This window comes from Nomascus leucogenys, chromosome 13 (assembly GCF_006542625.1).
Source record: "Nomascus leucogenys isolate Asia chromosome 13, Asia_NLE_v1, whole genome shotgun sequence".
Lineage (NCBI taxonomy): Eukaryota > Metazoa > Chordata > Mammalia > Primates > Hylobatidae > Nomascus > Nomascus leucogenys.
The window spans coordinates 9,979,757-10,268,114 of NC_044393.1; the positions used below are offsets into that span (position 1 = coordinate 9,979,757).

Sequence of the window (288,358 nt, forward strand, 5' to 3'; positions counted from 1 at the left end):
ACATCTGTAGACATTTGATTTTGCAAACAAGGCTTAATCAAGCATCATTAAGAAGTAAGTTTGTTGAACAAATCCCAAAATATTAACCAAAGAAAAACATTAAAGAGGAAGGGAATTAAAAAAAAAGAAGAAGAAGAAGAAGAAGTCAAAAGTGTAGAGGAAAAATGAGATATTTTCTTTCTTTACTTAGAAGTTTATTACAAAATTTTTAATCCATGTAGCATAAATAACACACAGAAAGGCAAGCTACTTTCTGTCATAGGTATGGGTAAATTTTTGGAGCCCCTCTTTTACATTAGCTTATTTGAAAAGTCACAGTGTCTTAGAAACTCAGGTTAAAACAATACAGGGATGGATTAATCTAGTTATTCATTTTTGCAATTAGCCCTAAAATTTCAGCTGCTTTTTATTTTGAAAATTAACCACCAAATTATGGGTGGTTCTGCTTTGATTTTTATAACAATATTCATAACAATTTAAGGATTACATTGAATCTTCTGCTTTTGAAAGTCTTTGAATCAATCTGTTTTTCTGATATTAATCTGAAAATGAAGCAAAAATGAAGATGAAAGTGGAATGCGAAGAAAAAGGAAGAGAAAAAGTAAAAATGGATAGGAAGGAAGAGAATGAAAATGGAAGGGAAAGAAGGAGAGAGAAACAGGGAGTTAACACATTAACTGACAAAGAAATATTTGCTTAACACTTACTATGTGCTGTATACTATGCTAGGAGCTAAGGAAGTGTTCATCAGTAAACAAAGTCGTGGTCTCGTGAAGTTTATACTTTAAAGAGGTAAGGGAAAAAAACAAATAAATATAAAATGTTCCTAGCAATGATAAGCATTATGAAGAATAGAAACTGGGTAAGGAAATGGAGAATATTGGTGGACGGGGATTGCTATTTTAGCTAGAGTGGGCAGGAAAGTCCTCTCTGACAAGGAGACATTTGGATGTCTCCTTGGATGAAATGAGGGAGCAAACCATGTGAATACCTAAAAGAAGGGCATTCCTGATTAAAGGAACAGTGAATGCAAAGGCCATGAGGCAGAAAGCACAGTTGGCAGGATAAAAAAGGAACCAGGGTGCTCGGGTGACTGGAGTGGAGGGAATACAGGAATAAGTGGTAGAGGATTCTGTCAGAGGTGGCCAAGAATGCACTCATGGGGAGCTTTGAAGGCCAACGAAATGAGCTGGCATTTTATGCTTATCAAGAAGGGAAGCTATTGGTGGATTTTGAGTTACATGTTCTGGTTGCTGGGTCCAGAATGGACTAGAGCTGGGCAAGAATAGAGATAGGGAAACTAACTGGGGGATTATTGTAATAGTCCAGGCAAAGGTGAATCAAGGCTTGTTCCAGATTGACAATGATGAAGATGGTGATAGATGCTTGAATTTGGGAGGTACTGGGGAAGTAGAGCAAAGAGGATTCATTGATACTTGTATGTGAGACATGAGAAAAAGAGACAGATAATCAAGGATGATGCCAAGGGTTTAGCTTAAGCAACTGGGATCATGAATTTGCCATTTTTTGAGATGGGGAAGACAAGAAAAGAACTAGAATGTGCACGAAGGATCATCACAAGGTCAGTTTAGGGCATAAAATATTGAGAAGTCTATCAGGCATTTGAGTAGAGAGGAAGAATTAACATAATATACAAGCCTGGCATTAAACAAAGAGGTCAGGAATTGTTAGTGTATGTAGATACGGATAGTATACAGCCACAAGGCTGGGTGACATCACTCAGGGCATGCAGCATCTAGAGACGAGTTTCAAAGACTAAACCCTGAGAAGCAATGGCCAGTGAGATGGGAGATGAAGCAAAAGAGAGTGCTGTCCTCAAATTAAGTGAAGAAAAGGGTTCAAAAAGGAAGGTGTGACCTACTGTGTCAAATGACACAGTTGACAGGTCAAGTAAGACAAGACTTGGGAGCTGCCCATTGAATTTGGTAATATATAGAGTGCTTCTGGCCACAACCAAAGAGATGTTGATGGCGTGGTAGGTTAAAGCCTTATTGAAGTGAGCTTCAGAGAAAGCAAAGGGGAAGGAGTAGAGCCATAGAGTAAAGACAATTCTTTTGAGTTCTGTAAATAAGATAAGTGGGATCAGCAAGTTTTTTGTTTGTTTGATTGGTTGGTTAGCTTTTATGATGGAGGTTATTAGAGTCTGCTTCTATATGATGGGAATGATCAATAGAAAGGGCAAAATAGATAATTCAGGGGGAAACAGGTACAATTGCTGAAAGATCCATTTGGCTGGTGGAAGGGAATGGAATTCAGCATACAAATGGAGAAATTAGCGTAAGATTTTAGGTTAAATTGTGTCCCCTATCTACCCTCCCCCTTACAAAAAATGTTGAGGTCTTAACCTCCATTCCCACCGAATGCGACCTTATCTGGAAATAGAGTCTTTACATATGTAATCAAGTTAAAAGGAGGTCACTGGGGTAAGTCCTAATCCAATATAATCAGTGTCCTTATAAAAGGAGAAATCTGGATACCAGGACAGACACACATACAGGGAAGACTATGGGATGAGCACAGGGAGAAGATGGCCATTTGCAAAACAGTTAATGCCCTAAGCCACCAAAAACCAGAAAAAAGACCTGACCTAGCGTGTTTAGAGGGAGTATAGCTCTGCTGACACCTTGATTTTAGACTTGTACCCTCCTGAACTGGGAAACAGTACATTTATGTTGATCTAAGCCATCCAGTTTGTGGTATTTAGTTATGGCAGCCCCATGAAAGTAATTGATATGATTTGGCTGTGTCCCCACCCAAATCTCATCTTGAATTTTAACTCCCACAATTCCTCCATGTTCTGGGAGGAAACCAGTGGGAAGTAATTGAATTATGGGGGCAGGTTTTTCTCATTCTATTCTTGCAATAGTGAATAAGTCTCATGAGATCTGATGGTTTTAAAAACGGGATTTTCCCTGCACAAGCTCTCTCTCTTTGCCTGCTGCCATCCATGTAAGATGTGACTTGCTCCTCATTGCCTTCCGCCATGATTGTGAGGCCTCCCCAACCATGTGGAACTGTAAGTCCATTAAACCTCTTTTTCTTCCCAGTCTCAGGTTTGTCTTTATCAGCAGTGTGAAAATGGACTAATACATTAAAACACATATATAGAAGCAAAAGCTGACCATCTGTAGTGACAGGTGAGAAGGTAGAGTATATAGGTATAGCTGGGTTGGTAATTTGTTGGTGGAAGTATGTAGAATTGTTCTTTTGATAGCTTCTATTTTACTTTGGCCAAGAATGAGACCAGGTATAAAAGAGATGAAGATATGGAAAAGTCACCCTAGGAAAAGAATAAATTGCCTAGAGGCATGTAGAAGGATAGTCAGACAGCACTAAGGTTTCATTTGATGTCTGTGATCATGAACTTAAAATGAGTTCACTCAGCATGTTGGTATGCTTTTCAATGGGTTAGATGTTAGTGCCATGCTTTAGATTTCTCAGGGCTGAGGTTTTACAAGATTTGAACAAAGGAGGGTGATAGGGTGTGTTAGCAAGCCTCCGAGATGACCTGCCATGGTCCCTGTCTTCTGGTATTCATGCCCTTGTGTGATCTTCTCCTCTCCTACACTGAGTATGGATAGCTTTAAGACTACTTAGATATTATGAAGACAATGATATATGACTTCCAAAACTAGATCCTAAAAGACATAGTGACTTTCACCTTCCCTTTTCTTGGCTCACTGTCTCTGGGCAAAGTCAGCCACCATACCATGAGGACGCTCAACAAGTCCTATGGAAAGACCCACATGACAAGGAACTAAGGCCCTCTGCCCACAACCAGGGCTAACTCTCCAGGCATGTGAGTGAATCAACCTGGAAGTGAACCCTCCAGCCCCAGTATGATCTTTAGATAACTATACTCATGAGATACCTATAGGCAGAATCACCCAACTAAGCCAGCCTGGTTTCTTGATCTACAAATGCTGTGTGAGATAACAAATTCTTCTTATTTTAAACTGCTAAATTTTTTGTTTAATTTGTTACACAGCAATAGATAACTCATACCAAAGGACAGGATATTTTCAAGGGAATGATTTTAATGATAAACCATGGATAAGGAGATGGATAAGGAGGGAAGAGAGGAAGTATAGGGCATGAAAAAACAGTTGGGTGGATTATGATTGAACAAGATCCCAACTTCTCACCATGGCCCACATAACCAGCTCCCATTGCTTTCTGACATAGTTCCCTACCCCCCACCCTCTTTCTCATGGAGGAGAGCCACACAGATTCTGTTGATGTTATTGTTGTTTCTTTAATAAACCAAGCTCTTCCCTGCCTGAGGACTTCTTCCAATTGTGAGTCTACCCAGAACACTCTTCCTCTAGATCATTCCATTGCTGACTCTTTCTTATTCTTTAGATCTCAGGATAAAATTCACATATTCAGAGAGAACCACCTCATCTAATGTGGCCATCACTCAACTCTCCCAAATTATGTTACACCATCACCCTTTTTTAGCCCCTTCATAGCCCATAGCACTGTCTAAAATTATTTTATTAGTTTGTTCATTTGTCTGCTTATCTAGCTGCTCAACAAGAATAGAATAGAAAATGGACCTCCTTTATCTTGCTCACTTTTGTGTTTTCAGGCATCTCAAATAGTGCCTTCATCATAGAAGGATCATCATAAATAGTGATAGTGTGAGTGGACAAACAAGAAGAAGCAAATAGAATAGCTTGAATCTGCTTTACACAACAGCACAGAGTACTGACAAGGAAGTGCCAGTTAGACTGTAACTGAGCACAGTGAGAGAGCAGCTTCGAGTGGCTGAACAAAAGACACCTTTAACCTTGGAGGGTTCCAAACTGCCATTCATGACTCAGCTCCGAGAAGGAAGACAAGCACAGCTAAACCAGATCCTGGCTTCTGGATGGAAATGTCACTCCAGCCACAGTAACAAGTATTCCGATATGACAGGAAGGAGGTGGGAAGGAATCCTGGATGTGACCAACTCTCTATCCCTACACTTTATCCAATCCTATTTAGGGAGCTTCAGAAGCACCCCACACTTTAGTTTGTCAGGACTTCTTCAGCCCTCTGAATATGGCCACATGGTGAAGTCAGTGTTATCTGGGCAGCCATTCCTCCAGTTCTGCGGATCTTCAAATAAAATTCCACTGAAACATGAGTGATCTCGTATTCATTCGCTGCCATGCATTGCTTTATGTTCCATCCTAATTGGGCACTCTGAACCCAACATTAACACATTATTGGCAACTAAACCCACAGCAGCCTTGCCCCAATTATGAATTTATAAGCTTTTGCCACACCACATGAGGCATGTTTAACCATTAAAGACAAACCCAGGAACAGGTGGCTATTATTCTCAGCTGCATGTTGCTCCATGACTGCAATTGGGCAACTCTAGACTTCAAAGGATGTGAAACCCAACTCCATCTCTTCGTGAATCACTACTCTTCCAGAGTAAATCCCAGCACACTGCAGAACCATTAAGACACATGGTTTATGTCTCAACCAGGGAAACAAATTCCTGTGTTGAAAATGAAACCATTTTCCCTCTTCCTGATGAAAGGTATGGGATCTTGTTTTGAAAACTGTTGCAGAGTAATCACAAATTCATCATCATATTTGGGAACTGGAATGATTCATAACCAGTAATTCTTAATAAGTGTCAGATTTAAGTAGCTCACAGTCCATTGTATAACAATTGGAAAGACTTCACTGCATCCAGCCTGAAACACAGCTCTCAGGATGGGTCCCAAGAGTCACTTGAGTGGTGAAAGCAACACTTAGTATTGGACACTGGAAGTGAAGAAATACACTATTTATAATGTTTATCTTTTTTTGTTTTTTTTCCTCTTACTATATGTTGTAAGTAGTAAGCATTTATCTAAAAGAACCCTACCAAAAATCTTGTTTTCTTTTGATATTTAAGACCAATGCTCATATCCTGAAGAGGAAGTCCTGAGCAATTTTTCAAGTTTCAAAATTAAATGTGTCTTACCTGAATCTGACTATTATTCACTGAAAAATAAAAAAGGACAGAAAAGAGCTCTCATGATTCCAGTGGAAGTTTAGGGCCCTTATTAGGCTGAGAAAGGCTTCAAGAATCAGAGAGATACTGAGCAGAAGGAAAAGAAGAAGAGAGAAGACAAAGAAGAGAAAAGCAGGAGAGAGGAAAATGAGGAGAAGGAGAAGTGCTGAGCAGGAGAATAAAAGACAAGCCAAGCAGAAGCAAAACAAAGCCAAAGGCGTTCCTTTGCTGACTGTGGGTGGATTCACTGACTCTGAGAAGCCATGTGGCTCTGCCTGGGATCGAGGCCCTTGAGAAAGAATGCCCTAGGTGGAGGAGCCTGTCTGGGGTCACATCAGCCCATCCATCTGTTTGTCCTCCCAACTAGATCTGTCTCTGCCCTCCTCTAGCCCTGAGAGGCTGCCTTCCACATGGGCATCACTGGGCTCCAGCTCCTTTGCCAGTGCCTACATTCGGGCTCAGCCAATGGAAGCAGGCACCAGCTGGATATCAGAGGCTGGGAAGTGAGAGAGATCAGAGCCCTGCCTCTCTTGCCTCTCTGGCCACGCGTCTGGCACTGGCTTCCTTCCTCTAGGCTACAGCTTCTCCCAAAGGCCCCTCCTTCACTGCCTCAGTTTCACTTAGCATCTGCAAAAATTATTTCATCTTCTTGGCCCTTCAGGCTAAGCTTTCCTTATGACTTCCCACGGTGGTTAGTCTTGGGTGTCTCATCCTCCCTTGCTAGTTTTCTTAACCTACCCATGCCTTTAGAAATAGTAACTAAAAAAATCTCTGGTTATCCTCAATTATCTAGAACCAGAAATACCATTTGACCCAGCAATCCCATTACTGGGTATATACCCAAAGGATTATAAATCATTCTAGTATAAAGACACATGCACACGTATGTTCATTGCAGCACTATTCACAATAGGAAAGACTTGGAAACAACCCAAATGCCCATCAATGATAGACTGGATAAAGGAAATGTGTCACATATACTTCATGGAATACTATGCAGCCATAAAAAAGGATGAGTTCATGTCCTTTGCAGGGACATGGATGAAACTAGAAACCATCATTCTCAGCAAATGAAAACAGGAACAAAAAACCAAACACCTCATGTTCTCACTCATAAGTGAGGGTTGAACAATGAGAACACATGGACACAGGGAGGGGAACATCACACACCGGGGCCTCTTGGGGGTTGGGGGGTTAGGGGAGGGATAGCATTAGGAGAAATACCTAATGTAGATGACGAGTTGATGAGTGCAGCAAACCACCATGGCACATGTATAACTATGTAACAAACCTGCATGTTCTGCACATGTATCCCAGAACTTAAAGTATAATTTAAAAAAGAAAGAAAAAAATCTCTGGTCAAACATCTGAATGGAATTCTGTTTTCTGCTGGGACTCTGAGCAGTACAGGAAGCAAGGACCTACCATTTGGTTAGCCCTCCTAGTAGCAGCTGCTCCAACTTTGGCAGATGTGGGGAACTTGAGATTTCCCACTCACCATCACCATCATCAGCAGCACCCTGATCCAGATGTGGAAGGTATGTGTGTGTCTCCTAGGGATGTCTGTGGGCTTGTGTGTTTTTACCTGGCATAGCCTCTCCTCTTTCCAAATACCTTGGACCTCCCTGGTCTAAGCAGAAAGGGGAGAGAATTTGTTTTTCTTTTTGCACAAATAAATATACAAGAAAATGTGTATCAGGTAGATATGATAAGTGTATCCCACTAGCCATTGCCCACTCCCATTTTTCTTCTTACCAGTGGAATCCTAACTTCAGGTATCAGGTTCTCATAGTAAGTACAGACCATCTGCATCCTTAGAGTTCGTGTCTTGCTTAATGCCTTGGCCATCCCTGATAATTTTATTCCTCTTCATTCAGTAGGAGGCATATGATTTGAGTCTGGCCAGTGAATTGTGAGGGAAGGTGTTCTTAGGGCTCTGGGGTTCTCCTGGTTTTTAAAACGAAGACACAAAGTGAACTTCTGGCTTCAATGATATCAAAATGGAAAAAGAGGACGGAACTTTCCTGAATCTTTAGTGATGTTGTTTTGCTGCTAAATTAACCATTCTCAGGGCCATCCTTCCTCTGCATTTCTAATTCTATGGGATGATAAATCTCCTTTTGGTGTAAGTCATTATGAGTCAATTTAGTAGTTATTATAGCTCAATTCATTCTGACACAGAGGCTCTCATTAGATGGTGCACTGAAGTCAGGTGTTACTAGTCACATCACAGTTTTCAATTTAAAATAAAGACATAAGCTGTGCATAATGCTGCATTTGGGTTACAAAAGATCATAGCGGACACTGTTCTATGCTGGCAGACACCCTGTGTTACTGAATTCTTTCAATCTCCCCGCCTTCTGCTGGCACAATGTGTACAGGGCATATACTGCTTACTGTTAATCTGTCATGTAAGTGACAGTGCTCTTGCCTGTGATTGTCTTAGGAAGGGGTAGGAAACTGTATCCTGCCCCAATACGATGTGTGAGGAGGACTTCTAAGGATCAGAGAGTAAAAGGGGGGTTGCCAGGTACTACAGGGAGAGGAAAACAGGGAGCTACTAGTAAGTAGGAATAAAGTTTCCGTTATGCAAGATGAGTTCCAGAGAGCTGCCACTGTTCAACATAGTATCCATAGAGAATAATGTATTGTACACTTAAAAATCTGTTAAAATCTAGACTGGGTAAAGAAAATGTGGTACGTATACACCATGGAATACTATGCAGCCATGAAAAAGAGCAAGATCATGTCTTTTGCAGGAACATGGGTGGAGCTGGAGGCTATTATCCTTGGCAAACTAACACAGGAACAGAATACCAAATACTGCGTGTTTTCACTTATAAGTGGGAGCTAAATGATGAGAGCTCATGGATACAAAGAGGGGAACAACAGACACTGGGGCCTACCTGAGGGTGGAGAGCGGGAGGAGAGAGAGGATCAGGAAAAATAACTAATGGGTACTAAGCTTAATACCTGAGTGACTAAATAATCTGTGAAATTAACCCCCCATAAGGTGAATTTACCTATATAGCAAACCTGCATATGTACCCCTGAACCTAAGATAAAAGTTTTAAAAAAAGTTAAAATAATAGATCTGATGTTAAATGTTCTTACTACAATAAAAAAGGATAAATTAGAGAAATACCTCAGGCAAAATTAAATAATTTAAAAATAGGTAGGACAAATTAGGCAAAGGGAAACATTCAGATAGAGAAGAAGAACGGTAAGAACAACAGGAAAGGCAGTTTCCTTAATGAAGCATAGACTATGCGCCAGATACCCTTAAACAGCTGTGTGCCAACAAGGAACGCTCCATCAGTCATCTCGGATTTTCCCGACGGTCTGCCCTGGAGGTGGGGATTGTTATCCCATCTTTCAGATAAGAAAACTGAGACCTGAGTTGTATTAACTCAAGGTTACAAAATAAATAAACATAACATATGTATAAGTACTTTGAAAAATGTAATTAAAGTTCTCTTTCCTGGACTTTGAACTTGCAATTCCTTCTCTCTGGGGTGTTCTGTCCTATCAGAAATCCCTATCTCTGCCACCCCCTCTTTACCTGTCCCACTCCTACTCGCCCCTCCGATCACCCCTTAGCTGTCACTCCCTCCCTGAGGCCTCCCTGAGGCCCAAGGCTGGGCCTCCTTCTTTGGCATTTATCTTTCTGAATTTTCCTGCGTGCTCATCTGTGCCCCCACCACCACTAGACGAAGGGCTTCTGTAGAACAGCAGCCTTGTCTGTTATAATTTCTCCCATAACCCCCTAGTCCTTTGCACAGGTCATGTTTCAGAAAGATCTTCCAAGTAAATGAAAAAATGCATCTGCTTATGATAACCAGGGGGAATACACCCTATCATATACTCTCAACATGAACTCATTCACCTCTGGGGAAAAAAAAAAAAAAGGAATGAATGCCTATTTCCTATAGAGACAAATAAATGATGTCATCATTACACCCTAATACCGAGCTAGCAAGCTAGTTCCTTTTTTAAAACAAAGACAAAGCATTCTACCAGACAACAGAAGTGTAAGCCTTAATGCAATCTCTACAAATGACCTCTAAGAAGAAAGAAATAAGTTTTATGAAACAAAAAACACTTTAAAATAGAGCAAAGCAATCAAATAGGCCCCAAACCTAAAGGTGTGAACCCCACGAAACCTAAGCGGAATCTTAGGCCCTTTCTCTGAATCTCCTGCACAAACCCACATACTAACCCATTCCTCAAGCAAGAAAGAAGAAACCTAGAAACAGAAACCAAAACATGGTGTTGAACTGCCCTGCTGAGGATTTTATTACCAAAGCACATAAACCAAAGGGCTTCAACAATACTGGTGAGATATTTTCTCCCACAAGTTTGATTTGTAGCCCAGTTAACAAACTCCTGAATTCAATTATGGCCCAGGAATCACCATTCCCAAAAAGGGTTGTGATAAAATTACTAGAGACTTTGTGTCCAGGCAGGAAAAAAAAAAAAAAAAAAAAAAAAAAAGTCAAAATGAGGAAAAGAATGTCCTCCTGTGAATGGGGCCAAAGTTCCTTCTTAGGAGCATTTTATCACAAGACATATTACCTACTTGCCCATCAACCACACCCTCCACTGACACTACATTTGAACTCTCGGATTCACAGCATCACGCATTTGGGAATAGTTTATTTTTCCGTGCTGGTAATTTTAAGGAAGACAATTTGAAAAAAAAAAAAAAAAATCCAATTGGCCGACAGTAAGTGGTGGAGAAAATAGAGGAGAAATTTGAAGGGAAATAAAGTAACTACTTTGAGAAACAATTTGGTACAAACCAAATACTATGCCTCCCTGGGTAGAAGACTTTTATGTGTTAGACAGAATAGCACCAAAAGGCTTCAAAAGCTTCTGATTTCACAGTAATAATATTTCTCTTGAAAAGGGCTAATGAGCTACTGCTACACACAGGAACCTTTGAGGCCTGTGTCCCAAAGCTAGTATCACCTGCAGTGACCTGAGAGATTGTTAGATAATGTCAGAATGTCTTGTGCTATTTCTTAAATGTGGATTGGGATAATTAATCACTGAATATTGTGGTGAATGTCTTGATATACCTCAAGTAAGGAACAAGCTGCACACACAGCCAACTCCTCCAAGGAAGCCCATATAAGGGCAACATTCTTGGCCTCGAGAACATCAAAATTTCTTTGCTGTCTCCTCTCTGCCCACCTGGGCCAACTCTGTAATATTCTGTATGGGGTGAGGAATTCATTCCTGACCTAAAGATGATCAGCTCTTGAGATGAAATGCGCCAGATGAACATCCCTGCGTTACCTCATCCTCCTTAGCTACCAGCTTTGCAAAGCCCAAGGGATGATGTAGCCCTTAGTGAAATGCACCCCAGAGCACTACCTCCATGACCTCCATGACCTTTTCCAGGCTGCTTTCAGTTATGGACCACTTTAAACACATGTGTTTCTTTAATTTTTTTCTCTGAGTGTTCTTCGACTTTCAGATACATATTGGCAACAATTAAAACACATACATCAATACTTTTTGGGGGCAGAGAAATTAGAAGGTGCCAGTTTAAACTCAAGTCTCTTCCTTCACCTCCTTTCCTCAAATGTCATCATCTTTCTAAAATTCCATGCTGCTAAAGACATGACCAAGATACGGTTTCACATTTAAAAAAATGAAATGTGGGCCAGGCGCGGTGGCTTACGTCTGTAATCCCAACACTTTGGGAGGCCAACGTGGGTGAATCACCTGAGGTCAGGAGTTCGAGACCAGCCTGACCAACATGGAGAAACCCCGTCTCTACTAAAAATACAAAATCAGCCAGGCATGGTGGTGCGTGCCTGTAATCCCAGCTACTTGGACATAGCTGAGGCAGGAGAATTGCTTGAACCTGGGAGGCGGAGGTTGTGGTGAGCCAAGGTTGGGCCATTGCACTCCAGCCTGGGTAACAAGAGAAAACTCTGTCTCAAAAAATTAATAATAATAAAATAAAAATAAAATGTGACTTGTTTCCTCAAACTAAAGATGTGCAGGTCACAGATGGTTAAATCTTAGCTTGACACATCTTACCAGCAATTTTAAAAAATTATACACACACACACACACACACACACACACATTCCTTTTCCTTGATCCAAATGTCTGCACTATTTATTAAGAAGAATATAATCAAAATTATCATAAATACATATATACATTCTAACTCCAAAAGTATGAAGAGTGTAATGCATTACAAATAATTAGAATCATCAAGTCCACCTGGATCTAAACAGGATTATATGTTCAGAAAACTGGTAAATGCATGTAAAGGAAGTATAACCATCCACTGAAGTAGGTACTTTCATTATCCCCCTTTTACAGATGAAGAAACCAAGACAGAGGCAGAAGTAACCTACCCAAAGATACACAGTGGGTAAGTGGCAGAGCTGGGGCTCAGACCCCAGCAGTCGGGCTCCAAAGCCACACGTGTAATGACTACATTATAATGCTTTACTTCAGACAAGTGGTAAATAAAAGGATTTATTGTGCACCTACTATGTGCCGTGCACTGTGCTTATTATGGGGAGTGTAATATGGGACAGAAAAGCAGACACAGTTCCTGCCCCAGGAGAATGCTAGTCTTCCAACATTACCCAACCAGGCATCCCACAAGGAGCTGTCAGCGCCTTTAGTGGGGCTTTTGTTCCAATTAGGAATGAAAGTCTGCTCTTTTTCTTTGAGACAAGGTCTTGCTGTGTTGCCCAGGCTGGAGTGCAGCAGCACAATCACAGCTCACTGCAGCCTCGACCTCCTGGGCTCAAGGGATCCTCCTGCCTCAGCCTCCTAAGGTAGCTGGGACTACAGGTGCGCTCTGCCATGCCCTGCTAATTTTTAAATTTTGTGTAGAGATGGGGCCTCACTATGTTGCCCATGCTGGCCTTGAACTCCTGGGCTCAAGCGATCCTCCCACCTCAGCCTCCTCAAGTGCTGGGATTACAGGCAGGAGCTACCACGCTGGCTCTTTGCTTTTTAGGGCTGCTCATACAGAGACCCATGAATGGGAGGCCCTCCTTTGAGGATGACATTTTAAAGAGCATCTCATTGGCCCAAATTTGCACACTATTTGAAGCACATGCTCCTCTCAGTTCAAAATTCCCCTTTCGGGATCTCAGTGCACACATAGGACCTCCTCTCCATTTCTCCTGAGGTGCTTAGAAAATGAAAGCTACATTCCTCCCTTCAACAGCCCAAAACAGTACACTATCCACTTAACCAGTCACAGGATGGAACCACCTCAGTGTATCAAGTAAATAACCTCAAGTAGATAAACTCTGAAATCCTTTGGAGTGATTAGCCTTAGAAGAACATCAGGAATAAATTCATTTATTGATGAGGCCATAAAAAGCATATACTCCATTAAAGGTTATTCATTTCTACAGTGTTAGGACTATTTAATTCAGGATCAGAATTTCACAAGGCCTACAAAAATGGTTAAGACCTGGCCTGGCAGGGTGGCTCACGCCTGTAATCCTAGCACTTTGGGAGGCCGAGGTGGGCGGATCACTTGAGGTCAAGAGTTCGAAACCAGCCTGGCCAACACGGTGAAACCCCATCTCTAATAAAACTACAAAAAAGATTAGCCGAGCAGGCACCTGTAATACTATCTACTTGGGGGACTGAGGCAGGAGAATCGCTTCAACCCGGGAGACAGAGGTTGCAGTGAGCTGAGATCGTGCCACTGCACTCCAGCCTGGGCGATAGAGCAAGACTCCATTTCAAAAAAAAAAAAAATGGTTGAGACCTGAAAACAAAATATTTCTAATGTGTGAAAAGGAAATATCAATATCACATATAATAGATGTTTAATAAAGTATCTGCAAAGCAGAAAACTATGATCCATAATCAACTGCATACATATACATATGTGTATATGTATGTGTGTGTGTGTGTGTGTGTGTGTAAATTGATTTTGTGTGGGATGTGGTTGAAATCAAATCTATTAGAGTATGTAGTAGAACATTCAGATATAAGAACAACATGAGTTTGAAGAAAAGAAATTTGTTAAGAATAGTGAGGAAGTCTAAAATTTCACTGTATGTTGGATTAGGCTTCCGAAGAGCAACCCAAAGCAATTATTTTATCTTTCCTGCTCTTGGAATTTTTAAATGTTTCTTTTAATTAATTGTCTGAAGTGAGTGGCCCATTTTGCAAGGTAGCGTTCCCTTGAATTCATGCCCCAGGTATTTACTGAGTGGCCTACACTGTTGAATGACGGTCACATTCCTCGTCAAGGCTTACGCCTAATCAACATCTTCAAAGCCCTGCTGGGTCTGCTCTGGCACCAGGAGGCAGAGACAAAATCAACAGTGTCTCCTTACCTGACTGTCTTTGGCAAGAGGCAACATGACTTTGCGTTCCCCAGGGAGGAATGTTGCCTGCGCCCAAGAGCGAATACAGGCGGGTGAACCTGCTCACCTCTCAGCGCCCTCCCTCTGGTCTGAGTGATTCAGAGGGAGACCTGCCACGTTAGTGCTCCTGACTGGGTTTGGTGAGCCTGAGAAACAGGCAGCTTGCCCTTTGATGTGTCTAGACACAGCGATGATTCAGAGATCCCTCTCCCGAGTGCCCATGAGGAGTGCTGGAAATGTCAGGAGGAAGAAGCCTGCCTTCACGAGGTCGCTGCTGAGCAAAGCAGGCCCCAGGCTGGACATCAGTTCTCTCTAGTTACTCCCTCTCTTCCCCTGAAGGAACCAGATGATGACTCACCCACTGGAAAGATCCAGTTCTTTCCTTCCTAATAAACCAAATACAACTTTCAAGCCCCATTGAAAAAGGAACCAGGCCTAGTTCCCTCTAACAATACCCGTTTACCTATTTATTTTGCCATGGCTCAGAAGATATGTCTGGTGTCCTGAGGAGGACTAAAGTGGTTTTCATATGTAACTCACCTCCCCAGGTCCTTTAGGTGTTTTCTAGAGTAGAGGACCTTAGCCTGGGGAGTAAGGGAGGCAGAGAAGTTCTGAGCATCCCTGAAAGGCCGTCAAAATGTGCATGAACGTTCATCAGGGCAGGATTTTTAGCTGGGGATTCAAAGGTTAAGAATCTGCTAGCTCTCCAGACTAACTGAGCTCAAAGTCTTGAATTTGTACGCAGGGCCAGGCAATGTTCTATACATTCATTTAATCCTCCTAACCAAGTTACGAATTGACACTGCTATTTCCACATCCCCGTCTTACCATCTCCACGTTAAGCTACCAGTAACAGTGGCATAACCAGGAATCCGACCCAGGCATGCTGGCTCTAGCATTCATGCACCTAACCACTGTACTGCTTAAATAAAACACAGATAAAGTGACTTACTTATCTACATTTTAGTTGTACCTAGTCTGAGTGAAAAGTTAGGAAGAAAAAGTGGCTTCGACCAAGAAGAACTGCAGAATTACCTGGGCTGTTTGTTGATCAATCCACTAGGACATTCGGCAAATTTTCCCGTGCTTACTATCTTGTGTCTTGGAGATGTGTATGTATGTGTGTGTAGATGTGTGTGTGTGTGTGTATGTGTGTGTATAATTTGTGACCCAAATTTTAATAGGTGAAAAATCAGTTAGACTTCTATCCTCGATTATTTTATTATAATTTAGTTTCCTATTCTAAATAATTTGAAACATGGTAACTATTTTGGTAATTTGGGGGAAGACAATGTCTGTTCAAGGACGTTTTTGATTCGCATTTTAAAGTAAACATGTTTGTTCACTAAATAGGGAAACCCACAGTCTGGGGAACTGACTTTGTCTTAAATAATGGTCTTCACCAGAAACTGAAGTTAATGGGTTTACGAGTCATCTCTGACTCATTCTTCGGGTTTGCCTTAGAAGTCGGGAGAAAAGGCTTATAATCAAGCTGCGTGTTTTGCTGCTGTTTTTCTTGTTGTTTTGCATGAAACATGCTCAAAATGAATTGAGAAATAAAATCAGCCGTGCATAAATAATGGGCTTAGCCTCCTGGTCAGTGTCATGTGCAGAGGCAGAAATGGTTCCAGTGGCTGACTTAGTTAGGGGAAGGAGTAGTATTTGGGCATTAAAGATTTACCAAATTGTATTTTTGCAATTCTATTTTGGGGGCTCTGCTGAGGAAAAAAAAAAAAAAAAAAGCCCTGCAGCTCATGAATCTGGACTCTGAACATCCTCTCTTTAGTTTACTATAAAAAGAAAATTCTTTAATAAAAAACAGTGAACAGTGCTCGGATGAAAGCTTAAGGTCTTCTTTAGTCAACAGCTTTCCTCTGGTTCCTGAATTTCTGGCTGAACAAGCACAAACTGGTGACTAATGGAGGCAACCAAAGTAAAATACAGGAAACCGAAGTAAAACATTAAAATATTGTCTTTACTGAAGGTCCTTCTTCAGGATGAAGAGTTAAGAAAATGATCACACTAAGGGTTCCTTACTTAAGTAGACACTTGATAGGAAGTGAGGTGAGAACTACCTTGTCAGAAAATGTGCGGGATGCTGGAAGATTCTTTAATGCAAGTCACAGACTGGCAGGTTCCCAGCCAAATGTGGACCTCACGTGGGCTTTTTTGGCTTGCATGATGTGTTTTAAACTTTTGAATTTGTTGACAACTTTTAAAAATTGAGGGATTGCATTCTCAAAGTTGATATTTTTCTCTTGCTTTGAAAAGTTAGATCTGTTGCCAGTCGGGCGCAGTGGCTCACGCCTGTAATCCCAGCACTTAGGGTGGCCGAGGTGGGTGGATCACCTAAGGTCCGGAGTTTGAGACCAGCCTGGCCAACATGGTGAAACCCCGTCTCTACTAAAAATACAAAAATTAGCTGGGCGTGGTGGTGCGCACCCGTATTCTCAGCTAATCGGAGGCTGAGGCAGGAGAATCGTTTGAACCTGGTAGATGGAGAGGGCAGTGAGCCAAGATCACACCAGTGTACTCCAGCGTGGGTGTCAGAGTGAGACTCCATCTCAAAAAAAAAAAAAAAAAGTTATGTCTATGGTGGGTCCACTTTCTGCTTAGCACAGCTGGCTACAGCTGAGTAACAAAGCCCCCTTGGAGCAGGCCAGACCCTTGGCTTGTTTGCCTGTTTCCACCATTCCGTAGAACCTTCCACCTGGTCTGTCTCACTCATGCAAAGCCCTAGCTTTACCTCATACACATTTGGAATTTTCACATGTGCCATGGCTATGGACCAGTCATTTCTTCACTGCAGTCCTTATTTCATTTACTTAAAAAAAAATTTTTCTAAGTTGAAAACTAAAGATCTCTTTATTTCTATTCAGCTGTAAAATTCTATAAGAGAAGTACTTTCCTATCCTCACGAAAAATCTCATTGGAAAGGGTGGAAAAAGAAGCTAACATTATTTTCCTCATGACTTCTGGGCCTAGAAATTTCTCTAGAGTACTATGATTTGCATGTCTGAATCTTTTGTTCTTTTATTTCATCCTCTTTTATTCTTTTCCATAAAAAAAAAAAAAATCAGTCTGTTCCCTGCTCCATCCCTCACACATCTTTGTCCTTTTTTCCTGGTGACATCTTCAGTTTCCAGACTGACATTGCCAGTCACGATGTCCAGGACCCAACTGATTAAAAAAGTCTTATTTTCTTATATGAGCTATATCACTAAATTAATATTCTAACCTGATGTGTAAGAACTTAGCCCTGTTGGACTGCAGATATGTCTACAGATGCCACCAGGGCACCTACAAGACAGGAAGACACTGTCTAGACACTTGCCTTCTGTTCAGAGCAGGCCATGAACTGGTGAACCACCTGGGCCTTGTCCAGTTTACAGGCATGTTTCATTCGGCCCATTTTGTATTTTCAAAAATGGGAATCTATTACTAAGATTAGAAACATAAACGAGACATTTCACAAACAATCCAGATTCCTATCTACTATTTAAAATGGGAGATGTGCCTGACATGGACCACACCCCCAGATGGCAAGAATTGGCCAAGCAGCTTCCCCTTGAGATGGGTCTGAGCTCTCCAGTCTGCCACAGGCCTCACCTGGCTCGTTTGCCCATATATGCCATTTTTTCTGGCTCCAGAAAGCACTGGAATCTGATCTGCAAGTTCCTGTTTGGGTCTGAAATGCCACTGTACTTTAACAATGAGATGCAAATCTAATTTGCATTCAATACCCACATCCTGGTGGTAAAAGTGCATTCTAGTATTACTCCCATTTTACAGATGATAAAATGAGATTTAGAGAAATGAAGTCTGTTGCCCAAGGTACATGCCTAGCAAGTAGACAGACCAGCCAAGGCATATCTGACCCCAAAGCTCATTTCCTTCACCAAATGTGATGCTTTGTCCTTCTCCCTCTCTTCCTCCCTTTTTTGTTACTTTTTTCCTTCCTTCCTTCTTTCCTTCCTTCCTTCCCTCTCTCTCTACTCTCCTCTTCTTTCTTTCCTTCCTTCTTTCCTTCCTTCTTTCTTTCTTTCTTCTTCCTTTCTTTTATAATAGTGCTTGTAGAAACTGAATTGACTCAAAAGAACATTTGGATTTGGATTCTTGGCTTCTTCTCTAAAATTGGAACTCAAAATTTGCCAGTTTGTCAATACTAAGCTCTCATTCTCTGATCTCCCTCCACTTCTTAGCAGTGGGCCGGAGCTGAACAACTGCTGTCCCCAGAGCAGGGGCACAGCTTCCCAGGCTGCTGAAACTCCCATCATTTTCACACCTGACTTTCTTCAATCCATCATGTTCCTGACAGCACCCACTGCCACCAAGGCTGACTTCTTCATTAGGAATAGTGTTGGGATCCAGGACCACAAAAATGTTTTTATTTCAATTTATTTTAAAATCAGAAGGAAAAAGAAATATAATAATGATAATGAATGTCATAATGAATCCAATCTGTATTTTTCTTTATGCCAATGCAGTCATTACATATAATTTCTTATTTGTTTTAATTGGAGGAAGTTTCAACTGATGGAGTATGTCAATTACTTTTCACATCGAGGTTAAGAACACAGACCCTACAGCCAGACTGCCTGGGTTGGAAACCAGGCTCTGCATCCCCAACCGATGTGACCTTGGACAAGTTACTTAATCTCCTCATCTGTAAAATGAGGATAAAGGCATTGTCTCCTTTTAGACTTGTTCAAGGATTAGATGAGTTCATATACATGTAAAGCACTTAGAAGAGTAAATGCTACATACGTGTTTAATCTTATTAGTTACATTTTTATGGAATGAATGATGGTGTTACCACCTCCCCCACAATTTATATGTTGAAGCCCCAACCCTCAATATGGTGGTATTTAAAGAGGTGGCCGTTAGGAGGTAATTAGGGTTAGATGAAATTGTTAGGGTGAGGCCCTCATGATGACATTAGTGCCCTGGTAAGAAAAGACCTCATGTCCCCTTTTGCTCGCTTGCTCTCTCTCTCCCTGCCACATAGCAAGAAGACAGTCATCTGCCAGCCAGGAAGTCATCCCTCACCAGAACCCAACCATGCTGGTACCTTGGTCTCACATTTCCAGTTTCCAGAGCGATGATAAAAATAAATACCTATTGTTTAAGCCGCCCAGTGGGCAGTGTCTTGTTATGGCAACCCTAGCTGAGGCACGCGTCCAAACACAAAAAGTTTCCTTTAGCTATTAACATTTGATGACAACTGCCTAACACCTTTCTAACTCAGGGATTTCAACCTTGGCACTATAATATTATGGGTCAGATTTTTGCTGTTGTTGTGGGAGGCTGTCCTATGCATTGCAGAATGTTTATCAGCCTCCCTGACCCCTATCTACTAGAAGACAGTAGCATTTCTCAGTATAGCACCAAAAATGTCTCCAAACATTGACACACATCTTTTGCTGGGGTTGGGGGTAGAATTGTCCTTGTGGAGAAGCACTGAGCTAATCCATGTCAGTCCTGAAATACGCAGCCTCAGCAATCAACAGAGCTCAGTGCCTCTAGCATCTACTTACCTTTCACTCGCCAGGAGTCCAAAGAGGAAATTCCTTCTGTACATTAGATTTTGTTTCGTGTTCCCACCTATTAGCAACAAGCATCTTCACTGACATATATTTTAGTTGCAACATCTATGGAGAAGCTTCCTGACTTTTTATACTGTCATTCTTCATTATTAATAGCAAGTTTCCATTAAGGTCTTGCTTTAGAATTACACAAGGGTCAGGTTTTATGTTTTCCCCTTGAGAAGCCCCTCAGAATTCCCACTGTCAACAGAGTAACGGAACTGAGGGGATCGGGAAGATCAGTCAGAGTCCCCCCCCACAACCCACCCACCATTCCCCCTACATCGCTCGCAACACAAAGAGATCACCCTAGTCCTTCTTTCCTTTCTTTTCCAGCTATATTGTGGTGTGATTGACAAATAGGAATATTGAAGGTGTGCTGTTTTCACATATGTATATGTTGAGAATGATTACCACAATCAACCTAATTCACACACTCATCACCTCACATAGTTACCCATGTGTCAGGGGGTGACTTTCAAATGTGTCCTAAAAGATGACACCCAATAGCAATGCAGGCACTCAAACCCCAGGCTGCCCTGCGTGTATCAAACCCTTGAGTGAGAGAAACAGTGGTCCCAGAGGAAGTGGGCTGCTCCATTCATTCAATCCTCAGGAGGTACTCTTAGAAAAAATAACCTATATAAAAATTAGCCTGGCGTGGTGGTGCACACCTGTAATCCCAGCTCCTCAGGAGGCTGAGGCAGGAGAATGGCTTGAACCCAGGAGACAGAGGTTGCAGTGAGCCGAGATCACACTACGGCACTCCAGCCCGGGCAACAGAGCAAGACTCTTTCAAAAAAAAAAAAAAAGAAAGAAAGAAAGAAAAGGAAAGAAAAAAATAACCTAGAGGCAGCAGGGTAGAGTATTTAGGAGCTCAGCTCCCCAGTCAGAGAGATGAACACGACACCTACTATCAACCTTCCAGTGGCTTCTCCATAAAATGGGAATGGTGTCATCCTTACCCAGAAGAATGTTTGTATGAGTTAAAGACAATTAGGCATGCAATGCCCTTCGCTCAGATCTTTGAATTTGGTTAATTACTGTGATAAGGACAGCAATATTAATAAACAATATTTACTGAGCACTTTCTTTTTTTATTATCTTTTAAGTTCTAGGGTACATGTGCACAACGTGCACTTTCTATGCACTAGGGTCTGCTAACTGCTTTGCATACACGCTGGCATTTAATCCTTACAACAGCCCTATGGTAACTGTTATTACCAGACTCATTTTATGTGGGTCAGAAACTGAGATTCAGAAATGTTAACTAATTTTCTCCAGGTCACACAGCAATTAAGTGTTGGAGCCAGGATTTGAATCTAGAGTTTGCCATCCTAACCACACTATTTATTCATTTAATGTTCATGAAAACTTTATCAAGTGGATACTATTAGTAGGCCCCATTTTACAGATGAGGAAACTGAGGCACAGAAAAGTTATTTAACAGGTCACCTACCAAGGTCAAAGTCAGGCATCCCTTGTCTGCTGTGCTGGGCACCAGATGCTGTGCCGAGTCCTTGGTATACAGTCCTATTTGACCTTTGCAAACATGGAGAAATGATTATCACCCACATTCTAAATCAGGACGTCAAGACTTGAAGATGCACCGTCAATTTGCTTCTGGTTACACAGCATGATTGAGATTCAAATCCAGCTTTGGATGGTCACAGAGCTTGTGCCTTAGCTGTTACAAAACCCAGGAGCCTCCCTGCCGTGTTCCAATGGTCAGGATCTCAAGCAGCCACTTCTCTCCTTTATGTTATTTTATATTTTATTTTATTTTAGAGACAGAGTCTTGCTCTGTCACCCAGGCTGAGTGTAATGGTGTCATCTTGGCTCCCTGCAACCTCTCCCTCCCCAGTTCAAGTGATTCTCCTGCCTCAGCCTCCCGAGTAGCTGGGATTACAGGCATGTGCCACCACACATGGCTAATTTTTATATTTTTAGTGGAGACAGGGTTTCACCATGTTGGCCAGGCTGGTCTCGAACCTCTGGGCTCAAGCAATCCTTCCACCTTGGCCTCCCAAAGTGCTGGGATTACAGGCATGAGCCACTGAGCCCAGCCTCTCCTTCTTTCATGCCTCTTTCCCCCATATATCCGAAAAATTAAGATCTTAATTAGGTCTAGCCTCAAACTAGGACTAAACTTTAATCTCAGGAACTCAGTTAAAGGTCACAGCTCCCAAGCAGGGGAACTGTGTGTGTGTGTGTGTGTGGTGGGGGGGTGCAGGGGGGGGCGGCGGGGTCTGCTAATGATTGCCAGCTGAACTTCATCACCTCCACGACTCACTGCAAAGTCATTTCGTACACATATTGCAAAATCGAACACAGATATTTTCTTATATCCCTCTTAGGCAAACAATTTAAAAAAAAAAAAAAAGAAAAACTTGCTTTCTTACCAAACATCTATAAAACTTGAAGAGAAACATACTCACCCATTTGAAAACAATTCCGTATGTTTAGGTGAGAATCGCTGGTATTAAAATAGCTGAGTTGATCAGTTATTTTGATAAACATGCCTTTAAAATTAATATTCTTACTTAACATTTGCAATAGCAAAGCCCAAGAAGCTCCAAGGTTGAGAAATACTTAAAGCCAGTCTCATCCTCAGGATTTGTTCAGGGAAGGAGAACCAGGATGAGTGAGTTTGAAGGGGATTTTTATGAGATTAGGTTGTATATGACTGTGGGAGCTGCTCTTGAAGTCAGCAGAACCGGCTGTCGAGAAGATGGGCATGAAGTAGGAAGGCTAAAGAACAGCATGAAACCTCCGTGATACACTGCAGCTGTGGCTTTTCTCGTGATCTCTGATCTCAACCATGCATGTGACCTGCATGAGCAGTGGAGCCTCCTCACCACACAGTTACACATCTGCCTGGACCAGGATTTGAAGACCAGAAAGAGTTGATCAACAGGGGCTTCAGGAGCCAGGAAGGGAGCCACTGCCCAGCGCCAAGGAGATGAGCCTGCTGACCTGCCACAGCTTGCGGCAGCTGCAAACGTGTTGGTTCCGTGCTGACCCCCAGATGCTTCAAACTGCCAGCTCCTCACTTCCCTCTTCTTAAGTCACATGCACATTTCTCTTGCAGGCAACTCCCAGCAGGGGATATAGAAGAAAGCAAATTCCGGGAAATGTAGTCTCACTTTAGCTAAATCGACATGGTGCAAATTCACCCTCAGGAGATGGGTTTCCGTACTTGAACATTAGTAATAATAGAAGCTAATGTATTGCATCATTCATTCAGCCATCCATCCATCTATTTATTTGTTGAGCATCCCTTCGTGGGCATTGGGGAGGCACAGGTGAACAGCACAGGGTCACAGTTCCCATGGAGCCCCCTTCATTTTTCTTCCAGATACTGGGTTTTCTGCTTTGAGATTCAAATGAGGCTTTGGCTGACCACAGAAACTGCGCCCTTATCAGAGACAGAGCCTACTGGCCTCTCCCTGGTCTGGTGTTCTGGATCTCAAGAGGCCACTTCTTTCCCTCTCCTGTGTCTCTTTTTCCCACACATCCTGAAACTTAGGATTTGAAATGGAATTAGATGCCTGACTTTGACCTTGGACCCAATCCTTCCCACCTCATCAATTTCTCTACAAGTTGGTCAAGCTGATACTGTTAAAACATGGATGATGTCTCTCCCTGCTCTCAACACCCCAACGGTTTCCCAAACTCTATATAAATAAAAAAGCCAATGTCATTATCATTGAAAAAGTTCTGAAAAGCCTCCAGGGTCTGGCCCTGGCCCCACCTTGGTTCCCCACTCCAACTCACTCTCCACCCCCCACTCCAGCCCACTCCCTACTCCCCACTCCAGCCCACTCCTCACACTAGCCCACTCCCCACGCTAGCCCACTCCCCAAACCAGCCCAGCCTCTTGCTTTTCCTTCACTGCACTAAGAGCTGCTGCCTCCAACTCTGTGCCCACCAAGGGCCTCTGCCTGCACCACTCCCCGCCAAGAGTCTCACAGGGCTTGTCCTTGCTTTCTTTCTTTCTCCACTCAACTGTCACTTCCTGAAAGAGGTTTTCTCTGCTCCCTCTGTAGAATCCTTCAGGACATTCCTCTCTCCTTACAGACTTCATTCCTCCTCAAGGCACTCAGCACTACTTGACTTGCTATATATATGTTTGTTATCCTTGGTGTCCCCCACTGCAATGCGTACCCCAGGAGGGCAGGAACTTGGTTTCATGGATGGCAACTTTCCCCCTCCTAACCCTGTCCCATTCCTTCGTTTTATTTCCTTCACAGCACTTATCATAATCCGGAATTGACTCATTTATTCTGATCATTTACATTTATATGTTTACCGCCTGTCTCTCCTCACTAGAACACAGGCTCTTGGAGATGGGAGAAGTCACCTGACCGATTGATCATGTGTCCTAAGGCAGAGCTGGCAGAGACCCGCCCTCTTAGAAAGGAGTAAAGAAGGGCCTTCCCAGAGAAAGACATACTCTAAGGCAACCCTTGTACCCAAGGAAACAATCGTGGCAATAAACTTACTCCAGGGAATTGCATCTTGAAGTTGCAAAGCCCCACCTAACCAAGCAGCCAAAATGCGTATTGCCAATAAAGGGACAAACTGGCACTGTGCACCCCGGAATATGATGCACCAAGAACACAACACTATTCCTATAGTTTTTCTGTCAAACTACTTAACCTGAATCTAATCAGGAGGAAAGAACCAGAAAACAAACGCAAACTGGGGGTCATCCTACAGAATGACTAGCCTGCACTGTTCAAAATTGTCAGTATCAGAAAAAACAAAGGAGGGCTAAGACACTATTCTGGAATAAAGAAGACTGAAGAGAACTAATACCATATGTGACCCTGGATCCTACGTCAGGTAATTAACTGCTTAAGATAGCATTTTGGGAGCAATTGAACAAAATTGGAATATGGACTCTACTGATGATAGCATTGTAGCAATGTTAAATGTTTTTAACGTGATCAGTGCATGTGCTTATATAAGAGAATACCCTTGCCCTTAGAAGATACGTGCTGAACTTTTTAGGAGTAAATGGGCATAATATCTGCCATTTATTCTCAAATGATTTAGCAGAAAAAAAGTGTGTACATATTATATCATCATATATTACATATATTACATAATATACGGTATCTGTTACAGAGAACGTCAATGTGACAAATGATAACAATTTGAAGGATCTAGGTGAAAAGTAAAAAGGTATTTATATTGTTATTCTACTAACTTTTCTATAGTTTGAAATTTTTTAAATAAAATATTGAATTTTTTTTTTCAAAGCATCATGGTATGTGGAAAACACTAACAGCATTTGTTTTAAAAGGAGATGCATGAAGCCTGAGTCCCAAGCTAGAGCCAGGGCTCACCTACCAACAGGAATAGACGGGTGGGTGTGAATGAGTCTGGGGGCCAGAGGAGGTACAAACCCTCACAAGCACCGCCTCAGAGAGGAGGGGCCGTCATGGGAGAAGCCAGTGGAGGAGTAAAGCAAACCACTGGATAAACAGTAAATCCTTCAGGCGAATTCATAATCTTGCTACTTCCCCAACTCTTATCTGGCTTTGAAAATAGACTGCAGGTAACAGGGAAACCCAACTACACAGGAGGGTTATAATGAATTTCTAAACACAAGGGCCTGGTGCCTAAAAACATCAATTAAGTTCCCTCAATGGATTTCCAGAGCCACTTGCACAAGGTCTAAATTTCTCAATCAGGTGGCAACCTACCCCCCTTACTTTCTGTTCCAGGTTACAGCCTACTACTTGCATTCTCATACCCTAGGCCCCCATATCACACTAAACCTCTTCCAGTTCCTCCAAAGCAGCTGTCCTCTTGTACCTCTGTCTAGAACAATATTCCCCAAACCCATCTTTGGGGAAGAACCAGCACTGAGACTTTTTGCTGGACTTAACTTCCAATCCATCCTGTACATACATGTGATCTCGATACAGGACAAGGGTGCAGTTTGTGTCACATGTGATGCCTTCATGAATTTAACATCACCCAAGCAGGTTGACACCAAGCTCAGACAGTATAGATGAGTCCACTGATGAATCCACTAACCACGTGCTGGGGTGTCATTACAATGTCAAATTGCCACATAAAGTTTAAACACTGAATTTCTGTGCTTATGTTGATGGGGACTGATGATAAACAGTTTGCAGACAGACACCAGTCTGTGGGCCACACTTTGAGAAGTAATGGACTAGAAGATCTTTTGCTACCTTCCTTACATGGCAAATTCATGTTCATTTCTTAGATCTCAGCTTAGCCCTCACCTTCTCCAGGAAGCCTTCTGATATGCTTTGGCTCTGGGTCCCCACTCAAATCTCATCTCAAATTGTAATCCCTGTAATCCCCATGTGCTGATGGAGAGACCTTGTGGGAGGAGATTTGATCATGGGGGTTGTTTCCCCCATGCTTTTCTCATAATAGTGAGTGAGTTCTCATGAATCTGATGGTTTTATGTGTTGGACAGCTCCTCCTTCACATTCTCTCTCTTGCCTGCCACCATGTAAAATGTGCCTGCTTCCCCTTACACCACAGCTGTAAGTTTCCTGAGGCCTCCCCGGCCAAGCAGAACTGTGAGTCAGTTAACCCTCTTTCCTTTACAAATTATCCAGTCTCAGGTAGTATCTTTACAGCAGTGTGAAAACTGACTAATACGCCTTTATTCTATTTTATTTTATTTGAGACGGAGTCTCACTCTGTTGCCTAGGCTGGAGTACAATGGCGCAATCTCAGCTCACTGCAACCTCTGCCTCCTGGGTTCAAGACATTCTCCTGCCTCAGCCTCCTGAGTAGCTGGGATTACAGGCACCCGCCACCACATTGAGCTAATTTTTGTATTTTTACAAAATACAAAGAGCATTTGTTTTAAAATGAGATTCATGGGGCCTGAGTCCCATGCTAGAGCCAGGGCTCACCTACCAACAGGAATAGACGGGTGGGTGTGAATGAGACTCGGGGCCAGAGGAGGCACAAACCCTCACAAGCACAGCAAAGCACAGCCTCAGAGAGGAGGGGCTGTCCTCTGTAGACCCTGTAGAGACAGGATTTGACCATGTTGGCCAGGCTGGTCTTGAACTCCTGACCTCAGGTGATCTGCCCACCTCAGCATCCCAAGGTGCTGGGATTACAGGTGTGAGCCACCACACCCGGCCCACATTTCTTTACTAACCTTTAGTCCAGTACTTCTCAGAATGAGGTCTACAGAACAGCCTGCACCAGAATCCCTTGTGGTGCTTAGTAAAAATGTAGCTTCTGGGCCCCAGCATAAACACACTTTATCTAAATCTCTGGGGAGTACAGCCCAGTCATCTGAATTTTAACAAGCTTTCCAAGGAATACTAAGACACACTGAGGTTTGATAACCACTGCCCTGTATGCTTAAGGCCTCCTCTATTTACCCACCACGACATCTGCCGGGCTTTTTTTGTAGTTACTGCATGACTTTATAGCTCCCCTGCTGCACCATAAACTCCACGGGGTCGGGGCCATATCATCTTTTCTTCTGTGTCCCTGGAGCCTAGAGAACATGTTTGGCATATAATAGATGCTCAGAAATTATTTCCTGAGTAGATTAATTATGAAACATTGATTATAATCAGCAATGTTGATTGTGAAACTCACCTTCCTGGGGCATATACTCTGATGTGCATCATACCACAGGGCTTCTCAAATAGTGAATTTGGTGGAATCCCTCTATCATGATGGAATCAAGGCTCAGCTAGTGCAAGAGGCACAGACAAGAAAAATAAATGAGTAAAATTAAGAAATACAACTCCTAGATATTCCACTGCAAAAGAAGACTGAAAGAAAAGTCAAAAAATCAAAAGAATCCATTTGTCAAACAACACAGCCATACAAAAGAATGACTTAACCTCTTATGCAACAAAAAGGAAATATCTCCCAGATACATTAAGTGACCAAAAAAAAGCAAAGTGCTCACTTAGTAAGTAACTACCTGGTACATGTATGTGCTTGTTTGTTTGCATATTCCTAATCTACATACTTTAAAAAGGCATAACACAGTGAAGGCCTCCATGGAAGGCACTGGGGAAGATAGCCTTAGTAACTTTTGAACCATGTGAATGTTACCAATGATAAAGGAATGAAAGTTAAGTTTTACAAAACTTGTTTTAAATTATGACAGTAGGGTCTTTCCTGATTTCACTGGAAGGTTACATAGAAGACTTGCTTTACAAATGAAATTAATAAAATAATAACAGTAATAAGATAATTTTTATTGGGCATTTATTAATTAATTTATTAATTAAGCTGGGAATATTATTGCTCAGAGGAGTAACTTGTATCAAGCTGTAGAACTGGAAAGAACCCAAATTGAACTCACATCTCTCAGACACCAAAGCCCATGGGCTGATGACTACGGTTCACTCCTGAAGTGGGAAATGGAATTCCCGGAAGAGGGGACTCCCCATCCAGCTTCTCACACCTCGTCAGACCACCTGGCCCAAGAACAAGGATGAGAAATGCCTCTGACCACACACTTAGTCTCAGATAATTCCAGAAAGCTATCACCACCATGGCTCCAGTAACCCATGGTGCCTTCTCAATTCCTCATTTGAAACAAAATAAATAGGCTAAAAAGGAAAAAGGCTGTGTGTGTGTGTGTGTGTGTGTGTGAACACATGCATGTGTTTAAAACAAATAAACCCAGAAGTGGATTACTAGACCATATGGTAATTCTATTTTTACTTTTTCCAGAAACTTCCATACTTTTTTTCATAGACGCTGCACCATTTTGCATTCCTACCAACAGCATACAAGTGGGTTTTTTTTGATAATTGCTATCCTAACAGGTGTGAGGTGGATAACTCATGGCTTTTATTTGAATTTCCCTGATGATTAGTGATGAATATCTTTCCACATACCTGTTGGCTATTTGTATGTCTTCCTTGGAGAAATATTTATTAAACTATTAGCTCGTCTTTTAATCAGGTAATTCTTTTTTAGTATTAAGTTGTAGAAGTTATATATTTGGAAATTAACTCTTACTGGATATGTAATTTGAAAATATTTTCTCCCATTCTGTAGGTTGCCTTTCACTCTATTATTGTTTCCTTTGCTGTGCAGAAGATTTTTAGTTTGATGTAGTCCCACTTGTCTAATTTTGCTTCATAATAAGATCCAGCAATCCCATTTATGAGTATTTATCCAAAAGAATTAAATTCAGGATCTTGCAGAGGTGTGTGCACTACTGTATTCATAGCAACGTTATTCACAATTGCCAAGATGTGGAAACAACCTAAATATCCATCAAAGGATAAATGGATAAAGTAAATGTGATATATCTATATATAATATATATTCCATTGTATGTGTGTACATGTATAATTATATTCCATAGACATACACACATATACAATGGAATATAATTCAGCCTTTAAAAAGAAGGAAATCCTGAAACATGTGATAACAAGAATAAACCTTGAAAACATTACATCAAGTGAAACAAGCCAGTCACAGAAGGACAAACACTGCATGTTTCCACTTATATGAGGTAGCTAAACAGTCAAACTTATAGAAATGAAGAATAAAATGTAGGTTAACAGGGTTTGGAAGGAGGAGGAAATGGGAGTTGTTAATCAACAAATATAAAATTTCAGTTATGCAAGATAGGTAAGTCCTAGAGACCCATGTACAACCTTGTGCCATAGATAACAACACTCTACTGTACACTTACAAGTCTGTTAAGAGCGTAGATCTCATATTACATGTTCCTATCAAAATAAAATAGAATAAAATAAAATAAACCAACCCAACACAAACCCATCTATGAGGAAGGATTGTTTTATGTCTCCACCTGGCTTTTTTGGAATGTAAGTTCTTTAAGGAATGCAAAAGCCCTTCCTGTCGAGCCATTTCATTGTTTAATTGTCATGGTTAGACATTTCATGGTGTGCCGAGTTGGGAACTTTTAAGACATTCTATACAACGTTACATACTTCAGATTTAATGCATCTATTTCATGACATGCTTTGTGTTATTCACCTATACACGCACATGCACCGAGTCACCCTGCTAGATTTGCACCCGTTGACATTGATCTCATCTATAAACCGGATGCCTCACCCGCCCTCCTGCTCTGCCTTGGTTGAAGTCACACTTTAACCAAAAGGTCATAAACTCCCCGGCCTCTCTGAACCTTTCCTCAATAGGTCAGTCATAATTCTGCAGGCACCGGATTTCCTCTTTAAGCCTTACCAATGCTGTTGATTACTTGAGCAAGCAGCGGAAACACTGATAAACAGCAGGGAAGGATGCTGTTTTGTTCTCGCCAACCATCTCACCTCCTGGCCCTTCTGAACCCTCTGTGGGCCAAAGAGTGTGAATGACTTGGCCGTCAGGAGAACTCGTGGAGTTTACACAGACCAAGTGGAAGCCTTATTAAATAATTAACTCAACTTGAGCCCCAGCTTGCACTGTATGACCTCTCATCTGAACCCAGCAGAAAACAAGGTCTAACCCTGGGAAGTGGAATCCCTAAGTCCAAAACCTCTTACAGAAAGTTTGTAGCACAAAAAATTGCTGTTCCCTCAAAATGTACACCTGGACATAAGCTTCTAAGTGTGTCGAAACTATGAAACAGACGAAGACAAAAAGAGGAGAGAAGCCAAAACAAGTAATAAAATGGGATTTTTTTTACAATTATGAAACATTTCAGCATACAAAAAAGCAGCCACCATCCAGCTTTGTCAAATCTTGACATTGGTCATTCATGCCCCAACACGTTCATAAAAATCACATCGCAGATGCAGTTGAATTGCGCTGCCTTCTTTTCAGCAAACCCATCTTTGTTCCTCCTTATCCAGAAACAACAGCCATCCTGAATTCAAGAATTTAGTGTTCATTATTTCAAGCTCGTATGATATTTTTGCAATATATGAATATGTTCATGATCAGCTTGTGATATTGTTTGCAGATTTTATTCTGCATATATTTTCCTGTAATTTCCTTTTAATTCAATATTTTACTTTTATGATATTACTTTGCCAATACTTAGAGCTCTAATTCATTTCTTTTATCTAGTTGCTGAGCCTTCGGTTTGTTTCCATTTTTTACTATCTCAAATCCTTCTGCCACCAACATTCTTGCCCAAGTCTCCTTGTATACATGTGTGAGTTCCTCCAGGATATTAATTACTGGGTCACAGGTATGCACAGCGTCCTCATTACTAGATCTTGCCAAATTATTCTCTCTCCATGGTTTTTGCAACTTCAAATGCCCACCAGTACTCTATGAGAGTTCCTACTCTGGTACAATTCAATATGATTTTATTCCAAATTTTTGGTTCACATGAAGCTCTTAATGAACAGCTTTATTTCATTGGAAAAAGAATGAAAGCTATAGGTATTAACTTATGACTACATAATCTACATACTTTAAAAAGGCATAACACAGTGAATTAATAGCTTAACATTTATACCTATCCCATATACACACAATTATATTTATATTTTATATTAAAAGCATTACCTCTGAGATCGAATAACAGCTTCCTAACACACATGTCAATATAGTAATAATAACAATAATTTTAAAATAATATCTAGCAGATTTTGAGTATTGACTCTGTACAGGCAACACTCTGCATCCCATAAATATAATAGCTTGTTTAATCCTCACAACAACCTCGTTATTTAGGAACTATTATTATTATTATTATTCCAATTTTGTAGAAGAGCTAATAAAGCTTAAAGCAAATAAGCCAGTTGGCCAGAGCCACATGGCCAGGAATTGATGAAGGCGGGATTTGGACCATTCTCCTCTAAGCTGTGTAACTTCAGAAAATCTGCTTTGTCTGCCCGTCTCCTTGCCTGGCTAATGGAGGAGATAGGACCTGTCTCATAGGGATGAAATGGAGGGATGCAGGAAGAGCAGTCAGAACAGCAAAAGCACATGGTAAGCACTTTAATAATTAGTAGCTTTCACTATTTTTCAGTTTAGTAGTTCCATCATTTAAAAATATTATAAAGAAAGATAATATTAAGATGAAAAGCAAAAATTAGAGACCTTTGCTGTCACAACTGTTTGGTGCTAAAGGCTTCAAATATTTCTGGCTGCCATCTTGTCTCAACGTTTCCTAATCAGTGCAAGACTGTGCTTGCTTTGAGGCTGGCTTGTAACTGGCTTCACTAGTGACTCAGAACACCACGATCACTTTCCCCTTGATTCAAAATTAAATGCAATCCTTTCAAATCCAGAGACAAATAATCCAACTGAATATGTATACGCAGTTCAAAGGCAAGAGAGATAACTGAATGACTGCGTATGTCTCCAGAGGTAACAGGTAAGTCGAATTTGCCTTATCCAAAATCCTAAGTCAAAACTAGAAAAATGTTGTTACTGTCCTCTAAAGAACCAGCCATTCTACATTACCTAGATATTAGAATCATAGAATTTCAGGTCAAGAGGAACTCTGGGGATGATGGAAATAAAATGTTTCTAATGCATCTTTCAAATTAGTTTGGGAAACTCTCTACCACGCCGCTTCTAAGAGAGCTAGCACATGCATTAGCACATTAAAGGTTCTGAGAAGTCTAAGGATAATAACAGTAATCTGTTTAATTTGCTTTGCAATTGTTTCCCTAATTGGATCACAGCATTTTTAATTATTAACCCCCTACACCCATCCTTTGGAACCAATACCCTGCAGACCTCACCTTATCTAAAAAAGCCTCATTTTAACACATTAGAAGACTGAGGCCCAGAGGCCAGTGGGAAGATGGTGAACAGAGTTCTTGTTCATCATCCCACACATTTCCCTTTCTGGAAGATAGCAGCTACCCACCCCCACTGCTCCACTGCCCAAAAAAATCAAGTCACATTTCATACACGGCTCAGCATCCATGGTTAGAATAAATTGCTTTTTCCTCTTCTCTGCTACACCAGTGAGGATATTATAGCCATGAATACCTGCTAAGCACTGAACTTAAATCATTCGTTTGAGTCTTACAATCTGGCAGATATTATCCACATTTTATAGGTGAGCTAACTGAACACTAACATAAAAACCGGCAGAGCTGGCAACTGTCTCTTCCAAAGCCTGCTCCTTCTATGTATGGCAGCAAACGGACTTAGCCTGCTTATTAGGGAGGATCAGGAAGGCTTATGATAGTTTCCTACAAAAATCAAAGGACTTTACAATTGCTTATTAGTTATTTTGCCAAGCAAAGAGAGTATCATCTCAATGTATAGGTGTGACACATGTCCAGTAACTCAATTCCAAAGCTTGACAAATTTAAAGGCAAGCTTAGCTCTTGCTTAGAAATACCACTTTTCCAGCACAACAGGGACTATGTAAGCCATTTTATTACCATCTTCTAGGCCAGTTCTTAGCATTACATAATGATTTAATGTGCAACCATTATGTTCCAACTTGAGTTTCGTGTTAGTCTATATTCGTACCCTGGTACCACCATGTCCTAGCTGTGTGACGTTGGATGAGCTATAAAACCTCCAAGACTCAGTTTTCTCATCTGCAAAAAGAGCACTTGGCACATTGTTGGCACATTACTGGCCTTTGATAAATGGTAGTTGTTTCTCCTTTTATGCACCTGGTGATCCTTGCTTCATCGTACTATCCATTTGGTTTTGTTCTCAGTGCCCCTGCCAGCTGGCATTCCCCCCCCCAGCAGCTGGGCACTGACAATGAGAATGCTTTTCCATCACTACCAATCGAGACCAGTTACAGGCTGGAGCATTTCACCTTCTATGCCCCGGTGACCACAGTGACCTGGAGAAAATGATTGCTCAAAAATCCTCAGTGACCTTGCCTGGGGATGCGCCACATTCCCCACTAGAACACATGCATTATGGGGAAATCCTAGCAATGAGCCTGCAGAAAGAAAACAGACTGTCAACTACTATCCAAAGGTCAAAAGAAAGCTCAGCGGTTGTCAAGTGCTGATCCTGTTTCTTTGGGAGTCTAGCACAGAAAGACAAATTCTCATTTTTCATGAGCATTGAGTGCTCCATGCTCTCATTCATATGTGGAAGCTAAAAAAAAAATGACCTCGTAAAAGCAGAGGACAGTAATGGTTACCAGAGGCAGGGAACAGTGGGTAGAGTAGGGGCAGGAGGGAAAACCAAGGTGGGTAAACAGCTAGATAGGAGGAACAAGGTCTAGTGTTCTGCAACACTATAGGGTGACTATCATTAACAATTTACTATATATTTTCAAATCACTAGAAGAGTGGACTCTGAATGTTCCCAGCACAGAGAAATGATAACTATTTTAGATGATGGATATGCTAATTATCCTGATTTGATCATTATATATTGTATACATTCATCAAAATATCAAACTCTAGCCTATAAATATGTACGATTATTGCGTCAATTAAAAATAATAATAAAAAAGATTTTAAAAAGAGAAAGTAAACGTCACATTGTGAATGGTCTATGAAAGCTACATGGCAAGGAACTGTGGGCGCCCCCTAGCGGTGGAAAGCGGTCCCTGGAGCACAGTGAGCAGAAAAGGGATTCTCAGTTCTGCTGCTGCAAGGAAATGAATTGCGCCAACCAGTGGACTGGAAGGGACACTGAAACTCGGATCAGAGTGCAGTCCTGCCCACACCTGGATTTCAGCCTGGAGACCTTGAGCAGAAAACCCAGTTAACCCATACCCAGAGTCCTGACCCACAAAAACTGGGGGATTGTAAATGCGTATTAAGGCCGCCATGTTTGTTGTAATTTGTTACACAGCAATTTACATCTAATGCAAGAGCTGCGGTTCCCTAACCAAATTCCCCTGGTTTTAAGAATACGCATTTAATCAATTCATTCTGAAAAAGTTCATCCATTCCTACCCTTCACTGGCAATATTAAAAGGCCTAGGCCTTGTAAAGAACGAACACCTCTCAAGAAATCTGTTTCTTGATTCTCACTGCTGCTGCTCCTCTCAACCAAGTGGTTTCCAAATTGCTTTCCCTGGAAACCTAGTTCTGCTAGAAAGCCATATGTCTTTTGAAAATTCTAATGCTCAACAAACTTTTTTTTAAAATCAAAGGTAGGTTCAACAAAATAAAGTCTGTTGATTCCAGAATTCCCAGGGCCTTTTATGTGCTGGTATGTTCCATGTGAATTTCAAAGAGGAATAGAAAATACACAGTTTTTCACAAGCAGAGAGCAGCCAGGAAGGTACTGATCATTCTTGAAAAAGATGATGCAGTTTTACGAAGCACAGTTTTGCAGATGTGTCTGCATTCCAGCACAATCTGATTTTGTGCAAGAAACTTGATTTGCCCCCCTGGCTCAAGTAAAGGAAACTGCCTGTAGGTAAGACTCCATTAGGAGCCGGAATACAAAGCTGGATGCAGGGAATTCAGTCAAGGGGGAAAGACAGATGTGAAGAGGCCACTTTGACTCAGCATGGGAAATGCTACCATGTGGGGTGGACAGGGACCAGCAAGCAGAGGGAATGGGGTGAGTCCCATATGTGTGACTGCAGGGGACAATCGAGCAAGACCTTACCTTACCTGCCCCACCCCTTCCACCCTGCTGACCTCACCCGCTGCATTTTTTTTTTTTTTCTCTCATCCCACTCCACTAGTCATCTTGCTCTTTCTGGAACTTACCAAGCCTGCTCACTCTCAGATCTTTGCACTCTTCACTGCCTTCTCCTGGAAGATTCTTCCTCTAAATATTCATATCATTTGTTTTCTCAGTTCATCGTGACCTCCAGACAAATGTCACCTCATCAAGGTGGTCTTCCCAGACCGCCCAGTTCAGTTCCAGATCCACACCTTCTTTCTTGCAGGGGCTTAGGGTACGCCCTGTAAGCCTCAGTATTTCCCCTGTACAATGGGGTGATTGGTGTGGTTTGGGGATTAAATGATACGAGGTGTGGGAATAGGGCTTGGCATACAAAAGCCCCCTTTCCTCTACGTATGCCTTTCCCTCACTCTGTACTTTGATCATATTCGTTCTCAAGCAAAATGACTCGAGAAGCTGGGAAAGAGGAGTCCTGATTAACTGGAAACCGTCTTCCTCTCCATTTCATTCTTGGCAAGTTCAATGAAACTAACTGGTTTGAACAAGCTTTAAAAGAGGAACGAGGCCGGGTTCAGTGGCTCGTGCCTGTAATCCAAGTACTTTGGGAAAACGAGGCGAGAAGATCACTTTAGGTCAGGAGGCTCGCGACCAGCCTGGTTAACATGGTGAAACCCCATTTCTACTAAAAATATAAAAATTAGCCGGGCATGGTGATACATGCCTGTAGTCCCAGCTATTTGGGAGGCTGAGATACAAAAATCGCTTGAATCCAGGAGGCAGAGGTTGCATTGAGCTGAGATTGCACCACTGTACTCCAGCCTGGGGGACAGAGCAAGACTCCATCTCAGGAAATAAATAAACAAACAAAAGAGGAATGAGATTAGTGATGGAGGGCTGAAGCTTTTTTGACTTTCAGAGCCACTAACAGGGTCAATGCTGTGCAGCTCAGTCAGAATGCACGTGTTGACTTTCTGTCAGTGCCTCTGACTATTAGAGAAATAGGCACTTGGGATTGAGAGGACAGAGACAGATGAAGCACAGTCATGTGCCACATACCATTTCCAAGGACAGACCACATCTATGACTGCAGTCCCACAAGATGATAATGGAATCAAAATATTCTTATTGCCTTGTGTTTACCATACTATAATTTTTTATCATTATTTTAGAGTGTACTCCTTCCAGCTATAAATTTTTTTTAAAACTGGAAAACAGCCTCAGGCAGATCCTTCAGGAGGTATCCAGAGGAAGGCATTGTTATCATGCGAGATGACAGCTCCATGCATGGTATTGCCCCTGAAGACTTCCAGTGGGAGCAGATGTGAAAGGAGAAGACAGTGCGATATTGATGGTCCTGACCCTGTGTAGGCCTAGGCTAATGTGTGTGTGCCTTCATTTTTAACAAAAGTCTTAAAAAGTAAAACAACAAAAATTTAATAGAAAAAAGCTTGTAGAATAATTATGTAAAGAAAAAATATTTCTTACAGCTATACAATGTGTTTGTGTTTTAAGTGTTACCACAAAAGTCAAAAAGTTTAAAAAACTAAAAAAATTATAAAGTAAAAATGTTACAGTAAGCAGTTAATTTATTATTGAAGAAAGAAAATATGTTTTTATAAATTTAGTGTAGCGTAAGTGCACAGTGTTTGTAAATTCTACAGTCCTGTGCACAGTCCTGTCCTAGGCCTTCACATTCACTCACTCTTCATTCACTGACTCACCCAGAGCAACTTGCAGTTCTGCAGTCTCTATTTGTGATAAGTGCTTGATATGGTTTGGCCGTGTCCCCATCCAAATCTCATCGTGAATTGTAACGCCCACAATTCCCACATGTGGTGGGAAGAATCTGGTGGGAGGTAACTGCATCACGGGAGTGGGTCCTTCCCATGCTGTTCTCGTGATAGTGATAAGACCCAAGAGATCTGATGGTTTTTAAAAACAGGAGTTTCCCTGCATAACTCTCTTTGCCTGCTGCCATCCATGTAAGATGTGACTTGCTCCTCCTTGCCTTCTGCCATGATTGTGAGGCCTCCCCAGCCACGTGGAACTGTAAGTCCATTAAGCCTCTTTCTTTTGTAAATTACCCGGTCTTGGGTATGGCTTTATCAGCAGTGTGAAAACAGATTAATACAGTGCCCTACACAGGTGTATCTTTTTATTTTTTTATCTTTTACACCGTATTTGTATTGTACCTTTTCTATGTTTAGATACACAAACACTTACCGTTGTGTTACAGTTGCCTGAGGTGTTCGGTACAGTGACACGCTGTACAGGTTTTGTATCTTAGAAGCAACAGACCAAGCCATCTAGCCTAGATGTGTAGTAGGCTATGCCATGAAGGTGTGTGTGTACACTCTATGATGCTCCCACAATGATGACATCACCTAACAACACATTTCTCAGAACATACCACATTGCTAAGTGTCACAGGACTGTGGTTGGTAGAGCAAGACCTGTGGAACTTCAGCCTGGGAAGAGAGATGCTTGAGTCAGCCACCATGGCCTTACTCCTGGATGCTTGTCTGCTTGGGGAGGGGAGAGGCTGATACAGGGCAGGGGTTGAGAGGATTGCAGTGCTGGGGTGAGGGCGGCTGTGAAGTGCTGTTCATTGGGCGAGTGCAGAGAACTTTCCTTCAGACACACAGAAATCTTCCCCTCACAGGAGACAGGCTGAGCTGTCTCCTCTCTATCGCAGATGAAGCTGAGCTAAAGTACTCAATGCTCTGAGGTCATGGGTTACGAGGACCCTGCCTGGGGAGGTACAAGGTGTTTTGAGCAGCACCCTCCGCCTGGGCCAGGGGTATGACCCTGACTCTCCAGGCATCACTGCCAGGCTCTTCCCCCAGAAGCCCCCTCCTCAGGCACTCAGGGATGCCTTTCCATGTCCATATTCTATTGTCTTCCAGAATCCACTTCCCCTACTCAAAGAAATAGGAAGGAAGCTCTTTTAATCAGATCCAAGGGCATCAACACAGCTGAATTTGACTCTGAATTGGGGTCCGTGTTTTAATGATTTCACCATTACCATTCCTAGCAATAACTCCACAGATTTTCCCATTACAGAACACACAACCTTCAGAAGCTTAAACTATAGAGACATCCATTGTTTACTTAACAAGAGGGCTGGAGCTGGGGGTTCCAAGGCCTTTTAGTAGCTCTGTGGGTATCCAGGTTCTTGACAGTAGTTCTCTTTGCATTCCCCTTGTGGCCAAAGGTGGCTTCAAAGTCCAAGAAGTGCATCCTCTCAAAAGCATCCCAAGCAGGTAGGAAGGAAAAGACCCTTCTTCCTATGACAGTCAGGGAAGAAGATGTTTCCAGAAGCATCCAGCAGACGTTCCCATATGTCTCATTGGCCAGATTTGGCCACCTGCTCAACCCTAGACCAGAACAGGACATCTTCCTTTTGCCCCCCAAATTCATATTCGACTCTTTAGTACCCTATGTAGACTGGCAAAGCCTACCTGTAAAGACTTTAGGATTCCTGTATACCCAGATGGTCTCAGCCAACGGGGGTTGCCAGCTCAAGGTCTCAGGGAGAGAAGACAGATGGGGAGAGGGGAAGGAGTCCCCTGACGTCCCCCCTGGCTTGACCTCAGGCTGGCTGAGGACTTTGACGTAAGGTCATTGCTCCTGTCAAGGACTCCCCCGACTTGACTCTCTCCTAAATTCTCCTCTCTTGCTCCCTTAGGTCCAGAGTTGAAGGGATCCTTCTCACAGGGAAGGCGACTGCTCAGCTGTTGTCTGTGATTACTTCTCTCTTCCTTGCATTACCACACATTCACATCCCTATAAATAGCCTATTTTCAGGAAATGCCCATTACATTACCTTATTTTGACTGTGCCATCAGTTGCTTCTTTGGGTCCCTGATTTGCCACTACCTATCATTGCGAAGTAGAATTGCAGTGTAGACGAATCATATTTCATTCCCCTGGGGCAAGGGAAAGAGCCTGCTGTTCCTGAGAACAGTGCTTGCTGCTCACCTGAAACTTGGACCCTCATCTGGGTCTGTTACCAAGAAGAATTTGAACCCGTGGCTTGAGTAGGCAATGAACAATTTCTGCCACCATCTAAAGCCACAGTTCTCTAGCTGTCATGTGTGTTAGAATCTTCTGGAAGCCTTGTTAAAGTTTCTGATGCAGAAGGTCTGGAGTGAGCCTAACAATCTGTGTTTCTAACGAGTTCCAAAGTGATGATGCTGCTGGTGACGGACTGCACTTTGAGAAACACTGACATGTACTTTAGACTTTAAGTCATCCTGGTGAGACTGAGTTGTGGGAATAAATTATCCACAGGTGAAAAGAGCCAGAAGGCAGGTAAGTAGAAAAAGAACAACAGACAACAGGGGGAGAGGAGGATGTGGAGAAAGTGAGGATCTCAACTGGATTTCTAGGTGCTGCTCAAGGCCGCCCTCTGTGCGAAGCTCCCAACTCAAAGGGTCCTTCCCTGCTCGTGGTGCTCAGGTGGCAGCACAGGTGTCTCACACTGAATGTTTAGCTGTCTGTCTCCAGTAGGCTTCAAGTAAGTTTTCTTTCTTTCTTTTTTTCTTTTGAGACATGGTCTCACTCTGTCCCAGGCTGGAGTGCAGTGGCACGATCTCCGCTCACTGCAACCTCTGCCTTCCAGGCTCAAATGATCCTCCCATCTCATCCTCCTCAATAGCTGGGACTACAGGTGCACGACTCTATGCTGGGTCAATTTCTGTATTTTTTGTAAAGATGAAGTTACGCCATGTTGCCCAGCCTGATCTCGAACTCCTGGGCTCAAATGATCTGCCCCCCTCAGCCTCCCAAAGTGCTGGGATTACAGGTAAGCAAATTTTCTCAGGCTAGGAAATACAAGAGTCTTCTCCACTTTCCCACCTGAGCAGCCAGCACTGTGAGGGGTATGCCCAATTGTCACTGCGAAAGGGAGCAGTGGAGATGGCAAAGGGGAAGAGAGAGGAGAATGAGAAAGGAAGACAAGGAAAGAAAAAGAGAAATAGATCATGCAGGAGAATCTCCAGGATCTGGTGAAAATGAGAATTTCGATCTAGCCTGTTTGGGGTGTGGCCAGAGACCCTGCATTCTAACATTCTCCCACATTGATGTGGAACCCCTGGTCCCTGGCCTGCACTGAGATTACCTACTCACATTCGCAGCCAATACTAAGACCTCTAGCACAGTGGTTATCTAATGCAAGTGCACCAGAATCACTGGAGAGTTCTTGAAGACACAGATGACTGGGCTCACCCTTAGAGTTTCCAATTCCATCCTGTGGGGTGGGACCAGAGAGATTGCATTTCTGACAAGTCCCCCCAGGTGACGAAAATGATGCAGGACTTTTTTCTGGCGATTTCTATAGCATTAAGTGACAGATACAGCCTCTATTGATTCCAGATGTTAATGGTTTGGGGTGCTGATAAAAAAGAAAGTTATCTTTTTTCTCTCACAAAACCCCAGGCAGGAGGTACGCCAGGCTCTATCTAAAATATAATCCAACTTCACCACCTGCTGGTTACTTCAAGAAGTACATACAGTGGCTGAACATCCTGTTTGAAAACAGCTCATTGCAAATTAATCTTGGCAAACATAGTGCGATGCTAGACACTAACCACCACTATTTTCATCTTCATTCCTCTAGGAAATAAATATGATTTGGGTAGTTATAAAATCAGTCCCCTGAATCACAGATAACTAACATTTGGTAATATTTCCAATGTGCCAGACATCTGCCCTTCGACAATTGATGTACATGAACTCTATGGGAAACAGAAGCGCAGGGAATTTAAGTAACTTGCTTAAAGCCACACAGAAAGAAGTGCTGGTGGTGGGGCGTGGTGGCTCATGCCTGTAATCCTAGCACTTTGGGAGGACGAAGAGGGCAGATCACGAGGTCAGGAGTTCCAGGCCAGCCTGGCCAACATGGTGAAACCCCGTCTCTACTAAAAATGCAAAAAAAATTAGCTGGGCGTGGTGGCGGGCCCTGTAATCCCAGCTACTCGGGAGGCTGAGGCGAGAGAATTGCTTGAACCTGGGAATCGGAGGTTGCAGTGAGCCGAGATGGCGCCACTGCACTCCAGTCTAGGCAACAGAGTGGGACTCTATCTCCAAAAAAAAAAGAAAGAAAGAAAGAAAAAACTGGTGGAGACAAGACTCAAACCAGTTATTCTGCACCCAGAGTCCCACTCTAAATCTCCAGGCTAGGCTACTTCCCCCCAAAATAGCTAGAGGGAATATCCGCTTAATAATTTTTTAATTAAGTGGATTAATATATAATTAATAATAATACCAGAAACACAGCATTGGAATATACTTTAGATACAAACTTGTTCACACATTTATTTTATACAGAAAAAATCTAGGGTACAGAGAGGTGAAGTGACTTGCCCAAGGCCACACAGCAAGTTGGTGACAGATCAGCAAAGTCACCCAGGCTCCTTTGAGCACAGCACACTTTCAGCAAAGTTTCCTAAGGGTTTGCAAGGCTCCAGCACTGGGCTGTGCCCTGTGGCGAAAGGAGAACTGGGAATGTGCCCCTGCCCCTGGACAATTAGAGGTTCTGATAATATCTGGGGGCTATGACTCTGGAAATAATGAGTTCACTCATTGAAAAAATATAAAGCGTCCTTCACATTTTCTTTCTTTCTTTTTTTTTTTTAAGACGGGGTTTCACTCTTGTTGCCCAAGTTGGAGTGCAGTGGCACAATCTCGGCTCACTGCAACCTCCACCTCCTGGGTTCAAGCAATTCTCCTGCCTCAGCCTCCTGAATAGCTGGGATTACAGGTGCCCATCACCATGCCTGGCTAATTTTCTGTATTTTTAGTAGAGACGGGGTTTCACCATGTTGGCCAGGCTGGTCTCGAACTCCTGACCTCAGGTGATCCACCTGCCTCGGCCTCCCAAAGTGCTGGGATTACAGGGGTGAGCCACCGTGCCCGGCCTTCACATTTTCTATTCCACTATTTAAAAAATATTTTCTAGTCATTTGAATAAGCTATTAAGATTTTTGACATGTACTACCTGGATTATTATTTACTCAATATTTTTTCTGTAACCCATTCATTTTGTTTTTATTAATTCTTGCCCTAAAGCAATAATATTTGTCCAATGAAGTGTGTGACATTACTTGATACATTTGTTGCTTGATTTATTCATTTAAATACATGGAATTCATCACACACCAGGGCGTGTCGTGGGGTGGGGGGAGAGGGGCGGGAAAGCATTAGGAGATATACCTAATGTAAATGATGAGTTAATGGGTGCAGCACACCAACATGGCACGTGTATACATATGTAACAAACCTGCACATTGTGCACATGTACCCTAGAATTTAAAGTATGATTCAAAAAATTTTAAAAAAATCAAAAATAAAAATACATGAAATTCATTTGTGTAATGCCCAAAAGCATCCAGCTCTCCACAAGTGACATCCCCCCAACTTTGGGGAAAAGTGACCAGGTCTTCAGTTGCCCTGCGACCTGTCTTCCTATCCTGGCAATGATGTCTGCAGGTTATATGAAGTGAGGAAGTTATATTAACCCCACTTTTCAGATGGCACAACTGAGCTTATTAAATTTATACCTAGTGTTCCATTATTGGAACGCTAAGCATGTGGGAGTTATTTATATCCTGCTTCTCAAGGTCTGATTTTTCAAAGTTAAAAAATTGCAACCTCAGGCATAAATGGGTTAACCTCATTGAACCCCTGCTTTGCTATCTGAAAAGTGGGGTTAATATCACTTCCTATCTGATACGCTTATTATTGGGATTGAACAAAATAATCCCACGTCGATATTTGCCAAGACGCGGTACACCAGGTAAGAATCCCATCAGCACCTTCTATTACAGTGAGCTATTAGGGTAACTCCTATGAAGCATTACATTGTATCTTTTTAAAATGAAAGACCATGAATCTCAAGGCTAGTCATAAATGTGGCACTTCATGATTTTCTTTGACAATGTCAGCCTTTCCTCAGAAGATGGGACTTTGTTACCCATTTCACAGCTAGACACACTGAGGCTCATTGGAACATCATCACAGTCCATTCCCTAATGTATTTGCGTAGCTCTGCAGGAATGTGGCATTTTCGAATCTAATTATCGTAGGAGATTTTCATCCTAATTTATTACCTAAATATGTGGGTGGGTTTTATGCTGTTATGCATGTGAATTTTTTTTCCCATATCAGGAAACAAAGAAGCCATGAATTCTTAATGCTGCTTCCTAAGAAGGAACTGGACTCTACCCAATTGACGATGGCTCCTTCATCATTCATAAAGGGCAGTTCTCTTTTCCCAAGAATAGATTGTTCATGTGGAGAAAACGCTTAGAATTCATGAACTCTTCCATTTATGCAGGGGGAGGAAATTCAATTTGACTGTATTCTTTGGGCTTTCTATACCAGAGATAGGAAAATAAGGCAGCCCTCCGATTTCAGGGAGGACTTAGTGACCCAGGGAGTTGAAATAATTATACGTAAACCGAAAAACAGGAATTATTAAAGCAGATTCAGATTCAAGTTACGAAGACGACTCAATGGGAGTATTGTTCTTCTCTCCTCGAGGGAAGGTTGAGCGAAAGTGGATGGTACCAGACAAAATCAGAGAAGTGCACTTTATTTTTCCCTCCCCACAGCCGGTTCTGCAGCGGCCTTACGTACTTGGGAGCCAGCTGGGGGAAGAGGCAAACAATGCTGCAATTGAAAGGACACTGTGTTTTGCACACATGCTTGCTTTAATAATATGCCTTGTGTTTCTGCTTGTACATATTATTTAATCTTCCCTGGTTAAAAATGTCCCAGCAAATTAGCTAGTTTGCTTTGCAATCTCAGCCCCCACTAAAACAGGAAGAAGTAAGTTCCCGATTAGGCCCCTCCCTGTGGGGATTCTTAACCCCGGGTGCACACTGAAATCAGATGGGTAGACTTTAAAAAATGCAAAGTACCTACTTCTCTTTTGTAACTCCTTTTTTGTTTCTATATGATTTAAAAGTTAGGTTCATGAAACAATAATTATACATCATTGTTAACGAGCACGCGTGTACAAAGATGTAATCTGTGACAACAACCATATGGAGGGGGAGTAAATAGAGACGTCTAGGAGCAGGCTGTTTTTATACTCTTGAAACTAAGTTGGTATTATCCACTAGGGTTTGATAAGCACAAGAAGTTAATTGCAGTCCCCAAGATAACCACTAAGAAAATAACGAAACATATACCAAAAAGAAAATCAAAATGATGCACTACAAAAAAAAACAACTAAATACAAAAATGGCAATATTGTAGGAACTGAGAAACAAACAGCATACAAGATATACAGAAAACAAAGAGCTCAATGGCTGAAGTAAGTTCTTCCTTATCAGTAATTACTTTAAATGTAAATAAATTAAAGGCACAGATCGGCAGAATGGATTTTTTAGAATAGTTCAACAGGTTGAGACTCACTTTATTTTTATGTATTTATTTATTTATCGAGATGGAGTCTCGCTCTGTTGCCCAGACTGGAGTGCAATGGCGCGATCTCGGCTCACTGCATCCTCCACCTCCCGGGTTTAAGCAATTCTCCCGCCTCAGCCTCCCGAGCAGCTAGGATAACAGGTGCCTGTCACTATGCCTGGCTAACTTTTGTATTTTTTTTTTTTTTCAGTAGATACCAGGTTTCGCCATGTTGGTTAGACCGGTCTTGAACTCCTGACCTCAAGTGATTTGTCCGCCTCAGCCTCCCAAAGTGCTGGGATTACAGGCGTGAGCCACTGTGCCTGGCCAAGACTCACTTTAGATCTAAAGATAGAAATAGGTTGGAATAAAAAAATACAAAGTACCCCTGCGCAGGCCCCAGTCCAGGTCTATGCAATTTTCATCCTCAGGACCGTGGTGGCTCCAATGACTCCAACATGCAGCCAGAATTGAGAACCACTGAGCTAGAGGCAAGTGGGTGGGCTTGAATGGTCATCATAAAATAATCAGGGAACCAGCTGGGTGTGAAGCACCCATCCTCAGAGGAGCACCATGACAGGCAGCAGGACATCATGGTCAGTGCTCAGACATCAGAGAAGCCATTGGTTCAATTCCAACTCTTACTCTGATGAGCTGGGCTTCTTCCCATCTGTCTGTAACCTCCCCCAACTCTTTCTCTTCTATAAATGGAGAATAACAAGAACTCAGTTGAATAATGATTCATAAAAGCCATATTGTGACCCACAATAAATTATGTTATAAATGGACCAGAATGGAATACAGTAGCATAGAATTGAGTAGAATGTGTCACATGGAGTAAGTACAGGCAACTTCTTCAGATGTGTGTGTGTGTTTCTATAAACAGAGTTCTCAGGAAAAGTGATTGTCTTAGTTGTAACTTTTCCAAAAAGTTTGAAAGCCTCTGTTCTAGCCTGAAGAGTTGTTGTGAGGATTAAATGAGACAGTGTTATAGTGAACATCACAGATGAAGAACTAAATAGGTCAGATAGATAGACAGACAGACAGACAGACAGATAGGTAGACAGATAGACACAGATAGATAGCAATAGATAGATACATACAGACATAGATGACGGAATTAGATGGTAGACAATCTATAGCATAATATGTCTAATTCAACATACAGGTGACAGAAACATCTGGATAACAGTGTGACTGCCTCAGCTATGGTACCATTAGCAGTAGAATTAAAAAGGCTGCACTCCAAAGAGAACATGATTTTCAAAGGGACTTGGACCTTCAATTAGTTCCTTAATATAGTAGACAGGAATTTGCTCCCCAATATTGAGATTCAAATGGCGTCACATCTCTTCTTTTTTCTTTATCAAATGAATTTAGCTCCAAGACTTAACCAACTCAATTTCTGAGAATTTCTATTTTCATCTTGGTTGTGGAGTCTCTGCTTTTTCTATAATCATATAATATAAGAAATAATAATATTATAATAGCTATTATTTAGTACGTTTATTATTGCTTGGCACTGTGCTAGGCTCTTTAAACATATTATATCGTTAATCGTATCTCTGAGATAGATACAGTTTTGACCCCGATTTTTGTTGGTTTGTTTCTGTTTTTGTTTTCTTGAGACAGGGTCTCACTCTGTGCCCAGCCTGGAGTACAGCAGCTCACTGCAACCCCTGCCTCCTGGGCTCAAAGGATCCTCCCACCTCAGCCTCCCGAGTAGCTGAGACAACAGGTGCGCACCACCACGCCCAACTAATTTTTGTACTTTTTGGTAGAGAAAGAGTTTTGCCGTGTTGCCCACGTTAGTCTTGGGCTTCTGGGCTCAAGGGATCCACCCCCCTCAGCCTCCCAAAGTGCTAGGATTACAGGTGTGAGCCACCATGCCCAACCACAGTTCCTATTTTTACAAATAAGAAAACTGAGGGTTCAGAGTCCCCAGGGAGTCACTATAAGGTTACAGTGGCTGTTTCTGCCCATTATCTCTGCTCTTGACTGGCCCTTGCACCATCTGCTGAACTCTGATGCTTCAAGTCAGCTCAGAGACGCTCTTCACAGACGACCTTTCCCCTGACCGTAGGCTGAGAGTCAGAGACTCACATTGCTGCTCCCAGAACCTCTGCACTCAGAAGCCTGATGCCACCACCATCCCATAGCTGCCCCCACCAGGAAGACTGAAGGCAAAGGTGGTGCTGGTATCTGGTACCCACAGAAAACAGCAATCCCCCAAAAGAAGTGTTGTCCTTCTCTTGGTACTAGGCATTGCCATTTGCCTACCAGGTTGGAATCACTTCCCCTTTCTCAATCACCAGCCCGTTTCCCTCCCTGACACTCTGTGCACCTCTATCTCCCAAGAAAAACCTGAATGTTGTCTTTTAAAGGTTTGGAAACCTCTATCTTTGATCTTGAGACAAAAAAGCTACTCCTCAGGGAAGGACAAATGGTGAACACAGATAGCCTGATGAATTTCTTGAGGTATCTCTCATGGCTTCAAAACTCCCGTATTAAAGGCATATATCTCAATACATGTGTTTGCCATGGTAACAAATACATTGCAGCAGACACTGCTGGTTTCCCATTTCTTTGCAAATAGACCCTGTTTATTCTTCCAGACAATGATGGATCCATCCCTAAGGGGTTAAGCCACACTTGCTTCAAGCCAATTTGTAGCTTGTGGCAACAGGTTAAAATGTGCCAGCAATTTGCCTGCAGGTGGGCAATTAACCCAATTGGCTCAGGTGTGGCCAATGAGGAAAGGACAACTCTATTAGAGTTTCTTAGAAACATTTTCCTCCCTACATCAGAGAGAGCCAAACAAGGAAGAGGACCCTTCCCCTTCCTGGTCTGGATGCTGCCATGCTGGGATGTGACATTTAAATTAGTGACAACTGCGAGATTATGAGCCCAGGGACAAAAAGCCAGTGCTCTGAAGATAATTCAGTGTAAAGACAGGAAGATGTTCTTTCCTTGATGACATTATTAAGCCACTGTATCACCTTTGGGCTGCTGAGCTGTGGACTTCTTAAGAAATAAATAGGTGAACTTACAGTTTAAACCACTGTTTGTTCGGTATTCTGCTACTTTCAGCCAAAAGTATTCCCTACAGATACATAAATCTTTCAGGCAAAGAAAAGAAATAAGTCATTAGAAGAAAAAAATGGAACAAACTTATTGAGGCCATCATGAGTGACCTAGCAGTGTCCTGCTCTTTTCTGCTTTTGATTATTTGCTTTTTCAAATCTGATCTTCAACAAGCTTAGTCCTCTGTTACCCCAAACCCCTATTGACTCCAATAGGGTTGGCTCCAGGTTCAAGAGGCTGAAGAAGAGACCCAGAGCCAGCAATCGAGACATGGGGATTTACAGGGGGCTTACGTACCGGGAAGAGAGTTCAGTGGCAGCAGACTGGACATGAGAACCACGCGGCCCAGTGGCAGTGAGCTGAGCAGAAGAACTGCAGCAGCTTGCAAAAGACAAGCAGTTTATATAGCACTTTCATGTAGCACCCTCCCCCTAACAACCTCCACCTGGCAGTCATTCAACCCAACAACACTCAGGGCCTCAATCCCCTTTGTGGTCCCTGTTCCATTGGATGGCCCCGGGGCTCAGATGTTCTTCATAGACAGGGAATGAATCTCTAGGCTGGCCACTTCCATATCCCCTACCTCGGAACACACATCGAGGTTCATCTGCCATACAGGGTAAGTCTAAAAGTATGCTTAAGTTATTACTATCAGGTGTGTTCACCATAGCCCCATCCAGACATCCTTCAGGTCTAAAGAGCTTGGATAACGTGTTATTACTCATAAATGCAAAATCTTTGGGTCCTTTGGTGTCTCCAGCAATAATTTTCAAAAACTTTTCGGATGATTTTTACAAGCATTCACCGACTGCTTAGAATATTCCAGAGCAATTCCAGGACATTGAAGGGACCAAGATGCAAGAGAGATGTTCCCCATCCTCAGGGGCTTACTGTCTAGAAGACAGGCAGGCATGGAAAGAAATTGTCTCAAAGGTAACATGGCAAGTGAGAAAAATTCCACATGAGCAGAGAGGAGGGACATTCATACTCAAAGCCTTCTCAGTTGCCTCAGGGAATCTTCAGTATAGCTCCGGTATAAAGCAGAAATCATCAGATGTAAAGGGCATGTCCCATTCTTGGTAATATTAAAAGATCAATGAAGAAAGTTTCCAAGGTGTCCCTGGAGCACAAAAGAGAAAGAAGAACAAGCAAAATCTTTGGATGAAAGGAAAGAGATGTGGAAAATTCCAGAAGATGAGCAAGGCTTGGGTTCCTCTTCTCCATTTTAGCAATTGACCACAGAGCAGAAGCATCTGTCACCCTTGAAAAATCCCCCAAGGGAAGAATGTTAAAAGCCTGGCTACGGGCTTGAATTGGGAGCAAGGGAATGACATGGGACTACCGACCATAAATTATAAATAGAATCCTTCTAGATTCTTATGATTCCCCCTATCATTTAACAATTGCCTTGCTCACAAATACTTTGACTGCAATTCTTTTATAATGGTTGGCCTTTGCTGATTTTATTTCCCCACAAAATGTAACTGAATTTTCACAGAAGCAACAACTCTCTTTATTTTTATCCTTACAGTTTGCTGAATTAGGGATTACTTATTTCAGTTGCCATTAACAGGTACTACAGGCATAAGCAGACATGGGAACAAACACAATTGAGTTACTAGGCCTAAAAATCAACACGTAGACAAAAAGAGTACCCAGACCACGGAATAGCCAACTCCCATTTACTGTCAGGGCTGTGAGCATCCTCGGGATGGAGTGGAGGAAAAGTCGATCCAGTTAACCTGTAAAGTAGAGGTGAATAATATGACCTATTTTCCTTCGGCCAATCATTCTGCTATCTGGGCTTTACAATATATTTCCTCACAAAAGATACAGTGATTTTTAGATTGCAATGCAGCATGTCACGCTTGCTATTTTAGAAAATTTGCCCAACTTTAATTGGTACTTTGAATTGCTAGCTCAACAGTTGATCAGTCTGATTGATCTTAACGGGACTAGCTTCTCCAGTGCCTCTGAATCCACGCAGCTCATTGCCCTCACCTCCCCTGCCACATTGCTTCTGTGTGCCCCTCCTGGTCCACTTCCCACCCATCTCTGCTCTCTGTTTCCCAAGGCCAACATGTATGGATGATGGCAACACACAATTGATGTAGTGCTGTATCTTGGGCTTCTGGTTGGGCTTGGCTACTGGGGCTCCCAGGTAGGAAATTATAGGAAGGGAGGAGAGTGAGGTGACCTCAGATTGGCAGCATCCTTAGACAGAAAATCCCTGTTCTGTTCTTAAAGTAGATAGTGGGCCAGGAGCGATGGCTCACGCCTGTAATCCCAACACTTTGGGAGGCAGAGGAGGGTGGATCATGAGATCAAGAGATCGAGACCATCCTGGCCAACATGGTGAAACCCCATCTGTACTAAAAATACATTCGCCGGGTGTGGTGGTGCACACCTGTGTTACTCAGGAGGCTGAGGCAGGAGAATGGCTTGAACCTAGGAAGAGGTTCAGTGAGCCGAGATCGCGCCACTGCACTCCAGCCTGGCGACAGAGAGAGACTTCGTCTCAAAAAAAAAAAAAAAAGTGGATAGCTTTATCCCATGCTCTGTCTTTGGGGTCCACTGTTACTACCCCTGGGTTTCCAGTTTATCCTGTCCTCCTACGCCCCACTCGAAGCTTGGTAATTAATCTGTCAGGCAATGAATCTCCCTTGAATTATCCTCATATTCGAGTGTGTCATCTGTGTCATTTTGACCCTTGCTGATACACCACTGGATAGCTCTCACACATTTCATCTACTGACTTATAATTCCACAGTCATAGAAGTAGAAACTGGTGGGGAGGGACCCAGTGCCTGAAACACTTTCTTTTCAGTGATAGATATTGTCAAGGATCCAAAGCCACCCTTCAGAAAACAAACTTGGTGGCCAGGGTGTGGGGTTGTTTGAGAAGTTCCCTACAACACATGCTCTCCGAACAGCTGTTCTTGGCTTCCAAACAGAGCAGTGTCCTTTTATGAACGTTTACACACTGTAACTCAGACAAGAAAAAGAAATATATGATTCCCAGGAAATTGGCAGTCATAAATGTATCATCCTAGGGTGAGGAAGCTGGAGGTCCTGGCTTTCAAAAATCTCTCCTCTTTTGGAAACCTAGAGTAGCGCTGAGAATGTGCTGAGTAATAAGAGCAGTACACATTACAGTAAATTCATGTGCCAGGCATTGATGGAGCACTCGCTGTGGGCCAGGCATGACGCTGAACGCTTCTTATGTTCTGCCTTACGTGATCTTCACCAAAGCCCGGAGAGCAGCCATTGCTAGTCATCTAGACAGACGAAGAACTTGGAGCTAAAGGGAATGAAGTGACTCACTGTCAGTCTCACAGGCAGGAAGTATCAAAGCCAGGATTCAAACCCAGGTCTGTCTGATTCCAGGGCTGCCATGTGCATGCCAAGAGTGGGGCAGGGGACAGGGGCTCAGATGCTGTCTTTGTCACGTAGTGCTTGGGTCACCTTAGGCAGGTCACCAAACATTCAGGGCCCACGTTTATAAAGTAAGGCCAATAGGACCTGTGGCCCAGGACCATTGTCAGAAGTAACCGAGTCCCCTTCTCCCGCCTGCAGAGATTCCTATCCCTGAGTGGATGCTGGAGGACATGCAGGAGAAGGGCAGGCGACTGGGATTTCCGGGGGACAGGATTTCACTTTCCTCTTGCACATGTGATTTCATAATTCTTCATTCTGGCCAACTCAGATCTGAAGTTGAGTAATAATGACATAGAAGCAAACCACCGCCATGTATTTTATGACAGCACCGTGCCAAGAGCATGCTGTGCATTATCTCATTTAAACCCCACACCATCCTAAGAGGGAGGAACTATCATAGCCTCATTTTCACAGCAACCGGACTGTCAGAGAGGTTAATTAGCTTTCCCAAGGCTACACAGTGAGAAGGTGGCAGAGTTCACAACAGAACCTAAATCTACCTGGCTCCTGCACCTTTGCTCTTAACCCATTTATGCCTGAAGTTGCAATTTTTTGAATTGAAAAATCAGACCTTGGCAATGACCTTGAGCAGTAGTATATAAATAACTCCCACATGCTTAGTGTTCCAATAATGGAACACTAGGCATAAATGGATTTCACTACTCTAGACCTCTTTCCTATTTTTTAATTCTATTTAACAAACACTTCTATGCTTGCTGTATTCCAGGAACTGTTCTGAACACTTCAAATATTAACTTGTGTAAAAATTCCAGGCGGTAGGTATATTATTGTGCCTACTATTACAGGTGGAGAAAACTGAGGTCCAGAGACTCTGAGTAACTTGCCCAAAGTCACACAGCCCTTCCAATTCCAACACACTTTTTCTTAAGTTTACAAACAAATCCAATGTCAGGCACTACAACATTTTGAGAGTGACAGGTTTGAATTGCCCACTGAATTACTATTCCAAATGATGAGTGCCAACATGCTATAAAGTTGTATCCTATGTAAAAATGTGAAGGAAACAGATATTGGTTTCCAATGTTTAGCCTCACCAGAAAAAGGCTGGGGCATATGATGGCCCCATTGAGGATGCCAAGAAGATGCAAAAAGCAAACTCTGCACTGGTTTAACCTCAGACCTCCAAGAAAGCTTCCATAATATTTGCTGCAGGCAAAATAATTCTGCATTACAAGTCTGCCAGTAGGCAGCCTGGGCCAGGAGAAATGAGCTGGAGAAAAGCCCAGTCTCTTGTTCAACAGGGGTATGGTGAATATGCTGGGTTGACGACTAAAGGTTAATTGCTCTGAGTAATACTGTGGCATTTAGGCCTGGTACCAAACAATCTGAGACAATATTGACCAAGACTCAGCCAACATCTGAGTGCAAACACAAATGAAAATCCAAGTCTTTAGGTAGGGAGAGCCTAAGCAAGGATCTGAATTCAGGAAGCTCAATCAGGAATGAGACAATCCCTTCAGAACCCCAAATGTAGAGCTTATATATTCCAGCACTGTACCATTAGAAACACTATGGATGCTCGGCCTTCGCACATGTGGCTGTCTGTGTTGAAATCAACTTTCCCCTCCCTGCCAGACCTCTGGGTTTCATCTGACCAATGCCACCTTTTTATTCAACTCTCAATTTCTAAGATGCTTCTTTCAGAAAGCCTTACTCCCCACTTCAGGCTGAGATAGCACATCTCATTCTTGGCCTCATATGCCCCCTTAATTTCCTGCTATTTGCCCATTCTTTTCACTTTATACACACCTCTCTCCCTGTTAGTCTGTAGCCCAGATAGAAATTTTACTCTTTTAATCTTTGTATCCTTTTATAATCTTAGCACTTAATGCAGGGCCTGGCACGTGGTGTGTGCTTAATAAATGTTTGGAGAACAAAAAGAATGGATGGATGGATGGATGGATGGATGGATGGATGGATGGATGGATGGATAATTGGATGGATGGTAGGATAGATGGATGGATGATTGAATGGATAATTGGATGCATGAATGGATGGATGAATGGATGTAGGTGGATGGATGGATGATTGGATGAATGGATAGATGGATGAATGGATAGATGGATGCATGAATGGATAGATGGATGGGTAGATGATTGGATGGATGGATGGATGGATGGATGGATGGATGGATGATGATCGGATAGATGGAGAGAGGAATGGATACATGGAGAAAGGGATGGAAGGATGGATTAGTGAGTTGTTGGGTGAATGGTTAGTTGCATACCTGAATGGATGGGTTGGTAGGTAAGTGCATAAATGGCCGAGTAGATGGTTTAAGGGATAGATAGGTGAATGGCTGGATGCTTCTAGAAGGCAGCTGGTAAAGGAGTGACAGGACCTTTCATTTTGTGGAATTCAAAGAAACCTAATCTTCTTCAGATATAACTGGTCCATAAAATTCTGTACATCTATCACTGGAGAAGAAGGCCCACACCACGTTTTCCCTTACTCAGAATGAAAGTTGTTTTATTTCTGGACTCTTGCCCTCCTTCAAGATGGTCTTGTTACTAAGTAAATATGTTTCCTCTGGATAAAAATTCAGCTCCATGTAAATCACATTTGTGATTGATTCTAAGAGTCTGGAACCGTATCTCCCCTTGTTGCTAAGGAAAAAATAGCACTTCTCTGGAGTTTTTTATCCTTGTTCTCTGACAAAAGAATCATTTGTTTCTTAAGCTGTGGGAGCTTGGGGCTTGAGGGGTGAAATCAAATCAACTTTGGTGGTTGATCTGAAGGATAAATAACCTCAAGCTATTAGAATTAATGTCCAAACTTCATTTGAATTTCAACTCTATCATTTACTAGTTGTGAAGCTTGGCTAAGTTTCTTAACTTCACTAACTCTTATTTTCATCATCTGTAGAAGAGGAACTAGGAATTATTGAAAAATAGCATAAAAGAATGGTTCAAAAACTTGTGTCAGGGAACAAGAAAAATAGCATGGTGTGGTAATTGTTCAATCAATGAGAGGCTGGTATAGTAGCTGGTTGGTGGAGTAACACATGTAGTAATAAAAATATTTTCATTTCAATTAATAAATGAGTAACAGTACAGTCAGATAGTGTTTCACAAGTTATGAAATGCTTACCAGTGGTGATAGAAAAGTTTGCACTGGGCATAAAGTGAACTGTAAATACTATTCAGTCACCAGCTGAGAAGGTGAGGAAGTTATTCCCTTTGCCATTTTCTTTCAATTATCAACTAATGCTTCTGGCTATATCAAAGAGAAAGCCTTAGTTTGATGCTAGAATTTCTTTCTGGGTTTCTTTTTTTTTTTTTTTTTTTTTTGAGACGGAGACTTGCCCCTATCCCCCAAGCTGGAGTGCAATGGCGCGATCTCAGCTCACCGCAACTTCCACCTCCCAGATTCAAGTGATTCTCCTGCCTCAGTCTCCCAAGTAGCTGGAATTACAGGCATGTGCCACCATGCCCAGCTAAGTTTTTGTATCTTTAGTGGAGATGGGGTTTCACCATGTTGGCCAGGCTGGTCTCGAACTCTTGACTTCATGATCTGCCTGCCTCGGCCTCCCAAAGCGCTGGGATTACAGGCATGAGCCACCGCGCCTGGCCATGCTAGAATTCCTTTAACATATTTTTAACAGAGTGAGCTGGCCTTAGGTGTGCATCTTAGGCAGGCAACAGAATCTAGCTAGAATGTAAGACCTTTCTTTACATTCGTTACAGGTTTATTTTTTAATATTACATTTTATTTGGGGGACATAATACTAATTTTCCACTTACGGTAGTCATAGTCAGTCTCTATTTTAGACACTTTAAATGAAATCGTGAGTCAATTTAAAGAAAATATGTTTTCATTTATATGGCATGAGGAATGAGAAGAAAAAGCTTCAGTGTATAACTAAAGTTCGGGAAGCCCTGCAGCAGGAGAGAGAAAACACAGATATGGCAAAACTGATCATGTTTAAATCCACCTTTGAAAAACTTGGGTTTTTTTTCCTGAGTTTCTGTTTCAATCCTCAGAGCAGTGTGTGTTATTGCTCCTCAGAGATGGCTTCTCATTTTCTCAGCTATAGTTCTCTAGAGAAGCGACGATAACCCAGATGTCTAGACGCTATGTGAGGTGAGCTAGAAAATCTCCTTCTCCCAGGAGAAGGACAAACACTTGAAGCTCAGCTTCAAACTTCAACCCCGGGTGCAACAGGAAAACCAACGGACACCGCTTAGCAGCCTGGTCAGGGCTCACAAACTCAAGTGTCTGCAGGGGTCAGGAAGACTCAGGAAGTATGTTTGTTCAAAGTGGGAATTAATCATCTATATATATTTTTTAAACAGAGTCTCTCTTTGTTGCCTAGGCTGGAGTGCCTAGGTGCAATCATGGCTGCAGCCTCGAACTCCTGGGTTCATGCAAACCCCCAGCCTCAGCCTCCCGAGTAGCTGGAACCACAGGCACACAGCACCATGCCTGGCTAAATTTTTTTTCAATATTTGTAGAGATGGGGGTCTTCCTATGCTATGTGATAAATATCAGGGTATAAACTCTCCATCTAAGAGCATAGTATGTATTGGATGAAAAAATTATACTTGTTTTCAATACAGACATACTTTGTATTTTAAGCATATGCAACTATGTTTATATTAAATATTATAATTATGTTATATTAAATACATCAAACTTCTATGAAATGTATGTAACTTTTCATTTACAAGGATGCTTTTGCATTCTTATGAAGACACGGGATCCCCTATAGTGTTCTTTTTTCGTACTTTTGGTAGAAATAGTTCATGGTTCTTACAAATTTGCTCCAAGAAAAATGGCAGCACGAGGGTGAAGATAAATAGGCAATGGATGTGGGGCCAGCAGGGAGGGAGTGATGGAAACCAAGATAAACTAAGAAACGAGTGTCCCTTTGAAAAGGCTGCCAATGCCTAGACCCAGGCAATTGTGATGTGACAATATTGCCAAAACTTTTAATTGATAAGTGAGAGATTAGAACTTTAAATTTTTATATAAAGTTTCCTGATTATTAAATGTTGGCAATCGGCCAGGTATGGTGGCTCATGCCTGTAATCCCAGCACTTCGGGAGGCATAGGTGGGAGAATCACTGGAGCCCAGGAGTTTGAGAATGGCCTGGGCAACACAGGGGGATGCCATCTCTACAAAAAATGAAAAAAAAAAAAAATCCAGGTGTAGTGGCATGCACCTGCAGTCCCAGCTATCTGGAAGGCTGAAGTGGGAGAATGCCTTGAGCCCAGGAGGTCCAGACGGCAGTGAGCCATGATGGTGCCACTGCACTCCAGCCTGGGGACAGAGTGAGACCCCATCTTAAAAAAAAAAAAAAGAAAAGTTGGCAATTAATCCTCACTTGGAAAAAACACGCTTCCCTCTAGCAACATCATAGAAGACTCATCACAAAGCTCTTGCCCCCAGCCCCTTCCTTTTATCTCTGACTTGGTGGAGTGGGGAAAACTGATCCGCAAGGAGGCTGAGTGCTAGAAGATGAAAGGAACTGGGTGTCAAGAATCAATGGCTTTGGCAGTTGACAAGCGATAAAGACAAATGTTCAGTCAACATGAGACAACACTTTTAATGTCACAGTCATGAAGGAAATGAAAATTACAACAGCAATGAGACATCTTTTTAAAATTAAGCAACTACAAAATAATTTAACTGTTAACACCCAATTTTAACGTGGGTACAAAGAAACCATTCCTTTCACATGTTTGTTCATCCATTCATCCATCCATTCACCCATCCATGGAAGTGCCAAATATAATTCTGAGTTATGGAGACCCAGCCCGGCCTCACGGAAGACTATGCAGTTGAACAGGAATTTGGCGATATGTATCAAATGCCTCTAAAACATGACTACCATTTGATCCACTACTTTAACATCTGGAAAATGCTAAGGGAGAAGTCTAGAAAATCTCTCATGTTTATAATAGCAGAAGGTGTCAAACACTTAAATGCCCAATATGGCCAGGTAGTTAATTCATCTCAGGTACTTAAACCCCCCAACCCCTATTTTAAATTTATTTATGACATCTATAAGGGAAAACAAAATTCCGGCTTTCAAGACAGTATTTCAGAATGAGTAATATAGGTATGATATTGATATGGAAGGAAAGAAATACCAAAAGAGGGTATTTCTTAGTGATAGGATTATAGATTATTATTTTAAATTTTATCCTCTGTGTGTTTTATAATAAATTTGTAATGAAAAAATAAAAAGCAGTTTTCAAAGTTTGGTTCTCAGAACACTTTGCACTGTTAAAAATTATGTAAGACCTCAAAGAATTTTTATGTGGATTCAGCGATAACTATTTACCACATTAAAAATTAAAACTAAGAATTTTAAAAATTTATATAATTTCATCTCAAAGAAAGAAATCCCTTCTATTTTAACATAAATAACATTTTTATGAAAAATGATTGTCTTCTAAAAATTTTTCAACAAAACTATTTGTTTTGTTCCAAAACACAAGGCAAAAATAATGGTAGTTTTAAATTTTTGCAAGTCTTTTTACTATCCGCTTTAATAGAAAACAGCTGGATTCTGGTATCTGCTTCTGCATTCAGTCTGTTGCCATATGTTGTTTTGGTTAAAGCACACAAAGCAACTCCAGCCTCTTGCAGGTCTGTAGCTGGAAAAGGGAGAAGTATTTGAACAGCCTTTTTGGGTAATTGCAGGTAGTTTCTACACCACCACCAAAAACTTGGCAAGTGATAGTTGCTCAAAGTTGGTTGCAGTGTGGAATCTGAAACCTACCACTGAACTTCTTTTTTTCTGGTTTTTTTTTTCTTTTTTGGTTTCTTTTTAGATGGAGTCTCGCTCTGTCGCACAGGCTGGAGTGCAGTGGCGCGATCTAGGCTCACTGCAACCTCCGCCTCCTGGGTTCAAGTAATTCTCCTGCCTCAGCCTCCTGAGTAGCTGGGATTACAGGCATGCGCCAGCACACCCAGCTAGTTTTTGTATTTTTAGTAGAAACGAGGTTTCACCATGTTGGCCAGGCTGGTCTCGAACTCCTGACCTCAGGTAATCTGCCCACCTCGGCCTCCCAAAGTGCTGGCATGGCACGAGCCACTGCTCCCGGCCTGAACTTCTTATTATCTGTGACTGTGAGAGGATGAGAGTGAAAAAGCTTAGTATTATTATGAAGATGGTTTGACCTCATAAATCCCCTAAAAGGTTCAGGGACATTCAGGGATTCCTGGGCCACCTTTTGAGAATCACTGTCTTTATACACAAGAAAGTGTGTTGCTCTCAGAGGGAGCCCTAGGACAACTGGAGTGATGGCTTCACTTTGCATATGTTTGGATGACCTTTCAAATTGTTGATTTCGTTTTTCCACTATACATTTCAATTAAAACAAAATAAACTTTCCTGAGGCCATTGTCATAGATTGGTCTTGTCGGAAGCAGACTCTGCGATGGAGATTGGCCTTTGGAGTTCATATTTCCTGCCTCCTATGCTATTTACCTCAAGAAGAAAAAAACCCACGAGAAGTCATATGATACGGGAAAATTATTAGCACTTCATAATACTATATTTTCAATTCTATTTGAATAAATATTTACAGATGCTTCTGATTTAAAACAAGTTTCTGACTAAAGAGTCTCTGCCGCAGAATCCATGGACAACATTGCAATATCTATACAATTTCATTTTACCCTACATTTTTCATAATGATGTCTTGAAACAAGGCAGAAAAATGGCAGAAAATATATTGCCTTCCTCATCCCCCTCCATGAATAGAGAGTTTACCAGGGAAGCCTGTAACTCCCCCACCCCTGGCATTGGTGTTACCTCTCTGTGAATTCTGACCCAGCATGGGGTTGGGTGAACTTCACAGTGAAGCCAGCATTGGAGCCAGGTCTCACAAAATCAGATGTTAGATTAGGTGACTCTCACCCTGTCTGAGCTCTAACCATTTGGTGTGTCCCCAGATCTAGACTAGGACCCGTGAGGTCAATATCTCCTTCCTCTGTCATTTAGGAGCTCCTGGGATCCCTTTCTTTCCAAACCCAGAACCGAAAGTGACTGGGATTCTATCTTCAAAAAGTGTTAGAAACATAAAAGTGAGCCACCTCTAATAAAAAATATCTGGTAACAGCACTTTGGGAGGCCGAGGTGAGTGGATCACAAGGTCAGGAGTTCGAGACCAGCCTGGCCAAGATGATGAAACCCCGTCTCTACTAAAAGTACAAAAATTAGCCCAGGGCGGTGGCAGGCACCTGTAATCCTAGCTACTAGGGAGGCTGAGGCAGGAGAATTGCTTGAACCCGGGAGGTAGAGGTTGCGGTGAGCCGGGATCGCACCACTGCACTCTAGTCTGGACGACAGAGCAAGACTCCGTCTCAAAAAAATAAAATAAAAAAAGATCCGTTAAGACTGTTCTAAGTGTTTTGCATATATTAACTAATTTAACCATCACAACAATGACACGTGGTAGATTCTATGGTGTTCCCCATTTTACAGAAAGATGAAGTCTGGCTACATGTTTACCTGGCTGTCCATGGTAGAAATCTCATAAACTCTTCCTCTCCCCTGAGCACACCTTATCAGTTCTGCTTCCAAATTATGTCTTTATTGTTTCCTCTGTTCCCCAATTCCTTTCTCTTACTTTCTTCTCCCCTCCTATCAGGGTCACATCGCATTATAGTTGCTTGTTGACTTGACTGTATCCCTCTCTTTGAGGACATGGACTGTGCCCAGTTACCTACCGAGTCCAGCTAATAGCAGGTGCTCCAGGAACATCTATGGAATGAATTAACTGCCTCTTAACCCAGTCGCCCATGGAGTAGACACTGTCGGTGGCCATCAGCTATTTCCCATTCCCAGTTATCTGCTAAAAGATAAAAACCCTGTTTTTGCTTCTTTGGCAATATGTTCACCCTCAGAGAGAAACCATATTTGTTTAAATGAGTGACCTTTAACCCTGACTTACACTTTGGGATCACCTACATTATTAAAACTACCTATCCTCAGGCCCCACCTTCAAAGATGGGGATTTAGATGTTTTAAAGCTCCCTGATTGATATTAACATACAGCCAGTGCTGAAAACCATGAGTCTAAGCCTAAGGTAGCAAATGATGATCCATAGGCCAGATACAATTGTCACCTGTTTTTGTAAATAAAGTTTTATTGGAACATAGCTACACCCATTTGTTTATGCATGGTCTATGGATGTTATTGCTCTAAAATGGCAGTGTTAAATAGTTGAAAGGAAGATCATATGTCCCACAAAACCTAAAATATTTATTATCTATTTCTACTTAAGTTTTATATATGGTGCAAGCTAGTAGTCAAAGTTCTTTTTATTTTCTTTTTCTTTTTTACAAATGGATGACCAGCTGCTCCAGTACCTTGTGTTGAAAGACAATCGTTTTCTGCATTGGGTTACCTTTGTAATGTGGTCAAAAATAAATTGACGGTGTATGTGTAGGTCTGTTTCTCTCTATTCCAGGGATTGGCAACTATAGCTTTTAGACCAAACCTGGACCACTACCTGCTTGCTTGCTTGTTTGTGTGGGTTTTTTTTTTAATTTAACATGTTTATTTTATTTTTAAAATAATTTTTAAACTATTTTAAAGATTACTACATATTAGAAAAGATAAAAATACAAAATGTTCATGCAAAAAGTTCAAACTAGGTGAAAGAGTACACAGGAAAATTCTCCCTTCCATCCCCACCCAGTTCATCCAGTTCTCCTCCCTGTAAGCAACCAACTATTACCAGTCTCCTAGATGACCTTCTAAGTCACTACAGGAATATAAGCTTTTAAAAACTTTTTATTCAGCTATGATATCCACATAGAATTTTTTAAAACTGTGTGTGTTAAGAAACACATAACATTAAATTTACCACCTTAACCATTTAAATGTACAGTCCAGTAGTGTTAAGTACATTCACATTGTTGTGCAACCATCACCACCATCCATCTCTAGAATTAATTTTTTCCTGCAAAACTGAAGCTCTGTCCCCATTAAACAACTCCCCATTCTCCCCTCCCCCCAGCTCCTGGCAGCCACCATTCTACTTCCCGTCTCTATGAATTTGAATACTCTAGTTACCTCATAGAAGTGGAACCATACAGTACTTGTCTTTTTGTGATTGATTGGTTTATGTCACTTAGAATAATGTCCCCAAGGTTAATCCATGTTGTAGCATGTATCAGAATGGTCTTCCTTTTTAAGACTAAATAATATTCTGTTGTATGGATAAACCACATTTTGCTTATCTCTCCATCTGTGATGAGCACTTGGGTTGTTTCTACATTTAGGCTGTTGTGAATATTCCTTCTTTCAATTCTTTTGAGTGCATGCCCCGAAATGAAATTGCTAGGTCATATGGTAATTCTAGTTTTAATTTTTGGGGGGAACTTCTATACTATTTTCCATAGTGGCTGCACCATTTTATATTCGTCCCAATAGTCCACAAGTGTTCCAGTATCTCCACATCCTCACCAACACTTTTCTGGTTGTGGTTGTTTGTGTGTTTTGGTTTTTTGCTAGTAGACAACCTTAATGGGTAGGAGGTGATATATAGAATGTATTTTAATTACAAAAATTAAATCATGTTTACATATTTAAAACTTCAAACAATACCAAAGTTTATAAAATTGAAATAGAAAGTCCCCTCCTCCTCTTTTCCCCACCTGATCCACCCTCAGTCTCTCCCCAGATGTAAGCACTGTTAATAGTTAGGGATTTGGAAATTGTATTGTCACTCCTTTTTTTTTTTGAGACAGAGTCTCACTCTGTCGGCCAGGCTGGAGTGCAATGGCACAATCTCGGCTCACTGCAACCTCTGCCTCCCAGGCTCAAGCAATTTTCCTGCCTCAGCCTCCCAAGTAGCTGGGATTACAGGCGTGTGCCACCACGCCCGGCTAATTTTTGTATATTTAGTAGATACAGGGTTTCACCATGTTGACCAGGCTGGTCTCGAACTCTTGACCTCAGGTAATCTGCCCGCCTCAGCTGGGATTACAGGTGTGAGTCACTGTGCCCTGCCTGTATTGACATTCTTGAGCTCAGAAAACTCAGATTATTGTTGGACTCCTTCTACTCTTCCCTCCTTACACTCACTTCCATTGCCTACTTCCCCCGCAAGAACCTTAGTAGGTAAATATTATTATCCCCATTTTGCAGCTGAAGAATCTGAAGCTCAGAGAGAAGTAGGTTACCTAAGGACACAAGGCAAAGCCAAGAGTTCAGACCCAGGTGGGTGGGACTGACTCCAAGTTCAATGTTCTTTCCACAGCTTTCTCTGCCTGGCTTCTGTCCAGACTCTTAGAGTTTAGTTGTTATGTCACCACCTGTACTTTTTTAAATAAAGTTTTATTGAAACACAGCCACATCCATTTAAACTTTGCCTTTGACTGCTTTCACACTACAATGGCGGAATTGTAGTGTGAAACAGAGACGATGTGGCCCACAAAGCCTAAAATATTTGCTATCTGGATCTTTCCAGAAAAAGTTTGTTGACTCCTGTCCTAAGCCAATTACAGCAATCCTACTATCCTTTGCAGGGACTGGTTTATGAATGGGAGTGGTGAGATCCAGTTCTGACAGGTGAGGCATGAAGAGAAGTCAATTACTCTGTCTGAGGCCTTCTCAAAAGCTTTTTCTCCCAGAAGAAAAAAAAAAAAAGTTTCTATTTTTTCTTTTCTTTCTTTTTTTTTTTTTTTCAACAACATCTGGGAAGGAAAGGTCTTTTGTGTCTATCCCTGCTCCGTGCAGCAGAAGTTAGGGGGCGACTGTGGTGTCTAGAGCTGAGGTGGTCTTCTTGCTTTGATGAGATGAATACCTGAGTCTGGCAGAGGAGAAAATCAGAACCTGTGTTTCAAAGACACTGTTGAGCGGCTGCACCAGCCCCGGAAGCACCTTCCTGTGGATTTCCTGTTAATTAAACCAGAAATGCTCTTTTGGTCTAAGCTGCTGTCCATCACGTTTCCTGCTACTTGTGGCTAAATGCATCCTCTGTGGCTTGCCTGCCACCATTCCCTTCCCTCTAGCCCATCCTCAGCAATGTCCCCAACTTAGGGATGCCAGATTTAGCAAATACAAGTACAGCACACCCAGTTAAATTTGAATTTCAAGTATATTTGAATTTCAACAATAATGAATAATTGTTTTTGTATAAGTATGTCCAATATTGTACATGAAACATACTTATGCTATGCTTATGCAGTATTTGGGACAGACTTAGAGTAAAAAAATTATTTATTGTTGAATCTGAAATTCAAATTTAACTGGACTTCTTGTATTTTTTATTGTGATAGAATATAAGAAGCATAAAATTTATCTCTTTAATCATTTTAAATGTATGTTTTAGTGGTATTAGGCACATTCTAAATACTGTGCAACTACCACTATTATCCATTTCCAGAATCTTTTCATCTTCCCAAACTAAACTCTGTACCTGTTAAACAGTAAGTTCCCATTCCCCTTCTGTCAGCCCCTGACAACCAACATTCTATTTTCTTTCTCTATGAATTTAACTCTTCTCACATAAGTAGAATTATACAATATTTTTCTTTTTGCGTCCGATTCATTTCACTTAGCATAGTGTCTTCAGGGTTCATCCATGCTATAGCTGTGTCATAATTTCATTATTTTACCAAGCAACACTACCCCAAATTCCTCACAGTGTCAGTATATTTGATGACCCTTCAGGATAAAGCCCAGACCCCTAGCGTGATATCCAAGCTCTTTCCCTGGCCATATTCATAGCCTTATTCTCAATAAAAATAATACTAAGTATTGCAATAATATCCTATAGTCCAGCCACTGGGCACCTGCTGACCCTAGAGCTTATGATGTGTTTCCCTGCCTCTTTTCTCTCTCTGGAATTTCTGTCATCCACACTCCAAGCCTCCTATCCTTGCCAATTTTCAGCTTTCCAGAGGCAGTACACCCCCTGCAAAGTGGCTACCAAACTTTCACCCATCCTTCTACCCCAGTGGTTCTCAACAGGGGAGGTTTTGCCCCCTAGGAGTCATTTGGCGATGCCCAGAGACATCTTTTCTTATGGCAACTGGAGACATGCTCCTGGCACCTATGGGTAGAGACCAGGAATGCTCAAAACACCCTACGATGCACAGGACAGACCCTACAGCACCGAAGGATCCAGCCCCACATGGCAGTAGTGCAGAGGTGGGGAGACCTTGCTGTGCCTCAACCACCACCCTTGGCTTCTTCCTTTCTATATTACTTTTTTTATCCTTCAATAATACTAATAATGATGAAAAACCACAGCTATCTTCTGCTGCTGTACATCACAAGTTATATACCAGGCTGTGTGCTAGACATTTCCCGTACATTAAACATCCCATCCCTATTTGGCAGTGAGAAAACAGTTCCAGGGAGTTTAAGGAATTTGCCCACATTCTTATGGCATAGCTGAAGCAGAAGTGAGATCTAAACCTAAGACTGATATGGCAGGTACCATATTGTATTCAACATGCCATGAGCCATTGAGGCAACATTGACATTGGGCTGGCATTCAGGTAGGCACTTAGGTTACAAATATAAATAAGACACAATTTTTGCAATAAAAGAAGGGTGCCCCGAGGTCGAGAGATCAAGACCATCCTAGCCAACATGGTGAAACCCCATCTTTACTAAAAATACAAAAATTAGCTGAGCATGGTGGTACACACCTGTGGTCCCAGCTACTCGGGAGGCTGAGGCAGGAGAATCACTTGAACCCGGGAAGTAGAGGTTGCAGTGAGCCGAGATCGTGCCGCCGCACTCCAGTCTGGTGACAGAGCAAGACTCCATCCCAAAAAAAAGAGGGGTGCCCTATAGTGGTGACAAAAATTAATCTCTCTGAATATATGGGTTCATCATGGTCATACACATCTCTGTAGACTCAGTGATAGCCAATTACAGTAATAACAGGTATTGCTGGTTGAGCCCTTAGTGTCTGTCAGCATCTGGGCTTGGTGTTTTCATTCCTCATTCCATTTTATCTTCAAAACAATCCTCAAGAGAGACGTTCTTGTTTCTATTTTAGAGTAAGAAGATTTTGTACTACTTGATTTTGCACATGCTTGATTTTGCACAACACAGAAGTATAAGCCAGAGTTCAAACTGGGGTGTAATTCCAAGGTCTTCTCTTAACCACTGTGCTCATCATTGGCCCCCTCACAGAAGTCAGTAAACAGCATATCATGATGCAAAACATGGTTTGAATTAGGGGAAATGGCAGATGTGGTCTTTGCCGATGACAACAGTAAATCCCCATCCTATCTCCAGGGGCAGGGATAGAGGTGAATACAAAACTGTGTTCTGTTTATTGCATGATAGTCTCATACTTCAACGAGATTAGGAGGATTAAACTCTCTCCATGCACTACACTGGATGCATTCTCCATGAGAAAGCATCCAACGTCGTTCTCAAAATGTTGCATAAGTTTTAAAATATGACCTAAAGAATCAGAGATTTGAAACAGAGACACATGGTCAAGTAATCTACATTCAATGCAGTTTGCATGCGGTTTCTAGATTATTTGTGAGTTTTGTTACTATTTTTTATTTTCCGTTAATTATGTTGATATGTTCATGCATCTGTGTGCATATATATTACATATGCATGTGTAAATTTAGTTGTTAAGAGTGCAGGTCCTGAGGTCAGATGCTATGTGTTTAAATCCCAACCCTATCCTTAGTGACTGTGTCATTTTATTAAGCGTACGGTGTGCCAGGCACTGTGCTAAGCATTTTCTGTGAATTATCTCATTTAATTCCCACACCAACTCTATAACTTGGGTGCTGCCAATAGAACCATTTTTAGATCATAAAACCAAAGCACAGAAAGGGCAAGCAACCTGCCCAAGGTCACACAGCGAATCCACTGTGAAACCAAAATTCTGTCTCAGGCTGAGTGATGCCAGACCCTGGGTTCCTAACCAAGACTGACCCTGAGTTTAGCCTTGAGAGATCTGCCCCCGGTGTTAGCCCATGGCTTAATTTAGCATAAGACATCGGTCTTCATTGAACCTGTTTCCTCCTCAGGCAAATAGATACTTCTTATGTCATAGGATTATAGTAAGGAGCATATCAGATAAAGCACAAGAAAGTAATCTGAAAAATGCCAAGTGATGGGTGGCATACAAAAAGACAAAGGTGCCTGTCAGATTTCCTGTCTCAGCTGGAGCAGGGTCGGCATCCTGACTGGCAGGAGACCAGCTGTCACTGACAGGCCATGGGTGCAGGACCACACTATAATGTCTGGGTCATGCCTTCCTCTGGTTCATGATCAAAAACACAGCCAACATGGCTTAGCATGAGCGAGAAGCCTGGGTGGAGGACGGAATATATGCAGAGAGGCAGGGGCAGGTCAGAAAGAGGGTCCTGGGGAGATTTCCGATTTCAGTTTTCCAATGACTCTTTTAGATTCAACAACCAGCTCTACCCAGATTTTCAGGAAAGCAGTTTGATAACAGGAGATGACAGCCACATGTGCTTGTCAATATTTGAAGAGGGGTGGAGATGGTAAAGAGAGAAGATTAAGAGGCAAACCAAGTCGGGAGTGTGCTGGTGAGCACCACCTGAAGTCTGTGTAGCAAGGAGAAACTTTACTCTTAGTGAACTCCCTGCTTTGTCGACACCGGGAAGTAAATTTTTCCACCAAGAAGTTTGCACTTTTGAAGACCTGTTGCTACCTCCACCCAGGGCCCTGAGCTTGGTTTATTGCTCTGCGGTTGCCATATTGAAAATCTTAACACAGCTGACCCTTGAACATCACGGGGATTAGGGGTGTCAATCCTGTGCAGTTGAAAATACAAGTATACCTTTTGACTTTGCAGAAACTTAACTACTCATAGGCTACTGTTGACCAGAATCCTTACTAATAACATAAACATGTTTTCTATGTTATATGTATTACATTTGTATACTGCATTCTTACAATAAAGTAAGCTAGAGAAAAGAAAATGTTATTAAGAACATTAAAAAGACAACACATTCTAAGAAACATCATAAGGAAGAGAAAATATATTTACTATTCATTAAGTAGACGTGGATCATCATAAAGGTCTTCTTCCTTGTCATCTTCACATTGCATAGGCTGAGGAAGAGGAGGAAGAAGAGGGGTTGGTCCTGTTGTCTCTGGGGTGGCAGAAGAGGAGGAAAAAATCCATGTCTAAGTGGACTCGTGCAGTTCAAACCCTTGTGGTTCAAGGGTCAGTTGTAGTGTTATCTTTGAACTTAGGTTGAGTAAGTAAAATCTGATGAGACAATGAAGCATAGCCATGAGATACAAGCAATATGCAAATTTACTGTTCATTGCCGCCGGTTCACATATAACATCCATGATGCCCATGAGCAGAGAATGCCAGTGGGTTCATGACTGTTCAGCAAGCCTCAAAGCAAGTAAAACGCATGTGTGTTACAGCTGCAATTGAGTATGGGGGGGGCACTGACACCCCTGAGAGTCCAGGCTTTCCACGCAAATCAGAAATTATCTTCAATACAGAAAAAAAGGCAGCACATTCCAAGAAACACAAACAACAAAAGAATCCTATCCTAGCCTTTCTTACCCAGGTTACCTCCCTGTAAGGGCCAACCGCTTGTGCTGAAAATGGTAACATAGCAAGACAGAAATATAGGGCAGCTTAGAGTTTCTTTTTCTTTTGATTTTTCCTTATTCATCAATAAACTGAAGACAGAAAGCATTGGTAGAATGGGTGAGCGTCCAGAGGTGGAGTAAAAACAGTTGAATGATGACTTCTATGCAGCGTTTACACTGTTTTAGTGAGAACAGACTACATAGACCCCATAATAAACTACAAAATACAAGTCGTGTGATTTTGGTGATTCTGCCCTCGAGTTCATTGCATTTCAAACCAGCATGGCATGATCTAAAGATGGATGGAAAACTCATGCTGATCACTTACATTTTTATTTTTTCTTTCCTTAGAATGACTTCGAATAATAAGTAAAAAAATGACAAGTAGAGAAAGAGACCAGGAAGGAGAGAAAACAGCTTTATGTTTCATACCTTTAATGGTACTTTTCCCTGCTTTTAGAACAAAGGTCTCATCGTTTTTGTTTTGCACTGGGTTCAGCAAATTATATAGCTGGTCCTGCCTTCATCACCACTCCTGACTACACCAGCTGATGCTTGGTGATGGTCTACAGTTTGCCAGACACGCTGCTGAGTGCCCCACCTGAATGATTTTTCTTAATCTCCTAAATCGCTCATATCCCTAAACCTTATGTTTTTCTTCTGTAAAATGGGAGCAAAAGATCCTAATTTCACTGTGGACATAAATGAAATGGACGGATAAACACAAAAGGCTTTGCAAAGACTAACATGCCATCCAAATGGCAAGTGCTGCCATGTATAATTTAAAAGAGAGCAAGATGACGGGGAGTGTCAGCTCATGCCTATAATCCCAGCACTTTGGGAGACTGAGGCGGGTGGATCACTTGAGGTCAGGACTTCCAGACCAGCCTGGCCAACGTGGAGAAATCCCACCTCTACTAAAAATACAAAAATTAGCCAGGCATGATGGCGCACACCTGTAGTCCCAGCTACTTGGGAGGCTGAGGCAAGAAAATTGCTTGAACCTGGGAGGCAGAGGTTGCAGTGAGCCAAGATAACACCACTGTACTCCAGTCTAGGTGACAGAGCAAGACTCTGTCTCAAAAAAAAAAAAAAGACTGAACAAGTCCAATCAGCCAGGAGTTGCAGAGTACCTACTCTATCATAGAGGGATCCCCATCCTCGTTTTGCACGGTGCTAGGAGTTGGGGATACAAGAATAGATGCAAAATAAACACAAAGGAGCACACAGCCGAGGCGGCTGACAGAGACTTAGGGAAGTACAGTAGCTTGCTCATAATCCCACGGCCGATCAGTAAGAATCAAGATCCGAGCCCTTGTCTGTCTCAACCCAGGGCCAGAGCTCAAGCTCCTGAGCCTCCAGGTTTGGGTCAGCACACAGCATGTGCATGGCAGCTGCTTAATAATTGGGTTTACTACATTCCAGATTGACATGTACAGTGCTCAGCTGGAATCGACTTTACAACCCTAATTACGGTGTGCCTGGTTGTGTATTCAGCATTTATTTAAATAGTATTTTTTTTCTTAAATGTTGATTTCTGAAAGAGGCCTTCCCCAGCTCTCTCTATTTCCCTCCCTTAGCTGCCTGGGCTTTTCTTTTATAATGAGAATCACACCCTGTAATTCTATGTTTATATTTACAGGATTCTATGTCCAATGACACTGAGTGCATGAAGGGTAGAGACTCAGCATCTTTTACTCACCTCTGTAAACTCCGACTTATATATATAGCCTGGTGCTCGACAAGTATTCATGATAGGGGTTAAGGTGAGTATATTGTTGAATAAAACCACAATAATTATTGGTTACAATTCTCTTGAATGTCTTCTCCAGAGCACTAAGTAGTGTAATTTATCATGTTTCCTTTCTTGCATTGGCTGTTAGGAAGCTCAAAGCCATATCTGCAAACCCGTCATAGCAAGTCTGTAAATCAACATTTATTTTCGATCCTGTTTATTTTCGCATTTATTTTTGATCCTGTTCTCATTTGATGTTCCAGATTTTGTTCTTCAATCTTCTTTTGTTATATGTTATTTCCTGCTCTCATAATCTATTGTATATGTCCTTGTAAGACACTTTAAACAACATCCTTGCTTGAATTAAATAAATTGCACAGCCTGTCAAATTTCTGGCCTGCAAAGAAAAAGAATGCCCTTTACAACATCATGGTATGTCTCCAGAGCAATAAACCACCCTTAGGTTACCTGATTTCTGGTGTCCAAACCCCTTTGGGAATAAGGTTTACGTGACTAGGGGTAGTTGAGTGGATGAGAAGCTATTTCCTTCCAATTAGGTGGTTGGGTGGTGGTGGAGGTGGTGTTCTGAAGTAAATGAAGGTAAAAGGCAGACAGAACTGCAAAATCTCACAGAACGTGTTTTCCCTGCTCTGACCATGACCTACAGTTCCTGGGGAAGGAAACTGCCTACCCAGGTCAACCCGGCAGCCTCAGTGGGTGAGGGGCACTGGGTAGAATACTTGGGGTGCCAGGGAGGCATTAATGCGAGAGGAGTCAGGTGCTCAGTTTTTATTGGAGTTGGGAGGGCAGCCCCACATCAGGAAGAGAACCTGTTTCTGCAGGACGGTCGGGGGAGAAGGGAGGACTCCACCCAGGCTTGTGTTTGCCCTGCTCTGTGTATTCAGCCAGCAGGCTCTGCACAAGGAAGCAGAGTGTAGGGAGCAGAGCTCCACCGACAGCCAGGCACTGGGCAGCACACACTGGAGACCCAGGACCCTGTGCAGGAGCAGCTCCGGGTGACACGAGGAGACTGAAGATACTCCCACAGGGGCTCAGCAGGTAACTGCTTTCAGATCCTTTAGGCATGGCTGGAGGGTTTGCTGTTTGTGGTAGACGGTGTCATATAGAGGCCAGGGGTCAGAGAGGGTCAAGTTTGATCCCAGCTCTGCCTTCTGTTCACTGTGTGGCCTTGGATGTGTATAAGCCTCAGTTTCACTATCTGTGAAATGAACCCAAAGATAGCACTCATCTCAAAGTTTTTAGTTTTACAAGGAGCAAATGACAATGTGGTCAGTGTCAGGCGCATAGCCACATAAATAGCTCCTATTTGGTGGAACCATTGAGAGTCATTTCAAGCACAGGACTTGGGGAGAAGTCACTGGAAGGAAGGATAGGCTGTGTGATTTGGGGATCCGTCAGGGCAAGAATCCCCCATAGCCGAGTGGAATCTGAGCCTTCACCTTAGGCATTGCCTAAAGAAGTGGGGAGACAAGAAAAAGGACTTGTGAAGTGCCTTTTGTGAATCTTATTTAACGCTCAAGACCACCCTGTGAGGCAGCTGCTGATTCAAATCCCGGCTGCAGGACCCCTGCTGTTTACATCTCCCTCTGAACCAGTTCCCTGCCTGGAAGAGTCATTGCAATTAGAATGTGGGTGAGCTGGAGCCACACCGCCAGATGCCAGCCCCAGCTCCACCCTGGGCTGGCTGGGTGCCCTGGAGCAGGTTCCTTCAGCCCTCTGGGCCTCAGTTTCCTCATCCGTAAAGTGAACCTAATAACAGTACTGAGATCAAAGGGCTGAGAGGACTCTACCGCCCGTAAATACCTGTGCACTTCGTAACTCTTAGCTGTGGTTCTTGTTTTTGCTGTTACCATCATCTCCATTTTACAACTAGGAACATGAGGCTGGGTGAAGAGGGAGCTCCATCTGGTTCCAAGATCTCATGGAAAGGACGCTGTGGAACTGGAGGCCAGACCGGCCTGGGATGAGGGTGCAGCCAGTGAGACTCTCACCTTGGGCACGAAATTTAAGGGATGCCAAAAAACTCAGTCATGGAGATAAACAGTATGTTAACACAACATTTTTAAAGTCAGAATTAATGGCAAGACACCCATGATGAACAAACTATGAACATGTTAGGGAAAGATAAGATCAGGAATAGCGTTAATTTTGATTTTCATAAATTTCATGTTAAAATACTATTCATCTCCATGACTGAGCTTTTTGGTGTCCCTTACATTGTTCCCCCCAAGTCCAGGGCCTGATCCACCTCAGCCTCCTGGGGATCCTGAGCTGATCACAGCGTCTTCAGGCCCTGGGTGTATATACTCAGGGTATGTAGAGGGTGCTTCCTCCTAAATGAAGACAACAGACAGGGTGGGGCATGCTAAAGTAGCTTTTCATTTAAGCGAGGGTGGGGGAACAAACCAGTGTCCCAAATCACAGAAGATTCTTTTTTTCCAAAGAGTTCTGGAACCCAGAAGGGTTTTGTTTTTAGGAAAAAGTCATGGGCTTTGGGAAAAGCAATGGGCCCGTTAAAGCCCATGGATTCTGCCTGCTTTACTTTGATATGAGATGTGGATGGAAAGGAATTGAAAAAGGCTTTGGGTTGGGGGCGGGGGTACCTTTGCACCACGCAGGCGCATCTGTCCTGCTCAAGTATTAGATGTGAGTTGATTGTCTCTGTGTCTGCAGTTTCTCTTCAAGCCAATTGCCCTGCCATGAAGCAGTTCAGGATTTGAGTGCCTGAGTCACGTGGATCTAGGTTCAAACCCCAGGTGTGCCTCTCCGTAGCTTTCTAACTGCTACTCTTGGGCAGGTAGGACAAGCGAGGTGCCCACCCTCATGAAGGTGACATTGGTGAGATGAGGGGATGGCATTGCTCAGCCTTGGCTTCTTTATCTGTGCAATCAGGGAATAAGGGGATTCTGCAAGGGAAAAGGAGACAGTGTGTGTGAAGTGCCTGGCACCAGGGTCAGGGCAAGGGCGAAGCCAGTGAGCACCTGGGGGATAAAATGCAGGGAGGTGCACCAGAGATGGTTGCCTTCCTACATTTTGTGCCCTGCTATGCTCACCCTGGTGCTGCCTGGCACATAGTAAGCCTCCAATTAACACTACCTGCGATTATCACACACTTAAAAATGTTTGGTGCAATAATAAGACTATGAGAGCAAGCTCTAAGATTTTTAGGATTAACATCCGTTTGTGCAAACATAATTAAGTACTCCAAAAGCAAAACATCAATCACCAAGCAGCCTTAAAACACCCAAGGTGATTTCGATAAAGGCACCCCTGCCCCTGGACCCACAAAGTCCCATACCAGGAATCAAGCCTTGGGCAGTTCAGTGAGGACGGATTTCAGTTCCCTGTGTCCCCTTGTGCAGGAGGCAATCTGTAGCACTGTACATGGCACTCCTGATAATAGCTACCGTGTTCTTAGCACTGTGCAGGGACACATACGGAGGTGCAGGACTGTGGGGCAGGCAAAGCAGGTCTGTTCTTTCCTCCTGCAAGGTCTTTACTGACGCTAGGGGCAGAGGGCTGGTTCTGCTGGGTGTGCCAGCCTGGCCATGTTGGCATCACCCTCAGCTGAGTGGTGAGGAGGGCCCCTGGGTTACCTACATTCCATTGCATTGATCGAAGGTGTTGCTTGTTTACTTGGTGACTAATTCTGTCACCATTCCACCCTTCAAAACCACCCCCTTCCATTCAACAGTCATTTAGCTGCCTGCTGGTGATGAAGTTTCAGAAGTGCTTTCTCCAGGCCAGCTTGCATGGGGTTTGGCATTTGGCCTGTTTCCAGGAGGAGGGCCTATTGTTAATCTGTAACTACAAGGAGGCGACATGGACCATCAATCACTGTGTAAAAGAGGAGGGATTTGAGGGCAGCTTTCAGGAGGCCAATTCACTCATGGATCAGAACACAGAGCTAACTCAATTATAACAATAAGATAAATGAATAATATTAGCAATAACTAGCATTTACTCACCTGAGTACTGCCAAGCCCTGGTGCTAAATCCTTACAGTGATTATCAATGACCCTTCAACTGTTCAATCCTCACTTTATTTTATCTATTTATTTACTTATTGAGACAGAGTCTCGTTCTGTCGCTCAGGCTGGAGTGCAGTGGTGCGATCTCAGCTCACTGCAACCTCCGCCTCCTGGGTTCAAGCGATTGCCTGCCTCAGTCTCCCGAGTAGCTGGGATTACAGGCATTGTGTCTCCACATCTGGCTAATTTTTGTATTTTTAGTAGAGACAGGGTTGCGCCATGTTGGCCAGGATGGTCTTGAACTCCTGACCTCAAGAGATCCACCCACCTCAGCCTCCCAAAGCGCTGGGATTACAGGCATGAGACACAGCGCCCGGCCTAATCCTCACTTTAGATTGTACCATATATATTCCTTGCCTAGTTATAATTTTCTCATTGTAGGAATGAGTATGCAAGAAATATTTTCTATTCCATGTCTATTATATTACATATAAATATTTCATAAAATTATAACATCAATTATACAGCAGAAGAGACAGTAGAAAGTAAGAAAATAGAAAGTTAAGAGTCTAAACTCTGAACTTGAGTTTGTGAGAGTTAAGTCCTGATTCTCCCACTTACTAGATGATCTGTATTAGTCAGCTTGGGCTGCGGTAACCAAAATACCATAGACTAGGTGGCTTAAACAACAGTCATTTGTTTTCTCATAGTTCGGGAGGCTGGAAGTCCAAGATCAAGGTTCTGGCTGATGCATTTCTGGTGAGACCACTCTTCCTGGCTAGCCAACAGCTGCCTTCTTGCTGTGTCCTCACACAGTTGAGAGAGAGAGAGGAGAGAGCTCTTCGGTGTCTCTTTTTATAATGACACTAATTCTATCAGATCAAGGTCCACCCTTCTGATTTTATTTAGCCTTGATTCCTTAGAGGCCATATTTCCAAATGCAGTCATATTGCACGTTAGGGCTTCAACACGAATCCAATACGAATTTTGGAAGGACACATTTCAATCCATAGCATGATCTTAAGTGAGGAGCTTAAGTTCCCTGGGCTCAGGTTCTGCATCTGTAAAATGGGGACAATAAAAATACCTGCCTCGTCAGGTTCTGATAAGGAAGTGGTGAGTTAACACAGAGAAGCATTAAGAGCAATGGTTGGCATAAGGTAGGCGCTACAGAAATATTAGGTATTATTACTGCTAATGTATGGCCCATTTTATTTACTGCTTATGCTAACAGCTTAGCTTATCTCTATTCCTCAGCTGCTGTGCACCAGCCACCCAGTTATACAACGCATGGGCCACACCCTTCTAATCTTCACAGGAGCCCCATGCAAGGAGTCTATTATGGTCTTTCCCTCCACCCTCACTTCTCAGACAAGGAGCCAGGGCTTATGCCCATGGCTGGCATGAGCCAGAGGGGAGCCCAGGCAGAGGGCTTGCGCTATTTCACCACCACGGACGAATTTACTCATGTGCTTTTCAGAAATGCAGATCCCTAGGTGACACCTGGCTCAAACATGAGGAGAAAATCCCCAAGTCCAGGCGCTAGAGCAGGGCCCCTCAATATCAGCACTAGCGACCCTCAGCAAAGCAGACAATTCTTCACTGGGGGAAGGGGGCGGTCCTGGGCATTGCAGGGTATGTAGCAGCATCCCCAGCCTCTACCCACTGGATGCCCGTGCACACGCCCCAAAGCTGAACCGTGACAATCAAAACTGCATGCGGGCATTTCCAAATCACTCCTGACTCCAGAAATACTGTACTCCACTTATAGTGAGGGAGAAACAAAACACAGCATATTTCCAAGGAGAAAACGTTTCGCCAAGCAATGTAAGTCATCAAGGAATAGGACAAGATCCAAAATATGAAATATAGATATATAGTCCTGGAAAATTGGTACCAAAATAAAATACCCTAGACATTGTAAATATGTTATATATATATAGTCTGTGTATGTGAGATAAAGTAGACAGATAGATAGATAGATAGATGATAGATAGATGATAGATAGATAGATAGATAGATACTCATCATAAAGTTGAAATATCGTCAGTCGAACCATCATGAGTTGAGTTTGGGACATCTATATCGCTAACATCTCCTAGGTGCGCACCCTGCCAGGCACTTTCCCATCACATTTACCCCTCCGCACGATACCACGATGTATCAGGACATGCCTCAACCTCTCTGTGCTCCGGTTTCTCGTAAGACAACTGGGAAAATAAAAGTACCAAGAGGACCAAGAGAGGCAAATATATGCAAATCAGAACTGCTCAGCACAGAGAAAACACTCTAAATGTGTTTATTATTGTCACCATTATGAATACTGCCATTTTCCACAAGAAAGATACTTTCAGAAGGGTCAAGTGCTTTGCCCAAAGCCTCACAATCGTGGGATTTTATGCATGCCTGTCTCACTCCAGAGCTCTTGTTCTCAACAGGAGAGAGGGGAACCCCAGAGACACAGGAGAGCGAGACCCCGGAGGGCAGCCTCCACCCACCTCTGGTGGGGCATCTGGGCTTGCTTCTGAATAACCAGCTGGAAAGCCTGCCCTGCCCGCCAGTTCTGGGGGAAGGGAAGCTGGAGGCCCAGGACAGTTCTCTTGATTTGCAAGCTGACAAAACAGTGTGCCAGCAAAGCAGTGCCCCTAGAAGGGTTGTGAGTGTATTCAGGTGCCTGGGTGATGATGGTCTGTGGACTCCGAAGCCTGAGCTATTCCTCAGTCTGAGAATCCGTGGGTTTGGTTGTGTAGGTCAGGGTAGGCAGCAGCCAGGAGAGTTCTGACCCCAGGAGACACTCGCTCACTCACCCCAGAAATATCCAAAACAGGGGCTGTCAGCCTAGAGATCTTGAAAGTACCCCGATGCCCAGCCCCACCCCAGAGAATCTGCTGTCATCCATCTGGCTGGGGCCTAGGCATGGAGATCTCAGAACTCTGCGGGAGGTTCTCACGTGCGGCCCAATCTGGGGACGGGCCCCCAGGACACAGGCAGGAGGCGGGGAAGTGAAGGGGCTTTCTCATCTGAACCCCCATAATCAACCCCCAGTGGCAAGGTGCCAAACCCTCAAACACAAGTGTAATTTCAAAAACAACACCTCTCCACCCACCATAGCTTAGTATGTTTAATGTAAAATAAGGTCATAAAGACAAAACACTCATCTAATCAGTTCATGAAAGAAAGGGCATTTTAACACCCCATTCAAACTTTTTCTTTTTCAAAAATGAAAGCTAGCTCTTTCAATTGTATGTTTATCATGAAAAACTCTATCTGATTTATTTTTCTCCTTTTTGGGAAATGGGAGAAAACTATTACAGACAAGAATTTCTGTCTGAACTGCCTTGAGCCTCAGTTTTCCCATCTATTAAACGGGGATTTAAAAAAAAGTCTCTGCCCAAGTCATTCTGGTTTGCCCAGGGTTTTCCAATTTTAACGTAAGAGTCCTGTGTCCTAGAGCATCCTCCTTCCTGGAAAAGCCTTGAAGATGGTCACCATCACAGTATTTTTTATTGGTGTCTGATCATGAGAAGCACTGGGGCATTTGCTAAAAATACAAATTCTAGGGCCCCAACTTGACTTTTTGGTGAGAGGATCACGGGAATCAGAAATATTGCCAGATTGCTCAGTAGAGTCTCACTACCAGGCACCTGTGGGAGAAACTGGCTTCAAAGAGCAAAGATCATACCGGTGAGAGTCCTATTCACGCTGACACTTGTGCAGTGCTCGTTATGTGCCAGGCCCTGTTCAGGGCACTTTGCTTATATTCACTGGTTTGATTCTCATACCAGCCCCTTGAGACGGAGGCTATAATTATCCCGATTTTTACTGATAAGGAAACTGAGGCCCAGTGAGGCTCAGTGATGCTCAGGGATTCCAAACTTCAGAGCCCACATTCCTATCCTATGTGCTACACTGATGTCTACATAGAGCTTCAGCACTGGGCTGGCACACGGCAAGCTCTCCATACAAGTCATATATGGTTATCATTATTACGAGTTCCAGGACCTTTGGGGCACTGAAGGAGTTGCCATCTTGTTGCCAATTGTTAACAGAAGGCTTCATTGCAAAACATCAAAATGCTTCTTTCAGCCTTCCCAGTTGTTTGGACCTAGTCCTGTAGGCTGAATTCATTTCTGCTAATATTGACGTCAGCCAATAGATGGCAGTAACCTTTTGCTTTTGTCCCACCCAGCTAAATCCTGTTCTATAAAAGGTTGATGGACAGGCAGGAGCAATTTCACAACACATGCACTATAACTGCTGGTGGAAAGTGACAATATCTGAATCCAGGTTATCACTGAAAAAGACACGCCATTAGATTTTCCTTCTTTCAGGGCCCTTCACCTTGAAGTGGCCGAGAGGCTACTTAGGGTGTGCAATGATCAGAGTAATGGAACTCCAACTCTGTGGGAAGAAAAAGCTTCTCTCCTACTTCCATACACCACGCATCTTCCAGCTCCAAGATTTTTCATAACCTCAGGCGTTGATTCAAAGTAGCTCTGTTAGGATTGAATTTACATTAAATAGTAAGAGCTTTAAAATAAAGCTTCTAAACCTACTGTTAAAATAATTTTAAAACTTGTTAAAAGCTGAATTTAGATAGAGATACTTTGTGTATATATATTCTCGCATGTGTATATATGAACGTATGTGTTTGTGTGTATCCTTGACTAAGACATTTAACCTGCATGCCTCAGTTTCCACATCAGCAAAATTGAAATAATACTACTCTGCCTTGTTGAATTGCTGCAAAGAGCAAATTAGTTTTACTGCAAATAAAGCTCCTAGAACAGTTTCTCAACAGAGGGTAAGCACTCACCAAATGTTGTTATTGTTATTACTCTATCATTTCTATGATTTTTTAGAGTCGTTGTCATTGTTTTTATACACAGTAGGTTCAAACCCTGGTAAACTTTGTGTAAAGAGCCAGATAGTAAATATCTTAGGCTTTGCAGGCCATAGGTCTCTGTTGCAACTACTCAGCTCTGCCATTATAGCATGAAAGCCATCATAGACAATATATAAATAAAAGGGCACGGCTATCTTCCAGCAAAACTTTATTTACAGATGCCGAAATTTGACTTTCATATAATTTTCATGTGTCACATTCTATGATTCTTCTAATTTTTTTCCAACCATTTATAAATTTAAAACTCATTTTTAGCTCACTGGCCTACTAAAACAGGCAGTGAGCTGAATCCGGCCACCGCTGTTCTTTGCCAACCCTGGTCTTGAGGATTCAATATTATATTATATTCATAATGTCCCATTAACAGACAGAAGCGATGATCTGATGCAAGTGTGTGAGTCATGGATTTTATAAATAGAAAATAGCACAAAACAACAAGTGTCCTATATGTTTTAACAGTGCTCAGCTTCATTATGTGGTATGATCAGAAGACATACAAAATCCCCAGATTTGGTTATGTATTAAATTCCTGCAAGAGAACCCATGGTGAGATCCACGACCCTTTTTTTGGCCTCCTCAATATCCAATTGCTTGATGCATCTACTACCAGGGAGTAAAAACTCACACCAATGGCGAGAGATCCACAAGAATCCCTGGTGACTCGGTGGCTCCTTTCAGACAGAAATCAAAAGTCCTAATTTTTATTCCGAGAGCCACTGGAGCAGATAAGCCAGAAGCTAGGTCTTTGGAGACGGGCTACATTGGAATTACGTGTGCAAAAGAACTTTAGGTGGCAAGACAGCAGGCCTTTGGAGTGGCTGCAAGGGTCCTTGTGTAGGGATCAGATATACTAGGAGTCAATTCCTCACTGGATGTTTGCCCTTGGTGAGTCTTGGAGGCTCCATTCCTCCTTTTTAAGGGAAGCTAGTAATATGCAGAACATTCCAGTGGTTAGGAGCACAGCCAGACTGTGTTTGAATCTTGCTGATTAACTGGGTGACCTTTGGAAAATAATTTAACCCCCTTGAGTTTCGGCTACCTCATAGGAAGAATGAAATCATGATACCTCTATCTCACAGGAGTGCTATAGGACTACATAAGACAATACAGGTGAAGCACTCAGAAATTAGAGCTTGGAATTGAGAACATGCTAAGTAATGATTTACTATTATCATCATTATTATTATACATCATACATTATTATAACAAAGCTCTTCAGAGGTTTGGTGATGATGTGGTCAGGTACCTAGCTCTGTGTCTCATATGTGAGAGATGTTATCAATCCTTATTCCCTCCATTGACTAATAATAATTAAGCTCCCGATAAATGCAAACACACTGCTAAGATTGGGAGATACAAAATTGGGTGAAGATAGACACTGCCTTTGACCTCAGGGTGCCTACAATTTCTTGTGGAAGGGAGACATAAATTAAATATAAACTTTGCCCTTCACCTATGGGACAATAACCATATTAACAGTCATTTCAGAACCATCTTACCCAGCAGTGCCACAACCTGCCATCTCCCATATGATCCCATCTCACGTGATGTTATTAATTACTTTTATTCGACCAGGCACAGTGGCTCATGCCTGTAATCCCAACACTTTGGGAGGCCAAGGCGGGTAGATCACATGAGGCCAGGCATTCGAGACTAGTCTGGCCAACATGGTGAAACCCTGTCTCTACTAAAAATACAAAAAAAAAAAAAAAAAAAAAATAGCCTGGTGTTGTGCCACGCTCCTGTTATCCCAGCTACTCAGGAGACTGAGGCAGGATAATTGCTTAAACCCAGGAGGCGGAGGTAGCAGTGGGCCAAGATTGCACCACTGCACTCCAGCCTGGGCGAAAGAGAGAGACTCACTCTCAAAAAAAAAAAAATTACTTTTATTCATAACTTAGAACCCTATGCATTTTGTTTAATAAGCACATATATTTTGCTTAACATGAGCTAGACACTGTTCTAACCACGTCACAAGCATTAACTTATTGGGTCCTTATAGCAGTCTTATGAGGCACAGAGAGGCTAATTAACTCTCCCAAGGACACACAGCTACAAGGGGCAGAGAGAGGATTCATGCCCAGGCAGTCTTGCTCTAGAGTCTGTGCTCATAACCACTGTGCCATGCTGCCTTGAACTGTCAGAAATGACCTCGTTTGTGGATTTATTGTTCGTATGTTAACTCTCTCCCTGTGTACCATATTTCAGCTCCATGAAGTCAGAGGGCCTTGCCTGTTTAATTCACAGCTGTAACCCTAGTGCCCAGCCCAGCAACAGGTGCAGAGCTGTGCCCAATAGACACAGTCATACACTGCATAATGATACCTTAGTCAATGATGGACCACATATACTTAGTGGTCACATGAGATTATGATACTATGTATTTACTGGACTTTTTTGGTTTCGATATGTTTAGGTACACAAATACTTCCCAGTGTGTCACAATTTCCCAGAGTGTTTAATGTGGTCGCGTGCTGTGCAGGTTAGTGGCCTAGGAACAATGCGTTATACCATACAGCCTAGGTGTGTAGTAGGCTATACCATCTATAATGTTCACACAACCATGAAATCATCTAATGATGCATTTCTCAGAACATTTTCTCGCCCTTAAGTGACACATGACCATATGGGTTAAATCAATGAAAGCATGAATGTATACCCAAGTAAGTATATCATTACAAGCCCTGCTAAATGCTATGAAAAAAAAAAGGCAGTAGTTTAAAAGGTTTTAATAGGGGAATTAATTTAGTTCGAGAATCAGAAAAAATTACTATAATTTCAATTACCCTCATTCTAAAATCTCAATAGCTGTGACTTTAGCTAAAAGAGAAAAAAATGCTATCTACACTGAATACACTTTTCATGATGATATTTTCCCCTAGCAATGAAATGCAACTGAAAATTATGACTGCATTTAACTTTAATTCTGTTGAATACATGAGTCCAAAATCTCCTTTCTATTCCCCAAAATAAATATAAGCAATGATATAGTTTGGCTGTCTCTCTACGTAAAATCTTATCTTGAACTGTAACCCTCATAATCCCCACATCAAGGGTGGGACCAGGTGGAGGTAATTGGATCATGGGGGCAGGTTCCTCCATGCTGTTCTCGTGATACTGAGTGAGTCTCGTGAGATCTGATGGTTTTATAAGCATCTGGCGTTTCCCCAGCTCGCACTCCTTCTCCTGGCGTCCTGTGAAGAGGCGTCTTCTGCCACGATTGTAAGTTTCCTGAGGCCTCCCCAGCCATGCCGAACCATGAGTCAGTTCAACCTCTTTTCTTTATAAATTACCCAGTCTCGGGTATTTCCTCATAGCAGTGTGAGAACGGACTAATACAAGCAATTTGTTCTGATCTCAGCTGATGATAATACAGCCGTGGGCAACTTGCCAGGCCTCTGCACCTTAGTATCACATGTAGCTTCGTTTGGTTTTGATTCTCTCTTCCTCTCTTTCTCTCCGTTATAGGAGCAATGGGTAACCAAATGAGTGTTCCCCAAAGAACTGAAGACCAAGAGAACGAACCAGAAGCAGAGACTTACAAGGTAGTGTAGTAACCATTACAGGGGCATCAGCAGAAAAAAAAAAAAAAAAAGAACTTCCTGTATTTGACAAGTGTGTTGACTAAAGTCCTGGCTGCTGATTGATTGTGTCTGTGTGTGCAAGACAGTGGAGTAAGGATAACCTAAAATGTTTCAGAATCAGCATATTAAATTCGTGCTCCAGCCCTGACTTGACAAATGCTCATCTGAGCCTGGGGTCCCCTCCGTGCGACGGGTCAGAGCTTCCTGTGAGTGTGGGGTCCCCTGAGCTGAGGCACCATGGCGTGCTCTCATAGTAACTGGAGTCCACTCTTGGAGTGAGTTATTTCGGTTCTCCAAGGCAGGATAGAAAACTGGGGAGTTTCGGCCGGGCGCGGTGGCTCACGCTTGTAATCCCAGCACTTTGGGAGGCCGAGGCGGGCGGATCACGAGGTCAGGAGATCGAGACCACGGTGAAACCCCGTCTCTACTAAAAATACAAAAAAAATTAGCCGGGCGTGGTGGCGGGTGCCTGTAGTCCCAGCTACTCGGAGAGGCTGAGGCAGGAGAATGGCGTGAGCCCGGGAGGCGGAGCTTGCAGTGAGCAGAGATTGCGCCACTGCACTCCAGCCTGGGTGACAGAGCGAGACTCCGTCTCAAAAAAAAAAAAAAAAAAAAAAAAGAAAAGAAAACTGGGGAGTTTCTAGAAACACAGCCTTTAAGTTAAGTTTAATTTTGGTGAGACACCCTTGTATCTTCGAGGTTCTTCCTTGAGTTCTTCTGATTTTCCCCCGAAGATTTGTCTCACAATGCCACGTGCTCTGTTTCAGGACAACGCGTCTGCTCTGAACGGGGTTCCGGTGGTGGTGTCGACCCACACAGTTCAGCACTCAGAGGAAGGTCAGTGCCACTCTGGGAAGGGCAGCTACCCTCTCGTGGGGAAGGAGGGTCGGCAGATGCTGTTTATGGTGGAAAAAAAAAAAAAAATGAAAGGGTTGAAGCCGCGGGCTCACTTTGAAAATACTTGCGTTTGTTCCTTGGGCTACCACGCCCTGGTGGCTTAAACAACAGAAATGTATTGTCTCACAGTGCTGAAGGCCAAAAGTTCAAAATAAAGTTGTCAGCAGAATTGGTTCCTTCTGCGGGTCGTCAGGGAGAACGTGTTCCATGCCCCTCTCATTGGCTTGTAGACGGCCATCTTCTCCCTGCATCTTCATGTCATCTTCCCTCTATGCATGTCTAAATTTCCCCTTCATCATACGGAAGCAGCCATGTTGGATTAGGGCCCACCATAGTAACCTCATCTTAACTTGATCATCTGCAAAGATCCTGTTTCCAAATAAGGTCACATTCACAGGGGGTTAGGACTTCAGCATCTTTGAGGGCGATATGATTCAGCCATAACAACGGATCTCTTCTGAGTATGTGTGACAGCTGGAGGAGACTGAGGAGTTACAGCAGATAAGATAAAAGCAATAGAGTGAAAACCTGAAGCTTGGCAGACCTAGGTTGCAATCTCTGCCCTGCAGATTACTGGCTGTGTGACCTGGAACAAGGCATCTGCCTTTCTCAGCCTCAGTTTTCTCATCTGTAAAATGGGGATAAAAGTACCTACTTCACAGAATTGCTATGAGGATTAAAGGAGGTTGTTTATTAAACATTTAACATAGTCCCCAGAGATATTTCATATATTCCTTTTCCCCAAATGCGCACAGCCTCTGCCATTATCAGCACTTAGAAATTCCTCAGAAACTGGTAAATTATAAAAGACAACAGAATTGTGTCCACATGAGGGAAGGGTTAAAACTGAGACATATACTTACCTATTTGACTTTATCCTGGAGTATAAGACTATATATTCAATGCTTCCAGGGTGGTCAGGCTCTACTATGTGACAGATACATATAAATTATATAAGAAGAGGTAGTATAGTCCAGTAGTTGAGGGTAAGAATTCTGCAATCAGATTGCTGGCTTTGCCACGTACTAGCTGTGTGACCTTGAGCAAGTTACATAACCTCTCTGAACCTCTGGCTCCTCATCTGCACAGTGGGAATCAATAACAGTACTTATAGCATAAGCATCTGATATAATGAAAGCACATATTACAGTGCCTGACAGATAATAAGTGCTCCTATCATTATCATATTATGGTTATGGTTGTTTTCATTCACATGTAAGATTCTGGGCTTCAGTTTCCTTTCCTGAGTAATGAAGGAGGTATATTATAGCACTGGTTCCAAAGCTTTTAGAATTTCCTGGGGAATGTATTAAAAATTCCATGCCCTAGTCTCATCCCATAGCTGCTATTCAGAATACCCTAAGGCTGGGGACTGAGAACCTGAACTATTAGTGGCTCTGTAGAAGGTTCTTTTAAAAAAAAATTCATAGCTTTAGGGTACAAGTGGTTTTTGGTTACATGGATGTGATTATATAGTGGCAAAGTCTGGGCTTTTAATGTACCTGTCACCCGAGTAGTGTACATTGTGCCCAATAGGTAACTTTCAACCCTCATTCCACTCCCACCCTCCCTTCTTTGGAGCCTCCAATGTCCATTATGCTACCCTATGCCCCTGTATACACGTGGCTTAGCTCCCACTTTCAAGTGAGAACATGCAGTATTTGGTTTCTGTTCTTAAGTTGCTTCACTTAGGATAATGGCCTCCAGTTCCATCCAAGTTGCTGCAAAAGACATTATTTTGTTACTTTTATGGTTGAGTAGTATTCCATGGTGTGTGTGTGTGTGTATGTGTGTATATATATAAAATCAACACATCCACCACCATACGTAGCTACTTTTTTGTTTTTGTTGTAGGGTGTGGTGAGGACCCTTACAATCTACTCTTAGCAAATTTCAAGTAAGCAAAACAGTATTATTAACTTATATTTACCATTCAACTTATTCATCTTATGAGTGAAAGTATGTACCCTTTGACCAAAATTTTCCCTGGACCTTAGCCCCTGGTAATCACCATTTTACTCTCTGCTTCTATGAATTCAACTTTTATAGATTCCACATAAAAGTGAGATCATATAGGATTTGTCTTTCTGTGTCTAGCTTGTTTCACTTATCATAAAGTCCTCTAGGTTCATCATGTTGTTGCCAATGCCAATATTTCCTTCTTTTGTAGGATAGAATAACTATTCCGTTGTGTGTGTGTGTATTTACACATATGTATATGTATATGTGTGTGTCCATATATATATTTCCTTTTTCCATTCATCCACTGATGGGCACATAGGTCATTCCCGTATCTTGGCTATTGCGAATAATGCTGCAATGAACTTGGGGCTACAGCTACCATTTTGAGACCCTTCTTTCATTTTTTTAGATCTATACCTAGAAGTGGATTGCTGAATCATATGGTAGTTGATATGGTTTCACTCTGTGTCCCCACCCAAATCTCATTTTTTATTGTAATCCCATAATTCCCATGTGTTGTGGGAGGGACCCAGTGGGAGATAATTTGAATCATGGGGGCAGTTTCCCCTATACTGATTTCATGGTAGTGAATAAGTCTCATGAGATCTGATGGTTTTATCAGGGGTTTCCACTTTTGCATCTTCCTCATTTTCTCTTGCCACCGCCATATGAGAAGTGCCTTTCACCTCCCACCATGATTCTGAGGCCTCCCCAGCCATGCGGATCTGTAAGTCCAATTCAACCTCTTTTTCTTCCTAGTCTCAGATGTCTTTATCAGCAGTGTGAAAAACAGACTAACATAGTAGTTTTATTTTTTAACTTTCTTAGGAACTTCCATACTATTTCCCGTAATGACTATGCCCGTTTACATTCTCATTTTGTCCCAATTTTTAATCGGGTTGTTTGTTTTCAATTATCCTCTTATATTTAATATGGAGTGCAAGGGCAAGGAATGAATAGGGAAAAATTGTTGGGATTGAGAAAGCCTCTCTCTCTACCCTTCTCTCCATCCTCTGTCTCACTTTCTCTTTTCTTTCCTCTCTCACCTGTAATATATTTATGTTTTATATATATATATATGCATGTGTGTTAACATATATGAGATATACATACACATAGGTATATCTCATATCTCATATATGTGTATATCTCACATACATATATGCACATATTTGAGATATACATATATGTATGCATATTTCATATATATGTATGTATATCACAAAGATGTTCCCAAAAGGAGGGAAATAAGTTTCTCTTGAAACCTAGGACAACAGTCTGAGATAGCAGTTGCTGTGTGAACACCTGCACATGACGAGGGAAAAGAAACACACATTTCTGAGTCGTGGGTTATTTGTATCTCGCCCTCATACCTGGCAGTCTTGCTGTCAACATCCTCAGCTACTGCTGGAGAGTTTGTAAAGAGTCCCAGTTAATCTCAAGGTAGCAATTTTGCCTGTTATTCATTGACATCTTCAACCTGTGCAACTTGCTTTAGAGTGATTATCCCTTTTAAGCTTATTGTTGTCCTCATGCTGTTTTCCTAAGGTTATTAGCTAAGTTATAATTTTCAGTGCAGTTTTTAGGGATACAAAAGTGGAATTCTGGGTGACCTTTTTTTGTCCTTCAGAGAGAATTATCTGACCATGTCTTTTCATGCACATTTCTATTGATCTCTGTTGGTGTGTACATATATGTATAGAGGTATAGAAAAGTCATTAGAAAAATACGTAAATAGAACTCTAGGTGACTGGTTTCTTTTTATCTATACTTTTCCTATTTAAAAAAATTACAATTAAAACAATTCATTGGTGATACACTTTGGCTGTGTCCCCACCCAAATCTCATCTTGAACTGTAGCTCCCATAATCCCCACATGTCACGGGAGGGACCCAGTGGGAAGTAATTGAATCATAGGGGCATGTTTTTCCCATGCTGTTCTCATGATAGTGAATAAGTCTCACGAGATTTGATGGTTTAATAAACGGGAGTTCCTCTGCATATGCTCTCTTGCCTGCTGCCATGTAAGACATCCCTTTGCTCTTCCTTCATCATCTGCCATGATTGTGAGGTCTCCCCAGCCATGTGGAGCTGTGAGTCCGTTAAACCTCTTTCCTTTATAAATTACCCAGTCTCAGGTATGTCTTTATTAGTAGCATGAGAACAGACTAATACAATTGGCATCCAGTAATATTTCCTATGAAGGCTTATTTAGAAGCAGCAATGGTACCGTGGCTAAGCAAACAGCCAAAGAGGCTGGGGTGCCACATTTGAATCATGGCTCCAATATGTGAGCTTGGGCAGGTTTCTGAGCTTCTTTGTTCTGTCATCTGTAAAATGGGAATTGTAATAATGATAGGACCAAGCTTCTAAGTTATTGTATGGTTTAAATAAGTTGATACTCCTAAAACTCTCAGAACAGTGTCTGGCATGTGGTAAACACATAAGGAAAGTTATGCTGTCTTGGATTTAATATCAATTGACATAAAGACTGCCATTGCTGTTTGAAGTTAACTGTATTATTTCTGCCTAACATATCTTTTGGAACTTTAAAATCAAAAGTTAAAACTAGTCTTTCCTACATCCCTTATGCTTTGTAAGTCTTTTATTTGTCTTTAGATACAATGTGAGAGATATCAATCAGGGAAAATACCTCTTTTAAACGAAAACATGAAATTACATTCTGTATCCTCCTAGAAAGAAATATATCATGTAGAGTGCTTTTTCTTAGTAAGAGCAAACCACCATGGGAATTTGATATCAAACAAACATTAAGTAATACGATCCATGTGGATTAGAGATCTTTCTCAAAAGTTTGGTATTATTATTCATCTTAAGTAACAATATATTGAAAAATCAAAATGTCTCAGTTTTTGCTTATGTTATATTTCTAGCTTCACTCACCAATTTTAGAGTTATTTGAGTGTTCCGTTTTGGAGTAGGTTGCTAATGATGTTAAAGTAACATATCATGTGATTTACCTGCAATGCCACTAAGACAAACACATTTGCTTGCAAACTTTGGGTGAGAGGCTTATGTGCTTGTTCTGCCAATATACAATTGTTTGAATTAGTATCCTCAATTTGTCTCCATCCTTTTCAAATAGTTGTTTTATTTGAATCCAAAAATATCTTGAGAATTATTTCTATTACAGCAAAATATCTATCATTAGAAGAACGGTTAATCCAATTAGGGTATATCTGTACAATGGTCTCGTAATCTGTTTGTGCTGCTATAACAAAATACCACAGACTGGGTAATTTATAAAAAGTAGAAATTTATTTCTCTTAGTTCTAGAGGCTGAGAAGTCCAAGATCAAAGCACCAGCAGGTTCAGTGTCTGGTGAGGGCCCTGTTCTCTACTTCCAAGATGGTGCCTTGTTGCTGTGCCCACCAGAGGGGAGGAATGCTGTGTCCTCATATGGCAGAAGCGACAGAAGGGCATGAAAGGGACTAGCTAGTTCCCTCAAGTCCTTTTATAAAGTCTGTAATTCCATTTATGTGGTCTTTGCCCTCCAAACTCAATCACCTCCTTAAGGCCCCACCTCTTAATACGATCACATGGTAATTAAGTTTCAACATATGAATTTTGGGGGACACATTCAGGCTATAGCAGATGGTATACTCCTTAGCAATAAATAAGGAACTACTGATCAATGCAACAGCATGGATGAATCTCAAAATTATTATACTAAGAAAAAGAAGCCAGACACAAAAGGCAACATACTACATGATTCCACTTATATAAAATTCTAGAAAGGGCACAAATGTAGTGACAGAAAGTAGATCACTGGTTGCCAGGGGCTGGGGCTGGTTGAGACACTCACTGCAGAGGGGCATCAAGAAACTTTGGAATGATGGAGAAGCTTTATGTCTTCATCATGGTGGAGGCTACATGACTGCATATTTTGTCAAAATGCACTGAATTGTGCTATTAAAGTTGGTGGATTTTATTGTATGTAAATTATACTTCAATCAGATAAATCTGATTTTTGTAAATGCTGTTAAGGTACAATGAAGTTTTTTAAAAATCAGCATAGTTGGCTGGGTGCAGTGGCTCATGCCTGTAATCCCAGCAATTTCGGAGGCCGAGACAGGTGGATCACCTGAGGTTGGGAGTTTGAGACCAGCCTGGCCAACATGGTGAAACCCCGTCTCTACTAAAAATACAAAAATTAGCTGGGCGTGGTGACACCCATCTGTAATCCCAGCTACTCGGGAGGTTGAGGAAGGAGAATCTCTTGAACCCAGGGAGGCAGAGGTTGCAGTGAGCCAAGATCGTGCCATGGCACTCCAGCCTAGGAGACAGAGAGAGACCTCATCTCAACAACAACAACAACAACAAAAAAAAAAAAAAAAAACAAAAAAAAACCAGCATAGTCAAAACCAGCTCACATCAACTAAAGAAAAAAAATAAATTCAATAAAGAATGGAGGGAAAAGATAATTTGCTATGTTAGAAGGGTGTCTTCTGCTCAACCAGTTCTTTTGCTTCCTCTGAATTCATCACTGGGGGCAGGAGGAGTCTGCACGAAAGAAAGTAATGTGATGGGGAGGTGTTTTGTGAAGAGATGACATCTCTTAGCTATTTTGTCAGCCCATTCCTTCCATATACTGCCCAAGAGAGGGAGACCTTAGGAGACTGTCATCTGGTACCTCTTCACCTCCCCCCAATACATGTGGTATGTGAATTTATTGCATCTCATTGAATCAGACAACTTCGAGTAGGACCACACCCCACAATTGAGCACATCACCCTCCTGTTGCATGCAGAGTTCCCCTGTTTTGTTCACATGCAAACTTTGGTGGATTGTGAAAGAGAAACTCAATCTCCCATGGCTCAGAGATCAGGCAGTTAGAAAGGACAGAACATTTAGTTCCACACACCACTGTCAGGCCAGACAAAATTAATCATCCTAGAAAGAGAATACTCTGTTCCATTTAGTGAAACATTACCACGGAGGTGCCACAACCCCTATTAATATGCAACAATCACTTTCCCACCAATAAGAAAGGAGAATGACGGCTGCTCCTTACCTTTTTCACTCAAAAGCGAAAAACAGAAGAGAAAGCCTAAGCCTAGAGATTCTCGGAAGGAAATACCTAAAAAGGCTTTTTATCACCTTAGAATATAGTTTTCTAGTTTGTTTCTTTGCAAAAGACCCACCTAAAGAGATGGATGGCCAGTATTAGCATAAAACCAAGCTCTGTGAGAGCGCATTTAATGCTGATGTGATTTAATTAACATTTTGTTCTTCAATCACAAAAACATAGTTTTAAAAGGCACATATGTTCTCAAGGGGGACCCCAGAGTCATCATCTCACTCAAGCAGAGCTGAGGTGTTGGGGAGGGATGCAAGGGGAGGCAGAGCGTGGACAGCCAGGGCAAAGAAGGCAGGTGGGCAAGTGGGGATGACACACTGGCCTCGCAGGTGACATCCAGGACTAGACGAGGTAATGCATTAAGAGCTAAGCGCATCCCATTCATGAAATTGTAATATCACTGATGTGTATCTGTGTATGTACTGTATCTGTGCTCTATACATAAAAAGAATGAGTTTTGTTCATCCTCTCCCATAGAACCAATTTTTGCCCCCTTGGGATTAATACCATCCCCACTGAGAGTGCATACACTAGGGAGTGCAACTTACTTATGCAATTTCTTCATGTATGAGACCACAGAGTATCACAGCTAAGAGTCCAGCACACGGCACGGTGCCCTTCCTCCCATCAAATGCTCACGTCTAATCTTCAGCACCTATGAGTATGTGACCTTACATGGCAAAAGGACTTGGCAGATGTGACTAAGGAATGTGAGATGATTATATTATCCTGGATTATCCAGGTGGACCCAGTGTGATCACAAGGGTCTTCATAAGAGGGAGGGAGAAGGGTTGGAGTAGGAAAAGGTGTGATTACGGGAGCAGATGTCACAGAGAGAGAGAGACTTAAAGATGCTACACTGCTGGCCTGGAAGCTGGAGGATGGAGCCACAAGCCAAGGAATGTAGGTGACCTCTGGATACTAGAGAAGAGAAGGAAATAGATTCTCCCCTACAGCTTCTAGAAGCTGACCCGTTTTTGACCTACAGGCTTCAGAACTGTAATATATTTGTGCTGGGGCGTTTGGGGTAATTTGTTACAGCAATCGGAAATGGAACCATATCCTCTCAAGCACTGGACTCTAACAGACCCGAGCATAGGTTTTGGCTCTGTCACTCACTAGCTGTACAACCTTGGCAAGGAAGTTTATTCTGAGTCTCATCTGTAAAATTGGAATAATAGTATGAACTTTGTAGGGGAGCTCTAAAAACAGCAGCTGGCACAAGACAAAAGTGCTGAAATAAAGGAGTCTGAGCAAAACTAAAAGTAGAGGCTATTGGGATGGGTGCAGTGGCTCATGCCTAAAATCCCAGCACTTTGGGAGGCTGAGATGGGAGGATTGCTTGAGTCCAGGAGTTTGAGTTCAGCCTGGGCAACATAGAGACCCCATCTCTATTAAAAAAAAAAAAAAAAAAAAAAAAAAAAAAAAAAGTAGAGGCTATTCTCATACTTATTCTTTACCATTGGCTTTCCCTGACATATCACCTGACCAGGTTTTCCCACCTGCATATTATTTATGCCTAAAACTTCGTAGATCTTTGCAGAAATAAAAATGCCTGATTTTTGCCCTTCTTTGATTCCTTTCTAGCAAATTTATGACATTAGTTCTCAGACCTCACTGCTAATGTATGGCAGAGACCAAGACATGCCTTCTCTGCCAGGACACATTTTCCAAAAACAGAAGGAATGTTTGACCTGGATAAGAGGTTTCTAAAATTAGTATTCTCCTTTTTGCTTCTAGTCATTGTTCCTAAAAATAATGGACTAATTTTGCTTTTTTTTAAAAAAAAAAATGTAATTGGAATCATTTTATTGGATTGAAAATTTTAACTTGAGCAAAGTGCTCCTGCCAATAACATAATGAGTGAGAAAAGAAGCATTTGCCAATATCGGTGCCTAGGCAAAGTGGAATGGGAGACCCGATGCCAAAAAGCATAGCTCCTTGATGTAGTAAAAAATATAGGCAACAGCACTTGTCTGGAAGGGAGCAAATACATGTGTTCTCCCAGTGTCCACTATTTCCCTCCAATTGGTCTTATTTTTTATCTGTTTCCAAACTCAAGTAAAAGTCCCTGAGAGCAGGATGCTTGCCATCCTTTCTTGTTATGAGGGTCCCAGAGCTCAGCACAAGGCCTGAGATACACTAAAGACTTATTTCTAAGTCTTGGTTGATGAATGAACAGTGGCATATTAAGCCAGTGGTAGCAGAGGAACAAAATAGTAAGGCCGAAGGGCAAGTTCCCAGACTCTGCTGCACTCAGCTTCGAGGAATGCAAGCCTGGCTAAGTAAATAGCACTTTTAATTTGAGCAAGAAGTCTGGAGGTGGCAGTTCTAAATTTGGTATAGCAGTCTGACAGCCTCATCAAAACACCAAGTACGTGAGCCAATTGTGTCACTCCTGCTCACAAGATGGCTGTCACAGAACCCAACATCACATCTCTACATCATGGGATCCAAAAGCAGGAGGGGAAAGGCCAAACTTTGCCACCATTTTTTTTTTCTCCTTGTATTATGAGAGAAAGGAGGATCTTTCCCCAAAGCCCCTGCCCCCATGTAGGCATCCTCTTATTGGCCAGAGCTACATCACATGGCCCATACCAGTTGCATGGGATACTGGGAATCAAGCATCTCTTTGAGATGAAAGCGAGCAATAATAATACATAGTTGGGGCTGGAGACGATTGGCTATTGGGCAGGCCACAAGCAGTGTCGGTCAGAGGTGATTCCAAAGAATTATTAGAATTGAGCAAAGGAAAGTAGTTCATATCCTTACTCTGGCCTTTCAAAAGACATTAAGGAGATCTAACTCACGTCCTAAACACCAGTTTTCTCTCTCCTCGCATTGCTATATGTCTCTCCCTCAAGAGGCTCCCTATCCTCACCTCTCCACCTTGAAACTCTGGGAGACACCCCATCCTCGTAAGGTAGAGGAATGGGGTCTGGAGGCGGGGAAGCTAAGGACTTCCTAGAACTAAATCAAGCAGAAAACCCGCAACTTTCTATGCTCAACTATGGACATAACTGCACTTCAGCTATGGCAGGAAATATCCTCTTCATTTGCATAGGGTGTACACCAAGTAAATAACTTCATAACTTCACTTCATCCTCTTCATTTACATAGGGCATACACCAAGTAACCAATGGGAAACCACTAGAGGGTATTTAAACCCCAGAAAATTCTGTAACCAGCACTCTTGAGCCACTTGCTCAAACCTGCTCCCCACTCTGTGGAGTGTACTTTCATTTTTATAAATCTGTGCTTTCATTGCTTTGTTTGTGCATTTTGTCCAATTTTTTTGTTCAAAACACCAAGAACCTGGACGACTCTCCACTGATAACACTCACAGGCACTCTCCTTTCTTCTTTCCCTCCATTGCACTGTATCACCACTCAGTCTAAAGTAATAACAGAGTTCTGAACACTGGCTCTCCCAGATGGCCCAACAGCTCCTTGTGCCTCTGTCTTCTTGGGAGTGAGCAAGAGCCCTGGGGAAATCTCATCCTTCTCAAACTCAGTGCTTTTTCTCACCAAAAAGTCTAGTGGAGAATTCCTGTTAGATAAAATTATCTTCCCTATTGCATTATTGTGGTTGATAGTCTCCAAAGATGCACACACACACAACCCACCACCCAATAACCCATGCTTCCTGGTATTCACACCCCTGTGTAGTACCCTCTGGGCTGGTCCTATATAACCAACAGTATGTAGTAGAAGGGATGACACAGGACTTTCAAGAAGCCTTTAAGAAGACTTGGAGGCCAGGCGCGGTGGCTCACGCCTGTAATCCCAGCACTTTGGGAGGCCAAGGTGGGTGGATCACGAGGTCAGGAGATCGAGACCATCCTGGCTAACACGGTGAAACCCCGTCTCTACTAAAAAATACAAAAAAAAATTAGCCGGGCAAAGTGGCAGGCGCCTGTAGTCCCAGCTCCTCAGGAGGCTGAGGCAGGAGAATGGTGTGAACCTGGGAGGCGGAACTTGCAGTGAGCCGAGATCCTGCCACTGCACTCCAGCCTGGGCGAAAGAGCGAGACTCTGTCTCAAAAAAAAAAAAAAAAGAAGACTTGGAGCTTCTGCCTGTCTCTTGCAACACTAGCTCTGAGAAAGGCTAGACACAATATTAGAAGTTCTACCCTGAGATTGCCATGCTGTGAGAGAGCCCAAGCTAGCCACATGAAGAAGCCATGAGGCAAGAGAGAGGTGCCCAGCCAGTCCCCAAATATTCCAGCCATCCCAGTCCAGGAACCAGACCTGTGGGTAAAGAAAACATCATGGGCATTTCAGCTAATAGATGCCGTATGAGGAAGGACCATAGAAACCAGCCCATAGCCAGAACTAAAGCTCCAGACATATGTGCCTGTGTGAGCTGTCCCAGCCATCTTCATCCTTTCAAGGCACCCCAGCTGTGGCTTCAGACATCATAGAGCAGAAATAAGCTGATCCTATCCTCTCTGCCTGAATTCTATTTTTTTTTTTTTTTTTTTTGAGACGGAGTCTCACTTTGTCACCCAGGCTGGAGTGCAGTGGCATGATCTTGGCTTGCTGCAACCTCCACCTCCCAGGTTCAAGTGATTCTCCTGCCTCAGCCTCTTGAATAGCTGGGATTACAGGCACGTGCCACCATGCCTGGCTAATTTTTGTATTTTTAGTAGAGACAGGTTTTCAACATGTTGGCCAGGCTGGTCTGGAACTCCTTGACTTCAGGTGATCTGCCCACCTTAACCTCCCAAAGTGCTGAAATTACAGGCGTGAGCCACTGCACCTGGCATCTGCCTGAATTCTTTTTTTTTTTTTTTTTTTTTTTTTTGAGATGGAGTCTCGCACTGTCTGCCGGGCTGGAGTGCAGTGGCGTGATCTTGGCTCACTGCAACCTCCGCCTTCCAGCTTCAAGCGATTCTCCTGCCTCAGCCTCCCTAGTAGCTGAGATTACACGCACGTGCCACCACGTCTGGCCAATTTTTGTATTTTTAGTAGAGATGGGGTTGCACTATGTTGGCCAGGCTGGTCTCAAACTCCTGACCTCAGGTGATCTGCCCACCTTGGCCTCCCAAAGCACTGGGATTATAGGCATGAGCCACCGCGCCCAGCCAGAAAACTTCTTATTCACATTTTTCAAAAATAAAACATTGGCATTTCTGTTTTAAATTTTTAAGGACTTTTTTGTACTTACCATGACTGATACTCTGGACACAACTTACTGTTCCATGGCTCATACAGTCTGATTTTAATGGCCATGCAACTGCTGTTGAGTAATATGCAACTTTCTCTTTGCCTCTTCGGACTGAGAAGAAAACCAGGCAGCACAGTTGGGCTCGAAAGATAAAAACATTGGCAGGGTTTCAGGATCACTCATCTCTGTCTTGGAGGATAGACCAAGAGAGATAGGACAGACCAAGAGACAACATGAAAAAAACATGAAAAGAGAAACAGCATGGACAAATAACAGCTGCACTCAGTTCTCTTCCTCAAGGTGCATTTTAACCAGATCTTGAAATAGAATAAACACACCTACAATTCTAATCCTAGAGTGGACATTTTTTTTAAATCTGTTTTTCATATCCTTTTACCACACCAAAAAGAACTTACCAACAATTTTCATTTAACAAAAATAAAAATAATCAGCGAGACCAAAGAAATGGTAAGGTGCCCTCCAAGTTTCTGTAAGTTTATCAATAAAAGCAGCATACTGTATTAGTGGGTAGGATCCGTTATATGCAAAGCATACCTCAAAGAGCAAATGTTTCTGGGAACGAGAACTGAAAAATGTAAGCAGAGCCTGCCTCTATGTGTGGGCGCAACAGCAGTGACCAATAGCAGTGACTCTCAGAGTTGTCCCTGGGCCAGCAGCATCACATCACCTGGGTACTGGTTAGATGTGCAGTTTCTGCAGCCGGAGTCCAGACCTCCTCAGTCAGAAACACCCCCTTCCCTGGGGGTGGGGCCCAGCTATCTGTTCCCACAATGCCTCCCGGGTATTCTTGCACTGGCTCAAGTCTGAGGACCATGTTAAGAACTGGCTCAAGGCTCTGAATGAAATGGAGTTTGCAGGGAACTGGAAAGTCTCCTTGTTTATAGGGCTCCACGCAGCTTTTCAAGGATGGCTGCCCTGGGAAACCCTTAGCCAATAATAAGATATTTCAATAACAGCCTGATTTTAGGACTTTCAAATGAAATTTCCCAATTCAAAAAAATATAAACACTGTGTTGGCCAAACAATCAGCAGACCTCATGGTTGGCAACCTCCGATAGTGTGAAGTTTATTTTTTTCCCTACTTCAAATCCCTCTAAAAAGATGGCTATAAAAAAAATCATCTTCATCATCATCATCAAGTTATCATAGCTTCAAGCAATGAAACATTGAAATCCTGTAACCAATTTCAGCTGTGCCTGCAGATTTGTGGGCTCACCAGGCATCCTGCCCGTCACAATGTGCGTCCCATCTGTGTTTTCCACAGAGAGGGACAGTGGTGGGATATTGCCAGTGGCTGGCCCCCTTTGCAGCTTTCTGTCACGTAGTCTTAAGCCAGTAAGTTGGCTATGTGGTTAATTCATGGGTCCTCTTAAAAATGCCTTCTGAGAGTTACATCAACTCCAGGTGATATAAAAAGAAAAGCTGGATTTTCTGAATTTGCCAAGCACAGGCTCAGACTCTTCAACATGGAGATGTCCCTAAGGCCATGACACTCTCAGCAAGCAGGGCCCACCCGGCCTATCAGCCCCTCCATTCAAAGCTGATGCTCATTGGTTAGAACCTGCCTCGCTGCTGGGCCAGCCCCAGGCAAATTGGGAAATAGGTCAAATGTTCAGTCCACTTTGAATCCCACCTCTCGTTTCTAGTTCCCTACTTTCATTTTTTTCTTTTCATTATTTCTTCATTTCTTAATGGCATCGATGGGGTAGGTGCATATACATAGTAAACATTCTGAATGATATACATAATAAGATAAGGCAGAGAAAAAAATCCCCACCCTAACTCTGATGGCTCCCCAAACCCCATCCCAAATTTCCTTCCTTAGAGGTAAATACTCTACAGTTTCTTGTATCCAGAGGTATCCCAAGCATGTCTATTTATAAATTCTCTCCTCAACCTCCCGACACCATTTTTTAAAAACAAATGGAAACATGCTGTACATGCTGTTGGGCACAGCTTTTTTTTCCCTTACTAAAATTCCTTGGGGAATTTTAATGCCTGTGGAGTATTTCATTGTAGGGACATATGAGTATTTATTTTTTTAATTTTTATCTAGGTTCAGAGTACATGTGCAGGTTTGTTCTAAGGTAAACTCACGTCATGGGGGTTTGTTTTGTACAGATTATTATGTCACCCAGGTACTAAGCCTAGTACCCACTAGTTATTTTTTCTGATCGACTTCCTCCTCCCACCCTCAAGTAGGCTCAGTGTCTGTCATTCCCCTCTTTGTGTCCCTGTGTCCTCAAGGACATATGATAATTTATTTAACCAGGTTTCTGCTAATAAGTGTTTAGGTCATTTCCAGTTTTTTGCCACAACTACAGTAGTCCAGCAAACAGTTCCATATGTGTAAGCCTTTCTACCCCTGCGCAATTGTATTTCTAGGATAACATTTTAGAAGTGGAAGTTAGACTTACAGTGTTTGTGAAATTTTAAGTATTAATAGATATTACTGAGCTATTCTCCAAAGAGGTGGTCAAATTACACTCCCACGGACGATCTATATGGCTGTTCTGTGTGTGTGTGTGTGTGTGTGTGTGACAGAGTCTCACTCTGTTGCCCAGGTTAGAGTGCAGTGGCACAATCTCGGCTCACTGCAACCTCTGCCTCCCAGGTTCAAATGATTCTCCTGCCACCGCCTCCCAAGTAGCTGGGATTACAGGCGCCCATCACTACGCCCAGCTATTTTTTGGTGTTTTGTTTTGTTTTTTTTAGTAGAGACAGGGTTTCACCATATTGGCCAGGCTGGTCTTGAGCTCCTGACCTCATGATTTGCCCGCCTTGGCCTCCCAAAGTGCTGGGATTACAGGCGTAAGCCACTGTACCCAGCCACAGCTGCTCTTTTTTTATGCGCTTTCCATTGGGGTCATCAAATGTCTCCTTTTTAACCAATTTGGCAGGGGGAAAGCCAAGTGTCATAATTCTATTGTGCTTTTATTTTACTACTTATGAGGACAAACATCTTTTCTTCTGCTTAAAAGCTGGCTGCATGTCTTTTCCTGTGAACTCTTCACTCCTATTTGTCTATTTCCTACCCCCAGCCCTTGGTTCTGTGTTGCTGTTTATTTATCTAATTCTTCTTTTTACAAATTGAGGTACAATTCACCTACCATAAAATTCACCTTTTAGAGTGACAATTCAGTGATTTTAAGGATATTTGCACCATGTGTGCAACCGTTCCACGTCTAATTCCAGAACATCGTCATCCCTCCAAAACAAGACTCCCTACCCTTTAGCGCTTAGTTTTTTCCCTATTCCCAGCCACTGGCAACCACTAATCTGTTTTCTGCCTCTATGGATTTGCCTATTCTAGACACTATATAAGTGGAATCATACAATATTTTGCTTTTTGTGTCTGGCGTCTTTCACTTAGCATCATGCTTCCAAGTATAAAGCATGATATAACATGGATCGGTGCTTTGTTTCTTCTTACGGCTGATTAATACTCTATTGTATGCAAATGCTAGATTTCCTTTTTCCAGTTGATGGATATTTGGGTTGTTTCCACTTTTCAGCTATTATGAAAATGCTGCTATGGACATTTGTGTACAAGTTTCTGTGTGGACATATGTTTTCATTTTCTTGCTTACCTAGGAATGGAATTGCTGGGTCTTAGGGTAACTCCATGTTTAACTTTTCCAGGAACTGTTAAACAGCTTTCCAAAGCAGCTGCACCATGTCACATTCCCACCAGCAATGCATGAGCATTCCGATTTTTCTACATCTTCCCTAACACTGGTTATTGTCTCTCTGATTATGGCCATCCTCGTGGGTGTGAAGACGTATCATGCTGTGGCTTTGACTGCACTTCCCTAATGAGATGACATTAGGCATCTTTTTATGAGTTCGTTGGCCATTTGTATATCTGCTCCAAAGAAAACAATATCATCCTGATTTGGCTACTTTGCTGCACCCTGAGCCTCTTGTTTCTGTTTCCTGGCTAATTTTTCCAGAGTCTCAAAGTAATAATAGTCACTCTTTGGCAATCTTCTATGTGTCCTGAACTCAACCTGCCCCCCAACCCCATCTCCACAGCCGACCCGTGGTGTCCTAACAACTGAAGCCACTGATAGAATAATAGACCACCTCCCCTGGTAAGCTGCTTACCACTTAAAAGGTGCTTAAGACACTCTTTGCTGCTGGAAATGTGAATCTGTAGAGCCTTTTTAAGAAAATAATATGGCAGTCTCTATTTTTAAAATTTAAATGCATATTGATTTGAGGGTAACACTTCTACATCTGTGCCTCTATTCTATAGAAATATAGCACCAGTTTAGGATTTTTGAACATGAAAGTTTATTCCAGCCATGGTGGAAATGATAAAAACAATGTGGAAACTACCGGGATCGTCATTGTTGAGGCAATGGTTTAAATATCTTTTGGTATATCCATACTAAGGAATATTATGCAGCTATTTTAGAAGATAAGATAGATTTGGAGCTATTGACTGTGAAGACCAACTATAATGTACAAAAGTCATCAGAAAATATGTCTAATGTGATCCAATTTCTATAAAAACAACCAGGACAGATACAGTCCCTGTATATGTGTATCGGGGATGCTTATACGTGTTTGTGTGAGTATAAACGAAGTTCAATATGCCACATCAGGTTGCAGATGTTATTTATCTGGCAATGAGGGTGGAGGATACAGACAGGAAAAACAAAGCGTTCAGAGAGATTAATTATTTTGGTTGTAAATACAGGTTAAATGTACATTATTATCAGATTTATAAAAAAAAAAGACCAAATGAAACATCTGATGTCTCTTTAAATGAAAATATATGCTCATGTTGGAGCAAAGGCTGGTTTTGCATTTGAATGAGCTTTGCATGTTCCAGAGTTTCGTAGCACATGAATGACAGGAAATATATGATTAAAGAGAAGAGTGGAAATCGTGAGTGTCACTGTCAGTCTTGCCCCACAGTATCTGATCATCACTGCTTTTAGAGGATGCTTTCTGAAGAGCATGGGGGTGGTAGTACCTTTGCCGACATTCCTTTGGAATCCAGCATTTCCATCACTAAATGTCCAGACATGTCGTATAAAGCTGATAGTCAAGAATTCTACCATGATGTTCCAAAATCCCATCCTTTTATTTATGCTAGAATTTCTTGGCAAAGACATTCTGGCTTTTTAATGTACAGATGAAAAGCATGAAATGCGATCATTCAGTGAAAGTTTCAAATCTAACATCTTCCTCCAAGTCATAAGTATCTGCCACACGTACCCTGACTTTAGGACCTTTAAAACAACAAATGCATTTGCACAACATAGCAAGCCACAGTTGTTTGAAGTGTCATTTGACTCTTGCAGCATGACCATCGAAGGGTCATTTTTGCATAAATTTTTGAGGTCTTCCTAAAGTTTTGAGTTTTCCCAAAGGCCTAAGATAATCCTTTGATATTCTAATATAACTCTTTTGAAGAACTTACTGTGTCGTGTTGTCCACTTTTCCTTCTTCGGTGATCTGTTTTAACTTTGCCAGATCCTTGTCCAACCATGGTCGTGTGTGATCTGAGCAGCTCACCAATGTTACAAGACTCTATAAACCCCTGCATCTTTTGCAAGATTTGCAATTTCCCTTTGCAATTAGTGTGTATATGTCCACTTTATCCTGAATCCTGACAGATCAGGATATTGATGCATAGGACGGTGTCGCTTGCATAGGAAGAGATGATTGGGTGGTGAATAATGTTCATACATGGACACTTTGTAAATAAAATTATAATGACATTTTCTGCTTTCCTCTTTAAACTGAAAGCTTAGAGGATTTGGATAATGTATTGTCAGAAAAAGAAATTTCATCCAGCACATTAGTCTCTTCTCAGAGACTCAGTTTCCCAACCTGTTCATTGGCGTGCCCTACTACGGTTACAATCATGGTCCTTTGTGGAGTGTTTGCTAGGCTGCACCCCAAGCTCTGTGCTTGCTGCTTCACCCATGTTTCCTGGCTTAATCCTAGTGTCTAACACTATAGGAGGCACTGGAATGCAGCTGTAAGCAGAGCAGACCAAGTCCGGGTCCACTTGGGGCTTACAGGTCGTGGAGAGGAAACAAGTGAAGAAGAAATTAATGGGATTATTTCAGAGAGTGATGAATCCTCTGTGGAGTCTAGAGAATAAACAGGGGTGAGCAGGAGGGGTTACTTCAGATGGAGGAGTCAGGGAAGCCCTGACATGACCTACGTCTTGAATGATAAGAAGGTAACCATAGGAAGATCTTAGCGAAAATATTTCCAGATTGAAAGAATAACTAGTGGTGAGGGCTGCAGGTGGAAACATGTTGGTATGTTGAGAGGTGTGAGGAAAAACATAATATGAGCTGAAGTTCTGGAGGGTGTGGCCCATGGTAGAGAGTTTGGATTTTGTTTTAATTTTGTGAGGCCCTTCTTTGGATGGTTTTATGCAGATGAATGACATAACCTAATGTTTATTTAAAACCAAAAATATATAGATATCAATGTTTCCCAGATGTGAGAAAACAGGGTTTTTTCCCCCTCTTGTGCATAGTTTTTTCTTGGGTATCCACTAATTCTATTAACTAAACTTTGTCTACTTTGTTCATCTTCCCTCCCTTCTGTTTCTTCTTTCTCTTCTGTTCTTGCTTTGGTTACCACATGTTGTTGGGAGTTTGAACTCTGGAATCAGGCAAACGTGGGTTCAAATACTAAATCTACCAATCATTAGCTGGACAACATTAGAAAACTGACATGACTTTTCAGAGCCTCAGTTTCCTGACCTGTAAAATGGGAGCGATGATAGTACCTAACTTGTAGATTTGCTGTTATACTTATAAAATGTTTCTTGTTATAGACATTTATCCAAATAAATAAATAATAAATAAATAAAATGTTATACATAAATAAAATGCCTCGTTACACACATTTATCCTAATGCTGGGAAAGAGTCAATGAATGTCAGCTATTGTTTTTACAGCTGGATGTCGTTAGGCTTTGTGTCCCCACCCAAATCTCATCTTGAATTTAATCCCCATAATCCCCACGTGTCAAGGGAGAGACCAGGTGGAGGTGATTGGATCATGGGGACAGTTTCCTCCATGCTGTTCTCATGAAAGTAAGTGAGATCTCACAAGACCTGATGGTTTCATAAGGAGTTCTTCCCCGTTCATTTGGCACTTCTTCCTGCTGCCTTGTGAGGAAAGGTCATTGCCCGCCCCTTTGACTTCCACCATGATTGTAAGTTTCCTGAGTCCTCCCCCTGCCATGCTGAACTGTGAGTCAATTAAACCTCTTTCCTTTATAAATTACCCAGTCTTGGGCAGCTCTTTATAGCAGTATGGAAATAGACTAATACACAGAGGTAGCAAGTGAAAGTTTTAGCTTTGGCACATGAAAAAAAAAGATAATTCTTCTTCAGAAGTTTTGAATATTGTAATACAAACGTGTGTGTGTGCATGTATGTTTAAATATGTAACTAGAACTCTGATGAAGCAGCTTGTTTTGACTAGAATATTTGGTACTTTTAAAATGATAAACATTTCTGAAACTTGCCTGGCCCAGGTACTTATGTTTCTTAAGATAAATTGATTTATATCACTACTGTTTTTAAAAGTCTTTCTAGAAAACTCAAGTTTGTAAATTAAACTATTGGAATAATTCCTTTCCGTATGGCTTACATTTAAAAATACAAAGTGGTAATTATATTAATAATATATTAGTATAACAAAAGTGACTACTGTTTACCGAACACCAATCATCTACCAGCCTGCGGTAAGCACTGTATGGGCAATATTTTATTTAATCCTCAGAATTACCCTCTGAAGGAGGCACTGTTATTTTCATGCCAATTTGTAAGAAAACTGAAGCACAGAGACAGGAAATAACTTACCCAGGTTATCCATTTAAAGAGTGAGCAGTTAAGAGTCAAAGCCAGGTTCCTGTGATCCACAATCCAAGTTCTTAACAATTACACGAAGATGACACTGGAAATAAGTTTTTAATCACATATACAGATAAAATGACTTTCTTTAAAAAAAACATGCAGCACAAAATACTTTTCTGCACTAAGAAAATCAAAATTTTCAACTCTACCTTCTAAATATTTTGGAGCTGCTATTGTCATTCTTACTTGATTTCTTTTTAATTTTCCTTAAATTCTTTGACTTTTTAAAAAATGAAAAGTAACATCTCTTTGGTATGTCATCTTTTTGCATTTTTTTAACTTTTATTTTAAGTTCAGGGATACACGGGCAGATGTTATATAGGTAAATTTGTGTCATGGGGGTTTGTTGTACAGATTATTTCATCACCCAGGTATCAAGCCTGGGTGATGAAATAGGTATTATTAATACCTGGGTGATGAAATAATATCTATTAGTTATTATTCCTGATCCTCTCCCTCCTCCCACCTGCCACCCTCTGATAGGCCGCAGTGTGTGTTGTTCCCCCTGTGTGGCCATGTGTTCTCATCATTTAGCTCCCATTTATAAGTGAGAACATGTAGTATTTGATTTTCTTTTTCTGCATTACTTTGCTAAGGATGGCCTCCAGCTCCATTCATGTTCCTGCAAAGGACATGATCTCATTCGTTTTTATGGCTGCATAGTATTCCATGGTGTATATATACCACATTTTCTTTATCCAGGCTATCATTGGTGGGTATTTAGGTTGATTCCATGTCTTTGCTATTGTGAATAGTGCTGCAATGAACATATGCATGCATGTATCTTTATAAAAGAATGATTTCTATTTTTTGGGTACGTACCCAGTAATGGAATTGCTGGGTGGAATGGTATTTCTATCTTTAGGTCTTTGAGGAATTGCCACACTGTCTTTCACAGTGGTTGAACTAATTTACATTCCCACCAACAGTGTATAAGCATTCCTTTCTCTCCACTACCTCACCAGCATCTTATTTTTTAACTTTTAAATAATATCATTCTGACTGGTATTAGATGGTATTTCATTGTGGTTTTTGATTTGCATTTCTCTGATGATGTTTAGTAATATTGAGCTTTTTTTCATATGCTTGTTGACTACCTGTATGTCTTTTTTTTTTTTTTTTTTTTTTTGAGATGGAGTCTCTCTCTGTTGCCCAGGCTGGAGTGCAATGACGCGGTCTCAGCTCACTGCAAGCTCGCCTCCCGGGTTCATGCCATTCTCCTGCCTCAGCCTCCCGAGTAGCTGGGACTACAGGCGCCACCACCACACCTGGCTAGTTTTTTGTATTTATAGTAGAGACGGGGTTTCACCGTGTTCTCGATCTCCTAACCTAGTGATCCGCCTGCCTTGGCCTCCCAAAGTGCTGGGATTACAAGCGTGAGCCACCGCGCCCGGCCGATTTTTGTATATGTTGTAAGGAAGGGGTCCAGTTTTAATCTTCTGTGTATGACTAGCCAGTTATCCCAGCACTTTTTATTGAATAGGAAATCTTTTCCCCATTGCATGTTTTTGTCAGCTTTGTCAAAGATTAGATAGTTGTAGGTGTGTCGTCTTATTTCTGGGTTCTCTATTTTGTTCCATTGGTCTATGTCTGTTTTTGTACCAGTATTATGCCGTTTTGATTACTGTAGACTTGTAGTATAGTTTGAAGTCAGGTAGCATGATGCCTTCAGCTTTATCCTTTTTGCTTAGGATTGCCTTGGCAATTCAGGCTCTTTTTGGGTTCCATATGAATTTTAAAATAGTTTTCTCTGGTTCTGTAAAGAATCTCAACAGTAGTTTAATAGGGATAGCATTGAATCTATAAATTACTCTGGGCAATATGGCCATTTTAATGATATTGATTCTTCTTATCAATGAGCATGGAATGTTTTTCCATTTGTTTGTGTCATCTGTAATTTCTTTGAGCAGTGGTTCATTATTCTCCTTGTAGAGATCTTTCACCTCCCTAGGTAGCTGTATTCCCAGGTATTTTATTCTTTTTGTGGCAATTGTGAATGGGAGTTCATTCCTGATTTGGCTCCTGGCTTGACTGTTGTTGGTGCATGGGAATGCCAGTAATTTTTGCACATTGATTTTGTATACTGAGACTTTGCTAAAGTTGTTTATCAGCATTAAGAAGCTTTGGGGTTGAGACTATGGGGTTTTCTAGATATAACATCATGTAATCTACAAACAAGGATAGTTTGACTTCCTCTCTTCCTATTCAGATGCCCTTTATTTATTTCTCTTGCCTGATTGCCCTGGCCAAGACTTCCAATAGTATGTTGAATAGGGGTGGTGAGAGAGATCATCCTTGTCTTATGCCAGTCTTCAAAGAAAATGCTTCCAGCTTTTGCCCATTCAGTATGATGTTAGCTGTGGGTTTGTCATACATGGCTCTTATTATTTTGAGGTATGTTCCTTCAATACCTAGTTTATTGAGCGTTTTTAACATAAATAGATGTCTAATTTTATTGAAAGCCTTTTCTGCATCTGTTGAGATAATCATGTAGTTTTTGTCTTTAGTTCTGTTTATATGATGAATCACATTTATTGATTTGCATATGTTGAACCAACCTTGCATCCTACTTGAACATGGTAGATAAGCTTTTTGGTGTGCTGCTGGATTCAGTCTGCCAGTATTTCGTTGAGGATTTTTGCATTGAAGTTCATCAAGGATATTGGCCTGAAGCTTTTGTTGTTGTATCTCTGCCAGGTTTTGATATCAAGATGATGCTGGCCTCATCAAATGAGTTAGGAAGGACTCCCTCCTACTCAATTTTTTGGAATAATTTCAGTAGAAATTGTACCAGCTCTTCGTTGTACAACTGGTAGAATTTACCTGTGAATCCATCTGGTACTGGGTTTTTTTATGGTTGGTAGTCTATGTATTACTTCCTCAATTTTAGGACTCATTATTTGTCTGCTCAGGGATTCAATTTCTTCCTGGTACAGTCTTGGAAGGGTGTATATGTCCAGAAATTTATCCATTTCTTCTAGATTTTCTAGTTTATGTGCATAGAGATGTTCATAATATTCTCTGATGGTTGTTTGTACTTCTGTGGGGTCAGTGGTAATATCCCCCTTGTCGTTTCTGATTGTGTTTATTTGAATCTTCTCTCTTTTCTTCTTTATTACTCTAGCTAATGGTCTATTTTGTTAATTTTTTTTCAAAAAAAAACAGCTCCTGAATTCGTTGATCTTTTGAATGGTTTTTCATGTCTCAATCTCCTTCAGTTCAGCTCTAATTTTGGTTATTTCTTGTCTTCTGCTAGCTTTGGGATTTTTCCGCTCTCAGTTCTCTAGTTCCTCTAGTTGTGAGGTTAGATTGTTAACGTGAGCTCTTTCTAACTTTTTGATGTGGGCATTTAGTGCTATAAATTTCCCTCTTAACACGCCTTAGCTATGTCCCAAAGATTCTGGTATGTTGTATCTTTGTTCTCATTAGTTCAAAAAACTTCTTGATTTCTGCCTTAATTTAATTATTTACCCAAAAGTCATTCAGGAGTAGGTCATTCAATTACCATGTAATTGTATGGTTTCAAGTGGGACAGTCCTGTAGATATCTATCAGGGCCTTTTGATTTAGTGCTGAGTTAGATCTTGAATATCTTTGTTAATTCCCTGTCTCAATGATCTGTCTAATATTGTCATGGGGTATTAAAGTCTCCTGCTACTATTGTATGGGAGTCTAAGTCTGTTTGAAGGTCTCCATAAACTTGCTTTATGGATCTGGGAGTTCCTGTGTTGGGTGCACATATACTTAGGATAGTTAGATCTTCTTGTTTAATTTAACACTTTATCATTATGTAATGCCCATATTTTTCTCTTTTGACCTTTGTTGGTTTAAAGTCTGTTTTGTCGGCAACTAGGATTGCAATCCCTGTTTTATTCTGTTTTCTATTTGCTTGGTATATTTTTCCCCATCCCTTTATTTTGAACCTATATGTGTCACTGCATAAGAGATGGGTCTCTTGAAGACAGTATACCAATGGTTCTTGGTTCTTTATCCAGCCTGCCATTTTATGTCTTTTAATGGGATCATTTAGTCCATTTACATTTAAGGTTAGTGTTGATATGTGTCGATTTGATACCATCATCATGATGTTGGCTGGTTATTTTGCAGACTTGTTATGTAGTTGCTTTACAATGTCACTGGTCTGTGTACTTCAGTGTGTTTTGTAGTGTCTGGTAATGGTCTTTCCATATTTAGTGCTTCCTTTAGGAACCGTTGCAAGGCAGGTCTAATGGTCACAAATTCCTTCAGCATTTACTTGTCTGAAAAGGATCTTATTTCTCTTTTGCTTATGAAGCTTAGTTTACTCAGACATAAAATTCTGGGTTGGAATTTTTTTTGTTTAAGAATGTTGAATATTGGTCCTCAATCTCTTCTGGCTTGTAGGGTTTCCACTGAGAGGTCCACTGTAAGTCTGTGCTTCCCTTTTTAGGTGACCAGGCCTTTCTCTCTAGTTGCCTTTAGCATTTTTTCTTACATTTCAACTTGGGAGAATCTGATGATTATGTCTTGGGGAAGATCTTTTTGTGGAGTATCTTACTGGGGCTCTCTGCATTTCCTGAATTTGAACGTTGGCCCCTCTAGCTAGGTTGGGGAAGTTTTCAGGGATGAGCTCCTGAAATACATTTTTCAGGTTGGTTCCATTCCCTCCATCTCTTTCAGACACCCCAATCAATCATAGATTTGGTAGGCTTGATTGCTATGTATTTATAAGTGAAACAGGGACTGATCAATTCCCTGGAACTCTCTCAAAGTCACTGAGTATGTATTCAATTTAAACTGGCGTAAGTCGGGGAGGAGTGATTTATTGGCTTATATAATGCTAAAGTTCAGCTTCAGGCACAGCTGGATCTAGATGTTTAAATGATATGATTGGGCATCTGCTCCCTGGATTTCTAGGTTCTACTTTCATATGTGCTGATTCTCAAGTGTACCTCCTGCTGGTTTGCAACTCTTTTTTAATAGGAGTATCAAAAGTTACAGGATTTATTTTTATTAGTCTATCTTATGTCATGTGCCCACCTGGGAGGTGAGCATCTGAGCAAAGGAAATAGAAGCCCCAGGTGATGGACTTGGGTATGCACCCACCTAAATTTGGACAGCAGAGCTTCAGTTGCATGGAATGTATCACCTGAGAATTCTAAGTTCTTACAAATTGTCAAAAACACTTTACCCATTCTCTGATATCAAGAGCTACTGTTTGGATTTGCTATAATCACTAAATGCGTTGAAGTCTAGTTCAGATACCTGGATGTAAGGAATTTATTCTTTCTCAAAGCAACATATTGGCACTTTAAAATAAAAAAGGTTGTCTATGGAAAGTACTTTGTGTTTTTCAAAGACTTTTTCTCTGGCTATAACACTCTTACTTACCACTAGCTCCTTTGCTTTCCAGCCAGTGGGTAAGGAAGACAGGAATTAAACTGAAAGAAATAAGTTGGTGCTCTTGGCATTTTGAAAAGCCCTTCCCTGTTTTGAATCTTAGCATTTCCCTTTTTGTCAACCATTCCCTCTTCTCCTGGCATGGACCATTCCCACAATTCGTTTATATTCACTCTGACACTTCAACAGCCTTACTTGCTAACTTTACACCCTGATGCATCTATCTATCACTTACTTATTCTCCCTCTTTTTTTTCTTCTTTAGTATAATATTTGCCATCATTATGAATTCCTGAATCACAGAAAAAAAGGTTAAGAAGAGCTAGATCAATGTGCTGGCAGGGTGATTTCCTTCAGGTTCAGGTTTATGAGAAACCCCTAACATTCATCCCTGGGCTTGCCCCAGACCAGTTCTTCCCTGTGCCTCAATGCTTAATCCAGCTCACTGTCCCCACTTTTTTGTTGGTTCTTTAGTCTAGACACCGTGAGACACTAGAGTTGGGCAAAAACAATTGCTGATGGATGCATGTGTGTATGTGTGTGTGTATGTATTTCTCACTACATATTAATGAGCAATATGAATAGATCAAAGAAATCTCAATTCTTCCCTTTCTTTTTCTGTCTTCCTGCAAACAGATATTAAGAAGTGTCTGACTACAGATATATCAAGCAAAATGCAATGTTGTCAAAGGCATGGGAGAAACCTGAAAAGTTATCACAGTATCTGTCAATTACTAAGCACCTATTATGGAAAAGGCATTGTGCCAGATCCTTTGCATGACTTTTCTTCTTTAAGCATTACAACAACCCTGCAGGAGGACTACCAATATTCCCATTTTACAAATGAAGAGATTCAAAGATTTTTAGTGATTTACTCAATATCGCACAGCTTATCAGTAGAGAATCTTGATCTTTAACTGGAATCCCAACATTCTTGGTGTTCTTTTTTTCCTGACTATTACACTGATTTATAATAGGGTCCTAGAAAAGAAGGACCTTTTATAGTTAATTTAGGTCAAGGTAGAGGTCAAAGGAGAAAGGGTGGATGTTGGAAACAGTGCCCTTCCCTGGAGGGGTTGGAGCCTGTATCCACACACACAGTGTTGACCAGATAACCCTACACCTTTAATTCCACATTGGGCTGAGGTCTAATTTGCCTTCTTGTGTGGATATCTGCTCTTCCAGCCTTTCAAAGAGAAACTTTCTGAGCACTGAATTTTAAAAATCTTCCCATATTCTTTACAGACTATGCTAATACAAGTCCTTGGTAAGACAGAGAGAGCATGAACTTAGAAGTCAGATTTCTGCCTGAAGCCAGACTCTGCTGCTTACTAGCTTACTGGGCAGCGAGGGGAGGGTGTACTGACCTCTCTGACTGTCAGTTTTCTCACTCATGAATAATGATAATAACTAATGTTTGTGATATTTATAAAGCACTTGATATATTCCGGGCACTGTTGTACTTGCTTTAAAACTATTAACTCATGTAATCTTCCTAACAAAATTACAAGGTAGGTTTATTATCTGTCTCCTTTTACCAGAAAGTTGAGGCACGGAAAGTTAGATAATCTGGATTCAAAAAGACATTTCAGCTCAGTGCCTCTCAAACGTGAGAGATTTTGTCCTCCAGGGGACATTTAGCAATGCGTAGAGATATTTTTGGTTGTCATGACTGGGAAATGTGACTGGCCTCTAGTGGGCAGAGGCCAGGGATGCTGCTAATCAGCCTATGATGCACAGGACGAGCCTCCCTAACAAAGAATAATCTGGCTTCAAATGTGAGCAGTGCTGAGGTTGAGAAACCTTGTTCTAGCTCCAGAACCCAAGCTCCTAACTGCTGTACTGCCTCCCGGTTGACATCATCACAATATGCTGCTCACAGAGTTCTTACGCAGATAAAAGATTAATTAACATTGAATATCGCTCATTCCGCACCTGGCAGCTAGTGACTTTCCATTCAGTAGCTTTCCCTCCTCACCAACCTTGCCTTCTCCTCTCCCAAGAAAAGCAGGGTCCAAGGAGATCTGGAGAGCTAACTTCTGCCTTTCAGAATGACCAGAGAACAACACAGTTCCAGTATGCAGTATGGCTTTTGTATAAAAAATGTCTGGAGTCCATTATTAGTGCCTGAATTTCCCGGCTTGGCTGAATAACTGCTGTTTATATTTGTGTTTACAGTCGACTTGGGAATAAGTGTCAAGACGGATAATGTGGCCACTTCTTCCCCCGAGACAATGGAGATAAGTGCTGTCGCGGATGCCAACGGAAAGAATCTTGGGAAAGAGGCCAAACCCGAGGCACCAGCTGCTAAATCTCGTTTTTTCTTGATGCTCTCTCGGCCCGTACCAGGACGTACCGGAGACCAAGCCACAGATTCATCCCTTGGATCAGTGAAGCTTGATGTCAGCTCCAATAAAGCTCCAGCGAACAAAGACCCAAGTGAGAGCTGGACACTTCCGGTGGCAGCTGGACCGGGGCAGGACACAGATAAAACCCCAGGGCACGCCCCGGCCCAAGACAAGGTCCTCTCTGCCGCCGGGGATCCCACGCTTCTCCCACCTGAGACAGGGGGAGCAGGAGGAGAAGCTCCCTCCAAGCCCAAGGACTCCAGCTTTTTTGACAAATTCTTCAAGCTGGACAAGGGACAGGAAAAGGTGCCAGGTGACAGCCAACAGGAAGCCAAGAGGGCAGAGCATCAAGACAAGGTGGATGAGGTTCCTGGATTATCAGGGCAGTCCGATGATGTCCCTGCAGGGAAGGTAAGTGTGCCAAGGTGTATCCACTTGGTTCTGAATGCATGCTCGGGGGCACTAATGGGATAAGACCACTGCACATATGCAGTCACCCTGGGCCTAGGCAAGATGGCAAGCTGTTGAGCCCTCTAGAACAAATAGCACATTGTAGCAGAGTATCATCCTGATGTTTCTCTGGGTAGAAACATCTGTGTGAAGAACAATAACAGCTGTGGCATCTGTTTTATGTAAAAGAAAAGACAAGGTGAGTTACATGCAGATGAATTTGTCCATCCATTTTTCAAAGGCGGAAGTAGACAGGTTGCATTTACGATCAGTGGATTCTGGAGGAAAAGGCATTAGTGGAATAAAAATGATTCCTAAAAGATGTTACCTAGTCTCTGTAGTTTGTTGACATGCAGAGTTTTGTTGGAACACATTTCATTCCTTACTCTTAATAGCCTGAATTGATATTTAACTATCTTTTGCTCTAAGGTGTGTGTTTGAATGAAGAGATTTTACAGCTCTGGGCAGACTCTTTTATGTACTAATTCTTTTCCAACAAGTAGGAGTAATACCTTTGTAAAAACTAGGGGTTTTGTTTTTGTTTTTTTGTTTTTTGGGGGTTTTTTTGTGTTGGTTTTCAAAGAAGGTATACTGGAATCAGTTGCTTTTTTTCCTGAGCAAAGAAAGGCAAGCTCTTTTTGACACTAAAAAGAGCATTTGCTTTTAACCTTGAGAGAGCTTGTTTGTATTCAAGGCAGGAAAAGAACTCCTTAAAAGAAGAAGGAAGTAAAACTTGATACATTATAGGTTTAGGGCATGCATTTCCTTGGTTAACAGACTTTTTAAATAACAATATTTTTCAAAACTTGGGAATAAAGTTAAGTGCCACTAGCAGACTTTAGAGCCAGGAAAAAATTGGATGAGCTCCAAATATATTTGTCTTAATAACAATGAAACTTTTCACTTCCGAAGTGCTAATAATTACACTTGCTGTCATTTATTGAAAATGTTCAATGTGCCAGGCTCTACTCTGAGCACTGTACGTAAATTATTTTCCTTAATGAAAATGAGTATCCCATTAATCTATGGTTTTAATGCATCCAGGGTGCTATGAAGAATTACATTCTGAAGATTGGGCACCGCTGAACGCTCTGGAGAGCTAAAATTGAGAAAAGATAATAGGCATCATGTGTTTTAGGCTCTTACTGTCAGCATTCTTGTGTTTTCTAAACATTTTGACTCAAAGAGCTTATTTCCAACATTTCTTTCAGAGTTTAAAAATTTTCCCTTCAAACACCCACTTTCCAAAATGCACCAGTTCAAGAAGCCAGTTGAATAACTTTCCGTATAATTTAAAGTAAGTCTCCAAATGCATCCAGGCATCTGCTCTTTACTGAGTGTGACACTGTACCAGGAACAGGTGAGGCACAGGGACCACAGTGGAGGGCGAGACACAGTCTCGGCCCTGGTGGAGTTTGCTGTCCAGTGAGAGAAGTGAATAAATAAACCTACAATTGCAATGCAAGATGCCAAGTGCTGTGCTGGGGGAAGCAGAGTGTGGGGGAGATGCCAGACGCCAGGAGAATTGGGCTCCATGGCCCAGGGAACATTCCAGCAAATGCATGAACCAGGACCTGAAAGTAACGTGTCCAGAGGTGGTAAACTGGTCGTCAATATTCCTGCTTATGGGAGAAACTGTTTACTACTTCTGCTGAGTGGAGAAACCATTCTCATTACTGGTCATAGGCTTCTAAGGCCGTTTTGAGGTTGTGATTTTTTTAACAGTCATGTGTTTCTTTTGCTTGGGCATCCAAAGCCTATCCATTGGCTCAGTTAGGAGAAGATTGAGTTATTTATGGGAAGACAATGAAGGAATGTGTTTTACTCATCTTTGGACAGGTGTCCAGTGACTCATCCAAATCCCCATCTTAATCAAGTAAACCAGTTCAGCATAGAATAGCCAGCCCTCCAATGTACTCAGCCATAAAACCTCAACACATTCAATCTATTTCTAGTCTAAGAAAAGTGAGGAAAAGTTTTGGAGTTGTGATTTATTAACTCAGCTTTCTTTATTGAAAAAGAACTCTTAGGGCCAGAACCTCAGTTTGAGTGGAATGTGTTCCAAAATGAGATTTGAGTCAGAAAATGGGAGCTTGTGTTAGGAACATGGCAGGTATCTAATAAAGCAAAGCCCTTGTGTAATATTTTCAAGTTATAATGATCTCTCAGAAGACCCAAGAATTGTAACTGTCTTCCTTTCTGAATAAGTGAATTCACTCCCTCAGATTCACCAATGAAGTCTGCATCTGATTTTGTCACATTACAAATTTCCATTTTTTTACTGATATTTAAATTTGAAATACTAAGTGCCCACTTTATACTATGTACATATGAAACACAGAAAAGTTATGAAATCGCCATTTCTCTCTCAGCCTGTGAACTTATGGATATTCAGATGCATATGCCTACAAAGACTTTTCACAACAACAACAAAACAGCCTTCTGATTGTCAAGGTTTCTTTTCTGACTCCCGGCTGCATAGTTCTGTATTTAGGGGGGAAAAAAGAAATTGTTCTATAAATGTAATGGGACAATCCAACCCTCAGAAAGTAACATGAATAAAACTTCTCAATCAGTGGCTTTCTTGGTGGGAGTACCACATTGTACATGGATGGATGTCAGTGTATTGATTCGGAATTCTTAGGGTGAATTATGCCTTGGGCTCAGCCGCATCCACTGCCTCCCTCCAGCAGCCCTTCCCCCCACTTTTATGGCTTGCTCCCTGCTGGATTGGAATTCCAGCCACAAGCCCACAGAGCTGTGAATTGGGAGAAAGATGCCACCATTTCATCCTGGGGGAAACACACAAATCTTCTGTGTTTTCAGAATGACAATCTTATTTTTGTGCCTTATAAAACTACATTCAGGGCAAAGCATAATTAAAACAAGGCAAGAATTCATGAACAAATGAAGCATTTACTACATAGGCCAAAGAAAAGATAAATTATATGCCTGAAAGGTTTCACTGAGCTGTGATTCATACAAACCAATGTGTTGGCAGGGATGAGTTTTTTTTCCTCTCCCCACAACAACTGAACCAGAGCTGTAAGATATGCATTTAAAAGATTCATCACACACACAAAAAAAATCACATAATGCAAACTTGACCTTTATTGGTTAAAAATAAAACCCACCACATTTCTGTTATCAACACAGTATTTCCAGAGTTGTATTTGTGTTGAGTGGGGGTGTGGGGTGCATAAAGTGTTGCCATGCAGAGTTTCATAAGATTGAAGAATGTCTTTTTTCTTTTAAAAATGTAATTAAATCCTGCAATCGTTACTTTAGCACCAACCTTGTGCAAGGCATTTGAAAAATCATGTTTCTCATCTTTCAAGGAGTGTATAATCTAGTAAGAGACATAATATTTTAAGAGACATTGTGATAAGTGCATCGGTCCTCAGATTGACTCAGGTTACTAATAATAAGAACAATATTCTGTGTTTTCACTTCTCTTCTTTTCTCTCTTGAACACGCTCCATTCAGGCTCTTGTCACAGCCACCACGATGTGGCAAATTCCCCACCATCACCCTGGCTGCCAAATCCTATAGGTCTCTATCTTTGTCCTAGTAGGTCTGACCTGCAAGTTGAACCTGACACAGTGAGTGAGTGGGCCATACCTTACTGTTTGAAACAGCATACTTCCACCTCCCTGGCTACTCTTCCTTCATCTCCTTTGCTGGATCTCACCCTCTAAATGTTGGACTTCCCCAGGGTTCACTTCTTGGATATCTCTAACTACGTGTATTTCCTTGAAGGTTTCCCTCAGTCCCAAAGGTTTAAATACTGCTATGGGTTGACAAGTTCCAAATTTACATCTCTAGCCTGGATCCATCCCTGAAGTCCAGACGTGAGTCTCAGCTGCCTCCTCTTCCACATGTCTACTTGAACTTCTACATCCCCACTTGGCTGCTCACTGAGAATCTCAACCCTAATGTGTCCAAAATGGAACTCTTCATTCATCACCTAACAATGACAAAAACAAAATGCCCACCAGTTTAATTCACAGGGTTTTCCATCTCAGTGAATGACAAGTTCATCCTGTCTCTACTGTTTAGTGGTAGAATTGGAATTAAAGAACCAAGGTCTCCAGAGTCCTTTCCTACATGGTATTTAGTAGTGAATTAAACATAAGCATCATGGTCAGGTAGCCTAGGTTTCCTCTCTACCTCTGTCACCTACTGGCTGTGTGACCTTGGGCAAGCTACTTCACCTCCTGAGCCTCAGTTTCCTCATCTGTAAAATGGGGATAATAATAGTATCTAGCACATTTTCACCTTGTTCACACTTTTAGAGGTTAAATGAGATAGGCCATATAAAGTACTTAGCACAAATTGCATTTTGAAAAAAAAAAAGAGAAATTAGCTACTGCTAATATTGTGGGTTTTCTCCCTGTCTACTACTTCATATTTTACTTTTATTTTTTGCCTTTCTCTTCCATAGTCAACCCAAACTCACAGAGATAGCACAGCTGACTCTAATTTAAGAGATGTATCACCAAAGGCACAAGTCCTAACTTGGGTGAGAAGGGTATAAAAGTTGTAAAATTATTTTTGAAACAATAGAAACGTTAGTGTCCATGCCCACAAGCCTCAGTTTCTTTGTCTGACATTTAAGGGTCTCCACAATGTTTCCTCTGCCTATTTTCCAACTGCATTTTCCACCCTTCCCTTAAATTTCTCCAGTCAATATGGCCAGCACCTGACCTGTGCAAACACCATCTGTCTCCTGGTATTTTCTCCACCTATGTCTCTTTCTCTCTCTGTTTATCAAAAATTGACTTGATATTCAGCGCCAGGTTCTCCATGAAGCTAACCAGATATCTCCACTCTTGGATGATTTCAGACAGCATGAACCCCTCTCGCATTTTAAGTCAAATTCTGTGATTAAATCATTTTGAAGAAATCAGCTCATTAAGCCATCAAACCTTACCAGGGAATTCCTGTATTTTCACCATTTTACAGACGAAGAAGTCAACAGTTCAGAGAAAGCGTTATCACTCCTGACACACAGCTAAAAAGTGGCACAGGCAAAATTGTCCATCTCCAAAGCCCATAGTCTTAGATAGTCAACGTTTCTATTTTTGCCAATTATTTGAAACTCGTTCAATGAAGTTGCAACTTGCGGCAATGAAATTCAAAGATATTAGCATATGCAAAGTTGTAAATACCCAAAATCCCAAGTGAAAAATAAAATCAAATAAAAAGAATTACCCAATTTCGACATTAGAAGGCCAAGTGAATTATTAACTGTTTTTTATTTTGTGTTGTTTCTGCCTTATGTCCACAAGGCCACGCCTTTTCAACTGGTAAACAGAACTAGCCACCCAAAAGACTTTGTCAGTGCAAAGGGAAAATCCATCTTACATTATGCAAGTTTTGGAGTAAACAAGGTCCTCAGCTATACCACTGGGATTTTGATGCATTTAGCAGTAAGAAATGCTTAACATGAGATGTTTGCAGTGGCAGAGGTGAAGTGGAAGTGTTAGGAGCCTGGGTGACCTAGGTATGAGTCCAGACTCTACCACTTAATAGCTGTGTGGTTGAGTTAAATGATAATAATTACCCCATTCTTAAATCATTATTTCTAGGCTGTGTAGTAAGCATTTTGCATACATTATCTGCTTTTATTCTTAAAACAACCCAACAAGGTAGGTATTTCTATTGCCATTGAACAGAGGAGAGAACTTGGGGAGAACTTAAGTTACCTGTGTAAGGTCACAAAGCTAATTAGTGGCAGAAGTGGAATCAAGATCCATCTGTCACCTAAGCCTGTTATACTCAATCATTTCAAAACCTGTGTTTTCACCCACAAAAGGAAGCTACTACCTGCCCTAGGGGTTTTTGTAAAGTTAGAAGATAATATAGGCCATCAGTAGTAGTAATGCTAAATAAAACGGTGTATTTTCTAAATTGTTAGAAACTTAGAAATGAATAATTATGAAATAGATCAAATGGCTTTTCAGAGTGATGGAGTTTGAATAGTGTATCATTTAGGGGTTGGTAATATATCTTTTCTACTTTGGCTGCAGGAAACACACACACAACACTCAATTAATAGTGGTTCACTTAAGGAGAATGTACTATTTCTTGCATGTAATAAGAACCCTAGAGGTAGGGGAGTTCAGGTTGGTTCAACATCTTCGCAGCCCCCACAAGCCCGCCTCAGTCTTTCTCTACTGGTGTCCTCCATTATTGGTTAGTCCCTAGGCTTAGTCCCTTGTGGTTTTAACATGATTCCAAGTATGCAGGAATACCTCTCTTTATTGTGCTTCACAGATGCTGCATTTTTACAAATTAAAGGTTTGTGACAATCCTGCATCAAGCAAGTCTATCAGCACCATTTTTCCAATGGCCTGTGTTCACTTTGTGTCTTTGTGTCAGCATTTTTTAGAGATAAAGTTTTTGTTGTAATTTTTATTTTAAGTTCTGGGGTACACATGCAGAATGTGCAGGAGCTTGGGTGACGTGCATGTGTACCCCAGAACTTAAAATAAATGTGTGCCATGGTGGTTTGCTGCACCTATCAACCCATCACCTAGGTATTAAGCCCAGCATGCATTAGCTATTTTTCCTGATGCTCTCCCTCCCCCAACCCCCGACAGGCCCCAGTGTGTGTTGTTCCCCTTCCTGTGTCCGTCTGTTCTCATTGTTCAGCTCCCACTTACAAGTAAGAACATGCGGTGTTTGGTTTTCTGTTCCTGCGTTAGTTTGCCAAAGATAATGGCTTCCAGCTCCATCCATATCCCTGCAAAGGGAATGATCTTGTTCCTTTTTATGGACGCATAGTATTCCATTGCAGCACTATTCACAATAGCAAAGACTTGGAATCAACCCAAATGCCCATCAACAATAGACTGGTTAAAGAAAATGTGGTACATATACACCATGAGACAAGGTATTTTTAAATTAAAGTATGTACATTGTTTTTTTAGACGTAATGCTATTGCACACTTAATAGACTCCAGGACAGTGAAGAACTTTTATGTGCACTGGGAAACCGAAAAATGTGTGTGGCTCTATTGTGATACTGACTCTATTGCAGTGACCTGGAATTGGACCTGTAATATTTCCGATGTATGTGTCGTAATGTCCTATAAATAAGAAAGGAGTTTCCTAAAATTTATCCTCAGAGCCGTTTGGTGAAATTGAGTCACGTGTCTGTGTCAAGGTGCAAATAGCTATTAGCCAGTATTTTCAGATTTTTCAGTAGAAAGAAGGATCTTCCAGCAAAGAGGACATGCCACAGATAGAAACCAGATTTATCTTCTCTACCTAACATTGTCTGGAAATCATTAAGTGAATGGAGCAAGTAGAAGCTGCTACAGTATCCACCTATGGTAATTCATCTGAGTGTATCCATTACATTAGTTTTCTAATTTAACTGTGACCCCATAGTAAGAACTAGATTTTACCTGAGCTGATATACGTGCGCATACATGAAACAAAGAATTCATGAAGTAATACTATCCGTGCAGCATGTAACACCTGCAGGGATTTTGTGTTATTTTCTATTCTGTTTGATTTGTTTACTACTGGTTTTGACCCACTAAATTATTTTCAAATCTACTGATGATCACAGTCTGAAATTTGGAGAACGCTGTTCTGCTATCTGACCACTTTGACACATCGAGACAGTTATCTTAAGAGACGTGACCATTTTTTATGCAACCGAGTATTCCCAATGCCTAGCATAATGGCTGGCACATGTTGGCACCCAATAATATTTGTTAAATGAACCTGACAAGAATAAGGGTGGTACACGTCGTAGTTCAACTTTTCAAAGACTGTTAGGATGTATTATTGCAATGTCATTATCTGCTCTGCCTAACACAAGTTGAAATAGAAAGTCGTTTCAAAATATATGGTGTATATGATTTCACTTAAACTTTAGAATCATAGTACAAATCTACATTTGTACTATTTACTTGGTATTTTAAATTTGGTCTTTAACATGTCATGGCGTTAATCCGTTGAAATATCTAGTAAATTGTTTTTTGCAATTAATTTGTAAAATAAATTTTGAGTTATCATTCCCTCTGGTATTGTCCCATCTGATTCGCCCCCTCAGAAGTTATAACGGCTATAACTTATCAAGTTTACTAAGTCACGGAGAGGTAAAGTAACTTGTGCAAATCATAGTGCTAGAAAGTGGCAGGGTGGAAATTGGTCACCAATGCCCACACACTTAACCACTGTGCCTATAGGTTCAAAGAGATGAAACACTTTAAAACTTTTGAAACGTCTTACATCTTTAAAAACTTCTAAAGCTAGTTGTATTAGTCAGGGTTCTCCAAAGGGACAGAACTAATAGGATAGACGTATATGTGAAAGGGAGTTTATTAAGGAGAATTGCCTCACGTTATCACAAGGTGAAATCACACTATAGGCCGTCTGCAAGCTGAGGAGGTAGGAAGCCAGTAGTGGCAGAAGTTCTGAAGCCTCCAAAGTATGGAGGCCGACAGTGCAGCCGTCAGTCTGTGGCCAAAGGCCTGAGAGCCCCTGGCAAACCACTGGTGTAAGTCCAAGAGTCCAAAGGCCGAAGAACCTGGAGTCTAATGTCCAAGAGCAGGAAGCATCCAGCACAGGAGAAAGACGAAGGCTGGAAGACTCAGCAACCCAGCTTATCCCACCTTCTTCCACCTGCTTTGTTCCAGCCATGCTGCCAGCCGATTGGAAGGTGCCCACCCACACTGAGGGTGGGTCTGCTTCTCCCAGTCCGCTGACTCAAATGTTAATCTCCTCTGGCAACACCCTCGTAGACACACCCAGAGACAGTACTTTACCAGCCATCTAGGCATCCTTCAATCCAACCAAGTTGACACCTAATGTTAACCAGCACCCTAGTACTTTCCAAGTTGGTCTGTGAAACGTTAGTCCAATAAGATGGGCCTAGAAATAGGGCTCTGCTATGGAATAATTTCAGAAAATCTATTTGCTTTATAGTCCATACTGAAGATTCACAATGGACATCCGCCTTCTAAGGGCTCTGAGAAGTCCTGCAGCAAGCATGCCTGTTTCACTTTGTTTAACCAAGTGTTTCTCACACTTAATCATCCATGTAGCTATTGGGCCTCTAACAAGGTGGCTCAATTTTCCAAGGAATGGTTCTTCTAGAGAATGTTGAGCTAGGCATTTAGACCAGAAGTTGTATGATGTTGGCTGTGGTTTTGAAGAAGTAAAATAAAATTGAAAACATAAACCAAAAGTTGAAAACTAGCCACCTGTAGAAGGCCTCTAGCCACAGATACATCTTACTTGGCCTACATAGTGTTTTAAATAATATTTTAATTAGTTAATTATATTTTTGAATTGACAAAGTTGATATTTTAAAGCAATAATATGTCAATACAATTCTATATTTCAGACTTCCCCATAATGGGTAGTTTTGCCCTATATTTGCAGACAGAATGTGAGTTGTGACTGTCCCTTAAGATGGGGCACCCAGTCTCCAGTTCACCAAATGATTCCCAACAGCGCAGCCATGTAGGTTGTCCTTCATCATAACACTTGCATTGGTATTTTTCTTGGGTACAGTTGAGAATCAAGTAAATACATCCATCATGGACCACCACTTTACTTCCTTCATCCTTCATAGCACTTATCATAATTTGAAGCTACTTAGGTGATCATCTGTCATTCCAGTCTGAGAGTCAATCAGGCAGCCGGTGTTAAGCAATATATAAAAGGGGTAGGAGGCTGGGCACGGTGGCTCACGCCTGTAATCCCAGCACTTTGGGAGGCTGAGGCAGGCAGATCACAAGGTCAGGAGATCGAGACCATCCTGGCTAACATGGTGAAACCCCGTCTCAACTAAAAATACAAAAAATTAGCCAGGCTTGGTGGGGGGTGCCTGTAGTCCCAGCCACTCGGGAGGCTGAGGCAGGAGAATGACAGAGCGAGACTGTCTCAAAAAAGAAAAAAAAAAGGCGGGTGGCTACTTTCATTTATTCATGCAACAAATATGAGTACTTTCTTTGTGCCAGGAATGATTTTAGATTCCCCAGCAGGTAGAACACTGTACTTCATGGGAGCTTTCCTCTAGTGGAGAGACCAACAATTTAAAAAAGAAAGAGAATTAACAAGCAAACACTTCCAGAGTTTAGAAAGAGCTCTGAGTGAAATAAACAGAGTTTTGAGATAGAAAGTGGACAGGAGAGTGAAAATTACAATTGGGTGAGGAACAGAAACAGAGAAGTGTTTAAACAGTCGGTGAATAGGATGTGACTTTTTCTTTCTTTCTTTGCACAGGCCAAACAATTCTTAGAAAGTCTGCAGCCTAATTCTGGCAGCATTCAAAACTGTTTTCTCGCTTTGGGGAAGTTTGTTAAATAGATGACGAATGTGTTCTAGGCTGTGGATTATTAGTTTTTTGTATTTAAAGGCAGGTTTTCTGGTGTGGTTTTTATTTGTTTTTGTTTGTTTGTTTGTTTTCCGTAACATTTGGTATTTTTCCTTTAGTAAATGTGAAATGCTGTTACCAGTCTGGAAGGTTATGCTAGTTAGGAACTAATCATGGAACAGAAGAATCTTCCACAAATCCCTTTTGCCCAGTGTGGCTTACCCTGGGAATCACTCTTCACTCACTCCGCCTACAGCAGTATTTTTCCATTTTAAATCACACATATTGGCCGGGCGTGGTGGCTCACACCTATAATTTCAGCACTTTGGGAGGCTGAGGCAGGAGGATCACTTGAGACCAGGAGTTCAAGACCAGCCTGGCCAACATGGTGAAACTCCATCTCCACTAAAAATACAAAAGTTAGCCAAGCATGGTGGTGCATGCCTATAATCTCAGCTACTCAGGAAGCTGAGGAAGCTGAGGCATGAAAATCGCTTGAACCTGGGAGATGGAGGTTGCAGTGAGCTGAGATCGCACCACTGCACTCCAGCCTGGGCAACAGAGCGAGACTCCATCTCAAAAAAGAAAAAAAAGAAGAAAAAAAAAATCACACATAAGGGAAATCTACTTAAGAGTGTGCCAACTCATGCGTCCTTAGGAATATCCCCAAAGCAAAGCCCGTTGCCAAAAGGGAAACAAGAGAAGAACATTTTATTGCTTAATTCTCTACCCACATTTTACTTGCCATTGGAACTCAAGTTGACAAATTCACTTACCCCTCAAGCAGAGGAGTTGCTGAGGGAGAAAAGAGAAAATGCACGCTAGCTTTATATGGGAAGCAAGTGTGCGTTGCTTTCTTAGATTTCTTTCCACCCTCCACCTATGTGAACAACAGACAATGGTTTATTTAATCTTACAAATGTAACATCTCCACATCGGTTAATAACTATGGATTAATGATGATGTACCATGCTAAGGCCCTGGGCTAGACTTCTGCTACCCCCGTGTGAGATGAGCCTTAAGTATCCTGAGGTTATGTCCACAGGGTAGTAAAACAGGTAGTGATGTTTTGATTTACAGTAGAGAGTATCACACTGGATAATTGGTCCAACCTGGCTTGGTTCAATCAGTATAAGCAGCTGAAATTAACATTGCCTCTCTCTTCCCCAAAAGAGGAAGAAAAATGGCTAAGTGGAACATTTTTATATCTGTGTTATCCAGACTCAATTTCCATCTCAGAAAAGATGCCGGAGGACAATGGAAATGTGGATTTCTTGGTTTTATATTTTCATGTTATTTCCCTCTGAAGTCTTAGATAATTTCTTAATCAACTACCTGGACCACTAAGAAAATTGTTTCCACTGTGGCACTTTGGCAGTATGCAATTTTGAAGTCTTCAAACACACATGCTTTCTGAATGAGCAAATCTGCATTTAAGAATTTATTGATTGATAGGTCAGTAAGGTGACTATAGTTTATTGTACATTTCAAACTAGCTAGAATAGAATAAGTCGAACATTTTTAGCATAAAGAGGAGACAAATATTTGAAGTGATGAATATCCCAAGTACATGAGTTTGATCTTTACAAATTATATGAATGCATTAAATTATCACATGTACCCCAAAATTATGTACATCTATTATGCATCAATAAAAAATGTTTAAAAAGAATGTATTGAGAACATGATCAATATTTTATTCACGGGGCTTTAAAAAATTTCCAGTATTGTCTATAAGAAAAAAAGCTGAGGGGGGAGGGGAGAGGGACAGCATTAGGAGATATACCTAATGCTAAATGACGAGTTAATGGGTGCAGCACACCAACATGGCACATGCATACATATGTAACAAACCTGCACATTGTGCACATGTACCCTAAAACTTAAAGTATAATAATAATTTTTAAAAAGCTGAAATGATCCAATAGGTCTTTTATATTGATTGTGGCACACCCTTACACTAGACACCATAAGCAAGGGTGACATAAAAATAGAATTGGTCAGGTGAAGAAAGTCATAATATAATGTTAAATGAGAAAAGCAGATTTCAAACTAGCATACAGAAGAATCTCCTTTGGGTAAAAATGATCTCTGCCTGCCTGTGCCATAGATCTGTCATCCCACCCAAAGAGCAGCATGGAATAAAAAATTGCAAATTGTTGAGAGCAGTTGACTTTCAGTAATAGAATAATAGATGCATTTTGTTTTATTCTTTGTTCATCTGTATTTTCTCTTTTTTATAAAAGGAGCACTGTAGTGAACAACCAATCTAAGTAAAAGTAAAAAAATACCACTATCTAGGTAATTTCTCGATTCCTCCCCTAGACTGCATTAAGAGGCTGAGGATTCCTGAGCTGTGTTAATTAGAAATTGCCACAAGCTGCTAGCAACAGTTCAACAAGAGGTTATTTTCCTCTAACAATAATTTCCAAACTATGCCACCCAGAGCTTATGAGACAATTCATTGTTCAGAAAGAATAACAACTTTTTAAATATACTTATAGCTAATGTGTAATAACCTCCAGTAGGAGAGCAGAACGAGAAATGTCCTAAGTGGGCAGATTTGAAGCCCTTTCATAATTGGATTTCCTATGGTTGTGCTGTCTGTGTTCTTTCCCTGTTTTTGCCATGGGCTTGAAAGATGTGAATGCATTATTTTAAAAAAACCACTCACTGAATTTTTATCAGTTGATGTGAATTGGGTAGAAGTAGTGGAAAAAATAAAAGTACAGAATTCCTACATTAATATATATTTATCGACCCTCCTTCAGTGGCTTTGAGCACTGTAGTAAAACAAACTTAAAAAAAAAAAGTTTGGGCATGGTGGCTCATGCCTGTAATCCCAGCACTTTGGGAGGCCAAGGTGGGTGGATCACCTGAGGTCAGGAGTTTCAGACCAGCCTGGTCAACATGGTGAAACCCCGTCTCTACTGAAAATACAAAAATCAGCCAGGCATGGCGGCACATGCCTGTAATCCCAGTTACTCGGGAGGCTGACGCAGGAGAATCACTTGAACCTGGGAGGCAGAGGTTGCAGTGAGACGAGATGGCACCATTGCACTCCAGCCTGGGCAACATCTCAAAAAAAAAAAAAAAAACATAGTCTGCTTAGGAAATTCTGAGATTCTGCAAAATATTTTTGTATTGGTCTTCACATTCCTTCCTGCTTGCATATTAATTTGCTTTCCTTTCTAGGCAAATTGGGGGACAAATTCTATCTTCAAAAATTAACCAAACCCCATTTTTCTTCCTGAATCTGACAATGGCTACATGCAGGTGACAGTGTTTTCAGAAGAAGAAAAATGAAGACTCCATGATTGTCCAGAGACTTTTGTTGTCCAGCAAATCAAACCCTCTGTGCCCATGTGATGTTCTTTGGGGAGAGGAAGCAGAGGCTTCCCTTTTATCCCAGGCAGCATGGGGCTCAAATTTCTAACAGATGGAAAGGAGTGGAGTCATGAGTTTCTGTACCATTCAACATTTTTCAGACAAATTTTCTTGTGTTCGCCTGTACTTTCGGTACTGATTCGTGGTATTAAGACTAAAAGTAAAATCAGTGCTGCACAATGAGGAAACCTAGATGGGGTAGAGGCATCACAAATCATTCCAGACAAGGCTTTTTAAGCCTTACCTTATATTTTCACTTTAACAATGTAGATCTTGCTTAAAGGAGTCTGAAGTCCAGCTGACAATATACAGTTGAAAGAAAGTGCCAGAAGTTCCATATGGGCCTTATTGTAGACCATCAAATTATGATAAGGCGGCATGATTTTTCAACATGACAAATTGTAATCACTTTAGCAGTGTTCCTATCTGTTTGCTCTTTGAAGCCAACAAAAAAGAAAATATATATAAACTTCTCACACACAGGTGAAAAACAAGCTAACACCACGGACACCTGTTTGCTTAAAAACAGTTTCCAGGTATTTCCTGGAGAATGTTTCTGTTTCCGTATAATGTTGTTTGCTGAGAATGATCCGGAGGCCTGATGAGAATAGCAGCACCTACAAATGACACGTTTAAAGCACAGGCCACACACTGGTGGCCTGAAGGCTGGACTCTCATCCCAACTGTGCTTAGTTTGGCCCTTTTGATGTTTTTAAATTTTTTTAGTTAATCATGCGTATTTTGCTTTAGTCTTAATTTTAATATGTAACATATTCACTCTGTTCAAAACAAAAAATTATAAAATGCCACCCAGTAGATAATTACTGTTTGTATTTTTTAATGTATCTTTCTAAGGTTTCTTTGAGCATATATGAGAAATAAAACAAATTCTTATTCTTTTTTACACAAACGGTAACATAATATGCACTCTGTTCTATTCCACGCTTGTTTTCAGTTAACAATACTTTCTGTATCTGCAGGGAGCTTCCTCACTTGTAACGCACGCAGGGTATTCTGTTGAATGGTTGTACCATGAGTTATTCAACCAGGACCTCATTAATACCCGTTGGCTGGCTTCCAGACTTTCGCTATTAACCTCACTGCAATGAATAACCTTGTACATTTGCTATTTCACACGTGTAAGTTTAGGTTTATCCTCTACATCAACTCTTAGAGATGGAAATACTGGGTAAAATAATATATTCTTTTTTACAGTTTTGGTACGTAATGCCACATTGCCCTCCATCAGGATTGAATTAGTTTATACTTACAACAGCAATGCATGACTGCCTTCTTCACACAAGCTTGGCCAATGAATGTATTTGTAAATATTTGGATTTTTTTAGTTTTCATTCTTCCTTTTCAGGACCTCTGGATTTCTAGTCATACACACAAAAGCCTTCTCAATCCAAAATGAAAAGATGTTTTCTATGCTTCTTTGTAGTATTTTTAGTCTATTTGGATTTTATCCTGGTAGAGGGTTGAGTTGTGACACCAAGTTAATTTTTTTCCAGATGGCTGCACTGTTTTTCCTGCATCTTTTATTTAAAAGTTCTTCACTTCCATAGATTTTAGGTATCATCTTTATCATATACTAAATTCCTATATGTCTTTGGAATTTTACCACCCCATTATCATCAGCCATGCAATATATGTATGTATGCCTGATGCTAACATATGTTGTATGGTGGATGGTAATATATGTTGTATGGCTGATGGTAACATATGTTGTATGGCTGATGGTAACATATGTTGTGTGGCTGATGGTTACAAAGTAGAAAAATATACAGCAGAGAAAAGGAATAAAGTGGCAGAAACTTAAAATAGGAAAGGCCTTGGTGAGAAAATAATATTTGAGTAAACATCTGAAGGAAAGGAGATAGAATCAGTGCAGCATGGCACTGAGAAATCTTTGGCCTCTGAAATCACCTGGGCCTGGGGTCAAATCCCAACTCTACTTTATGACCTTAGGCAAGTTATTTATTCTTTCTGTGCATTAATTTATTTATCTGTATAATTGGAATTACAAACAGTGCATACTTCATGGAATCATTGTAAGAATTAAATGGGATCTTTTTAACAAGCTTAGCACTGGGCCTGACACATAAAGTCTGATCATTTTTGTTGTTATCATGGACACCTATTTTCTCATTACACACCCCTTAAATAATTCATGGCTGCAAAATATTCCATCACATTGTTGTAGGTTAATTTCACATGTTAAAACCACATGCTAATTTATTTAACTGCAGATTCCAAAAGTTCAACTTTTTAAGTGGTTCTTCATTGTTACACTTCCAGAACTATCCTATAAAGCTTTTTTTTCTTTTACTTTTTAAATTTGAAATTATTGTAGATTCACATGCAGTTGTAAGAAATAGAACAGTTATCCCTTTATCCAGTGTCACTCAACAGTAACATCTTCAGACCTATAGTGCAATATCACAACCAGGATATTGACAATGATACAATCAAATAGAGAACATTTTCATCCCCACAAGGATACTGCAGACTGACTGTTACAGGCGCATCCACTTCCCTCTCACCCCCTTCCCTTTCTTACCTCCTGCAACCACTAGTCTGTTCTCCATTCCTATAGCTTTATTATTTCAAGAATGTTATCTAAATAGTATCATACAGTGGGTACTGTTTTTTATATAGGCTTTCTTCCCCTTCAACATAAATCTCTGGAAATTAATCCAAATCACTGGGTGTCTTGGTAGATATTGGTCCTTCTCTTCCTTTTTGACTGCCAAGTAGTATCCCATGCTGTGGATGCACCAGTTTGATGTTTGGTTGTTCCAACTTTGAGGCTATTGTAAATAACTTTGCTATAAACATTAATGTATAGGTTTTTGTGTGAATATAATTCTTCATTTCTCTAGGAGAAATGACCAGGAGTGCAGTCACTATAGTTGCATGTTTTATTTATTTATTTTTTTTATTTTTTGAGATTGGATCTTGCTCTGTTGCCGAGGCAAGTGCAGTGGCGCCATCTTGGCTCAACCACCTGGGGTCAAGTGATCTTCCCGTCTCAGCCCCCAGAGTAGGTGGGATTACAGACACTGGCCACCACGCCCTGCCTGCATGTTTAATTATTTAAGAAACTGTCAAACTGTTTTCTATTCTGCCTGTATCTCTTTACATTTCTACCAGCAATGTAAAGTGATTACATTGTAAAGTGAGTAATCGAGTTTCTTGCATCCTTCCCAGCATTTAATAGTCACTATTTTTTGCTTTAACCACTTTGATGGGTGCATAGTGATATCTCATTATGGTTTTAATTTGCGTTTTTCTAATGGTTATGAGATTGACCATGTTTCATGTGCTTATTTGCCATCTGTATACCCTCTGCAATGAAATGCCCCCTGACGTCTTTTGCCCATTTTCTAATTGTTTTGTTTGTTTTTAATGTTGAGTTTTAAGAGTTTTTTTTCTCTTAAATGTATTCTAAATACTAGTCTGTCATCGGCTAGGTGGTTTGCAAATATTTTCTCCCACTCTCTAGTTTCCCTTCTCATCTTTTTAACAGGATCTTTTATGGGGCAGAATTTTTTAATTTTGATGAATTCCAATTTATTATATTTTCCTTTTATGGATTTTGCTTTTGGTCTTTTGTCTTTTATGGATTTTTTAACCATAGGTCTCAGACATTTTCTCTTTTTTTTTTCCTAAAAGTTTTATATTTGACATTTTATGTTTAAGTCCATGATCTCTTTTGAGATAATTTTTACATAAGATGTGAGACTTAAATTGAGGTTCTTTCTTTTCCTCTATAGATGTCAAATTGCTCTGGCACAATTTGTTGAAAAGACTATCTTTATTCTACAGAATTGCTTTTACACCTTTATCAAAAGTCATTTGGGCATACTTGTGTGGGTCTTTTCTGGCTTCTCTATTCTGTTTGTTCTATATGTCTATGTCTTTACCAATACCATACAGCCTTGCTTACTGTAGCTATATAACAAGTCTTGTAATCAGACAGACTGATTCATCAATTTATATTTTAAAAAATTATTCTAATTCCTTTGTCTTTCCATATAAATGTTAGAATAACCTCATCTATCTCTACAAAATGTCTTGCTACAAGTGCTAGAATTTTGATAGGAATTGCATTAAACCTGCATATCAATTTGGGGCAGATTGACATCTTTACTATGTGAGTCTTCCAATCCATGAACATTGTATGTCTCTCCATTTATTTAGGTCTCCTATGATTTCTTCCAATCCATGAACATTGTATGTCTCTCCATTTATTTAGGTCTCCTATGATTTCTTTCATTAGCATTATATAGCTTTCAGCATATAAGTTTTGCACGTTTTGTTAGACGTAAACCTTAATATTTCATTTTCATATGATTACTATGGTATTGTATTTTTAATTTCAGTGCCCATGGGTTCATTCCTAGTATATAGAAATCTAGATCATTTTTGCATGTTTATCTTGTATTGTTCAGCCTTGCTGAACTCAATTATTAATTCTAGGTGTTATTCTGTTGATTCCTTGGGATTTTCTAACTTTGAAAATAATGAAATTGTCTAATTTTGCCATCTTGTCATGGGAACAGTTTTATTTCTTCCTTTTCAATGTGTATTCCCTATATTTATTTTCTTGCCTTAATATACTTCCTAGAACTTCCACTACTATGTAGAATACAAATAATGAGAGCTGACATCCTTGCCTTGCTCCTAATCTTAGAAGAAATGCATTCAGTCTTTCAGAATTAAAGATAATGTTAGTTCTCAATTTTTATTTTGTGGATCATCTTTATCAAGTTGAGGAAGCACCCTCTGTTACTGTCTTCCTTAGAGTTTTTATCATGAATGGAGGATTGAATTTTGTTGAACACTTTTTCTGCATTCACTGTTGTGATCATATGACTTTTCTTCTTTAGTCTGTCACTATTGTGGATAACAGCAACTGATTTTCAAATATTAATCAAGCTTGCAAACCTATAGTAAATCCCATTTGGTTATGATGTATACTTCTTTTCACATATTGCTGAAATCTACCTGCTAATATTTTGTTAAGAATGTTTGCATCTATACTCATAAGGCATATTGATCTGTAGGGTATTTTTCATTTTTTTGGTGCCATCTTTATCTGTTTCTGGTACCAAGTTTTTGGTAACTATCTTTATAAAATAAATTAGTAAGCATTCCGTCTTCTGTTTTCTAGGAGAGTTCGTGTAGAATTGGTGTAATTCTTCTTTAAACATTTCGTAGAATTCTCCAGTGAAATCTTCTGGGCCTGAAGACTTCTTTCCTGGAAGTTTTTAAATTATGAATTCAATTTTCTTAATAGTTATATGGATAATTAAATCATTTATATTATATTGGGTCAGTTATAATAGTTTGTGTTTTTTGAGCAAATGTTCCATTTTGCCCATTATCAAATTTATGTGGGTAGCATTGGTTATAGCATTCTCCTATCCAGTTTCGTACCTGATACTGGTAATTTGTATCTTGACTCTCTTGCTCTCTCTTTCTTGTTGTCTGTTGTTTCTACTAATAGAGGTTTTTGCTGCTGCTTCTCTCTGTCTCTCCCATTATGCTGTTGATTTCACTCACTGGGGCTTTTTGTTTTCATTATTATACCTTTCAATTCTAAAATTTCCATTTTAGTTATTTTTATATCTTCTATTTCTTTGCTGGGGCTTTCTATTTTTTCATTTGTTTCAAGCACTGTTACAATTGTTAATTGAAGCATTTTGTTGTGACTACTTTAAACTCTTTGTCAGAGGCCGGGCACGGTGGCTCACGCCTGTAATTCCAGCACTTTGGGAGGCCAAGGCGGGCAGATCACTTGAGTTTAGGAATTCGGGAACAGTTTGGCCAACATGGTGAAACCCCCATCTCTACTAAAAATGCAAAAATTAGCTGGGCATGGTGGTGCACACCTGTAATACCAGTTGCTCAGGAGGCTGAGGCAGGAGAATCACTTGAACCTGGGAGGCGGAGGCTGCAGTGAGCCAAGATCGTGCCACTGCGCTCCAGCCTGGGTGACAGAGCAAGACTCTGTCTCAAAAAAAAAAAAAAAAAAAAATTGTTAAATAATTCTAGCATCTCTGTCATCTCATTTCCATTGTTGACATCTGTTGATTGCCTTGTTTTTATTATGTCTGAGGCCTTCTTAGTTCTTGGTAAGACAAGTTATCTTCAATTGAAATCTGACCATTTTCATATTATGAGACTGCATCTTGCTTAAACTTTCTATTTTAGCTGGCTGTCCCCGACACCATTCCAGCAGTACTGGGGCTGCTACCTCATTACTGTCAGGTGGAGGCAAACATCCAGGTTCCTCACCAGCCTCTATTGTGGGGGGGCGGGGGTACACTCCTTATTACTACTGGGTGGAGGCGGGAGTTCTTTCTGCTCACATGACCTTCACTGATACCACAGTACTCATTACCACTGGCTGACGCTAACTCCGCTGGGTCTCTTCTCACACCACCCCAGTAGGGAGAGGGAGGAGCACCTCATTACTCCTGGGTGGAGTTGGAAGTCCAGGCTCCCCATGTGGTCCCCACAGATACCATAGTGGGGAGGGCTTATTACCAACTGGTGAGGATGAGAATCCCAGCTCCCTACTTAGCCTCACAGATGCCATCTTTGCAGGGGTATTGGGATAACCTATTATGGCCTCGTGAAGGTGGAAGTCTGGGCTCCCCACTTGGCTTTCTCTGGCATGGGAGATGGTGACACCACAGAATGTCCTGTGGTATTTGGCTGGAGTAGTATGGTCATTGTCTAAAAGTTTTCTGTCTTGCTAGATTGCACTTTCCTGGTCCCTTAGTGAGAGAGTAGGCTTTCGGGAAGGATTTGTGAGTATGTCAGCGCCTATAGGTGTTTCCGGGTTGCTAACTTCTTCAACTCCATGTCTGAGGTACATAAGGCAAAAAGAAAACCCAAGGAATTCAGCATCGTGTTGTTCCTGGGGTCCTGAGCTGGTCTGCCTTCTCTTCTCCACCTATCAGAGTCCTTTTATGTATGTTTTCTATATAATGTCCAGGGTTCTTCATTGTCCTTGGTGAGAGGAACAGGAGAAAGCGTGTGTGCCCCATCTTCCCAGAAGCGGAAGTCTTAGGTTGTTTTTTATTGTCAATCTAAGAAGGAAAAAAAAATATTTGAAAGTAAGGGCTTAAGTTCAAGCTGAGAATTTCACCTGGAAAGGCCATAAAACTCTCACTCAGGAACAGCCACACGCAAACCTACTCCTTGCCCTGGGCAGGCATATCTTGCTCCTCAACTACTGTCTGTCCAAGGCAGGAGATGGTACTGCAGTTGGGAAATCAGGGAAGCAGAGAGGCTAGAGAAGATGTCATGGGGCAATGCAGAAAGGCAGCGGGCTCCTGTGTTCCTGGAGTTCTTTTGAACCGTGTCCACTCCAGTAGGGTTCTTTCTCCAGGTTACGGAAGTACTCACAGCTTTCTTCCGCATTCAGAGGGCGTCCAACGTGGCAGATCCTGATGGCCACCTAGATCCATAGGGTCCACTTGATATTTTAGTAATTCCTATTCCCTTCAGCTGACATCACTGTATTCCATTTTGTTTTGAGAAAGTTCAGTAGATATTCCCAGTATGTCTAGCCCTGGAACCACAGAAAAGAATCATTGCCTTGCAGCCCTTTAGGAAACCCAATCTGGACAGGAGCTGGGGGCGACCTAGACATAGCCCCTTTTATTTTCTGTGATGAGCACTGGGGAGCACGTGGGCTGTCAGACCGGAGTAGCTCAGAGCAGTGGACCCAGGCTGGGGATCAGAAGAGCTGCCTCCTCGCCTCCATGCCAACTTCAGAGAACCTTGCCTACTGTCTAAGTAGCCAGCAGCCCATCACCTCACCCTCCATGGCCTTGCCTCTTCTTTTCTCCTTAGCAGCCCTCACCACCTGAGTCATCTGTGAGATGTATTAGTTTATCTGTATTTTTGTCCACTTTGGTTTTTTCCCTTGTGAGAATTTCAGCTCCCCAAGGACTGTGAGCTGTATTCTCACTGCCTCCATCAGTGGGAAGCACACAGTAGATATTTGATCAAAAACTTCTAATCCTTCATTACACCATAGGCAGATCCCCAAACTTGCTGTGATTCAAAAGTCCTGTTCAATCCAACTTTTTGTTTGTTTGTTTTTTTGAGATGGAGTCTCACTCTGTCGCCCAGGCTGGGGTACAGTAGTGCAATCTTGGCTCACTGCAACCTCCACCTCCTGGGTTCAAACGATTCTCCTGCCTCAGCCTCCCCAGTAGCTGGAATTACAGGCATGCACCACCACGCCTAGCTAATTTTTGTATTTTTAATAGAGGTGGGGTTTCGCCATGTTGGCCAGGCTGGCCTCGAACCCCTGACCTCAGATGATCTACCTGCCTCGGTCTCCCAAAGTGCTAGGATTACAGGCGTGAGCCACCATGCCCAGCCCAATCCAACTTTAAAACTTTAATCTCACATTATAACATTCATCCCAATTCCTGCTAGAAGCAAGCTCTGCCTTGACCCATGGCCTGAGGTCCTTGCAGTCTGGAAGAAGGGGGACTTGCTTTTTTTCCTCTCTGCGCCCTCCCCTCATGCATGTGAGTTTAGGGAGGAGGGGTTAAGGGAAAAGGGCTCTAGGCTTTTGGCCTTGCAGGTGCCACTGTTCTCTCCGACTCTCCATATTTTCTCCATTGTGGGCATCCACATGATGTCTCTCTTCAGGGAATAAGTGGGGACTTCTCCACTTCAAAATTCTGTGATGGGACCCTCCGCTGCTTCTGCTGCTGTTGAGCCCCTTTGCCCTGTGCCCACCCTCCTGGTGCGGTAGAGTGAGGCTGCCTGAGCCCAAACACCTTCATGGCACCTACTCCTTAAATGTCAGTCAACACTTCCTCCGTCTGACTCCAAATTATTGTTATAACCATCTTGCTTTTCATAACCCCCATACCTCCACTGAACTGAATAACCTGCACCCTAAACCCTCCCCAAACCCATCCCCACCTCATCTTTTTCTACGTTTCTCATGTGCCTTCCTCTATGTCCATTTGACAGGAATTTCTCCATCACCACCCCCCATTCCTCCCTGTTTCTGCGAGTCTACTTGCAACCTACGCTCGATGGCCTTGGGCAAATGCTGCTTCATCTTCAAGTCTCCCTCTCCCTTCTAGTTCAGTCACTCTTGACCTTGGTGCACACTGGAAGCACCTGGGGAGGTCTAAAAATATTGACATCTGAGCCTCACCTCCAAAAAGACTAATGTAATTGGTCGGGGTGGAATCTGGGTATTGGCATTTGTTTAAAAAGCTGCCCAGGTGATTCTAAAATCCAGTCATGCTGAGACCCAGTGGGCTGATGAAATTAACTTGTCTTTTTTTTTTTTTTTTTTTTTCTTGAGACAGGGTCTTGCTCTGTCACCCAGGCTGGAGTGCAATGGCACAATCATAGCTCACTGCAGGCTTGACCTCCCTGGCTCAAGCAATTCTCCTGCCTCAGCCTCCCAAGTAGCTAGGACCACAGGTGCATGCCACCATGCCTGGCTAATTTCTGTTTTTTTGTTTTGTTTTGTTTTGTTTTGTTTTGTTTTTGTTTTGTTTCATAGAGACAAGGTCTCACTATGTTGCCCAGGCTGGTCTTGAACTCCTGTGTTCGAGCAATTCTCCTGCATTGACCTCCCAAATTGCTGGGATTACAGATGTGAGCCACTGTGCTTAGCCTCACTTGTCTTTTTATCAGAGTACTTGTCCCTATCTACTGACCTTTATCCACCATGAGGCTCCAAGCATCTAGGAGAGAGGACGGTGTCAGATTCATTTCTGTAAATCTCACAGCTCACCACAGTGCTCAGTAATTAAATTAAACACAATAATAATAGCTAGCCATTACCGAATGCTTCCTGTGTGCTGCACATTCTCCTAAGTCCTTTATATGGATTATCCCATTTACTGCCTCAACAACCCTAAAAGGCAGGTGCTACTCATCACCCCACTTTTACAAATGAGCAAATTGCAACCCAGAGTTAGGGAAAGTGCAGTACTGCAGATGCATAGATGGTAGAGCAGGGATTGGGCCTGGGCAGCTGACCTCTGCACAGCTTGTATGTAGTCACATTGAGGGTTAGGATTTGGGGAGACACAAACTTTCAGTCCACAATACACAGTGAAAGAATAACTTCAGAGCCCATGCTAATGCTGTGTGGCCTCTGCACAGCTTGTATGTAACGTAACTACCCCCACATAGTTACTGAGTGAGGAGGAATTCATGAATGGTGCTCCTGGGCAACACCTTACTTAGGCCTGTGGGGAATTTCTCAGTCTAGATTTATGTCTTGTGCCACTTTCATAATGACTCATCTTCAAGACACCTGTTCAGTTATTCATGTAATAGCTTTATTTAAAGTTTACTTTATACTGAACTTCACCTAAGCAAAAATATCCATAATATGAAAAGGTTGATGTTGGACTTATTTTTCTAGTGCACATTGTCTTAGTTCAGGCTGCTTTCAAAGTACCATAGACTGGATGGCTTATAAATAACAGAAATTGATTTCTCACAGTTTCGGAGGCTATGAGTCTGAAATCAAGGTGCCAGCATGGTTGGGTTCTGGTGAGGACCCTCTTCTGGGTTGCAGACAGCCAACTTCTCATTGCACCCTGGAATGATGGAAAGAGGACTAGAACACTCGCTGGGGTCTCTTTTATGAGAGCACTAATCCCATTCATGAGGGCTCCACCCCCATGACCTAGTCACCTCCCCAAGGCCCCACCTCCTAATACCATCACATCGGAAGTTAGGATTTGACCACATGAATTTTGGGGAGACACAAACTTTCAGTCCACAATACACATTAAAAGAATAACCGTGTGTGTGTGCGCACATACCACCTAAAATAAAATCGCTTCCCTCATACGTATATCGACACTCATCTGCTATAAATAGAATTTGCAGCCATCCTTCTAATCAACCAGCTTAACCACTTGGATCCCAATTATACCTCAGAGTTAGTTTTTAAAAGTTCAACTCATATTAGAACCTGTTTTTAAAAAGTACATCTCTTCCAAAGCAAAACACTTTTCTCCCAGAATTAACCAGAAAACCTAACAAGACTATTAAGACCATGGCTTTTATTTGCTTTTAGTTTTATGAAGCTTCAGCTGTTTATGAGGCATTTCACAAGAAGTATGCTTCCATTTAGAAAGAGTCCTGTGGCTGATTGAAACCCTTGTAGAATATGTGTATTACTGTTACTTTTAAAATACTCACCAAAATGTGCTTTTTGTATTTTTGCAGCCATTTCACAAAAGCCCCATTTTTAATGCAAACTATTCCAACCTGGCATTTGTTGTTAGCCTGGTCTAAGTGCATAATCTAAGTACCAACTGAGTGCTGAGAACTGTGGTATAGAAATTCAGAGAAGGGGACAGATTCCATGGGTGGCCTGACCCAGAAAAACATTGATGGGAGAGGGAGACTTGATTCCAATCATGAAGAATGGATTTGAAGAGGGAAGACAGAAGCTGGAGTAGAGAGCACAGTGTACAAAGGTGTAGAAAAAAGAATTTACTCCATATCCCTTCATCCTTTAACAAATGTTTCTCATGAATCTACTCTGTGTTAGGAACCGTGCAAATTGTATGGCATTTTCATTGCTTTTTTTTTTGTCTGTTTGGCTAACATTTATCGGACACTTCTATACTGGGCATTATGCTAAGGAATTTACATGCATTATTTCTTATGGAAACTCACAACAAATTATACCAGGCAACGTTTATTATTAATCCTGTGTTCCATGAGAAGACCGTGTCTCAGAGAGGCTAAGACCCCAGCTGGGGTTCCCCAACCTGTGAGTGGAGCTGGGAGGTGAATATGGAGTCTTTGTCAGGCACTGGAACTTTTATCAACCACTTGATCCTGTTGTGAAGGAGACACACACAGTGCCTGTCCTCGAATGCCTAGTTGAGCAGGTGATACTGGCAATTAATCAATTATGATTCAGTATGATGGGTAGTGATGAGAGGGGAATTATGAAAACAAATAGCAGTAAGAGATAATGAGCTTGAATTCTTGGTTTGCAAAATTACTCAATTGAATACCAGTCTATGGGAAAGAAAAAGAGAGATTGATCATTGACATTCATTCTTCTCCTCATTTATTCATTTATAAATAATGTTCATAATTGTTATCACTAATTAATATAAAAAGATCTGCTACACCCCTAGAACAAGATTTATTATTAATTTTAGTGACAAAGTTCATATTTCAAATACACTTATTAATTTCAAATTTAGGGAGCTCACTTCTTTTCAGACCTGATTTGATCCTCATTGCTGTTCACATGATAATGTAGCTCAAGATTCATGCATCACCGAAAATGACCTCACCTGTAGCCAGCTACAGGCAGTCAACACTGTCTACTATTAGCAGAGTAGAAGCTTTCAGCTAAGGGAGAGTTACAGGAACTGGCTTTGCCCTCTTGCCTAAAACAGATGAAAACCTGGACAAAAAAACCAAACAACAACTTTTAAGGCTGTTTTAAGATATCAGGCAACAAGGATAGGTGTTCTCTGAGAGACAGGACATAAGAGATGATCCCTGTGTCTGCTCCTGCCTAGTGCCTTGAGAGGGTTTCCAGCCCACATCCTGGGGGGAGGAACTGAGGCAGAGCCCAGCAGGCTCCCTGAGCCCAAGGTGGCCAGAGTTCATAGACAAAGCATCAGAGGAGAGAGAGAGATACACGGAGAGCAAACTCCAAGGGTCTGTCAAAGGTCCTCACAGAGTATGAGGCAGAGAGCTGACCAATATGTTCATATGAGGAAACTAGCAAAGACTGAAGGGAAAAAAAAAAAAACCAACCACCAGAAAGGCATTTACACAGGGCCAGAGAGAGTGCCTTCTCTCACCAGCCAGACTAGAAAACCTCATTATTAATAAGGCGCTGGGTAGAGTAGTCACAGGGTCTTTCCTCATTAGCGAGAAAAGATTAGCTTCCTAGACTAGACACGATTTTGGTCCTGCCTAATGTAACTGCCAATGGGTTATTTTTGCCTACTGCCCAGACAAAGCCAATTTATCAAGACAGGGGAATGGCAATAGAGAAAGAGTTTACTACACATAGAGCCAATTAAATGTGAGATTAAAGCTTTTTTATTACTCAAATCAGCCTCCCCGCAAAATTCAGAGGCTAGAGTTTTTTTTGTTTTTGTTTTTTTGGTTTTTTTTTGTTTGTTTTTGAGACGGAGTCTCGCTCTGTGGCCCAGGCTGGAGTGCAATGGCGCGATCTCGGCTCACTGCAAACTCTGCCTCCCGGGTTCATGCCATTCTCCTGCCTCAGCCTCCCGAGTAGCTGGGACTACAGGTGCCTGCGACCACGCCCAGCTATTTTTTTTTGTATTTTTAGTAGAGACGGGGTTTCACCATGTTATCCAGGATGGTCTCGATCTCCCGACCTCATGATCCGCCTGCCTCAGCCTCCCAAAGTGCTGGGATTACAGGCATGAGCCACCGCACCCGGACGAGGCTAGAGTTTTTAAAGTCAGTTTGTTGGGCAGATTGCTAAGGCGTGGAGAATGCTGATTAGTTGATTGGGGGCAGAATCATAGGACATCAGAGATGTCCTCTTGTACTGAGTTAGTTCCTGGGTGGGGGCCGCAAGTCCAGATGAGCCAGACCAGAATGCAGGGTCTGAAAAATATCTCAAACACCAATATTAGGTTTTACAGCAGAAATGTTATCCATAAGAACAACTGGGGAGGTTAAGAATCTTGTGGCCTCTGGCTGTATGACTCCTGAGCCATAATTTCTAATGCTGTGTCTAATTTGCTAGTTTTACAAAGGTGGACTGGTCCCCAAGAATAAAGGGGGCTTGTTTGGGGAAGGGACTGTTATTATCTTTGTTTCAAAATTAAACTATAACTAAATTCCTCCCAAAGTTAGCGTGACCTACCCCCAGGAATGAACAAGGGCAACTTGGAAGTTAAAGGCAAGATGGTGTTGGTTAGGTCAGATTTCTTTCACAGTCATAATTTTTTCACTCATAATTTTTGCAAAGTCAGTTTCACGAACAAATCTTAAAAGCCAGAACTAAAAGGATCAAACTGATTTTAAGTATCCTAACTACCTCCAAAAACAAAGTTCAAAAATATTTATAGGAACAAAAAAATATCCAGCCACCCAAACAGGTAAGATTCACAATGTCTGACATGCAAACAAAAATTACCAGGGAAGCAAAGAAGCAGGAAAATGTAACTCATGATGTGAGGAGAAATCAATCAAAACCTACCCAGAACTGACACAGGTGTTAGAATTGGCAAAAAAATAAAAATTAATAAAAAGGATTAGCATAAATATGTCTCATATGTTTGGAAAGTTAAGTAGAGACATAGAAGATATATTTTTAAAATCCAAGTCAAATTTCTAGAGATAAAAACTACAATGTGTGAGGTAAAAAATACACTGGATGACATTAACAACAGATTAGACAATGCAGAAGAAAATATTTGTGAATTTAAATACACAGCAATAGAAACTATCCAAAAGGAACCATAGGGCAGTGGGTGAAAAGGAAGAGGGCTTTTTTAAAAAGAAGAAAGGAACATCAGTGAGCTACAGGATAACCCCAAGTAGGCTAGTAGGCAGGTAATTGGAGTCCATGAAAGGAGAGAAAAAGAAGAAAAAATATTTGAAGACATAATGGCTAAAAATTGATGATTGATAGTCTCACTTGGATTAAATCATTTGTTCATTCATTCATTAGTAATTTTTGAGATTGTACCATGTGCACAAGTCTAGGTGCTGGGGAAACATAAGGGAGAAAAAGAACCTTCATTGGTTTATATTCCAGTGAAGGGAGAGGAACAAAACACAAAATGACAAGTGAGAGTTTTAATATAATTCTCAGTCTTGCCACTGAGAGCCAGATAATTCTTTGTCCTGTGAATTGCAGGAATTTTAGCAGCATGCCTGGCATCTACCCTCTAGATACCAGTAGTAGCTCACTAACCCGCTACTCGTGACAATCAAAAAAATGTCTCCAGACATTACCAGATGTCCTTGGGGGGAAGAGGAGCCAGTAATATATTAGAAGTGAAATATACTAGGAAAAAAATAAAGCAATTAGCAGCATCAGATATGCTGGGATATATTATAGCAACTTAAAGTAGAGTGGTAAAGAAAGAACTCAATAAAAATGTGGCCATTGGGCCAGGCGCAGTGGCTCATGCCTGTAATCCTAGCACTTTGGGAGGCCGAGGTTGGTGGATTACCTGAGGTCAGGAGTTCAAGACCAGCCTGGCCAACATGATGAAACCCCGTCTCTACTAAAAATACAAAAATTAAACAGGCATGGTGGCACACACTGTAATCCCAGCTACTTGGGAGGCTGAGGCAGGAAAATTGCTTGAGCCGGGGAGACAGAGGTTGCAGTGAGTCAAGATCATGCCACTGCACTCCAGCCTGGGTGACAGAGTGAGACTCTGTCTCAAAAAAAAAAAAAAAAAAAGTGACAATTTAAAAAGACTTGAAAGAAGTAAGGTCACAGGCTCCTGGCAGGCAGAAGCTCAGCCCAGATGCAAAGGTCCGGAGGCAACAGCCTACTTGACATGTTCAAAGAAGAGCAAGCAGGTCACTGGGGTTACAAAAGAGTGACCCAGGGGGAAAATAAAACAAACAAAAAAAAGGGCAGAAAAGCAATGAGAATGGAATGGAAGAGGGGCACTTCTCCAGGAATGAGCAGGAGGGTCCTGTTATCACAAGGAGTGAGGAACGCTACTTAGGCAAAAACAAGTTAATGCTTACACTTGCCAACTCTGTGGCCTTGGACATGATGTTTAAACCTCTTTGGGCCTCAGTTTTCTCATCTGTAAGATGCCTTGCACAATCTTGGCAAAGATTAGATATGATAGATGTGTGAAGGCGCCTCATAACTGTAAAGCTATACAAGCATAAACAAACATTGTTTAAGACATAAGGATGACATGGTTTAAACAAGGTATAAGTGCAGTACTTTTTCGGAGAGTTAAGTTATGAAGGGTTTTTACGGGTGGAATTTATGGATGTAGTCTATATTTATATACACTCCCTATGAGAATCTTGCTTTTCTACCACCTGCATTTAATTTATATGATGTTACATTTTACTGCACATACTATATGAGTTTAGCAAAGTTGACACTCATAGCCAAATAATCTATAGCATTTTAAGATGTTCAGTTCTGACAGGCCTGAGTTATAATCCCCAGATTGGCCCCTCTCAAGCTGTGTGACCTTAGACAAGTAACCTAAACTCTCTGAGCCTCATTTCATTGTTTGAAACCGTTAATTGTAATATTTGTCTCAGAAGATTGTTGTAAAGATTAAGTGGCATATGTTTAATACATTTATTTGTACAGTGGTTTCCATGCTGTAAATGTAAAATATTTGACATATTGACATTGTATATTATTCTATAATAAATAATGATATATTAAGATTAAGTGACCTCGTTCCAATTATACTAGCTTAGGAAAGAGAAAGCACTGGTGTACATGTAGTGCTTAATAAGTAGTTGACGTAATTTGCACATCTGTCCTCACCTAAATCTCATGTTGAATTGTAATCCCCTATGCTGGAGGTTTGGCCTGGTGAAAGATCACAGGGGTGGATCCATCATGAATGGCTTGGACCATCTCCTTGGTGGTAACTGAGCTCTTGCTCTGTGTTCACACATGATCTGGTCATTTGAAAGTTTGTCGCACCACCCCCTCCACTCTTTCCCTCTTGCTCCTGCTCTGACCATGTGCTGTGCCTGCTCCCACTTCTCCTTCCGCCATGATTGTAAGCTTCCTGAGGCCTCCCAGAAGCCAGGCAGATGCCAGTCCCATGGTTCCTGTAAAGGCTGCAGAACTGTGAACCAATTAAACCTCTTTTCTTTATGAATTACCCAGAATCAGGTATGTCTTTATAACAACGCAAAAATGGCCTAATACAATCGTCCATTAAAATGAGTTGAATTGTATCTCAGTGGTTGGGATAGTCAACCCATATTAATTTATGCTGCTCGTCCAGACACTGCCAACCCCAGAGGAGAAAGTATAAAATCCAGGAGTCTAAATGCAGTGCTACCATATCCCACTCTCCACTACTGAGAGAATGGGTCAAAATAGAAATACCAAGTCTTCTGTGGGCTTCTGCCACCTCACACACTGGGAATTGTTAGAAATCGCTTTTGAGGAAACAGAAGTGTCTCCTTCCATTCTCCTCTAAGTAAGGGAACTGGCATCATGGGGGTAGGGAGATGGTGTGGAGAAGGCAGAACCCACAGCCCTGAGATGAAAGGAAGGACTACACAGGGATGAAAGGGAGCGCGAAGAGTGAAGAGGATGCTCAACCAGCAGGTGAGAGTCAAGTCCGCCTCCCTCACTCCACCCACCTCCAGACCAAGCTCCCCACTGCCAGGCCACAACCACATGCACCGACCTGCCCAGCCTGGATACATTTTAGGTCTCACCTGTCACAACCACCGGTGCACCAAACAACTTCTCAGACCCATCGATGTACCTGCAGGATGTCTCTATTGAAATCTTCTCATTTTTTGCAAGAATATTCATCAAGTTTATATAATTTGCATACCTCTTGACCCAAAAATTTCACTTTTGATAATTTACCCAAAGAAAATATAGATACATATCAGTATTTAAAAATAAAAGTGAGATATGCACTTTACTACTGCTTATAATACTCTAGATGTACAACTATACATATGTGAATGTCCATCAATAAGGATATTAGACAACAAACAATGTCATAACCAAGCAATGGAATAAATGTCACCTGAGTCATAAAGAATGATGCAGGTTTAGCTGTGTTGCGATGGGAAGTTTCTGTACTACTTTGTCACATGAGAATTTATGCTGGTACAGATAGCACTATTCTATGTTTGTAAAATTTTCATAAATGATGCATATTTATTGAATGCCTTCTGTGGGCCTCGCTGTCCTTGGTACTTGAGAAAAGCACTGAGTGAAGTAGATATTATCCTGTCTTTGTCGAGTTTATAGTCTAATGGGAGTATGAGGAAACGCACAGATACTGAGAAGTAAACAGAACTGCTGATACAGCAAAGATTTTTAAAAGGGCAAGGGACTCTGGTGGAGACGACCATGGTGGGAGGACAGCCTTAGATGAATGTTTAGGAATGATCTCTCCAAAGAGATGACACTTATGACCTTAAGGATGGATGGAAATTACCTACAGGCAGAGAGAGGAGCAGAATGTTTCTTTTTTTTTATTGTAATAAGAATTTATTATGATCTCTCCATGATACTACCATTTTTTCAATCCCAGCAATCATCATCACATCCCAGAACCATCTCATGACAAGAGCTTTCTAAATACTAATTGCCTGAACACTGAAGAAAATTAATATCTGATACTAAGGTGTAACTTATTTCTCTGTAATTTAAAAAAAAAGGCTGGGGGGGCCGGGCACAGTAACTTACGCCTGTAATCCCAGCACTTTGGGAGGCCGAGGTGGGTGGATCACCATCAGGAGTTCAAGACCAGCCTGGCCAAGATGGTGAAACCCCATCTCTACTAAAAATACAAAAAAATTAGCCGAGAGTGGTGGCGGGCGCCTGTAATCCAGGCTACTCGGGAGGGTGGGCCACAGTACTGCATGAACCTGGGAGGCGGAGGTTGCAGTGAGCTGAGAGCGCACCACTGCACTCCAGCCTGAGCAACAGAGTGAGACTCCGTCTCAAAAAAAAAAAAAAAGGCTTTCTGTTCTTGAAATATTCAAGCTAGACAGGACAATTTTAAATGAAGCTGTTCTCACAACCCTGTTTTTCAGCTATTATAGGTTTGTTAATGGACAAACATGCTCATAACTGAAATTTTAAAATTACGTAAAAGTATAATTCTATAACCTGCAGAACTAACATTTGATGCATTTTTCCTAGTCCTTTCAATGCTTAGTTTTTATTACATGGTGTAATATCATTTATTGAAGGCTTACTAAATACTGAACCCTGTACTAAAACACTTTACTGTCTTGTCCTTCCAAACATCCTGACACTCAAAAGTTCAGTGATCTGAGGAGCAGAATGTTTCAGAGAACCAGAGGTTTGGAAATAGCCTGTGGTGTGTCTGAAAAACTCAAAGAAAGTGGGCCAGAAAATGGAATGAAGGAGCACGTGGTACAGAGAGGATGGAGATTTAGGCAGGGGCAGACCATGTTAGACGTTGGAGATCCTGCATCAGAGTTTGGGATTGACTCCAAGAGCTGTCAGAAGCTACTGGAGGGTGGTAAGGAGTGGAAAGATGTGATCTGTTGAGTAAAGAATGTATTGGGAGGGTCAAGAGCCCAAGCAGAGACGGGGCCAGGGCTGTTGCAGTCGTAAGGTGGAGAGGTAGTAGCTTCTTGTCCCAGGGTCGTGAGAGGTGAGATGGTGAAAGGAAGGCAGATTCAGAACGCATCCTACCCTCCTGAGAGAGGTCGGGGAGAAAATCAGTTCCCCTATCACGCTCCTTGCACCGATGAACCTCAGATCTCAAAAGCAAAATAGTTATTTTAAAACACCAGTACTTTTTCTTTTCCTTTTTCTTTTTTTTTTTTTTTTTTTTTTTAGTTGATGTAATTCACCTCTATGGAAATTATGGGAAACCAAATAACGCCATCTCTGGGGATAATGTACACATCATTAAATAAGGAGACTATAAAGATGGAAAATATCGATACCTTACACAACTTCTTTGCAGAGTTGGAAGAAAAGGGTTTTTGTTTGAAATGCAACGTGCACTGCTGTTTGTTACCCTTTGGCTCCAAACAATGTCCCTCCAACCAACAGCAAATGCTGAATATGTTAGAAAGAGGGGGAGGGAAGGAAGAGTGACTCTTATAATCTCATGATTGTTCTGCACACCCGTGGGCAGAAGAAGTATGGCTGGAATTAGGGGGGTAAGAGAGAAAGGGGTATGAAGCAAAAGTATGACTTTGAGAGTTCACATTCAGCAAGTGGCAACTGTGAAAATTGTTTTGCTCCTAGGACATAGTTGACGGCAAGGAAAAAGAAGGACAAGAACTTGGAACTGTGAATTGCTCTGTCCCTGGGGACCCAGAAGGACTGGAGACTGCAAAGGACGACTCCCAGGCAGCAGCTATAGCAGAGAATAATAATTCCATCATGAGTTTCTTTAAAACTCTGGTAAGCAGTTTTCTTCTCTTTTCCCCACAACTCTATTGCTCAAAAGTTTTGTTAATTCTGAGAATAACGCACATTTGAATGTTATTGTACTGAATGGATTATCATGGTGCAGTTGGAGCATGGGAGAGAACAGGGACAAGATATGCTTCATAAGAAAGTTGTGTTACATCAGGCTTTTAGCGAGATAGCCCCTGAAGTTGGGAACCATGGTGTAAGCAGTGGATGCCCAAATCATGTAACATGGGCTGTGTTGTAATGGAATTCTATTGCAATTGAATGTCTTATGGTCATTGATCATAAAAATAATTGAAAAGTATCTCCCTGTGTTGTAGACCTCTCAAAGCAGTTTTGCCACTCAAGTGGCAAATAAAATACTGTAGAAATCACTCAAAAAAAAAAACCTGAATGAATGAATGCATAGTGAAGCAGACTGTCCCAAATGTGTTTGGGCTATTTTCAAATATCAAGACTAAAAAATAATAGAAATAATAGAAATAAATAAAAGAAAAAATAATAAATGTCAACAGAATGTGCCACAAACACCAGAGGGTTGCACATGTGTTTGGAGTACTGGTAGAATCTATGGAAAGTCTGCGGTCTTCCAGGAGACAATTTTGAATGTGGTCAAACTCTTGGTAAATGTATAAGATCAGATGTATCTCATTATAAGATATTAATTTTGTTAACTTTTGTATTACCCGGCGGTCGGGAGATTTCTATCGAACTAAAAATACTTGTCATTTTATTCTTGACCTGTATGGTGAAGTGGACCACCCTAAAGAATTATTTATCTATGAAATAAAAATCACTGTAAAGAGCAATGATTTCTAATATTTGGCTTTCTCAAACTTTTAAGGTTTCACCTAACAAAGCTGAAACAAAAAAGGACCCAGAAGACACGGTAGGTAGTTTGAAGTGTGTATGTATATATTTGGGTTTGCACATATAATTTGGATTTGGATTTGCGTCTGCTTGCTTGTTTTTTGAATATGTGTGTGTGTGTGTGTGTGTGTGTGTGTGTGTGTGTATCATATCTATATATAATTAGCAATTTAATAGTGCTGTTAGATTGTCTTTAAAATATTTTATTTATGTTAATGGTAGTTTAATTAAAATTTTACTGGAAAGCTTGAAAGATGTGCCAACTCTGGCTAAATAATATCACAATACCAATTTCTTATATAGCATAAGAACAGAATCCTAATAATTATATCATCATCTTAGTCTTTTTAGTTGTGTGTAGAGGGACCCAGGGGATATAGTAAAAAACAGTCCATGTAAAGTAGAAGAATGCTTTTCAGTAGGACATGGACTCTAAAAAAATAAAGTAGAAGAAAGCTGCTATATTTTTGTTTTCTAAAAAATATGTTATTTTTCAATGTAATTTGAAAAATAAATAAATCTTTACTGCAAAGGCAGTGGTTTGGTGAAATAAAATAGTTTCCTTGGGACACTTGCCAAACGGATGGCCATGCAGAGGCATTAGGACACGCTAAAGAGCCTAGATTCTTCACTGTCATCCAAGAAATTCAGCCAATTCCCCTCAAAATAAATTTTGTTTGAAATAATATCTTCCTAGAGATGGTCTCCCTTTACACTGGACAAGGCTCGTTACCTCTAGTGGAATACATGGTTTAAGTTTCACAAGAACCATGACGGAAGTTTAACTTAGTGACAGATAAGTGTCTTGGGTCCTTCTTCTGATATTAGAAAGTACTTTGAAAAACAGTGGGATCAGATACATGGCTTGGTCTGCCCCCTACATCTGCTACCCATATGTGAAGGAGTTGGCTGTGAAAAGAGGATCCTAGATTTTGTCTCAAAAGACCTGCATTTCAGCTCCAGTTCTGCTACTTGATAGTGGTACAGTCTTAATCTGTCTGAACCCAAGTCTTCATGTCTATAAAATTGGGACAAAAAAATTCTTTGTCCTGGACCCCAGAGTTGAATGAAGGTGTGGCAATGCCTTGCAAACTGTAGAGCTCTGATTAAATGTAGTGATCCCTATTTCCATGATCACAGCCAAGACTGGTTGAATGACATGACTACATTTGTATTGTATTTATTGATTCCTTGAGAATTTTCTTCTTCCATTGAAAAAAAAATATGTATCTGAAGTATCTACATGCATTTTCCTATAAAATTATTCATTTGCTACAAGGTCATAGGGTCAAGTTCAATGAATGGTTGGGGCAAAATGTATTTCTTTTGGTTCTATGTCTTGCATTGTTTGAAGCACATAGCGTAAAAGGCTCTAAACAGTGGGGTATGGGAATGTGTGTGTGGCTTCCCAAGTGACCTGATGCACTCATTCTCTTTAGCTGGTCATGCACCAAGACTCCTCCCTGACCCAGAATGTGGTCAAAGCTGAACGTACCCAGCTGATAAAATCTCACCGTCCTGCCCAGGAAGCCGTGGGGTCACATTAGTGGAGCTGGGTCTCAAAAGAGGGTTTTGTGAATGTAGGTTGTCCATGACACCCACAAACAGATGTGTTTTCTACAAATCTGGTTCTCATACCTTGCAATTTTGATATCTTTTCTACTGAAGTTCTGGGATTCATGCTTTTGAAGTCTGTATCATTTTCAGCCCACTACCTCCCCCACACAAAAGGCCCTGACATTTGTAACTTGAGTCAACAATCTTGAGTGGTTGTAGCCAGGCTATTTTGGTTTCAATCTCCCTCTACTTTGCCTCAGTGGATTGGTTCACACTACACATTTTCTTTGCCTGGGGGGTCTGTCCATCTGGAAGTGAATTGAAATTTTTGCAGGTGATATTGCTTCCATAAAGTTTCTAATAGTGAATCAAAGGAGATCGATTTGAGACTAAAAGACATTCAGCAGCAATATTTGCTTTGACTCCAGGATGAAAAATAAATATTTTGTCTGCAGGTATTTTTTACTTTACCATGTAGCAATAGCATTTAGAGATCTATAACTATCAAGTAGAGACTGCATTATCTTGTCCTGTTATTTGTCTTCAGCAAATGGGGATACAGAGTTTTATTTTGTTCTGTCTTGCTTTGAGGAGTGTTCATCTGGGTCATTTAAATAGGTCACTGTTGAAAATCATTGTGTATCTAAAATTGTGAATATGGGAGTTTAAAAAAGATAAACATTTACACGGTGTTTTGTGGTTAGAAGAGGGGATGGTGTACCAACAGTTAATTGTCAGAGTGTATTAACACACTTTAAAACAACAGAAAAGAAAAAGAATTTTGTTCAGAAACAAAGTTCTGAGGTTGTGACTGCTGTTGCCCCAAAGGCATCGAAAGCAGAAAGTGTCTGTGATGGACAAGCTGGTCAGAAGACATCTGAGATCCAGGCTAGAGGCGCCAAGAAAAAGCACCTGGATAGCCCCAGGCTAGGACTCGCCTTTAGAAAATTCTTTAGGCATAAGGTCTGTATCTTGTTAAAGTAGGAGGAAAAACAAGAACTCTGGTCTTCACAAGACATGTGCCATCCTGAGCCCACCCAGCTCCTCTCCAGTAAAAACAGAGCTTTGGATGGTGGGTATCATTAAAAGAGAATTAAAGATGATATGAATTAAACTTCAGTGATTTTTAAGTCCCCATAGTCATAAACATTTCAAATGGGTGTCTTCCTAGTGCGGACCAGGGTTCTGGAACTATTCTTCTAACCCAATATTTCCCAAATGTCAATCACTTGTGTACCACCTTCACCATTTTTGTTAGATGTACTATTATTTGATATTTTTACATTGAAATTGACCTATTTTCTATTTAAATGTATCTTTAAAAGAAATTCTGTATCATATACAGAAAATCAGAATAATTTTTCCTAAGAGGAAGGTAAGCATTAATTTGGCTAATTAAAAAGACATTACATTCTAGCTACCTCATTTATGTTAAGCTCTGAATCTGATGCTCTTTCTAGCTTTATTAAAAGATGATTAATTGGCCAATGGTAGAAAAATGTTAAAGATGTACCATCATCAGACTGAGACTTTCTCCAGAATGTTAGTAGAAGGATTAAATGAGAGTTGGAAAAGGAGAAGTAGTTTCACTATTTGAATACTATTTAATATCATATTTCTGCACAATCTATAATCTTCTCTGATCCACCAATGGTATGCTTCCTACATTTTGGGAAATACTCTTCTAACCTCAAGTAACAATGTTATCTTTCTGTGGTCTGTTTCATCTATTTCCAATATTAACTAAGCTTACATTGAACCCAAATAAAAGTCCAGGCGGAAAAAAGCAATGAATGAGGGCAGAGCATGTTTCAGCTCCATGTCCTTGGGAAGTTAGGACAACACTGAAGTCAGTTTGGGAAATATTATGCTTCCAGTGCCTAAGAAGATGCCAGTGTTGGTCTGAAACCATCAGTTTAAAGGATTCCCGAATTGGGTTAGCATGCTTGAAAATTTATTTAAAATATCAGCCACTTTCCACCAAGTCGAAAGCCTGTATTAAAAAAACTTCCCTGTGACCTGGATGTCACAGTCCCGGGACTGTATATGCAAATAAGCACTCCATAGAAAGTTCTCACAGCTGAATCTGTATTTGCATAAGCAGACTTTGTTATGAAGCCACCTTTCAATTTCCACACAGGATAATTTTGTTCTGTAAAGAGAAAAGAATTGGGAGCAATAAATACTGCAATGGGGGAGGGGAGATTAAAATGTGCTCCAACATCACATGAGAAATAACTTAGTAACTGCTGGTGAAACACGTCATAGATCTCATATGAAAGAATCTAGTTTAACTCCCACTTGGAGCTTTGGCAAGTAAGGGGCCTTGAAAGTTTAAGAAGTATATGACGTTTCCCCAGATCTGCCTTTCATTATGACATTCACTTCATGCACTACAAAATTTTACATCTGCAGTATCTCTTGCCACCAATAAAGGGACCACACAAGTTCAATGTTATCATTCCTAGGGCTTCCCAAAACTGTTAGCCTTCCATCTTGTCACGGAGGTAGATGGGGAAAAGACAGGATTCTGGAAGAGTGAGAAGAGGTAGCGGGAACAGCCTTCTGAAATTCTGTAACACAGACACAAGGACTTCAGGGTTTTGCCTTGAGTGGCATTCAGTGTATTTTTTTATGTAAGTGTAAATCAAAGTAAGGGACACCTCCCAAATGTTCTGAATTCTTATTTACACAGCAGTTTGTTAGAGCTCATTGGCTTTTACCTCTACACCTGAGACAGTTTATTTCTTTTTCTCTTTTGATTATTTCTGTTGTCTCTAAAGATAGGAAAATAGGGCCTTTAAATAACCAGCCAGATTCTCTCAGTGACATTATCATGATTTTAGGAGATGTGATACTCTCCATTTCCCCATGGGTTTGTCACCTGGAACAGAAAACGGGAAATTCAAGTAAATTCAAGGATAAAACTATTTTGCTATTTAAAAAAAAAAAAAAAAGCTACCAATTCTGGGTAATCCTGGGGATTTATTTCTCTACATCTCTATGATCCTTCTTATAAAAAGAATTTTCTCAGTTCAAAAAGTGGGGAAGTCTGAAATCAGTAAATGAAATACATTTATTGTCAACTTTTGCTGAATTGGAACCATTTTTCTTGGCCTAATGGCATGTGATGTCTCAGAATCAAATTTTTTCATGGGCCGCCACTGTTTGTTGACAACTTTAGACACAAAACAGAGCATTCCTTTAGAATGCCTTTGCCATGCCCCAAAAGGCTCCCCTCCCTCCTCAAGTTTCCCCAGTGCTCACCCTTTCTGTAAGGCAGCTGAAGTATTAGCAAGCAGCATGCATGATTCATAAGCTCTACCATTCATTCATTGTTTTTGGCTCTTGGTGTAGTGTTTACATCTTACTAACATCTCCTCTCTCCCACACCCAGTGTGAAAACAAGATGAAAATTTATTACGAAGGTAAGGTCATTTGACATACAATCTCCAAATTGAATCCACTAGGATTTCATGGGTAGGGCCACCAGGTAAAATATAGAGGACTCAGTTAAATTCAAATTTTTGATAAACAAGAAATAACTTTTTAATTTACATGTAAGTATGTCCCATGCAATATTTGGGACATGCTTATGCTAGAAAGTTATTCTTTGCTGATCTGAAATTAATATTTAGTGGAGTATCTTATATTCTTATTCTCATGTGCTAAATCTGGCAACCCTATTCGTGAGATTGCCTCCGAAAACACAATTAAAATTTTTGTAGTCTCCTCTGTAACGCAAACAAAGAATATCCAGTTGGTTGATGCTGGCAGAACTCCATCTGGGGGACTTCTTTGGGAAGGCAGGAGAGTGGTGGGCAGAAATGAAAAGACTAATGGTGTTCTGACTGGTACTCTACAACCCCGTGAGGAAGGGGTGGGTGGCTGGAAATATGGCATGACAGGATCTTGTGTGGGTGTCTCTCTCTGGTCCCTGTCATAGACTGTAATTATTAATTAAATGACTGATTGTCTATTTTGTTCCAGAAGCTAGGCCCGATGGGAAATGGGGACATAATCATGACCAAGACTTTCTTGGTCTTAGGATATGATGATGACTAAGACTCTAGCAAAAGAGATACATATTCAACAAACAACTACACAAATAAATTAGAATTATATAGTTACTATAACTATAGTAGGGTTGTGTCCTTGTAATGTTTTTCAAGGGTTTCTGGATGTCCTCCCAATGCAAAGAGAAAAAAAATTGGTCATTTCCCTATGAAACTGATCAGTATAGATGTGTTTCCCAATCTTTATCTCAGTATCAGCCCTCACCATGATGCTTTTTTAGACTATTTTTTGCCCTAATCACCCTTCCCTCCACGAAATTTTAATGTAACAAATATTCTTTATACCTGTTAATGCACTGTAATTCTTTAGGGGAGCCACAGACTATGTTAATATCTAATTTGTCATAACCCTTCTCCCAAGAACAAAGGCAATATTATTTTTTGTTGTATATTGCCCTTGTTGAGAATGGTGGTATAGATTTCCCTCACTGATGGGTGGAATAGCCCAGGGAGCAGGAAACCTTGATTCATTGGAAACAGTGTAGTATGGAGTCACTATTAATGCTTGGGTTTGGGGATGAGACTCCCTGGATTCAACTGTCAGCTCTGCCCCCTCATTAGTGTAACCGTGGGCAAGTTACTTAGCCACCAAGCAGCCAAATTTCCCTGTCTGTGAAATTGACATAAAAATTAGTGTCTTCCTATAAGTTGTAGCATTTGATAGTACCATTGAGAAATTATAGTTAACAGTAATTTATTGGATATTTCAAAATAGCTAGAAGAGAAAAATTGTAAGTTTCCAACACAAAGAAAGGATAAGAGTTTGAGGTGATGGAAATTCCAGTTACCCTGGTTTAATCATTGCACTTTATATACAGGCATCAAAATATCACATGGACCCCCCGAAAATATGTACAACTATGATTCATAAATTTTAAAATACAAAAAACAATAGTTCCTTCCTCATAGGACTTTTGTCAGGACATTCAGGTGCTTAAAACAGTGTCTGTCACTGTTACCTTTTATTCTTGTCATCACATAAAAGTTTGAAGTTGGAAATTATGTCTTCAAGATGCAACGATGGTCCAGGGAGACTAGGCAGAGAGAGAAAAGGTGGTGATTGAGTGGTGAAAACGGCCAAGTATGTAATGCATTAGGTAAACTGAAGCTGTCCCAGGGAAATTCTGGCACTCCAGGACCTGGGGACCTTGTTTTTTGTAACCTCTATGTGACTCTGAGTAAGTGGGCTAAATGCACATCAAAGGGCACCCTTGAGCCAGAAAAATAACACAGCATTTAGAAAAGGTACAAAGCCAAGCCACAGAAGTTACACCAAAATAGCATGGGGCCTTGAAGCTTCCCTTCTAATGACTTTGACAGGATTGATGATTGGCTTAAAGCAACCAGAGCCTTTTCTTAGAGATGGGAATGAGGTCAGCCCCAACCCCCGGATTCTTAGTGGTCTAAAATGGACCACTGGGCAAATGGAGATTCTCCCTGGAAAGCAGAAGGAGAAGTTGTTGTTGGAGCAGTAGCCACGCTTGGCCACTCTTTGCTCCAATACTTGCTGAAGGACCTTAGGGCAGTTGTTCCCTGTGCATGGAAAACTCTCTTCTTCCCTTCTCTGGTTAATTTTCAGTCACCCTTCAGATGAAAGCACAACCATCCTTTTCTCAGTAAAGGCTTCCCTGATTTTCATGAGTGGATCAAACTCCTTGATTTAGCTTTTTATGGGATTGAGAGGAAAAGCCTCAAATCCCCTCCCCACTCAGTAGCACTTATTACAGTTGAAATTTTACATTTATTTGTGGAATTATTTACTGTCATCCTCTCCTTGAGGACATGTAACCCCAGCACTTAGTACATATCATGGCTCATAGAAGACACTCAAAGTGGCTTTTAAATGAATTAATGAATAATACTTTCTCTTATTTTCTAAAAAAGAAAACAAGCTACTTAGCATGTGTGTTAGGAGGAGGGGTACTTACCCTTTAACCAGTCCCCTTTAATTTAATTACCGTTTAGAGCTAAAATAGCACCAGGTGCTCAAGAGCATTTGGGACGTTTGTAATGCAGAATCTTATGAGCTCAGCCATTTTGACTTCACTCTCTATAAAATGCAGAGGTTATTGTAAATTCCAACATTTTGCCATTTTGTATACTTTTAAATGGAACTGGGGCTATTCCAGTATCAACTATCACAAAATTCATTTCCAGACATCAGTTCTTTATCTTAACTTGAACTTAGAATCTGCTCAATGGATGACTCCTTCTTAGTATTAAAAATTTCAGCAAAGAAGATGTTGTGTCTTGCATCAAATAGTAAAATTCATGTTATTTGCAAACATCATTTGGAGAAGCAATGTGCTGCCTGGGAAGAGCTCTAGACAGGAGCCAGAAGTTCAGACTTGAGGCCAGGTTGTGCCCTTGTTCAGCCTTGGGCAGATCATTGGCCTCAGTTTCCCCATCCATGAAAATTCATTCATTGGAACAGATGGGCTTTAAGACTCTTCCCAGGATCAAAAAATACTGTCAAACTTTCTAAATTTGTCCATATTCTATATATTTTTTTTTGAGATGGTGTCTTGTTCTGTTGCCTAGGCTGGAGTACAGTGGCACAATCATGGCTCACTGCAGCCTCCTGGGCTCAAGCAATCCTCCTGCCTCAGCCTCCAAGTAGCTGGAACCATAGGCGCAAGCCACCATGCCCAGCTAATTTTTTATTATTTGTAGAGATAGGGTTCACCATGTTGCCCAGGCTGGTCTTGAACTCCTGACCTCAAGAAATCCTTCCATGTCGGCCTCCCAAAGTGCTGGGATTACAAGTGTTGGGCCACCACACCTGGCCCATACCCCATTTTTATTGCAATATATTTTTTCTTTAAGTCAGAAAATTTAGTCAAGGATATTACATCCCTGGGAATTTAAAGGGATTGAGTCACAAGTATCCAGAGCAAAAAAAATCATAAAATGAAGATGTTTAGGATTAAAAGGTTAGGTCAGATGAACCTGATGTTAAAATTATGAGTACCAATATTCACTCATGTCAAGATAAATTCTGACTATAATTCTCCCAACTCTTCCTTTATCTCATGACTCAGTGGGTGGCAGAGCATAGAAATTAACACCCCCTTGCTGAAGAAATCAGATGTCCTGGAATTGGACTTCAGTGCAGCTGCTCAGGGAGAGAGACAGAAAGGGAGAAAGGAGATACGGACAGAGGGAGAGAGAAAAAGACAGAGGGAAGGAGGCGGAGGAAGGGAAGAAGGGAAGGAAGAGAGAGGAAGAGAGGAAATAAAGACTGAATGGATAACATTTGAAGAAGTTTTAATTGTGGAGTGTAGGGGCTGCACCTAAAAGTGAAGAAATAGGGTTTGTGGACACTCTTCCAATTCAAAATCCCTTCACCGAGTTCCAGCCTAGTTGCCTTTTACTAACTTTATAGCCTAACTCAGTCATCCCAAATTGGAGTATGGAGAAAAATTTCAGAAGTTCTATATTTATTTTAACTCTTCTTTAATTTCTAATTTTGATTAGTAAAATGATGCATTTTTTTTTTTTTTTTTTTTGAGACGGAGTCTCGCTGTCGCCCAGGCTGGAGTGCAGTGGCGCGATCTCAGCTCACTGCAGGCTCCGCCCCCCGGGGTTCACACCATTCTCCTGCCTCAGCCTCTCCGAGTAGCTGGAACTACAGGCGCCCGCCACCACGCCCGGCTAATTTTTTGTATTTTTAGTAGAGACGGGGTTTCACTGTGTTAGCCAGGATGGTCTCGATCTCCTGACCTCGTGATCCGCCCGCCTCGGCCTCCCAAAGTGCTGGGATTACAGGCGTGAGTCACTGCGCCCGGCCCATGTTTATAATGTATACATAAATAAGTATGCATGTATTGAAGGTGGAAATTCAAAATGTTTTTACTGGTGGGAACTTGACTGAAACCATTTGGAGACCAGTGGCCTAAATAAGAACTCCATATTCTAACAGCAAAGGGTATCTTACCACCACCTTGATTCCTAATGAGTTACTTACATAAACATAATTAATAATGCCTCTATGTTTATTTTTTGAAAGAAAAATATCTTAACATTTTCCGAGATTTTAACACAAGTCCACATTCACAGTAAAAATTTTTAAAATACAGAAAAATATAAAGAAGAAAATTAACATTATGTATAACCTCAGCCCATGTTTATTAAAAAGAGATCTTCCATTTTTAAAATTTTGAGACCATTTTGAATGTTTTCCCTTCATTTTTTTTAACTCTTCAGGGTGCTGAAAAGTCACCCACCACTTCAGCTGACCTTAAGTCAGACAAAGCCACCTTTACATCCCAGGAGACCCAAGGGGCTGGCAAGAATTCCAAAGGATGCAACCCATCGGGGCACATACAGTCCGTGACAACCCCTGACACTGCGAAGGAAAGCACCAAGGAGAAATCAGGCCCCACCTCTCTGCCTCTGGGCAAACTGTTTTGGAAAAAGGTAAGTCTGGTTTTCAAGCTTTAGAGAGTCGTCCGGGCGGGGATGACTTGAGAACATATTTCTATCGGGCTAACTGTTGTACTCAACAATATATAGAAGGTGTTTATTCTTCTTCAGAACGACTTGGCTTGCCATTGAGTTGAAGCCTTCTAATGTGTTCCTAGGAAGAATGAAATGCCTGTCATGTTATAAACATGTGTTTCGTGGGGAAGAAAAGGAAATGAACAAGTAGAATTTTTCAGTCTTCGAGTGACTTCATTTCATGAGAGAGGGTTGTGGTATTTCATGATTTCATTTTCCTTCTGAAATGATTTAAAACCCTGACTTCTTCCTAGTCTCTTTGAGCACTCTTACTCTGGCAAGATGAACCACCTAGGGGCTCTCTGTCTTCACTCCTCCCCAGCCAGACAGAATCATTCACTATCAGCCACTAGGTCTCCACTATTCTTTTAGAAACCTAGGGTGTCCAGCAGTTCACCACCAGGAAGGCACACACTGTGCTCTATGACAGGAAAAGTCAAACCACGGTCTGATTTTGTTCCCATCTGAGGTCTGAGTGGTGCAAGGACAGAGGGAGTGGGGCTGAGTTATTCTAGATCTATTCCTTAATTATCATTGCTGAGCAAACCCCAGCTGCTACACATGTGCAGAGCTTTTGTGTGTTTTAAATTTGGCCAAAAGATGAGCAAGAAGTTAGAGATGAGGGTGTGGGTGGAATTCATAGAGCTGGAAAAATCTAACTGCAGAATTTCATCAAAATATCTATTGCACTTGGCACACCATGCAAAGCAGATGATGAATGCAGATGCCACTGTGGTGTCAGCTTTACTCTCTCATCCAGAATCCAGCTGGATGCGGGGCCCCTTCCCTGTTTGCTTCCTGTCATACGGAAACCTTCCTTCTAGGTTCTTCCCAGAACACAGTCTTCACTATTTCATAAAAACTTTGGATGATGTCAGCTGACACATTCTGTTGTAATCCCTTTTCTTCATCACCCACCATTACTTATCTTAAAATATCTTTTACCAGCAATGTAATAGAAGAAACAATTTCCAAGTGAGTTATATGTGTATATTGGAGACGAAGACTTAAGTGGCCCGTATCTGAATAACTTTAGTTAAATAATTACCATGTATTCATATGCATATTCAAGGTGTCTTAGGAAAAATAGAGTTAGCACATTAAATTTGAGATTAACGTATGTTTTGCTCAAGGTTAAATAAGCATATTTTGTTTAAAAAGGAATCTAATAAAAAGGACAGTGTTACATAAATAATGGTTCTGATAGTAGATAAATAATGGTAAATTTGGGTCCTCCAAGAAGCAGACACCAAGACAGAGTTGACGTGCAAGAGATTTATTGGAGGAAGACATCTGTGAAGGAGAAGTGGGAGTGGCAGGGCTAGGTACAGAGAGCCTTCAGACTACAGAGAGTTCTGACCATCTAGGAAGAAAGAGAGAGGAGGAAGGAGAAGTGGGTGGAGAAAGCCTCAAACTGAAGGTGGTGCTAACAAAGTCCTGACCAAGCCAATGGAGAGTCGGAGAGTACAGATTGCCTGTCCCAGGAGGCCCACACTGGACCAGAATGAATGGCCCAGTACTCCTGTCATGCCCAGTCATTGGTAGGAGCCCCCAGAGAGAGGAGCAGAAGCTGAAGGCATGACAGGTGGGGCTGTCTTTCCTGCAAGAATCTGAGCAGCACACTTCCATGGCTGCTACAGGTGATACAATATGGCAAAAACCACATAGGTGGTGTGCCAGTGGCTGAAGTTTGAGAAACACTGATGTAAAAGCTAAAAGTTTGAAATCAGACAGATCTGACTTTGAGTCTCAGTTCGTCTCTATGAGCTTTCGTTTCCTCACTTGTAAGATGCAAATGATAATAGTACCTATGTCATACAAATGAATACGAATGAAGTAAGGATTAAGTGAAATAATGATGGTAAAACCTCCAACACTGGACCTAGTACAAAAGTGCCCATTGAACAGTGTTACCTCTCATCTATTTCCTCTGTGCTCAGGAGGGTTGAAGAACTAACCATGCCAACCTCTTTATCTTTCTGTACTGTCCAGTTTGAGAAAGCCGCTAACCTATTGCCTCAAGTGCTTATTTAATGTTTGCAATCTACAAGAGATACAATGGTTCTTCTTTGAAATTCAAGCTATTCCTTTGAAAAACAATGTCAGGACAACTTGACATTCATCTCCCTGATGATAGAATTTCATTTATTTCAGTCTCACTGTCTTTTGTGCCACTATTTAGCTTTATTTATTTAGTATATCATTAAAAATATGAAGTTAAAAGAAATCAAAAACCAAATTCCCTGTGTCTCTCCTTGCACCCAATCAGAAGAAAAGGCTCTACACCGAATTTTACTTATTCAACAATATTTTAATTACTTTATTTGTGCTAAGTTGTTTTGTGCTAAATAGTTTGTGCTAAATACTAGGCATTGAAAAAGTAGCAGTAAACAAATGTCTGCCCTTTCCTAGCTTATATTCTTGTAAGAAAGCTTATATTCTAGTAGAAAACAAAATGAGGACCTTTGTTTTCTTTTCTTTAAATTACAAAGACTATGACTATAAAATCACCCTTGTAAATTTTTGAAGAGTTTTGAAAAATGCAAAGGGAAATTCTAGGAAATTCTTACATTTTCTTATATTTTCACTGATAACTAACCTAACCTCTCTCTTCTCTCATTTTTAGTTGAAAAGCTTTCAAACATATTGATTTTAAAGTTTATAAGCCTGTAGTTATGGACAGCAGAAATGAATTTTTCCCAGAATAGGCTATGGATATGAAAGTATAAGTTGTTTTGATTTATAGTCTTTATTGCTAGAGTAGTTATTATTATAAAATAAAAAAATACCTTTAAGAAAACCAATTTCAAATTATGTTGTACTTTCCAAAAATGTGTTTAAAATGCAGTTAACTGGAGTAAATATGCCATTTATTGTTCTGTAAATTGGATTCTCACTTGCTCTGTGACCTTACATAAGTTATTTACACTATTTGAGTTTCTTTTCCCCATTTGTTGAATAAGAGGATTGGGATACACAGTCTTGATAATTCTTGTGTATGGCAAGGCTTACATAACAGAATCAGAAAGGTTGAGCTGTGTATCCCTGGACAAATTGGTTGACCACTCAAAGACCCTCCTTTCTAATCTGTAAAATAAGGACTGTGTTTTTCTCACAGTGTTGTTATAAGAAACCAATAATTGTACATATAAAGCACCTAATATATAGTATGTGCTCAGTGAATGATGTCATCATTTCTTCAAGTATGAACAATCAGTGGTCATGACTAAACACCCATGTGTGGCTTCTGGTGTTAACACCACCTAAGTACAAAACAAGTACAAAATTCATTTGCTAGCATCAAAAGATTTGAAATCCATTTAGAGGAACATGATACACACACACACGCACATGTATTTGTAATTAATAATTGATATATTTGGAATATCTTCAAAATAGCCCTTTTCTGCTTTCCTCTGGGGGAGACAAAGAGTGGAGTGGGAAAAGAATGTGCTCTGAAGCCACAGAGACATTATCAAATCTCAGTTCTGACAGTTACTGACTGTTTGAATTTTAGCGGAGCACTTAAACTCTTGAGCCTCCGTTTCTTCAGTTACAAAATTGGCCAATGACATCTATCTTTCGTGTTTATTGGGAGGATTGAGTGAAACAAAAAAAAGAACGCCAAATGACTGATATTGAGTGAATTATAACCCCATTCTGAAACAATGAAATTTGCAATTTAGTGTTACTCTACAGAGTACAGGTAACAAATGCTACAGTTGTTTAGAAAAGGGAGCAATCAGTGTACGTCAAAATAGACTTAAGAACTTAAAAAATTTGTCTGAATCATTTGGGTGATTTGTTTCAAATACAGATTTTAACACCTTCCCATAGGGATTCTGATTAAGAAAGTCTGGGCGTATGTCTGGACAATTATGGAAGCACTTGAAAGATGGGCTGACCAATGTGGGCTTAATAGAAAATGTCTTAGGGCTACTGTGAAGTTAATGAGCTCAGAAGAGCTGTCACATGATCAAAATGATGCTTTTAGAAGACTCACTAGGAACAGGGCAAATGCTGGCTTAAGTGTTACCGTATGAAAGTCTTTTAAAGAAACCTTAAGAATTGAATTTGCTCTTTAAAGGACAGGAAACTCTGTTATTCTAGTTTCTATGGATAAGTTATCTGCTGTTTAGCTCCCTATTCTTAGCAATATAAATGTCCAAACAGGATCCCGTAGATTTTAAACTAGATTTTTTATTGTCACTGTTAATGAGGCTGGACCTCAACTGTGGATCATCCACCACAACATACTCATTGGCAGTAGAAAATAATGAATTGAAAAATGATACTCCTGGTTCCCTAGCTCCAGGCTTCCTGTTATATAGAGAACATATAGAGAGAAGGGAAAAATTGCCTTCATTTGTCTTTATGTATGAGCATGGAAACCATGCCCAATACAAATACAGGTTAAATGTGAGATCCAGGCTTGGCTCAAAGAACTGACTCAAAGAGGATGCTATAACACATCAGTCAGCTTTCAAGTTGAGTAGAGACACACCTCAAGCCCCAAAGGCAGATGTGATGTTCAAGTAAGAGCAAAAGTTTAACAGATGTTCCAGTAGAGACCTGGAAATTAAAGGAGATTGGTTTCCATTTTGAATACTAGCTTGGAATACAACATAAACCACTTAACCCGCTGCCTGACAATAATAGCCTAAGAGTGGCCCTATAATGTGGGTTGTCATCATTATTATCTTTATTAGCACTACTATTTTTTTCAGCTCTGTGCAATTGCATCTAATGCATGCTAAGAAGCTGGAGGAATGCAAGCCTACAAATATTTATTAAGGAACAAAACATATTGCAAGGAGCTGTCTTTGGGAAGACCTCTGGAATCTGGCCTCAGCCCTGTTTATTCAAAATTTTTATCAGTTAACTTGGACAACAACCAAGTTAAAAGAACATTTATCAAGTTTACAGGCTTGATGGGTTCACTAATGCAGTCCAAAATATAAACAATATGAATCTCAAATTAATGGCACAATGGGCTGAAGTTAGTATGACCTAGAATTTTTGGTTCTCAAAGGTCAACATAACACTATGTTATGGCACTTGGGTCATCAAGATTTTAACTGAGACCCACATTGTCCCCTACACCATTCCAACTTTGGAACCTAATATAACCTATTAGTTAGCAGTGTTAAAAATGTCTGTTTATAAGGGGTTCAGTAGCAAACATACATCTGGCCCAAGCAGACTTAAGAACATTTCAAAAGCAACATAGAATTACTCAAGAAAAATTCTAAATAGGTCTAGTAGATCTAGCCAATGTCACTTCTTCCCAGCATTTATAAAAATTGCTACTGCTAATTGAAAATATACCACGTGTAGGTACTGTGCTAAGTGCTTTACATAAACAAAATAAATATCAGCAATTTTAATAGAATGCTGAACATAAATGAATCCATGCCCACACAAATCCCATCCAGATAGTTCCAGGAATCCAAGATAGGTGATCATGAATCAGCCTGGGCTGCCATATGTCCCTACTGGGTGGTCACCCCCTAGCCACACCACTGCCACCACCACAGCCACCAAGGAGATGATCCGTGCCAAGTTATCCCACTCATCACTGTTGTTGGGACTGCGAAGCCCACCAGAATTCACCTGTCTCTTGCGAGGCAGCAGGCAGAAAACCTTTTCCTTCCATGTTATGCTCAGCTCTGGAAGGAGAATCCCGCTGCAGCTGCCTGGGCCTCAGAGTGACCCCATTTGGCAAGACCCACCGTAGGCATCCATACAGCCCTTTTTCTCCCCAGTACACACCCAATTCAAGAGTAGCTGAGCTGGACTGAGTTGTTCTACCAGCCGCCAGCACCCTACCCAGAGCCACTATTTCCCACAAGCCCTGGAGGTTGCTGAGTCTGGAGTTCTTATTGCTCCCGGCAAATTCTATTTCTAGGGTCCATTTCTTGAAACTTTATTTTTGCTCTACTTCAATACATTCTGGCTTGCAGAAAAGCCTATAGACAACTGTACCCTAATTCCAGATATGGTTTGAGTTGTTCCTGTCCCTCCCCCATACGCATACCTTCCAGGATCTCCAACTCCCATGTAAATGAGGGTCTTCATGTAAGTACCAAGAGGAAGCGTGTGGGTTTGGCTCCAGCCACCAGGCTTCAGTGAGTCACAGCTGTGCTTCAGCCATGATTTTCCCTACACAGGCCTTATTTTATTTTTTCCTTAAAACAACACTATGATCGGTAGATAGTCTGACAGCCTTTGGCTAAGTGAACTGAAGTGCAGAGAAGTGTGATTAATTTGCCCAAGATTGCACAGCTGGAACACTGAATTTGTATCTGATTCCACAGTGTATGTTACTCTAGACTTGGGTTCTGAGCAGATTTTCTTTTACATGCGTCAAACACTAAAGGGGGATCAGAACCTACCCTCTTATTATCCATTTTTGAATTCTTATATTAACTGGATATTTCAACAACTGCTAACAGAAGGCTACACTTGCAGGCTAGTGTGCAAATGTACAAGAATAGTTCAAAATTATTTAGAATGACTCGGGCACAATCTGAGAAGCATTTAATCCTTTACATAGCGCATTTATCTCCTGTTTTCATTCTACTCCAATTCTCCTGGTGACATTAAGAAGTCTCTTCCTGATAGTCACAGGCATTTATTACTGTACAAACACCTGCTGATGTCTTTTTTAAAGAAAGACTTAAAAACAATTAGAACTTAATGCGTGTTTTTTATCTATTGTGCTTTTTAATACGTACTGCTATTTACAGCAAGGATGTTGATATGACATTTACTGTAATGATAAGGCATTTCTTTTAAAATATATTTAACTTTAAAAAGTAGAATATATTTAAGTAAAAAATATTAAGTAAAAATATATTTAAGTAAAAAGAGAAGAGAGACAGTTTAAAGAAAAACATCAACTGAATAGAGGTGGTACATGGACAGGTCAAGAATTAGAACATGGTATGAAAATCATTGAAGTTTGAGAGATGCTCAACTGTATTAGTTCCCAAAGTGAGTGCTTTGCTAAGTAGTCTGACTTTAAAAATATAAAATAGCAATTCCTTTTGAAACAGACAATATTTATAATGCCAGATTTAAAACATCAGAAAGATGTGGCGGTCTGAAACCATAATGAAGATTTTAAAAATCTGTTCAGAAGCAGCCCCTTCTATTCCTCACCATCATCTACATTGGTGATGGAATCTACTCCAAGTTCCCAGTTGCTTCTGAAATATAGTGAGCAATGAACAGCCAGAAACTTTCTAGACACAGGCAATCAAAGATTAAAAAGTAGTCTTGTTGCAATAAACTGGGACAGGAAAAAGGGTATGAAAACCTAGAAGTGCTGTTCTTAAATAATGGAAGGGTTTTCTCTGTCTAATATAAACAGTATAATGATTCTTGAAATTTTTGTGGGCTGGCCTTGAGGAGGACTGGCTTTGAAGATACCATTTGGCTCATTACATGTTCATGGTATTAACTAGTGTCTGACTAATCTCAGAGAAAAAGGGGTGCAGTTTCAAGAAAGTATCTGATATGGTTTGGCTGTGTCCCCACCCAAATCTCATCTCAAATTGTAATCCCCATAATCCCCAGGTGTCAAAGAACGGACCTGATAGGAGGTGATTGGATCATGGGGGGAGTTTCCCCCATGCTGTTCTCTTGATAGCGAGTGAGTTTTCACAAGATCTGATGGCTTTATAAGGGGCTCTTCTCCCTTCACTCTCTCTTGCCTGCCGCCATGTAAGATGTGCCTGTTTCCCCTTCCTCCATGACTGTAAGTTTCCTGAGGCCTCCCAGCCATGTGGAACTGTAAGTCCATTACGCCTCTTTCCTTTATAAATTACCCAGTCTCAGGTAGTATCTTTATAGCAATGTAAAAACGGATTAATACATTAACACTACTGCTAATTTCTTCTGAACACATTACATTTTCCTGATAATCAGAAGCTTTCTGAAATTCAGCAATCTCTTTTAGGAACATTTTTGTGCCCAGAGAAACTTCACTGTGGGAAGAAGATAACTAGAAATAAATTATGCAATCTGAAGATCTCAGCTAGAGAGAGTAAGTCTGTATGTGAAGAAAGGAGTTCACACAATTGCTGAAAACATGTGTTTCTGACCCTTGAAGTCATCATAGCAGGGGAAAATTTGGCTTTTAGATGTAAAATAAATGCATCAAAACCATTTCCACCACTTTCTAGCTGTTTAACTGGAACAAGTGGCTTCACCTCTCTGAACCTCTATTTCTTACTCTGTAAGTTAGGATCACAATACTTACCATTTTGGGGTGCTTTAAATGAGATGATATATAACGCAAGATGCCTAGTGCAGAAGATACATTTGTGAATATCACTTCCTGTCTTCCCCTCCCCTGGATGCCTTAAAGGAAAAAAAAAAATAGGACTTAGTAACAAAATGGATATAGACAGAGTTCTTAACTTGTAATCCAAGAGGAGAGACACAGAAGGTCTATGAATCCTGAAATTATTTGCAAATTATATTGTTTATGTGCATTTCTCTGGGAGGAGAGTCCAAATCTATCAAATGAGTCTCAAAGTGGTCTGTAACGTCCACCCCCATCCCTCCAGAAGTTTAAGAACCACCAAAAGAAAGATGCAGAAGTAAACTCCAAAGCTGGCTAACTGAAAGAATGATTGTGGCTTTGACCTTTGACAGAATCGGGATAACTCCTATCCCACTTGGGGCAGGACTGTATATGCCAGAATTATTCCTGGGAGTAAAATGGTGTTTGAATGTGGATATGTAGGACTGCAGCTCTCTAGCCTTCCACAGACATGTTTTAGTCAAATTGAACTTTGACCTAATCAACTTGGCCTAGACTGAGGGCTGATGAAAGCAGTGGCCCCTGCTGTTGGCCCCTGTGCTATGGTCAGGATAGGGCTTGGACCCTGCGTATTGTATTATAAAGCCTGCTTGCTCAAAAGGACAATTGAATGAGTTTCTCTGGACTTGTTACCAGAATTTTCCTGAGCAGCTTCTTTGTTTTACCTAACAGTGACTCTGTATTAAATGATTAATTGCATTTCTCTCTTTTTATCAGCTACTAGAAAATATAAAGGCAAGTACATTGCTTACCTACAGCAGTTAGCATTTTCTGTGACAACACTTCTGCTTGCTCCATTTGTATCCTGGCTGCATCTTGTTTTAATTTTCTCTTTGTTGCATTTTAAAATACATAACTATATATATATATATATATATATATATATATATATATATATACCGTTTTCATTTTTGTAAGTCTCCTTTCTTTTTAGAAGGAGGTGTACCTAGGCAATTCAATGTCCCGGAACGCACCACAAGACTGTGAGCCCAACTAACCCTTTGCTTTTATGTAACAATTTTGTTTTTTGTAACCTTTTAACTCTCACTTTTGTTTTTATCTTCCTTTAGTCAGTTAAAGAGGACTCAGTCCCCACAGGTGCAGGGGAGAATGTAAGTTACACACACCACGGCAGAATCATTCCATTCTCATCTTCCGCCATGTTGGACAATTGGGCATTTTCAGCACTGGGGTCCTGTGTTCTTGCATGCTGCCAGTGTGATTCGTTTGTTGTAGACTCTTTTACCCCGTATGTGATTAGGGACGCATGGAGGATAACATTGGATGAATTTTTGTAACTCTCATTGAATCAGTGCAAAATAAATGCAAAATCAGGGCATGAATTTTTATAATTGTTATCAGCAGGGGCTGAAAGAGTCTACTACACGTAAGAACAGCTTTGCGCTTCCTTGAGGGATAATGATGCTCCGCCTTCTGCTTCATTCCACCTTAACTGCTCGTTAACTCTTATTTCTATGGTGATCCACTTTCTTACTAACTTTGGGCGGTACCCAGGACAGGGAGTTGCATCAGGCATGAGAACATCTTGCAGCAATAGACGCTGAGAATGTCAGTTTCAGGTTAGAGAGCTGACTCTACAGGTCTACCTCTGAGATACAGACATTGAGCCTCACTGTTTTCCTGGCTTTGAATCTTCTAGAGGAATCGTCAAAATTTTCAAGACAGTACATTCATCCCCGAAAGGGATGGCGCTATATAAAACACCACAAAAACGTAGCTTCCAGGGAGATTAATAAATTGACCTCGTGAGTTTCAGACCCAAAACAACAGCTCTCTGCCCTGAAAGAAGTGCAGTCTTTGGGAAATTTTTATAAGTAGGGATAAGTGAATTCGCAGCTCCTTGAGATAGAAACTGAATATTATCATTTTGCCAAAGCAAAACTTGTTCTGGGTGTCCCTTATTTACTTGCCATAAATAGGGTGTGAGTTTTTATTTTTATTTAGTTATGGGAACTTAACAGATGTTGAACATCTAAACACGTTTCTGAAATGTTGTCTGTGATGTGGAATAAAAATTAGAATGGCTGTGTTATGATTCTTGTTGGAAGAAAAATCTTGAAATTGTGTCCGGAGTTGGTTCCTTCCAGTGGGTTCTTGGTCTCGCTGACTTCAAGAAAGAAGCCACGGACCTTCGCAGTGAGTGTTACAGCTCTTAAAGGTGGCACAGACCCAAAGAGTGAGCAGCAGCAAGATTTATTGTGAAGCAGGAAAGAACAAAGCTTCCACAGCCTGGAAGGGGACCCAAGCGGGTTGTCGCTGCTGGCTGGGGTGGCCAGCTTTTACTCCCTTATTTGTCCCTGCCCGCATCCTGCTAATTGGTCCATTTTACAGACTGCTGATTGGTCCATTTTACAGAGTGCTGATTGGTGCGTTTACAATCCTTTAGCTAGACACAGAGCACTGATTGGTGTGTTTTTATAGAGTGCTGATTGGTGCATTTATAATCCTTTAGCTAGACACAAAGTGCTGATTGGTGCATTTACAATCCTTTAGGTAGACACAGAGTGCTGATTGGTGCGTTTTTACAGAGTGCTGATTGGTACGTTTACAACTCTCTAGCTAGACAGAAAAGTTCTCCAAGTCTCCACTCGACCCAGGAAGTCCAGCTGGCTTCACCTCTCAAAATCTGTTTGTTGGTTTTACTGCCCTTCCTTCCTTTCTCCTTCCTTCCTTCCTCCTTCTTTCCTTCCTTCCTTCTTTTCTTTCTTGAGCCAATCTTAGTAGCCCAGCAAAGCTCAGGTCTCTCATCATTCCAGAAAGTTCTCATGAATTACTATTTTATAGAAAGTCAAAGTTTCTATTCCAGCAACCTACAAGGAGGACTCCACAAGACTTCTTTCCACGAACTTTAAGTTTAAAAGCTGCCCGTAAAATCTGTAGCATCTGTTAGCTTTGAGTTTTCTAAAGAAAAACTTTTTGGATGTTTGTGTGTAGTTGCTTGTTTAAGGAACCCTGTGTTTCCCGCAGCTCAGATGCTAAAATGCAGAGTTGATCTCTAACAGGCAAACAGGAGATATTCTATTTTCTAGTGTGAAATTTTAAATAGAAATATAAACCGGAATTAAAAGTTAAATTATTGACACCAAACAATAACACAAAAACTGATGATAGGGACATAAAATAAGGCAAAATATTTGTTAAATAAAATAAAGAAGCATTATAAAAATTGCCTTAAATGACTTAACACCGCAAGCAACATTTTGATTTTTAAGGCTCAATATTTTATCTTCTTTTTTTGTTTGTTTGTTTGTGTGTTTGTTTGTTTGTTTTCTTGAGACAGAGCTTTGCTCTTTTCACCCAGGCTGGAATGCAGTGGCACAATCTCGGCTCACTGCAACCTCCACCCCGCCAGGTTCAAGTGATTCTCCTGCCTCAGCCTCCCAAGTAGCTGGGATTACAGGCAGGCACCACCACACCTGGCTAATTTTTGTATTTTTAGTAGACACAGGGTTTCACCATCTTGGCCAGGCTGGTCTCAAACTCCTGACCTCAAGTGATCTGCCCACCTTGGCCTCCCAAAGTGCTGGGATTACAGGCGTGAGCCACCGCTCCCAGCATCAGTATTTCATCTTCTGACAGCCTATCACTTGGAGGAAATGAGGCTGATGGTTGTGACGTTCATCCCATCATCTTCAGGCCATACTTCTTAAGCCTCAGTTTACTCATCTGTTAAATGGTGATAATAATATCACCTACACTTTAGGATTCTTGTGAAAATTAAATGAGATAATGTCTATAACGTGCTTACTTCAGTGCCTGAAATGTAGGCGGAACTCAATAATTTTAGGGATCAGCAAACTGTAGCTCATGGGCTGAATACAGCCCACAAGCTAAAAATGATTTTTACATTCTTGAATGGTTGAAAAAAATTTAAAAAAGAATATTTTATTATGTGAATTCAAAATTCAAATTCAGTGTCCAGAAATAAAGTTTTATGAGAACACAGCCATGCTAATTCCTTTACATATCATCTGTGGCTGCTTTGTTGCTAGGCAGCAGAGTTGAGTAGTTTCAACAGAAACACTGATTGGCAGGGCCTTTGCAGGAAAAGTTTGCCACCTTCTGCAGTAATTGTTAGCAAATTAGCGAATAAGAGACAACATAGTAAGTGAGCATGTCCCAGTAATCAGTGATTTTATTTCCTAGTGAAATGATACAGCTCACAGCTGACGCAGTGTCCATGTGGATTGAAGGAATATGTAAAACAGAGTTAGCTTTAATTTCCTCCTCTCTTAAATAAGAGAGAAGGCATTAGTCAAAACAATGTATAGTACTCTACACCTTCACAACAGGACAACTAGATGTGATTAACCATATTACAAGAGTGCTTTAAATAGCGACTTCTGGCTAAAATGTGGTTGAGTTTATTCTTTAAAATTTCTCTACCTACAACTTTCCAGAACTAATCTATCAACTGATGCAAGGCCCACTTGTATTTAAAAAAAAAACGAGTGATGTCAATATTTCTCAAAGTTTCTCACAGAAAGAAAAATAAGAATTTTGAAGCCTGTGGAAGTTTAGTGCTTTTCCTAGAATGTGCTTCTGGTCCTATCAGAAATAAATCTTTTTTTAACTCTTGAAATGATAGAATCTTTCAGTTGTAATAAAAAAAATGTTTTGCCCATTGGTTAATTGAGTTAACGTTCTAGTGAAAAAAATTTCTTTCCTTCCAATAACCTGTAAGACCATGGAAACAGGTACTTCTGTTGTTTATCTCTCTTAATAAGTAATCTCTCAGTTGCAAGGGAAAGAAAACCCAATTCAACCTGGATTAGAAAGAAAGTGGCCTTTACTGGCTCTCATCACTTGAAAGTTAAATTGGTTTCAAATAAAGTTTAATTCAGGGCTCTCCTTGGGTTCAGCCTTCTTGGCCTGGCTACATATTCAGCTTTCCAACATCACATCACTCAGTCCAAAGTAAATGAGCTATTTGTCAAGTAGCAGCCCTACATGTCCTGGAGTTTGTTCTGTTTCACTGATTGAAATACATTCACATGCTGTATTCATCAGCTTTTGCCAGGTTATGTTGCAGTGACAACCAAGTCCCAAATTTCAGTGCTTCTCGATAGCAAAGAAGCTTTTTTTTTTCTTTTCTCACTCATGCTACAAGCCAGCTATCAGTTGGCTTTGGCTAACCCATGTGGCCTCTTCCTGCTGAAGTCAGTAGGGAAGCAGCAGTCCCTTCAATAAGACATGCAGTTCTTGTTGCAGAGAGAAAATAGTGGCATGGGTGAATCATGCAACGGATCCTAAAGCTTCTGCTCAGGCATGGTATATGTCATTTTTACCCATGTTCCATTCATTAAAGCAAGTCACACATCAATGGGCACAGGTGTGTAATTCATTTATGGGAAGGTAGGGTAAATAATTGGAGAAATAATACAATTTGCCACATGTTGTCATTTCTAAACCAACACAGTCAAGGAGCTTGACCATGTTGATTGGTTTAGACCTTTTCAGTTGGCTTAATCCAAATTACATAGTCTTGAAGTTAGGAAAGATTACTCTCCCAAAGCAAAATTAGAATGTGTAAGCAGATGAGAGAGAATAGTTACTGAGTAGAAAAAAAAAAAAAAACTGTAGGAGGTCTTTGTAATCAATCACATTAAAAGTCCTATCAAAATAATCTTTAAAATATTTTAAAATAAAAACCTTTAATGTTAATATGATGTTGTGCATAAAGTTTAAATGGAGGAAATCTATTTGCCATAAATCAATTTCCAAAAGCCACAGCTCTAGTAAAAACTGTATAACCAAATTTCAAGAATAAGTGTAGTATAAAATTTGAGGCAAAAAGGGAAACTCTTCACTGAAATGTATATTGTCAATGTTAGACGTACCTGACATCTTTATGCAATGTCTACCATATCCTCTACAGAAATCAAGCAGGGGGGATTTAATTCTAAAATGTAGCGCACATCTGACTTTAATTATGTACATTCATGATATCCAAAATTAAAATGTGCAGATGCAGTCATATGTTCTAAATAGGAAACAACTTTTTCCAAAGCCCTGGCCTAGGAGAAATTTGGAAAATTATCCAAATAAAAATTGAATTCTTATGTCTGTATATGCAAATCAGATCCTTACTTAGCCAAGATTGTTCTGGATTTCCACACTGGATGTCAGTGGATTTTCCTTGGCTACTAAAAGCCGACTTCTTGGCCTGACTTCAAAGGCAGTGGAAGTCTCCAGAAGTACTATATTTTTTTACCTACTGCAATAGTTGTGTTCTGGAGAATGGACTTGTGGCCTAGGATTTATGGGTCGATGCCTCTCAACATTTGGAAAGGCTCAGCAAGGGAACCACTGGCATCCAAATAGAATTGATTTACAGAGTAATTGCCATACAATCTGATCATTTTATTTATGAGTAATTTTTCCTCCAGGTCTTTGCACACAAAGAAAGAACTCACTGCCTCAAAGACAGAATACTTCTGAACGCAAACTCTATTCCTTATCTACTTAAGAGCTATTTTCTATTTCTCCACTCTTCTACCCTTAGTTTTAGGCAAAGTTGCCAACTTTATACCCCCAAAGTATTTGATCATGATTAGTCTAAATTAGTAATCTCATTTTCTTCACTAGTAAGTAGCCTGGGGGTAAGTGGCCTAGCTCAGACCCATGAAATTTAGGTACCCTGAGATAGGGGATCAAAATACAGATGTTTATTTGGTGCAAGTCTTTGGCTGTGACCTTCCTTCCTTCTCAGAACATTGGATTGAGGATGTGATATCTGGAATTGTGGCAGCTATTTTATAACCATAAGGTAACAAATAAAATGATGAAAATCTAGCATGCCAAGAATAGTGGAGCCAAGAACAGAAACAGCCAAAGTTCTTAGAGATACTGTGGAGCCACTGAACCAACCCCAGAACTTCTTGTTCCATGTTTTCATTGGTTAAGCCACTATTAGATACATTGAGTTGCCACAGAGAATGCCATCCTCATTGTAATGCCTATTTATCTGTGGTGAGGCTTCGGCCCAGTCATTCAATTATTCACTCTTTATAGAATAGGGATAATGTTGTATTTCCTAAGCTATCGAACTATTTCTTGATGCTACTTATAAAAAATATTAAACACCTGGTACAACACCAGGCATAGTAAGAAGTAGCTATTAATATAATCATCTCTAAATATTGGATACGTGAATGGTGCCTAATCCAGATAATTCATGCTCATGGACTAAATAGCTGTAACATTAACACAAATAACAACCACTAGCATTAATTGAGCTCATGGTGCTAAGAACTTGACATGTATTGCCTGATTTAATATGCAGACAACTTTCTGATGTGTATACGATCCCCACCGAGAACAGAGAAGACGAAAGCACAGAGACGTGGAGCACTGAGCTTAGATTAGCACACCCATAAGGGGTACAGATGTGATTTAGAGCCCAGCAAGTTGTTCTGGAGCTTGTCCTCTATGACCATGAGTTAGACTGTAACTGAAGGGCTCACCTGAAGGGCTCTTGTGGCTCACACTTATTTTTCAGAAATGCAATTGAATTAAATCAGTTCAAAATATGGAAATCCATGTCCACGCTCTATTGCCATTCTCAGTCTCTGATATGGCTCCAGTCTCCACCTTGTTTCCTAAAGATAGATTGGGGTCCAAAGCCAGCAGCCCAGCAGCAGACCCTTCCTCACAAATAGGTTTTGTTTGGCCAATCCAGCATTTTTAATCATTTAACATCTTTCGATGGGACAGCTTGACTTGACTTTGTCATCTTCCCTATCACTCCTTTTTGTCTTATGTCTGGTCAATCCATGCTGATATTCTCTGCCTTGCCTCCTGAGGACTTTTGAGTTTATAACCCCCCAACTTCCATTTTTGTTTACAAAAAAGAAAATACCAGAAATTGTGTCAATAGCTTAAGAAATTTAATTTAGCTTAAGAAATGTGATTTAGTTGCCAAATGTTGGGGTGTTCTGCCTGCTGATTTATTGATGGGCAACTCCCTGAATCAAATGACAATACAGAGATTAAGGGTTCTTCTCGATTTGGAAAATTCAGGTCATTTTGCAAACCAATGGTATGTTCTGTATGATGGGAAAGAAAATAGTTTCTCAGCAGACCATATATTTGGAAATAACTAAGTTCCCTTCCCCTACCCCCGACACCAAGATCAAGGCTCCGAGAAGTTGGCCAGGCGCGGTGGCTCACACCTGTAATCCCAGCACTTTGGGAGGCCGAGGCGGGCGGATCACAAGGTCAGGAGATCGAGACCATCCTGGCTAACACAGTGAAAACCCCGTCTCTACTAAAAATACAAAAAATTAGCCGGGCAAGGTGGCGGGCGCCTGTAGTCCCAGCTACTCGGGAGGCTGAGGCAGGAGAATGGCATGAACCCGGGGGGGGCGGAGCCTGCAGTGAGCCGAGATCGCGCCACTGCACTCCAGCCTGGGCGACAGCGAGTCTCTGTCTCAAAAAAAAAAAAAAAAAAAAAAAAAAAAAAAAGGCTCCCAGAAGCTAGGGGTCTGGCCCAGCAAAGACAAGTGGGAAGATGCCTTTGACTCTATGGTACTTTCCAGGGAGGCAGCAGATGAAAGCCATGCAGTTTAAAGGGCCAGATAGTAAATATTTCAGGCTTCATAGGCCGTTTGTGGTCTCCATCCCATACATTTTATCATTTAAAATATTTCTTCCAACGCTTTAAATGCGTAAAATCCATCACGCATTGTCGCGTGTGCTGATAGTCTCAGCTACATGGGAGGCCAAGGTGGGAGGATCACTTGAGCCCAGGAGTTGAAAGCCAGCCTGGGCAACGTAGTGTGACCTCATTTCTTAAATAAATAAATAAAATTAAAAGGTAAAGACCATCCTTAGCCCAGGAGCCATACAGAAACAGTCACTGAGCTGGATTTGGTAGTATTTTGCCAGCCCCCTGCCTGAGGAAACAAAGGAAATTGTAAAAGCCTTTCCTGGCCAATTCGCTCTGTCCTGTTGCAGAGAGCAACACAAATGCAGAAACTGTCCCAGATGTGACTGGGGCCCTGTACAAATGGAGTGGGGCACTGCAAAAGAACACAAGTTGAGAGCAGAGTGTGGTAGATGGGCCCTTCCATCCAAGCCACCACAGACACTCAGAGGCAGAGGAAATCGAGCTCACTAGGTACCATGGCCAGGGCCGTGAACAACTTAACCATCAGTTTCTTGCCAAGTTCATTTTTCTTCTGAAAGCATAAACTTCAATTAAGTGAAATGGCAAATGACTGTTCTGGGGAAAAATTAGATATCACTTAATGAGGAAGTGGATTAAATTGAGTGGTTTTTACACTCTCCTTTCTGCAAAGAGGACAGTTTCTTCACAGTTGCAGGGGAACTGGAAAGAGAACTGGAAGCTGTGATGGTTACCGTCTCTAAGGTTGGACTCTTAAGAAAATGATTATTCCTGGTTTCTACACAGGCCAAGTGTAATTCACCTAGGTGGCAGATTAAAGAGGTGGGCTTACTAGAATAGAATGGGTATTGGGCATGCTCCGAAGGACAGTCCCCAAAAAGAACCTCCTATCTCTTCTTCCCCTTGGGGAAGGGATTTTGCCACTTCCATGTCAATGTGGCAGTTGCTTGGAAATTGGTGCGTTGCACAACATAAGCATTACTTCTCCAAGATGTGCCTGTGTAGAAATGGTCATAGATTCAAAATTGTAGCTACTATGTGGACAGGGGGCAACAAGGACCCCACTTTGTAAAACATGTTTTGGGGGAATGTTTTGTTTTTCATTTTCTTATTACCTGGCAAAATAATCCAGGTGGTGTGTGAATCACCAGTAGAGATTATAAAGTCCAAGGAAGTAGAATCAGCCTTACAAACAGTGGACCTCAACGAAGGAGATGCTGCACCTGAACCCACAGAAACGAAACTCAAAAGAGAAGAAAGCAAACCAAGAACCTCTCTGATGGCATTTCTCAGACAAATGGTAAGCCCCTTACTTCCAGTATAGGAAACCTAAGATACCTAGAGCGGCTTCTGGGAACAATGGGCTCATGCCACAGGTAGTAGGAAACATAATTGTAGATGGTATGTATGGAATATGAATTGCATAGTGAGAAAATTCCCTTTTTTCCTTCTGATTCAATCATACAGAAAGTCTCAGTTTATTGCTAATATTCTTTAACCCTTCTGTAATGCCTGCTAACACTTTTTAACAAAAAAGAGCTGCCCTTGGGTCCGAATTTTTTTTATTTCAATAGTTGTGGGCGTACAAGTGGTTTAGGGTTACATGGATTAGTTCTTTAGTGTGATTTCGGAGACTTTGGTGCACCTGTCACCCGGGCAGTGTGCACTATAGCCAGTATGCAATCTTTTATCCCTCACCCCTCTCCCAACCTTCTCCCCTGAGTCCCCAAAGTCCATTATAACATATTTTATGCCTTTGCATCCTCATAGCTTAGCCCCCACTTATGAGTGAGAACATACAGTATTTGGTTTTCCATTCCTGAGTTACTTCACTTAGAATAATGGCCTCCAGCTCCATCCAAGTTTCTGCAAAAGACATTATTTCATTCCTTTTTCTGGCTGAGTAGTATTTCATGGTGTACATAAGCCACACTTTCTTTATCCACTCATTGGTTGATGGGCACTTAGGTTGGTTCCATATCTTTGCAATTGTGAATTGTGCTGCTACAAACATGCGTGTGCAGGTGTCTTTTTCAGATAATGACTTATTTTCCTTTGGGTAGATACCCAGTAGTGGGATTGCCAGATCGAATAGTGGATCTACTTTTAGTTTTTTAAGGAATCTCCACACTGTTTCCTATAGTGGTTGTACTAGTTCACATTCCCACCAACAGTGTAAAAGTGTTTCATTTTCACCACATCCATGCCAACATCTATTCTTTTTTCGGCCTTTTAATTATGGTTGCCTCCAAATTTTGGCATACAACAGCATCTAGCTGGAAGTTACTATTATTGCTTAGTATTATTTACTTTTAAAGTTTCCTTCTGTTGGTGGTCAATGATACTGCTTTTCTTATTATGGTAATGATATGACATTTTCTTTGAATTACATTTGTTGACATAAAGAATATCGGGTATTTTAAGGATTATGTATTAAATAGTCCAAGTTATATAAAGAAGTGGCAAAAATTCTAAAGGTGACATGTGAGTGACACAAATTTGGACAAAACTAGCTTATAGATAAATTAAATAAGGAAATGACAACATAATATTCCAATAGTGAAATACATAACTTAGTTGATGAATTAGCCATGCTTTTAATTTGTGTAGAATAGAAAGAATGTGATAGATATATTTACTGTTTATAAAAAGCAATGCATATTAAATGACTAAACAGCCAGGAGCTTAAATAATATAATGCAACAAAACCTCAATCAGTTGGAGAACAAAAAACAAAAATGCATGTAAAAGGTCATTAGTTTAATTCTCTTTTAATGAAAAACAAGAATTTCATTATAGTGTGACTTTGTTTTCAGGAGTATTTGGAGTTTAATCCTTTGAGAACGCAACTCTCTAATTTCACAGGCTCAACCTGTTAAGGAATTCTATCTAGCCCACAAAACAAAACAAAACAAAACCCTTGCCAATGGGAACCGAGGCATATTAGAAATAATTATGTTAGAAATTGTTGACAGGAACCATTTTCTTTTCTCGTTATATTCTCATGGAGTAAAAAGTGTAGAATCAGTTGTGGGCGGCCCATATGGCCAAAACCCCATCTATCTCATTGGCCATTTGATCTGCAATTTGGCAGTGAAAATTGAGATTAAGACTTGAGTTTTTTTTTAAACCAATTTTTACATTATGCCAGGAAAGAAAAGAACATTTGGCCTGTTTCTGGCAACTCATCTGACTTACAAATGGGATCCCCAAATAGCTCATCATAATATTGAGAGTGATCAGCTTTTCCATTTCTGGATGGAATTGAGAGATACAGAAAACAAAAATAGCAAATAGAATGACGGTCTCTTCCAAATAACCAACACGAAGCTCCTTCATTTAAAGCAGGGAAAAGTACAAGAAACTCCAGAGAAAGCATGGAAAAAAAAAAAAAAAAAAAAAAAAAAAAAAAAAAAAAAAAAACCTGTAAGCCACTCACAGCATCCATCTAAAACAAATTCTTAAATTCTAATGAGGTCTCATATTACTTAAATTTATCCCCCACAGCTATCTGTTAGATGCTGTTTGGGAAAATTTTTTGGCAGTAGAAAATGGGTAAGTCTAAATTCTGAGGGAAACAAATTGAAAAGAAAAGCGTCCTTTGGAATCAATTTGCTATAGGATAGGGATGAAGGTAGGTGAGGACACACTTTTCCCCAGCAATCCCCAATGGATTCTTAGAATTGGGTTCCATGATGTCCATTGTTCTTGTGACCAGTTGCCCACAAAAAGGCCTGGGAACCTAGACACTATCTTTGCCAAGTTTAAATACTGATTGTTGGAATTTCCTTTAAAATTCCAGGGATTCTAATTATTGTCTTTTTTCTGTTTCCTTTCATTACAACACTATATTTATATTGCGATTAATTCAAATAAACAAATGATGAGTTTTGCAGCTTACTAAAATCCCTACCACTCACACCCAGTCTGGCTCACTCATTTATGTTACCGGCCCTTTCCCTGTGGGTATTTGAGTTTGCAACCCCTGATAGAGAACCGCCTCATTCTTTAGAACAACTTATTTGAATCATATTGTCTGGATTTATCATACTCAGATTAACCATTGCTCAATGGATGGACATTTGGTATGTTTTCAACTTTTTGCATTTCATTCACTTATTCAACAAATAATTATTGAGTGTTTACTATATTCCGGGCACAAGGGTTACAACAGTGAGCATAAACAGGTGCAGTCTCTCCCCGTGGAGAATAAAACAGACATTTATTTTTAACTCTATCCTCATATTCAGTGAGCACACACCAAGTGTCTTACCCATGTTATCTCAATTGCTTCTCAAGCCTGTATGAAGATCCTTATACATTTACTTCTGTGCACATGTGTTAATGTCCCCATTGGGTAGACTTCTGGAAGTTGGCTCTAGCAATTATTTTTAGGAAATACTTTTTGGTAACATGTTCATAGCTTCCAAACTGATTCAAAGTCTTCGGATTTATGAAGGAAAGAAAAAACCTGCCCTAACAGCTTGAAAATAGAGACAACATCTGGCCCATCACGAAGGGTTTTTTGAGCGGGTGGGGATGTTGAGCCAAATAAATAAACGTTTCAAACAAATTTTGGATATTGTTAGCAAAATATCGATTTGTTTAAATAATTGATTTAATGGAAGAGAAAATTCAACTGCAAAACTTATGCTTTGTATTCAGTTTCACCATTCACCAAATCATGATTTTCTACTTTCTATCCTTTGCATTTCCCTCCGTTTTTTTTTTCTTTTTGAGACAGTCTCGCTTTGTCACCCAGGCTGGAGTGCAATGGCACAAGCTCTGCTCACTGCAACCTCTGCCTCCCGAGTTCAAGTGAGTCTCATGTCTCAGCCTCCCAAGTAGCTGGGATTACAAGCATATGCCAACACACCTGGCCAATTTTGTGTTTTTACAAGAGACAGGGTTTCACCATATTGGCCAGGCTGGTCTCAAACTCCTCACCTGAGGTGATCCACCCGCCTCGGACTCCCAAAGTGCTGGGATTACAGGCATGAGCCACTTCGCCCAGCTGGAGATCTTTTTCTTTCTAGAAATTTACTGCTCATAAAAATAAAAATAGAGGCCAGGCACGGTGGCTCACGCCTGTAATCCCAGCACTTTGGGAGGCTGAGGCGGGCAGATTACGAGGTCAGGAGATCGAGACCATCCTGGCTAACATGGTGAAACCCCATCTCTACTAAAAATACAAAAAATTAGCCAGGCGTGGTGGCGGGAGCCTGTAGTCCCAGCTACTTGGGAGGCTGAGGCAGGAGAATGGCGTGAACCCGGGAGGCGGAGCTTGCAGTGAGCCGAGATAGCGCCACTGCACTTCAGCCTGGGCGACAGAGTGCGACTCCGTCTTAAATAAATAAATAAAAATAGAAAAAGTATCATTTTTAAAAAAACTATATTTTAGGAAAGGGAAAACAGAATCATATAAGTCCTAACAGTGCATTCAACACATAGAGATGTAGAACTTCACAGAAATTCTGCGGGCTCCTGCAGGATTTTAAATAATTGCGAGGAATATCTAAGACATCTGTCATGCCCTAAATAGGAAAAGATTCTTATACATATTAATTCAGCTGTATGTCAAGAAATTGAATATTTGAAGTGCTGGTGTATTTTTATAAAGTGAGTGGGTAGAATACTGCATTCATGTGTCCACAAAGCAGGTAGGCAAAGGAAACCAGAAAGGTGGTAGATAGAAATATCTAGATACAGTTTTATACTTCATCAATATTAATAACACCTTACACTTGAAAATGCTTTCCTCCTTCAAACTATTTTCACCTACATTATTTCATTTACTCCTCCTCATATCTTTCTTTGGACCATTAGATTTGTAAGAAAATCTTTGTTGGAATAATGTTCTCAGGCTTAGAGAAATACTATGAGCTTTAATAATGGGTAAATTAAAAGTCCAAATGAGGAGGCAGCCATGAAATCAGAGGGTTTTTTAATTAATTACATTCAATCTAGTAAGTCTAACAAAACCTGTTGAGACGTACTATTGGAGGTGGAAAGAGGGTGGTCTGTGATGGTAGTTACAAAACAGAAAACCGAAAGTCTTTGATCTGAAATTCTTCCCTGAGCATTAAAAGGTTAATACTGATTTGCTCTTTAAGGAAAGATTTCTGAAGGAAGCATTAATTTGGTCAGTTCCTGTCCCTACCAATGACTTGCATTCCTTTCTACCCTAAAAGGGTCTCTGTAGTCATTCAGCACTTTTCAGTTATTGGCAGTAATGACAATGAGAGCTACCGTTTATTTATTGTGTGCTAGGCACTTTGCACACAGTATCTCATTTATTAATAGAGAACTCTAGGAAACAAGCTCTCTCTCTGCCCCATGACAGATATGAGGACACAGACTCGTGAGTATTTATGGGATTTTTCCACGGTCCCAGAGCTGGGAAGCGGGAGAGCCAGAATTCAAACTCAGTTTTTTGTTTTGTTGTCATTTTGTTATTCTAAAGCTCACCCTTTGGCTCATGTGTAATTGCTGCTTCCTGTGCTTCTGCAGCTGGTATTCTCAGAAAGGATATGAAGGTAGAACAACCACATGCTCCATTTTTGTAATTTCTTTAGTAGTGTGTTCTATGGAAATACCATTTTGATGCATTGAGCTGTTGCACTTAGCTAAAATGACAATAAGGCAAAGGAGAAGAAAATTAATATATGGCTTACTTAAAGCTTGCACATAGGTTTTCTAAATATATTTGTCACTAAAACAAAATTTACCTTGGCTGGGGAATTTTGCCTGACTAGTCCAATTCCATTTCAAGTGAGCATCTTGGTAAAATACTAAGCTCAGATCCATTACCTTTGTTGATCCTAGAAATTTCCAGTAGATCCCATTCCTTGGATTTGTTTTCATGAGACTGGTCTGATAAACAATATTGCAGATATAGTCACCATATATCAAATTTTCAGCCCAATTCTTTTTCTTTTAAATGTCAATCGTGTTTGAATTATATTGCCATCAAAATACATTAACATTCCTTTCAAAGAAATGTGAACTGACCACCAAACATTTTTGCTAGATTTTTGAACAGCTGAGTGATACACATTGGAGACGGTTCAAACATTCCTCAGAGTATCAAGCTATAGGAACGCATGACACGATGAAAGAAATAAAAAATGATTTCATTAATATACAAGGCATGGATGCCACAAGTATTCCATCTCAACACTGCAGGCTGAATGCCCTGAGATGCTTCACCTTTGACTCTCATGAATAAAAATTAACTCCATGAAGAAAGTTGCTCAATATCACACTGGAAAATCTCTGAAATTACTTCATAGTCTTTAAACTGTTCTTCAAAGTATTAAATAGTCTCTGGAAGAATTTTAGTCTCTTTAAACAATAACTTTGCTATTTTTGACAGCTAGAAAAAATAAGCTTCTATGTTTATGGTTCCTTTGAATACAGAGTTCAACATGAATTATTCTGATTTGTTTCTGCAAAGAAAAAGGAAAGAAGGATAGAAGAAAAGGAGGGAAGTGAGGGAGAGAGAGAGGACAGGAGGAAAGAAGGAAGGAAAGGAAGGAAGGAAGGAAGGGAGTTGTTATTAATAATAACTGCTGCTACAGAAGTGACTTCAGATGGTCTTAGTAAGATTCTAAGTCTAAACCCAACTTCAGTCACCTTTGCACACATACAGCTTACATGCCTCAAAATAAGCAATAGAGAAAAATCACTGAGAAGTTTGAGATACTCTCTTTTTTTTTTTTTTTTTTAATTTTTTAGAAGTTGAACTTCGTTGCGGTAATCTCCCTGACAGCCTGGAGGTCTGTTTTCATGATGTCAGCTGAGATCAGCTGCTGTCAACACAGCCTTCTGATTCAATCCCAATTCTTCTCCAAGGGCTCTCAAAGAAATGGGGGTAAAGAAAGCAAATTGAAACCTTAAACTGACAGAGTCCTTAATGAATGCCAAATTGAAACAACTAACGGGAAGTTTGGAATTCCTGTCTCCTAGGGGGCAAGTGAGAGAACTTTATTCTCTAGAAGGTGGTGGAGTGCTCATGCGTGACTCTTCAGGTCCGTTCGGTTTTTGCCTAAAAAGCCATTTTGTGCATTTGTTTGTTTTTTGCTGCTCAACATTCCTCAGAGGTCGACAGATTTGATCCAAAGCCATAGTCTAAAGGCCACTTGGGAAGGTGCTTGAGTAGGAAGGTCTCTTACGACACAGCCTGAATCTGAAGGCTGAATGAAATACTTACGTGTCCAAAGCTTTGGGTGTGATGGGAAGGCTGACAGAGCTGGTTATGAGGAGGGAAGAAATAGCCAAGAGTTCATTTCTTTTTCTAAACCTTCTCAAGCAAGACTGGCCTTTGTAGAACAATGCACAAGACATGGAGGAAGGAAAAACCCACTTTCCATGTAGATAGATCTAAATTTTATGGAGAGGACAGTCTAATCTTTGTTTGCCATTGGGTTGAAAATCTTAGTGAAACCTGCAACAATGATGTTCTCAGTACATGGAAATTCCAGACACCACCTCTTTCACACTAAGCAGTATATTAAAAAGAGCACAATCCTTCTGTAATCCCAGTGCTTTGGGAGGCCAAGGCTGGAGGATCACTTGAGCCCAGGAGTTCGAGACCAACCTGGGCAACATAGTGAGACTCCATCTCTGCAAAAAATTTCTTAAAAAAATGGCTAGGCCAAGAACAGTGGCTCACACCTGTAATCCTAACATTTTGGGAGGCTGAGGCGGGTGGATCATTTGAGGTCAGGAGTTTGAGACCAGCCTGGCCAACATAGTGAAACCCTGTCTCTACTAAAAATACAAAAATTAGCAGGGCATGTTGGCAGGTGCCTGTAGTCCCAGCTACTCGGGAGGCTGAAGCAGGAGAATTTCTTGAACCCGGGAGGTGGAGGCTGCAGTGAGCCAAGATCATGCCACTGCACTCCAGCTTGGGCAAAAGAGTGAGACTCTCTCTCAAAAAAAAAAAAAGCTGGACATGGTGGTGTACACCTGTAGTCGTATCTATCTGGGAGGCTGAGGCAGGAGGATTGCTTGACCATGGAGGTTGAGGCTGCTGTTAATGATATTTGTGTCGCTGTACTTCAGCCTGAGTGACAGAGCGGGACCCTGTCTCTTAATAATAATATCAAAAATAAAGAAGAGCACAGTTGACTTCTGATGAGGGGACATCCCATAAACATCCACATTTAAGTTTGGTCATCCTCCATCTTATCCAAGCTTTTATCATTTTGTTTAATCTAACATTCAGCAACTTCATACAGTGAATGCTCAATAAACGTTTATTGATTGAGTGGTGCCTCCTGCCTTCTAGGGGCAGTATGGGGAGGTGGTTTAGAGTCTGGAATATGGAGTCATTGCCTGCTATCCAATACTGGCACTCAAACCTGCTAGTTCCATGGTGATGCTAGTATCTTTGAGCTTCCATTTCCTTGTCTGAAAAATAAAGTAATTCCTCTATCTTAAGGTTCCAACATAATGAATAAATGAAATAATGCAAGTTACTATCTCATTTAGCACAGTGCCCAGCACTTTGTAAGCACTCCACTAAAAATTATCCTTCATCAATAATGATTTGTGTTATCTCTAATGTGAACACCATAGCTCAGACAACAAAGATACATAATATTAATCAGTCAAAAAGTATTTGAGTGCCTTTAATGTTTCTGGCTGTTCTTAGTGCATATGTTGTGGATTCTTACTGTCTGCTAAGAGAACAGCCACGGCCATAAATAACAGTGGAATCTGGAGTCTTCCTCTTTGCCCCACATGGCTGAAACCCTGCTCTCTATACTCCTCCCTTAGCTGGGAAGAGGAGACATTAAGCAGTGGTCAAATATGTGGGAATTAGACCTGAGTCAATGTTGTTGATAAGAACCGAGCATTTTATCACCAGGTTTCTTAGGTATCAAGCACTAAGCATAGGACATTACTAAATGCACCGTTAAAACCACAGACCCCAGCATGAGTCTGAACTTGTATATGGCCAACTTGCTGAGAGCAGTGGTACTCAAACTCAAACAATCCTCAGCACCACCTCGAGAGCTTATTAAAATGCAGACCGTTGAGCCTCCGCCTCTGAAAGCTTCTGATTCATTAGATCCAGCATGGGTCTGTAGAATTTGCCTTTCTAGTGAGTTCCCAGGTGATGCTGAAGCTGCTGGTCCTGGAATCATGCTTCTAGAACCATTAGCTTAGAGTGTGGAGTTTAAGGAGTCAAGGCCAACCCCTTTTATCCCTGTCACTGGTGTTGCTGGCTATAGTGGGTGCTAAAGGGTAGAAAATGAAATATTAAACAAAACTCATATCTCTATCAAGGAGAGAAAAAAAAAAACAATAAAACACCCACAGCCTACATATTCCCAGTGGAAGGCTACTCATGGGTCAATTGTTCATTCAGTCTTCATTTAATATGTTCAACTAACTCCTGCTTCCAACATTAATTGGAACCATCATCATTTATCTCAGAATTGCCTAATTCCAGGATTTAGTACTTTTGTTGTTATTTTTGGAGGCCAACACTTGAATTTAATTAGATCTGGTTAGAAATTGCATGGAAATCTCTATATCCAATGAGTAACATGTTTCCAGTTGGTCTTCCATTTGTCTTGACCCCAAACCTCAATGATAAATGACTGAGATCATCCATTTTAGAACTTTCTTGCATTCTCCATGTCACTGTACTTGTAGTGGCTGAAGGCCATTGTCTGTTTGTTATTTTAGTCAGTGAAAGGGGATGGAGGGATCACCCACTCAGAAGAAATAAATGGGAAAGACTCCAGCTGCCAAGTAAGTGACCTTGAACTCAGTTTGGTGGTGGGATTAGTGGTGTATTCTCACTTCTTCACAGTATACTTTTCAATAAAATTCTCAGCCACAGCCAACTCATTTAATATCTCAGGATTAAGCACCTACTATATACCAAGAACTATGTTGGGGTCTGCAGACACAAGCATGAACAAGCTAGAGTTCCCCAGCTTTATCCTATCAAAAAGTTTTCACACATGCGCTTCCCTCTTTTCGCATTAAAAATCTCTTCTCACCCTTCACTTTTTGCCATAAATGTCACCTCCTCAAAAAGACCTTCCATATCTGCCTCTCATGACTACATCTTGTTCTTTTATTTCATTGCGTCATCGCAAATTGTAATAATTCATTTATCTCCCCTGCTCCTTCTCATGTCTGTCTGGAATGTCTGTGGAGCAAGAAGTCTCCTTCTTCTATTTCTCTATCACCTTGCATAGTGTTTGGCAAGTACTAGAATCTATGTCTTGAACAGAATAAAGACATGGAGTGGGGAGGTCACGCCGTTTGCTTTCATTATTTTCTTTAAAGAAACATAGCTATGACATGTTTATAACTACATGTGTTCCTTTTTTTAAATGGGATCATGCAACTGCACTGTTTTTTTAATTTAAAAATATACCTCCACAAAAAATGGCATCAAATATTCTTCTAGTAGTTTTGACAATATAGAGAAGTGGCTACAAGAATGAGTGGTAGACTCAAACTGTCTGGTTCAAATCCTGGCTCAGCCACTTTTTTTTTTCTTTTGCTGTGTGACTTAGGCAAATTGCCAAATCTGTCAGCGCCTCAGCTTCCTCATCTATATAAAGGAGCTATGAAAAGTACTTCCTCACAGGGTTGTCATACTTAGATGAATTAATACATGTAAAACACTTAGAACATTTCTGGTATAGAGGGCTCAATACATGTTAGCTACTGTATTAGTCAGCATGGGCTGCCACAACAAAATGCTATAGCTGGTTGCTTAAACAGCAGAAATTTATTTTCTCACAGTTCTTGTGGCTGGAAAAGATAGGATTAAGGAGTAACCAAATCAGCAGGGTTTGGTTCCTGGTGAGGACTCTCTTTCTGGCTTATAAATGGCCACCTTCTTGCTTGTGTGTCCTTACATGGCAGAGAGAGAAAGAGAATAAGCTCACCAATGTCTCTTCTTATAAGGACACTAATCCTATTGGGGCAGGGCCCCCCCCATGCCTTTATTTAACCTTAATTACTTCCTATTCCAAATATAATCACATTGGGAGTTAGGGATTCAACACATGCAGTGGGGTGGGGGCACAATTCTATTTTAACAGTGTCTATTTGTTACTATTATGCAGCTGATAGGGAATTTCCGTCTTATAATGTTGCCCATATCACTCTTATGAATGGACAGCAATGACTGTAAATAGGTTATAGTATTTTTATTTCCATAATAATTGGTTTATCCTACATTTTTAAACAGGAAATATATTGCTTTTTGCTATACTCATTTTGTTTCTTAAGTTATGACTATACCTGGCCTCCAAACTAAGTCCCTAGACAACTTTGGGACCAAAATTCCCAAAGATTATTACCTAAAAACAGGATAAAATTATTTTATTCAAAAAGAAAAGCTTAAATATTATGGTATATTTTGTCTGGAATTTTACAGTGAAGGAATTATGCCAATAATCTTGGTGATTCTAAAATTGGAATGACAGCCATACAAATCCAAATAAGCTGGAAACATCCTTGTATTTATACCCACCTAGGAGTGTTTTCAGAATCCAATTGGGAATTTTATTTTCCGAAGCCTTGGATTCAGACTTGAGAACACTGATGTGTTCTTTCCATTTTTAGCTAATTTAATTCTCACAGCACCATAAGGTGTCATTTCTTTTATTGCTCCCATAGAGATGAGGAAACTAAGAGGTCAGTTTATCCTTGGTCACACAGCAAGATTATGGTGGAATTAGAAAGAAACCAGGTCCTTCTGACTCCAGGCACTGAGCTCTTAGCCACTCACTGCATCTGAAAATCTTCCACACAACAAAAACAGTTAACAAGGCATTTGAACTGGGATCTCTGGTTTCTGGCCTTTCTGAAGAGCGTTGTGGTGAGAGTTTCTGTTTCATTCTAAGGAGAGTATCTGCTCTGGGATATCTATTGTACTTGGACATCCATATCTTAGCATTTGCTGCAACTCTGACAGTTGGGCTCTGCCAGAAGTATTCAAGACATGTATTACAGAAGAGCTTCTCAAGGTACACTGGATGCCTGTTGCTTCTTTCTCCAAGGACTTCTGTCCTCTGATAGAGCACCGGTGAAGGCCTCCTGGACTGGGGAGTCTTTGCTGTTTGTCTTCCTGCTTACTTCTAAGGGTGTGCATGATTCACTGGTGTGAAAGGAAAGTTCTCTTACAGTTGATGCCTTCTCCATCAAAGCTGCTACCTTGTTGTAGAACTTTTTACCTGGGCACAGTACATAACTTCATGAATCATGCTTATACACACATATCCGGTGGGTCAAGTGTGTTTGCCAGTTGCCACAATCGGGGCTTTAAAACTTTTAAAGTCAATATTTAAAAGTTGACATTTTGCATTTTTTAAAATTTAATTTCAAGGTTGTCTTGAAAAAACAGAAGCTCTGACCACACTGGGGCTGCAAGCCTACGTGGTATGTCTTGGCTGGATCAGAGCAACTGTTGCCCTTTGGACAGGGTATGTAACATTCAGTCTCCCCTGCTCTAAATTTTCTCCCCAATATCAAAGCCAGCCTTGCTTGAACTAGTGCTTTTCTTATACTGGAGAAATATTTTTTTGGAACTTTGTTGCTTTTGCAGCTGAAGAAATAAGATATCCACATGGTTATTCTTACCCTAGCCTGCATGTACTAGATTTTTGGATTTTACAGCCTCATCTCATCAAATTATTGCAACCATGTAGGATTGTAAACCTTTCAGTTTGACAAAAAACGATAAACACTCAAAACTAATAAAACAATAATCTCTTTTATCACCATTTCATGAAGCAAAAGGACAGTTTCACACCAAGAATTAGGGTAAATGTAATTATGAAGAAAAGAATGGGCATCCCCAGGAAAACACTGACATGTGGTTGCAAGTGGGAGCAGCCCCTTCAAAGCTGGCTTAAGCATAAAAGGGCTTCAGGAACAGCTAGATTTAGGAGGCATGCATGATACCATCAATGCCTGGTGTCTGTCTGTCTGTCTCTCTCTCTCTCTCTCTCTCTCTCTTTCTCTCTCTTTCTCTCTCTCCATTTCTCAGCTGTGCTTTTCTCTGTGTTGGCTTCCTTTTCGGGAAGATTTTCCCTAGAAATATTGGTGGTTCTGGAAGCTCCAGTCTTACCTTTCCATAGCTTCAAATCTAACAGAAAGGGAACCAGCCTCTCTCATTTCAGCAAAGCTCTGAGATTAGCTCCAGTGTTATCTGCATTTGGCTATGCTGAGCCAATCACAGCAGGCCAATCACATACAATGCTCTGATTAGTCAGGCCTAAGTCACATGCCCTTGTCTGGAGGTGGAAGTAGTTTGCCTGGACCACATGGAGTAGATGAGGAAGAAGGGTGTTTCCCCAAGGAAAAGCCAAGTTCTGTTTCCAGAATAAGGGATAAAGAGTGCTTTCTGGGATAACATAAAATGTATTAATGAATTGTTAGATAACTAAATAAATGTCCCCACAACAACTTCATAAGTGCACATTTTTCTTTTTTTATTTTCATTTCACCTAGGATTCATGAAAATGTAGACACCACCCAACATTTGAACATCTCTGTTTTAACATATTTATTCCCTTGCTATTGAGAGTTGTCTTGCAGCCACTAAAAATGTACTTTGTTTGAAATTGCTGTAGACGTCAGACTCCACAGAAAAGACTATCACACCACCAGAGCCTGAACCAACAGGAGCACCACAGAAGGGTAAAGAGGGCTCCTCGAAGGACAAGAAGTCAGCAGCCGAGATGAACAAGCAGAAGAGCAACAAGCAGGAAGCCAAAGAACCAGCCCAGTGCACAGAGCAGGCCACAGTGGACACGAACTCACTGCAGAATGGGGACAAGCTCCAAAAGAGACCTGAGAAGCGGCAGCAGTCCCTTGGGGGCTTCTTTAAAGGCCTGGTAGGTGGATTTTTTTTTTTTTTTGCCTCTTCTTTCTGGGCTCTCTCCTTCCCCAAGACCATCTGCCCCAGTCAGTTTTTCAAATTCTACATGTGGCTCTTCACACTGGGATCCCGGGTCTATCACTCAGGGTTTTTGAACTGCTATGTGACTTCCAGCAGATTCAATCCTTCTCCATTTTACAAGCTGAGACCTTGAGGAAGTTATTGCCTCTCTGAACCAGATTTTTTATCTGTGCATAAATAATAGTGCCTAACTCATAGAGTTCATGAAACAATTAGGTGAGATACTGCATCTAGTCACCTAGCACAGTGCCTGAGACCTAGGGAGCAATCAGCACGTAGAAGTAATCGTCATCATCACCATGAACATCATCATCAGTTTTGTTCAGTGTCTTGTGCGTAGTAGATGCTCTGGGTAATATTTGTTGAATGAATGAATGGAGAATTAATGCATTATTGGTTTATTTTGTTTACATTATATTATACCAATTTGAAGTGTTAAAAAAATTAGACAAATCAAATTTAAACACACTTTATGTTGTGAGCAAAGAACAATTCATGAATTGGGCAGCACTCAAAACACAACGAGGTTCAGAGAGCACTGCCCAATGGCATGAGCAATAAGATTTTATAGGACAAACATGGAAGCAAAGTAGAAAATTTATCTGATTGGGTACAATGAGGCATTTGCCTTATTTGGTCACGATGTGATGAGGTGTCTGCCTTATTTGGGAATGTTCTGATCAATTGGTTGCCTGTGATTGGCTGACGCTCAGCTATTTGTGATTGGCTACAACCTGGCTATTTGTTTTAAAAAAAAAAAGTATACTCATAAGGTAGGTTTTGGTTTCTTTACTTACTAAGTGTGATTGCAGTTTGTTACATAGACACTCAGAGTAAGGAGACTGCCTCAGGCTAAAGGCCTCCTGCTTATTTAATTTAACAGGGGTGTAAATGTACAATTGTGTTACTCCATAAACTATAGAATCAATGGCTGCTAGAAGCAGAGGAAATTTTTTTTACTGCTTGCAATTTTAGGCAGACTGGTGAGGAGGTGTTTTAGATTTGCTTATTTTACTCTCCTCTACAAAATGGAAGCACCTCTTCACCACTGGACTCCCAGCTCCATGAGGGCAGGGCACCACCTTTCAGGTTCAAGGCTGTATCTCAAGCACTTGAAATAGGACTGTATAAACAGCAGGTGCTTGATAAACAAAGGAATGAATGGATGAGATTAAAATAATAGATACCAAAATATGATATATAAAGTTGGAATACATTACTTGAAATTGTTACCCTTCGATAAAACATTGTACTCAACTTTAACCACACTTAACAATTTCTACTTGCATGTTTAAAAAACACCCACTTTGAGAATGGAGACACTAAAACTAGGTATCCACTAATCATTTTATTTACATATGGAAACCACTGAAATTTCTTCCCTTCCTTCCTTCCTTTTTTCCCTCCTTCCTTCTTTCATTTTTCTTCCAAAAATATTTATTAAGCATTCCATCTAAAGCACATTCACATTCATAGCTTCTCTCTCCTATTCCACAAGATGTAATAGTTCCTTACTAGCTTCTTTTTTCTGGGTGTAGTGCTGTCTTCAAACTAATCATGTAGTCCTTGCAGTGGTTTCATTGATGTGAGGAAGGCAGATGTTGATGTAAAGCAGGAATGCCGGTTTGTAGCCCTGAGAGAAAGACTTCACCCAAGTGGGTGAGGCTTTACTGGATTTGCCAACACAAGTCTTCTCAAAATGTACTGTGCACACAAATCACCCAGGGATCTATTAACACACATTCTGATTGAATAGTTTTGGGGTCCGACTTGGGATGCCACAAAGCTCCTGACTGATGCTACAAAAGCTGCTGATCCAAGGATCACACTTTGAGTAGCAAGTTGCTAAAGGACCAGAAAAGAAGATGTTGGGGAAAGTATTTGGATTTCTTTTAGTTTACTTTTTTTTTTTTTTTTTGTCTGAGATGGAGTTTCGCTCTTGTTACCCAGGCTGGGGTGCAATGGTGCAATCTTGGCTCACTGCAACCTCCACCTCCCGGGTTCAAGCTCCCGGGTTCAGCCTCCCGAGTAGCTGGGATTACAGGCATGCGCCACCACGCCTGGCTAATTTTGTATTTTTAGTAGAGATGGGTTTCTCCATGTTGGTCAGGCTGGTCTCGAACTCCCAAGCTCAAGTGATCCACCCGCCTCAGCCTCCCAAAGTGCTGGGATTACAGGCATGAGCCACCATGCCTGGCCTTAGTTTACACTTTTTTAACCCATGATTTATTCATTCATTTAAAATGAACACCACCCAGGGAATGATTTACATTATGGCTTCTAATTATTTTAGTAGAAGCCAGCCGCTACAATAGGTATGAAGGCTGAAAAAGAAAGATGGTATGGAAAAGTTCAGATGATTTCTAATAATCTGGTCATTCATTTAACAAATATGTGTAGAATATTTAGAATCCTGACAGTGAGCTAGACCAGGGGTATTAAAAATGCAACCCTTGTTTTTGTAAATAAAGTTTTATTGGAACATTGCCATGTTCATTCATTTACATGTTGTCTGTAGCTGCTTTCACACAAAAACATTAGGGTTGACTAGTTGCATGACTAGAGTTGACTAGTTGGGTTGACTGGTTGACTAATTAACTAGACTGCATGGCTCATAAGGCTTAAAAATTTTTGCCATCTGGCCCTTTGCAGAAACATGTGCCAAGCCTTGAACTAGGCACTGGAGGTATATTCAGCAAACAAAGGGGACAGGGTCCCTGACATCAGGGGTTCATATTCTAAGGGGAAGCATGGAGCCAAAAAGTATTAATAGATAAGTTAAAAAACAAAGTTAAAATTATTAAAACTACAACGTTAAAATTACAGAATTAAAGACAAAATTTGCCAACAAAATTGTAGGTCTGGGAGGTCACTGAGGGAAATAAACAAGGGCCCGCGATAGAGTTTGCCTGAGTATGGATGGGGGGCGGGGTGTGCTACTTCTAATCAGTCAATCCCAAAATTGTCTCTAAGGAGATATGTCTGAGATGAGACAGGAAAGGTTAAAGGTGCCAGACAGGAAGAGAGCAAGGCTCTTTCTTCCAGGAGGAGGGGACAGCCCTGGCAAAGGCACGGGCGTGGGAATGAGCTTAGTGAGCTTAGGACATTTCAGGAAGCGAAACCGGGCCATGGTTGCTGAGGGTGGAGAGGTAGGGTAGGGGGAGAATGGTGGAAGTAAGATTGGAGCTGTGGGCGGGGACCTGCTCATGCAGGCTGTACAGGCTGTGCAAGGAATGCGGACATAATCCTATCTGAGCAGGGAAGCTACTCACAGATATTAAGTAAGAAGTCTTGGCCCATGTTGGTAACATTCAAAGATTTTATTTGCTGCTGTGGTGGAGAATGGCTGCTGAAGATCATTAGGAGATGGTTAATACAGGTCATGTTTCCTGGGAGAGCTGATGGAGATAGGCCTGGTGATTCCTGAAGAAGTGACAAGAAGTAGACAGGTTGCAGACACTAATTACAGTTCTAGAAACCGAGTCCCTCCTCTGGGACCACACTCCTTTACAGACCTCATCTCTTTAGGATGGCAGCATCCCTTCAGGGTGGGACTGCTTCTGCCACACCTCCCAGACACATAAGCCAGGCCTCCAAGAAGCTGTGTCTTTTGCTGAACATTCCACAGGTTGTAAGAGACAGAGGCAGCATTCAGCTCAGGTCCCCTAGCCCCCAAGTCCTGCATCGTCCCAGTGTCACAAGGCCTCCAGCAATGATGGAGGATGGAGGGGGGCTTCCCTGCCACTTTCCAAAGACCAAGTCTGGAAGACTTTCAAGCTGGACACATTCCCCAGGGTTGCCTGACCGCCTTCCTGGGAGGGGATTGCTGGCAGCCGAGCCTGTCACCACCCACAGAACTATCGTGGTGCCTATCACCCACAGGAAATGAGACACACCGCAGGCCGATCCCTGCATGATCTTTGTCTCACAGTGACGTCCTTGTTAGTCAGGTCCTTTTTCCTCCTTCTCCATCATGCTGCTTGGGTTCTAACTGAGAGCAACCCACTTGGTTTTCAAAAATCTGAAAAGAACTGGAAGGAAGCCCTTGGAATTCACAAAGTCCAACTGTTTGCAAACATTTTCCTTTCTTTTTGAGCAAAGGGACTTTTTTGTTTACAAAAGAAAATGTCACAAAACCTGTGTGTGTGTGTGTGTGTGTGTGTGTGTGTGTGTGTACAGATATATGCATATATGCACACACAGACACATATGATAAAAGTGAAACTATTCTGATTGGTGGAAGACTGGGTTTCTCCCTTTCCCTAAGCACCACTTCTTTGATGGCCCTTTCCCAGCCTTCCCCTTTCCCATTTTCATGAGCCCCTGAAGTGCTAGATTGTATGCAGTGCAATCTGCAGGCAGGTTTAGCAGATGAACAAATGGAGGCTTGAAAGGGGAAGACATCTGTCCACACTGGTGTGGGCTGAACCGAGGCTTGTGACAATCAGCACAGTCACTGCAAGGAGCCTGAGACCGAGGGTTGGAAACAGTGGGCAGTGAACAGGGCTGCAGTAAGGACCAGGTGGGATGGCAATCTAAGACCTCACACAGATGAGGCAGCAGGCTCTCAGCAGCGAGGGACCGGCCAGAGGTCACGCAACCAGAAAGGGATGGAGCATCCCCAGACCCACAGCTGACTCCTGAGCCCAAGCTTTTGGTATCTCACGGTGTCCTGGTCATCTCGTGATGCCCCATCTCTTGATGCCCCAAAACTATTAATAACACAATGTGTTGTCTGCAGTAGGTGCTCAATATATGTTGTTGAATGAATTAGTGAATTCAACTACCACCACTAAAAATAATCATAATTCTTTTATCACACTTACTGTGTGACAAAGGTTGTTCAAAGTACATTGCATATACTAACATTTAATCTTCAGAACTACCCTGTGAATTCCCATTTTATCAATGGTAAAATTAAGGCTTAAGTAGAGGGTTAGGCAATTTGACCAAAGTCACCCAGCTAGGAAGTGACAGGTCTGGCATTCAAAGCCCAGCAATCTGATTCCATGGTAAATTACATGAAATTACACTACACTGTGTAGTATATACAATATACTATACTATGCTAGATTATACAGAGCACTACACAATCTATGTACTATATACATATACTATATATGTGCCCTATATACATCTTATATACTAAACTACACTATTTATTATGCTATAAAACACTCTATATACTATATTACATATTATACAATACCATGTATATTCTACTGCATTAAACCATGACACTATGTACATATACTAGACCATACATACTTTGTGATAGTACATTATACTTCCCTTTCCTATACTATATAGTGTTCTGTATATATCATACTATATTATACATTATGCTTTGCTGTACTTTATTTACTATACTATACAGTATACTAAACTATACTGTGCCATAGTTACCATACTTGACTGTACTATATATGTATACTATATATACTATAAAATATACACTACCCTATATTATACTATCCTATATTACCGTATACTACACTATACTATCTATATATACTATGCTGCAATACGTTATTATACTACTCTATACTATACTCTCTCTATGTGTATGTATATATACTGTATACAATATATACAATCTTGTACTACCCTATACTGCCTTATAGTATAAAAGGAGGCCCACAATTGATCCATGCAGCAAGGTGAATGAATCGCAAATCCACTATGCTACATGAAAGAAGCTAGTCTGAAGGGCTGTATATACTCTAGGATCCCATGATATGACATCCTGGCAAAGGCAGAACTCTAGGGATGAAAACAGATGGGTGCTTGCCAGGGTCTGCGGTGGGGAGGGGTTGACCACAGAAGGCACAAGAAGGATCTGAGAGGGGACAGAACCATGTGACATGTCAATTTGGGTGGTGGTTTTAGGTGGCTATTTGTGTTGGTCTAACCTCATAGAACCAAATACAGAAAAGGTTAACTTTACTATTTGTAAGTTATACTTGACAGAAACGGTAAAATATTAATAATAATAATAATAATAATAGTACTCAGGCTAGGCATAGTGGCTTACACCTGTAACTCCAACACTTTGGGAGGCCAAGGTGGGAGGATCACATGAGCCCAGGAGTTCAAGACCATCCTGGACAACAAATTGAGACCCCATCTCTACAAAAAATTTAAAAATTAGCTGGGTTTGGTGGTGTGCGCCTGTAGTCCAAGCTACTGGGAAGGTGACGTGGGGGGATCATTTGAGCCCAGGACTTCAAGGCTACAGTGAACCACAGTCCCACCACTGTACTTCAGCCTAGGCAACAGAGTGGGACTTTGTCTCAAAAAAATAAAATAAAATAATAGTATCTGCCTGACAACATTCCTTCACCCACATTCAGTCAATGTTAAGGCTAGGTACCATGTGCTAGGAACCTGCAAGGCGCTGAGACACACAGAATCTTTGCAGCTTCCAGTCTGGTGTAGAAGACAGATGTTAGACAAATAAATTAGATAGTAAGATCATTTCAGAGAGTGGTATGTTCTAAGAGAAGATAAAACAGGGTTTGGGGTGGGGGTCGGGGGAGGGACGGCATTAGGAGATATACCTAATGTTAAATGACAAGTTAATGAGTGCAGCACACCAACGTGGCACATGTATACATATGTAACAAACCTGCACATTGTGCACATGTACCCTAAAACTTGAAGTATGATAAAAAAAAAAAAATAAAACAGGGTGATGAACCTAAATGGTAACTGGGGAGGGGGCTAAAGTGAGGTAGATTTAGTACCCCCCAGGTACTAAGTGCATTATACGTATGAACTCACTTTATCTTGGGAAAAACCCTCTAAGTTTGTCATTTCCATTTTAAAGATAAATAAACCAAAGCACAAAGAGATGATAAGTAATTTGTCCAAGATTTCACAAAGCTAGAAAGTCATGTAACTGGGTGTCGAACCCGGGCATCTGATTGGAGACCATTCTCTTACCCAGCACTGAGGAATGAGATATATTAATTTAGCACAACACCTAGCACAGAGTAAGTGCTACATAAATGGCCATTGTTGCTGTTGACATTACAGATCTTCAATAGGCTGCCACGTCTTTCTGTTTTTCTCCAGGGACCAAAGCGGATGTTGGATGCTCAAGTGCAAACAGACCCAGTATCCATCGGACCAGTTGGCAAATCCAAGTAAACAAATCAGCATGGTTCCCACCAGGTTCTCCTGCCACCAAGATGTGTTCTCCTTACTCCATCTCCTCCCCAAACACGCTCCATGTATATATTCTTCTGATGGCCAGCAAATGAAATTCTGCCTAGAAATTAAGCCTGAGCTGTTGTATATTGAGGTGTATTATTTACGTCTCTGGTCCAGTCTTTTCTGGCAAATAACTGTAAAGATGGTTTAGCAGGTCACCTAGTTGGGTCAGAAGAGTCGATGATCACCAAGCAGGAAAGGGAGGGAATAGAGGAATGTGTTCGGGTTAAGTGATGAAAATGGCAGTGGTGGCCGGGCATGGTGGCTCTCGCCTGTAATCCCAGCACTTTGGGAGGCCGAGGCAGGTGGATCACCTGAGGTCAGGAGTTCAACACTAGCCTGGCCAACATCGTGAAACCCCATCTCTACTAAAAATACAAAAATCAGCCAGGCATGGTGGCACACACCTGTAGTCCCAGCTACTTGGGAGCCCAAGGCACGAGAACCGCTTGTACCCAGGAGGTGGAGGTTGCAGTGAGCCAAAGTTGCACCATTGCACTCCACCCCGGGAGACAGAGCAAGATTCTATCAAAAAAAAAAAAAAAAAAAAAAGGCAGTGGCAAGTAAGTTATAGAAGAGGAATTGCTGCTAGAAGGAATTAAGCGTTGTAGTAAACGCGTGCTCATCCTCTAAGCTTGAAGAGGGGAGACGAAAATCCATTTGTTTAGATTCACATCTCAAGGAGGGAGAACCCGGGCTGTGTTGGGTGGTTGCCAATTTCCTAGAATGGAATGTGTGGGGTATAGAAAAAGGAATGAATAAGCGTTGTTTTTCAAATAGGGTCCTTGTAAGTTATTGATGAGAGGGAAAAGATTGACTGGGGAGGGCTTAAAATGATTTGGGAAAACAATTGCTTTTGAGGCTGAGTGACAAGGGCAAAGATTACAACTCAAAAAAATAAAATAAAGGAAGTTGCACGGTTATTTTGCAACACAAGGGGGCGGCAAGGTCCCCATTTTTATCCTGTATTCTGTATCCCTAACAAAGATTTGGTCTCTGCTATCTTACATTATTAATGTTTCTCAGATGGCTGAGGGGCTCGCTTCATCTGTTCCGTCTGACACTTATCTCAAGTGTGTCTGTCATTCCTAATGTTCTCAGGATGTGCTCTGATAAAACCCTCCCCATAACCTCAGTTAATAAAAATTTACAGAAGATTTCTCAAATACCTGAGTTGTTTTTAATACCTGTACAAAAGAGTAAATAGGACCCTGAGTCTATTAAAATGTAATTCAAAGTAGCATATGATTGACTGACAGTCATGTAAACTGTATCTTTCTTTTTCTGATTTAATAAAAAAATACATTTACTTCTAAAGTATCTTTTAATTTTTAACTTTCAAAGCAGTCCCACTCTGTATCTGAAATGGCTCTAACTTCTGCATTATAAAATCCATACTCTTCCTCCATTATCTTCTTTGGAAGATAATTCTCTCCCAGATCCTCCCGGATTTCCTTGTATATGGGCACACACACACACACACAAATGTGTGCACGTGTATGTTTGCATGTACACACACATGCATGTATAAAATAGTGCTCTCTTAGGCCAGGTTGCTTGGAGCAGAGCCTGAGATGGGGGTTTGGGTGCATAGGATATACTGGGAGTGGGCTCCCAAGGAAAGGGAGTAAGAGAAAAAGAAGAGGGCAAGAAAGGAGTTGCGCAAGGGTTGGTTTCAGCTGGAGCATGAATTGCACCACCCAGATAGTTTGACCTTGAGTCAAGGGAGCCGGTCTTTGAACCCCCGTTGGTGAATTCTAGGCTGCCCTGGGAGGTGGGGGGATGGGCAAGCGGCCCCCATTGAGCTGAGAAGCTGGGATGCCTAAGTCATTGGAGGATGAGTGCATTGGCAGTGTCCACTACAGATACACACATATATGTTCAGATACATATTTATACCCATATTTTTAGATACATGCACATACTCATATATATACATACATATCATGCAGGAATAGATCCATGCACTCACACAGTCATATTTACATACATGCAAATAAACACATGTAACTAACACAGATCCACACACACATTGGCTCACACAAATCTATCTCATATGCAATTCATCACACGTTGATCGGAGATAAACATTGAATATACTCTCCTGATGTGGACCTCGACTATAAGGACAAGTTTGCCGCTTAGGCAAATTACACCACGGCTTTGGCAAAGAGGCATTTGGAAAATGTGTTCAGAAAAACACGGTATCACTCAAAACCCAAGCGTAAGTGAGGAGAGGATCCTGTGCTGCTGGGGCCTGTTAGCTCCCAGCTTGGACGGGCCAAATTCGTGTTTCCAATAAAGACCAGAGGTCTTTTCCTTGCAGCTGGGTTAGCTTTTTCAAACCTCCTGACCATACCTCGAGATTACTCACACCTGTGCCTCACTCAGTTGCGAACTATCTCGTGCCGCTTAGTATCAGAATGCTTAACTTGGCAGGAAGCGGGAAAACAGCACTTGGGGAAGCCCTTGATGGGAGACCCATCACTGCCATCATCAGAGCATGGGGTGATTCGAGGAAACCAGGCAGCTGCTATTCCTTTGTCTCCAAACACCGCGGGGGTTGCCTGCTGCAACCTTTGGTGAGCTCCTGAGCTGCGGTCCATTGAGGAAGGTGACAGTATCATTTGCAAGTTTCACCTCGCTGGGTACAGGGGCTTTTTGCCCAGATAAGAAATGCCCCTAGGCAGGAGGAAGAGAAACAGACTGAGTAGCCCAGGCCAGTTACTAAGGCAGATGGAGCCCTCCCAAGCCCCCCCACTCAAACAAAACAAAACAAAATAAAACAAAAAAAGGCTCTTTGCTGAGAATCTCTCGCAAAGCATGCCAACAGTTTTTATAACTGGTTTCCTATGCTTCTGGGCCAAAAAAGAGAATAGTCTTGTAATGAAATTGCTTTTTTTTTTTAAAGCAAGAAAGGCCAGAGAGAAGTAAAGCACATGACTTACTGGGAGAACTCTAAATTCAGTTATAGCTCAAGAAACAAGTTAATACTCCATTTTTGTGTTTGTGTGTGTGTGTTATTGTTGCTGTGTTGAGTTGAGATCCCATTTCCAATGCATTTACCATAAATTCTAATGCCCACCCCCTTATGCTGAACTAGAGTGAAAAAGAGCTGAAACTCACCAGTAAACCCAAGAAAGCCTTTAGGACATAGATTCCCAGAAATGCCACTCAGACAGAACAAGCAGTGGGGGAAATAAGCAAAGCAAAGGTGGCACACAGAAAAACATTATTAAAAGAGAAAGAAGAATTAAGACCTGGGGGAGGGAGCAAAAATGACTTTATTATTATTATTTATTTATTTATTATTTATTTTTAGGTACACAGGGAAGTGTGTCTTCTCCCATGTCAAGAAGAAGTGGCCTTTCCAGGAATGGAGCTATTGAGCTGAAATGGCTGCCACTGCACACACACACACACAAACACACACACACACACACACCTCTCCCTTCCAGTTCCAGCTGACGGTGACTTTTTGACTGGTAACCATAAAAGAATTCATTCAAAAGGGCAGTTGTTCTCAGCAGCCAGTGAGGTCCTTCCTGCATTCGTCGTCTTGGAGAAGGAGGCACATAACAAAATAGAAACCAAAATGGGAAGGAAAAGAGAAAGAAAGTGAAATTCCTGTGTCTTTGTTGTATGTGTCCCCTTGCTTTTTAGATAAATTATCAGGGGTTTAAACACACACTCTCTCCCCTCCCTCCTCGCACTTCACACACACTAGATTGTTCTTGTTTGTTTGCAAACAGTCCAGAAGCACTGGGGTCTCATTAAATTAGATTCTAAGTGTCTTAAAGAATTAGATTTCAAGAAACCAAGAATCTGTGTCCTTCCCCTTCTCAGAGTGCCTGGAAGGGTGCAGATTTCTCCAATCTGAATCTGACAATGTTATTTCTTATGTCAGATAATCCCAAGTAGATCTTATACCTTAAAAAAATAAAATCAGCTACACTACCTACCTTACAGGGAAGGAAAAAGAAAGAATTCCAATTATTAACTAACCCAAGACACAAACACAGGGGAAACTAGGGAATGTGCTTTGCAGCAATGTAAGATTATAGGGGTTGGTTTTTTAACCATCCTTTGAATGTCCCTCTTTAAGCCTTTTTAAAGGGCAATTTTGCACGGTGAGTAGAATTAGGCTTCTCCGTGGTCAAGATTTTGTTCACTCTATCAGTGCAAATTAAGTGGCACTGGCCCACTGGAAATTATAGTCTCCATTAGGAAGAAAAGAAATTACTTACCGAGCAGCAAATTCTCTAAATTTGTAATTCAGATCTTTAGTGCAGAATGCCGGTCAGGATCCAGCCCTTTGCATAAATTGGTTTTCTGGGGAGTTTAACCCCTTAGCCTCTGTTGCCCTTTTCTTGAACGGCATTCATGCAACCCTCTCCATCTCCTGGCCCTTTAACTGGCCCCGGCAGAAGTTGCAGTCCACAATTTCACAGAAGTAAGGATAATACATTATCACACATTACCGTTTATAAAGTGCTCTGGGTACAATCTGTAATTTAAAGCTGTATTTCCCTCACTGAACTTAAGTGCTTCCTTTGTTACATTTCATTACCGGGGGACTGGCATGCACCTGTATAGATTTTTTTTTTCGTTTTTTGTTTTGTTTTGTTTTTCCAAATAAGCACTTCTTGACAAAATGGCCCCCAGCTGCACTTCTGCTAATGACAGCCATGGAAGGGCTGGTTCCTTACGTGATCTACTCTCTCAGAAGCATGCTTTTGTCAAAATGCAGCCACGTGGGGGAGCTGCAGGACCTGGGGTTCTGCAATGCCTAGACCTTTTTTCCCTGATTGCCTAACCAGGAAACTGGGCCAAAGCAGCCAGAGAGAGTATTTGTTGATTAACTTCTAGAAAGCAGTCAAGTTTAATTAGGAGAACTAGAACGAGAAAGCTGAACTGGGCAAGTCAGTGCCTTCTATGATTCTCAGTCCTCCAAACGAAGATAAGGTTGGTTGGTGTGTCCATCCTTATCTGCTCTATCTTGGAAGAAGCTCAAGGAAGATTGTGTGATTGCAAAACGTTTAAGTTGGTGTCATTGCAATGCATTTAAATAATCCTTACTGGCCCATCCTGCTCCACAAAGCAGCCTTACCTCTCATCTTCTCCACTCCCAACTAGACAGCAAGTGACTTAAACTCTGAGTGTCCTCCCTCAACAATGGGCTAATAATAGAGCCTACTTGTGGAGCTGCTGCCAGCATGCGGTGAGATGGTGCATACCAAACATTTACTGCAGTAGCTGGCACATTGTAAGCACTTAGGAAAGGCAAGCTATTCTATCATGGGGAACTTTTAGCACCAAGTAACAGAAAACCCCTACTTGAATTGGCAGATAATCGTAACAATAAGGGTATTTATCATTTCATATCATAGGTGTTGTATAACATCTTTGGCTTTGATTCTCTGAGACTCTGTTCCAGCTAACAACGATAATGAGGAAATGTATCGTTTCATATAACTGGTGTTAAGTCTCATAGCCTGGCTCTGGTTCTCTGACACTCCATTCTGCCATGTTCCATGGGTGGACTTCATCCTAAAACTGTGCTGAATGATGGCTGCAGTTCCAGGCAAGGGGATTATGGGAATACCATAATCAGTTTCAATGAATCATTTTGGTGAAATCATGTTGAGAAGGCAATACAATGATGCAGTAGAAGTAAAGCCATTATTGATATCAGTGGCTTTAAGGCTAACCATTCCCCAAACTAACTGTGTCCCTTCAATTCACACCCATGGGATTTGTGTAATGACAGTCCCCACCTTCCAAAGCAGGGCCACTAGAATGTGAACTTATCAAGATCTGGACCTTCTTGTCTTGCTCATTCATTGTTCTATTGTCAGTGTCTAGCACAACGCCTGGACATAGTAGATACTCAACAAATATTGCTTGAATGGATAAATTGATAAACAAATATCCTGTGGCCACACCCATTGTGGATTGCCTTATCCTCTAGTGTGAATTTGTTTTAGCTCTGAATGTCTGATCACCCTAACCAGACATCTACCCTTCCCAGGTAACCAGCCCAGTGGTTCTAAAAGTACAGTCCCAGGACCAGCAGCCTCAGCACCACCTGAGAACATATTAGGAATGCAAACTCTCAAGCCCCACTCCATACCCGCAGAATCAAACACTCTTGGGGTGGGACCCAGTAACCTGTGTTTTGGCAACCCCTCAGGTGGTTCCAATGAAGGAGAAAATTTGAAAACCACTGGTCCAGGTAGAGCTACCACTTCAGTGAGCATCAACAGCATGTTTGGTCCAAAGACTGGCCCTGAAAATGCTTAGAGAAAAAAAGCTAACATTGAACCTCACTATATGCCAGGTATTGTGTGTCACATGACTTGACCTTGTTCACTGCTTATTTGACAGCTGAGGAAACTAAGGCTCACAGAGAAAAAAAAAAAACTTTGCCCAAGAACACACATGGCAGAGCCAAGGTTGAAATCCAACCTAAGTACATAAAGGCTTGCTTTCGTGTCTGTGGGAGAGACAGGCAGGCCGAAAGATAATAATAATACAATGTAAGAGAAGCAAATGCAGGATGTCATGGGACTCAGGGGAAGGCACTGGCGCAAGACCACAGTGGGTGGAGGTTGGCCACTTTGGGGAGGTGACAGTTAACTCACACAGAATGAATAAGCGTTGGACAGAAGGGCTCCCAGAAGAATAGCAAGTGCAAGAGTCCAGGGTCCACAGAGAATGGCAGGTAGCTTAGCATGGCTGAAGTGAGACTGTGAGGAGAACGGATAAGAGGATGGAAGCTGGGGAGGTGGCACAGATGGATCTCAAGGACTTGGAGTAAAGAGTCCATAGGAATGAGTTTAAATTATCTCTTGAGGGCAATGGGGAGCCATGGAAGATATTTAAGCTGGAGGGTGACATAGTCAGATTTATATTTTGGCTGCAGGTAGGATCTAATACAAAAGCAGTTCAACTAATTTTCACTGAGTGACCTGCATTATCCGTGAGATATTTATTATAAGGTGTTAAACTTCTCTGAAGATTGTAAGAAAGAGATAAAACCTCTAAATGGTTTTGACCCTTTAAAGGACACTTAAATGGTTATTTCTAAGTGTCATAAACATGGACTTGGGATTTGGCCTCATCATTCACCCAGATGATTCACACCCATGATCCCAGGCCGTGCAGTCCCGAGCAAATTACTTCTTCTCAGAGCCTTAGTTTGTTCCTCTGTGGAATGGGAATGCTAACAGCACTTATCTCAGAAAGTTGCTGAGAATAAATGAGACCGTGCATTTAGAGCATGTAGGCACCGTGTCTGGCAGGTAATGAGTGCTCAGTTAGCTTATTGACGAGGATGCAGATGACCTCAGCCTGAGATAGAACAGATGTATTCTCTTTCACGGACTGAAGGCCACCCAGACTTTGCGACATCCTTAAACTTTGCCCCAGTTTCTCCTCATCCTCATAAGCAGTTGGCTGGCTGGCTTATCTAGAAAAAGGAAAGGAGGGAGGAGAAAAAGCAAAGAAAAATGTTCATTTTCCCTGCTGTTCACCCCATTCTAAAGTAAGGCAGAATTTCTGGAGAGGGGGCTCGGTTCCACCCTTGGCTATCCTTGGTTGTACAGTTGAATCTACTTATAACGGTGGCCAAGTCACCACGGCAGTAAGTGCTGTGGCTGCCCTGCCCCATCGTCTTCAGCCTACCCGAGTTTACCTGCAGCGCTGACAGCTTCCCACCCCAAAACTCTTCGTGCTTTGCTTTTCCTCTCGGTGGCTTTCTCCAGGGGCTGTAGGAGCTTGTTTAGCCCACCTGCATGGCATTTTGAAAATACCTGAAATTTTATGCCCCGAAGGACAACTCTCAATCAGTGAAAGATGGGAGAGGGCAGGTAAATATCTCAGCTGCCCCATCTCTCAGTGGGACAATGTTGCGGGGTCGTCTTTGTGTTCTCTCGAGGGTCCTCAGCAAGACCGAGCCACCCATCACCCACAGCAGTAACATACTCATGAGAGCCCCCCGACCCATTTGTGCTTCCTGGGATCACTTCCCAAATAAACTACTTGCACCCAAGTTTTTGTCTCAGGGTCTGTGTCTTATGTTAAAAACCTCTGTGTCGGCCGGGCATGGTGGCTCACGCCTGTAATCTCAGCACTTTGGGATGCCAAGGCGGGTGGATCACCTGAAGTCAGGAGTTCTAGACCAGCCTGGCCAACATGGTAAAACCCCGTCTCTACTAAAAATACAAAAATTAGCCAGGTGTGGCAGGCACCTGTAATCCCAGCTACTCGGGGGGCTGAGGCAGGAGAATCCCTTGAACCCGGGAGGCGGAGGTTGCGATGAACCGAGATCACACCATTGCACTCCAGCCTGGGGGACAAGAGCAAGATTTTGTTCCAAAAAAAAGAAAAGAAAAAAAATCTGTGATCTGTGTCTTAGGGTTTTCTCGGGAACATCTATCCCATAACAAGGAGCTGAATAGAAGGACATTAACATGGGCGCTAGTTTTAAAGGTGCTGGAAGAGTTGAAAAGACAACCATGGGGCCGTGAGGCCCACCCAGAGATTAGAAATAGAGCATGGCGCATGGATACATATGTAAATAACCTGCACATTGTGCACATGTACCCTAAAACTTAAAGTATAACAAAAAAAAGGCCGGGCGCGGTGGCTCACGCTTGTAATCCCTGCGCTTTGGGAGGCCGAGGTGGGGGGATCACGAGGTCAGGAGATCGAGACCACGGTGAAACCCCGTCTCTACTAAAAATACAAAAAAAATTAGCCGGGCGTGGTAGCGGGCGCCTGTAGTCCCAGCTACTCAGAGAGGCTGAGGCAGGAGAATGGCGTGAACCCGGGAGGCGGAGCTTGCAGTGAGCCGAGACTGCGCCACTGCACTCCAGCCTGGGCGACAGAGCGAGACTCCGTCTCAAAAAAAGAAAAAAAAAAGTATAATTAAAAAAAAAAAGAAATAGAAATAGGCTACAAACAGAACCGCCACTAGAGACACACAGCCAAAGGGAAGAGGTGATGGTACTGGAGCCAGGGAACCTGGGCACCCTGTGGGAAGTAGAACCCCATGTGGATGGGGGTGAGGCTGCTTGAGGGCAGCTGGAACCCGATGGAGGCTTCTGCAAGCAGTACCTTTTTGTTGACTGGAGGGAGGAGGCAGGAAAAATATGTGTCAGTGCCGCCCACTGGCTGAACCTAACCAGAAGCCAGTTGGTAATGGAACCTGGGAAATGCAGTTTGAAGAGAAGCTTGGAATAATGATCTGAGAAAACAGACAAATACCTAGCACAGTTGGTGGCTTTAAGAGGAGAAAAAAGGAAAGGGAAGGGGAGGGGAGGGGAGGGCAGGGCCAACCTTGATTAGGGTCCCACCCCCTTCCCTGGCTCTAAATAAATGAACATGTATGCTATGGTCATGCTGACATCCTTGTCTCCTCCTTTATCTTCAGAAGAGAGCAGTAGCTATGAACACAGGCTCTGGGTCCAAACGGCCTTGATTGCAATCCCAGTGGTGCTACTTGCTAGCCACATGGCTTTGAGCAAGTTCCTTAACTTCTTCCAGCTTCACTTTCACATCCATAAAGTGGAGACACTAGCAGAATCCAGCTCACTGAGTTGCTGTGGGGATTTAATGATGTATTCCATGCAAAGCACAAAATGAGTGTCTAAGAAATGTTCATGCTTATGGAAACAGACTGTTCTTTGAGTTTCAATCAGCTTATTCAAGTTCCTGCTAAAACATGTTTCTTCTCCTCTTTACCACTCACACCTCCAACTTCAATGTCTAGAATCTACCCATTGTCTCTACTTCACTGTCTTTAAATAAATAAATAAATCTTTCTATTTTCATAGAGGTTCTGTGATAACTAAGGAGAAACAGCCTTTCTCCTCCCCTCTGGGCTCACAACCCTCTCTCCGCATCCCCTGCCCCCTCCCTATCTTTGCTGGCCAGTTGTTCACAAGAAGCTTAACAGTTTTGAGAATACAAAAACAGGAAATTATGCCCCAGCCCTAAGACTAAAAAACTAATGTGCAAATCCTTCAGTGGACAGATTTCTTCAGCTTTCAAAAACTAAGGTCTTGAAAAATCAGGTCTCATGGCCAAGTTTTCTGGATTTGCTTAATCATTTCCTTTGCAAATTTATAACCTCTTTAACCATGAAGAGAGATGGTGAGAAAGGGGGAGGCGGGAGTTGAAAATGTTTTAAGTCAACCGCAAGACAGGACAGGAAATTCTGGAGGGGGGTGCATTTCTCTTTAATCCCTTAGTGGCAGAGAGGCCTAAGATAGCAGCTCTGGAAAACTGTTTATTGTTCCAGAAATGACCGTTCTGGGATATTGTTTTGCTGTTGATATTGACCCAGAGGAAAATGTGGCAGCCTTCTTCATTCAGTGGCTTAACAGAGAATAGAAGAGCAGGGAAGACTCTGAGACAGCCGGGTCTGATCCTTTACTTGACTCATGCAACAGACATTTATTGAGTGGCTGCCCTGCCCTCCAATGAATAGAGAGGACGGAGACAGCCTCCCAAAGAGGTGAAATAACTTCCTTGCTTTTTCAAAGCCATTTGAAAAGTTAAGGAATCTACTGGGGGCTGTCTACTAGAAGAATCTAAAATAGGTGATCCAAAGCAGTTTTATTATTAAAATTCCTGAAAGACAAAAAGAAGTGACTTTTTTTTTTTTTTTTTTGCCCTTCCTTCTCACTTTCTGAGTTTTTCTTGGCTAATCGGAGTTATGTACTTTTTTTAACCTTTAAGGTAAGTTCCTGTCTTTAGCAGTGGTTTTTATTTGAAGCCAGGGCCCAACCCACTTATGTTGATCCAGCAAATGAAATGGAATGGAACAGAATGGAATAGAATAGAATACAATAGAAAGCTCATGGTGCATCACGGGTAATATGGTTAATATCCATTAGTGGAAGGTTTGTTTTGATTACTAATATATGTGTATAGACTCAAAATGTATTTCTTATTACGATTTGTAATAAGAAAAGTTTAAAAGCCTCTGGTCTTTAATATAGTTCAGCGGCTAAAGGTGTGGGATCTAGAGTCTACTGGCATGAGTTTGAATGTCAGCCTGTCAGTCTGACCGGCTGTTTGATGTTGGACAAGCTGATTATCCTCTCTGGACCTCACTTACTTAAGGGAAATACAACACAATAAAGAGAGATATAAAATGAATATTGGATATCACAGTGTCCGAATTTCTGGGGTCATTTATCTTCAGAAAATGCCATCCTGCCCCCTATCTCTTTCCTTTGGCCCAGTGTTCTGCCAATTGTCTAGGGTCTGCTTAACTTAGGTAAAGCTACTTCCTCTATCTTAACCTCTCTCGATTTGATCTCCCTTCATTCCCTCTACCTCCACTTGCTGTCTCTAACATCATATGTGGAAAACCAAAGCCATTTAATATGTAAAATTTCTCTTGGGAAAAATGGCTACATAGTTGCAGACCGTCTTACCTACTGAGTACAAATATAAAAGCTAGACAAAAACCTTGAAGGCATCCTAAAAGAGAGATACAGTGCTCCACTTCAATTGAAAGCAACAATAAGACTGACAGTTGACTTTTCAGCAGCACTAATGAAAGTCTGAGGACAATCTCCTAAAAAAAAAAAAAAAGTCAAGATAAGATGGAAAAGAAAAAGAAAGAAAAGAAGAAAGAAAAAAAAAGGGGTTAAAAAAAACCCTGCCATCCTATAGTTCTACACCCAGTAAGAAATAGCTATCAAAATTGAAGATAACTATGTTTTCAGATAAACAAAAACTAAATTCTATATTACCAGCAGGTCCTTACTAAAAGATACCCTTTAAGAAAAAAATAAAATGATCTCAGATGGAAGAAAAAAAACATAGGAAAGAATTAAAAGCAACAGAAGGATAAATGTGTCGGTAAATCTAAACGAATACCAACTATATTAAAAGATCATAATAATGTCTTCTGGGATTTAAAAAATATATAGAAGGCCAAGTGTGGTGGCTCACACCTGTAATTCCAGCACTTTGAGAAGCCAAAGTGGGTGGATCACTTCAGGTCAGGAGTTCGAGACCAGCATGGCCAACATGGTGAAACCCCATTTCTACTAAAAATACAAAAATTAGCCAGGCATGGTGGTGCCTGCCTGTAATTCCAGCTGCTTGGGAGGCTGAGGCAGGAGAATCGCTTGAACCCAGGAGGCAGAGGTTGCAGCGAGCCAAGATTGTGCCACTGCACTCCAGACTGGGCGACAGAGCGAGACTCCATCTCAAAAAGAAATAAAATATAAAATAAAATAAAATATATGTAGAGTCAAAATACATGGTAGCAATAACACAAAAGGTAGTCAAGAAAAAAACGGTACTAAATATATTCCAAATTCTTTTATTGCCTGAGAGCTAGCAAATATATTAATTTATTAGATTCTGATAAGTCAGGAATTATCATTGTAATCTATAAGGTAATAAAAAATATAGAAAAAACAAGCTAATAGGAGAAGTACAATGACTGAAAAAAGACCTCATTAATTTAAAAGGTCAGAAAGGAGAAAAGGGGGAACTTGTAAAAGTTGAAACTAATTAAAATAGTAATATATTAATATTGTGATAGTACTATACTAATAATTACTTTATGTGTAAATAGACTAAATATTCCAATTAAAAGACAGATTTTATGCTAAATAAAAAAACAAAAACCTAAATATAATCTTCTTACAAGAGATAAGACCGAAATATAAGCACACAGAAAAGATGAAAATAAATATAGAAACAGGTATTTCATGAACATACTAATCAAAAGAAAGCTAGTGTAGCTTTTCTAGTATCAGATGAAATACACTTTAAGAAAAGAAACAATATAAAAGATAAAGAGGATTATCTTATAATAACAAAAAGAGTCAATCCTGCCAGAAAAAAGCAATCCTAAATCTACACTGCCTACTAGAATAGCTTCAATATACATAAAGCAGAAACTGCCAGATCTAAAAGGAGAAATAAATCCACAATTATAGAGGTAGGCTTTAACCTATTTCTATCAGCAACTGATAAACAAAAAGATAATAAGTCAGTAAGAATGGAGAAATTTTGACCAGCACTATTTACACACTCAGCCTAACTGACATTTGTAGAACAAACCAACCAATAACTGCACAATGCCTCTTCTTTTTCTAAGTGCACATGGAACATTTAACAAAAGTTGTCACATGCTAGACTATGGAGTAGGTCTCAACAAACTTCAAATGCTAAAAACACACAATATGTTCTCCGACTACAGTGGAATTAGCTTGAAACCAATAACTAAGGATAAGAAAATGTCTAAATAATTGAAAATTAGGCAAAGCAATCCAAATAGCTCATGATTTAAGAGAAATCACAGTAGAAATTAGAAAATATTTATTTGACATATCAAAATGTAGGATTCAGCTAAAGCTGTGCTTATAGGGAAATGTTTATCTTTAAATACACATATTAGCTAACAAGAGAGGAAGAAAATCAATCACTTAAGCACACACTTTAGAAAATTAGAAAAATAAAAGCAATCAAACCTAGAAAAATTAGGAACAAGGAGATAATAAAGAGAAGACAGTTATGAAAGGAAAATAAATGTACAACAAAACAGCCCTTTGTGGAGATGCAACACCTCTTATTGTTAGATTAACAGACCTACCATTCATTTGTTCATCCATCCTTGCATTCATTCATTCATTGAATAAATATTTACTGAGAATCCATATGCTGTGGATAAGGCACTGTTCTAATTTCTTAAAATAAAGAAGTGAACAAAACACAGTTCTTCCCTTCAAAGAGCTTATGTTTTGGTACAGGAAACAGGCAATAAAAAAACAACTAGTGATAAGACCTCAAAAAGTGGAATATGCTATTAGTAAATGAAAAAGTGGAGTAATACAGAGAAAAGGGCATGTGAATTTAGTTGGGTTGATCAGGGAAAGGCTCTTTTAAGATGACATTTGACCACAGAGTTTCATAGAATGGGGAGTGAATCATGCAAATATGAGGAAGAAAAGCATTCCAGACAAAAGGAAGAGGTACTGTACAAGCCCTAAGGTGAATGCACATTTGACACATTGAAAAGAGCTCATGTTCCCTTGGATAATGTTGGACAGGCTGTCAGAAGCCAGAAAGACCTTGTAACCACGATGGTAAGAACTGGATTTTAGCCTGAACTTGATAGGAAGATGCTAGAGCATTTTCGGCAGGGAAGTGACAGAATCTGATCATTCATAAGACATGTTTTTCCATTTCTCTTCCAAGCAGGTTAATTTGTCACTTTCCTCCCTGACAGGCTTTAAATTCTGTAATTCAAGTTCTATTAGCATGATTTTCCAAGGAAAAAGCAAACTTTCTCCATAAATACATCCTCCTGCCCTCCTGCCAGGAGAGAGAGGGCTTCAAGCAGCTTTTCTAAGAGCGATTTTTTTCACCCCATGATAGTTGGATGTTAGGAAAGTGACAGAGACAGAACAAGTCATAAACATCACTGAGGTCTGAGTTTGGTTGAACAGGTGTATATGAAAACCCTTAACCCCACCAGGAAGGATGTGTGACTACGAGGAGGGAGTAAAAATATGATGAAACTGTTAGTGGACTTTCTGTTCTGAGCTCAAGAAACATTTCCACCATGCAAGCAAGTAGAAATGTAAATGACACCTCAGAGTTTCAAGTTAAAGATATGGATGCAGTAGCCTTCAAAAGACAGTGATCATTTCAGCAACAATTTTCAAACGCAACCTCCCCAGTACAGCCTACAATCATGTTTCTTTGGGGAAGAGGCAACGCATTCTGCTAAAACTTGAATTTGTTTCCAAGATTTAAATACCAGAAAAATGCATATGCAAATTCAGATTTCCATGTTCTCTTGAAATATTGGAAGTTGGGGGATCACGGACAAAATATAGGACACCAAATACAGGACTAAGCTGGGGCTCAGTCTCACTTTTACACAATCCCCACAGAACTCTTCTTACCTGCTCGGCCCCCACAGCTGTCTGCAGATATGCTCTCTAGTTTAAGAAATGAGATTGATGAATTGGGGAAGAGGAAGCACCTTTCTCAAAGCATTTCCCAGAGGACCACCAATCCTATAAGGTATTCTTAGGGATATAAAGCTTCACACTGTGGCAGGCAGAATTCTAAAGTGGTCCCCAAGATTGTCCCCTCCTTGACCTGGTGTACATGGCGTCCATAATCCCCTCACCTGCAACAATGGCTGGACCTTTGAATTGATGAGCTATCACTACTATGATTAAATTAGATGACAAAGGTAAAAGAATGTTGTATCTAAGGTCCCCAGTCAGTTGACTTTGATTTAATCAAGAAGAAGTTTATCCTGGGTAGGCCTGGTTTAATCAGGTGATCCTTTAAAAGGAACTAGGGAAGCAGCAGCAGATGTTGTCCCATGGCCTTGTATGGGACACAATACAAACCGCCGTGCTGTGGAGAGAACAACATGGCGGCCAACTAGGGGCTCCAGGAGCTGAGTCCCTCAGTCCTACAACTGCCAGGAACTGAATTCTGTAAAAAACTAGTGAGCTCAGAAGAGGACCCAGGCCTCAAATGAGATTACAACCCTGACCGACATGTTGATTTCAGCTGAGTGAGACTCAAAGCAAAGGACCCATCTAACTTATACCCAGAGTCTCAAACTGTTAGATAGTAAATGGGTATTGTTTTAAGTGACTAACTCTGCAGTGATTTGCTACATAATGATAGAAAATCAATACACCTGTGTCCATTCAACAAGATTTAATGAGAGCACCTACTGCATGTTAGGTGCTGTTCTAGAAACTGAAGATGCACAGAGAGCGAGGCTGACAAAGTTCTTGCTCTCCTGGAGCTTACAGTCTAGCAGGGAAAGTCAGATAATAAATAAGAAAAACAAAGGCCGGGCACGGCGGCTCATGCCTGTAATCCCATGCTTTGGGAGACCAAGGCCGGCAGATTGCTTGAGCTCAGGAGTTTGAAACCAGCCTGGGCAACATGGCAGAACCCCATCTCTACTAAAGATACAAAAGAAGGCCGGGTGCGGCGGCTCACGCCTGTAATCCCAGCGCTTTGAAAGGCTGAGGCGGGTGGATAACCTGAGGTTGGGAGTTCGAGACCAGCCTGACCAACATGGAGAAACTCTGTCTCTATTAAAAATATAAAACTAGTCCAGGCGTGGTGGCTCACACCTGTAATCCCAGCACTTTGGGAGGCCGAGGCGGGCAGATCATGAGGTCAGATCACAAGATCGAGACCATCCTGGCTAACATGGTGAAACCTCGTCTCTACTAAAAATACAAAAAATTAGCCGGGCACGGTGGCGGGTGCCTGCAGTCCCAGCTACTCAGGAGGCTGAGGCAGGAGAATGGCGTGAACCCAGGAGGTGGAGCTAGCAGTGAGCCAAGATAGCGCCACTGCAGTTCGGCCTGGGCGAAAGAGCGAGACTCCATCTCAAAAAAAAAAAAAAAAAAATACAAAACTAGCCAGGCTTGGTGGCGCATGCCTGTAATCCCAGCTACTCGGGAGGCGGAGCCAGGAGAATTGCTTGAAACTGGGAGGCAAAGATTGCAGTGAGCCGTGATCCCGCCATTGCTTCCAGCTTGGGCAACAAGACCAAAAACTCCGTCTAAAAAAAAAAAAGATACAAAAAAAATTAGCTGGGTGTAGTGGTGTGTGCCTTTAGTCCCAGCTACTCAGGAGGCTGAGATGGGAGGATTGCTTGAGACTGGGAGGCAGAGGTTGCAGTGAACTGAGATGGCATCACTGCGCTCCAGCCTGAGCCACAGAGCAGGGCCACAGGTTTGACCTTCAGCAGTCACATGTTTTGGGGGTTTTTTTGTTTTGTTTTGTTTATTGTTTTTTGAGACGGAGTCTTGCTGTGTCCCCCAGGTTGGAGTGCAGTGGCGCAATCTCGGCTCACTGCAGGCTCCGCCTCCTGGGTTCACGCCATTCTCCTGCCTCAGCCTCCCAAGTAGCTGGGACTACAGGCGCCCGCCAACATGCCCGGCTAATTTTTTGTATTTTTAGTAGAAACAGGGTTTCACCGTGTTAGCCAAGATGGTCTCGATCTCCTGACCTCGTGATCCGCCCGTCTCGGCCTCCCAAAGCGCTGGGATTACAGGCGTGAGCCACCGCGCCTGGCCTGTTTTGTTTTGTTTTGTCTAACAAAAAATAAAAAATGTGTGACCACTGAAGACTAAGCAGGACAGAATGTAACTTCGTCATGCACCCTCCTGAAGGTTATATTAATAGATTCTGGGTTACTGAGTCTAAGTAGCAGAAACTAATGAGCAAAGATAATTCAAGAGATTACATAAGCAAAAATAATAGTAATAAATAGGAAAAAAGAGATATAGTTTTATTAATGTTGATAAATGCCACACACCCCAAAATACTAAGTCAGGGAAAGGGGACGGGATGTGATGGATAGCCAGCGACAGGTTCTCTGAGGAGGTGACATGAAGCATGAACCTGAAGGACAAAGGGAGCAAGCCATGGAGGAATCTGAGACAACAGCATGATTTGAAAACATTCGCTGTTGTCTTTCTCTTGAGGATCCCCAGGACATGTGAGGATATTAAAGGTTCTGAGAATCCCTGCAGTAAATAACCAGTTGCAAGTTGCTGAGCCCAGTGCCCCTGAGCTTATTAAAACCTGTGATTCCATGAATTAGTCATCCTCTTCACAAACTTTGTAAAATATTGGATCAGCGGCCGGCACAGTGGCTCACGTCTGTAATCCCAGGTGTTCAAGACCAGCCTGGCCAACATGGCAAAACCCCATCTCTACTAAAAATACAAAAATTAGCTGGGCGTGGTGGTGCCTGCCTGTAGTCCCAGCTACTCAGGAGGCTGAGGCAGGAGAATCACTTGAACCCGGGAGGTAGAGGTTACAATGAACCGAGATTACGCCACTGCACTCCAGCCTAGGTGACAGAGTGAGACTCCATTTCAAATGTGTGTGTGTGTGTGCATGTGTATATGTATGTATATATACACACACCACATATATATATATATACATGTATATATAAGATCAGGAGCCAAATCCCCGGGGAGCACCTATTTTAGATGTGAAGGAAAAAAGCAGATAGAAATTGGTCCAGAGAAAGAGGTGAGCTTCCAGCGCGCCCTCCACACAGCGGCCAGAATGAGTCTTTTAAAATTTAAGTCAGATCGGCTCCAAGCCTTCCCATGGAAGAAACGGGGAGAGGAGTTTGGAGGCTGTTGCTGTCACGCAGCTCAGCGATGACTGGAATTTGACTGAGGTGCTGCTGCAGGATGGTGAAGAGTGATCAGATTCTGGATTTCTTTAGAAGATGGGGCAGGTGGGGTTTGCTGTTGGACTGGATGAGGGTAGAAGACAAAGGCAGGAGCCCAGGTTGATGATGAAGGACTCAGGGCTCTGAATCAGGAGTGGCTGATTCACGCTGTGTAGTTAGCATTTTGGAAAGGTAGGGGTGTGTGTGTGATGCAGTCAGATGGTAGTCACGAGCATTTACATACATGACTCAACCTGGGAGTGAACTTGTGTCCAACTGAACATGAAGCAATTATTCAAAGTTGGTTTCCGGAATATTCCCAGGGTGAAATAACTTCCTGTGTTTATCACTGCCTTCTCAGTTTAAGTGTTTGCTTGTCTAGTGAACTGAGTTAGCCTTGTCTGTTGAAACTTGCAGGGGTGGGCATGCAGGCAAAATTCTATGAAAATCTCAGGGAGCTGACAGACACTTGTGAAAGAAAAGAAAGTGAACAACATTATCCCTGGCCTCTTTTATGAGAGGGGAATTGATTGATTTATTCAATGCCTGATTGAATATTGCCTGTGAGTAAAGATTTAAGGGAGTGATGAATCAGAAAAGCACAGAACACCCCAGTAGAACGGGAGGGAGCCACTCCAAAGGCCAAATGTCAAGAAAATACCATGGGAGCCGCCACATGCATAACTGTGTTGCAGACCCCTGTGTGATATGCTTGAAGTCTTGGTAAGAACATGGATTCTACAACTCAGCTCTCCCACTGAGCTAAGACACTGAGCTGGAACATCCTGTCTCAGTTTCTTCACTATAAAATGGGGGTGGTGCTATTATGGTAATAATGGTGTTGTTCTGTGGTGATAATACCATCATCATGGAAGTAAATCAGATACAGACACACACTGCTCAGGGCAGTGCCTGGCATCAAGTTAGCACAAAATCAGCATCTGCAATGTTTATTATGATGCTGTTTCAGACATGTGTTTTTCTTTATTATGAAACCGCAACGTATTTTTAAATGTTAGAGGAGAGAATGGAAAACAACCACGATAATCCCATTCCCCTGGCACAATCTTAATTTTACACAGTCCTTGCAAATATTTTTTACATTGATCATTTCATACTTATGAAAGTAGCTGGCATATAGTAGGCACTCAATAGAATGCTCGCTGGCTGACTCCCCAGTTCAGTGCAAACTATTTTGTTTTATGCTTTGTGTACATAAAATTATATCAGATATATTTCGCTTTGGTTTATTTTTCCTCATAAACAACGTGATTACAATTTTATGGCTACAAGATATCTCATGGTGTCAATGTAACAAGCCTTGAATAAGTCATTTTTCTTTTGCTGTACTATGATACATGGAATTACTACAAACCACACTATTTTAGATAACACCACATCGAACTGTTTTGTACACAGTGTTTTGCCTTTTTTTCTAAAATTTCTTAAGACAACTGTGGAATTTGGAAATAAATACTGTCAGCTAAACTTTTAAGTTATCTGTAAGGGAGCCTAAAAAAGTTAAACCAAAATGAGATTCTTTTTATAAGATCAGGTTGTAATAAAATGAACTTCACAAGATGACAGTCACGTGAATGAAATAGTGACCTCATTTTCATTTTGAAAAGCTGCTTTCCCTCTTCTGAAAAAGTTGTATTAGAAACGATTCTTCCAATACTCTAGTGATCTCTTATCTGAGATTAATAAAAGATATGAGTATTTTGATGTATTCATTAACAAAAGAACACTAAATTCACCTTTAGTAGGTGTAAGTAAGGAAATATCTCAGCAGATCTGGTTAACTCTAAGTCTGGCTTTAGAAAGCCACAGTGGGTCGGGCACAGTGGCTCACGCCTGTAATCCCAGCACTTTGGGAGGCTGAGGCGAGTGGATCACCTGAGGTCAGAAGTTCAAGACCAGCCTGGCCAACATGGCGAAACACTATCTCTACTAAAAATACAAAAATTATCCAGGCGTGGTGGCAGGCACCTGTAATCCCAGCTACTCGGGAGGCTGAGGCAGAATTGCTTGAACCCAGGAGGCAGAGGTTGAGGTGGGCTGAGATCATGCCACTGCACTCCAGCCTGGGCAACAGAGAGAGACTCTATCTCAAAAAAAAAAGAGAGAGAGAGAGAGAGAGAGACAGAGAATCTTTCTCCTCAAACCCTCTTTTCTTTATCCTTTTTTATTACTTATTTATTTATTTATTTATTTATTATAAGAGACAAGGCCTTGGTCTGTCACCCAGGCTGGTGTGCAGTGGTGCAGTCATGGCTCACTGCAGCCTCAAACTCCTGAGCTCAAGAGATCCTTCTGCCTCAGTCTCCTAAGTAATTGAGACTACAGGCACATGCCACCATGCCCAGCAATCTTTTCATTTTTTTGTAGAGAATGTTTTGAGCTATGTTGCTCAGGCTGGTCTTGGCCTCAAGGAATCTTCCCATCTTGGCCTCCTAAAGTTCTGGGATTACAGGCAAGAGCCACCACAGCCAGTCATGTCCTTTCTTATTTTATCACCTGAATTATGGCCATAAGGCAGGATGAAAAGAAAACAAAATTAGAGAACCTGAGAATGAAATCATTGATTCAGTAACTGTCGCATGTTCTCCTCTATGGATTTATTCCATTTAATCTTCAGAGGAACCCAGTGAGGTGGGGTTCTTCATCTCCTTTCTACACATGAGAAAACTGAGGTGTAAAGAAGTTACAGAATTTGCCAGAAGCCACAGAGCTGTTAAGCAAAAAAGCAAAGATTACAAATGGGAGTGTGTGATTCCCAGTTTACAGACTTAATCATGAGGCTGCATCGCCTCCTGCCATGTTGGGGAAAGCAGCAGGGGTCAGTATGAGGGAGTCGGGCAGAGTCCTTCTCTCTGCGAATCACACAACTTATTCAGGTCAACCTGAGGAGACAGGGGCCACATCTTTGTTGCTAGCTTGTGTCTACAGCTCCCTAGAGTTCTGTGTTTCTCTTATAAAGTTAAGAACACACAACACCCCCTGGAGTTAGGAGCGGGAAAGAGTTGACTTTTGTTTCCCAGTCTTGGAGAAGTTGATGGTTCTAAGTCCTTTGAAGAGTGTGGAGGCCTGACATTTGATATTTGGGGAAAAGGTGGGAGAAAAAAAAACTCCAAAATCCAAGCCCAGGCTGCTTACGGCCTGCTTGCCTGATTGCTTGTCAAACAGGAGCCCTTCCTTGGCTGTCTTCCCTCCTAAATGATTTTCAAACTACAGTTTTAAAAACAGTTCCTTCAAGGAATTATAAAAGCAATCATGTTTTTGATGGAAAATTGTTGTGTCAACAGAAATGCATGAAAAATAAAATCACCAATTTCCTCATCACCCAGAGAGAACCACTGTTAACATTTTAACTACTTTTCCTTCTTTTTTTTCCTTTATGCATAAATACTATTTTATAAGCACTCAACTGCATAAAACGTTTTGTAGCATGCACTTTTAAAATTAAACATTGTATTGCCAGCATTTTCCCATGTTTTAAAATTTTTCTAAAACTTGGAAAACATGATTTTTAATAACTACCTAATAGTCTACCCTATAGATTATTAAAACATTTAATAATTTCTCTATTGGTGGACATTCCTTTGTATCCTATTTCAAGCAACATTTCCCGCATACAAATGTTTAGACTTTATACAGAGATTATAATTTGATTCCACCAAACTATTTTTATTTCACACCAACTTCCTTCTAGGCTTTTCTGTATCAGAAGAGTTGGGATGTAAATTACAGGAGTGATCTCAGCTCAGAAACAAATTCCATTGCTGTACCGTAGCAGCAACGCCCTCTGAGGAGAAGCCAACATGCCCTTTTAGTGAGCTTTTGGGTCACTCCAGTTAAAAGCAAAACAACACAGAAGTTTCCCTTGACTCTCTTCCCCCATCCTGTAGCCCTATGTTTCACTTCCCCTTAATTTCAATTTCTGCCTCTTTACCTCCCATTTACTTCTCAGAATGTTGTAATCTATTTTCCACTCCCATAACTGCTGAAACAGCCCTTTCAAAACACTAAATCCATTGTGCTATGCTTTAATTTCTAATTGCACAAGTGATACACAACAGCACTTTCTTAGTTAAAATGATAATTAACAACTTAAAGAAAAAGGTAAACATTAAATTCACTTTATTTTTTATTTTTTTATTTTTTTATTTTTTTTGAGACGGAGTCACGCTCTGTCGCCCATACTGGAGTGCAATGGCACGATCTTGGCTCACTGCAACCTCCACCTCCCAGGTTCAAGTGATTCTCCTGTCTCGGCCTCCCAAGTAGCTGGGACTACAGGCACGCGCCATCATGCCCAGCTAATTTGTATAGTTTTAGTAGGGATGGGGTTTTACCATATTGGTCAGGCTGGTCTCAAGCTCCTGACGTCAAGTGATCCGCCCGCCTCGGCCTCCCAAAGTGCTGGGATTACAGGCATGAGCCACTGCCCCCGGCCTAAATTCACTTTTAACCACTTATTCCCAATCTTAGGAACATCAAGGGTATCTAGTGTTGTATATGTGATGTGTTTTCTTCAGATCCTGTTTCTAAAGAAGTGGGGGTGGAAATGAGAGGGGGAAGAGGAGGGAGGAGGAGAGGGAGAGGAAGCCACAGCACAGGCCCTCTATAACGCTATATTTTCCTATAACTCCACTTTTTTTTGTGTGTGGGGTTTCTTTTTGGTTTTGTTTGTTTGTTTGTTTGTTTGAGAGGGAGTCTTGCTCTGTCACCCAGTCTGGAGTGCAGTGGCACGATCTCGGTTCACTGCAACCTCTGCCTCTGGGGTCCAAGCAATTCTCCTGCCTCAGCCTCCTGAGTAGCTGAGATTACAGGTGCCCACCACCACGCCCGGCTAATTTTTGTATGTTTAGTAGAGATGGGGTTTCACCATGTTGGCCAGGCTGGTCTCTTGGTCAAGCTGGTCTTAAACTCCTGATGCACGTTTAGGTTGTTTCTAGTTCTTCACTGAAACAAACAATAATACAACAAAGGACACCCTTTACCCGTTCTCCCTGTGCACCCATGAGAATTTCATTTCTCTAGGGCAGATACAGAGAATTGCACCTGCAGGCTGATTGAGTGCACACTTTTCCTCTTAACATTAATAGGCTCCAACCACCACCACCACAACGTGGCACATTTACATGAACAACCCATTTCAACACCATGCTACTCGGCTCTTCAGTAGTCTCGTACAGCAGGTTCCCCACTTCTATCTTTTATTCCACTTTGTCTTCCTGTTGCTTTCCCGCTCTCCCAGCCCAAGCTTCTAAATCCCCTTTGCAATCTTCCCCTTTTCTGTCTGTCCTGAAATGTGATTGTTGCCTGGAATTCTCCTTGTTGTGCCTGAATGATCTCGTATATTCCTATGACTTGCACAACCGGTTCCCTCACAGGTCACAGACTGAAATACTTACGGAAGGCAGGTGGGGCAAAGAAATACTAGGGAATCCATGTACCTCCCCCAATATCCAAGCCCCGACCCCACCCCCCAGCTGCAGCTGTTGTTGCTTTATTGGAATCTATGCCTAATACTCTCAGATTTCTTTTTCTCCAAAAGGAGGTGGAAATCTAGCTTTAAATATAAGTGCTCTCATTTTCTTAAGAATTGAAAATCAATTCAAAAGAAATTTTAATCCCTTGTGTTTAACAAAACACCCCTGTGGAGTAGGTTCAGCTGCCAAGATCCCAGATGGTGACTTCGACCCCAAACAGAATCACTCTCTTCCCCAAATCCTCCCTTTCCTAACACCCGCCTGTGCCTTATCCAGTCAGACACCAGTCCCATGAGTGACTGAGAAATCATTCCAGAATTCAGCCCACCCTTCTGTCCTCCCTGTCATTGCCTTAATTCCAACTCTCAACAGATCAAATCCTGACTGTGACCAGAACATCCTAACTGGCTTTCCTGCCATTAGGTGATGCCTACCCTACCTGCCTCATGCTACCCTCCACTCCATTCAAAAGCATCCTTGCCACGGCTGCTGGAGAGAACGTCATGTCAGAGGAGGCAGGGAGCGGAGAAGGAAGAGGTGGAGGCGGACAGGAGGAGGAGAAAGGGAAAGCATCCGTGTCTTCCCTGCTCAGAGAGAGCCTTGCTAACGCCATGTTGCCCATCAAATAGTTGCTAACTGTGGCCACCTTTGTTCAGCACTTGACCCATTATAAAATTTGATCCAACATTATGAAGTCAGATTTCATAGAAGTATTTAGATACTGGACTTTTCCTCATAAATCTAACTTGCCCTAGCCGTGATGGCTCACACCTATAATCCCAGCATTTTGGGAGGCTGAGGCGGGCGGATCACAAGGTCAGGAGTTCGAGACCAGCCTGGCTAATATGGTGAAACCGTGTCTCTACTTAAAATACAAAAATTAGCCAGGCATGGTGGCGGGCCCCTGTAATCCCAGCTACTCAGGAGGCTGAGGCAGGAGAATCTCTTGAACTCGGGCGGCAGAGATTGCAGTGAGCTGAGATTGCACCACCGCACACCAGCCTGAGTGACAAGATAGAAACTCTGTCTCAAAAAAAAAAAAAAAAAAAAAAAAAAAAAAAAAAAAAAAAAAACTAACTGGCTTGTAGCAGTAGGTCTTTAGTCTCCCATGGAATCCATCCTCTAGAGCCAGGTAGTGACCATTGCTTTGGGGAGCCACGTGCTTTACAGCCCTGCAGTTTTTCTCCTTTCTCTATTTCTGTACCCTGGCCAGCCTCATGCACGGATGTTACTGCCTGGCCCTAAAAGAGTTTCCAACCACCGAACCAAAGGCCAAAACTCAGTCTGTTAATGTGCCCACAAGACCCTGTGTGATCAGCCCCTATGCCCCACCATAGTCTCTACTCCCGGCCCTTCCCTTCATCCCCATCCTTTCTTCCACCGCTAATAACAGTTGACTCACAAAGAAATTGTTTCAGACCTGAACCTAACCACCACTCAAATGCCATGGTTGTTTTCGTTCCTTAAATCAAGGCAGACAAACTCCGTTCACAGAGGTCTTCCCTTTGGCTCGATAAATCTCTCTTCAAATCGCTAATGAAGTTGAACTTGCTCTAGACATTGCATTTCAGGTTTACGAAACTACTACTGAAGCTCTTCATTTAGTTCTCAGGAGTGCACTACTCAGCACAGATGCTAATAGAGGTAGACTGAGTTGCTGACGGACGAAGACACAGCTAATTTATTTAAAATCCCCAGGAGAAGTGTAGTTAAGCTCACCCAGTAAGAATGAGGTTTACATTCTTAGAGCGCACACACACACACCCCTTAACTGTCTCCTCGACATATATGATTATTATACATAATGATTATTTTGCTCCATGGTAATTAGTTACACATAAAAGTTGCTCCTATAAACTACTGAGTTAGGATGATTTTTGTAAAACTAGATACAAATTTCCGTGCTTTAAAGATTCTTTGAAATGGTAAAGTCTACTTTACTTTAGACTTATGATGCTTACCCTTAATTGGGTCTCCCTTCTTTCTTTCTTTCTTTCTTTCTTTCGAGACATAGTCTCGCTCTGTTGCCCAGACTGGAGTGCAGTGGTGTGGTCTTGGCTCACTGCAACCTCCGCCTCCCGGGTTCAAGCGATTCTCCCCCTCCCTCAGCCTCCTGAGTAGCTGGGATTACAGGCACATGCCCAGCTAATTTTTGTAGTTATAGTAGAGATGGGGTTTCACCATGTTTGCCAGGTTGGTCTTGAACTCCTGACCTCAGGTGATCCGCCTGCCTCGGCCTCCCAAAGTGCTGGGATTACAGGAGTGAGCCACGGTGCCCAGTTGAGTCTCCCTTCTTAGTATTAATAACGTGATTTCAACTTGGTGTGTGGGGGTGGGGAGTAAGGGGGATTAAAACTACATTTCCCAGCCCCCTTTGCAACTAGGGGTGGCCATTTAACAGACCTCTGGCCAATGAGATGTCAGACTCATTGATTGGGGCTTCCCCAAACGCTCCTTAAAGGTGGAGGTGGGGTAGCACGTAGGAGTGCGGACTTCAGTGATTCCTTCTGCCTTTCTCCCTGGAAGACGATGTGACTATCTGCTACCAGGAAGACTACGTGACGATCAGAGAAGGGTCAAAAAATCTGGCCTTAAAATCCACACCACATCAACTACTACTTTCCGTGTTTTAAAGATTCTTTGAAATGGTAAAGTCTACGTGATGCTTACCCCTAATTGAGTCTAATTGAGTCTCCCTTCTTTCTTTCTTTTTTTTTTTTTTTTTGAGACTGAGTCTCGCTCTGTCGCCCAGGCTGGAGTGCAGTGGTGGGATCTCGGCTCACTACAACCTCCGCCTCCAGGGGTTCAAGCGATTCTCCCACCTGCGCCTCCTGAGTAGCTGGGATTACAAGCACATGCCTGGCTAATTTTTGTATTTTTAGTAGAGACGGGGTAGAGTAGAGGTAGGCAGCTACCTAGCTCTAGGTAGGTACCTCTGGGTTATACCTCTGCCTCTAGCTATCTACCTCTAGGTTATGCAGTAAATGAGAAACATAAATCTTGCCTAAGCTGCTGGTATCTGGGTTTTCCATTATAGGCAGATAAACTATATTCTGTTCAAAGTAGTTTTGAACAACTGAAGAAAATGAACACATTTTTCCCACTGGCTAGTCACTCAAAATCATGGGAAGGTACTAATTAAGAAACACCTGTAAATAATAATATTTTATTCATATTATCTCAAAATTCTTAATGTGCCATTTTACCATTTTCTGCCTTTTGATCCACATACAATCCAACATGAAATTTATCAACTACACATGTAAAAACAGTGATGTGGAGAAACGAACCATCTGCAAAATTTCAACCCAAAGTTTTATTTCCATTTTGGCCTAAAGCAAGATATTCCTTGTGGGGGTGGGAGGCCCTCCATTTCCCACCTTACTCTGCATGACTCAACCTGAATGCATCCCATTGGCATTCTGGATTTTTCTATAATCTCCTTTCCTTAATAAATTCAAGATTGCTCCACGAATCACCAACAGCTTATAATAGCATTACTGTTTCTGGGCTAAATCAGGGATGCAGCACTGGCCGGTAGCTATGTCTATGGATTATCTGAATAATTGCTTCAATTCCCCGCTTGTTTCTGAGTGAGTGTAGGCCTGACCCTTGGGCATGGCTGAACATTACTCATAGTCAAACCGAGAGTTTCAACGCTAAATGTGACAATGTGTACTATATGTGTTTTCTCTCTAGCAGATTATTCAAATACCATCTAGTTGAAGTCAAGCTGTCCCAAAGCCCACTGAATCTTTGCCCCAAAGGTCCCTGTAGGAGCCGTTGAAGAGCTTCCTTTGCTATATTGTAATCTCTTTCTCAGTGAATATGTGATGATTGGATGCTTTCAGCCCAATTCTTTTCTCCTGCCTCATGTCCCCTAGAGATCCCAGTGGCTCCTTATAAAAGCCATGTGTGTCTTATCTCTTCCCATGCAGTCGCTAAAACCAGAAAGCAGGCTGGAAAACATTTCCCCCAACTGTACTGTTTTTCATCATTTGTTTCTGACACCCTCAGATAACTTGTTAGCATATTGTCTCTCCCTATTCAGTGCCGCCCTCACCGGGTGTTTGAGGGCTTAATGACATCACCCAGGAATTTGTAATTAGAAACAAAAATGCCTCTTTCAAAATCTATTAACACTGGGAGAGGGAAGAAAAAAAAAACTTTTTAAGTTGCTGGTACAACCCCAAATGAATGAGGCCTCTTCTGACGGGGCAGAAACACTGCCAGCTTTCAGGACACTCCCAGGAAAGCACTGAAAACAAGTCACAAGTAACCTTTCTGGCTGCTGGTGCCAGTGCCACACGCAAGGGCTGACACCAGGACCTGGGATTGGCCTTGGACATTTTATAGGAAATGACACTGCTCTCTTGACTCTCCCTGGGAGAAGTTGTATTTCTCGAAGCTCCTATAAGTCTCCAAGAAGTGTTGTGAATTTCTCTCTGTGACTTTTGATTACTGAGTTTTTATTGATTCAGTAAATTGTTTGGAGGGCCTCTCACAACAAGCCTATTCCTGGGGTCTTAGCTGCTGTCAATGGGGGTCATGGTGTGTTCCTGTGAATAATAAGACCAGAGCTCTACTGTCTGAAAGCCACTAGACATATGTGACTATTTAAATGTAAATTCAGAATAACAAAAATTAAATGAAGGTAAGAATTCATCCCCTCGCAGTTGCGTAGCTGCATCTCAAAAGCCCAGTAGCCACACGTGGGTTGTGGTCACCATATAGGACAGGACAGGCTGGGTGCAGTGGCTCGCGCCTGTAATCCGAGCACTTTGGGAGGCTGAGGCAGGTGAATCACCTGAGGTCAGGAGTTTGAGACCATCCTAGCCAACATGGCGAAACCCTGTCTCTACTAAAAATACAAAAATTAGCCAGCCATGGTGGCGGGTGCCTGTAATCCCAGCTACTCGGGAGGTTGAGGTACGAGAATTGCTTGAACTTAGGAGCTGGAGGTTGTAGTGAGCCGAGATCGTGCCACTGCACTCCAGCCTGGGCAACAGAGAAAGACTGTCTCAAAAATAAATAAATAAACAAATAAAATAGGACAGGACAGATGCAAAACATTCATATCATCCTAGAAAGCTCTCTGTGCGGTGCTGGACTAGGTAGTCAGATTTGCCCGGGAAACTCTGGACTATACCTGCTGTCTCCGCATCATCATCAATAGCACTCTGTTTCACTCTCAAAAATGTCCTGGTAGTTCAGCTACCCTCTCTACCCGCTGAGCCACACTCTTTGCTAGGACTTCCCTGAAACCCAAGCCCTTTGTCTTGAATAAGTTGGCAGTGTCCAGCAGTCTCCCTGCTTCCCCCCGCCCCCGCCCCCATTCCCTCTCACCTATCAAAAGCAACAATTTTAGGAACAGGAAAAAAAAAAAATCCAAGTGAAGAAGTTGTCATTTCTCCCCAGTTAAATGATTTTCTTGTCAGCGGTTTCAGTTTTGTTTTGTATTTCCCTTTGCCTAAAGCAGCTCCGACGGGTGCCCTTTGCCCTGAATCAAGCCCACAGATCACACAGGAAGGAGGCCGTCCGGCTTCTCCTGAGCCCTCCCGGCCGCCCTCCCCTACTCCCAGCCTCCCCTTCCCGTCTTGCCCAGCAGAGGGCATCTGAGTTTAATATTCTCAATAAAGAGCATGTACACAATCACTTGGGATTTTTTTTTTTTCTTTCTTCCAGTGATACTTTTTCTTTGTGAGCAGCAATTGAGGTGCCAGATAATATAGGTCACCTGAAGGACAAGCCGTCAGAATCGGAGATCAGAGCCGCTCAGGCCGGCCGCCAGCTCGTTAGGGAACCGCACACTCAGCTCCCACCCAGCTCGGGACGCCCAGCGGGAGCCTCCCTTGCGAACACCAGCAGACACCATTTTGCAGAACTCAAGAAACGCGGGTTAAATGTGTTAGGCACAACGCGTGCAGCCAAGACGGGCATGGAGAGCGAGAGGGCTGGCCCCTGGTGGGGGAAGCAAACCTCCTGATGATGGGATTGCTCTTGCTGGGGGCTTTGTAAACAGCCTTGCATCTCACACCTCTGCCAGGCAACAAAATGGTGGTGGCTATAAAAAATAAATAAATAAATAAACAACGCGGGGGTGGGGGGAAGGTGACACCAGGTAGGTACCAGAGATGGACTTTTCTACAATTTTCTTGGGCTGTCCGTTACCAACAGTTATTCTCTGTCTTTTTCTTTCTTCCTTTCTTTCTCTGTCTCTCTCTTTCTCCAGCCCCCTCCCTCTCTCTCTCTCTTCCCCCTCCCTCCCTCTCTCTTATTCTCCTTGCTATATTCTCTGCAGTAATCTTCCCCCTCCTACTGAAGGGGCGGGAGACCCAGCTGATTTGACTCCAGCTCCCCCTCCTCAGCCTTGCAAATTCCTTATTAAGCATAATTTCTGATTTGTTTCTGTGTATCTTAAGGGGTGAGGTGCTGAGGCAAGTTAAGAGTTTGGGTTATCTTGTTTGACTGTTTTGGTGCATTGAACATATTTACGAAACGAAAAAGCTCCTTTCTAAATGGGTGTTAGAGGAACTGCTCTAAGATTCCCAGGAAACGTGTTGAAGGGACATCTAAATGGAAAATGTGCAGTATTGCTCCATTGCACCTTTAAGGAAGAAAACAAGAATTGTGGCTACTCTGTTGGGCTCTGGTGGCAGTGTAGTAGTGAGTGATTTGTGTGACTGCGGCACATTCATTTTCCTTTTCTATTATAATCTCACCTTCCTTAAGGAATAAATGAGACCATACAGTAAAGGGCTAAGCAAAGTTGCATGACACAGCTTCGGTAGCAGCTGTTATTGTTTTATTATGTCTTTGCTTCAAGCTCTCTCCCTGGGCCTGGAGCTTAGCTTCTGCACACAAATGCTTAATGGAGAGAGCTCTGTGTTATCTGAATCCAGAAATTCTACAGCAGAGGTTTGGCTCCACCTCACCATTGATTTCCTTTCCGTGATTCTGTAAATCATCACTTTGTGATGCAATTTCTCTCTGTATGAAACAAACGAGTATTTTTTTACCACCCCTTCTGAGACTGTTGATAAAACACACTCGACAAACGTTTACAGCACCCTTGTGAGGCACTAAGGAATGGGGAGAAATCTACACCTAACCACCACCACCGCCAGGCATCCCAGTGTGCTCAGGGCAGCGCCAGTTTTTGCAGAAGTATTAATAGCCCCTCCTTTCACTTCCCCAAGTGTCTTCGATGGGATGGTTAGTTATAAGGTCACACTACAGAAAACATAACACCAGGCCTGGAGAAGTTCAGAGTCAGGGTGAGAGAAAAGACTGGGAGGAGGAGGTGGGCACTGGAGACCAGATAACCAGAGAGATAACAGATAGATACATAGACAGGTCATAGAGATACATAGATAAGACAGATGATAGACAAGACACATAGATGATCGATAGATAGATAGATAGATGACAGACAGATAGGTGATAGATACATACAATATATAGAGATGAGTAGATAAAGATAGACAGGTACAGCCAGGCATGGTGGCTCATGCCTGTAATCCCAGCACTTTGGGAGGCCGAGGCAAGAGGATCATTTGAGTCCAGAGTTCAAGACAAGCCTGGTCAACATAACGGGACCCAGTCTCTATTAAATAAATTTTTAAAAAGATAGATAGGTAATAGATACATAAATAGATGACAGACACATAGTACATAATACATACATAGATGATAGACAGATTGATGGAAAATAGGTAGAGGATGGATAGACAGTAGATAGATACATACATACATATAAATGGGTAGATAAAGATAGATGAGTAATAGAAACAAACAGGTAATAGACACATAGATACATAATACATATATATATACTACATCAATAGATAGAGGATAGATGGATAGGAAGATGGATGGATGGATGGATAGGTAAATAGATACCTGGAGATTAAGAGAAGGAGAAATGAAGCTAAATGAAGCTTCATTTAGCTAAGAAACTGAATGACCATGGGCAAATCTGTCATCTCTCTGTGTCGCTGCTGCTTCATGGGGAAAGCAGGGACCATTGAGTCAGGCCTGCTTCCAGGGTGTGTAGCTGATGAAATGACAGGTACCTGAGCACCTGGCACAGGACCTCTCAACATGCAGCTAAGGCATAGCAAAGAAGGGTTTGACTCCTCAAGAACCAAAGAGGAAACCTCAAAAGAAAACCATCATAATACATAGAGTTGTGTGTCATTTCCAAAAATATAATTATATCTTATGCTTTATTTTATATATATGTGTGTGTATATGTATATATGTATATGTGTATATATATGTATATATATGTGTGTGTGTGTATATATATATATATATTTTTTTTTTTTTTTTGAGACAGAGTCTCGCTCTGTTGCCCAGGCTGGAGTGCAGTGGCGTGATCTCGGCTCACTGCAAGCTCCATCTCCCAGGTTCATGCCATTCTCTTCCCTCAGCCTCTCAAGTAGCTGGGACTACAGGCGCCCACCACCTCGACCGGCTAATTTTTGTATTTTTAGTGAAGACAGGGTTTCACCATGTTAGCCAGGATGGTCTTGATCTCCTGACCTCGTGATCCGCCCGCCTCGGCCTCCCAAAGTGCTGGGATTACGGGCATGAGCCACTGCGCCCGGCCGCGTTAGTGTATTTTTCCTTTGAACTTCACTTGGGGCTGGGGAGAGGACCCCGTCATCATCAAGGTACACGAAGACCTCTCAGATGGCCAAACTGTAAGGGCTTGACCTGTCCTTCATTTTTAGATTCCATCCCACGCCAGGAACTAACTACACAGCAGGCCAGAAGGGTAAGGGCTGGGGCAGAAGACGAGCACCATTCGACAGGGGCAAGGATGATGGAGTGATGGCTCCTACCTCAGCTGGGGACAAGAGATAAGAGACAGAGAGCACAGAAAGCGGTCTTGCACATAAGAGCCCCAAACCTCCCTCTCACATATAGATACACACAGCAGAGAGGATCCAGCACTGGCCAAAGGAGAGACGGCTCTCATTTTATAAACATCCATATCTCCTGCTCCACCAACTTCCTAAATGCCTTCTTAAATTTTTGTGCAGGCTCCTAAGAAATAATATCAGCCAGCACCTGCTGCAAAGGGGCATCCTAGGATGTGCGATTGAATCCTGTGGCAACACTGCAAGGTTGGCGTCATTATCCCCACACTCTCACCGACCGAGGAAGGAGCTGGAGCCTGGGGAGATGAATGACTTGATGTCCCACAGCCAACTGGCCTGCAGGCCCAGGGTGGGAGCTCTCCTTCTGAAAGGCTTTCCTGCCACCTGGAGCTGAGATTTCCCTTGCCTACTTCTTAAAGCAATACCTCCTCTTACCACTGCTTCAAAATACCTCTCAAATCCAACCACTTGTCATCGCCCCCCCCCCCGCTCTTACCCTAATCTAAGCTACCCACACCTCTTGGTCAAAGACTACTAGAGTCTCCTCTCCGGTCTCTCTGCTTTCTGGTCATCAACTCATTCCAGTGCCTGGTTTTGTCCCTGGAAGTCCCATGTCCCAGGAAACCCCTCCATCTCTGGTGAATCCAGATGACTGGTCACATTCTCTGTTGCCCACTGGCCCTCATCCCTGCAATCTGTTCTCCAAGAAGCATCAGTGTCATTTTTTAAACGTAAAGCTCATTGTCTCATGCTGGATAGGACTCCCCATGATCCTTCCAACAAAACCTAGGTTCTTTAACAGGGTGACAGTGATCTTGATGATATGGACCCTGGCCAAAGCTGAAGCAAGGATGGCTAACCCAGGACAGGGATGTGTGCTGGAGGTGAAGGCCCTCCCTACAAAGGCCACCTACAAGGGCCACTACCACTTCAGAATTTGGGAGGGCCTGCATCGCTCCAGTGTCCCCAGACTTGTACCCGCTGACAAATCTCTATCTTTCTGGGATCCTCACTCACGCCCTGGCCTGATGGCCTCTGTCACTCCTCTCCGTCCTTGTTTTCTTCACCCCAGCCACAATAGCTTCTGGCCAAGCATGTTCCCACCTTGTGGCTTTTCCCTCTGATACGATTTGGCTGTGTCCCCACCAAATCTCAATTTGAATTGTATCTTCCAGAATTCCCATGTGTTGTGGGGGGGACCCAGGGGGAGGTAATTGAATCATGAAAGCCGGTCTTTCCCTTGCTATTCTTGTGATAGTGAATAAGTCTCATGAGATCTGATAGTTTTATCAGGAGTTTCTGCTTTTGCTTCTTCCTCATTTTTCTCTTGCCGCCACCATGTAGGAAGTGCCTTTTGTCCCCTGCCATAATTCTGAGGCCTCCCCAGCCATGTGGAACTGTAAGTCCAATTAAACCTTTTTCTCTTCCCAGTCTCGGGTATGTCTTTATCAGCAGCGTGAAAACGGACTAATACACCCTCCCTCCTGGTGGCTCACTCCCCAACCCTCACAAGGCTGTGCCCTCCTGTCCCCCACGTGTCCATTACTCTCCCTGTTTTATTTTTCTTCCCAGTACTTACCTCTACTTGGCAGATACACCTTTTCCATAATTATTTGGCATCTCTCTCCCTCAGTAGCTCCACGGACATGTGACTATTCTCGGTCTATGTCCCAGCATGGTCCCAGGGCGGAGGACAGTTCCTGACACATTGGTGCTCCGTGAATACTTGTTAATGGATGATGGGCGGATCTCAGGGTCCTGTGCTGCTCTTTGATTGCTTCACTCTGCCTGACTGTCTTCCACCTATTATCTTTCTTATTTTCATTCTTTTCCACTTCTTATTCTCCACTTGGCAATTGCCACTTCCATCTTCCTCATAAAGCCACCAAAAGAGGAAACAAAAAGAAAGAAAATTCAACATGCGGAAATACACTTGTCCTTCCCAATCTTGAAACTGGAGGTTTGAGTGCCAAGGCAGGGCTTTCGATGGTTCATCTCAGTGAAGCTGTGGGAAGCCTGCTGCAGACGGTGCTCCTGGAAGCCCTGTGGCAGAGGGTCTTCACAGTGTGCTCATGGCCACACAGCTAGGAAGTGGCAGGCACCACTGCAGCCACGCTGCAATCCACACGGTTCCAACCCAAGCACCTCATGATTTCACCCCATGCTCCATGGCCCTAGTCAGTTAGGTCTGGGTGGGGATTTTAAACCTTCTTTGCTTAGACTATGTTAGATTCGAGACTTATTTTTAAAAGCAAAAATAGGCCAGGCGTGGTGGTGCACTCCTGTAACCCCAGCACTTTGGGAGGCCAAGGTGGGTGGATCACTTGAGGTCAGGAGTTCAAGACAGGCCTGGCCAACATGGTGAAACCCCATCTCTACTGAAACTACAAATATTAGCCAGGCATGGTGGCCGGTGCCTGTAATACCAGTTACTCAGGAGGCTGAGGCAAGAAAATTGCTTGAACCCAGGAGACGGAGGTTGCAGTGAGCCAAGATCACGCCACTGCACTCCAGCCTGGGTGACAAGAGCAAGACTCTGTCTCAAAAAAAAAAAAGAAAAGAAAAGAAGAAAGAAGAGAGGCAGGGCATAGTGGCTCACGCCTGTAATCCCAGGACTTTGGGAGGCCAAGCTGGGCAGATCACTTGAGGTCAGGAGTTCGAGACCATCCTGGTCAACATGGCAAAACCCCGTGTCTACTAAAACTACAAAAATCAACTGGGCTTGGTGGCAGCCACCTGAGTAACCTGTAATCCCAGCTACTCGGGTGGCTGAGGCAGGAGGATCACTTGAACCCAGGAGGCAGAGGTTGCAGTGAGCCAAGATCACACCACTACACTCCAGCCTCGGCGACAGAGCAAGACTCCATCTCAAAAAAAAAAAAAAAAAAAAAAAAAAAAAAAAAAAAAAAAAAAAAAAAAAAAAACAAAGAAAGAAAAGGAAAGAAGAGAAAAAAAAAAGTGTTATCACCCTTAAGAAGCAGCTAGATCAAGTACCTTTATCAGTGATTCTCAAATTTAAGTATACATAGGAATCATCTGAAGCGGTTAACTCCCTAATCCTCAGTGTCTATAAAGCATCTATAAAACAAGGATACTAACAATAGCTACTTCCTAGACTTCTGTAAAATTTTAAAAAGTTTTAAATGTGTTTTAACCAGGAGCCTTTCAGTTGCAATGGCAGAAACCTCAACTCAAACTGACTTAAGCAAAACAGGAATTTATTGACTCATATAACTTAATGATCCAGGAGTTGATAGCTTCAGGCGTGGCTAAATCCAGGGGGCTCAAACCATATCTACTCTGTTCTTTTTTTTTTTTTTTCTGCTTTCTTCTATGTTGGTTTCATTCTTGGCTTGGCCCCTCTCTGTAGTAAACTCTGATTACTTCATGGTTTCCTTTCTCCATGTTAAGCCCAAGAAAAGATAAAAACATCTGTTGGCCAATAATTTATTTTTTTCTTTATTTCTTTTTTTCTTTTTTTTTTTCTCTTGCTCAGGCTGGAGTGCAGTGGCATGATCACGGCTTACTGCAACCTAGACCTCCTGAGCACCAACAATCCTCCACCTCCCGAGTAGCTGGAACTACAGGTGCACGCCACCATGCCCAGCAAATTTTTTGTGGTTGTTTGTTTGTTTGTTTTTGAGGCAGAGTCTCACTCTGTCGCCCAGGCTGGAGTGCAGTGGCGTGATCTTGGCTCACTGCAATCTCTGCCTCCCAGGTTCAAGTGATTCTCCTGTCTCAGCCTTCCAAGTAGCCGGGATTACAGGCGCCCACCACTAGGCCCAGCTAATTTTTCATTTTTAATAGAGACGGGGTTTTGCCATGTTGGCCAGGCTGGTCTCAAACTCTTGACCTCAGGAGATCCGCCCACCTCAGCCTCCAAAAGTGCTGGGATTACAGGACTGAGCCACTGCACCTGGCCAATTTTCGTGGGGTTTTTTTTGTAGAGAAAAGGTTTTGTTATGTTGCCTAGGCTGGTCTCGAACTCAAGTGATCTGCCCATCTTTGTCTCTCAAAATGCCGGGATCCCAGGTGTGAGCTGCTGCATCCAGCCTCTTGCCCAGTAATTTCAGTGAAAGTCCTGTGCTCAAGTCTCACTTGACCACTTAGATCATTTATGAACCATTCAAGCTGGGAATCAATGTTCATCCCTGAAGTCAGAGCGCACAGTCAGTGCCCTAAAAACCACGAGCTGAAAGTGGGGGTGGTAGTTAGCCAAAGGAAAATTGGGGAGATTTTACCCAAAGAAGGGAAATAAATGTGTGAATACAAAAATCTATGGATGCCCACAACATGTGGCCTGGTACACATGTTAGTACTCAATCTATGTTAGCTATTAAAGGGAGCACCTGACAAGAGGGCAAGGAATATTTGGGCATCACTGAAGCTTCAGAATCACACCTTTCAGCTGGTGGTTCTGTACCTTGGCAGGACATCAGAAGTTCTTGCAGAGCTTCTAAACTCTCCCATCTGTGGCCCATGTTCAGTTCTGATTCAGTTGATCTGGGGTGGGGGCTGCACAGCACTGGGTGTTAAATCCACCCAAGAGAATTTAATGAACTGCCAGGGCTGAAAACAACTGCTCTAAGCTAATGCATTTGCTTGGCTGGTGCCCACAGACCTCTTAGCCATAGCACCAAATCCTGTAAGACCCAAGGAATTATTAGGAAGTACTAATTATATGTGAAGTCTTACTACGGAATTTGAAAATCTCCTGAAATTATTTCTTCCAATGTCCTCAATGCTAAAATGGGACTTTGGTGATACCTTTTTTTTTTTTTTAAATGAGACAGAGTCTCGCTCTGTTGCCTGGTCTGAAGTGCAGTGGCCCGATCTCGGCTCACTGCAACCTCCACATCCCGGGTTCAAGCTATTCTCCAGCCTCAGCTTCCCGAATAGCTGGGATTACAGGCGTGCACCACCGCATCTGGCAATTTTTATATTTTTAGTAGAGACAGGGTTTCACCATATTGGCCAGGCTGATCTCGAACTCCTGACCTCAGGTGATCCGCCCACTTCGGCCTCCCAAAGTGCTGGGATTACAGGCGTAAGCCACCATGCCCGGCCAGTGATAGCTTTAAAAATGCAACACAGGCTGGGCGCGGTGGCTCACGCTCGTAATCCCAGCACTTTGGGAGGCCGAGGCGGGCGGATCACGAGGTCAGGAGATCGAGACCACGGTTAAACCCCGTCTCTACTAAAAATACAAAAAATTAGCCGGGCGTGGTGGCAGGCGCCTGTAGTCCCAGCTACTCGGAGAGGCTGAGGCAGGAGAATGGCGTGAACCCAGGAGGCAGAGCTTGCAGTGAGCCGAGATCACGCCACTGCACTCCAGCCTGGGCAACAGAGCAAGACTCTGTCTCAAAAAAAAAAAAAAAAAAAAGTAACATAAAACTGAGCTCTGTGTGTGTGTGTGTGTGTGTGTGTGTGTGTTTTAACATGTGAGTGTGTGCTTGTGTGAGTGCCTACATGTGCCTTGCATTGGTGGTTAATTTAGCAACACAGATGACTCAAGAACTTAACTAATGTTGAGTCATGACATCTTGTGTTTTCAACTTTCTTCCTCCCCTCCCCCGCCTTGTCTCATCTACAAACATTGGATTCAACGTTGGAGGTATTTAATGCCACCAGTGACGAACAGATAGACACCACCTGCGTCCAGATGTGATATCCTGAGAAGGATACAACATCCTCTATGCCCCACAGTCCAGCAAAGAATGCATAGCCTACACCAAATCAAGACACATCAGACAAACAGAAAATGGGGAACATTCTATCAAACAGGAGGAAGCTGTAGTCTTTGAAAATGCTAATATAACAGACAAAAAAAAGCTGTGAGAATGTTCCAGGTTACAGGACTGCATAAACAACCATGCAGATAGATATTAAGATATTAATAGATAGGCCGGGCGCGGTGGCTCACGCTTGTAATCCCAGCACTTTGGGAGGCCGAGGTGGGCAGATCATGAGGTCAGGAGATCGAGACCATGGTGAAATCCCGTCTCTACTAAAAATACAAAAAAATTAGCCGGGCGTGGTGGCAGGCGCCTGTAGTCCCAGCTACTTGGAGAGGCTGAGGCAGGAGAATGGCGTGAACCCAGGAGGCGGAGCTTGCAGTGAGCCGAGATGGCGCCACTGCACTCCAGCCTGGGTGACAGAGAGAGACTCCGTCTCAAAAAAAATAAAATAAAAAGATATTAATAGATAAATAAAGACAATATAAGTATTTTTATACTACTTCTATATTTGTAACTCTGAAATTTTTTTTTTTTTTTTGAGACAGAGTCTCACTCTGTCACCCAGGCTGGAGTGCAGTGGTGTGACCTCAGCTCACTGCAATCTCCACCTTCTGGGTTCAAGCGATTCTCGTGCTCCAGCCTCCCGGGTAGCTGGGATTACAGGCATGCACCACCATGCCCAGCTAATTTTTGAATTTTTTTAAGTAGAGACAGAGTTTCTCCATGTTGGCCAGGTCTCAAACTCCTGACCTCAAGTGACTCACCCGTCTCAGCCTCCTAAAGTGCTGGGATTACAGGCGTGAGCCACCGTGCCCAGCCTGAATTCATTTTCAAATAAAAGGTGCTTTAAAAGCTGTGGACAGAGAAATACTGTAAACAATAACTAGAATGTTCACTTATTGAAATGTGGAAATACTCTTCATGACTCATCAAGATTAAGAATTGTAAACACACATGCACCCCATATATCAAAACTCATTCTTCATTCTAACGCTATTCCTATTTGCATACAGGGCCGTTCAACAGTCGAAATGTGAAGTACATCTATCCCTGAGCATTTTCATAAATTCCCCCAGATTAGGGGGCTCTCAGGAAGTTGCCAGATGGCACAGCCACACCCCCAGTGGTTTCTCAGGACTCTAGACATTTCTGAAATACAGGCCAAGCACTCAGTCTTGCCAGTAAGTTACACTGAAGCAGCTATATAGTAGAATTGATTATGTAACACAAAACCCATGGTATCCATTGCTCCTTAGAGTAGAATTTAAATCTTTACCTGGGCTCTCAAGGTCCTGCCTCAAGTCCAGTCTCAGTTCATCCTTTGAACTTCTTCTGGAAGATTCCTCCATACCAGCCTGCCTTCTGGTCTTGACATTTCCCTTTCTTACCTCGGGGCTTGTGCACCTGCCGTTCCCTCTCCTGGAAAGCTCTTCCCCAGGGCTTCACGTAACTGCCTTTGAATCATGTAAGTCTCACCTGTTATCCAGCACTATTTATTTTGTTCATAGAAATGACCACTAAGTGGAACTTTTAAAACTTGGATTATTTCCTCCATAGGAAAATGGTAGTCTTTACAACAAGTGATACTTGAACAATTGGATATCGGTATGCAAAAATAATGAACAACCAACATTACCTATGGCCTACATCATTTCCTGTATCTAGTAGATTCTTCAGTGGCTCTTCTGCCCACTGAGTCCTCCACCCCCTCTATGGCACATCCTTTATTAATGTCTTTCTGAAAAAAATATCCAATCAGTTGGGAAGCATTGATGGCCAGAGAGAGAGGCCTTCCCTGCCCACTCTCTAGCTCCTTCTCTTGCTCATTACTCTTCATTGCATTTGCTCCCTCTAACATTGTAGAGTTCATATTTTTGCTTGTTATCAACATACACATAAACTCCACCTGCTTATCCTCTCACCTCTCTATCTTCATCCCCCTACCTTATTCCCTGTAGGCAGGAACGATCTGCGTAAGGTGATTTTTCTCACCACTGTATCCCTAGTACCTAGACCATCCACACGGAACAGATGTGATCACAAAGTTTTAGAAGAAACTTGCAAGCCCATCGTCCAACACTTAACATCTTTATAGATGGGGAAATCCAAAGACGGTAAGTGATTTCCCCCACGCTCTCACGGCTAGCTGGGGCAAAGCCACAGAGCAAGCATTGCATTCCCTTGGGTCCCCATCAAGTTAGTGTTACGCCACACTGCCCATTACGCCACACTGCCCTTCTCTTCCAGGCCTATGGAGGGAGGAAGCACAAGACAACCTAATCGTGTTTTTAAATCTTAATATTTTGACCGGGCGCCGTGTCTCATGCCTGTAATCCCAGCACTTTGGGAGGTCAAGGCAGGTGGATCACAAGGTCAGGAGTTTGAGACCAGCCTGACCAACATGGTGAAACCCCGTCTCTACTAAAAATACAAAAATTAGCCAGGCACAGCAGCGTGTGCCTATAGTCCCAGCTACTCAGGAGGCTGAGGCATGAGAATCGCTTGAACCCGGAGGCACAGGTTGCAGTAAGCCGAGATCATGCCACTGCACTCCAGCCTGGGTGACAGAGTGAGATTCCATCCCCCAAAAAAAAAAAAAAAATCTTAATTTTGTATTAACTTAATGCCTTCTAATAGGGTTGGCTGTGAGGAGCCAGGGGACATTTGGTCTTGGCCTCATATTGACTTTCCAATGTCATCTCCAAAAACATTGCATGAATTCACAGGGATGCATTCGTAACAGGGCAATTTTACACTTATGTACCCATCCACAGATCATGTTACCTCAAGTTCATTCTAAGACAATATGGTTAATAACTTCTATAGCCTTGTATACGGCACAATGCTATTGCAATGAACAGTAATTTGTGTGTGTGTGTGTATTCAAGCTTTTATTTTGTTCAATATAACACTGAAAAATATTCCAAGGAGACCGGTGGTGACTTATGCCTATAATCCTAGCACTTTGGGAGGCCAAGCCTGGAGTACCGCTTGAGACCAGGAGTTCGAGACCAGTCTGGGCAACATGAGACCTGTCTCTACAAAAAATTTAAAAAACAAAAATTAGCCAGGCATGGTGGCACATGCCTGTAGTTCCCAGCTACTCAAGAGGCTGAGGTGGGAAGATCACTTGAGCCCAGGAGGTCAAGGCTGCAGTGAGCCATGATGGAACCACTGCACTCCAGTTTGGGTGACAGAATGAGACCCTGTCTCTGAAAAACAAAAAAAAGAAAAGAAAATATTTCATAAATTTGGATAACCCCTATTTTGTCATCTCTTCGTCTTTATGTCTTGAAATGCCAGATGCCTCATTGAGTGGACACGCCTGTGTCTCTCCCGGCTTCTGTGTGGTCCTGGGCCCTGTACCTGTTTAGTGTCCATATTCTTGGAGATAGATCCCTATTGCACTTGCTTCCTGAGGGCATACAGATCTCTGGAAAGCTGAAGGAGGAAGACAGTCCTCTTAGGCACTAGCGCTAACAAGGAGCAATGGTTATGCAACCAGCTTACAAAATTTTCCTTTTGCTTCTCTGGACAACTCAGCCCTGTCCCTGGTTGCACGGTGTTTGGTGGATGACTTGGCATGAAGCATCATATCTAAAAGAAACACAAGTCAAAAGCTGATGCCTCTGATGGGGAAATCACCACTCACTCAGTGGGCAGCCACGGGAAATGGGTACCTGTCTATACTGGGGCCACAGGATTATGGGGCAATATCCCACATGCCAGAGCGTAACATAGAGGCTCATTAAGGACAGGTATTTGGGAGTGTATGTCTATCAAAAGCTCAGATGGGTGAATGGCCATCACAAATGGGAGAAAGAACTGTTAGCCAACGGGAGACTCAGGGGCTGAGTGTGCACCTCTGTTATGAAAACTGATTGTTAAAAAAAAGAAAAAAAGTTGTTTGCACTCATCACAGATACTAACATTTGAAGGCATTGGCTGATCCCAACTTGTGCCATAAATGACTATTCAATCGCAATTGGAATAGCTTAGACAAATTATCTGTAATTAAAGCAGGCCAATTCCTCAAAATAAAAGTCCAACTTGGAGCACAAATGAGCCTAAGCGCTTGGTCCTTGGAATAGTGACTTTTCTGTCTTGCAAAGCTTGGTGTCTAACCAAAATAAGTATTTACCTATACATTTAGAGTTCAGATCAATAGGAGGAAGATGAAATAGCCAAGACTGCTTTTGTTGCACATGACAATGACATAACTCATCTTGTTTAAGAATGAAAGGAGGCCGGGCACGGTGGCTCACGCCTGTAATATAAACATTTTGGGAGGCTGAGGCAGGCGGATCACGAGGTCAGGAGATCGAGACCATCCTGGCTAACACGGTGAAACCCCGTCTCTACTAAAAATACAAAAAATTAGCCGGGCATGGTTGCAGGCGCCTGTAGTCCCAGCTACTCGGGAGGCTGAGGCAGGAGAATGGCGTGAACCTGGGAGGCGGAGCTTGCAGTGAGCCGAGATGGCGCCACTGCACTACAGCCTGGGCAACGGAGCGAGACTCTGTCTCAAAAAAAAAAAAAAAATGAAAGGGAACTTAGCACTTGTAACTGAAGCATCCAAGTTTACTGCTGACTTTGGGCACGCTGGATCCAGGCGGCAAGAAGCGTTATCAGGAAATGTGTCATTCTCTATTTCTTGGCTCTCCTTTCCTCTATATTGCTATTACTTTCAGGTAGGCTGTCTCCATGTGAATGGCAAAGCAATCATCTGTAGCTTCAGGCCTAGATGGTCCCCACAGCTGGTGACTCCAAAAGAAACCAAAAGAAACACACACACACACACACACACACACACACACACACACCCCTTTTTCCCAATAGCTCTCACAGAAATCCCAGGCAAGAATCTCTCTGGCTATACTTGGAACACATACCCAACCCAGAACCCATTCTCCTTGTTGGCCATTTTGTGCATATCCAGTTGATCACCATGACCAGCCAGGCTGCCATAAGGATTCTTTTCAAGTCTCTTTAGGCATCCACATAAGGGGCACTGTGGAGTATAGAGATCTTTTAATACTGTAATAGATGCAATAGTAGACTTGCATTCAAGGTACCATAGTACAGTATAAGAAAAAATAGATATGCCATTGCAAACTGTGCTTACTCACTCAGGAGCAGGGAGACGCTCCCTTCTTAAGAGCAGGCACCCCACGCCCTCCCAGCCCAAGCTTCCCCTGCAACCTGCACGTGTGCGAATTGGCAGGCCCCACTAATATTGGTGTTTCCCTCTCATTCCTATTATTACCCCCGCCAAGCTTGGGATGGCAGAGTTGGAGTCATATCCATTCTAGGAGCCTAAAGATGTGACTCCTCTGCATTGATGAGAGGAATGGAAGAGGGAAAAGCAAGGAAAGACTTTAGTGAGCTCTGAAGTCCTACCTGCCACTCCACTAAATGCCAGAATCATCTGGCCTCATTTAGTGGGTGGAGCAAATTCCTGCCCCCCCAGGGCCTCCCTCCTGAACCTGCAAGGTTGGTGGGAGAGGGAGACCCTCCCCAAAAGAGGAAGCCTGTTGTGTCGACAGTGATTTCAGAGACCTCAGCCAGGAAAGGCAAATCAAAATAACCCTTACACTCTGCCTCCTTCTTCCTTTAGAGGGGAATGTTTCCTGGCACGGGTGCTGCAGCTTAATAAATTGCATGCAGTAGATTTCAGGCCTTGAGAAAATCTTAACACTAGCTAATATGACCAGCACTAACAGAATTTCTTGGAGCTTATAATAACAAAAAAAGCTCACTGATGGATTCCCACTTTTATTCCTGCCCCCCTTTTCCACTTAGCCTTAAATATTTTTAATAATAAATTTTTATTAACAAAAACAAAAAAAAAAAAGAGTGAAGCACTTCACAAGATCTTGCCCAGTTTAGTTTTTTTAATCTGCAATAATGAGCATAACAGTTCAGCATTGGAATACTCACTCAAACAAAATCTCCAGATCTTTACATCCTGAGTCTGCGAGGGCTGGACACATGCCCTTGCTAATTATCAACCTTCTGAACCAGCTCAAGGCATGGGATTAAAAACTGCTGTGGAATTTGAACTCACTGACATTCATCTGAGTCAACCACTCTGAACTTGCATCTACTCTAAGGACCTGAGCATTTCCTTCTCCCGTTTCCTCAGGACCTGCCGGGGAGTGTTCGGGGGAAGGTTGTCACAAACACACTTGCAATAAAAATAATGGAACAAATGGAGAGCATGTCTATTTCCGGAATTAGATTCTTTTGATAGTGAAGGAATCAGATGGGATAAGGGGCAGGGAGAAGTCACATAAGTCCAATATTACTATGTCCACATGCTTAAATTTCAGTCCTCGGGGGCTTATTGTCCCTAACAATGGCCCTTTTAGCTATGGAATACGGGGAGTGACTAACCTTTTTCTAGCCTGTCAGTGAGAACTACCACTATATATTGGTAAGTATTTCCGTACAAAATTCACTTGGAAAGGATATCGTTTCAAGCCTGGACAAAGCTCATATTGTCGTGTTCCAGTTCCAGTTATTTTAGGCAAGGAAGGGGAATTTCCACTGCTCCCTACAATCAGTTTTGAGCACTTAGCTCTGAGTAACAACTTCCTTGTAATCTGTCACAGCCCGAGTTACTTAACAGAGAGAAAAAGAATCCCCTGATACTATGCATGAAATTCTTAGCCAAGCAAGCCGCTTTAAGAATACATCAATTAGCTCAGGCAGGAGTAAAGATGTGACCTCATCCGGTGGAGAGAATGCAAGCAACTTGATTCTAAAAGGAAGAAATGAAATGAGTCAACGCAAATTCCCAGATAGAATACAAAACTAAGAGTCATTTAATGTCAATGTTGATGATAATAGTAGCTCTCATTCATAGCATACTTATCATAGGCCAAGCACTAGCCCATCCAAACCCCTTATTGCCCTGGTCCTATTAAAACTATTTAAGTTTTATTTTCAAGAGTCAACTAATGTATGTTAAATAAATAATAGTACAGGTGGCAACAGATATGGCAAAAATCCAAAATAATATGCAAATGACAATTGGGAAACATTAACTGAACAATACCATTTCTATAAATACATAAAAAACACACCATCATAACAAAGAAAGTAAATAAAATTACCATGTATTGTAATTGGAGTTTAATTAGGTGCCAGCCATTTTATAAGCATTGACTGTAAGCCTCACAAAAGCCCTAAGAATTGGGAAATATGGCTATTCCCATTTTACAGACACGGAAACTAAGGCTTATATTGCTAAGCCATTGGCTCAAGGTCACATGGCTAAAGTGGCAGAGCTGGGATTCAATCCCATTCTCGCTAGATGCCAGAACCTAGGCAGATGTTACTGTGGCATTATTGGCACTTGTATCAAGCACGGTGAGGGATTTCAGCAACGCTCAGTCTGGAGGCAAAGGAAACGCTCACAGGCCACTGATAAAAGAAGCCACTTCCTGTCCCTGTAAAGAGAGAACATCACCATCCTTGAGTCAAGTTGCTCACCATCTCTGGGCTCAGCCTCTCAGCTAAACAATTTGTCTTTGGAGTGACAGGTGATGACTTAGTCACCCTGGCTCTGCCCTTCTCCCATTTCCTATAAACCAGCTGTGTTTCATGGGTGATTTAGAGCATAACCACAAACACATAGGCTTTTATGGAACAAGCAATAATTGGGCACTGCAGAGAAGCTGTCATGCCCCCCTCACCCATCCCCCCACCCCATTGGCAGAGCTAACAGCTCCCAGCTGCTCTCATTCAGTAGCACAGAAGCCAATTCACCTGGGAGATTATCTCCTCACTCTTAATGAGGCCAGCCCACAGCCAGTAACTGACTGTTCCAGCCCATGAAAGGCCAGCCCCTTTGCTTCAACATGAGCTAATGCTGGGGTGCCGTATCTGCTCCCGATACATGCAATGTATATCCCCAAGGCATCAGGCTGAAGCTAGACTCCAGTTCACAAAAACCTCTGCTTCGCTCCTTCTCCCACCGTGTCCTGCTTCCTTGGTTCCCATTACCCCGGGAGCCTTCCCTCACTAAACCACTGCGCCCAACCCCCCATCCCCAGTGCTGCTTTCAAACCCAAAACACCACCCACCATGTGCCACCATGATAGGTACTGGAGACGTGTGTTAACTAAGTGGGATTTTTGAACTCCAGGAGCTCATACTAGTGAAGGAAACAGTTACATAAACCCAATAGAATAGGGTAAGAACTATAATAAAATATGCATTCTTATTACTCTTTCTCTTATTTTAGTACTTCTGTGCACCCAGGCCTATGATAAGCATTATTCAGACATTGTTCCATTTGATTCTGAGAACAAACCCATGAGGGAGGCACTGCAATTAACCCTTTTCATGGACCAAAAAAAACCCAAGTGTTCACGAAGGTTAATTAACTAGCCGTTAAGTGTAGAGATGGTACTTGAACCCATTTCTCTTTAAATTTCCTCGCTCTTTTACAGGGCGTCTTTCCCGCTTCTTGAGATCAGCTGTCAGCAAACCATACTCCCTAGGCACTGCCTGTTTGTGCAAATAAAGTTTTTTTGTTTTGTTTTGTTTTGTTTTTGAGACGGAGTCTCGCTCTGTCACCCAGGCTGGAGTGCAGTGGCGCAATCTCCGCTCACTGCAAGCTCCGCCTCCCGGGTTCACGCTATTCTCCTGCCTCAGCCTCTCCGAGTAGCTGGGACTACAGGCGCCCGCCACCACGCCCGGCTAATTTTTTTTTGTATTTTTAGTAGAGACGGGGTTTCACCGTGGTCTGACCTCGTGATCCGCCCGCCTCGGCCTCCCAAAGTGCTCGGATTACAAGCGTGAGCCACCGCGCCCGGCCTGCAAATAAAGTTTTATTAAAACACAGCCACACCCATTATTTACCTATGTCTATGACGGCGCTTTCAGTCTATGGAGGCAGAGGTGAGTGGTTGACACAGAACCTGGTGGGTCTGCAAAGCTGAAAATATCTACTCCGTCTCCCTTTTTATGGCTACAGCAGTAGCCAGCCCTCCTCTACTTATGAGCTTCTGTTCTCCTTCAGCCTCAGAAAAAGAGAAACCAGGAATTTTCTTCCCTCCAAATCGAGGTTCGCCATCAACTGCTGCCTATAGTGGAGTGTGCTCCCTTGCCCTGAGTCTGGGAGAAGCTTACTCATTCACTAAGCTTCCGTACAGCACTTGCTGGAGGACAAATTCACATTATCTGATTGGCCCGTGTTCCTCTTGCTGTTTCACCTACCGACACGTTAAAAGGAATTCTATCATTTCCTCAACGGATCATTCCCGTCGAGAACCAGAACAAGGAAGCTTCCTCTTGAGATTTCAGCCTGGAATCCTCATTGTTCGAAGATATGCCATTACCTTTTAAATAATCCCCCGAGAGCTTCCTCTTCTAGCCTTTTATTTATGGAATTTCAATGCTTGGAAATGGTGATCACCTCCTCCCGGGGTTTTCTGCCACATGGCTTTCATACTTGAGCTCTTTTCATCTTTTCCCATAAGTTAATCACTTCTTAATTGTGTTTTGTTGCCCAGTCTTTGAACTGTTGTCCAATCTGTTCGCATACTGGGGTGATTACAATACAATGAGTATCATGAGCCTGACTGAGAGGAAATACACCCAGTCCATCCAGGACCAAATGGCCAGCTGAGAATAGCCAACAGGCTATTCTCTTTCTGAAGGCTTCTTCCTGTCACCAGAATTTTCTGGATGTGTTATTCATAGCTTGAACTAGCTCTGTTTTTGTTTTTTATTTTGGGGGGTTTTGGGGGTTTTTTGTTGTTGAGGCAGAGTCTCACTCTGTCACCAGGCTGGAGTGCAGTGGCGAGATCTCAGCTCATTGCAACCTCCACCTCCCAGGTGCGATTCTCCTGCCTCAGCCTGCCAAGTAGCTGGGACTACAGGCACACCCCACCACGCCTGGCTAATTTTTGTATTTTTACTACAGACGGGGTTTCACCACGTTGGCCAGGATGGTCTTGATATCTTGACCTCATGATCCACCCACCTTGGCCTCCCAAAGTGCTGGGATTACAGGCGTGAGCCACCACGCCCAGCCCTAGCTATATTTATTTGATACCATAAGTCTCTGATTTTTAATGTAAACTCCTGCACCAAGTAAAACTTAGAACAACCTTTCTGCAAAGCAATTTTATCACATACACTAAGGATGTTTTAAAGTTTGTATCCTTTGACTCAATAACCCTACTCTAGAATGAACTGTCAGCCTGAGAACCCAATGAAATAATCAGAGATGTCATAAAACAATGTAAATATAAGGATGTTCATCATGGCATTATTTTAAATAAAGAAGGAAAAATCAATTTTTATGTAAAGAAATGGCTAAAAATAATTTCATTTCTTTCTGAAGCAATATTCTATAGGCATAAAAATGACGTGTTTGAAGAGTTTTTGACAATATCATAAAACATTCATGAAGCAATGTTAAGTTAAAAAAAACCTGTATATGGAATAATACCACATTTTAAAACCCTTATAGTTTTCTGTGTGTGCATATATTATATATATTTTATAAATATATAGTAAATATATTAACTTTTAATTGTTTTATTCATTACTGTATGTCTAAAGCCTAGATTAAGATTTCTTAATCTTCTTAATCATGGCACTATTGACATTTGGGGCTGGATAATTCTCTGTCATGAGGGCTGTTCTATGCATTGTAGGATGTTTAACAGCATCCTCAGCTCTACCTACTAAATGCCAACTCTACCTACTAAATGCCAACTCTACCTGCTAGCGCCTGGCCCTAGATGTGACAACCAAAATGTCTCCAGATATTGCTAAATCCCCTCAGGGGACAAAATTTCACCTTTGAAAACCACTGGCCTAGAACATCTAATAGGGGATCAATGATATTGTTGAATAATTCAACGAATTAGAAAATATACATGAAAATTCCAGTTGTTATTTCTCGTTAATGTGATTACTTTCTTTTTAATACTTCACTGTATTTTTCCAAATTTGCCACCATAAGCATATGCAAGTCCCATTAATAATCCCTTACCTATAATTCCAAAATCCACAAAGTTCATTTGACAGCAAAATATGGATTCTTCTGAGTTTACATGAAGTCTTTAATGCTCTCAGGTGGTGTGACTATCCATACATTTCTCTGAAGAGGTATTCACGTATTATTTGACATTTAGTGTAAACCAAATGCATCTAAAAGCTCCAAAAATTTGGCTTACAAAATGTATCTGGCCCCTGGCTTGGGGATACAGGATTGTGGGCCTGTATTATGTTTATAATCAGGGGGATAGGAAGGTGAAAATTATAATGATACTCCCCTACTCAACAGATGACAATCAATTAAGAAGGTATGTATGAGGTAAACATCCACCTAGAACATTCTCTTCAAAAAGTAAATTATGGAAAAAGGCCAGGCGTGGTGGCTCAAGCCTATAATACCAGCACTTTGGGAGGCCAAGATGGGTGAATTACTTGAGGTCAGGAGTTCAAGACCAGCCTGGTCAACGTGGTGAAACCCCGTTTCTACAAAAATAATAAAATTAGCTGGGCATGGTGGTGTCTGCCTGTAATCCAAGCTACTCAGGAGGCTGAGGCAGGAGAATCATTTGAACCCTGGAGGCGGAGGTTGCAGTGAACCGAGATCGCGCCACTACACTCCAGCCTGGGTGACAGAGCAAGACCCCATCTCAAAAAAAAAAAAAAAAAAATTATGGGAAAAAAATAAATTATGGACAAGTTTAGTCATCTTATTTTATAGGAATAAGAATGAGGAAACAGATGCTCGGAGAAGTTCAGACCAGAAGTCCTGCAAGCTAACGAATATGGATGTGGGGTGTGGATCTTGGGTCTGTGTGGCTGTTGTGTCTCCCATCTGAACCATCACACACAACTGCTTTCCTGTTTTGTTGGCACACAATGCAGTGCCTCGCATAGATAGACACCAGTTATGTTGGTCAGGTGAATGAATTAATGAGCACCTTCCTGCCACAAAGTTAATTCCTTAGAAGGCTCAGGTCATCTGAATTCCATCTTATAATAAAAAAGAAATCAAGCAAGGTAGGGCCAGGCAGGGACTAAATAAGAGCCTGAGGCAGACAGATAAGTCTTCAGTTGCAGAGTTGAAACTGTCACCGGTAATGATATAAACAGTTGTACCATCTGTGTGATGCCTTTATCAGGTTAGCGGGGCAGGCTCTGGAACCAGACCCCTTGGGTTCCAATTCAGGTTCAGCACTTACTAGTTGCAAATTAATTAAAGGCTCTGTACCTCAACATCCTTATTTGTAAAATGGGAATAATACCAAGACTTCCATTATACGTCTACGATGAGGATGAGATGAGTTGATACAGAAAAAGTACTTCCAGGAGTCTCTGGCCCATGGCAAGCACCAGTAAGTAGCCTCTCCTCTTTATCCCCAGTGCATCTTCTTCATTGTTAGTTAATTCGGCTGCTCTCAGCCCCCATGAAGTGGCTAGCACAGAGAGGCAGGACTGCAGGATGTCAAGGCTTCATGTTCAGATGGTCTTGGGTTCGCACTCCTTGCAGTGACAAGCTGTGTGACAGAGCAAAACTACCTCTTTATGCCTCGGTGTCCTCACAGATACAACCTCAATAATAATACATCATTATGGAAAGTTTATGAAGGCCATATTAACTAATGGGTGCAAAATGCTCAGCTCAGTCATTTCTCAATAATAATGACTCTTTTTATAAACATCCTCACTCTTTTTTTATTTTTGAGACAGGGTCTTGCTCTGTTGCCAAGGCTGGAGTGCAGTGGTGTGGTCACAGCTCACTGCAGTCTCAACTTCCTGGGCTCAAGTGATCTTCCTGCCTCAGCCTCCTGAATAGCTAAGACTACGGGCATGCACCACCATGCCTGGCTAAATTTTTTGTAGAGATGAGGATCTCAATTTGTTGCCCAGGCTGATCTCAAACTCCTGGCCTCAAGAGATTCTCCCGCCTTGGCCTCCCAAAGTGCTGAGATTACAGGTGTGAGCCACTGTGCACAGTGAAACAGCCCCATTCTAATGATGAGAAACTGAAAAGCAAAAAGGTTAAGGATTAAGAATTTAAAGATGCAGAAATCCAGCCAGCGTGTTGGCTCACGCCTGTAGTCCCAGCTACTAGGGAGATTGAGGCAGGAAGATAGCTTGAGTGCAGGACATTCAGGCAGCAGTGCGCCATGATGGCACCACTTCACTCCAGCCTGGGTGACAGAGCCAGACCTCATTTCTAAAAAAAAAAAAAAATTTAAATAAATAAAGATACAGAATTTTCAGCTTTTTCTGCAAGAATGGTGCACCCTGAAGTATGTTATACCAAACACTGGTGGGATACAGAAGGGTATTCAGAGAGCTATCGGCAACATTATGCATTACTTTTTTTTCTTTTTTGAGGTGGAGTCTCGCTTTGTTGCCCAGGCTGGAGTGCAGTGATGCGATCTCGGCTCACTGCAACCTCTGCCTCGCGGGTTCAAGCAATTCTTCTGCTTCAGCCTCCCAAGTAGCTGGGAATACAGACGCACGCCACCACACCCAGCTAATTTTGGTATTTTTAGTAGAGACGAGGTTTCACCATGTTGGCCAGGCTGGTCTCAAATTCCTGACTTCAGGTGATCCGCTCGCCTCGGCCTCCCAAAGTGCTGGGATTACAGGCGTGAGCCACTGCACCTGGCTGTATTATTTTTAATAGTTGTGTATTTTCATGGACACATATATACTTAAGGGTGGAGGGTGGGGTGGGGAGAGCATGGAAAAACTACCTATTCGTACTATACTTATTACCTGGGTGACAAAATAATCTGTACACCAAAACCCCATGACACACAATTTACCTATATAACAAACCTGCACATGTACCCCCGAACCTAAAATAAAAGTTTAAAAAAAGCATTCTTTAAAAAAAAAAATGGTATGTATTTTTTTCAGTTTCTATCTGTGGCAAGAAAATCAGCCTCCCATTGACCATCGTGACATAAAGTTTCCTTTTTATGTCAGTGTAGTCAATATCCAAATAATGGATTCACTTAAAGAAAAATCTTGAGTCAATACTAAACAAGGCAGCAAGAGATATGGCAAAAATCATGAAGCTCGTATGTAAGCAGCGGCATGAGAGACACTGCGGTAGACCACATCTGGTGATTCAAATCGCCCAGCAAGATGGTCAGGGGGCCCCTTCAAGGGTTGCAGACGGTGACAGTCTTGTGATTCACTCCCACGTTCTTTATAAGTGAATCTTTCCTTTCTCTGAGTACACACTGACCTATTCCTTCATGAATTTCTTAACCACAAATTAGAACCATGTTATGAACGTCTTGGTCTCCAATTTTTCATCTTTCCTAATTTCCGCCTTGATGTCATTAACTGGTGTGTGTGTGTGTGTGTGTGTGTAAAAGACAGAGAAAGAAAGGGTGAGGGAGAGAGGGAGAGATGCTTGTGAACAAAGACCATACATGCCTCTCTTGTTCACACCACCTGCTTCGATAATGGACATGTGGGAGTGGCTTCATAGTGATCGTCTACCATGTGCTATGCATGCATGATTGTTTCTAATCCACCCAGCACTTGGCAGGGCAGACAGCATCACACTCCAATTTTTACAAATGAGGACGAACTTGAGGCTTACAGGTGTGAAGTGGACCCAAGTGGAAGCAGCTAATGTGACAATATTAGAAGTTGAAGCTGGGTAGCCTAAACTTAGAGCCTAGATCTAAACCTTTACCCCATTGTCACCCACTTCAAAAGATGCCAGAGAGGGGAGAGGAAGGGAGGGGAGGGGAGGGAGGAGAGGGGAGAGGAAGGGAGGGGAGGGGAGGGGAAGGGGAGGGGAAGGGAGAGGGGAGGGGAAGGGAGAGGGGAGGGGAAGGGAGGGGAAGGGAGGGGAAGAGAGGGGAAGGGAGGGAAGGAGAGGGGAGTGGAGTGGAGGGAAAGGGAAAGGGGAGATAGAGGCAACAGTATTATTATTTTTTTTATTTATTTATTTTTTTTTTTTTTTTTTTTTTTTTTTTTTTTTTTTTTTTTTTTTTTTGAAACGGAGTCTCGCTCTGTCGCCCAGGCTGGAGTGCAGTGGCGCAATCTCGGCTCACTGCAAGCTCCGCCTCCCGGGTTCACGCCATTCTCCTGCCTCAGCCTCTCCGAGTAGCTGGGACTACAGGCGCCCGCCACCACGCCTGGCTAATTTTTTGTATTTTTAGTAGAGACGGGGTTTCACCATGGTCACGATCTCCTGACCTCGTGATCCGCCCGCCTCGGCCTCCCAAAGTGCTGGGATTACAAGCGTGAGCCACCGCGTCCGGCCGGCAACAGTATTATTTTTATTTTTTATTTTTTTGAGACAGAATCTTGCCCTGTTACCAGGCTGGAGTGCAGTGGCACAATCACAGCTCACTGCAAACTCTGCGTCCTGGGTTCAACTGATTCTCCTGCCTCAGCCTCCCAAGTAGCTTGGATTACAGGTACCCACCACCATACCCAGCTAATTTTTGTATTTTTAGTAGAGATGAGGTTTCACCATGTTGGCCAGGCTGGTCTTGAACTCCTGACCTTAGGTGATCCGCCCACCTCAGCCTGCCACAGGGATTACAGGCGTGAGCCACTGCACCAGGCCAATAGTATTATTTTTAAGCTACCTAACTAAAGTTCCATGTCTTGGATTCTCTTTTGCACTAAGCATTGGACAGACATCATCTTTATCCTTCATCTAAAATCTCTGCTCAGAGGAAGCTTGACTTGGAGACAGGGTAGAGGTTTGCTATTTAGTCATTTGCTGTCAGGACAGAAGTCGTTAAAGTCAGGCAAGCTATAGTTCCAATCTTGAATCTGCCATCTAAAAGCTGAGTAACCTTGGGCTCATTATTTATACTGCCCAGGCCTCGATTTCCCCATCTGTAATAGGGATGATGATACCTACTCCATCAGGTCCTACAGGGATCAGATGATATCATGTGTCCCCTATGCCTGCTTCATAGCATGTTCTCAGTGTATGGTTGCTGTAATTATTGCTGTTTCTGTTACCATTATCCACACACCTTATAAGTCTTGGAACCAAACTATCAGCCTAGGGCCATTTTAAGAGAATAAGGAGCTTATGAGTTAAAGTTGGACTTCAACATCAAGGAGTGCAATCAGCAGAACAATGTCTCTCCAAAAATATCCACATCCTAATTCCCAAAACCTATGACTGTGTTCCCTTGCGTGGCAAGAGGGAATTAAGATTGTAAACAGAATTAGCTTGACTCATCAGCTAACCTTAAAATAAGGAGTTCAGCTTGGATTATCCAAGTGGCCCAGTGTAATCTCACAGGTCCTTAAAAGTGGAAGAAGAAGATAGTCAAGTAGTCAGAAAGAAATGTGACTCTAGAAGACAGGCACGGAGAGAGCCAATGCTGCTGGCTTTCAGTGGAGAAGAGGCCATGAGCCAAGGAATGTGGGCAGCCTCTAAGGCTGGAAAAGGCAAGGAAACAGATTCTCCTCTTGCACATCCAGAAGGAACTGGCAAAATCGTGATTTTAGCTGCATGAGACTTGTGTTGGACTTCTGACCTCTAGAACTGTAAGATAAAATGCATTTGTGTTGTTTTAAGCCACTTAGTGCTTAAGGACATTTGTTAACCTTGCCATAGGAAACTGATACAATGAGAGAAGACTGAGAAGTTGGCTTCAGATCCATAAGGAAGTCAGAGGTCTTGACAACTTGCCTCACGCAGGCAGCTTTGTCTTACTGATCATCTAAGATTAAACATAGAGACAATCACTGCTTCTGCTTCTCCCCCTCCCCTGCAGTGTTGGGAGCCTGGGTGCTCACTCAGCAGATCCAGGCAAGGCTGCTGGGAGGATGTTCTCCCTGGCCGGGGACAAACAAGTGATTGCATTCAGATGGGCCCCAGCCACCAGCAGGGCCCAGCAGGTAGATGTTCTAGGCTGGGCAGAGGGTGCTGTCGTTTTTTCGCAAGGCCAGGAAATGGCCTTCTAGACTGGAAATTGAAGGGCTCATGGAGTGATGGCTATTTTTTTCCTTCACAAGAGAGGTCTGGTTAAAACAGGAAACGCCGTTCTCAGCGGACAGACATCAGGGCACCATGGTTTCTCCATTTCCTTCACAATCTAACTGGGCTCACCAAGGCCAGAATGGGGGCTGACACTTGGACACTGTCCATCTATGAAGGAATATTTTGTCACCTTTCAAGGGCAGCTGTTCCTCTCCCATTATCTAAAAGGAAGCATAATGTACATACAATAAAAGCACAGATCTTAAGTGTTTAGTTCTGAGTTTTGAGAATTATATACACCCCTGTAATTAACATCCACCCAAAACAAGTAAGGGAATGTGTCCTTTAGCCCAGAAAGCACCGTGGGCTGTTTGTTAAGCAATGCCAAGCACCACGCCCCACCCCCAAGAGGCAATGACTAACCTGCTTTTGGTTGCTATAGATTAATCTTTCCTGTAATTTCATAGAAATGGAATAATTCAGACTGTGCTCCTTCATGTCTGTCTTCTTCCACTCTACGTGATTTTGAGATTCATTCATGTTGCATGGATTGTCTGTTCCATTTTCTTACTGAATAATCATATTTCACTGTATAGATAGACCTCGTTTTTAAAAAATCTATTTTGCAGCTGGATGCGATGGCTCATGCCTGTAATCCCAGCATTTTGGGAGGCCGAGGAGGGCGAATCACCTGAGGTCAGGAGTTTGAGACCAGCTTGGCCAACATGGTGAAACCCTGTCTCTACTAAAAATACAAAAATTAGCCGGTCGTGGTGGCGGGCGCCTGTAGTCCCAGCTACTCAGGAGGCTGAGGCAGGAGAATTGCTTGAACCTGTGAGGCAGAGGTTGCAGTGAGCCAAGAGCATGCCACTGCACTCCAGCTTGGGCAAGAAAGCAAGACTCTGTCTCGAAAAAATAAAATAAAATAATTTTAAAAAATCTATTTTGCTATTAATGCCGTTTGGATTGTTTCCGGTTTGTGGCTATTATGAATAAAGTTGCTATGCATATTCATGAATAAGTCTTTGTGTAGACACAGGTTTTCATTTCTCTTGGGTAATACGTAAGAGTAGAGTCTATAAGAAACTGCCAAACAGTTGTACACCCTTTAGCAATGAACCAGGCTTCTGGTTACTCTTCATATTCACCAACATTTGGTTTTTTTGTTTGTTTGTTTTTTTCGCTATTCTAATATGCGTGAAATTGTATCTCATTGTGGTTTTAAATTGCACTTCGATGTCTTTTGCTCATTTTTAAAAGTTGTGTTTATCTTTGTATTATTATTTGCAGTTCTTTATATACTTTGGATACAAGTTATCACATATGCAAAATTTTCCCCAATCTGTGGCTTGTCTACTTATTCTCCTAAAACAGTTGACCCTTGAACAACACAGGTTTGAACCGTGTGGTTCCACTTATACGTAGATTTTTTCAACCAACTGCAAATCGAAAATACAGTATTTTCAGGTTGCAAAACAGAGGGCTGACTTTTCATATACTCAAATTCCACAGAACCAACTGGAGGACTTGAGTGTGCATGGATTTTGGTACATGTGGCAGGTTCCAGATTGGTCTGTAGTATCTTTGGATGAACAAACCTTAAAAATTTAATGTTGACCAATTTATTTATTTTATTTTATGATTAGTGCTTTTTGTGTCCTAAGAAATCATTGCCTAACCCAAGCCTATGATAATATTACTCTATGTTTTCTTCTAGAATACTCTAGTTTAAGTTTATATTTAGTTCTCTAACTCAAATTTATTTTTGTGTCTGGAGTTACTATGGGAGAATGAACCAATACAATGACTATTTGTTAATTTCCTACCAATGGCCAGGCACCCTGGAGACGGCAGGATCACTGTCCCTGAGTTCAGGGTCCAGTGCAGGGTTCAGCAAACCTTTTCTCTAAAGGGCCACATGGTGAATATTTTAGGCTGTACAGGCCATGCAGTCCCTGTTGCCACCACTGTATTCTGCCTTCTAAGGCAAAAGCAGCCATGGGCGTACCTAAATATGTAAGCATGGCTGTGTTCCAATAAGAGTATTCGTAAACAATGAAATTTGAATTTTATATAGTTTTTATATTTCACAAAATATTCTTTTTCTTTTTCTTTTTTTAATCAGTCAAAAAAATAAAAACCATTTTTAGCTTGTGGACTATACAAAAACAAGCAGCCACCAGGTTTCACCTGCAGCCCCAGGCCACAGTTTGCCAACTCCTGGGTTGCTCAGCAAGGCAAACGTTCAACAAACATGAGGCCACGCTGTGATAGCGGCATGGAAGCAAAGAGCTGTGTTCTGTGGGTGAGAGGATGACAGGCAGTGGGTAATCTGCTTTGGATGAGATCAAAAGGAATTATAACTAAACCACAATGAGATACCAAAAATAACAAGTGTTGGTGAGGATGTAGAGAAATTGGAACCTTTGTCTATTGCTGGCGCAAATGTAAAATGACGCAGCCATTGAGGAAAACAAAAAAATTAAACAGAATACCGCATGATCCAGCGATTCCACTTGTAGGTATAAACCCAAATAATTAAAGGTATTAAACAGATACTTTTCTTTTTTTTGAGACAGAGTCTCTCTCTGTCACCCAGGCTGGAGTGCAATGGTGCTATCTTAGCTCACTGCAACCTCTGCCTCCCTGGTTCAAGCGATTCTCCTGCCTCAACCTCCCGAGTAGCTGGGATTACAGGTGCCCGCCATTATACCTGGCTAATTTTTGTATTTTTACTAGAGACAGGGCTTCACCATGTTGGTCAGGCTGGTCTCAAGCTCCTGACCGCAGGTGATCCGCCCACTTCGGCCCCACAAAGTGCTGGGATTACAGGCATGAGCCACCACGCCCAACCAAACAGATACTTTTTTACAGCAATGCTCATAGCACATATTTGCAATAGCCAAAGGGTGGAAACAGCCACATTCCATCAACAGATAAATGCATAAACAGGTATGTGCATACAATGGAATATTATTCAGCCATAAGAAGAGTGGAATTCTGATCCATGCTGTGACATAGACGAAACCTGAAAATATTACGCCAAGTGAAATAAACCAAACCCAGGAGAAAAATATTCTATGATTCCATTTTTATGAGGTACATAGAACAGACAAATTTACAGAGACAGAAAGTATAACAGAGGCTCAGGGACTGCTAGGGAGAATCGGGGGTTGTTATTTAAGGAGTACAGAGTTTCTGTTTGGGATGATGAAAAAGTGTTGGCAATGGAGAGTGGTGTTCGTCATCCAACACTGGAAATGCATTGAATCCCATTGAATTGTGCACTTATTAATGGCTACAATGGTAAATGTTATGTATATTTTACCACAATAAAAATATATTTAAAATTAAAATAAAAAAAGAATTAAAACTAAAGATCTCACTATTGTCAACAATAAGAGTCAAACTCTATAAAAAAAAATTTTTTTTTTGAGACGGAGTCTCGCTTTGTTGCTCAGGCTGGAGTGCAATGGCGCGATCTCGGCTCACTGCAAGATCCACCTCCCGGGTTCACAGCATTCTCCTGCCTCAGCCTCCCGGGTAGTTGGATTACAGGTGCTGCCACCGGGCCCAGCTAATTTTTTGTATTTTTAGTAGAGAAGGGGTTTCACCGTGTTAGCCAGGATGGTCTCGATCCCCAGACCTTGTGATCCTCCCTCCTCGGCCTCCCAAAGTGCTGGGATTACAGGCGTGAGCCACCACACCCAGCGTGTAAAATTTTTTAAGAGATTTATTCTGAGCCAAATGTGAGTGACCATGACCAATGACACTGCCCTTGGGAGACCCCGAGAACATATGTCCAAGGTGGACAGGGCACAGCTCGGCTTTCTATATTCTAGGGGGACATAAGACATCAAATACATGTAAGATATACATTGGTTCAGTCCAAAAAAGTGGGACAACTTGAAGTGGGGTGAGGGGAGGGTGGTTCCAGGTTCCAGGTAGATTTTTAAATTTTCTGATTGGCAGCCGGACGCGACGGCTCACGCCTGTAATCCTAGCACTTTGGGAGGCCGAGGTGGGTGGATCACGAGGTCAAGAGATCAAGACCATCCTGGCCAACATGCTGAAACCCCATCTCTACTAAAAATACAAAAATTAATTGGGCATGGTGGTGCATGCCTGTAATCCTAGCTACTTGGGAGGCTGAGACAGGAGAATCACTTGAAACCAGGAGGCGGAGGTTGCAGTGAGCCAAGATCACGCCACCGCACTCCAGCCTGGCAACAGAGTGAGACTCCATCTCAAAAAAAAGAAAAAAAAAAAAAAGTCCGGCCAGGCGCGGTGGTTCATGCTTGTAATCCCAGCACTTTGGGAGGCCGAGGCGGGCGGATCACGAGGTCAGGATATCGAGACCACGGTGAAACCCCGTCTCTACTAAAAATACAAAAAAATTAGCCAGGCGTGGTGGCGGGCGCCTGTAGTCCCAGCTACTCGGAGAGGCTGAGGCAGGAGAATGGCGTGAACCCGAGAGGCGGAGCTTGCAGTGAGCCGAGATTGCGCCACTGAACTCCAGCCTGGGCGACAGAGCGAGACTACGTCTCAAAAAAAAAAAAAAAAAAAAGTCCACATCCAGGCAGCACCTCTGGGGTTTGAACCAGCACCATTATTTGGAAAAGCTCCCCAGGTGTCCCAGTGTGCAGCCAAGGTTGGGAATAACTGCCTCAAAGGACAGCCTTCTCTCAGGAGATGACATTTCAACCATGACCTCAAAAGTGACATGAGTCAGCCATGTGGGTGGGGGAGCGTGGCAGGGGGGAGAGAAGAATCATATATTCCGTGTATTTTATTCATTATGTATTTTCATCAAACTACTTTTGTCTTTCTCTTATGTAAGAATGGTATGCATCCTAATAGTAATAGTAGCTAATTTTTATTCAGCAGTTATACTGCAAGCATAATAGTAAACACTTGTCGTGTGTTATCACCATTAGCACGCATGATGATCTTATGAAGTCAACACCATCATCCCATTTTACAGATGAAGCAACCAAGGCCTAAAATGACTTAGCTCCTCGCCTGAGGCCACACTGGTACTAAGTGGCAGTGTGAGGACACTCAGGTGTGTTAACAGCTCAGCTCTCTGGCTCCTCCTTTCCTAGTGAAGCTTGCCAAAGGCATCCCAGACAGGAGTGAGAAAGGAAGTGACCTATCCACTTCTGGTTGGTTTGGTTTTATGCTGTTTCCTGCACTTGTTTGCCTGTGGTGGAGCCCCTCAGTGAACCCTACCTCTTAGTAGATTGAGTCAGAACCTTGGTGCTCCTCTAACACCATAATGGTCAGAAAGGAGCTCTCAGAAGCGGCTAAGTAGTGCCTCTGAATAATCTCAGTCTGGGGTGCAGAGGAGGCCTGAGGCTGGGAGAACATTTTTGGGGAAATTCAGTGTATTCTCAGCTAGAAACCAGTACGTAGGTTTACAAAGTTTCTAGTCCAGGGAGAAGGTAAGTGAATGTGTGTGTGTGTGTGTGTGTGTGTGTGTGTGTGTGTGTTCTAGGTCTGGAGCATGTGGATCATGTCCACAGCCTAGAACAAGCCCACCTGGGGAGAGAAGGTCACCTTGGAGAACACGATATTGTAGGAGAGTCCCTTGACTTTTTCTTCCCAATTTAGAAAGCCCAAGGCCACGTTTTGCTTGTTCCTCACTCTGACCTTAGAGCAGCGTCTGGAAGGTAGTTGCTCATTAAAATTTGTGGAGCAAGTGAATAGACACAATGGGATAAGAGCAGGGGAGTTGACTCTGTCTAGGAGGTTGTGGAGAGCACCCCTACAGAGGCAGCAGCCAGCTGAACAGGTATTAACTAAAGAAAAGCCAGAAGGAAAGAATGCTCCAGGGAGCACAAAGGTCCTGTTCCAAGGTCAAATTGATCTTTCCTCTGATTCTTTGTCACTCATAACTGGCAAGGAAACTGAGGCTCAAAGAAGCTTAGTGACCTTGCCAATTATCACATAGTAGAAAACACCAGAGATTGGATTTGAACTTGGACTCCCAGACTGCTCTCTCAGGGCACTTTTTTTTGAGACAGAGTCTCGCTCTGTCACCCAGGCTGGAGTGCAGTGGTGCACTCTCGGCTCAATTGCTTCCCAGGTTCAAGCGATTTTCGGGCCTTAGCCTCCCAAGTAGCTGGGATTACAGGCCTGTGCCGCCATGCCTGGGTAATTCTTCTTTATTATTTTTTGTAGAGAAGGGGTTTCACCATGATGGCCAGGCTGGTCTCAAACTTCTGACCTCAAGTGATCTGCCCACCTCGGCCTACCAAAGTGCTGGGATTATAGGCATGAGCCACCACCCCCGGCATCCCAGGGCACTTCTGTTGCACATTAGCAAATAGACAACAGGGGCATAATAAAAGTGAATAACTTATATTTCATGGTGATACAAGGACCCCAACTATCATCACCAATAATACAAATCATATAACAGTATCAACCACATTTATTAGGAACTTACTATATGCCAGGCACTAGTGTGTGTGTGTGTGTGTGTGCGCGCGCACGCGTGTGTGTTTGAAATGCATATATATCTTCAACCGCCACCAGAAAGCCTAAGGAATGGATGCTATTACCATCCCTATTTTATAGTTGTGTAAATGAGGTCCAGATGGATTAAGTAACAAGCTTCGACAAATGGTATCATATCAAGTTACAAAGCTTCTGCACAGCAAAGGAAACAATCAACATAGTGAAGAGACAGCCCACAGAATGGGAGAAAATATTTGCAAACTACCCATCTGACAAGGGATTAATAATCAGAAAATAAAAGAAACTTAAATAACTCTGTAGGAAAAAAATCTGGCCTGGTGAGGTGGCTCACGCCTTTGATCTCAGCACTTTGGGAGGCTGAGGCAGGTGAATCACTTGAGGTCAGGAGTTCAAGACCAGCCTGGGAAACATGGTGAAACCCCATCTCAACAAAAAATTAGCTGGGCATGGTGGCATGTGCTTGTGCTTGTGGTCTCAGCTACTTGGGAGGTGGGAAGATTGCCTGAGCCCAGGAGGTTGAGGCTGCAGTGAGCCATGATTGAGCCACCACACTCCAGCCTCGGTGACAGAATGCAACCCTGTCTAAAAAAAAATAAAAAATATAAAGATAGAATAACCCACTCAAAATGGACAAAAGGTTTGGCTAGATATTCCTTAAAAGAAGACATACAAATAGCAAATAGGCATATGAAAGGTGCTCAATATCACTGATCATCAGAGAAATGAAAATCAAAACCCCAATGAGGTATCATCTCAACCCAGTTAAAATGGCTTATATTCAAAGACAGGCAATAACAAATGCTGGCGAGGATGTAGAGAAAAGGGATCCCTCGTACATTGTTGGTGGAAATGTACCTTAGTACAACCATTATGGAGAACAGTTTGGAGGTTCCTCAAAAAACTAAAAATAGAGCTACCATATGACCCAGCAATCCCACTGCTGGGTGTATATCCAAAAGAAAGCACATCAGAACATCAAAGAGGTATCTGCACTCCTATGTTTGTTGCAGTACTGTTCACAATAGCCAAGATTTGGAAGCAACCTAAGTGTCCATCAGCAGATGAATGGATCAAGAAAATTTGGTACGTATACACAATGGAGTACTATTCAGCCATAAAAAAGAATGAGATCCTGTTATTTGCAATGATGTGGATGGAATTGGAGGTCATCATATTAACTGAAAATAAGCCAGACACAGGAAGACAAACATCACACATTCTCACTTATTTGTGAGATCTAATAATCAAAACAGTTGAACTCATGGAGATAGGAGAAGGAAGGTTTCCAGAAGCTGGAAGTGCGGGGTTGGGTGGCAGAGGAGAGGGGGCGGGGTGGTGTGGTAGGGTGGGGCAAGGTGGGGATGGCTAATGTGTACAAAGAACAAAGCAAGTTAGAAAGAATGGATAAGACCTAGTAGATGATAACACAACAGGATGACTGTAGTCAATAATAGTTTAACTGTACATTTCAAAATAACTAAAATAGTAAAATTGGATTGCTTGTAACACAAAGGACAAATGCTTGAGGGGACGGATACTCCATTTTTCATAATGTGATTATTACACATTGCATGCCTATATCAAAACATCTAATGGAACCCATAAGTATATACACCTACTATGGACCTACGAAGATGAAAAATTTTGGCCGGGCGTGGTGGCTCACGCTTGTAATCCCAGCACTTTGGGAGGCCGAGGCGGGCAGATCACGAGGTCAGGAGATCGAGACCACAGTGAAACCCCGTCTCTACTAAAAACACAAAAAATTAGCCGGGCGTGGTGGCGGGTGCCTGTAGTCCCAGCTAATCGGAGAGGCTGAGGCAGGAGAATGGCGTGAACCCGGGAGGCGGAGCTTGCAGTGAGCCGAGATCGCGCCACTGCACTCCAGCCTGGGTGACAGAGTGAGACTCTGTCTCAAAAAAAAAAAATAAAATAATAATAATAATTATTATTATTATTATTATATCTTGCTTTTTGAATTATTAGATCTTGTTTTTCTGAGGGATTTTTACTTTTGCAAGAGAACTTTCACAGTCATTTGACAAACCCTACTTTTCAAAACCAGGTGTTTTAATATCATGTCTCAGGTAATGGAAATTTTTTTAGTCACAGGCTGAGAAAAAGTAATCAGTAGATAGCCACACAGAGAATGAACAGGACTTGCAGAGTAGATTCTTATCAGCTTGGGGCCAACACCCCTTCTGCACATCCCTAGGCCCACAGGGGCCTAGTCAGGAGGCTGGGAGGAAAGGCATCTTCCCCCAGAAAAAAGCCCAGCTCCTAAAACTCCTGGTCTGTCTCTGCCCCTTCCCCACTCCACTCTGCAAGAGGAGGAGTGATTGATCTGGCTGGTAGATTGGGGAAGAAGAAAGCAGCTGAGCTGCCACCTGCTCCTTGTATATTTCGGTAGGAGGGAGTTGCCCACGGATCTTGTGCTCTCTGTTCCTGTTGGAGTTGAAGGGGTTGCCTAATTCTGGTCAGTCCTGGCAAGCCCTCTGGCCCACACATATTCATAGACTTTTCAGCAATAAAGGTGACATTTCGGCTTTTTTTTTTTTTTTCTGAGATAGAATCTCGCTCTATCTCCCAGGCTGGAGTGCAGTGGCGCGATCTCGGCGCACCGCAAGCTCCGCCTCCCGGGTTCACGCATTCTCCTGCCTCAGCCTTCCGAGTAGCTGGGACTAAAGGCACCCGCCACCCCACCTAGCTAACTTTTTTTGTATATTTTTTAGTAGAGATGGGGTTTCACCGTGTTAGCCAGGATGGCCTCGATCTCCTGACCTCGTGATCCACCTGCCTCGGCCTCCCAAAGTGCTGGAATTAAAGGCATGAGCCACCACACCGGGCCTTTTTTTTTTTTTTTTTTTTAAGATGGGGGTCTTTCTCTGTCACCCAGGCTGGAGTGCAGTGGTGTGATCTTGGCTCACTGCAACCTCCGTCTCCTGGGTTCAAGCAATTCTCCTGTCTCAGCCTCCCAAGTAGCTGGGATTACAGGCACATGCCACCATGTCGCAGCTAATTTTTGTATTTTTAGTAGAGACCCGGTTGGTCAGGCTGGTCTCGAACTCCTGACCCCAGGTGATCCGCCTGCCTTGGCCTCCCAAAGTGCTGGGATTACAGGGGTGAGCCACCGTGCCCGGCCCACATTTTGGCTTATTCTTCTGTCTTATGGCTCAGCTGTTTAAGAACCCAGGCAAGGAAGAAAGGGCTATTTGTCCGACCTCCTCAAAAAGCTCAGCAGAAGGAAGGCTTCTTTTAGGGAGCTTCGGTGAAGGGAGCAATTGTTAAACAGTGGGAATGTGTTTTTCTTTTCTATTCACTTACTTGCCCCACCATTGGCTGGCTAAGCACCTACTACATGCCTGGTATTGTACCAGGCACCTTCTGAATAAAGATGAGCTCTCAAAAGTGGGAGCAAGAGACAGAATCGAGACTGAATTAAGTTTCACTTCCAGCCTTTCTACAGGAGGTGACCACGAGGAAGGAAGAGTAATGGCTGGGTTTGAAAAGTCCAGCATTCATTTCGGGTTCTTTGGGTTACACAGCAACTTTAGGGGATTATCTATCCTCGCAAACCATTGTCAGCCATCTCAGCAGAGTGTTAATAAAGACAGCCTGTTCTCCCTTAGCCAAGGAATGAGTCCACGGCCAAGGCAAATCATCGAACTCTAAGTGCAGGGATGGAGAATCTTTACCAGAGTGACATGGAGTAGAAAACAGAATTGCAACTCACCCCTTCCAGCAGAAAGTTCTCAAGAAGCATTTCTGCTCCCTAGGAATGTGGGACTTTTGACAAAAACATCTAGAAGAATAATAAACAAAATAACAGCCAAGGTTTATTAAGCTTGTTGTTGCTTCACACAACCATCCTGGGAGCTAGGCATTAGCTCATGTCTGTCTGTCTGTCTCTCTCTCTCTCTCTCTTTCCCCAACCCCCACTCCTCCTCTCTTCTTCCTCTCTGCCTCTGTATTTCTTTGTTTCTTAGGACTTCTTTCTCCACCTGTGAGTTACTCAACATCCATGTATTAAACTTTTTTAGCACAAGATTTGTTTGTTTTGTTTTGAGACGGAGTCTTGCCCTGTCACCCAGGCTGGGGTGCAGTGGTGTCATCTCGGCTCGCTGCAACCTCCACCTCCTGGGTTCAAGCGATTCTCGTGCCTCAGCCTCCTAAGTAGCTGGGACTACAGGTGCGCACCACCACACCCAGCTAATTTTTGTACTTTTAGTAGAGACAGGATTTCACCATGTTGGTCAGGCTGGTCTCGAACTCCTGACCACAGGTGATCCACCCACCTCGACCTCCTAAAAGTGCTGGGATTACAGTCGTGAGCCACCGTGCCCAGCTGAGTTTTAGCACAAGATAGAGTTGGTGCCCTCTACAAGAGAAAACACCAATCCCACCCTCTGCACATCGACTGTAGAATGCTGGGTGCAATTGCAATGCCTTCATGTAACAGCTGGGGAAACTGAAACTGACAGGAGACCTTCACATTTAGGGCCAGGGAGGCCTTGTGGCTCAATGGTTAAGAGCACAAGTTCTTGAGTCACATGGTTGTAGGTGTTCCATCTGCCTCTGCTCATTATTGATGGGTGTGAAACACACTAGCTTCCCAAGCCTCGGGTCCTCATCTGTGAATACAGGATAATAATAGTGCCTAGCTCCCAGGACGGTAGTGTGAAGCAATGACGTGCTTAATAAACCTTGGCTGTTATTTTACTTATCATTCTAGATTTTTTCTGAGAAGTCATGCAAAACAGGAATATAGATTGCCAAAAGATGCTAAGCAGGAAGGCACTAAAGGAAACCTTTCTCCAAAGGGGATGTTTATTTCGGCGATGCACAGGGGAGAGCTCAACCAGCTGTTTTCCAGGAAATTGTCCCCTTAACCCAGGGTGAGCTCTAAATTTTAATGACTAGCCAGTGTCGAAGGACTGGAAAGAGAAGAAAACAAACAAGGATGATGTAAAAATCCAACCACACACTGCATAAACTCTGTGGTCTCCCAAATTTAATTAGAATCCTGAGTTTGGAGGCATTTCCCATCCCTCCAATATGGAGGTAAAGAATGAAAATCATCACCAATATTCTACTGGTAGCTAAAAAATGAAGTTAAATCATAGTAATCATCAGAAACGAGAATATTGGAAGCAGTAAGATGTAAATGATTAACCATTACCCAGGGACTGGGGACTTTGCCTCTGAAGTTTCTTCTGCCTGAAATTTTCTCCCCATTCTCCACCCCTGTACCTCTTCCCTTCACCATCTCAACCTTCTCATCTCAGCTCAGATGTCACCTCCCCATAGAAGCCCCCCTAGTTCTCAAATGGAACTACGCTCTGAGAGTCCTTGACTTTTCCTTGCCAGCAGTACCAAGTTTATGATGAAACGTTTCTATGATTCTTTGATCGGTGGATTTTCCCCAAGTACACTGCTAATTTCAGGTGGTCAGAGATCTCGTCTATTTCATTCAACACTGTAGATCAGGGTAGATCAGTTCCAGACTTACAATAGAAACTCTATATATCTTTGTTAATTAAGTTTGAAGTTTGGTAAATTTCTTTTAATTATCATTAATTCGGTCACTGGATGAGGACTTAGATTTGTACTGTATGCTGTTCAACAGTGAACATCATCATTAGTTCATTCAATTAGCAAATATCTATGAGTGTGTAATACCTGCTGGGCACCAATTTGAACAATGAGGATACCACAGTGACAAAGAGACAGAAATCCACACCCACGTGGAACTTACATTGTAGTGGGAGAAGAGCATCAACAAATAATAAAAACGACACATGTCTGAGGAGTCAGAAGTGCTCTGGAGAAAAAATAGGGAGAGAGATAGGGGAGGACCATGTGTATAAGGGGGCATTTAAAAACAAAACAAAAGAACAGGGTCTTACTCTGTCACCCAGGGTGGAATGCAGTGACACTATCAAAACTCACTGCAGCCTCCAACTCCTGGGTTCAAGCAATCCTCCCACCTCAGCCACCAGAGTAGCTGGGACCACAGGTCTGCACCATCATGCCTGGCTAAGTGTTGTATTTTTTTGTGGAGACAGGGTTTCACCATGTTGCCCAGCCTGGTCTTGAACTCCCGGGCTCAAGTGATCCTTCCACCTTGGCCTCCCAAAGCCCTGGAATTGCAGGCAGGAGCCACAGCTACCGTCCCATGGGGACAATTTTAAAGGGAGACGCTGGAGAGGACCTCACTGAGCAGAGACCTCCACAAGGAAGGGAGCACTGAGTAGCATCTGGGAGAGGTCCTTCCAGAAAGAGAGCAGAAGGCTCACAGGGCCTCAGGGGCGTGCCCTTAGATAGTGTGCCCAGAGTGGAGTAAGCAAGGAAAAGGATGATAGGTGGGTAAGCCGGTCAGAGAGGGGCACTTGGGCTGATGTGACTAAATGGCTTTAGATTTCACTCTGAGCTGGCCGTCTTTGGAAAGCTCTGGAAAGAGATGTGGCATTGGAAATGATTTTCAAATAACCTCACTCCAGAGACTAAATTGAAGGAGGGCACAGGGGGATGTAGACACAGTAAGTGCAGCGAATGCAGGAAGCTCCAGGGACCCCTGTGGCTGCCCAGACCAGGGCGGAAGCAGGACACAGTGGTGGTCTCAGGCTCTCTGAAGGTAAAGGCAACTGAAGGTGCGGACAGGATGAGTGTGGAATATGAGGGGAAAAAGGGCGCCCCGGACGCCTCCAATATCTGGGTCTGAGCCACTGAAGGAATAGAGTCGTCATGCGCTGAGAGGGGAAGACCAGGAGAGGATCAGGACAGGAGGGAGGTGGTGATGGTGGGAATGGGAAGTTCAGGAATCGGGTTTTAGGAATGTGACATTTCAAATTGTTTTTATACACCCGAAGTAGTGTAGGGTAGTGTAAGGTAGACAGTTCTTGCCCCTCTGGGCACTTATATCCTAATGAGGGAAACATCTAATAAACAACAAAACAAAGAGGTAAGATCACATGTCCAGCAGTGACAGGGGTTTCGAAGGTGATGAGACGGTGAGTGGCAACCACACAGGTGACCAGGGACGGCCTTTGTGGCGAGGAGACATTAGGGCCGAGACCCGGGACAGAGGACAGCAAGGCAAAGTCGCCAAGGAAGTAATGAGCTACGCATGTTGGAAGGACAGAAGGAGACCAGAACACAATGACCAAGAGGGAGGAGGGAAGGGATGAGGGGAGGTGGCCATGGCTTTTCTTGTGTGACACCAGAAGGCTTCTCCCCAGCCTGGGTGGTTCTTTCAATGTGAAGGGCAGCCATGGGGAGGTTTTACAGAAGGAGAATGTCATCATCTGATTTCCATTCTTATAAGATGGAAATGGGGGCCAGGCGCAGTGGCTCACGCTTGTAATCCCAGCACTTTGGGAGGCTGAGGTGGGTGGATCACTTGAGGTCAGGAGTTTGAGACCAGCCTGGCCAACATGGTGAAACCCCATCTCTACTAAAAAATACAAAAAGCCGGGCATCATGGCACATGCCTGTAATCCCAGCTACTTGGGAGGCTGAGGCAGGAGAACTGCTTGAACCCAGGAGGTGGAGGTTGTGATGAGCCGAGATCGTGCCACTGCACTCCAGCCTGGGTGACAGAGTGAGACTCCGTCTCAAAAAATAATAATGAAATAGACTAAAATAATAAAATAAAATAAAAAATTAAATAAAGTAATAAAATATAAAATAAATAAAATAAAATAAAATAAAATAAAATGGAAATGAAGAATGGATTCGCTGGAGAGGGAGACAAGTGAAGCAGTGAGTAAACCAACTGGGAGTCTGCAGCAGTTGTCCAGCCAAAATACCACATGGACTTGGCCAGCTCGACGAAGACGGAGTAAAGCCAGGAGATTTGAGACCTGTTCTAGAGGGAAAGACAACAGGCTATCCAGACTGGGTGAGGAGATTACAGAAAGAAGAATCAAGGATGCACTGAAGTTGTTGGAGTGAAGCTGGGAAAGATGGCTGGCGGCCCCTGAGAACAGAGAACCCAAGTTCTCTTTGGGTCATGTTAAGTTTGAAATTGATGAGGAAGCAGGAACAGGGAATACATACCGGTACTTAAAAAAAAAAGTTAGCTGTTCTAGGCCGGGCGCGGTGGCTCATGCCTGTAATCCCAGCACTTTGGGAGGCCGAGGCGGGCAGATCACGAGGTCAGGAGATCGAGACCACGGTGAAACCCCGTCTCTACTAAAAATACAAAAAATTAGCCGGGCGTGGTGGGGGGTGCCTGTAGTCCCAGCTACTCAGAGGGGCTGAGGCAGGAGAATGGCGGGAACCCGGGAGGCGGAGCTTGCAGTGAGCCGAGATCGCGCCACTGCACTCCAGCCTGGGTGACAGAGCAAGACTCCCTCTCAAAAAAAAAAGTTAGCTGTTCTCCCTCCCTCCTCTCTGTGCCTAGCGGAAGTGACGCAAGGTGCACTGGAAGTGACGCAAGGTGCACCGGAAGTGATGCGAGGCATAGCAGAAGTGACATGAGGCATAGCGGAAGTGACTGCGACTGTGGTGTCATGCTGTGACGAAGGGAGATGGCATTGTAAACGCCAGAGCGAGGTTCTGCCTACCCCGAGACTGCTGCTGTTCAGAGACCTGCAGGTGAATGCCCCATCACCATGTCTGACCGGGAGGCAAAACCTTCAACTGAGGATTTGGGGGATAAGATAAAAGATGAAGCTATTAAACTCAGGGTTATTGGACAGGATAGCAGTGAGATTCATTTCAAAGTGAAAATGACAACACCTCTCAAGAAACTCAAGAAATCGTACTGTCAGAGACAGGGCGTTCCAGTGAATTCCCTCAGGTTTCTCTTCGAAGGTCAGAGAATTGCTGATAATCATACTCCAGAAGAACTGGGAATGGAGGAAGAAGATGTGATTGAAGTTCATCAGGAACAAATCGGGGGTCATTCAACAATTTAGACATTCTTTTTTTTTTTTCTTTTCCCTCAATCCTTTCTTATTTTTTAAAATAGTTCGTTTGTAACGTGGTATTTAAAACGGAATTGAAAACGGGCACTCCATCTCTTTAAAACATCTGGTAATTTGAATTCCAGTGCTCATTATTCATTATTGTTTGTTTTCATTATGCTGATTTCTGGTGATCAAGGCTCAGTTCTCTTCATATTGCCCTCTTCTTTTATAAAAATTACGTGTGCACAGAGAGGCCACCCTTTTCAGGACTGTACATTTTCAGATGATAAGATCGACCAATGCAAGTGTTCATAATGACTTTCCAGTTGGCCCTGATGTTCAACCATGTGATTGTTTCACTCCTGGACTATGACTTTTGGTGGGAGATGGAGGTTTTTTAGAGAACTGAGCTGTGGAAAAATGACCCCTCCTTAACAACTTGAAGCTATTTTTAAGATTTGAGGTTCTGGACCAAAAGAAAAGGAGCATCAGGTTAAGTCAAGATGACGGATAAGGTTGAGAGTAACGACTAACTCCAAAGATGGCTTCCCTGAAGAAAAGACGTTTGATGATTTTTTTATTCTTAATCTTGTCAGAAGATCCCAGAAAAGTTCTAATTTTCATTAGCAATAAAGGTATAAGTGCAGAAATGAATACAACAGAATATTGCTCCTTTTTATTTGTACTTTTTGGCCTGGGATATCAGGTTTTAAATGGACATCTACACTAGCTTCGTTAAAATAAACAATATTTGTAAAAATCGTAAAAGAAAAAAAGTCAAATATTTCCTAGATACACAGTAGTGGAAAAATCAGGAGTATCCAGCTTGATGGGTTTTCACAAAGGGACACCCATCGAAAGTTCCTCTGCACCCCCTTCTATCACTTCCCCAGCAAGGGTAACTACTGCCCTAGTCTTAAGCAATAAACAAGTTTTATTGGCGTTTTTAAACGTGTGATCAGTGGTGAGTGAGGGCATTTGCCCAGAATTTCTCAAAAAATTACCTCAGTTGAGGCCGGGCGCAGTGGCTCACGCCTGTGATCCCAGCACTTTTGGAGGCTGAGGCAGGCGGATCACGAGGTGAGGAGATCGAGAACATCCTGGCCAACATGGTGAAACCCCGTCTCTACTAAAAATACAAAAATTAGCCAGGCATGGTGGTGTGTGCCTGCAATCCCAGTTACTTGGGAGGCTGAGACAGGAGAATCGCTTGAACTGAGGAGACAGAGACTGCAATGAACTGAGATCACACCGCTGCACTCCAGCCTAGGTGACAGAGCGAGACCCCGTCTCAAAAAAAAAAATTACCTCAGTTGGCTGGGCGCTGTGGCTCATGCCAGTAATCCCAGCGCTGTGGGAGGAGCCTTTGAGGCCAGGAGTTTGAGACCAGCCTGGGCAACTTAATGAAACTATGTCTCTACAAAAAAATTTTAAAAATTAGCCGGCCATGCTGGTCCATGCCTATAGTTGCAGTTACTTGGGAGGCTAAAGTGGGAGAATTGGTTGAGCCCAGGAAGTTGAGGCTGCAATGAGCTAGGATTGCACCAATGCACTCTAACCTGGGCAAGAGTGAAACCCTCGCTCTTAAAAAAAAAAAAAAGTTGGGGGAGGGTGGGAAATACCTTACCTGTTTTTTTGTTTTTTTTTTTTCCTTTTAGATTGAATAAGAAGGTTTGTTTTGTTGTTTGGCATGGAGGGAGTGCTTGTTTGTCCTTATCCTCCTTCCCGTGGTGAGGCGCTGAGGCAGAGTGTGTGTGGGGTCTCCCCTGGCCCCTTGGCTTGCAGAGAGTCTCACGTCCCACCTACTTTTTCTTGCCTCGCAGTCACAGGGGCATCAAACCACAGCAACCGGTATAACTGCAAACCTGCAAACCCTACTCCTCTCAGTAGCAAGTTCCCTCCTGCCCATCCCTTCTCTTTTGAGGTTCTTTTTTCTGGTCCAATCCCAACAGTCAGCTCTTCTCAAGGAATCATCAGTTTATAGCTTTTGCAGTGTTCATTTAAATATTTTAATGCAAACACAGCCAACCTCATTCTATTCTGAAAATTCATTTCTCTTTTCTCTCTGTCTCTGTCTCTCTCTCTTTTTCTCTCTCTGTCTTCCTCCCTCCCTCTCCCTGTTCCTGTGATTATTTTTTTTGGAAATAATTCCACACACTCTCTGCCTCCGTAAACCTCTGACTCCAGCAGATGGAACAAGGCTGCTATTCCAAGTCAACGGAATCAACGGACCAGCTACAAGTGGGAGGCGAGCGGTACACACTGCAGTTTCACCCTAGTAGGTGACGTTGTGGCAACACCCACAGAACAAAAGATTCACCTTTTTCATCTATTTTTACTTCTCAGGAAGCCCTAGTCCTGTCTTTTAATTAGAGAACTGTTTTCCCCTCGTTGGCTCTGCACACATGTTTTCTATATAATATTAAACAGTAACCTGTGAGTCTCCTACATCCTGGTATGCTCTGGATCACAGACCACTTTTTTTAAACACACACACACACACACACACACACACCACACGACCAAAATCTGTACCAGCTGACTGCTGGCAAAGTAAAACCGCATTAAATTTGGCTCACTTGCTTGCTTGCTTGCTTTTTCTTTCCTTCTTCTTTCTTTCTTTCTTTTTAACAGCTTGATTGAGACGTGATTTACGTATCATAACATTCATCCAGTTTAAGTGTGCAATTCCATGTTTTTAAATTTTTTTACAGAGTTGTGTATTGGCTATTTCTTCTTGGAAACAGGGCCACTGGGGAAAACTCTTGACCCCAAGGCCCCTCTCCCCACTTTGAACACGGACCAGTAAATAGCAGAGAGCAAATTCTGGTTCACCCCCAAAATAGTTTTTATTCATTTCATTGTGCCATTAACAGCTTACTTCCTGTGTTTTGATTCTGAGCTGTTCAGAAGCCACGTTCTTAGAAGCCACATTGCTTAGTTTTTACACTATCAAGAGATTTCTTTTGTGTTAGAGGTGTTTTTTGTTTGTTAGTGGTTTATTTAGTCTTCAGTTCCTTGCTTTATCTGCTGGGCTAATTAGAGAGATTTGAAATGAACCTTTGTGGCATGACAGACTGTACAGAAATATTTGGTATTCAGAGCTAAGCTTAAACATTCATAGCATTCTTACTTTTGAAACTAGTGGAAAGGAAGAGACTTAGAAATATAAGTAGGGCACAGAGGCCTAGAACCATTTCCTAGTATTAAACTCTTAGTATATAATTTGGCTTTAACTCTGTGAGTCTCCATTTTCTCATATGAGGAACAGGAATTAAAATAACCACTTCAGGAGATTAGCCTGAGGATCTCATTCATGTGAAAGCACCTAGAACAAAATCAATTTAAAAAAAACTATCAATATTCATTGAATATGAATCTTGAAGAACTTAACTAGTGGTATAAGAATTCTGTTTGTCAGGGTGCATTAACAAAAGCATAGTGCCTTCTGTTAAATGAGGATGTACTAGTTTAGTTATTCACTCAATGAATAGGTCATTACTTGCTGCGTGCCAGGCACTAGGGAAGGAACAGGGGACAGGCAGACAGTCAGGTGGAGGCGATGTTCACAATATGGTTGGGCAAATAAATATCTAAGTATAACTTGTGCAAGGGTTGTTACAGAAACTTCTGGGATGGGCATGTGCACGTGTGTGCATCTTTCAAGCAATTTAAGAGAATGTGTATTTTGTTGATAAATTTATGCCTATAGGCATAGAAAAACTTTTCTGGAACAATCCATGAGAAATTAGTTACAGGAGTTTTATTTTTATGAAAGGAAATAGAAAAGTACATAGGGGAATATCTGCCACTTTTTATTCTGTACCTTTCTGTAAAATTTTAAGTTTCTAACTCTAAACTTTTTTTTTTTTTTTTTTTTTTTTTGAGACAGAGTCTCACTCTATCACCCAGGCTGGAGTGCGGTGACTCAATCTTGGCTTACTGCAACCTCCGACTCCCAGGTTCAATCAATTCTCCTGCCTCAGCCTCCGGAATAGCTGGGATTACAGGCATGTGCCACCATGTCTGGCAAATTTCTGTATTTTTAGTAGAGACAGGGTTTCACCATGTTGGCCAGGCTGGTGATCTGCCTGCCTCAGCCTCCCAAAGTGCTGGGATTACAGGCATGAGCAGCCGCAGCCTAAACTTGTGTCTGTATTATTTGTTTGTTTGCTTATTTAAGTGTCACTAGGGCTTCTCTGATCAGTAGGCTGAAAGACCATTTTTTATTTTTCTTCTTAAACTTTTCTCTATTGAAAACAAGACCTGTTATTTAAGATGGATAAATGATTAACTCTTGGAAATATAATTTGTCGTGTTAAGCCATTTAAACATTAAACATAATATTATTATACTTAAAAAGACAAAGGTCATTTACCAGAGTGTAAGAATTCGTCAACCTACACCAAACTGTTACTAGCCTGCTCTTGCCTACAAAGTTTGCCAAGGCAATAATACTTTTATTCAATCGATATTTACGGCCGGACGCGGTGGCTCACGCTTGTAATCCCAGCACTTTGGGAGGCCGAGGCAGGCGGATCACGAGGTCAGGAGATCGAGACCTTCTTGGCTAACAAGGTGAAACCCCGTCTCTACTAAAAATACAAAAAATTAGCCGGGCGTGGTGGCGGGCGCCTGTAGTCCCAGCTACTCGGAGAGGCTGAGGCAGGAGAATGGCGTGAACCCGGGAGGCGGAGCTTGCAGTGAGCCGAGATGGCTCCACTGCACTCCAGCCTGGGCGACAGAGCGAGACAACGTCTCAAAAAAAAAAAAAAAAAAAAAAAAAAAAGATATTTACTCAGTGCCTACGGTATAACAGGCATCCCTCTGGGTATTGGTAGATAAAACAAAGCCCTCGGCGAGTCACAGCCTGGATTCTAGTTGGATAAGCTAGAAAATAAGTAAGTCAAACAAATACATGATAAGTGCTACGAAGAGTGACCAGGGGAGATGGAGGGTGCTTTTTGTATTATACAGAATACATTTTGGAGTTGCATTCACTACAAATAGAACAGTCAGGAGACCTGTCTGAAGAGAGACCATCTCAGCAGAGGCTTGCATGAAGGAAGGAAGGAAGGTATGAGCCCTGCAAAGGAAAGACGGCTCCTGGCCAGAAGGACCTGAAAAGACCCTCAAACAGGAGAGCTCAAAACCAGTCAAGCAGAGTGCTGAGCTCAAGACTGTTTGTGATGCTATTCTGTCCACCTCTGCTATTGCTCAGGACAGCTGATAATTCAAAACTTATTTTTTAAAAAGTAAACATGAAACACTCCTTACTATTATTACCTTTATGATTATAGGACTTGGAATATGTGGTTCTGGGCATTGCTTCTCTTTTTTAGATATATAATAAAATAGTTGATGTAAACTATACCTACTAAAGGAGCAAAGATGTATCTCATATGCCAAAAAGAATTTAACTGTTTATAGCCATATTTATTTACAGTCACTACAATAATTTTTAATCTATTATCCTAACAAAACCTCATAAAATATACTTTTTAAATGATTGCAGTACATGCCCGTTTTCATTCATTGCAAATTAAGTAAGTAAATGTTACTTCAAGATCATAAGGAAAAATACTCAGAGACAAACAAAAAAGGACAGTGAGACGCATTGTTTTCAGCCTACTCTAAGGTGCCCACCAGTAGGAGGAGCACTATGGTAGGTGAGTAGAACCACACAGTTTAAAAAGCAAACACAAAAGCCCGGCCTTGGTTCAGTTCGCTCAACTTCCAACTGTGTGGCTTGGAACGCACCTTCCCACGGAGGCCCTCACCTGAAAATCAAGGGCTGGCTATTCCGTGATCTCTGGGTCCCTTGATGCATTATTTGCCTTTCCTTTTGTCTATTTTAGTCAGAACTATGAATTCTGACTAAAAGTGCTATTTTGTAACCAGTTGTTTTCATTATAACTAGCTGAGCATTAAACTCACCTCTTCTTTTCTCAAGCAGGAGTCTGTGGGCAGATGGTTCTAAAGTAGTATTTCCCAACCAGAAGCAATCTCCCCACCTCCCCTCCTTGGAGACATTGGCAATGTTGACACTTTACATCTTTTTTTTTTTGAGACAAGGTCTCACTCAGTTGTCCAGGCTGAAGTGCAGTCATGGCTCACTGCAGCCTCGACCTCCCCAGGTTCCGGTGATCCTCCCGCCTCAGCCTCCTGAGTAACTGAGACCACAGGCACACACCACCACCCCCAGCTAATTTTTTTGTAGAGACGGGGTTTTGCCATATTGCTTAGGCTGCATACTTATATATAATATGTATATTATTATATATTATATGTATATTATTATATACATAATATAGTATGATATATAGTATATATGATCTATATATGCTGTATTCTATATATTTATATTTATGTATTTATGTATATAAATATATACATATTTATGTATATACATATATACTTATATATATACATATGTATATACATATATACTTATATATATACATATGTATATACGTGTATACATAAGTATATAGGTATATATGTATATACATAAGTATATATATACATAAGTATATACGTATATACATATATACATAAGTATTTATGTATTATGTATTATGTGTATATTATGTATATATTATGTATTATGCATATATTATGTATAATCATATTTGTATATAAATTTATACATTATATAATATATAATGTATTTATTTAGTTTTATATATAAAATATATATAATATATATTATATATAATTTATATGCAAAATATATATAATATATATTATATATAATTTATATGTAAAATATATATATTTTACATTTATATATTTTACATAATATTTTACATATATATTTATATGTAAAATATATATAATATATTATAATTAATAAATTATATATAATATATAATATATATTATATATTGTATATATGTGTATATAATATATATTATATATTGTACATATGTGTATATATAATATATATGTGTGTATTTATATATTTTAGAGGCAATGTCTTCCTACATTTCCCAGGCTTGACTAGAACTCCTGGGCTTAAAGGAACCTCCTGCCTCAGCCATCTGAGTAGCTGGGGCTACAGGTGAACCCACTGAGCCCAGCTCTCAATTTTCACATTTTTTATTTTCATGACTGTAGAGGGAACGAATGGCTACTGTCACCAGATACTGGTGAGCACCCTACACTGCCCGGGACAGCCGCCAACAATAAAAAATGCTCTAGTCCAAAATATTAGTGCCAAGGATGAGATCTTGGATATAGAGAAATTGGGAAAAATGATGAGGGGAAAAGTGGGGGACCTTATTTACCGATGATGTCCATGGGGTATTTCCCAAGTAAGAAACAGCAGACAACTTTTGCCTCGATTGATAATGATTCTCTTCTATTGAGTGCTGTTTATTTTTTCTGAAGACTTGGGTGTGTGACATAAGTAATCCCATGGTAGCCCAGGGCACAATGGGAGAAATGAAAAATGGAAGGCAGGTTCAAACATGCAGTATGACTGCAAGAGTAACCTTTCTGTCCTAAGACTTGAAAAAGTTTTCAGATCCTTGGTGTACTTTATCAGCAGAACATTCATCTGCATATGGCATTCAGAAGCAAACTAAACTTTTTATCCCCCCTGAGTCTTTTGTTTCCAAATCAATGGGAAACAAAGGATATCCCTGCTCCATTCAGGCAGTTTCAATGATTCTCAAATCAACGTGGGAGCAGTCGTTGGGCCATTTAAAATATACAGTGATAAAAAAAAAAAGCATACTTATTAACCTTGTAAACATTCTATAAAAGTACAAGGGAAACCTTTATAAAGAATAGCCAAGTGTCCTTTTTATAGAATAACCCTTTGTACTTTGAAATGTTCATGTCTATAAAATAGAATTGGGCAGACAAGCCTAGGGTAATGCAATTTCCATGTCTTCTAGTAATTGTTCTGTTAAAACATTATTTTTCAGCGTCTTAACACTCAGAAGATTAAGTTACCTCAACCCAAGATCAGTTCCAAAGATCAGTTCCACTTTAAAAAAGCACTTTCGACCCATATTTAACCAACCGTCAGAGAGGATTCAAAAGAGGGCTAATTGAGCACTGAGCGTTTGAAGCATTCAAATCATGGCCCAGGTTTCTTCTTGAAAACACCAACAGCGCAGCCTGGCAGGAAGCAGGGATTAGACAAGAGAATCGATTGAAATTTGCCTTCCAAACTGGAAGAAAAACTTTCAATAAGAAAGCGTGAAGTTTGAAATCACTGCATGTTATATTATTCATCTTTCAAACTGCCTCCAGCCTTATTGGATGGCATTTTCTCCTCTTCCCCAGCTCTGAGCTGCCACTGTAATTCACCAAGAAACCCACTGTAGCAAGAATAACCCACCCTTCAGAGGGAAGTAGCCACCCTTAGCCTGGTTCTCTTTACCACTCTATTCTGTCCCCACTCTATCTGCACTCTATCTCTTTGCTCTATCTACATGTTTTGCAATTCCCTCTGGTATTCCAAGGCCAGTGAAATCACAGCCTCCAGTAAGGGTGCTAAACCCGAATATATTCACTGCCAAGCTGTGTTTTTAACCCTTTTCACTCACCAATTTCAATGTTCTCTTAAATAGGTTAGCTTTGGCAGACCTCATCAGAATCAAGTTATGGGAAGGCAAGCTGGAAAACCTCACAGGCGGGATTTCATGAAGAAGAGAGAAGCCTGGGTGTTTTTCAAATAAATTCTTGTCCTCATCTCCCTTACCACCCCCAACAAATACGAGCAGTGGGAAACTAACAGTGATCATCAATAATCTAATAAGCTCAGCCAGCCTCAAGTTCTGTTCTTGTTTTCCTTAAAACAAACAAAACAAAACAAAAATAAGCATTCTGCCCAGAATAGAGAGAGAGAAAAGTTCTCTCCTAAAATCCCAGAAGTTTGCTGCCAGTGATTCAGTACATACCTGACCAAAAAAAAAAAAAAAAAAAATGTTGCTTAACTGGTTTGGTTGTTTCAGCTGGATACTACCAAGAGAAGTAAACAGGACCTTATCATTTCAGTTAAGTCTGGCTTGAGCATTATTTTCAAGTAAATATTTATAATTTCAATGCTATTTCATTGCTACCACTGCTGCCTTTGGATTGGACCGACTGAAACATTGTCTTGGATTAGCCTGACTCCATAGCAACAGGCCAGGAGAGGCTGCACCCTCATTGCCTGTCCTTTCTGTGGCTGGGGAGGAAAGGAGGAGGTATTTGGTGATACTCGCCATCAGGACTTTGCAGCTCTCTTGCCAGATAGCAGCTGAGTTGAAGAATATCCTCCCTTTGCCATTTGGGCTGCAGTCGATCAGAATTTTTGCTGATCGCTTTGCACATCTCAATGAATTTGACACACGGGCATTTTTTTCTCTCTCTCTTCATTCAGGAAGTGGAGAGCTGAGCCCTGAGATTCTTTCTGCTCCGATGATATAAACAAATTGTAGAGGAAGTCAAGTCAAACTTTCCCTTGCTTCTTTTGTTCTCCCAACTAGCAATTCAGAAAATACAGCCAACTTTTCTTGGATGCCTTTTAAAGATTGCTCTTTAACTGGAAAGGCAGAAACCCTCTTGCTTTATTTTGTATCAGTAAAAACGAAGATTCTCCTAAACATATTTTGTTTTCAAAAAGCAGAAATGCCCTGGAAGTTAAAAAAAAAAAAAAAAAAAAAAAAAAAAAACTGTTTTCTGAGACTTTTCAAAAACCTAATTGTTTTTTCTTTCCTTCACAAATCTCCAGGCTAAAACACAAACAAGAGAACAATAACGATCTTTGCGTGGATAATAGTTAAACCTGAATAGAAGCTTCCAGGGCCCTAATACACAGCCAAGGAAAGCTAACAGTTGTGATTCAATAAAGGTGCCTTGTAAGGCATGCGCCAGACAGAAAGGAGACACCATATCTGTGTAATCTACAGACACTGCTTTAAACATCACATAATTAACTCCTTCCCATGGTGGTGGCTACTTGAAGCTTTATCATTAGCTTGTAAGATTTCATCTCTGGGTTTCACCGACGGTTCTGAGAACGAACATTTTCAAACCAGAGGCACCTGCTAATCCAGGAGACATACTCACCACGCCTATTCTCGTTCTCCAGTGAAAGAAGCTCTATGTTAAATGACTGAAGGGAAACAGAAGGGAATATGCAACAAAATATATGCAGGAATAGCCCCAGGGTGGCTTCCCATGCTGAGTGTTCTGTTACATTAATCCTGGCACAAAAAAAAATGCGACAGCCACATGGATATCAATATGCCTGCATTGTTTGTCTTCCAACGGCCCTCTCTGTACACAGGTGGGTAGCCAAACTTCATCACAGCCCTATTCTCTCATGAAACATAATAGAGTTCAAACACAGGCTTGAACTGCTTCCTGAGTCTCAGTGTTCTCCTCTGCAAAATGGGATATATGGTGGCTGCGTCACATGGGTTAGAAATAATATGGGTATAGATATAGAGAGATTTCTCGGTTAATCTAATGTGTGGCTCCCGTTAGGTTCTCGATAAAAAATTGTTGTGATTATTAAAATTCATAACACTGTGTAACTTCCTGGGTCAGGAAAAACTAGCATTGGTAGAAGCTCACCTTTGCAGTATTTGCGGTTATTTCTGTCAGAACACTCTTCCTCAGTCACGATCCTCTCCTCCCTCTTTATCTATAAATACGCATATACTGTAGATATTTATAGACTAATAGGTATATAAAATCCTTTATGCAAGTTGTAATTGACTGTGTAATTATTGAATAAACAGTGGATGAAAGGATAATGGTAGGTTCTGAAAGCCAGCTTTAATTCACATTTTATTTTATATTCATTAAACTGTTTATTTACTTGTCTACATTCTCCTCTCTGTTGATTATTTTCCAGGCGTGCATTTCCCTCGAGCAATGATCAGGCTGAGAAAGTGATTTCATTTACATCGCAAGGGAGACAGAGAAACAAACAGAAAACCCAGAGGCCACGACTTCCCGAGAGTGCTTCAGAGTGTGTGTATTGCTAGTAGAAGCTGTGTGCACCTTCACACCCCGGAACTATTTTTGAAGCTTTGATGTAGAAATACGCAATACCTACGGCGACCTTAAATTTCTGTAAGACAAATATAGCATGCATGGATGCAATTGCCATATATTTATAGAATTCAACAATTGTCGGCCGGGCGCGGTGGCTCACGCTTGTAATCCCAGCACTTTGGGAGGCCGAGGCGGGCGGATCACGAGATGAGGAGATAGAGACCACGGTGAAACCCCGTCTCTACTAAAAATACAAAAAAATTAGCCGGGTGTGGTGGCGGGCGCCTGTAGTCCCAGCTACTCGGAGAGGCTGAGGCAGGAGAATGGCGTGAACCCGGGAGGCGGAGCTTGCAGTGAGCCGAGATTGCGCCACGGCACTCCAGCCTGGGCGACAGAGCGAGACTCCGTCTCAAAAAAAAAAAAAAATTCAACAATTGTCTTCCATCAACTTTATCAAATATCTGCTGCATGGGGGCGGTGCTAGGACGGAAACATAAACAGCTCTGATTGGCCCATTATGCAGACGAAACACGTGCTTCAAGGACTGCAAAAGCAGAGAGAACACCGTGCTCCTGCCTTACTGGCCAAATGACGCAACAAGAAAATTCAGGAAAGTTAATTTAAGTTTCAACATACAGATTTTTTTGTCCCTTTGGAAGACATACTTTTACATTTTAGTTGAGTTTTGTTTTCATTTTTATTAGGGTACAGGTCTTGGGATAGTTCGGATTTGTGTTCAGAAAATTTTTACTCCTCCCCACTTTGGAGGAATACCCTTCCCTGACTTAGGGATGTTGGACTTGGCCATGTGACTATTGGCCAGTAAGATGTTAGCAAGCATGTTGCCAGCAAGGCCACTGTGGATTTGCACAGTGGGCCAGACTCTCCTGCACTTCCAACATTGCCTTGAGATGCATACACATGCCTGCGTCCAAGGAAGATGGAAGACACCTGGAACAAACTTGGACTCAGCCCAGAACTTGAAGCCCAGCCCGGACCACCCCAGGTCATCTAAACCCCAGCTAACTTGCAAATGTTTATGTGAGAATAAATAATTACCATTTTAAGCCACTGAGTCTTGGAGTGATTTTTTGCATTATTGTGGCAACAGCTGAGTAATGTAGGCCTCATAATATTTATGGGCTTTACTCTGGCCATGGCATACTAATATAGATCCTGGGGGAGTCGTGGAGGGGGAGGGGGGATTAATTTTAAAAAATAATTCAAACTCCTGCATTACTGATTCGACTTTGTTTTGTAAATCAAGGTGAATCATTGCCTTTCATGTGCTAAATGAAATTAGACGCCCATAATGTTTCAGTACAGCAGCATATGATTGAAGAGCAAGAGAGATATGAGATACTTATTTTTTCATCTAGATAAAGCCTTCATTCCACAAATGCTTCATTCAGAAAAAAATAAAAGTTTCACTTGTTAAAGGGACAGTCATTCAGCTCTTTTGTGCTGGACCTTGAAGACACAGTTTTCAGTATTTTTTTTTTTGTTTTTTTGAGACGGAGTCTCGCTCTGTTGCCCAGGCTGGAGTGCACTGGCTCAATCTCAGCTCACTGCAAGCTCCGCCTCCCGGGTTCACGCCATTCTCCTGCCTCAGCCTCTCCGAGTAGCTGGGACTACAGGCTCCCGCCACCACACCTGGCTAATTTTTTGTATTTTTAGTACAGACAGGGTTTCACCGTGGTCTCGATCTCCTGACCTCGTGATCCGCCCACCTAGGCCTCCCAAAGTGCTGGGATTACAAGCGTGAGCCACCGCGCCCGGCCAGTTTTCAGTATTAATAACTAACTCTTCTCAAGTGCTTATGATGAGCCAGGCATTGTTCTTAGTGGTTTATCTGCATCAACTCATTTAACCTTCAGAACTTAATGCAATAGTTACTATGATTGTGCCCATTCTCAGATGAGAAAACTGAGAAGCTGAGCGGGGAAATGACTTACTCAAGCTTCCATGACTTCTAAGTAACAGAGCTGGGATTCAAATCCAGGCCATCTGACTTCGGAGTACATTTTTTTTACCTATCATGATAAGACGTGTAGTTTCTATTGACAGGGAGTTTACAGAGTAAAGAGGGCAACAACTTTAAACAAGAAGACCAATCAATCATTACAAATCATAGGCAGGACCATCATGGAAAAAAGCAGGAAACTATGGTGAAGAGTAACAGGAAGGGTCGGGCGCAGTGGCTCACACATGTAATCCCAGCACTTTGGGAAGCCAAATCCAGCAAATCACTTGAGGTCAAGAGTTTGAGACCAGCCTGGTCAATATGGTGAAACCCCATCTCTACTAAAAATACAGAAATTATCCGGAGCATGGCAGCGAGTGCCTGTAATCTCAGCTACTCAGGAGGCTGAGGCAGGAGAATCACTAGAACCTGAGAGGCGGAGGTTGCAGTGAGCCAAGATCACACCACTGTATTCCAACCTGGGCAACAGATTCTGTCTCAAAAAAAAAGAACAGGGAGGACCTGTTTTAGATGGGTGTTCAGAGGAGTCTTTTCTTATTAGGTGATATTGTCTGAAGAATGAATGGGATCAGAAGGAAAAATCACTAGGAAAGAGAAGAATGTTCCAGGCGGAAGGAATAGCAGGGAGGTGAGTCTTGAGCTAGTCTACAGGTTGGTATGTACTCAGGACTGAAAAATGGTCACTGCCTCAGTGAGGCCAAAGGGGTGAGTATGTCTTTTACTTATTGCCATAGGAGGGTAGTTGGTCAGCAAATTTTTTGTACAGAGCCAAATAGCAAATTCTTTAGGTTTTGTAGGCCATGTAGTCTCTGATGCAAGTACTGAATTCAGACATTGTCGCACAAAAGCATCCACATAGAATAAGCATAGCTGTGTTCCAGTAAAACAGTATATGCAGACACTGAAATTTACCTTTCAGTGTTGCAATTCCACAAACAGCAAGCATGTGTGTGAGAACACACAGGATGGTCACGGTTAGTGCATTTCCAACAAATCCGGTGGCCTCTCATGAATTTTTTTTTTTTTTTTTTGAGACGAAGTCTCACTTTTTCCCCCATGCTGGAGTGCAGTGGCATGATCTCAGCTCACTGCAACCTCTTTCTCCCGGGTTTAAGCAACTCTCAGCCTCGGCCTCTCAAATAGCTGGGGTTATAGGTGTGTGCCACCACATCCAGCTAATTTTTGTATTTTTAGTAGAGATGGGGTTTCCCCATGTTGGCCAGGCTGGTCTCCAACTTCTGGCCTCGGCTGATCTGTCTGCCTCAGCTTCCCAAAGTGCTGGGATTACAGGTGTGAGCCACTGTGTCCAGCCACCTCTCATAATGTTTGATGCACCTTGACCTTTTAACTCTCTGTTGTAACAGAACACAGGTCACACCATTAAGAACAAGACAGAATTTTGAATAAAAGTAATGAATAAACGATTGGGTTATCTAATCATCCCATTATTAAAGAGGAGTAAATGATAGAATCACCCAGAAAAATGAAGTAAAGTTCTTGTTGACTTGACATGATGTATTGGCATTGACAAAGATAACATAAAACACATGCTCCATCTTTACAAAGAGGATGGGGACAACAAGACTGGTTAATGAGTGTCATCCTTCAAAGAGCATTAAGATTAATTGCTGCCCAAGAAAACTTGAATTGCCCTGAAATCTTGGAGGTCATGTAAGAAAGAAATGTGATATATGTTTTCTCAAATTTAACACAATAATCCTAAAATTTTACAATACCTGACTAGTAATAAGTGGTGAAGCCAAAATAAACTTTTCAAAACTGACAATAGTAATTAAAAAAAAATTTTTTTTGATCAATCATGCCAGGCACAGTGGCTCACACCTGCAATCCCGACACTTTGGGAGGACCACATGAGGCCAGGAGTTCAGGACCAGCATGCGCAATATAACAAGACCTCGTCTCTACCAAAAAAAAAAAAAAAAAAAAACAAATTGAATTAGTCAAGTGTGGTGGCTAATACTTGTGGTCCCAGCTACTCTAGAGGCTGAGGCAGGAGAATCACCTGAGCCCAGGAGTTTGACAATGCAGTTAGCATATGATCACTCCATGGCATTCCAGCCTGGGCAACAGAGTGAGACCCTGTCTCTAAAATTAAATTAAATTATATTAAAAATTCTGATCAGTCATGATGGAGGAAAGACTAAATCCTCCTTCTCATAGTCACTCTCTATAAAATAATAATCCAGTATTGTTAAAAGATAATTAAAGAGTTTGTAGCTAAAACATATAGGACAAAAGTATCATAGCAGGTGCCTGTAATCCCAGCTACTTGGGAGGCTGAGGCAGGAGAATCGCTTGAACCCAGGAGGCAGAGTTTACACTGAGCCGAGATCACAACACTGCACTCCAGCCTGGGCGACAGAGCAAGACTCTGATTCAAAAAAAAAGTCAAGCAGTTAGTTAATTTTTAAAAGATGCTATTTTGGGGGGATTTTATGATATTAGTGATTTTTTCAGCTTTAAAATTTTTACAATTTGTTGTACTTTTTTTTTAATTCTAAATAAACATGAACTTTCCTAACTAATTTTGTGTTCTTTTTCTTTCGAAGACCTATAAACAGGGACCACTTCCGTTAAAGCACCTACTATATGAGCCAAGCATATTTAGATGCTAGAAATCATTGAACAAAACAGATGGAGGTGGTTTTAAAATAGGTCCACAAATTCGCTGGCACTCCTTTCTCCAAAAGGCAGAGGTTATTTCCCTTCCCCTTGAGTGTAGGCGGGGTCCAGAGACTTGTTTCTAAGGAATAGAAGGTTGGGGGGCGACACTGGGTGATATCCAAGACTAATCATAAAAGGCACTGGAGTTTCCTCCTTGCTGTTCCTCTTAGGAACCCTGCTCCTGCGACATGAGAACTCAAGCTGCCCTATGGGAAGGTCTGCATAGTGAGGAACGGAGGCCTCCAGCCAACAGCCACGTGCGTGAGCCTACTCAGACTCCTGTTGTCCAACTCCAGTCAAGCCTTTAGTTGCCTCCAGCCCAGCACAACATCTTGACTACATCTTGACTATTCACAAGAGGCCCTGAGCCAGAACCATCCATCCAAACTGCTGTAGGATTGCTGACCTCAGAAACTGTGAGATAAGAAATGTTCATTATTTTTCTAGCTGGCCCTTGAGACAATCTTTTATTTTAATAAATAGAAAAAAATTTTTTTAATGTTCATATTTTAAGCGAGTAAGTTTAGGGAAAATTTGTTACACAGCAAGAGATAATTAATATACTGACAAAAGTTCCAGTTTTATGATTCTTATATTCTGAAGTTTATTAAATAGACAATGAATAAATGGCTTTTGAGAATGGTGAACAGTAAAAACTTTAAGAAATGCACCAAATTATCCTACCACTTGACCCAGCAATCCCACTACTGGGTATCTACCCAGAGGAAAAGAAGTCATGATACAAAAATTAGCCGGGCATGGTGACAAGATGCCTGTAATCCCAGCTACTTGGGAGGCTGAGACAGGAGAATCGCTTGAACCTGGGGTGTAGGTTGCAGTGAGCCGAGATTGCACCACTTCACTCCAGCCTGGGCAACAGAGCAAGACTCTGTCTCAAAAAAAAAAAAAAAAGAAAAAAAGGAAAAGAAGTCATTACACGAAAAAGATACACGCACACACATCTTTATAGCAGCACAATTCACAGCTGCCAAACTGGAACCAACCCAAATGCCCATTAATTAATGAATGGATAAAGAAACTGTGGCGCCGGGCGCAGTGGCTCACTCTTGTAATCCCAGCACTTTGGGAGGCCGAGGCGGGCGGATCATGAGGTCAGGAGATCGAGACCACGGTGAAACCCCGTCTCTACTAAAAAATACAAAAAATTAGCCAGGCGTGGTGGCGGGCACCTGTAGTCCCAGCTACTTGGAGAGGCTGAGGCAGGAGAATGGCGTGAACCCGGGAGGCGGAGCTTGCAGTGAGCCGAGATTGCGCCACTGCACTCCAGCCTGGGCGACAGAGTGAGACTCTGTCTCAAAAAAAAAAAAAAGAAACTGTGGCATGTATATATATATATATGTCATATACATATCAATATATATCCCTATATCATATATATCTATATATCATATATATCATATTTATCTATATATCATATATATCATATATATCTATATATCATATAGATAGATAGATATGATAGAATACTATTCGGCCATAAAAAGAAATGAATTAATGGCATTTGCAGCAACCTGGATGGGATTGGAGACTATTATTCTAAGTGAAGTAACTCAGGAATGGAAAACCAAACATTGTATGTTCTCACTCATAAGTGGGAGCTAAGCTATGAGGATGCAAAGGCATAAGAATGACACAAAGGACTTTGGAGACTCAGGGAGCGAGGGTGGGAAGCGGGTGAGGGATAAAAGAACACAAACTGGGTTCTGTGTACACTGCTCTGGTGATGGGTGCACCAAAATCTCACAAATCACCACTCAAGAACTTACTCATGTAACCAAACACCACCTGTTACCCAAAAAAGCCTATGGAAAGAAAAAAATTTTAAAAATAAATGTATCAAATTATCATTAGGTATGAATTCATTTATGAAATATTTATTGAGCAGCACCATATGTTTATCTACTTTCAGGCACTGAGCTGGGCTAATTGACAAGAAAGACATAAACCCGCCCCTCATTGAGGGGAGCTATTAGAGAACTATTAGATAATCAATGTCACAAAGTCAATGAATTAAGTGATCAGAAATTAAAACCCCCAAATGTACACTCTCAGTCATGTTATAATATTGTCATCCAGTCTGGCAGAAAATCAGGTGTTTGCCCTGCGTCCAACACTCACTCCCCACAGAATGTTGGAATCAGGGCTGAGTTCCCCTGTTCCAGTTCAAACATCCCGATTATGAAAATGCCAATCATTGTTAAGTATGAATGAAGTGCTTGTTACAGTCCGGCACAGTGCCAAGCCCTTTATATGCATTATCTCAGTTCATCCTCACGACAGCTCCCTGTTCTTCGGCCACTTCCACTCTGGAGCTCTTCCCGGGCTCCCTTGCAACTTGGCCTTATGGCACAATTCAGGCCCGTGAAGCCCGAACAGAAGAGACTGCTGGAAAGTTTCTGGGCAGGGATTTGTTGTCTTGCAAATGATTACATGTCAGTGGTTCTACTTGTTTCTCTTTTCCCTGCCATAAAAGTGAACTGGGTTAGGCATCCTGCGACCATAAGGAAAGACTAGGGGAACCACAAAGCACTGACATTCTTGAGATACGGAAGCACACTGCTACCTCTGCATCCGTTAAAGTGAGGAAAAATTGTAACCTCTTTGTTTCAGCCTCTGTTGCCTTTTTGTTATGGTGGTTACTACTTATAGCTGAAAGCCTTCCCAGCTTATCTAATGAAACTGAGACAGAGAACTATTAGATAATCAATGTCACAAAGTCAATGAACTGAGGGGTCAGAAATTAAAACCTCCAAATCTACACTCTCAGCCATTGTATAATATTGTCATTATGGTTTCCACAAGTAAGCAAACACACACACACACACAACTATAGCAAATATAAGCAAATATATTTATCTAGTTTCCTTGATATGATCCAAATAGAGAACGCTTTTTGATATTGTCTCAAACTATAGGATATCAAATTTTCATCCCAATTTTAACAAGTACTTAATTGGACATTTCTGGAGAGTCCTGGGAAGCTAAGAAATTCATTAATATTGATGATGGTGTTGGAAATATGTTAACTATGGATATGCCTTTTAGAAGAGCTAATTAAATAAAAATTCTACTTTTTGAGGGTCCTTCCAACAAAGTATTTATGGAGCACCTACAATGTACCTGGTAATTTATTTCTATCGTATTACTTAGTCTCTCTATAGCCAGCAAACTGAGCCCATGCACCCCATTTTAGAGATGGGAAAACTGCAGCTCACAGAAGTTAAGTAGCTTGCCCAGATGGTCCAGCTCGTGGTAGAATCAGAATTGAACTCAGTTCGGTTCAGCATTTCAGAACCTGGACCACTGCATGTTATAGGGAGAGAGTGGTAAAATGTTCCCATATATGATACAAATATGTGACAGTAGAATAAGCGATATTAGATATGACAACAACTATAACAGTTTATACATAAGTGAGTAAAGTTTAGGTAATGCTCTGGTGACGGTTATTGGAGTAAAACAAATATGAATCAATTCCTGCTCCAGCACCATCTAGCTGTGACCTCAGGCAAGTTTCATAATCGCCCTGAGCCTCAATTTCTTCCTCTGTAGAATGGGGGCGATACGAATATCAATCTCACAGGGCTGTTCTGAGCATTCAATGGGACAAGGCTGTCCAGCCCTTTAAAAATATTAAGTTATTCATTTAATTTTTTCCACACTTTGAAACCACCTTTGCAAAAATTACAATGGAGAAAACTGTATCAGTGAACAAGATCTGACCTAACTGACTCCATCTTGCTTTTAACCTCCAGGCTGTCCTCGTTCGTTCCTGGGTGGATACCAAACTAACTTTGGGAGGAACTTAGTCGACAGCTTCACTTTGAAAGAAAGACTGTAACAAAAACCCTCTTCTTGACTGGAGACTAAACTGCCTTTGCAGGACTAACAAATTAGCTACAAAATTAAACATTATGGTTTAGAAGCCGCGCAGCTGGAGGCTGCGAGGTTCTGAACCTCCCCAAATTGCTTCTGGGGATAACACTGCTATTGTAAAAGCGAAGATCAGTGCTTGAGATATTTTCAGACCCTGTACTCGGTGAATCAGCTAGCACAGCCCTGGATAAACTGACTCATCTGGTCCTACGGCTCCTACCTAGAAATCGACTCAGCACAAGAGGACCCCTTCGACTCCCTAGGATTTCATCTCCGGCCTGACCAATTGGCACTCCCCATTTTTCAACCTCCTACCCACCAAATTATCCGTAAAAACCCCGATCCCTGAGTTTTCGGGGAGACTGATTTGAGTAATAACAAAACTCCAGCCTCCTGTACAGCCAGCTCTGCGTGAATTAAACACTTTCTGTATTGCAATTCCCCTGTTTTGATAAATCAGCTCTGTCTAGGCAATGAGGAAGGAGAACCCATTGGGCAGTTACAACTTCCCCCCTATGTGCAAAGGAATCAGTTTCCTTTGTTTTGATCTGGGTATTCTCCCTTGACAACTACATACACTATCAGTAGTGGAAGAAGAAATACGTAATCATTAAAAGAGCAAATAATCTCTGCAAAAGCCATGTCCTGAACTTTGCTAAGAACAATCTGTCAGTTTTTCACACCTGTGGCAAGTACAAAATGAAAAGAGAGAACAGGCCGGGCTCAGTGGCTCCCACATGTAATCCCAGCACTTTGGAAAGGCAAGGCGGGCAGATCACCTGAGGTCAGGAGTTCGAAACCAGCCTGGCCAACATGGCAAAACCCTGTCTCTACTAAAAAATACAAAAATTAGCCGGGCATCGTGGCTCACACCAGTAATCCCACCTACTCGGAAGGCTGAGGCAGGAGAATCGCTTAGACCTGGGAGACAGAGGTTGCAGTGAGCCAAGATCACGCCACTGCACTCCAGCCTGGGTGGCAGAGTGAGACTCCATCTAAAAAAAAGAAAGAAAGAAAAAAAAAGAAATAAAAGATCGCACGGTGAGGTCACCTGGAAAGGAGAACAGAGAGTTTTGCTGTCCTGGCTTAGAGCTTCCTTTTGCTCCCCTCACACTATCCCCTGCAATTTTTTTCCTTCTTGTTTTCACTATCTCTCTTCTCTATCTCTTTCTGCAGTTACCCCAGCGCTTGTTTCTGTCTTAATAGATCCTTGACCTCTCCCCTGAAAACTAGTTTCCTGGTTTAGAAGAGAAAGATCAAGCACAACTGAGAATTTTCCATTTTCCAAAAAAAAAAAAAAAGCCTTGCGATAGGCAGAATTCTAGCCCGGCCCCCATGGTCCCCACCCTGTCCCCATGTCCCTGTAGTGTAGGCCCTTGAGTGTGGGCTGAACCTAATGACTGCCTAACAAATAGAATAGAGCAAAGGGGATGGGATGTCATTTCCGTGATTGGGCTGCAAAAGATTGTGACTTTCATCTTGCTAGCAGACTCTCTCTACGGCCTTCTCAGCTTGCACACTTCGATGAAGCAAGTTGCCATCTGGAATGCCCCAGGTGGCAAGGAATGGAGGGTGAGGCCTCTGACAAACAGTGAGAAAAGATCTGAGGTCCTCAATCTAACAGCCCTCAGGGAACTGAATCCTACCGATAACCGCATGAGCCTGGAGAGAGCCTCTTCCCATGTCGAGTCTTTAGATGAAATCCCAGCATAGGCTGACATCTTGAATGTCAATTTGTATGAGACCCTGAAGCAAGGGCTCAGATTCTGACCCACAGAAACTATGAGACGATAAATATGTCTTATTATAAGATGCTAAATGTTTAGATAACTTGTGACACAGCAAATACAAACCCAGATAGTCAATCAGTAATAAATAGAGAGGAAGAAAGGAAAGAGCTGGATCAGAAGGTAGCACCTCTGGATTCCAGCCACACTTTGCACCTTCTATTCAGATGATCTTAGGAAAAGCACTTCCTTTCTCTGTCTTGCTATCTTCCTCTGACAAATGATAGAGTTGAATTAGAAATTGTAAATATTTTGTAGCTTTTCTCTTTAAAAATCTAGTGGCATTCAACTGTGGGCTCACATTTCATCTTGATAACAGCCTGTTAGAACTAGGTAGAAGCTGTCCTCATAAAATAGGGCATGGAATTTCAGTTCACCTCAGTTGTCACCTGACCCTGTTTACTCATCCACATTACCCGCCAGGCATGGCATTGGAGACAGTGATTCCTGTGGCAGGGGATCCTCTGCATTCGTTTGGTTGTGCAGACTATCAGACTGCAAAGTGGAAAAGGCATGCCTGACATTTCCTGGGAGAAACAGCTGGAGGGAGAAGGGGAAGGAGTTTTCCCACAATGCTGGGCTAACCCGCGCAGACAAAGAAGGGAAGAAAGGACGGGTTGGTAGGGAAAGTCTGAGAGGGTGGTGCAGTTCTGAGAAAGTTTTGAAAAAGCCAAAGTTATGTATCAGAGGAGTCTCATGTCCCCCAGGAACAAGCCTGCCTTAGTATCCCTGTCGCATGTAGTCATGGGCAAGGAGCAGCCCAGGGGAAATGTGACCTTGGCACAAATATGATAATAGATTTCAGATCACAACATTGCAGGGCCCTTGGTCAATTA

The 288,358-nt window shown here is 41.8% G+C and overlaps 2 protein-coding genes across 12 annotated transcripts; both read left to right on the forward strand.

Annotated features, from left to right (window-relative positions):
- Positions 1-70,671: 70,671 nt before the first annotated feature.
- On the forward strand, positions 70,672-196,771 carry BCAS1 (breast carcinoma amplified sequence 1). 10 transcript variants are annotated; one of them, XM_030825557.1, is made up of 12 exons: positions 70,672-70,773; positions 82,081-82,157; positions 82,964-83,033; positions 110,804-111,384; positions 145,134-145,292; positions 146,149-146,193; positions 156,014-156,226; positions 165,710-165,751; positions 174,422-174,589; positions 183,991-184,056; positions 187,908-188,171; positions 195,314-196,771. In XM_030825557.1, the coding sequence occupies exons 2-12, from the start codon at positions 82,086-82,088 to the stop codon at positions 195,386-195,388; spliced, it is 1,755 nt and encodes a 584-aa protein (XP_030681417.1). In that variant the 5' UTR covers positions 70,672-70,773; positions 82,081-82,085; the 3' UTR covers positions 195,389-196,771. The 10 variants fall into 10 exon arrangements, with proteins under 10 accessions (XP_030681417.1, XP_030681420.1, XP_030681418.1 ...); XM_030825560.1 differs by lacking the exon at positions 183,991-184,056 and having other exon boundaries at positions 195,314-196,768; XM_030825558.1 differs by lacking the exon at positions 165,710-165,751 and having other exon boundaries at positions 195,314-196,768.
- Positions 196,772-265,723: 68,952 nt separating this feature from the next.
- Positions 265,724-266,815, forward strand: LOC100603113 (small ubiquitin-related modifier 5). Of its 2 annotated transcripts, XM_030826569.1 has the most exons (2): positions 265,869-266,034; positions 266,104-266,174. In XM_030826569.1, the coding sequence occupies exons 1-2, from the start codon at positions 265,869-265,871 to the stop codon at positions 266,172-266,174; spliced, it is 237 nt and encodes a 78-aa protein (XP_030682429.1). The 2 variants fall into 2 exon arrangements, with proteins under 2 accessions (XP_030682428.1, XP_030682429.1); XM_030826568.1 differs by having other exon boundaries at positions 265,724-266,815.
- The last annotated feature ends 21,543 nt before the right edge of the window (positions 266,816-288,358 follow it).

Excerpts from the sequence above, each read along its gene's own strand:
- BCAS1 (XM_030825557.1), top strand. The coding sequence starts at position 82,086 with ATGGGTAACCAAATGAGTGTTCCCCAAAGAACTGAAGACCAAGAGAAC. Across the intron at positions 82,158-82,963 it reads CAGAAGCAGAGACTTACAAG|GACAACGCGTCTGCTCTGAA; the intron begins GTAGTGTAGTAA and ends GCTCTGTTTCAG. Across the intron at positions 165,752-174,421 it reads CCACAGGTGCAGGGGAGAAT|GTGGTGTGTGAATCACCAGT; the intron begins GTAAGTTACACA and ends AAAATAATCCAG.
- LOC100603113 (XM_030826568.1), top strand. The coding sequence starts at position 265,869 with ATGTCTGACCGGGAGGCAAAACCTTCAACTGAGGATTTGGGGGATAAG.